Source organism: Rhamphochromis sp. 'chilingali', assembly GCF_963969265.1.
Source record: "Rhamphochromis sp. 'chilingali' genome assembly, chromosome: 17".
NCBI lineage: Eukaryota > Metazoa > Chordata > Actinopteri > Cichliformes > Cichlidae > Rhamphochromis > Rhamphochromis sp. 'chilingali'.
Window position 1 is genome coordinate 11,672,431 of NC_137944.1, and position 232,645 is coordinate 11,905,075.

Below are 232,645 nucleotides of genomic sequence, written 5' to 3' on the forward strand. Positions count from 1 at the left end.
TAATAATTTGTGTCCACATTTCTTACCTGTACCTGTGAACTCAGGTTGAGATTTAAACTGCAAATCCACACTCTTTCTTCCTCAAATATGATTTTTTGAAGTGTTTTCTTTCTCCTGGCCAGTTGACATTTCCGTCGTCACTTCATGAATCCTTGTGTTGCAGATTTTTATGCTGCAGGCTTGATTGCTGTCTCTAGCTCTCTCTGATATTGCTAACATTCATTCCTAATCAAGCACACCAAAGCTGTCCCATTTCCTATATTATGGTCATATTAAGCAGCGATGTCCGCTTATGCATTGAAAAGAGCAAAAGACAAATCCAGCCAACGGTGTCTCAGATATTATGTGTGAAGTTTCTTTCACTGGCTGACTCTGCGCCGATTTTAATTCAAGTGCTCCGGTCAAAAGCCAAACAAGTTAGGCGTTACTAAACTGCCCCATCAGTGTTATATATATTCATGTGTCAGTCCTATTGTAGGAGCCAAATAGAGGTTTCTGGCCTACATCCAGGGTGCAAGGAGGACAGAATAAAGTCTGAAGCAGCAACTGAAGCACTAACAAAGAACTATTTTACTGCCTGACCTGCGCATTTCGACATCACGCCTTCATCACGGGTCATCATAAAAATCGATTTCTCAGGATATTTTTAATAGGCCAAGCGCAGAGTGGAAACATGACGACAGCCTATGTGAACTTACAATAATTTGCTGGTCCTTTGGATCATAAAGGGGAGTGTCTAATACATAACATGTAGTGGCACATTTAGTCGATGAGCTGGAGGTGCAATTATGATGTGGCGGTAAGATAATAATGTGCTTGATAACAAGTGCAGTTTGCACCTGAAACACCTTAATTATTATATATTAATTAATTTATGTTATGTTTAATTAGTGGATATATCCAAACTGCTTCTCTTTTCCCGGGAGAAGTGACATCATCACCTGTCAAGCATAGACATATTCAAACGTCAGTAAATTTAGTTAATAATTCTCAGTTATAGTTATTAAATCTTGCAGTCATCGGATTCTTTGATGTCTGAGTATTTAAAAATAAGGATCAAGTCTTTTTCAAACATTTGGTGACCATCTTTTATTCCCTTGTCTTCAAATTGATACAGTTCCACACGGCTGGTTTCTGCCACCTGCTGGTATGGATATGCTTCTGCAATGCATTCGGCATCCATCCATCCATCCAGCCATCCATCCATACACCTCTACTGAGCAGTTAAATGAACTAATCCTCCAATAACTCAACAATAATCTAATGGCAAAGCTTACTTAAATATGTATTCACATGTCAAAATATGTTACATTTTATCCCCACCATGACAAAAGTGCACTGATGAAAGAGACATGATGCTTCTGATGCTGACACAGTATTTAAATAACTTTTCCTTTATTAGACAAAATAAAATATTTTTGCCTGACTTGTTTAGGCAATTGTTTATATCTGATTAATGTCTTTCTCTGGCTTCATCTTTTTCTTGCAGCGTACAAAAACCAGCCTGCACAAGGCATAGACAGGCACCACCAGACTGGGAATTCCTGCCAAAACAAAGATGACCACATTGATCCATGAAGGGTAAGGTACTGATGCCAGAGTTGGAAATTCGTCCTGCAAACCATAAAACATCACAATGAGCAAACAAGCCTGTTTTCATTACTGTTTAAACTTCACACAAGCAACTATTGCAAATATATATATAAATTAAATGAGGGGCCCCTCCCCCACCTGAATCCCTCAGAATCAGCTAACTTTTTTGTACTACAATAAAAAGCACATTTAAAAAAGCCATGTGCTACCTTGATTGTCATGATATCATTAAAATAGGGGGCTTCCAACTGGTCATCATGAGCTTGTGAACCTCAGTTGGTGCCATAAAGTTTGGCTGGATGGAAATATAATTTGTTTGACTCAACCCTCTAACCCGACACGCCAATTAAACAGCTTGCAGCTCCGTTGATGAAACCAACAGGGCGAGGCTTCCTGAACTTTTTGAACCCAACAGGAGAGTTGAAGGAGTTATTGCAGCTTTGCAATAGCTGTCAACTCCCCGCTTCAATCCATGAAAACAACCTGTAAACCTGTCCTGTTGTCTGACAATGAAAATCTGGAGGTTTTTTTTATATTAAGCAGGTAAAAATGAAATTTCTTCATTAAATGTGGTAAAATAACATAAAAGAAAAACAGCTGATTCTGAGAGATAATGTTGATTGTTTTCTTTTTCCTTTTTTTTTCAGATTTCACAGATTTTTATAAGAAGTGGTCTTTGTGAACTCACGTAGTCGGGGTCCCAGACTAAATAGGTGAGTTCTTGTTGGGCTTGAGTCACCAGGTAGAAAACTAAAATGACCAGGAGGATGAGAGGGCTGGTGAATCTCAGGGAAATCTGCCAGAAGATGCAAGGCTTCTTTCCAATCATGAACTTGATGTCTTCATTGAACCTGTCACACAAGAGGGTTTTCATGAAATTAAACTTGATTTAATTCATGGAATTATAACTTTATTTAAATAAAACAAAAACAAAAATGAAAGAACAAAAAGTAAATAGACTCATATTAAAGTAGAACCAATACAAAGATCAGTAAACAGTAAAGTTAGAACCTGTAGAAGCAATGTGCAAGGTGATTGCTTTAAGGGACAGTCTGCAGTGGTGGATGGACAAAGTTTCAAATGATGAGGTCAGCATGTGTACAAATGATCCCTACTTCTGCTTTTATGAAAAGTTGAGCGAGAAAGGATAACTATCATCTCAGACACACGGCTCTGGCTGTGAGCAAAGAAACTCTGCACACATGTTGTTTAAATGTTATGTTTAGGAAGGGCAGTCAGTCAGAAGGAAGTTGTTTTAAAGGGCATAAAAAGAGGGTGGGGCTGCACCAAAGACAAATATTGGCTGAATGAGAAATGCTTTTAAACAGTGGATTGTGCAAAGCTACAAATAATAAAAGTTGGAGCTGGAAATGAGCATAACATAGGCTCTTAAATATTTAATTGTTGTCCAACTGTGCTAAATGCACCAAATAAAGATTGATGACAGCCTGATTGTACAAGGTTACAGGACATCATGTTCCTGATTTTACAGATGTGTGGCTGCTTTATATAATACAATATTATCTAAAAGTACATAAACTTTGTGCACTAACCTGTCAATGCCATAGATGTAAACAACAGCTATCATCTCAGTCAGGCCAATGGTCAGCAGTGGGATTGATCCAGCAAAGTTATCGAAGAGAGTTACCCAATAAAGGCCTGACTGCTGTGCAAACAGCAGACAGATGATGAAGGATACAAGACACGTTACTCCTGAAAGACATGAAAACAAGGGAGCTTGTGTTAACATTGGGGTTGCAGGCCGACGTGTTGATTGTTTAGTCTTTGAAACAGAATACCTGTCAGTGCCTCTTGGGGCCATTTTTTAGGAAATAAATTCAAGTCTTTCAAAGGGACTACGACTCCTTCGATGTTGCCAAAAAGTGTTGAGAGTCCGAGGCAGAGAAGCATGATAAAAAACAGGACAGACCAGGCTGGGGAACCCGGCATTTTGGTAATGGCCTCTGTGAAGACAATAAAGGCCAGACCTGTTCCCTCCACTCCCTGAACAAACACAATGCAGATTAGAATAAAAATGGGAAATGGGAGTTTGATAGATTTTCATTAAAATAGGCACCTCACTGAGGAGTTTCTGCATGTCACAGGTTTTAATGTCCAGTCCAAAAACAGTATCTGGATTGGAGCTGTTCAGATGATGAAGGGCTGCATTGTAGTTGCTGGCAGTGATGCTGTCTTCAGGGAGTTCAAATCCATTTAGTAACATCCTGATGTTTCTAAGAAGACATTACAGTTGAGAATAGTAATTACAGGAGTATACATTAGTTATGCAAATAACCTTTTTTAGATTTTTAATTAAAGATGAAAAAGAAAAACACAAGAAAGTTAATTTAGGAATCTTAAATATTACAAACACTGACAAATCTAGGTTAGAAAAATTAAGCAAATATGGAAGAGCCTTAAAGCTGCATTCTATAAAAAAAAGGCCACCAGATGGCGATAGCTGTGGCACTTTTTTAAATCTTTTTTTTCCAATCAAGATGTCAATGATGAAAATGCTCAACTCTTCATAAACAAGCTGTCCATTTTTCATACATATACATATATACCAGTTAATAATTTTTGTTGTGCTAAAGCTCAAATGTTTGTTTTTTGCAAGAAAAATGAGAATAATTTTTCAAAAGTTCCAAATTTTTCAAAAGGTTTTTAAAGTCCTAGTCAGCAAGTTTAGTGCCGTTTACTAAAATGATGTAGCAAACTTTCTCAAAGCCTTAAAATAAGCTTTACTCACTCACTGATACAGGTGTCATATTTGTCAGTGGCCCTGAAGCCAATGACGGTGTAGGTGACTGTGGCAGCATAGATTGAGGTGAGGCCAGTTATAATAGTCAGGATCACCGCATCTTGCATGCAGTTGTTGCTTGGCGAAAGAAAGTAAAAATAGAAGTGAGTCGAATCTTACTGTAACAGTCATGTAGTGATACATTCAGTAAAAGGACTAGATGTTGCAGTCCCTGATAATGCATTGCTTTAAATGGTGAGAGTCTTGAGGGGTGGCTGTTCTGAGGAAAGGCAGCCCAGAAACTGGGGATTAGAGATCTGATCTAGATTATCAGAAAATATAAGCCTTTCTTTATAAGTCTTACTGGACAGGGTTGTAGCTTGAGAAGGAGATCAGGCCTCCCCATGCTAAACTAAAGGCATAAAAGACCTGGGCACCTGCATCCAACCAGGTTGTTGGGTTCATCAGCTCATCCACCTGCAAGGGTGAGATACACAGTGTAATGTGGCTTTGTATTAAGATATTTACACAATGTTACATGATGTATATTTATGATAGAACTTTGAAATACACACATCTGGTGTGAACAGGTACTTCACTCCGTTCATGGCTCCTTTAAGAGTCAGTCCTCTGATCAGGAAGATGGCCAACACTACATAAGGCAGGAGGGCTGTAACGTACACTGCCTGAGGTCATGAAAAGATGTGAAAAATTGTCAAATAACAGCAATAAGACTGATTAAGCAATGCTTGTTTTTGAAAAAAAGTTCAGTAAACCTTTCCTGAAGTACTGATCCCCCGTATGTAGCAGATACAGATGACTGTCCAGGCAGCTAACAGACAGATCACTATGGGCCACTGGAGTCCTCCAGAGTCTGTTATTGAGGCAGAGGCATTCAGAGTGACTCTGTAAAAGTAGTAATCCACTGTGGAGCTCTGCTGACACTCGGATATAAAGCCTGAAAATGCATAAAAGTCCACACTTGTGATTAGATATTGGAGACTAACAGATTCTAAGTATGTGCTTGTGTCTTTTCAGCTACCTGTTCGGTTGTCATTGAGAGGACACTGGGTCCAAGGCAGTGGGCCTTGAAAGGAATTAAAGAGATACCACATGATCCAGGCTATTAAGGTGTTGTAGTACAGGCCAATCAATAAAGAGACCAGCATGGAAGCAATACCTGTAGGAAAGGATCATTAACAAACATCACATTTACACAGGACCAAGCTTTCATTAACAACTTTGTGTTCCTGTAGTACCGATAATTCTCCCATTTGTTGCTTGGGTATGTGGTTGTAGAGGCCGTTACTTACCAACACCAGTCAGATAGGGGTTGATGGCCCTCCACACGCCCACACTGCCTTTCCTGAGTCGCTGGCCAATGCCAAACTCCAACAGCAGAAGGGGCAATCCTTCTAGCACCAGCAGGATGATGTAAGGAATCAAAAAGGCACCTGGAACATGTTGATCAGCAGCACAATTAGACAGTCAGAGGTGTTTGCAATACCTCACATACTTAGATACTTAGTAGTGGAATAAGGTTTGGAAGTCAGATGCTATTAAATCTGAGCTGAGCTGGTTTATGCAGGCGATCGTGGCTCAAGAGTTGCAGTTCGTCTTGTAATCGGAAGGTTGCCGGTTCGAGCCCCGGCCCTGACAGTCTTGGTCGTTGTGTCCTTGGGCAAGACACTTCACCCGTTGCCTACTGGTGGTGGTCAGAGGGCCCGGTGGCATCAGTGTCCGGCAGCCTCGCCTCTGTCAGTGCGCCCCAGGGTGGCTGTGGCTACAATGTAGCTTGCCATCACCTGTGTGTGAATGGGTGGATGACTGAATGTACTGTAAAGTGCTTTGGGGTCCTTAGGGACTAGTAAAGCGCTATACAAATACAGGCCATTTACCATTTATCAGCTGTTCCATGTGTGAACATTGATATGTTATACATGTGATATACATGTAACGGCTCTAAACGCCCATTCAGAAAATTCCAGATAATTATGAGATCCCATAGTCACCTATGAAAAATATATACACAAAGATAGAGATCTCAAAGAGAGTGGGAGCACGGTTCATATTCTCAGCAGTGGTGTAGATTGGTGAGCTGCAACCAGCAGTTTAACAAAAACTGTCAGGGGCTTGCTGGGAGATCAGTGACATTAATACTTGAATTTTTAAAAATGGCTTTTTAAAAATGCCCCCCCCCCCCCAGTGAATGTGTTTCTTCGTTACTGAACAATGCTAGAGTGTGCATGAATTAGACAGCCACCGACACACATGACTTTTGTACATGTGCAGAAGGGCAATTGTTGTTTAAGCAACAACACTGTTATCATAGATTAAACTCTTGATTTCCGAGATGGCATTGCCATAGCAAGTACATGACACTGACAGCTTTTGTGGGCTATCAAGCTAAGACTGGTGGAAATCAGTGGTGGAGTCAAAGCTAATATTTTTTTCTGTTTTCCATGAATTTAAAAAATTATTATTATTATTGTTTATTTGAAGGAAAAGGTCACAGCTTAAAATAAAACTCTAATAAAAAATCTTTAATACACTGTATAATTTCTGCTTCAATTAAAACGTAGCTTTAATTTATCAAACATTATGTTTGCTGCCCAATAATGATCCTTGAGAGAAGTAAGGGCCCACCCCCCTTTTCCTTTAGCCAATTGTATGGTTTTAAATCTAATTCAGGGCCTTTTACCTTCCCAAATTTATCTTGACAACAATTTGTCCCATTCATTAAATTGTTTGTGGCTTATTTCTATTGGCAATGTTTAAAATAAATATCATAATGTAGCTTTGTTGGGATTCAGACACTTACAAATGTCAAGTATTAATTTCCAAAGCTTCCACTAAGTTTCCTTGACACACAGATTTTGTAACTTTTAAAACTATTTTCTAATTCTTTCTAATTCAGGAAAATGTTTAAAAGACAAAAACAGCAACATACCCACAAACCTCTATAACACTGCAATAAAAAATGACAATACTGTAATTGGAGACAGAAATAATGCGATGCTTTACTGTTTTCTTCTGGCCTTACCTCCTCCGTGGGTTTGACACAAGTAAGGGAATCTCCACACATTCCCAATCCCTACACAGAAGCCCACACATGTTAAAATGTACTGAGCTTTGTTATCCCATTTGGGTCTGTCACCATCTTCCTTTTCCATCTTTTCCAGGTCCTCATAGTTTGGGATCCTGAGATCCAGTCCTGGGTTGGGAAGAACCAGTCTCATGGTTGCCCAGTAAAACAGAGATGTTACTCTATGGTTCTGGAAAGTCAAAGTGAGGGCTTATTATAAGCATAAGACTGGGTTGAAACAAGTTTATGATCTTTTGCTTTATCTGGTAAGTGCACAGAGTGCACATTTGCACTGATAAGCAAATGTGCACTCTGTGTCAGTACTGTATAAGTCACAAATTTTAATCAAACATTAATCATAAACAATGGCATGGTAGCTCTCAATAATCCTCACAGTGCTTGAATCTACTGATCACCTGTAATCCCATTTTGCAACTCAGTCACCCAGGAGAAGTCATATTGTTTCCAGGAGCTGATAAGGGAGTACATGAACTTTGCAGGGAACTTTGATGCAGCCTATTATGCGACGATGATAACTGAGTGCTCACAGTTAATGGTGGAAGAATTCAAAGGGAGTCATGTGTGGTAGGAACAGGCTCTAAACCCAAGCCAACTATTCAATGAGTTAAAATTAGAGTGGAAACTGAGATGAAAACTCCTAGAACCCACCTGCTTAGAATCATGCCACCAGGTTCAAACACATTAAAAGTAAAAAAACAACAACAAACAAACAAAAAGTAAAAAGTGCATCATCTTTGGATATTCCATGGCCATCTCCAAGGCAATCATAAAAATCACCATTAAATGCAGAAGATAACAAGGTGATGCAGTGTCCCCATTGCTGTTTTGCATAGGCCTAAACCCCCTAAGCCAGCCTGCCACTAAGAGTGTATACTGATTCAGGAGTGGAGCAACCATCAGCCGCCTCCTGTACAATGCTGACGTTAAGATGTATGCCAGGAACAAGCAAGACATCGATTTACTGCTCCAACGCAAAAGGCTCTAGAGCGAGGACATATGGATGCCATTTGGGCTGGATAATGTGGCTGAATGTTTTCAAAAACAGGAGATAGTGGACATAAGGAACAGCTACAAGTACCTGCGTATCCCTCCGGCTGATGTGAGCCAAGATAAAGACCCATGAAGGTCAGCCACAGCCAAACAGCTGTAGAAGGTAATGTGCTGAGAAGCCAGCTCAATGATAGGAAGAGTGTGGGTGAGGATTAGTGAGGGTTAGAGACACAATCCAGAATGAAACACAGAGCATCTGCAAATACATCGGGAAGATGACCCCAGAAATCAACTGAAGACAGATGGTGATGAGGAAGTATCATGGAAGACCAAGTCCTTCCTTGAGACATACCATCAACAGATAGAGGAAGTAGCAGATATCTCGAAACCAAAGAGCAGCCAGCAGGACCCAAGCTGCAGGCTGTGCAAAGGTGTCCCTGAGATAGTCCAACATATAGCGGCAGGATGTAAGAGAAAGTTCGACTGAGTACATGAGAAGCACAACCAAGTGGCTAGGATAGTGTACATGAATGTCTGTGCTGCATGTGGACAAGAAAGTCCCCAGTCCTGATAGGAGAATCAATGAGAAGTATTTCAAAGCAACAGGAACTTAGTGTTTTAGCCAGAGAAGCAGCTGCTGGCTGACCAACCACACATAGTAGTGCCTGACAAGAAGCAGGAGACCTCAGATGTGATAAATGAGGCAATCCTGGCATATGGCAACGTCAGGAAGAAATAGCACAAGAACATAGAAGTACCAGGGGCTTCTACCCAAGAGTCCTGAGTAATTTTCAGAAAGAAGAGGCATAATCATTCCAACATATTTTTAACCTGAGAAACCTCTAAAAGAAGGACCCTGTGAAGTTCAGTTCACACTCAGTTCTGACCCCCTAATAAAGCAGCCAGCTGTTTTTACAATGTAAACACTGGACTTATTGTACCCCGTAATTATTCCAGGGCTTCCCAAAAGCAGTTTCTTGAGATTGTGCACGGCATAGAGACCGAGCGTTCTCTATTGAGGCTCCGATGCTTTGGAATAATCTTCCTCTCTATATTAGGCAAGTTACATCAGTGGCAGTTTTTAAGTCCAGATTTTTATTCCCTGGCTTTTAACTCTGGGGGCAACTGACATTTTTATTAATTTTATTGCTATGTTTGGTTTTTCCTGTTGTATTACTATATTTATATTTGTACTGTACAGCACTTTGGTCTACCAGGTGTGTTTTTAAAGTGCTATATAAATAAATGATGATGATAATGATGATGTTTTCTTGTTCTTACAAAATAAACAAACAACTAAAACCTATGCCTCTTTGATACAAAATGGTAAGACGACAGTAGGGAAGTGACAACATGAAGACCTAATCACTGGAAGCGTGACTGTCAAGAAACCGTTCTTAAGGAAGTAAAGCAAAACAGATTACTCAGGACTTCTGAGCAGAAGCAAAACAGGAAGAAAAGTCTGAGGTATGCCAAATTATACAAGAACTGAAATGAATCAAATTTTCATGTCATATAATTTTCATTATTTATGGAGAAGGTCATTGACAGGTACAACAGTGAGTGTTGACAACCATAAAACACAGTGGAGACTGTCATAGTTTGGAGCTTCATTTTAACCAGTGTTGTTGGGATCTTGTCACAATTACTGGAACTGTAGTATGAACACAGAAAGTACCATCAGATTATGAAACACAGTGCAATACCATCTGGAAAAAGTGCAATTGGCCACGGCTTCATTTTTCAGCATCACATTGACACATCATGCAGTGTCCCCATTTAAAAAATCCTTGAAAATGCTCCTGCCCAGAAGGTTGGCTGTTTTGACGTTCAGCACTCAGGCAAAACCGATCTAACTATCAGCTGATCTCTAATTTGCATGCCTTCATGAGACACGTTCACAAAACTTTACCCTCCAGTGTTATTCTACTGTTATTGTTGAGGCATCAGTTTTCACCAAGTCTGCATTTCATTTGAAAGAGATGTGAAACAACCAGCGTTGTAAGTTAAATTATGTTTAGGGTAATGTTCAAACACATTATGGTGGAATTTGCTTTCTCATCTGCAAAAGTTCAGTTCATAAATGTTAATTATACTGTCTGCAGTTGATCTTTTATTGTCCTTGATATGATAATATCAAGTTCACTTGCACAAATTTCTATTGGAATGATGATCACAATTTTAATGTAAAACATCAAAAGAAACTGATGATAAGTGGAAAATTAATCTGTCTTATTTTATGCATATCTTTGTTCAAAACTGGAGAAAGTATAATGTTTCCCCAAAAAAGATAACAATTTCTTAGTTTATAAAAAAAAGATTGCTGATTTTTTTTTCTATGAAAATAATAATTAGTTCAATTGACATGCTTAGATGACTTTCCTAAAGTCCTTGTATGTATGTAAAAATGTCCTGTACCTTTTAAAGTCATAACAATGTACTAAAAATTGATTAGCACTTTATATAGCACACAATTCTTTTGAAATATGTCACCTGGAGTGCAAACCCATACTCACTAAGCACCATTTAAAGCTTCAAAGCTGAACCATGCTGTTTTGGGTACAGTGATTATATAGGTCATTAGTCTATGGGCAAGTAAATCCTGAGGAAATGTATCTTGCTTTAATCATTATTTTTGTGAATCATTAAAGGAAAAGTTTGTCAGTTATCCAAGTGCCTAAAGAACCTAAAGAACAAGAGACAAAGTTCACCTGCAACATATGTCACATTATACTACTTTTTCTTATTGGTTCATTTTTAATTTTTTTTAAAGGAAATTCTCTTTGTTTCTGTTTCAGCTATCAGATAAATAAAACATACATAAACACTTAATATCCTGTATAAATGTAGCTTGAGTTTGGGATTTCTTGCATTTCTTGCCAGGTTCTGTGTCAAATCTTTAAGTTAAGCTAAATTCTAACACTACTAAAAACAAAAAACAAAAATAAAAACATGAAACTTATATGAGTGTGTTTGATTTGAATATGTCGATGAAAACATGTTCTAAGATTCCTGTTGTCTCTGATTTACCATTATGGAAATAACTGTAAAGACACTAAAGACCTACTGAATAACTATTGCACTGATGCACTGATGCATCACTTTTATGGCACATGGATACAGTCGGCAATACTAAAGTAATCCTGAAGCAATAATGAACTAGTGAGAAGCTGCTATGTATGAAGTTGTAGATCTGTTGCTGCAGGTGTTCTACTAACCCTCCTGTGCACGTGTCCAAACCATCTCAGCATTGCCTCTCTAACTTTGTATCCAAACTGCTTAACTTGAGCTGCCCCTCTAATATACAAATTTCTTACTACATGGGGGAGTAAACAACAACATCACTAAAGTTTACAACAAGATGCAAAGCACTGAAAAAACATTCATGTGACCTTAAACAGTTCTGAAAAAAAAGAAAAGGAAAAGGTCTTTGAACAGAAAATACCCAGATTAACTTCTATTAGAATGATGGGAAAGGAAAAGCATGGAGAAAGAGATCCGAGGAATACCATATTGTCTGTCAAATATGATGGAGATAATGTACTGTTGTACTGTACAGGATGATACTCTGTCCAGGTTCAACTAAATGTATGAACTTTAATGGGATTAAAGCATGGAATAATACACCGTCTGTTAATAATCTGCCATTAAGCTACAACATTAAAAAAGACCTGTTTTATTTTTTTCTCTGTATAACTTTGTTTTCCGTATGATTGAGAATTCCTGTTTAAAGATAGATAACTCCATTGACCCATAACAGGCTCTTACGCTTCATGAAAACACTAACCCCATCAGACAAAGTCTTGCATGGAGATCCAGAATGAGGGCAAATGATTAATCATTTTATATTTCTTCCATTTTTGAATGAATGCACCGAAAGATGTCACCTTCTCACCAAGCTTCTTGCTGATGGTCTCATAGCCCTGTACAGGTCGACAGTCGTGTTCTTCGACAGCGCTACATCACTAAATGTGATGTAGACTACCCGAGGTTATGACAAGCAAGCAAATAAATGCTAGTGGAATAACTGGTGAGGGTAGTGTTAGTGGAAGTATTAAAATCGTGTAATCCATTTTTTTATAATGCCATATGATGACAACTTGTTTACATATGTGAGGAAGAAAGTTAAAAATAAATGTAAAAATGAAAGCTCAGTAACCTTTATGGTCAAATCGGCCTTCTTCATACTATAAAACTAACCAATTAGCTTTACACAGCAATAAAATAACAATGTTTTCTTATCTCCATTTCATTTCTTTGAATAATAAACTTGTAACAAAGCTGACGTTGCACCTTTGAAATACAGTATTAACCTTTCTATGCAAAATATTATATAATGTATAGTGTGCAAATTAAACAATTAAATTAAATCCACTAAATGAAAATGTTGAATCAGCAGCATGCTTGAAAAGCAGATGAAATTCCTTTGAGTAAATCCTGACAGTATAATTAGAAAAAGAGCAAATGAGCATGACTTGTGTGGAGACGTTACCAGGAGAGAGCGTCTTCTCTCTACAAAGTACACGGCAGCATTGCTCTTAGGTTTGCCGAGTTCATCTGAACAAACCAAAAGCTTGTGGACTTTAGAAAAACCTATGAGGTCATTCTTGAGAATTATTAATATGACATGCTAGCAGATTCACTTGAACCCAATAATAGATGACACATTAATCTCTTCTTTTAGCTGCTGTTGCAAAGACCAGGAATTATTTTTGGAAAGAATAATGATAAGGAAGTTCGTCGTTCTCATGTTGGTGAAAAAACATTAACATTACTGTGAAATCTATGACGTTCAAGATAACTTCTGTGTACAACATCCTCTCCAAATGTTCATGAGTGGAGATCCAGACATCCAAACCTGGGTTAGAAAGTACCCATCTCACGGTGTCCATGAGTGTACGGAAGCACAGAAGTCACATCTACTAGTGAAACTGGGACATTAGTGAGTACAAATAGGAGAACATGGTAATACTGAACATTGCTATACATTTGTACCTTTGACTTTTGTCTATAACCATTCAGTTTTTCAATGTGATAATTTCACACAAATTTCATTCAAAGCTTACAAAAATGTTTTAAACAGAAGAGACAAAGCCACAGGAATAAAAGCAAAAACAGCACCGTTGATTTAATAGGACACATTTGAAGATTAATATGGCAACATAGTATAGCGGACATATAAACAGATCAAATATTAAAACTTGCACAATTATATACAGCAATAGCTCTCCTTAATACGTCAAATGTATGCTAACTGAGGCCTGTAGAGTCTATAGCTCTTGGGTTTGTTGCAGTTTCTCTGTGCACGACACAGTCAAACCTCAGGATGAATTTGCTTAACAACTGTTGTCTGTTCTACTATTTTCTAGGTGCTTTAGGAAATGAATCTGTCAATTAGTCACTTTTTAAATGAAAATTATTAGCCTATCACCATAAAAGAATATTTGCTTCACAAAGCACTTATAAACATATTTATGTCTTAGCATTAGTTTTAAAAAGCGGTATCTCATATCTTTATTTCAAGGAATGGTTTGGTCGGGAGCGGTACCACTGCATCCAGACTGTTGGATGACTTCATTAAAAGTAAAGACAGGGTTCCATAAAAGAAAGGAGAGATAGTACAAAGCAAAGAAAGGCATGTCAAAGCATCAAATGTAGATCTTGGAAATTAAACTCATAGCAAAGACCTCCTTGACTCCTGGACAGTGGTTGTTGATCAGTGGTCATGACAATTTACATATTAATGATTAAGGAACTGATCATTGTTCATTGTTAATTCAGTGAGGTAGTTTCAGTCATTATGCAAATGTACTGCTTATTATGTTTGGGAAACCTGCAGTCAGCTGAGACTGAAGAAGTCACTTGGATGAGTGACGAAATGTTTCTTCCACTGAAAACACTACAGCCAGATGAACAGAATCAACCTTTTGGGGTTTAATTAGCAGTCTTGACAATTGAGCATGCATCAAGGCTGCTGATGATCAGATAATCAAGTGCATTTGATCAGCAGCACCTGGCTACTACATACCCTTATAATTCCTTGAAGTCTATCTAGTTTTTCTCTGACCTGTGCGATGCTTGTTTCTTATTCACATGACAGTGTAAACACATATACAGATGGGTCAGCTTAAAAAAGCTTCTTAGTGTTGGGCCTTCATAACAGCTTAAGTGCATGCAGACATCAATTTTATAGGTTTCCTCAAATCTACAACAAGGTTAAAAACTATTCTTCTATAACATGGATATATGTAATAAGAAGTTACAGGGGTGTAGCTCGAGAATATCCTCAACAAAAGGTCTGGAAAGTAACATATTCAGTATAATTCAATGCAATATATTCTGAAGTAGCCTAATAGTTTTAACCCAACCCTTCTTGCTCTGAAGCAACAGTGCTAATCACCTCACAGCTGTGCTGTCCACTCCAAAATACAATTTATCAAATAAATATCGATTACACAGACTAATGAGATCTATTTACCAAACTATAATTCACTGTCAGTGTGGTTTTTTGTTGGCAATGATTATTACCAAACACTTAATAGATTTCGTAATGAACCCGGTATCACAGCAGCAATGCAATAGACACGCGGGTCCACCGTGCAGATGTTGCAGTACCAGCAGGGGGAGATAATATATTTAAGGCCAAGAAGTCGCTAGTGAACAATGAAGTGAAGTATGAAGTATACCAGGGTCCTTTATTAGCCAGATTAAGCTAGGTGGCTAATGTGTGTTTACATTTAAATGTGTTAGTAATGTCTGTTCAAATGCGTTCCCATGATTATTTTCATGGTGTCTTGAGATAAAATACCTCCCTCTGCCATTATTGCAAATTACTGCACGTGTGTCCATTTCACTCTTGCAAAGAGTGACACCATGGACCAACATGCCTAATACATGTTTTGGCGTGGTGCTGGATGCAGGACGCGCTGTTAAATAATCCTGAATTCTTCTTTGTTCTCTGATGTATTCATTTATAGTCTGGATGACATTTTTTTCTTGTAGCAAACAAAGATCAGCCGACATAATGCGTACATAGGCACTACCAGGCTGGGGACTCCTGCTAAGAGGAAGATAACAGCATAGATCCATGAGGGGTAGGGTATTGATGTCAAAGCTGGAAATGTCTCCTGTAAAAGAACAATGAAAAAAATCCAACAACCTATTATGAGTTTATGCAATAACTTTTCAAACTGGTAAGCTATGTGACTGCTGCCAATTTGCTTATTGTCTTTTGACTTTACTTATGATGATAAATATAAACATTTGGGACGCCATATAATTGCATCAGTGAACATTAAGATACAAAGCAAAACAAAGAGGAGGTGCTTAAGTTGATTCAGTAACTAGGATGGTGGTTGCAAACTTACAGAATTTATGTCCCAGACTAGATAGTTGAGCTGCTTTTGGGCTTGAGTCACCAGGTAGAAAACCAAAATAACCAGGACAATCAGAGGACTGATAAATCGCCACGTAATCTGCCAGAAAATAGAAGGCTTTTGCCCAACCATGAACTTTATGTCCTCGTTGAACCTGCCAAACAAGAAAATTTCAGTTAGCTTCACATCATGTTATACAAAAAATTACCACTTTTTGATGCTGCTTTTCCAAACGGACAAAGAATCTTAATGTCTAAGTTCAGGTATTTCCCTTAATACCTGAACTGTTTGTTTTAGCTTGATATGTGCTGAAATGCCTGCACCAAGCTAACCCCGTTGTTCTTTGTGCTTTGCAGAAAGCTGAGCTACCTTATGCAGCTTAATAGTAGTGAAATGTAAAGCTACTCTTCCTGACACTTTACTTGAGTTTCCAAATATGCAGCTGAAATTAATGGTGTTGGATTGTGTGTCCACAGGTGTTTGTACTTTGCGTCGTAATAAAATGACGGTAAAAGGCTCCGCCCACTTCCTATCCATGTCTTACCATGCAACGACTCTGTGAATGGACTGGAGAAGTGTAGTGGTAGAGTCCTCCGTCAGGAATGAGATATGTGTGTCGACTTTTTATTCTCCCTTAAAATTATTATGCCATAACGCTGCACAGAGCAGCTCTGCTAACAAATGGAAGCACTACTAACCTGTCAATGCCATAGATGTAAACAACAGCTATCATCTCGAACAATCCAATGGTCAGCAGTGGAACAGATCCAGCAAAGTTATCAAAGAGAGTTAACCAATAAATTCCTGATGGTTGTGCAAACAGGAGGCAGATGATGAAGGATACAAAACATGTTGCTCCTAAAAAATAAGAACAATGGATCTTTTGTTAAAAATCCAGCAAGAAACTCTAAAAATGTTCAATTTAAATGTAAAATTCTGAGGAATGCATCAAATGTAGATAAAATAAAATAAAATAAAGCTAAGTTACCAGTCAATATTTCATGGGGACATTTTTGGGGAAATAAATTAAAGTCTTTCAAAGGGACTACGACTCCTTCAATGTTTCCGAAAAGTGTTGAGAGTCCGAGGCAGAGAAGCATGATAAAAAACAGGACAGACCAGGCTGGGGAACCCGGCATTTTGGTAATGGCCTCAGTGAAGACTATAAAGGCCAGACCTGTTCCCTCCACTCCCTGAACAAATGCAATGCAGATTAGAATATAAAATAATAATAATAATAATAATAATAATAATAATAATAATAATAATAATAATATTATCATGGGAACTTAATAGATTTTCATTAAAATAGGCACCTCACTGAGGAGTTTCTGCATGTCACAGGTTTTAATGTCCAGTCCAAAAACAGTATCTGGATTGGAGCTGTTCAGATGATGAAGGGCTGCATTGTAGTTGCTGGCAGTGATGCTGTCTTCAGGGAGTTCAAATCCATTTAGTAACGTCCTGATGTTTCTGATGAGAAATTACATCAGATTAGTAATTCGGGGTTACTATTATCTACTTAAAGGATATGCTTACATATGTTTATAATGGCAATGCACAAATGCAGGTGTTCATCAGGTATTCTTACCATCCCCACAATTGAGTTAAGCATGTTAGCATTTTCTAGTCACATTAAACACATATTTTGCCGTAGCTTGATGTGAATATATAAGGATGTTGTGGTGCTGTGTGCTGACTGACAAACCAGCTGGTGTCATGTCTACAGGCAGACTGCTTGCAATGATGACGATCTCATTAGACTGACTTTAAAACCTTTGTACCTATAACTGAACACTGTGAAGTCAACAAAGAGGATAAAAACCTTTACAACCTTAACTCAATGTTTTGCAGAAAAGAAGCTAATAGTTCTGTTGTGCTAAAGCCAGAATGTTTGTTTTTTACAAGACTTGGGAGAAAATTTTTCAAAAGATGCAAATTACATTTGCTGAAAGCATGGTGTTAAGGGGTAGGGGTACCTGGACGTCACAGGGTTTTTAAATTCCTGGTCAGTAAGTTTAGTGCCTTTTACCAAAAAGTAGTAAACTTTTTCAAAGCCTTAAAATAAGCTTTACTCACTCGTTGATACAGGTGTCATATTTCTCAGTGGCCCTGAAGCCAATGATGGAGTAGGTCACTGTGGCTGCATAGACTGAGGTGAGGCCAGTTACCACAGACAGGATCACAGAGTCTTGCACACAGTTGTTGCTTTGGAAATTAAATGTGCAAAAAGAACAAGGAAACAACAGCCTGACTTTGGTTTTTAGAACATTTTTCAATGACTTATTTTGCCTATTTTTTTTTAAAAGAAATTAAATTAAAGTGAACAAAATGCTAAAAGTGCAGTTCCTTACTGAACAGGGTTGTAGCTTGAGAAGGAAATCAGCCCTCCCCACGCTAAGCCAAAAGCATAAAAGACCTGTGCACCTGCATCCAACCAAGTAGTTGGATTCATCAGCTCTTCCACCTGCAAGAGGGAGACACACACTGACATGTATTTCTGACCTTTAAATTCATACTTTAAAAAAAAATCAAGATTTGAAACATACATCTGGTGTGAAGAGGAACTTTATTCCACTCAGGGCACCTTTAAGAGTCAGTCCTCGGATCAGGAAGATGGCCAGCACTATGTATGGCAAGATGGCTGTGATGTAGACTGCCTGAGGACATTAGAAATGAGAGTGGAACAACTTGTGGGATGGAAATGTAGCTATAACAATTAGCATACAAAATTTCATAATTTACAATGCTTTTTCTTTCTTTTTTTGTGGAAACCTATTCTGGTACTTAGCTTAATGCTATCAATGCATCATATTAAATGTCTTTTTAAAATTCCAGATTTTAAAAATACATTAGATTAATCAGCTTTGTGGTGGAAGTCTTCCACTTTGGTGGTCTAAGAATCTCGTCACTGCTTTTTGCCGATGATGTGGCCCTGTTGCCTTCATCAGGTGAAGACCTCCAGCTTACTCTAGAGCAGTTCACAGCTGAATGTGAAGCAGCAGGAATGAGAATCAGCACTTTGAAATGAGAGGCCACGGATTTCAGCTGGAAAAGTGAGCAGTGCCCACTCTAAGTCAGGGACGAATTACTGCACCAGGTGGAGGAAGTTAAGTATCTCGGGGTCTTGTTCACGAGTGAGGGGAGCGAGGGATTAACAAATGGCTCTGACGTGGATGTGGACGCTGCACCGGACTGTTGTGGTGAAGAGAAAGCTGAGTGTAAAAGCGAAGCTGATGATTTACTGGTCGATCTACATCCCTTACCCTCACCTAAGGTCACGAGCTCTGGGTAATGACGGAAAGAATGAGATTGTGGGTACAAGCTGGAGAAATGAGCTTTCCCCAAAGGGTGACTGGTCTCTCTCCCTTAGTGATAATGTGAGGAGCTCAGTCATTTGAGACGGGCACAGAGTAGAGCTGCCACTCCTCCACATCGAAAGGAGCCAGTTGAGGAGGTTCGGGCATCTGACTAGGATGCCTCCAGGGGCCACCTGGGTGAGGTTTCCTGGCATTTCTTTCCGGACCCCGGCCCTTGGGCAGACCCAAGACATGTTGGAAATGTTATATCTCTCAGCTGGACCAGGATTGTGTTGCACTTCCCCAGATAAGGAGGAGATGCCTAAGGAGATGGAGATCTGGGCTTTTCTGCTCAGGGTACTGTCCCTACGACCAGGCCCCAGATAAGCAGAAGAAAACTGATGGATGGATGGAGGGATGGATACTCACGTTAATGAATAAAATAGGAACATTGGCAGAGTAAAGAGTGATCATTTTATTTAAGGTTCTACAAACCTTGCCTGAAGTACTGATCCCTCGTATGCAGCAGATACAAACAACTGTCCAGGCAGCTAACAGACATATTATAATGGGCCACTGGAGTCCTCCAGAGTCTGCTATTGAGTTAGAAGCATTCAGAGTGACTCTGTAAAAGTAGTAGTCCACCGTGGAGCTCTGCTGGCATTCTGGTATAAATCCTAAAGTGGGAAAAAAAACCCACTCTTAAACATAGCAAAACAGATGCTATGATTTGTGTGTGTGGGATGAAAATCAGTGTACAAATACCTGTCCTGTTTTCATTGAGAGGACAATTAGCCCAAGGCAATGGATCTTGAAAGGAATTGAAGAAATACCACATGATCCAGGCAATTAAGGTGTTGTAGTACAGGGCAACCATAAAGGACACTAACATGGAGCCAATACCTGAGGGACAGCATTAATCATCTATCATCACAATCACTAAAAACCACACACTGGGTATTTTTGGTTTTTTTGCAGGGACCATTTTACTTACCAACACCTGTCAGATATGGGCTGATGGCCCGCCACACTCCCACACTGCCTTTTCTAAGGCGCTGCCCAATAGCAAACTCTAGCAGTAAGAGAGGCATTCCTTCTAGCACCAGCAGAATCAGGTAAGGAATCAAAAATGCACCTGCAAATATATTTAAGTAGGTTAGAGATTGTTAGTATATCATTAACAGGTGAAAGTAACACACAACTGTTTTCAAGCACAGAATTCTGGGGAACAACTAATGCCATGACAGACATACACGACTGTGGGTGTAAGTCATGCACATGAATGTTTTATTCTCAAATCAGTGCTTTATTAACTGAATTAGCCTGTGCTATATGAATAAATCTAAACTGCCTCTAACCATTCACGCGAACAAACAACGGCCAGGTTCTCTTAGAAAATTTAAATACCACCACTAATACTGTTACTACTACTAATCGTCTTATTAAAATTACTTATCATTGCTGGATGTCATCATTTAAAGTCTAATTTCTTTGCTTTTTTTTCTTAACCACAGTGGTTTTCTCATTTCGGTCTAACCGACCATGAGATGTTTTCTTGTTTTTCTTGTAGTCTATTAGTGTTTTAACATATCGGGTTTGATGTCCAATCTTTTTCTTACTTGAGCCACAGTGATCATCTCAGGAAAAATTATATTCAGAACTTTCATTTTTTCAGCCAGAGGCTCTTTTTTTTTCCTTTTACATTTTTGAGGCTTTCATCACTCCAATGGAAAGCTGCGCTTCCTCTTTGAACTTAATAGTTTCAGTTTCTGCTTTCTTGGCATGGTGATGCAAGCTCCTCCCTTGCTACATCATCACCACTTTCTTTGCTTCACCTAGAGGCAAGTGTGTCTATTTAATGGAAAAAATCGGATTTGGTTCAGAATGATTCAGATTCAATTTACGCATGATGGTAAGAACAAAACAGACTGCTTTGCGCATTTCATAAATCTGATGGTAATTTTGTCATATTAGACATATCAGTAAAAGAGGGCCGTTGTACGCTGGACAGAAATAAACAAGGCTCTGAGTTTGTTAAATGAAGTGTTTTCTGTTAGTCTACATTTTAATGCTTTATGTTTTTGACAAGTGTCCGTTTGTCTGATTCTGTCTGATAACGCGACAACACGATGAAGTGTGTAGGAACTTAAAAATGTTCAAAATTCGACATATTTATGATAATTTAAAACATCTTCTAATAAAAGTTATTAATAGCAGTTAGCCATTAGCAACTGTGTGGCCCTAAAAGTTAGATATGCTCTTATGTACAAATACGATGGGCGACGTTTATCACTATGGTTAGTCATAGATGTGTTTGGCTATATTTAGCACTTTTTTTTTGTAGGCTAAAAATAAGATTTCGTGTCAGTGCAACCTGAAAGGTCACATTGCTGTTTTGTATTAATCAGTATACACCATCACTATTGCACAGAAAGGACACTCGTTGCTATAGCTCATGATACTGTGCTTGAGTTAACGATTTAAAAAGAATGATTAAATTACAAAATAAATGCATATTTTAAAAATATTTGAGTGCAATAAGGTAACTGCATAAAAGTCAACACCTGTCATTACATAATTAAGATTGTGTTTAAACTTAACCAGCTGGACTCAGGGGACATCTTGGTGAATAATCATTAATGCAGCTTGACTGCAAACCTAAGGGCACTCTCTTGTATTAATGAATTGGTGACAATTTAACTCCATTTAAGTGTTGGTACAAAGGTCAAGTGATTTTGTTGCAGTTAAAGTTTTAATTATTTAAAGAAAAGCATATTAATATTATTAATAATAATAATAATTATTAGATTAATATAAAAATTACTTCCTGTATACCACAAACACACATTTTTTAAAATCAGTAAATCACTAAATTGTCTGATTATTAACCAGATATGTTATCTTGCCCTTTCTGTCTTAGCTTACCTCCTCCATGACTCTGACATAAGTAAGGGAATCTCCAAACATTACCCAGACCGATACAGAACCCCACACAGGTTAGTATATACTGAGCTTTGTTGTCCCACTTGGGTCTGTCTGCAGCCTCCTGTTTTTCCATCCTCTCCAGATCTTCATGCCTGGGGATTCTGAGATCCAGTCCTGGGTTAGGAAGTACCAGTCTCATGGTGTCCACTGTATACTGAAGCGCACGTTGTGTCTACTGCTGGTGAAGCGTTTGTCAGGGGGGAGTGCATGTGTGTGCGTCGGGTAATCATGAAACGATTTATGACCTTTACTTTATCTGCAGTGTTGGGCAGATTAACCAGACACAGGCACACTCTGTACTTTCTCCTTCATTTATAGCCGTTGAGTTTCTTAGTTTTATTACAAATTAGTTAACAGTCTACATGAACATTTAAAAGAACAGAAATAGGAGCAAAACCCATTTCTCTTGTTGCTATGGTCAGAACTCTTTTTTTATTCTAAGCATCAGTTTTATTTTCATCACTTTTTGTAGCACATTTCTTCTCACTGAAACACTAAATCATTGCTTGAACCATAATCTAAACTGAATCACAAAGATTTTTAACTGACTATAACTGTTTTTTAATATCTATAGCTTATATTGATTGGCATTGGGTTTTACCCATGTCACAATTATGGGCAATCAGCAAAACACACAAACGCACAAAAAGCTGCAGTCTTTAAATTTGTGTTGTGTGTATTTAATCATTTTAGACTTTAGTACAGTGCTTAATCTCCTTTATCAGATGTTTTCTTTTGCTAACATAAGATAAACAGAATAATCTTATAATAAAATAATAATAATAATCTTACTATAATAAGGGTAGCATATGTATGTATATATGTCTGAACAAAATGTTAGACAGATATCGTGAAACGCATGGTAATTATTAACATTTATGTTTTTAAATGAGCGTCTATTATAAATCCAATTTCTTTGCTTTGCTTCTATATTAAGTTCATTTCATCATCCCTACAAATGTTACGTTTTCCCTTTGTGTTTGTATCATGTGCCATAATCAGCATTCATCTCCCGTGCAGAACTGAGACTGAAGACAAATTTGTATCCGGGGCTAAATTTTGTTTGAGTGAGCACTTATTAGTCACAACTAAGGAAATGAGGGCCACTGTGGTTTGGGCAGACAAGACCAAAGGGGAGATGACTGAACATAATGCAACCAAACCAAACACAGCACATCAAAATAAACCAGGGATCGGCAACCTTTCTGATGAGTGCCATCTAAAATTTCCTCAGAAGTCAATGTGCCATATGATTGCATTAGCAATGAATTTAATAACGCTCTATATTAACAGTTACACGCTATATAGAACCACTTTATAGAATCACATTTGTTCGCAGATGTTTGCAGTTATCAGCTATTTTGAAACAAAAAAAGACACTTTTTATCCATAACAAGAACTCCATAACAGCAAATGAGCTGTACGACAGAAAATGCAATGCTATTTATGGTCTCCTCACAACAATGATAAGAAAAATAAACTGGGCCAATATGGCATGTTTGTTAGTACAGAGATACACATGTTAATGTCAGGTAGTGATGTCCAGCAGGTGAAAATGCAAGCACCATGAACACGCACAGCTATGGATTCCAGCTGCGTTCGTAGTTCTGCAAACTTTGACCCCCACAGAGAAGGGCAGGGCGATATGGCCAAAAATATTTATCACGATGTAGATTTGAAAATTTGCGATAACGATATAACTGACGATATAATTGACACGAAACAAAATACAACTCCACAACTTTATTAGTGGGAAAAAAAACCCATCAATTTCTTCTTGTTTAAACAAGCAGCTGTTTATTTTAATGTGCATTACAGCCACACAAAATTGAACAGTGGTTATCCTGTTATATACATGGTTATGGATAACCATGTATATCCACAAAACTTAAGAGGTGCTTTGCAACAAAAGTGCAGTGTGCAAAATCAATAAGTCAAATAATAATATTGCACAAACTCTTGAGTAAAAACAAAACAAACAAAAACATAGATAAATTATGCTACATTTTCTACATTTCAAGTTTTAAGATTCTTTGTCAGAAACACTAACATGTTCACAGATGCGGGCTTAAGGGAGGACCTTTGACAAGTTACATCATTTCCACCTGTGCTGAACAACCTTTGAGATGCAGAGCTAGTTGCTGGAATGCAGAGGTATTCCCTAGCTAATCTGCTGATGTGGGGAAAGTTTACTGTGTGAACTTTCCACCACGAAAGAGGATCACACTCACTGTCTGCTGGTGGACTATTCACATAACTGCGCAGTTCAGATGATAACCTCTCTGCAGTTACCTCTATCTTGACACTAACTGGTCCCTTCAAAAAAAACTCCCGAGACTCTTCTTTGGCTTTTTAACAGCTCCCTGACTTGTTTGGTCTTCAGTAGATATATGAGGTGTTTCTGAAAAACCTGTGGCTGTGCTACCCTGGTGTGACACAAGATGCTCTAGTTCACTCATGACTTGAACTTTGATGGCTTCGCTTTCACTCTCACAGAAATATTCTGTATGAAACCGTGGATCGAGGAAAGAAGCCATGTTAACAAGCCTCTCTGTGACACTGTCTTTGTAGCTTTTGTTCATGTAATCAAGTATTGCTATTTTGATGTCTTTGGTCAGCTCAGTGTCACCTTCTTTTACTTTTAACATGTCATTGTTAAACATCTGAAGAACAGGCTTAACACATGAAATGGTTACATACTCTTCAGCAGAGAAAGCATCTGTAAACTCCAGGAGTGGACTCAATGCAGTGCTGACCAAGTCAAGCACTTCAATGTCTTGCCATGGCAACATGAGGTGCCTTGTGGTTTTATCAGCTGCTAAGACCTGTGTTATAGCTTTTTCGTGTTCCAGCAGCCGTTGGATCATTCTCTGCTTTGAACCCCAACGAGTGCAACATTCAGTTATGAGTTTGTGTTCTGGTAGGCCCAGTTCCTTTTGGGCAGCCTGCAGAGCTTGCTGGCACTTCCAGCTGTGGCCAAAAGCAGCAACAATCTTCTTTCCCACTCCAACTGCCCATTTGATCCTTGGGTCCTTCACACTTCTTTCTAAAAGACATACATTTAAAAGGAAACACAGTTCATTACTCAACAGCAATATCAATGCGGTGTGGAATGTGTGACATTTAAGTTTTATGTATAACACACAATTATTTACACACACATATAGACACACATATTTATTAGGGGTGCAACGATACTCGTATCGATATTGAACCGTTCGATACAGTGCATTCGGTTCGGTACGCATATGTATCGAACAATAAAATATTTTTAATTTATTTTATCAACTTTTCTTCTGACGATGCTGTCTGTGTTGAGCGCTCAGTGGATCTGCGTTCGACTACTCCGCCTAGACTGCACTGTCGAGTGCAGATCCACTGAGCGCAGCGCAAGCTAGCAAGACAGAAGCTAAGCTCGTTGCAACATGGCAACTACCTCAACGCTACCCGAAATTGAACCTCCCCCACCCTCATTCAGATCTGGCGTTTGGAACTATCTTGGTTTTCATGTGAAGCATGACCCTGATGGTAAGCGCGTCATGGACAAAAGTAAAACAGCATGTCGTATGTGCCACGCAATGCTCAATTTGTGGGAACTAGTGCATTAGCGCAGTTAGCTTGTTAACGTGTTGACGCCGTCCAGCCCCAAGCACAGGGCGATCCGCGGTAACTTGTTAACGGAGATTTGCCGCGTTATGGCTTTAATGTCATTTTAACGAGATTAACGCTGACAGCACTAGTGGGAACACAACGAATATGACTGCACATTTACGCCGACATCATCCTAGTGCAAAGACAAGTGGAAGCAGACAAAAACGACAAGCATGCTACAAACTTTACCCGAGTCATTTAGATAGCCGTTAGCACATGATTCTCCTTATGGGGACCTGATATGTTTAATATGCTGCTGAAAGTATATGGGAATGGTTGGTGATATTAAAGTCCTGTTTGTGGCACATTAGTATATGTGAGGGGGCAAACTCCTCAAGATGGGTGGTGACCATGGTGGCCATTTAGAAGTCGGCCATCTTGGATACAACTTTTGTGTGACACATCAAACTTATTGGTAATGTCACAAGAAAAACAATGGTGTGCTTGGTTTCAACGCAACTTTATTCTTTCATGAGTTATTTACAAGTTTCTCTTTGTTCACAGCCATTGACACGTCGAAGAGGTTAACACGTGAGGAGCAGATCAAAATTGTGTTGATATCTGGTGAACGCAGTAACCGGGTCATTGCAGCAGATTTCAATGCAAGACACCCTACGAGACCACCCATCTGCCATGCTACAGTTAGCAAACTGCTTGCTAAGTTTCATGAAACTGGTTCAGTGTTGGATTTGCCAAAATGTGGATGCAAGAAAACTGTCACTAATGAAGAAACATCAGTGGCTGTCCTAGCTTCATTCAGAAAGAGCCCACAGCGTAGCACTCGCCGCATGTCACTGGAGAGTGGCATTAGTCGAACATCCCTTCGGCGGATATTAGCTACTCACAAATGGCACCCTTATAAACTCCAGCTACTGCAGCATCTCAACGAGGATGACCCAGATCGGCGCACAGAATTTGCAGAATGGGAAAATCAAAAATTGGAACAGGACCCTCAGGTCACGCAGAAGATTTTGTTCAGTGATGAGGCAAACTTTTATGTGAATGGTGACGTTAACAAACAAACCCACCGCTATTGGTCTGACACTAACCCACATTGGATGGATCCCTCCAAGACTGTTGGAACAACAAAAGTGATGGTTTGGTGTGGTATGTGGGGTACAATGATAGTGGGTCCATTCTTCATCTATGGAAACCTCAAGACCACTGGATATTTGAAATTTCTACACGATGATGCGTTTCCCTCTTTATGCCTGCATGTTCCCTGAGTTTTTCCAGCAAGATGGTGCACCACCACATTATGGGTGCCAGGTCCGAGCATTCCTAGATGAACAGTTTCCTGGAAAGTGTATTGGTCGTCGTGGGCCAGTTGAATGGCCCCCAAGGTCTCCTGATCTGACCCCCTTAGACTTTTATCTTTGGGGTCATCTGAAGGCAATTGTCTATGGTGTGAAGATACGAGATGTGCAGCACCTGAAACTACGGATACTGGATGCCTGTGCTGGCATTTCTCCTGCGGTGTTGCTATCAGTGTGTGAAGAGTGGGAGAAGAGCGTTGCATTGACAATCCAACACAATGGGCAGCATATTAAACACATTTTATAAGTGGTCAGTAGCTTGTAAATAACTCATGAAAGAATAAAGTTACGTTGAAACCAAGCACACCATTGTTTTTCTTGTGACATTACCAATAAGTTTGATGTGTCACATGGTCCTCTTCCTACTGAAAAAACAAAAGTTGTATCCAAGATGGCCGACTTCTAAATGGCCACCATGGTCACCACCCATCTTGAGGAGTGTGATGGCCAAACCCATGGCCACACTCTAAAGTCGGTAACTTTTGTATTTTCATTCTTCATTTGAACATAGTAATACATTTTAGTTGCCAATAACTTTATTGATTGGTTTGGATACATTTGTTCTATTTGTAAGCGCGCACATTTAGTTTACTTATGTATTCATACTACTTCATTTCTTTGCTTTCTGACTAACTTTTGTCTTTTTATTTCTTACCTGCCATTATCCCTGGGAGTTGCTGGACAAAAGATGGTAGCCAGGGTTTGAAACCATTAAATACAAAGGAAGATAATTGGACCACACCACCACTTCCTGCTGAAGGGGGGAATGTGTGTTTTCTTTACTTTAAAAACAAAGTATTTGTATTTAATTAAATATTTGAGTTTAGGGTTTAATGGGGTTTTTTGATTTTCTTCTTTAGTGTTTAGTTTATTAATACTGCATCGTTTGTGATTTATGATTGTGTTTTGTTTGTTACCCCTCATGTGTCACAATGGTCTGATCAGCCATTATATATACCCTTGTATGTCATTTCATGCTTAGGTCAATTATGTGTGTTTGAGCAGTCATTTGCCTGGTTAAGTTTGCAGTCTTTGCCTGAGTTCAGTTTTGTTTCTTTGACCTCTTTTATGAGCTCAACATTTATTACTTTTGTAAATATAATTTTTTGGGGTTAAATAAATGAAAATTATATTTTTCTAATAATTCCTGGGACTCCTCCTGTTTTTCAACTCGGTCCATCACAAGGAGTTTGCCCCCTGACATATACTAATGTGCCACAAACAGGACTTTAATATCACCAACCATTCCCATTTTATTACAGTGTATCCATATAAATGGCCCACCCTGTATATATATCTTGCAGCACAAGTACCCACATTCAGAGATCAATAACACAAACAGTATTATTACCATTTAAACTAATACAATAAGTGCTTAATCTGACGTTATAATTAACTTACCTATTGCAATGTGCAGGCGATGTCTGAAGCATGAAAGTCTGGTCCAGTTGTTGAGTGCAACGGCTTTCACAATGTTGGCCCCGTTGTCTGTCATCACACACACTTGTTTGAGCTGAGGAACTCTTTTAAGACTTTGGCTATATTTTCCCCAGTATGGTCCTCGGGGAAAAAAACTTGTTTTGAGGCACTTGTTTTGTAGCTTCCAGTCTTTGTCCACATAATGTATTGTGAGGCTCATGTAGGGGTCCGATGTTCGGCTTGACCACATGTCCGTGGTGGACGCACTCCACTGAAGATAACGCATTTGACACCTCAGTACTTTAGAGAAGTATTTCTTGGTGGGTAGCTTGTAGCGTGAATTGAACGTTTTAAGCATCTTTTTGAAACCTTCTCTTTCCACACTATGAATAGGCATCATGTCCCTGGCTAAACAATGTGTCACTGCATTAGTTAGTTCCCCCCAGCGTTTGCTAGTTTTGTCATAAGGCATGCAGCTATTTAAAGCTACGTTGATTGTTTGAGGCATTTTGTTGGGTAGATAGCTTGGACTGGGAGTACTGTAAGATGCTAGTTCAGATTTGCCGCTACCACTCCCCGGAGTGTCGGCCGCATGCGGCTTTTTAGTCTTTATTTTGCGGCTCTGGGTGGTTTGGGAAAATAAATTAGAAGTATTTAGCTGAAGTGTATTTTATTTGTGTTTAGTTCTTTTTTTAACTTGTACTTCTAAATTGGAAGATTATTGTGATTTTGAAATATAAAAATTTAATTATATCTTATTATTTTTTCATCGCTCAAAATAAGCGTCACGCTCGCGGAAGCCGAAACGCCGTGCATTTATCGAGACTTTCGACCCCAGGTAGGCCAATTATGGATCTTCATATCCACATTATGTCGGCAGCTATTCTCCACCGTGAACTACGTTAAAAACAAACACCGCTCACGCCCCACAGATGACAGCTTACAGTCCTGCGTAAAGATGAAAGCCCCGATTTGCAGACGCTGTGCGCAGAGGTTCGGGACCATAAGTCTTATTGTAAACATATCACGACAGACCCGACGATGTTTGCATGAACATGCTTTTCAGCATCTCTTTATTGACCGCTTTTCACACACGGTTGCTGTACGCATACAGCCGGCTGTAGCTTTTCAGCTCACAGCCCGACACATACCAACACAACAGCATAGAGAGCACAGACTTTAAGGTGGCGAGGCGTGATTACGGGTGCCGCTCAGGTAGACCACGCCCCGCCACACACATTAACCAGGTAAAATACATATTTAGGCATAATTTTGCAAATATCTTTTTTTTTTTTTTTTTTTTTTAGCCGCATAGTGCTTTTTTCCAATTACTTTTTAAAAGTCAGGTCAAGGCTCCAAAAGCCCAAAGGCGATATAAGGGTGGCGGCTCACAACAGTTTTTGTTTGCTACATGGATCATTTTAGTTCAGCTGGGTGTCTTTACTTTTGTTATATTTCTTTAAGAGTTCAAAATGTGTTAATTACATAAATAAAATGTAATTTTCTCGGTAGCACTTCATGGATTTCATAAGCAACACTTTAGTTGCTCTGTGGATTCTTTTAAAAAGCAATTAAAAACTTTTCTTTTCAAACAAGCCTTTTGTTGATCTACGTATTTTATATTCTTTATTTACATTTGATCTTTTACATTGTGTATAATGTCTGTTGATTGTATTGTTTATTTTAATCTTTGTGTACAGCGCTTTGTGACTGCCTTTCTGTGAAAAGCGCTTAATAAACTTTACTTACTTACTTTAGTTGTTCATACAAAGAATAAAGGTAAAAAAAACAATATATGCAGTGTTATCTTCATTTTAGATGTCAAAAAGTATTTGCGGCTCCCAGTGTTTTCTTTTGCGTGGAAACCGGGTCGAAGTGGCTCTTTGGGTGTTAAAGGTTGCAGACCCCTGCCATAGGCCATATATTACCCACGACTCACGTATAGACCCACTGAGAGAGCTAACCCAGTACACAGTTATACCCAACCACATGGCAGGAGAGTTAGCTTAGCTTAGCCTAGCGCCCGCTAGCGGCACAGACAGAAACATAGTAATTTCCCCCCTAACCTCAGTTACAGTCCCAAACACATCTTATTATCACATCGTCACACATCACAAACTTAACGTTGCTCATTAACGCACACTTTTCACGGAATGACCACTTCTCTGCTGGTAATCCGGAGCAGAAAAGCTCAGGTGCCTTGCCCACGTTTCTCCCTGCCCATAGTCTCTCTCATACAAAGCGGTAGGGTGACCTCTACTGGCCACTCTAAAAAAACTACAGGTGAACTAACAACTGAACAACAACCGTAACTACGGGGCCTTTTGTACAGCCGCCCCCAAATGTATGGAGTACATTTGCTCACAACAAAAGGCAACTTTACAAACAAAGTCACTATGATTGCCTTCTGTCTTCGTCCGGGAGGGCAGGCAGTGCCACCAGCCTCGCCACAGGTCGGGTGAAGGTCCTGTCTTTCACCTTGATGTCAGCAGACCTGATGTGCCCGTCTGCACCGGGGTGGACTTTGGAGATGCGACCCACGAGCCAGGAAGTGCGAGGCAGCTGAGGATCTACGATCATCACCACCAAACCTTCTGTGACATCCGCGGGGGATGACTGCCATTTCTGCCGCAGCTGCAGGCTTGGAAGGTACAGCCGGATGAATCGAGACCAGAAGTGGTCAGCCAGCACCTGCTGAACACTAACACCAAAAACTCCATCTCCGCATGGCGGAGGTTTCATCATGGTTTGGGGTTGCTTTGTCCCAGTTGCCTTGCAGCCATCGATACTGGTTTCATGACCAATTGTTATTGCTGGGTGCTATAATACTTCAATGAGCCAAAGAACACAGTGAAAAAGACGAGCTCTGATGAAGAGTGATGTACAAAACATTCCAGAAATACTGAGAAACTGAAACACTTTTACAAAAGTCCTGCTGCTCATCGCAGAACTTTCACGAGCGGCTACTGAAAACATCTCATGGACGCTGCTAAAGAAAGTATAAGAGTTAATCAATTCAATATTTAGTAAGTCAAACATATGACATGATCGGTGTGCTCAGTGTGTTCAAATAATGACATGAAAAGCTCCGTTGTTTGTGCTAGTTTAGTCAGACAACGTTTATCAATAGTTGTGCCTCAAGTTAGGATCAGTGCAGAAATTTCACAAACCTTTTCTTGGAACTGTACATCACAAGGTAGAAGTTTACAACAGTCCGCCTTAAAAACACAATAACCAAACAACACAAAAGGGGGCTGAATGGTAGCGAGGCCTGTATTCTTCGTTTTTTTCCAGCTTAAAAAAATCTAAGACATTATTACAGTGTGTAAAAATCTTACTTAATCCAAGGATTATTTACAAAATATTAAAATAAACCTCATGTATATAGAGGCACTCGGCACACCACAGGAAAATGCAACATAAAGTGTCTGAGTAATATGCTGGGTTGCCACGTGACACCAAAGCATCTTCAGTTCATCTTTGCATTGATTGAATGAATGAATACCATTCTTCTGAAAGATTTAGTGACTGCAAAGCCATCACTCTAGGGAACGATGGTCAGGATTTGTCCCATAATTAGTCATTTGTCTGTATTAGACATACATGCGTGGTACATTTAAAATATCAAAAGAATAGTTATATATTCAACCACTGACTGGTTAACTTAACATTACTACTTTCTGTGGGTACAGGAGAAACATATCAGACCGGCTCACCCATTTTTTTTTCTTTGTGCACTCCATACAGATGCAATCTGAGAACATGTTAATTATTGAGCTTTAGATGCTTGTAAGCATATTTTATGAACAGAGCAGGTCAACCTGTTTCCTTCTGCCAAGATAAGCTAAGCAGCCATTGGGTGTCCTGTAGCCCTATAATAAATCTCCCAAAGTGCACAATCATGCAGAAACTAACTAACAACTTAAAAATACACATCTGTTTTTCAAAGATAATAGTCAGCAGTCGCAATCTTGTGCATAGAACACATCAATAAAAGCAAGTACACATCAGTCACATTAAACAATCAAGGCGACATCAACCTAGAACTTTGCTTTGCCGTTCATTTCTATTTTGGCTGAGATAGTGTCCACTGGGTGATCTTTGTAGCTTTTGTCCTTGCAGCACTTCCTCTGGAAAAATTTAAAGAGCGCAAAAATGGGGATGGCCAGACTGGGAATTCCAGCAAGGATAAAGATGATGGCATAGATCCAAGAGGGATAGGGACGTGCTTCCAGTATGGGAAAGCTCGCCTGTGATCGGGATCAACAAAAAAGTTACATTTTGCAGCACAAAACATCAAACTACATCTTTATTCCTGCAGTTACTGTATGTAAAAACTTGTTGTAAACTACTGTGAACAACAAACTTACCGCTTCCTCGTCCCACACCAGATAGGTTAAATCTTTGGTGACTTGGGTAACAAAGTAGAAAATTAGGATGAAGATCATAAGGAGTGGGCTAATCACTCTCCATGTTGCCTGCCAGAAAATATTGGGCTTGTGGCCAACCATAAATTCAATGTCCTTGTTGAACCTGTTTGAAAGCAATAAGAGGGAGACATACATACGTGTAAAAATCATCCATAAAAGGCAACCTTGTAGATTTTATTAGTTACAGTAAATAAAGCATCACATGTCACTGTTTGCTCAACTGGCTGATACCAAAGCAGACTGTAGTCTGTTATTTTTCTCTAAGCTAACTTTGAGTCCAAATTGACAACATTAAAAGATGTATATTACACCACCTTTTTTGCACCTTTTCTTCTAACTATTAGATAATTGTTATAAATAAGTCAACTTAACTGCTTTCATGTGCATGGTCAGAAACTCTAAGCCAAAAGTACATTTTACACATTCCTCCCCTTCCTGTTGCAACATTAAAACACACTTCTGCTGTGATGAGTTACATTATCTCTACTGCAAGGTCAGAAGGCAACACTTTGTTTGAACTCTAACAAGAACTGTTGGTTGCCTCACTGAACACTGACCTTTTCTGCCTCTTATGAAAATACCAGGAAAGCGAACTTTCCCATAATGACAAGTACAAACATGATTCTGTTTAGATGGTCGGATGTTTGATAAAGTACCTAGAAGGTCATTACTTTGGAAGCTGACTCAATGATCACCTAAGGACGGGCACACTTACCTATCAATCCCATAGATGTAGATAACTGCAAACATTTCACAGAAACCGATGATTAGGAGGGGGATTGAGCCTGCAAAGTTGTCAAAAAGAGCTAGCCAGTAGTTCCCAGAGCGTAGGGTGAATATGAGCCCAAGAGCAAAGGATATTAAGCAAGTAAGACCTGAAAAAACAACACAAGCAGGCGGTTACAATCATACCCAGTTTTCCATGGTGGTTATGAAGAAGTTCTCAATGTGAGAAAGTTACCAGTAAAAACTTCTTTAGGCCAAGTTTGAGGAAGAACTCTAAGGTCTTGAAGGGGAACCACCACTCCCTCAATGTTCCCAAACATAGTTGAAAGGCCGAGACAGAAGAGCATGATGAAAAAGAGGACTGCCCAGAGAGGTGAAACAGGCATCTTGATGATGGCCTCTGTGAAAACGATGAAGGCCAGGCCCGTTCCCTCCACACCCTGAAGCGGTACAGGGCAAATCTTTCAAGTTCTGAATCGATTTTGAATCATTTTTGTGACACTCAAACTGGGCAAATAATCAGGGAATTAACAGGATACAAAAAAATAAAGGCTCCACTGACCTGACTGAGTAAATTCTGAATGTCGCAGGTTTTTAAGGGCAAACCTTGGATGATATCTGGATTTGTCTGATTTAGGCTGGTCAGAACCTGATCGTAGTTCTCTATTGTGATGGAGGTTTCAGGGTAGTCAAAGGCATTGATGAGATGCAGGATGTTACTGAAAAAAAGTAAGAAAAAACTCATATGAGTCTATCTAGATACAAGTAAATCTCACTCTCTCATTTTTCCCCCTATTGTAATGTCATCTTTTGTGCAAACTGAAACTCACTCTCCCTGGCATTCATCAAATTTCTGCGTTGCCCTGAAACCGATGATGGAGTAGATCACCGTTGCAGAGTACACCGAGGTGCAGCCATTGATGATGGAGATGAGAACGGCGTCTTGCTCACAGTTGTTGCTGCAAGTAGATTTTAAAGGGACATAGCGTGAGGACACTTGCTGGACAGTGAGTTCCATTATGACTGTGTAATCAAGACCTTTACTCACTGAACAGAGTTGTAACTGGAGAAAGAGATGAGGCCCCCGAAAGCCAAGGAGAAGGAGTAGAAAACCTGAGCTCCTGCATCCAACCAAGTCTGTGGATTCATTAACTCATCCACCTAAAGAGAATCCAAAGATAAGCATTCTTATTGAGCTGTGAGCAGATTTCTGACCTATACAGAATTTTAAAACGGACACTTTCCCACCTCACTGGCTGTTGTTAGTTAATAATCTAAGAGGGTACACACAATGCACAATTGCACAATTGTCACCAGGTAATTTGGCTTTAAAGTGCCTATCTAGATTACTTATGTATTGGAATTTACAGTACTAACTGTGCTGCGTTTCAGCCTTCAGTATCAGCTTTTATATCAGCTTTTATCAGTCCTGTGATAAAGGTTTACTGCTCTCATGTTTCAGGCCTGGGTGTCTTAAAACGGCAAATAATAGCTTAAAGAAATAGGCTTGTATCTCTGTAAGTACACTTTCTAACAGTTATATAACCATATATTACTGTAATGTCTGTGCAATAAATATGAGCCTTCAGCCATCTAGCTTAGCTAAGCATGAAGAGTGGAAACAATGAGGTCCAGGTTTCACTGACGTTATTGAGTAATTCTCCACAGACGTTGTAAAACTGTACAAAAACCATAATGACAAATAAGTTCATCTTGTCCCTTCTGATTCTTGTGACATGTGATACATTGAACCCTTACATCTGGTGTGAAGAGGTACTTTATTCCCTCTGTAGAGCCTTTGAGAGTCAATCCTCTGATGAGGAAGATTGTGAGGACAAAATATGGGAGAGTGGAGGTGATGTAGACAGCCTGAAAAAAGAAAGATGGCACGTGTATATCTGAGCAAACCTACATGTAAAAATCACTTCCTTTTCTTAGACATTGTGATTTTTCAGACCTTGCCAGAAGTCTCAATGCCACGAATGCAGCACACATACAGCAGAGTCCAGGCAGCGAACAGGGCCAGCACCATCCACCACTGCAAACCTCCAGAGTCATCAATGGCTGCTGAAGTGTTCAGAGTCTCTCTGTACCAGAAGTAGTCAACAGTGGTGCTCCGTGCGCACTCAGCCACTAAACCTGCAAACGGCACAAGCAAGAGCAACTTGATGGCAGGCTAATCATCGCATAACGTTCTATTGTAACCTCTTGTTAGATGAAGGCACACCTGTGCTGTTAGCATTGAGAGGGCATTGGCTCCAAGGCAGAGGATCTTGAAAGGAGTTGAACAGGTACCACATGATCCAGGCCATGATGGTGTTGTAATACAAACCGACCAAAAATGAGACAAGTAACGATGCAATGCCTGCAAAAGAATGAAGAAAGCAGTGGAAAAACTCACAGTGATTATCTGCTTAAGATGTGGGCCATGTTTGCTAGCTTATTTTAGCATGACAGCATAGTAAGTGCTATGTTTATATATGTTACATATGATATATGCTTGGCAGGAATTTGGTCTCATTATGGTGCTCAGTGTACACTTAAGTGATCCCAATATTGAGTGTTTTTTTCTAAATGCTTGGATAGGAATGATTACTCGGTCTGTATTTTGTATTAAAACCTAGCTTGAGTAACCGTTGCTGCAAAAGCAAACCTAATGGAAGAACAGAACAATTCCATCCTCTAAAAACTCTAAATTAGTTAATACATGAGATATTTAGCCATTACGGGAATTATAACTTATTGCTGTCTGTGGAGCCATTTTGCCAACATAGACACAATAAAACACAAAGATACGAAGGCGCACACACCCACACACATGCATGTTTTTTTTGTACACACCAACTCCAGTCAGGTAAGGGTTGATTGCTCTCCACACTCCCACGCTGCCTTTTCTCAGGCGCTGACCAATGGCAAACTCTAAGTGCAGCAGCGGGATTCCCTCCAGAACCAACAGGATAAGGAACGGGATCATAAACGCTCCTAAAAGCACAACATTCACATTCATAATGAATTAGCAAAGTGGTGAGATTTTCACTTTATTAGACACTTTAACAAAGGAAACTAAGCACAAAGATACTTGTAAACTGTGAAAAGCAGCTTTTTATTAGCTAAACTAGGAACTGTACAAACCAAGAATAAGACTCACACATTACCTTTCCCATAGCATTTATCTCAAGAAAGACTTTATTTTTTTGAGTTTCATTAAATAGAAATAAAATTCAATAAAAATCTAGTCAGCATCTATATCTGATTATTTATGGTGAATAAAACGGGCATTTCCATAATTCATACCGTGGGGTTCTTTGTGTTGATACAACATGTCTGCATGCTTTGTCCTATCACTTGGTTGTAACCTTTTAACAAAAGCATTTCTCAAATGGTATAATTTCTTTCCAATCACTAAAATCCATAGTGTCCTTTTGTTAGCAAAAACAAAGTAAATCCACTGATATTTTCTTTTGTGGCATCTAGTCTATATTCAAATATCTTTCACATCTACTGCCCCACACATCCCTGCATACCTCCTCCGTGGCTTTGACACAGGTACGGGAACCTCCAGACGTTACCGAGTCCCACGCAGAAGCCCACGCAGGTGAGGAGGTACTGGGCTTTGTTGTCCCATTTGGGCCTGTCCCCAGCCTCCTCGGTTTCCATCCTTTCCAAATCTTCATGAGATGGGATTCGGTCATCCAGTCCTGGGTTTGGTAATTTCAGCTTCATGGTGGCTTGCTGTAAACCTCCTCCGTGCAAAAAAGAAATTGGAAATAAGAGCTTCTGTGTCTCTCTTTAATAAGAAGTTCTGTTACTTTTGTAAATTTTTAAGCAACTGAGAGGATTCAGAAGTAAACCTCCTCTGTGCAGTCGGCTCCTGAGTCTCCGAGGACTATCTCTCTCTCTCTCCTCCCTCTCTCTGAGTCCTTTATCCCTACTGTGTGTCCAGGTGAGGGACACTGAGGCATTTACTGTGACCCGTTGCACCTAACTTGTGGTTATCAGTCACTTGTCTTAACCTGTGTTATATTATATGATGTCAGCAACTTTAAGCGGAAAAAGGTGCAACCTTGTTCTTAGTGGTTAATACATTACACGAGATGCTGCCAATAACCCTTTCCCTGGGCGAAGAGTGATTGGGTGAATTCTAATAACGGAAATGATACAATATAAACCTCTATCTTTACCATCGGGTCACGTTTTTGTAATCCCTGATAAACTAGATGGCTTATTTCTTGCTACAATAAGAACATTATTCGGTCTGTGAAAGCTCATTTGTGACTTATTTTAAATGATAACCATTAAAGTATTTTTAAAATGATCACAGAGTTGTGGAAGTGATTTTTTTCTCTAAGTTTATACCATGTTTACCTCACAGTATGATTGTCAAGTAGTTCACGGCCCTTGTAAACCTTATCAGTGTTGCTCTCTAACGTAATAACTAACTAATGAAAGGCTGGCATCAACATTTACGGAGTGGTGCATTTCCACTATCAATGTAACTGGCAGTCACACTCAGGGAGTAAAGTGGGACTTGGCTAAATAATGGGGCAGTAGAAGGTAAATATTAAGGTGGAGTTTGGAAAGTGTCACTAAAGAAAATCATCAGATTAACCCTTGTGTTGTCCTCGGGTCATTTTTGACCCTAAAAGAACTCTTTTTTTTTACCATGTTGTGGAAAGGAATGACCAGTAGAACAATGCACATATTGTCCTCTAATATAATGAGGAGGAAGAATCAACGATCAGGAGGATCCAGGATTAGAAGATAAAGAAAATATTGCCAATATTTAGACCACATGCTACACAGCAAAATCTCCAGTGTTAAATTAACACTAGAGAGTGTCTATATGGGTCCACACCTCTGAGTGTTAAATACAACACTGTTGAGTGTTAAATTAACACTTTTGACAGTGTTATATGTTTAAAAGTAACCTAGTCAGTTTTAAAGATTAACAATGGCTAACACTGAGCAGTGCTGATTTTCTAACACTGGAAAATAACTCAAAATGTTAGAAATATTCCAGTGTTAGAAAATCAGCACTACTCAGTGTTAGCCAAAAACAAAGGAAAAGCTCATTTAAATGAGGTTTTATCAGACTTAAAAAAGAAATAGTGTCAAAATGTTTGAATTAAGTTTTAATTGGGTGAAAAATCCACTTCATATTAATTAAGTATCAATCAAACCAGATGGGGTCATTTCTGACCCCTGAGGACAACAGGTGTGATTATGTGCTGCTTTAAAAAATTTGAAATGCTTCAAGAAAAACATTCTCACTAAAGTTCAACATACAGCACTCTGTGGTTAGTCAAATAGTCAAAATAATCTAAACATTTAAATATTTTATTGTCTGATTTTATTTTCACTAAAAAACAGGCTATACTTTATGTAAACAATTTCTGGTGGTCCCAAATTGCAAAATGAAAGGTAAATTTTGTGGTAATGTGTTGGTCTTAAGCTAAACTAAGGTGTAACACTGAATTGATTGACAATTTGTACTTTGTACTTTAAAAAACACTCAAATGAACTGGGGTCATTTTTGACCCCTGAGGACAACAGGTGTATTGCTTCACCTACTGTAAAGCATTACCTTTTATTTCAGTGGTCAACAGGACAAAAACAAAACTACATGAACAGAATATCCCATCAAATCTCATTTTAAAAAAAGACAAAACAGCATTTTCCCCTGGAAGTTACTTCTACCATCGCCTTTGCTGTTGCAAAATTCTGCCAAAATTCTATCCAATTCAGAATTCTTTCAATTCTTTTCCAAGCCCTTCTCTATGCATACCACCGTCCATCACTGTAAACTGTACCGCAACACAACAGTCCCAGTTTAGCCTGCGCTAACTACCCATGTACTTCTTAATAACATGAAATTATTATAATGTAATTTGTTTTTAAAGACATTTCACAATATGAAATAACCAGATATCTCAAGCAGCACTTTGTGTACACATCCACTGTCTGACTACTTCAATCTAACATGGAGTTTCCCATTGTTGCTGCTTTGTAAAATGTCTGTTGCTGAGCAGTTCTTGCCTCTGAAGAATAATCTCTTTTCTTCCTCTCTTGACCTCTTTGTCTTACATCTTTCTCTGAGAGTGAATTTATTACACGCTGCTTTTTTTTTTTAATGTGGAAACTGCAGCTACAGCAACCGTGGCTTCCCTTTTTTTTTTTTTTTAAAGCCTGTGCAGAACAATTTGTGACATTGGTGATATTTGCTGACCTGTGAGAAATTACCTGCAACTTCAAAAAAAAAACTTACTCCTCTTATGCTCACTCCCCACTGCCTGCTGCAGACCGAATCATCAAATAGTTAATAGTTCATTTGTGCATGTGAAGTCAGCAGGTTACCATCAGTAATGTTAAATGCTTCACTGTGGGGGTGAAATAGCATCTAAATGACTGATTCTTCCACTCTATTCATTTTTTTGTCTTAGTATCACAGTGACTCTTTTTCTTAATATTACATTTGACTTTCATCACAATTCTTTCTTTCTTAATAGATCCCTGCCTCCAGGATTCAGTGTTTTTTCAGCATCATCCATCAATCCGTTCTCTTTCACTCATCCTTGACAGGGTCACGGGGGCGGGGGCTGGAGCCTGTACACCCTGGACAGGTCGCCAGTCTGTTGCAGGGCTAACACATAGAGACAACCACTCGCACTCATATCCACACCTATGGGCAATTTAGAATCACCAATTATCCTAACCCCACTAACTGCACGTCTTTGGACTGTGGGAGAGAACCCACGTCGACTCCACACAGAAAGACCCTGATGGTGGGATAGAACTCAGGACCTTCTTGCTATGAGGCAACAGTGCTATGTTACAGCACTCTAAATTCAGGATTTTCTTTTCTTTCTTTTTTTTAAAGGTTTGTCATCATGGGACCATGTTAAAAGACAATACTGGATGTCTTTTTGAAAGATACATGAAGCTTAAAAGCACTTAAATTATGAAGATTTATGTTACATTCAGGCTGTCTGTGAAGAAATGTGTAAAATAATGTTTTTTTTAAAAGTCAGATTTGAGTATCAGTCATTTTTAAATGGAAATCACTAATATAATAAAAATAATCTCAAGATATTGCTTCATTAAAAATATTTCATTTGCTACTGTAAAAACTATGCTTTCTTTAATTCAGTGTAGATATGCTGAGAGAAAGTTATCCAAATGTATCTATGCACGTATTTCTAACAGATTTGGATCAGCATGTGGGAGTAAAAAGGGCAGCGCAGCACCGGTAGTTTGTTCATCTTGTCACAAAAGATACAAAAACCGCTTTCAACCTGCTGTTTTCAACAAATTAAATTGTACAAAATATCTAAAACGATTTGTACAGAACACAAAACTCACAATATGTTAACACAACCTCACACACCCCTACATCCGTTTACCCAACCAGACGGAGGTCTGAGCTTCTCTCCTGACTGACCCAGGCTCAGATAAGCAGCAGATTATGAATTGATGTCATTGCTTTTTGCATGGATAGATATCAGTGTCACTCATTGAGGCATCAAAAGAATTTGGCAAACGTTCTTTGGATTTGAGGGAAAAAAAGACATTTTTGAAGGAGGAACAGGATGCTCTGTGGTGTTCTTGTGCTTGATGATTTTGGCAGAAACAGTGTTGAGCTGTAGCAGCATATTTGGAAGAATAGAAAAGAAAATCTAACAACTAACCATTTAGGACACTTAGGTAATCATCCTACAGAAAGTGGTGACGCCTGCAAATCTATCTGATAATCCTAACCACTAATTAACAGATCACAGACCAAAGATAAGCAGGATCAATACGGATGACAAGGATTCATTTTCTAAAATCCTAAACAAACACACTTTTCCAATAAAGAAACAATGTACAAACTAGCACACTGACACAGGTATTCGTAAAATTTTGAGGTCTTGCAGAGGAACCAGCAGTCCTTCTGTACTTCCAAGCATCGTGTAGAGGCCGGGGCAAAACTTTATGGCCTCTATGATTGCAATAGAGGAGAAACTGTTCCCTTCAGACTCTATAAAACAACCTGCGGTGCTTCACTGACTTATTTACAGGACAAGCAATAAAAAAATAACAAAAAAAACAATGATTAAAAATGGCGTCTTTCCCACTGTTTAAGGAACACCACTGTATTAGTGGACTGATTGGGAAAAATCAGCAGCAGAGTGTGGGACAGAGTACGACCATGCAGCGTTTTAAAGCTTGGAAGTACTGACATTACTTTGAGTTTGATTCCATTAAAAGTGACAAAAACATTGGCGTCCGCTGTACAATATGCGTGGGAAGAAAACAAAAAATGAAACTTTCAATCTGAGCAGGCAGCTGCCACGGGAATGTGAAATTCACAGAGAAACCCCTGGATCGCCCCGCTGACATGACTGGTGCAGCACCGGGCAAACCTCCACCGGCCCCACTCCTGCTAAACAGGTGAAAATAGATTTAAGAGCAACAGGACTCAGTGCCAGTGAATCTTTGATTTTATTTAATTCTTTGCTGTATTTTACTTGCATCTATTTGAAAGATTGAGTGTAAACACAAAACATTATTTGATTTTATGTGCTGGAATACGCAGAAAACAGGTTTAAATGTTAAACAAACTTCTTCAATTCAAAGACTGTCGCATATAATTTAATGTTTGCTTGATGCATAAAGTTAAAAGACCGAAACTAATAAAACAAGTTTTAAAAAGAGACTTTTTCATTTGATTCAGTTTTATATGAAGGATTATGCAGAAAAAATAGAATTGGGCTGGAAGGTCTATTGCTAACCTGTATTCAGGTTGTGTGTCACGTTTTTTTAAAAGTAGCTAAGTAATAAAGTAACTAATTACTTGTGAAAATAAGTAATCGATAAAGTAATGGAATTACATTCTCAGAGAAGTAATCAGTAATTAGCAACTAATTACTACTTTCAAGTAGCTTGACCAATATTGATTATTACAATTGCCTCTAGAAATCTCTGGAGATCAGCTGAGTGTTTGTTAAATGAAATACTTATAATTAAATATCTGGTTGAAGCTGGAACCTTTTCCATGGTTGATATTTGGAAATGAAACAGCAGCATTAAACATTGCTAACAAACAACACAACAAAAAGGCAAGAGGGAGAAATGGTTTTCACTTCACTGTGTGCACCCGTACATTTGTATAGACTGAAAAACACACCGTGGCTCTGAGAATCCACACTGCCATGAGAGACCTCAAGCCTCGTCAGTATTCTCTGAAGCAGCATAATAACACGGAGGGGGTCAAAGAAGCCATCCGATAGCGGAATGATGGGAAATACCGTGCACGATAAGGAAAGGCACCATAAAAGCACACTCGGGCATTTGTTATGAGATAAACTTAAATAGCTTGAAAGATACGAGAGTTGTGTACAATGAGTTAAACGCACACCTTGTTTACTGTAACCACTGGAACATTAGATGTTTTCAAACCCCAACACAAACGGAAAAGATTTATTATTTCTGCCGTATAAAGTGTCGTGTACGACCTTCATTATTCTTTTCACAGTTCCCCTCTCCTCAACTAATTTAACGGCCTCGCAATTCAATCTCTTCAAGACTGTCAGTTACATATTTCAGAACTTGACACGTAAGTCTTTCAGAAACTGTTAAACATGCGAAGTAAGAAAATGCACCAATCAGAGCTTTTACTGTCTTCATTATCACGCGTGACAATGCAGGTGGAGTGGGGTCAGGGTTGAAAGTTCGCTTCTTGGTCGAGCATCTTTTTCAGATAACAGAGATTTCAATCAGCTGATATGGAGAAGCTGTATGACACATCGGGTTTTGAGCCTTCATTTTCGACATGATTGGGCCTCTATAGGGAAAGGTGGCTGTCCCATTGAACTTCTGGCTCTTACTTTTTGTCCGATAGTAACACAAACTAAACGTTAATCACTGTATACAAGCACCGATCAGCTAAACAAAAGTACAGCCCAATATTACACAGATCTCAAAGCTGCTAAACTTGCTCATATGGGAAGTTTGGACTTCATGAGCATTTTTAAAAATATATTCTTATATATTTGTTTTTGGGTTTTTTTTACAATAGTAAATAAAAATGTATATACTTTTTAGATTTACAAATAAGTCATTCGCATTTAGCCCTTAATTAGCTGATGCTAATATGCCAAAGTGATAGATTGACCAGTTTATGTTGGCTCCATGCTCCTCTGAATGACGTGTCTGTTAACTGATGTTTGCATGTGCTGATAGCATCGTGTCACAACCACTGTCCCTGCAGCAAAACAACATCAACTCTATGGACACAAATTTTTATGTACAGTGCGTTAACGCTTCGGTGGGTCTTTGCTCTCAAATGGATGTTTTAGCTTTTTGAAGCGATTTCCATTCACCTGTAAGTTAATGTTTAACACAAATTACTTTGAGCCAGGATATTAAACCCATAATGACGCATCGGGCTTTTTATTGTGTCTCTAGCATTTTAGATTATGCATGCTCAGTTTTTTTTTATCTCCGGTATTTATATTCTCCCACCAGATTTCTTATTCACAGAAACAGAATTACAGCTGTTCAATGAGGTTGAGATAAAATCATCAAAAGTGATTCTAGCATAGTTACTTGCACTTTACTGCATTTTCAATAAGATACACAAGTGAAATAAAATCAGTTCTTCACTGATGTAAACCCTCCTACTGTTTTTTTTTATTATTTTATTTCATGCTGATGTGTTTTAGTCGGTGTAATTTGAAGTAGGGAGGAATTAATACCATTTTTAATGTTCGATGTCAGTCTGAAATCACCTTCTCCCTCTCTTACATATCTAGGCTGTTACTAATACTCGAGGTTCAGACATGTGACCATGAAATTGAATCATGAAAACATTTAATCTGCATTACTTGCAACACACCTCTATTTATGGCATACTGGTCAAGGTTCATGCAGTTTCCATGTGATAATTTAAAGTAATAGATTACACTGGATAATGATTCCTTTGAAAAATCCAATTCAGTGTATTTGGAGTTTATGGTGCAAATACTGTCTATCAGACCATCAGTCAACAATCATAATCACCTTTATTTCCTTACAGTATGTCTATTTTTGTTTAAACTCTTGGTGTAGAATTACCAGTGACCCTAACACGCATGTCTTTGGACTGCACGAGGAAGCTGGAGTGAAGCCATGAAAGCACATAGAGCAGATCTCCACTCTGCCACTGCCCCATGTTCCACTTCTTCGTAGGTGTCTGTGCAATTCCAGGTCCTGCTGGATTGGCCATAAGTGTGTTTGCATAGTTTGCACACACTCATGTCGTCTTCAAGGAACAGGATGAGATGTTACCATTTCAGATAAAAAAAACCTCCGTTCTTCAGAGCTTAGCGTTATTGGTAAATAACTGAGAACTGCATATGTGTGACTACAGGCAGAAGATTGGAGGTAAATAAATTTTAACCCATAGTCCTTTATATGGAAAACTACAACATCCCTGCATACTGGCTTTGTCACTCAGTCTACTTCAGCTGTAGGAATCAAAGTGATTGTGTAATAAAAGTAGTTGCATACCCAGACTGTCAAATGGAGCACACGTTTATGTAACAATGCTGACACAGGGGGACACTTCACAGAACCAAACACATCCACACAGAGTCAGGCATTACCAGAAAGCAATGATCGTTTTCAGGGAAAGTATCAGCCCGGCTAGATTCAGTGGACCTTTAAAAATTCTGCAATGCCTGCTCAAGCGATGCATTCAAAGGTCACTCGAGAGTCTGTCAGCCAGCACGAATCTGCAAACCCTGAGCAGTTTTGTTATGCCAGGTGAAAAAAACAGCGAGGGTCAGTTAGTGAGCCGTCTTACATTTGGTGTGGGTCATTTCACTTGTTGCGTTTTCTGATCTGAAAAAAAAAAAAGACACACAAAAGAAACAATAAATACACACACATTGTATTCGGTACATGACATCCCTTTCTGTTTGTTCATCCTCTTAATGTATTTTGATTCAATACAGTGGCATCCATATGTATAACAGTTTGAAATGCACATATTTGCATAGAGATGTGAGGTGGGGGGAACACTTCTTTCATCCCCTGTTATATCTGTAAGTTTGCCCCATTGCAAAACAATGAAGAGTTCCTCATTTCTGTGGTGGTTTCATTTTAATTGAGATTGACAGAATAACTAAAAATACAGAAAAAACACATTACATAGAGGTTACACATTGATTTGAATGTCACAGAATTCTAGCTCACCACAGCAGAATTCTGTGACATTCTACAATCAATCGATTAATTACAGATAGATCTCAACTCATTATATGTATGAAGCACATAGGATCTGTTTCTTCCATTTCAACCTCTCCATCATAACAGACAAGACTGAGGGGCCAAGGTATGGGGCCGTGTACTGTAAAATCTTGGTTGAGAAACGCCTTCCTACAACCAGCTCAAAGAAGGGTCTTCTGGGATGACAATGACTGAAAAAATATCCCAAAAACAACAAAACAGTGTCTGCAGAAGAAGCACATTAAGGTCATGTACTGGCCTTACCAGTCTTCAGGCCTCCGTCCTACAGGAAATGTGTGGAAGGAGCCGAAACTTTGAGTTGCCCAGCAGCAGCCAAGAGGAATGGACCAAATTATTTAATCACTTTCATGTAATGTGTTGGTTGATATTCTCTCTCTCTATTAAAATAAAACTATCATAAAAATTAGAGACTGTTCATTTCTTTGTAAGCAAACAAACTTACAAATTTAGCCCCCTTGTATAGACACATGTGCAGGTCCATAGGCAGCTATTTATATGAGGTGGCTGTAGCTCAGGTGGCAGAGCAGGTCAGCCACTAATCAGAAGGTTGGTGGTTTGATCCCAGGCTGCCTCCTGCCTGCATGCCAAATATCCTTGGGCAAGATACTAACCCCATGTTTGCCTACCGGTGGTGGTCAGAGGTATATATATATATATAATTTTAGTTGTACAATTTTGATAATCCATCAAAAAGATTGTATTATAACCTGCAGCTAATGCCATCCACCCAATGACTAAGGTGCTGCAAATGATCTTATTCATGATGACTTCCATGCACGGTGTAAATGCGTGGTTGGGAGGTGATCAAGCCCACATTTAGACAAGGTGATGTTTCCTAATCCTGATGTACCAAGACTACAGATAAGATAACAGGCGTAAAATTGTGATTTTCGATGCGTGTGGGAAACTCTTTATGCCCTTTACGCTTTATTTACAACCAGTAATCAACATAAGATGTATGCTGTGTGGAGTCTTATCTCTGCTGAGGAAGTTGCCTTTGAGTATCCTATGTTTATTTGTTGAAGAGGTGGAGCACAGTCTGGCCTTCGAGCACCATGGTGCCATCGGTGCGTGGCAACTAGATGAGTGTTTCTGCATGTAAACTTTAAATCAGATTGTCATATTTGGATTTTTCTTGGTTGGATTTGATTTTTCAAATTGTAATTTATTCTTTTGTTTTGTAGAAATGTGTCTGTCAAACCAGTTCAGCGACAAACAGGAGGTCGCTCGGTATATGGCCCCATACATAGACTCAGTGCTTTGCTGTGATTGGTGGTTGTCTGTGATTGCATCACACAGTAGAGCAGTTAGAATCTATCACCAACCTTGAACATGGACTTGGGACCCTGTTTTGAGGAAGCACAAGCGGCACAGCTTCATTAGACCACTTGGGGTCGCTGCTATAACGCAAACGTGTGTTTTGCATAATTGTCCTTGATGTTTATTTTCCTTTATCTCTCCTTCGTGGTACTTTAGACTCTGGAAAGTACTGTATATCCCAGCGTGGAAGTGGTTCCTGAACGTCCTTCTACTTTTTCACTGTTTCATTCGCAGTTAAAACAAAAAATAAATAAATAAAGAGACTGGCCTTCTGCCCTCTGGTGGTAATAAAGAGGTATTTCGCCCACTGCACTACAGTGCTTGCGGTGTACACAGGTGACAGGTGTGTTAAACAGACTAAGACACGTCACCCACTCACTGTGGTAGCAAACTTATGCTCAAATCTGTTATATACAACTCTATCTGTTAAGTTCATCTGTGACTGCATGAGTTAATTGTTTATATTTCCATTTATAAAGGGCCTTGTTGCGACAGAGCAGTGTGCGCACTCAGCTTTTGGCTCTCATGGATCACTTACACAATTCTCAGTGTTTGGAACTTATTGTTTAATATGAGCGATGGCAGATAAATGGTAGAGAATAAGGGAAACATTAAGAGGTCCACTTTAAGGTTCCAGTCAGATCAGACGAAAAACAGGTTGACGTTGAGGAAAACCTCTGGTCGGTGACTGACTGCACTTTCTTTGCTGTCTAAGATCAATTGCTCTTGGTTGCAGCAATCAAAAGGCCACCCAGAGGCTGAGCTTGCAGCACCCTCAACCTCAGGGCAACTAGTTTTCATTGTGAGGTGCACATGGTGGCAATAATTTTGGTTGCACTATGTGGTCTCAAACCACCGTTTGGCTTAGTGTGACTGTAGCCTGACGCACTTACCTGATCATCTATGCAAGAGGCCTCCATTGTCCTGCCTATAGTTAGAGATGTGAATAAAAACAGCCGGGGATAAAAACGGGAAACCCTGGGTGGGGGAACTCCAGGCCTCAAGGGCTGGTGTCCTGCAGGCTTTAGATGTAACCTTGATCCAACACAGCTGATTCAAATGGCTAAATTACCTCCTCAATATGTCTTGAAGTTCTCCAGAGGCCTGGTAATGAAATCATCATTTGTGTGTTGACCCAGGGTGATATCAGATGGCCTTCTCTGCCATTAGCCTATCATAAATAAACCCACAAAACATATCTGTAAATGTGCATGGGTGTTTCAGGTTTGAGGCCCTGTCCACACGCACACAAAACAACGTGGAGCTGTGAGGTATAATTTGTCTCCTATTTCATGACCCCACTTAAAATTAACAGCAGCCGATAACCACTGACCCCTCCACGCACCTCATCTAAACTGAAGTATTTCTCAAGAGGCTGATTACCATTTAAATGATGAATAACCTTGTAGTTGTAAGTCCACATAGGGGTTAATAACGCAGCTCCAATGTCAAATTGTTAATAAATCAAATAAACAAATAAAAATGAGACTAGTCTGGATTTTATTCATCCATTTTTAAAATCATTTCTCCAGTTTACGGCCATGAGGTGCTGTAATCGGTAGGCAACGGTCGCCAACCTGAGGAGAAGAAAGGAGAGCTGCGGTAGCTGTTTGTCTATTGCAGGTGTCAAGACGTCTTCACTTGCAATTCTGCGTTTGGCCAAAAGAGGTCACAATTGACCTGAATTGTTTTCTAACCTCAAACTCCATCAAACACACTTTTCACTGTAGATGCCTGTATAGTTTCATTTGATACATTATTCAATAAAGGTGTCACAGTATTGAAATAAAGTAAAGTAAACTCTCATTAAGGAGGAAATTACATTCATTCTTATATGTATTTATATATGTACTTCTCTGTATTCAGCCGGTGGTTTGCTTCGTCTGTAATGTTTCTAAGGTCTTCTGGGTCATGCATTAATATTTCAATATTTGCATTGGTCTACATAAACGTACCACAGGATTAGTGTCGTTCCTCTTCAGATAGAAAGCCACAGCTAAGTCGGAGACAGTGATCTGAGGAGGGGGAGGAGGGTGAGATGAGGCTGAGGGGAAAATAGACACCGGAGGGGTGGGGGTGGATTTACTGGGACTCAGACAGCAGACCGGCTGTCCCAAGCTGCGCTGATCCTTCACTCTCCGGCACCGAGCTGAAGTCCGCCTGCAGACACCTGCCTCTCCGAGAATAACACGGCGGCAGCAGGAGGAGGCTCAGGGAGCAGAACCAAAGCGAGGACCGCTCTGTGCCATCCACTCCGTCCTGCGGGAGGACAGGCTGCTGCGCTGCTTGGAGACCGCGGTTTGTTGTCGTTACCAGGAGAGAAAGCTGCTCCGCTTCTGATTAAGCCGGGCTGCCCTCACAGAGGAACCACTTGCATGGATGCACCATGGCCACGTTCGTCTGCAGGGTTCAGTTTTTAGATGATACCGATCCTTTCAACAGCACCAACTTTCCAGAGCCGACCAGACCCCCCCTGTACTCCTTCAGAGAGGATATCCCCCTCATCAACCAGCTCGCAGGAGTCCACCGGCTCCTCAAAGCTCCGCACAAGGTAGGATTAACAGGGTAGTAAACAAGTCATGCTGCACACAAAGCTAGGAGATGACTCTGGACTTAGAGACAACTAACAATGTCACTGAGGAGCTATTTATTTAGTTATTTATTTTAATGTTTTGACTCAAACACACTTATAGATGAACATGCGTACTCCATTCAGTTTACGCATGCTGGTTTTATGCTCAAGCCTCTTGTAAGTAAACTTCCAGAGCCACCATCCACCAGAGGCTATTTAAAGAACACATGGAAGCACAACTCGCTGGGTTTGAAATAAAGTGTTCGCCTTGAAGCGCGGAGCTTCCTGAAGAAGGGGACTTCACTTCACATTGATTAACAGGGGCGTTTCCGGAATTTTAAAAATTGGGGTGGCATAGGGTACCAAAAACAAGAGGAGGGGAAAACATTGTGTTTGATTACAAATGAATACAGTGGGGGTTTTTTAAAGGAGAAAATTTGGCACAATTTAGTTATTTGGAATCACAATTATGCTTAATAGTTAAATTACATCCAAAGTTAACTTATGCAGAATAGGCCTTTTCAGAATCATATATATCACATTATGACATCATAATGATTCACTGATTACATGTAAGTGTCTGTCCCATTATTTACTGATCAATAATATACTGCTGAGTAGATACAAGTACATTAAAACTGTCGTGGTCCTTTTTGTTTAGAAACTATCAGTTATTTTCGGTTATCTTTGAAAGTTTGTTTTCTGCATTATGTTTGTTTTTTAAATTTCTGGTCTTTGTTTCTTTCCCTCATTTCCATCATGTCTGCCCTCACCACCTGTGTCTCCCATCCCAGTCAACCTCTCTGGGCACATTTAGTCTTTACGCTTCTCTTTTTCCTGCGTATACTGAGCAGCACCTTTAGCTCATTTGCAATTTTCAGTGAATATGCTTTTTTAAGTTCTGTTTTTTCAGACTGCGGGCTCACTCGTGGTTCCTAGAAAATAAAAGTAGAATGGGAGGGAAGGCTCTCCCTCATTTCATTAGGCTTAAAACTTCCTTTTTGATAAAGCATATAGATAGGGCTGGATCAGATGACCCTGAATCCTCCCTTAGTTACGCTGCCATAGATATAAGCTGCTCGGAGCTTCCCATGATGCACTCTGTTTCTTAGTCACACCCCTTTTTTCATTCACTTTGTGTTTATACACAATTTGCATAAAATCATTAGTTGTTATCACTCTGACTCTCTTCCACAGCGTGTTTTGTCCTGTTTTCCTTCCATCACCTCCAACCGGTCACACCCCTCCCTGAGCCGGGCTCTGCCATTGGTTTCTTCCTGTTAAAAGGGAGTTTTTCCTTTCCACTGTTGCTCAAAGCCTTGCTAATAGGGGGTAATTTAATTGTCATGGTTTTCACTTTATCATTGTAGGGTCTTTACTTTACAACATCAAACACCTCAAGGCTGAATTGAAGTAGCTATACCTGCTTCTCACTGGTGGGGTCTTCAGTTTCAACTGCAAAACCTGAGAAAAAGTGTGTTTCAGCAAAGTACCTAAGTAAATTACATTCCATCACAGGTCCTATTATGGCATCCTGCCTCACACCAACTTCTCTAAATGCCCCTGATGACTCGTAAATGTGGGCACTCTGACACTAAAGTGCCACAGAGGAAGGCTTTGGATCTCCACCAGCTTGAGGAAATCTCTAAAATGGAACTTCTCTGCTGAGAAGTCTACGCACAAACGGACACCCCACCTCCCTGAAGTCCCAAATACACTGAATAAAGCTTCCCACTGTATTTTTTGCTCTCTGCTTTGCATGCGGCAGTGACAGGTGGCTGCACAGAGGCATTAGTTCAGCCAGATTTATCCCGAGGTGCCTCATTCACCTACATGCGATGGGACACGGTGGGTGTGACGGAGAAGAAGAGATACCATTTTCAGTCAATTTCAGTGTTTAAGCAACCCCCCCACCAAAAAAAGAAGGAAAAAGCAACGCATTCCTTACAGACAAGGTTGACTCAGACACACAAACACACCCACAGAGGCTGCACAAGTGCAGCAGATGTGACCTTGTTTTTTATGATTTATGTGGCTGCTACACAGTTAAAGCTGAAAGTGTAGATTAAACAGAGTTGAAAACAAAAAAACAAAAACTGGCACAGTCTGGAAAAAATGGGGAGTTTTAACTGCTGGCACACAGACCTGAGAGCAAAGCAGCAGAAGCGGTTTTCCGAACCAGACGATCTTTAGCTGCCCCCATCTTTAAAAACCGCGAAACAAATGAAAAATGGCCCACGGCACAGCAAAGCTTATGATTACAACCTATAGTCGGACAGATGGCACAGCCTGCATTTGTGTTTGCAATTTCGCTCGCATCACCAGGAAGGCTGTGCGCAATGGCAAATGGATATTGCACTTAGATTATAGGGATGAATTTGAGTGGTTGCAAATTTGCCCGTCAGACCGTCCAGATCTAAAACTTGGTGCTTATAATGCTCGAGTGTTATTATATAATTGGAAAATGTCAAAAGCGCTCAGTTGTTTCTGACAGTTCTCTTTGCTTTCTCAGTTAGTCTTTGTTTAAACAGCCTTTCCCTGATTTTTGTTTTAACCTCCTGTGCTCTCCTCTAAGGGGAAGAAAAAAAAGCCTGCTGTGTTATTATGCTGTGATGATGGTAGAGCTCTGTGCACGGCTGGCTGGGCTGCATGTAAAGTATAGGTCACTTGTCCCAGAATTCCTGCGGCCGGGGCCTGGATCCCTGCGACACTTTGTTCTCCTCACTTTGGGTGCCGCGGTTTTCCTGACCTCTTCCTCCATCTCTTCCTCCACCTCTATGGCCGTGCAGCAGTTCGTACTCTCAAACACACAAACACAGACACACAAGGTTAGAACCTCTTGCCAAAGCTAAATTAGTGTATTGCTGGTTTGGTGTGCACGGGGATGTGTCACTTTGTCCCAGCTGCTAAACAGAAGTTTGGATTCTGGCAGCAGAGATCATCACTGACCTCTTCCTGCTTTAAAGGAAGTCAACTTAAAGTGGATGATAAAGGCAGTCTAAAGGCTAGATTGTAGACATTCCCAACTTAATTTAGGCAATGAGACAAAAAAAATTATAAAAATAATATATCAGATATTCAGGTCGCTATCAGTCGACCAGCTACAGCTTCTGCCACAAACAAGCTCAGACTTCACAGCTCGACTTTTATTCCACTACCAAAAGGTTCCCAGTAAAGCAGCATTGGAGGTTTAATGGCCGACGCTGAACACGCCCTCCCCCTCGCTCTTCAAAGAGCCTCTGAGGCTTTGATTTTGATGCAAGAAAAAAGTTTTTTTTAAAGAAAGTTGTCTTGTAAGTTATGTAAGAGTGTTGTTAAATGCGATCACCACCACCAGACCCGGTGTTGTTTTAACATGGAAGTAATTACACCTCCTCCCCCCCACTCCCTCTACTCTCCCCTATTTTCTCCTGCTTTGCTCTTGAGGGAGAATTTGATTAAAACGAGCGCGAAGTATATACAAGCCAATAAGTGTTGCTCTAGCAAGTCCCCAGAGACTTGACTTGTGAAGAGCCTGCGGTTCCTCTTTGGAGCCACCGCTGCTCTCGGCCTCATGCAGCGTGATGTGTTGTGTTATTACTACGTGTTTTAGAAAAAAGAGACATCATTTGGACGACCAAGCTTACTCCTCGCTGCTGAAGCAGTGTTAGTGTGCTTGTGTGGAGGTAAAGGAGGGCAGCGTGGGTCAGACAGCGTGCCTGGGATGTTGCTGAAAAGAAAATAAATGCTGATAATGGCAGCAGATTAGACACAAGAAATGTTTTGTTGTTTTGTTTTAGTCCCTCCATGAAAAACCAGGCCACTGGGACAAAGGGTGATTAACCCCACCCTCACCTGCCCACTGTCTCCACCCCCTCTCTTTCGGTTTGAGATTTACCAAATCTCACGTGCATGAAAAGTGTGAAGGACAGTAGCATCGCGCTTGACTTTAACAGCTGGGGAAACTATTTATGGAGCGCAGAGATTACCTTTAAAGTGTTTGCATTTCCTTTTCAGCTGGTTAACATTTTGAGCCACGGTGGCAGCCTCACAGGTTTTGAGGGATCACAGTGTGGTCTGGTGTGTTTGCTTCAAAGACAATGTATCCCTGTGAGGTTTCTGATCCCCTGACTTTTTCCACTGTGAGGACGACATCTGTGCTTTTCAGTGAAATGTCTTAACAGCCTCAGGATGGATGGAAATAACATAGGGCATGCAAACATGACACCCATTTTTGGATGATATTCTGATTTTTCACCATCTTTCCTGTGCAATATTGCAAATGTTGGTATCGATCCAAAACCAAGTGAATAAATAAATACCAACATTGATACTTTAAACCTATACAGGGAGTATATTTAGGGGAGCACAATAAATCACTGATTTTTTACTGTTCATAATAATTATTCAATCGAAAAAAAACATACCTTTCAGCTAGTTATGTGTTTTTTGATTTTTTTTTCATACCTGGAATCTAAATGTACCTGTCTAAAAGTTTATTTATATTTTTTTTCATTTCCAAAAAAATTACCTTTACATTTTTTTAACACAGTTCAGTGGGCTAGAATAGAAGGATAGAAGCAAAGTATCGACCCAATACCAACACCAGCGTTGGTATTAAACATTTCCACACAGTGGTTAAACTCTGTCAAAGTAATGCATTGTTTGCTAAGTAGCACGTTACCATGCCAACCTATTGTTAGCATGGTGCCTGTGCTAGAGTTAACTTTTTTTTAAACTTTGAAGAAACAGTATGTGCTTCTGTCATGGACAGTATAAAACAGGGACATAGCCACCATGATATCAGTCCCTGGTTTTGGATTTTGTTAGCATTAGCACTGTTTTCCACCACCGGATGAAAGGGTGGATGAGAGGGTAGAGTGGGCAAACTGTTTCTTTGTACATCGCACAACAAGCCTTAATATAAGTTACGTATTCTGTTTGAAAATCCTCCAAGAGGGACCAACAGCCTGCACGCAGTGAAGAACTCCAACCCAGTGCCTTGGAGTGCTGGATGAGGCCAGGCAGGCTCTGGCACACTTGTCAATCAATGTGGCCACGCCCCTAACTCAAATATCCAGATAGATGAGAAAAAAAACCCCAAAAAATGCAGAATTGTCATGAAGGGGGAAACTATCCGTAGAATACTATTATAAATATTTTATCACATGAGTGTACTTGCTTTGGGAGGCAGCCTTGAATGGCCATTAGAGGAACTGCAGCGTTTGGCACTTCCACACTGATGTCATCCTTCAGCCTTAGAAGGTTTGACACAGATGATTCATTGTGTCCTTATCAACTGTCATGTTTCTGGGATTACCTAAATAATGCTAACCTGCTGCTTCTTAGGTTCCCCTTTCCAATACTTCAGCTCAGGCAGTGCTGCCTGCCCCCATAGACACACCCACTCTTGAGCTCCAGTGTTCATGCTGCCTCAGAGGAGAGTAAATATAGCAAGGTTATATTTATGCTGTGAGTCCATGCGACAGTCCGTCTCTCTGTTTAGGATTGAAAGGGAGGAATGGACAGAAAGCAGCAGCAGGTCTTGTGATCGGTGGTCAGAAATTGTCGTCACACAGCCTGAATGGATTGTCCGGGTGGGTGGGTGTGGATTTGGCAGCACACCAGAGGCCAATCTAAGTTAAACCCACTGATGCCACCGAGCTGCTACATACCAATGCGCGACTCTGATCTCATTCACTTATTCGTACTTCAGCAGCTTCAGGAAGCAGTTGCAAAAACAGAGCCGATTGTTGCGAGCTAATGACGTAAGTTGCTTTTTAAGAGTTGTCTCTGGGACGGATGCTCCCACCTGCTATCGACCCGTGACCGTACTCATAAACATTGGTGCCAGTGGCGGGTTGATATATTACTGTGCACCTGGTCGCAAACTCAGCTGGGTTTCTTCTTACACAGCACAGGGGGTCAGTTCTGACAAAGGCCCCTCTGCAGTGTTACCTTAGATCATGCAAATGCATGAAGGCGAGGTGGATGAGAAGTGAAAAAACTCAGAAAGTCATCAATCGCCAGCGCGAAAACTTGGACATGTGCAAGGCTGTGCTCGCTCAACGAACATATAGAGCCGAGCTGAGAGTTATATTTTTCACAGCTAGTATTTAATGCAATAAAATGTGCCGTTCCGTCGCTGTGTTCCACTCTGGTTTTGGTTTCATGTTCTGCGGCCTTTATTACGAGTTAACTCCCTTAACAGCTTTTTAATGCAGAAAGCAGAGGCACCCTGGAAATGCTTCTCACCCCTTCACAGACCACTGTGTGCACTTGTGTTCAAACCCCTGCCCCATAAACTGGCTTTATTTTACAGGCTCAAAGTGTTGTTCTTTCTTGTTTTATTTTTTTAAAGGGGGTGTGAATCATGGATATACATAGTAAAGGGACGCTAGACAAAGGAAGCCCAATGGGTCATCCCTGTGTGCAGAGTGACACGTTTGTTGTATTTCCTTTATTACTTTAACTTTGTATATTTTGTTTCTGCCATCCCGTAGCTTGATGACTGTGCACTTCAGCTGTCCCACAATGGAACCTATCTGGATCTGGAGTCCTCGCTGGCTGAGCAAAGGGACGAGCTGGAGGGCTTTCAGCAGGACGACACAGGGTGAGAGTGACTCATGTACCCTTTATACCAAACAGTCTCTCTCTCTTCACCACTCGAAAATATCTAAAGCAGCGAGACCCCCGCGCCCTCTCCCCCCTCATACACGTACACATATTTTCTGAGTTTCTTCATTCTTATAAAATGGGGAGAATCACAAGCTGTTGGATATGGATTTCTTGGAAGCGCAAGTTCATGGAAAGTATGAAGCACTCTGGAAAGCAGGACACGTGTGCCCTCCCTTCCACAGCAACAGCTATTCTCCCATTGTATGATTAATATTCTCGTCTTCTTTGTGACAGTATTTCACAGTTTACAGCTTGAATGTAGAGACGACGGTGTGATGACTTTGTAAAAGGGCTTTGAAACCTCTATCAAACCTCCTGGCTGTATTGACATCTCAGTAAATCAGGATTAGGATTACACCCAGAAAATGGAATATTTAATATGTTAATCACCTTAGATTATGTGCTTTGGCTATTGTTCAAAACTCATAAACTCGTATGTGGCTCATTAGTGTTGACAAGCATATGATTTCCATTATAGTGAATGTTACTTCAGTCCCTGGTGAACCTGATTTTCTTTTTATTCCTTAAACTGTGTTAGCGTGTCACTTAGGCTACAGCAACCCTACCCTGGATCTGTTGTAAATCCCATAACATGTAATTTTCCTGCCACTCTAGCATCTCTCCGCCTATTCCTCTGAATGGTATTGTTTTAGGTCATGTAAGTGTGCTAATTTTTATATTGCAAATGGAAACAGTTTTCTTCTCTGATAGGTGGCCAGTGTCTGCAATTAAAAACTGTGAGAAAACCTCAGGGCCTGAGGCTAGCATATTAGCACCAGCAACTAAGGTTCAACGTCGGATACATTTGTATAGGATTCAAGTTACAACCAAAACCTGAATTTGAGTCCAACATTATTATGCAATCCTGTCTTTGTGGCTTCCAGCTACACACGCTGTTCAACTTCTCATTAATCAGCCCATTTAGACAAGTAGAGATGGTCAACGTGACCTGCTGAAATGAAAACTGAGCTTTAGAATGGGGATGAAGAAGATTTAAGTGACTTTGAGTAGAACGGCCAAACTGCTTTGAGTTGATATGAAGGCAAAAGTAACTCAAAAAAACGTAAACGGTGACTATATTTTGTTAATATCAATTAATAGAGCTAGTTAAATTGGAAAATCCTGAAATTAGGTAATAGAACAAATTAAAGTTAGGAATGCTGTCAATGCTATACCATTATTGTAGCATGATTACTCCACGTTCGCTGGCTCACTGGTAACCGTTGGGGGCTTTCAAGTGTCTGTTGTGGTCAGATTTCCCTACTCTCTCACTAACAGAAGTGATTATGTGGGAGTTATTACGTCAATCTGTTGCCAGATAAGCTCTAAATTGGTTTAAGAAAGGGCTAGCAAAGAAAACAAAGTATTTCAAGAACTGATACGTTTGTCCTAGCTCTTCCTCCTGGTTATTTTGTTAGGACAAAGTCATTTGTGGCACCCAAGAAGGTGCAGAACCAGACCAAACAGGACCACCACGAATAAATTTCCCGTTATGCCAGAGTTGGGGATTGATCAGGACACTTTAGCACACAGGATATGTGGTCAAAAGCTCCCCAGACCACCTCGGGAAGTGGTTTGAACAATTGCAATGTGTCTTGGTGGTCTCGTCTTTATACTTGCCTTTAGCGCTGTTCATTTGTGATCTGATTGCCCAAGACTCATCTAAAAAAACGAGTATAAACAGTTGCTTAGCTGATCAGTCCTTGTAACTTTAGCTAATTAGCTGTAACACAAACGGGCAAACATTGGCTCAAAGCCGTTTATACACAAAGAGCTCTGACCGCCACACGGAGAAGGCAGCTGTTAAGCAGCAGCACATGTGTGTGACAATGTACGTTTGTGTAGGTATGTCAGTCTGTTTAGGACTGGGGGCGGCTGCCTGATAAGTGATGGCAGACCCCAGAGCCTTGTTAGTCTCTGTGTTTATTATAAGTGGTTGTTTCCATGTGCATATCTATCTATTTGTTTTCAAATGTGTGTATCTTTCTTGTGCGCTCGGTAAGCCATATGACAGATGACAGATAGGCGAAGAAAGGCTCGTTTGTGTTGAGGAACTGGATTGGACAGTTCTGTCAGTCATTCTATCAAACTGTGGCTTTAACCGAGGTCATAATGAGCTGACAGTAAGAAATGAATCATGCGTTTTTGGTTTGGGTTTGACCTCGTCTTGGCAAAATGTCACAAAGGGTGAGGATGAATTCTTTCTAAATTCATTCTGCACAATGAAAGCTGTCTATATAGTGTTATAAAAGACTAAATTAATCCCAACCAATGTCAGAACGTACCTTTAACATGTGCTTTAATAGGCTCAGTGATGCGTTAACGTATTTTTCTGTCATACTAAGTATATACTGTTACATTGCTGAATGAGTTTCAAATAATGAGGTCAGTACATGCAAATGATATCTGTGAGCAAAAAGGTCAATCTTCAGACAGCTGTATGATGTCAATGAGGGTTGATACCCCTAATATGGTCATCTTAGGCAAGAAGCCCTGCCCACTTCTTGTTCAAACCTTCTGTTTGTGAGGGGCAGCCAATCAGAATAAACTTGGCTAAGTTGCATTTGATCCAACGTTGAACATTACTTGCATTAAGGCCCAGCATGGGATAAAAAAGTGCAATTATGAATCACAGAAAACTCCTGCAGTAGAATTCAAGAGCTGTAAGCATAATGATAACACAATGGTTCCCTTTAACAGCATCTGGGAAATAAAAACTTTAAGCAGTGGATATCAGGATTGACTAGATGGATCCATTTAAAATAGTTATCAGCCACAACCTCTATAATCCCACAATAACAGTTTTAATTTATAAATAACCATAAAGTCTGCTGGTCACACACATACAATATCTTTTATAGAATAATGAGAAAAGGGTTTTTTTCCCTGTAGTTTTTACTAAATAACTGATCCAGAAAACGGAAACTTCTCTATCACTAAAAATATCTGCAGGTTTCTAAAGAGCACATTGGTGTTAGCTGAATTTATGCTTCCACACATCAAACACAGTGTTGTGATTGCAGCTATGGCAGGACAGTGCTCTCCACAGCTTACAGTAAACAAAGCCCTCGGGTGACAATAATTGCTCTGCTTCCACTGGAAGTCACTGTAGATGGCTGTAGCTTGTGATGCAAAGGAATCTCCCTTTGAACCCTTTACGCCTGACTTCAACATATCATACTTATGTCAATCACAGGCATCCACTGTGTATAAAAGAAGGATGTACAGTTAGGCCCATAACTTTTGCTTCTGTTCTAACTGTAGCTTCCATGAGTCTGAAAAGGCAATATAGAAGTGCCTTAAATCTACATTCTTCTAACATCCAACAGGGGGCGAGTTCCCTGGTTGCAAAGATAGGCGGTATAAAAAGTGGACATGGTTGCCATGACATCAAATGTTGGTCTGTGAAGTCGCAAGATGAATGTTTTAGATGTTGTCATCTTGCTGTTTTGAAACATTAGCTCATTGGCTAACGTCTCATTAATCACAAATCATTAGCCAATGACTGCACCCTGGATGATATTTCTGAAACGTATTATGGCCGAGATTTACATAAAAGACATAAATGAGTGACTGAGCCCATGAACTCATTGGGAAATAAGAAAGTCCCACCATGAGTATTGCCCACTGGTGGCCATGAAGAAGAAGGCAGGTTCAACACACTTTGCGTTGCTTTGCGTTTTCCAGATCCTGAAGCTGTTTATGTCCAATTTGTGTATTGTGTGTGGTTGCAAAAAGACCTCAGACGTTACAAGTGTAGCTTATTCACTTATTTACCTGTGCGTACAAGACGCAGCTGGTTGTGGTGTCTGAAGGTGACTGTGGTCAAGAATCTTGAAGTTTCTGCTTTTGCTGCCTGTGTGTAGCAGCAGCCCCAAAGTGGCCCACGGTACTGTGATGTCCCTAATACTTATCCAAAGGTGTTTTATTTCAATCGAAATCTGTAAAAAAAAAAAAAGTAAAAAACTAAAATTGGAACTGTATCTATTGTTTCAACTGCATAAAATGAAAATAATATGCTAACTAGGTATAAAGCTAACTAGGTATAAAATTAAGGACCGATTGTTTATGAAGCATTAGTTTCTCTTTGGTGATTTGGTCTTTGTTTGGTAAAATCTAGTTATAAAAGTGTTGCCAGTTAGATTTTTCAATGTAAAAAGGGTGGATGTAATAAGCTAAAGCTACAGGCTACACCTTTTCAGTCAATATTTTGCAGTCACTCCATTTCTTTCAACTCCATGATGATTTTTTTATTGCCACATTTTTTCCCCAGAAGACCATTAATGACCCAAAAAAGGAGCCTCATTTATTCTGGACTATCTCAATGCCCCAATGAAACTGGAAGTCCAGAAAGTGGAAGCTTCTGACAGAGAACCTCTGGAAACTGCCTTCACCATCTCGACCGTCTTGTTTATGGCAACTTGATGTTAAAGCTCAATCAACAAAATTAATGATGGGAATACTTTAGAGTGGGCCTACTTTGTGACTGACAAGTCAGTATATAGTTAAACTGTGTGCCCACACCACTATGTGTTTCATGCTAGCCTAACTTTCCTCCCACAGTTCAGTTGCTTTGACTGCCATTCTTACACAACAGACTACCAGAAAAGAAAGAAAAATGAATTTGTGTTTGTTCGCATCTCAAAGATTGTGTTAACATTTTGCTCTATTTCCTAGCAAATCTGATAACATTGTAATAGAAGGATTAGAGGCCAGGTGCTCTCTTGTTTGACTGTTTTTTCCTAAGAGCATGTTATGCATAATTCCAGCGGTAAATGCTATCAGAGTCATGCTTTCCCTGCGTGGGCTGGATGGTATCAGTTTGTTAGTGATTGAAGTCGCTGATTAGTTCCTAGCGATTAGGACGTAAGGGTATAACAGATAGCGTAACATAATATTGTACTTTATCTTGACATTTGTATGCCTTCCCACTGAAAATAGGGTTTCCATGAGTGTTTGCTCATGGGAACGATGCCACGCGGAGGTGCGCACTTGTGAAAATGCCTGTTATGTCTGCTGCCGTTCTGCTGTCTGAAAAGAATCAGATGTGTATCAATATGGGGGTATAAATGTAATGCACGCCCACGTTTGTGTGCATCAGTCTCATCATGTCAGCTGTTTTTGGCTATGATAGAAGAGACAAAACTTAGACAATTTAGTTTTGACTCAAATTTAATTCTCTTGTTTCCTCCCTCCAATGTCTCTCAGGTCCAGAGGGAAGAAGCACAGCGTTATTTTACGGACCCAGCTGACAGTCCGCGTCCACGCCTGCATTGGTGAGTACTGTGCCACATGTTTGTAACACATTTCTCCCTGGAAACACACATGCACATGCCGTCAGATGCACCAGCGAGCCTAAGAGCACATTGTAACCCCCCTTTAAATGGCCGTCCCAGGGTTTTCCAAGTGGTACACTTCAAACCCGAAACCGCCCACTTGGAAGCTGGATTGACTGGTGTGTGTGAAACTTCTCTAAATTTAACGTGGCAATTTCATGTTTTTGCCACATCTTTTGACACACTGAGAAAAAAACCATTGCCGCGTGTGAGCCTTTTTGCAGAGAAGCTTCTGGTTTCTGGTGAAGCCGTCACAGTGTGATGCTCCTGACTCATCTTTGCTATACGGGGAGAAAAACAACAGGGAGAGAGGTGTGACTTTCACTTTATGTGAGAGGGTGGAAAAAAGATAACAGCAGTAAAGTTCAAGTATTTAGTGATAAGTCTGAAGAGAAAGTTCTAATATTAATAATAATGGATTGGATTTATATAGCGCTTTTCAAGGCACCCAAAGCGCTTTACAATTCCACTATTCATTTACTCTCGCATTCACACACTGGTGGAGGCAGCTACAGTTGTAGCCACAGCCGTTTATGAGATTAAACGCAAAGGAGGGGCATGAGAGGAGAGTAAGCACAGGGACAACTCTGTGGCAGAGGCAGCTAAGATGAGCCTACAAACCTGGATCTTCTGTGTTGCTGACAAGGACCGTGCACATAATTTATGTTAGATCTTGAGAGCTAACTTGTTTAATGCTACCAGGTCATTATTTGAATCTCTTGAGAACTATTGAATGGATTTCAGCGTAATTTTTTATGAACATGAATTCCGCTGACGATCACTTGTGATTAGGGTCTCAAACAGAAGACAACAGCTTTTTTGACAGTGTTAAATTTCTGCTTAGTCATCCATCTGTAGACATTGATAGATCTGGGTGTAGCTACACACCTGCTAACTGAGGTATTGTGGAGTTACACCTAACAGGCTGTTTCTGGCCTATTTTTCAGTTTTCCTGCTCATCAGATCAACACTTCTTGAGTTCAGGCTTTTAAACAATCACCTTATAAATGTTACAAATCTTGGTACTGTAGCTCAAGTACCAAACAACTCACGGACCGGTACCCGCCTGTGGCCCGGGGGTTGAGGACCGCTGTTATAAGAAACTTATAAGGCAGCAAGAGAGTATAGAGATGAATAATGTGCAATTTCCTAGTCAGTAGTTTGTACCCTATCAGTGTCTTTTCTGTCCACAGCAGTGGAGAACTCTTGGGATTGTGTTTTTTCCTTTCACTTGGCTGAGGCACTGCACTGAAACACTTTAGCGCTGTGGTTACGTTTTGTTAGGGAAAACCCTCCATTAAAATTATCCCACTCTATCATGCTTTCTCTCCCCGGGGTGTGTCCTTCTTCACCCATTTCCTCCATGACTTTTTCCTACTTGGTCAACACTCTTCATGCCAGTGATAGCAGAGCTAATTCTGGATCCTAGAATCAAGACCGGCCGAGATGTTAATGAGGTGAAAGGTCAGTCTAAGCAGTGCTTAGGAAGGGTACAAAAAATATAGTTCTTGTATATATGGGGCATTTTTTTTGCTGTCTTAAAAATAGTTTAAAAAAAGTATTCTGAAATGGACCTGTTAGAGATTTGGCTGCATTTGATCACCTTTTATAGTGATTAGATTGTAATTAGATGAAGTTTTCTTTTTGCAAACGGCAGTTTTCATCCTCCCACTTTCCCTTAAACCACTTCCTTTCAGTAGATTATGATGGATGTATAGTTGCTGTCCTCTAAAGAAAGTTTTAGGCTCGAGGGCTGTTGGAAACAGACGGGCTCATTCTGAAAGGGATGAGGACTGACCCGGATCTGCAGCCATCTGCTGCAAACATATAAACTGCTGTTTGCTTACAGATGTAAAACTGCTACAGTGTTTTTCTTCATCCTCTGATGGGCCTGAGTGAATGCACTGAGGATTGATGTAAGCTAAATCTTTCTCTCACACCCATGACCATGTAATACACACACCCACACATCCAGCCGTTATGAGGGATCTTCCCATGGTTTGGAGAAAAAACAGCGCCGGGCTATATTTATTTGTCCCTTTACGCATAAAATGAAAAACAGCTTCTTATTAGAAAAAGTTGCATCGCCATCATCAACGCAGAGACATTTTCTTTTGAAGGGCATCGCTTATTTTTATCCAGTGCCAACGTGCGATGATAGAGTTTGTTTACTATGCTGACCGCAATCCAGATTTCAGTTAGCACGGCACAGATGCAGGGCAACGACTAAATCTGCACGGGACTTGATATTTGGAAGTGGCAGTGTGTAATTCTGCCGCATTAAACAGACATGCAAGCAGATAGCTTAAGCGTGTCACAGCAGTCTATTCACTTTAAAGATCTGCTGTCCACCCCCCATCACTCAGTGTCGCTTCAGCTGTCCACTCATCCACCCGTTTAACGTTCTCTAATCTTTCTAGGCCTTAACCTTCAAATCCTCCGAGTGGTGGACAGCAAACTGTCCGCTAAATGAAAAATCACGTTGCATTCAAGGATGAAATGAAATGTTTGTGACTGAAAAGCTGTGCGTTTATTATGATTAAAATGCATGAAATGCTCCATTTCTTACAGATTTTCCTAATCTTACTGGTCTCGTGACCTTCTAGGTTCAATTAGCAAAGATCTAAACATCATTGTATTGAGGCTAAATGTTGGATACATCTCCTTCAGTCATCCAGTGATCTTCTTTCAAGATTGCAGGGATTAGAAACGTTTGAATGACTAAGAGAAACGCAGCATTCTTGGGCATTTCTTGGCTTTTCTGCAGATAGATTGAATTACATGCAGGCGTTCCGGTTGGGATTAAAGCAGCTCTACGGTGGGAGTTTGTGTGAGTCAGAGTGTGATTATGTTTGTGAGTTAATGAATTTTTCCCTGGTACATGAACAGAAACACACACTGACATGGTCAGCAAGGCCATGACTTTGACTGCTGGTGAAGGCACTCTGTCTGCGCTCGAGAGGCCCTTGTGGCATTTTAATGATCCAGGTCTTCTGAACGTCTCCAGCCTGAACCCCGCTGGGAAATCAGGCTGTTTTGTTCATTTTTTATGCATTGTGGGTGTCCTCACTGTCCTCAGCTTCAGGTTAAGAAGTTGTGGCCCGAACCTCATTATTTATACTTTCAACTGCTGCACTGTCTCTTTCAGTTGTTCTTTTAACTTTTAATATCTGCTTGTGCAGACTTCCACCTACACTCACATCCCTTCTATCGGTCCATCACGCGGCCTGCCCAGAACCCTTTGTTTAAGGGTTAATTTTAGCTGCCTCTGTCACAGTCGAAGAGTTGTTGTGGATCGTGGCTGATGAGTACAGAGCGGCGGTTCTGGGGTGGGGGTGAAGTTGAGGTGTTATCTTTAGAAAGTGTTGACAGCACAGAAACACGTGAGGGAGGCAGCACAGTGGAGCCTCTTTGCACTAAATGTGAGAGTTAAAGGAAGCAAAGGGGTTGATTGATGGAGATCAGGGAGAACTGGGGGTATTAAAAGTTTAGAGGTAGGAAGGGAAAGGATGATGTGAAGTTTACCTCTTGTTGTACTTCTGATGGATTTTTCTGACTGCAGGAATTTAAAGCCAGTCAATCTGTAAATCCACTCTTTGTAAAAAATCGTACCAGGCTGCAAACCTGTTTATTTCTCCTGTTAAAGTTGGAAATTTTAATATTAGAATTATTGGTGATTGACTCGCTTTTTGAACTAGCCCCTAGTGGCAATTCAAGGAACTGCAGTTTTTGGCGGTTTCCCGTTTCCCGTGCAGAAACATAGACAGTAAGATGGACGTAGTTGCTGTCATGTAACTCATCAGTTTCTAGGGATGAGTGTTTTCACCGTGGTCATCTTGATGTTTTTAAACCAGATGTTACTAATAAAGGATGGATATGATTGTGAAATCAATATTCCGAGTGGCTAAGAACTGGTCAGTCACAAGCCAGTGAGCATACCGTAGATAATACTCCTTTCAGACGCTTAGAATGATCAAAATTCACAATATGGATTTAATTTTGTTCTCTGAATAACATGAATCAAGCGATGAGTCCATGAAGCCATCAGGAAAGTGTCCACTAAGTGCAGACTCAAGGCAGTTTTGCATTGGTGGCTTCACCAAACCTGGAAGCTACTAGAGGCGGGAATCACCCCACGATACGATATTATCACAATACTTGTACAATACAGTATACTTCAGTTTTTAACATTTTGTGATATGCTAAGTATTGCAAATAACATATATTGCATTTTGTCGTCTTTCTTTCACTATGTTCTCAAACTCTGATTTATCCAGTAAGATAACATTCTCGCACCTTAGTTTTGTTTTTTGGGGTTTTTTTTGCTGAATGAGATGGTCAAACCTGCCAACACTGTCACTGAACTCCTGCCATAAGACAGTCTGCTATTAAATACACTCACAATGCAATCGGCTTGCAGCCAGTTGAGTCGAGTTCCCTCATGTTGTGCTCATTGACAAAGAGTAATCAAGACCGATGGCAACATGTTGCCGATCTGTCTAATTTAAAAATTAGCAATTATTTGCAGACTTTTCTGATCATCTCTCTGAGAGTGATTGCAGTCAGTCCAAGTCAGACTGCAACTGTTTGCAGAAAGGTTGCCTCCTTTTAGATGCCCTGTGTAATCGCCTTACAGTCAAAAGTGATTGTGCATGTGCAATAATAAGCTAAGTGCGACGTTGGTTTTTCAGCTGAGCTGATTTAATGTAAGTTTGCTCGGCTAATGTTATCTTAGGATGTTGGTGCAGAAGATTAGCCATTTTGTAGTATTCCCAGAATATATTTGCAGCTGATCAAACACACAAACCCACACATGTGCAATGAGACTAAGTGCAATTGTCTTTTTCTGACAAAGTTGTATTTTTACTCAGTCGTATATAGCATTTGAATTCTATTTTATCCTATTGTATATATTATTGTATTGTATATAGTATTTTATTTTATTCTATTCTGTACAGTTGTGTACAGTATCTTATTCTTATTCTATTCCAGTGTTCTCTAATTTTTGCTATATAGCTTTGCACTGTCCACTTTCTGCTGTAACAAAACAAATTTCCCACGTGTGGGACTAATAAAGGTTATCTTATCTTATTTGATGTATTTAATTTTTTAAAAAAATGGATGTTTAGTGCCCAGTATCGATACAATATTGCCAAGAAAAATATTACAATACTATCCTTTATCGATGCCCCACCTCTGAAAGCTACATCCTTCTTTTTACGCTGTCTATGAGCAGAACCTTCCAACTCCCAGGGCTCTGGACCTGAGCTTGAGGAAGTAAATGGTTTTAGATTCCCAAAGCTTTTGTTTCCCATGCGGCCTCATTTCCCAGCCTCTCCTCAAGTCAAAGGATATGCAGTAATTCAAGTGATCAAAAACAGCGAGGGTATGTTCTCTGACAGGTAAAGCTCCCTGTAATGAGTGGTACAGCAGGTGAAACAAAAGAGTCGGAGTGCAGAACAAAAGGCCTTGCATGTGTTTTGGACCCTTTTCAATCCCTTAGCACTGAGCTCTGGAATTTAGCCCTTTAAAAAAATTGGCTTGGATTTCTGCGCGCCAATTATCTGTCTCTAATCACCCCCCATCGTATTGTCAAGAAGAGGTGGAGGCCAGAGGTTAGGGTGGAGGGAAGTTTAACTCGCTTTGATTTTCGCGGGTTCTACTGTTACATAACAAACTAGCAACTCGTTGAAAACTTGAAGATTGTGTCTGTATCTGTCTTATCTTCGGCTCACTGCAGGATTCACACATCAGAATCTTCATTTCAGTTTCAGTTTTATAATTTGATCCTGCCTTTACTGAATAAAACAGGGCCCTATGCAAAAAACAACAAGAAAAAAACAAACAAACGAGGGTTTACTACAGATATTTTAAGGATTTCATGGCATCAGTGAGAGTTAGAGAAATTACAATCTTTTTAAGCTTGCCAACAGGGTGGTCTTGAGTGATAAATGAGTAGTCGCTACTTAGGCTAGATTTCCTGACAGGACCTCTGTTCACTCTGGCTATAAGATGCTATATAAAAAGAAATGACTACAGCTGGTTCTGACAACGATTTACTTCATTGGTGTCCCCCTGCTGTGGGAGATAAGGCCGGGTAATGGCATGGTGTGGCATGGAGATAATGCTTGCTAATGGGTAAGCTGGGAGGGGGTATTGCTGCAGGACATCTGTGACTGAGCAGTCAAGCTGTTGGCATGGTGCCCTCTAATAACTGTGCTACCCTACTTTTTAATCCACCGTCCATTTGTCCCCTGTTGATGTTTCCCACCATATCTTGAATTATATTATTCAAAAAGACTCAGCTGCAGTTGTTTAACCTCAACATTTCTTACTTTTCCTGGGTTGCATTGTTTTTCCTCTGAATCTATATTTACTCAGCTCAGCTCCATATAATCTTCATGCTTCATTGTTCTGATAGACACCTGTGGCTTTGGCTCAAGAAGTTGTGCACTATCCTCCTGCTAACTTCTGAGTCAACAAAGATATTTCGCTATGCTTATGAACTGTGTGCAAAGGGTTAGACAAGTTTAGTCCTGCCGCTCAGTCTGCTTCATCTATGCACAACCAGAGCACCTTCTGTGAAAATGTATGTTTATGTGTCCATTTTTTTTTCTGCACCACCACCACCTAAAATCAGCACTTCTGCATTCCAAATACAGAACACTGTGCTCTTATTTTAATGTGTGTTTCACAGAGAGAAGGAAGGAATGAAATTTAAAAAAAATCAAAAAAAAAAAATCACTCAAATAGTTTCCCCTCTACCCTCACCAGCAGCTGAGACCCTGAGGAGAGCCCACATGAGTCATGCTTTAGTTACTGCTGTTAGAGATGGAGAGATGTGCAGATGAGGCATTAGCGATGGAGGTGTAGTGGTGAAAAACTTTCCAGCAGTGGCTGCTGTAGAAAAGCCACCAGCATTTATCTTTTCTGTAGTCGTTCTCTTCTCCTGCTGCACTAATGCTGTTTGACTTTATTTACACTTCAGTAGTAGATTATGTTGCATCTATTGCTAAAATTGGAACCTCTGGAAAAAGCACATGTGCAGGCAATGAAGGAGAATCCAGTTTGAAGGGATTAAATGTTTATAGTTGCATTGGTGCCAGATTTTCCAGCTTGCGGTGCACTTATGGAAATGTTCAAATTGATGATAATGAAAAAGAGCTTGCTAGCTAGCCTTTTAGAGAGAGGGAAGGTGCGAGTTTAATGACAAAGAGATTCGCATTTATGATTTTTGGTGGTTAATGTTGGTTTCTGGAAAGAATTGCAAGGCTTTATCTTGTCGATGTTTCCAACTTGTGGCTTAGGCAACCCTAAAGCAACCCTTTGGCAACTACTGTACAGGTCACTTGGGGAAACTGCGCATTTGCCAACCAGTTGGTAAGTGGTTAGGGACAAGTGGTTGAGGACGGGTCTCCAGTCCAGTCTCACTGGCAACTACAGGCCTACAGGGAAAATGTACATTCCCCAAACAGCTGGCGAATGATTACTGAAGGTTGCTGGCTGTAAAATGTATTGCTAAAGCCTAGTCCCAGTCATGCATCCCAAGAGAGCGGTCAGTGACCTCCTGACAACCACAGGTTGCTAGGGAAAAATGTGTGTTCTCTCACTGGTTGGTGGGTTGTTGCAGGAGGGTGCTGGCAGTCGCTGGGTGAAACCGAATCTGAAGAGCTGCAATAGCAGGTCGCTGCTCTGCAACAGCACTGTTTTTATGAATGCTCGGACCAGGTGACAGCCATCAACCTCCAGTCCGCCAACTAGTCAGGGAATTACTAATTTCCCTAGCAACCAGAGGTTGCCAGAGGGGTTAACAATAGGTCTCTTGGCCTGTTTGACAACAGCTACAGTGTATTGTTGTCTCTTTATTAGAATACAGCTGTGTCTCATGTGGTAGAGCACGCTGTCTACCAGTCAGGTCAGTCTAAAGGTTTATCCTCTAATTCGTGTGTCGAAGTGCCCTTGGGCAATATCACATCCATCATAAACGCGCTGTATCTGTTTGTGTGTGTTTTGGGTGAACATGACTTGCAATAGAAAGCGCTGTTGGTGCTCAACTGAACAGAAATGGGCCATATTAGTACCAGACCATTTACAGTTTATAATTTAACATTTGGATGCAGTTTCATTTGACCTCACTGTTAAGTTTGAACTTACATCAGAGTATATTTTCATTTTTAAAGTGCGTTTCCCTCACAGTAAGGTCTTAAATGTATTTTGCAGAGGCAATGAAAAGTCCTTAAACTCTTAGGTTTTACTTGCTTATTCCTTCTCTCTAGCTTTAAGCCATCCGCTGAACATACAGGGAAGCTAGGTATTCATAGCTTTTATGGTTTTTCTGTGTAATCTGGTCTTGCTTTCCAGCTGTGTGTCTCCTTATTGATCCGCTGATGTGGTGTGGTGTGTGTTATAACGCTGTGTTTTCTGTGGATGTGGCAGGGTTTTCCCTACGCTCCAGTCATGCTGACAAACATTAGAAGGCCAACTGTTGCGCTGTGGCACAACATACTGCTTTTTGGGGTTAGCTCTCCAAAACCTCTGTGGGCTTAATGGAAGAAAGTAAGAAATATATATTGACATAGAGTATGTGTGTGTGGCTGTATGCTCTTGTGAGTGTTATGTCTGGACTTGTTCGTATATGCACCCAAGTGTGCCGGCAAAAAGCTCTGGCTGGTCTGTTTTAATCATTTTGAAGGTATTACATAATGCAATAAAACATTACAATTACCCCGAGCTAAACATCCAGAATCAGGAGAATCTGCGGGCTTGGGATCTTATCCAGCCGTAGGGTTTCAGAGATGATGGGTTTAGGGGATGTGTGGAAAGAGACGGGGCGAGGGATGATTTCCAGGGAAATGGTAAAGCACTTAGGGAAAGAAACACAAGGGAAAAACAAAGCAAGGAGGAAATGCACCTGCCAGACAGAGCTGAAGCAGCGAGCCAGGATCTCTGAACGTCACAGCTCAACGGTTTGCTGACTTACAGGTGAAGAAGAGTAAAGCCAATATGGCACTGTTTTCTAGATTTAGTATATATTGTGGCTTTCTTGTTCAATAATGTGAACCTGCGTTGGAGTTAACAAAGGCTGAGAATTTCTGGCTGCTGTGCAACTTTTTTATGTTTTAAAACTTTATAATTGCCAATGACAATTTCTAAGTGTCTAAGATTAAGTAAAATCCAAATTCCCCTGCCTTTGCAAGCAACAACCCTGATCAGTGGTTGCAAATAGGTGCTATAGTGATTGCTTTGATTGATAGCAGGTTCCCGCAAGCTAAGCTTAGCCAGTTAGCTGCTACCTTGGGTATTAAGCAATTTATTTATTTTAGCAGATGACCTAAGGTTAGCTAACATTAGCTAGAAGAATGACAGCTGAAAAAGTCCTTTGACCATTGTTGGTGAAAATAGCCAACATCAGCAGGTCACCTGATTCATGGAGGTTTCAGCGCACTCACTTCTGAGTATTAGCTAGCACTAGCTGCCTGTTAACATTTATGAACTACAATATTATGTACCAAATACTGTATTGTGTAGAGAAGCTCAGCTATTCACGCAAACTTAGTTACTAGTTAGTAACTAGTTAGTAAGTAACTAACCATATTGAGGTTATCTGTTGGTTATACTGGGCTTCTTTAATAGAGTGACTGGATTTGGCTGGACTGCTTCTAATATGATTTGAGTTCATGTTAGTTACTTCTATAAAGCCAACACAGAGAAATTCTGTAACACTGCTTCAGGTACACAAACTCTTTCCTTCTCAGAATTACACACAGGCACACACCATTAGCAGCCACTAGTACTCATACAGTGGGTCATGAGAACAAGAGGGGAAATAGTTTCAGGAAGATGTGATTGTGCTTATACACCACATTGGCATCTCTATTAGGGACACACAAAGGGAAACACAATATGCACATACACATAAGGGAGGCGTAATAACAAGCAATAGCGTGATGAGTCAGAGCAAGATTTCAACCAGCTAATCCACTCAGCGAGCAGGACTCTTCCTCCAATATCCTCTCTGTTTACTCATCCTCACTGCTGTTAGACTTTTGCTGGATTCACCCTCTGTGTTTAACGTGCTCACACTCTCTGCATCTGTTTTCCCTTTTCCTTTGATGTCTGCTGTCCATGCTCTTTTTGTCTACTGTCCATATATATATATATATATATATATATATATATATATATTTTTTTTTTTTTATATATATATATATACGTCTGTTTCCAAGAACATTTGTTGAGAAGTAATTTTTCAAAGCCAGCAAAAGAGTTTTGCAGCCATTTGAACCTCCTTTAAAGAATCATGTGTTGGCTTTTTTGGAACAGTGTCACTTGGCACTATATGACCATCAGCACTCACTGTGAACTAACAACAAAACTGAATACGCAGCTCTGCAAAACCTAGTTTCTTTGCTCTTTGCCTTAATTATGACACGCATTGTCACTGCACATGCCCAGTGAATCCAGTCACTTGCAGCGATGTCGTCATGGAGCGTGAGAATGCGTAAGTCACAATGACAAAGGGTGGGGGAAGTGCAAGGGAAAACACTGGGCACTTGTTTCACGTGTGCACATTTGCATGTGGGCCCGGACACCAGAGTATTTCCCACAACCAGCTGTTGTGTCTGACTGCACACCAGAGAAAAAGACATATTACACTTCATATGAAAGCATTATTACAGACCAACTCATCAGCAGTTAAACAGCAATGCTTTGTAAAAGAAAAAATGTAAAGAAGTTGATGAAACCGGATTGTTTGGTGTAGCAGAAGTGTATTTATGAAAAATATGTGGTTAATTAGGAGAAAACATCACACTTACAAAGCACTATGACAAGGATGCTCACAAACTGTATATTAAAGATGGGCCTAGCTTATGAACCAGTGTGGAAGACCCTTAAACCTGTTTTTTTTCTGTTACGGTCAGAAATCAGCAAAATCTTATTGGAAAATTAGCCCACGTATGACTTTATCAGCTCCTTCGCTATTTCTAGACCTCGCTGGATACAATGTAACATTCATTTTGTAAATTATTGTCCCATTAGAGACAAAAAGGATAATCAGACAGGGTAATGCACCCCTTATTTGTCTCATCCAGTTTCAAAACATTACAATAAATTGCTCAGCTCAAGGTTTCAGGGCTTCACTCACCAACAAACATCACTGTGACTGCATCCATCTTTTATATACAGTCTGTTAGCTACTGCTCTGGTAACACAGGGCGCCTGTAGGAGACGCTGGCTATATTTCTGTTTGTGTTGTGAGGGACTATTTATGTGTGAGTGTTTGGACTAATTCAGAGGTGCCAGGGGCATGTGAAGGGCACAGGGCACAGTGTGGTCTTGCAGTGCAGTGTGTGGGGACTGAATGCCTTTGTGAGCATGCATATTTTTAGTTGTTCGAATGTGTTTATGTGCTCATGAGTTCCTTCACTGAAGACATCTGCTTTTGAGCTTCTTTCACAGCTGATAGCCTTCATCACGGTTCAAGGTTGTAGTATGTAGCTCTTTTACGGCACAGATATTTAAGCACGTCGTTTACTACAAAGTTCTGTGTTTGCTGTTGTATGATCACGAATGGTTTCTCTGGGGACGAATTTATGGGAATTGTATTAAACTGCACATGCTGTTTATATGTGTTTTCCTTTCATTCCCTCTCAAACACAAACCCATAGCCAGGGCCTATGAGTTCTCTATCTGTACCATCAGCAGCCTCCAGTGCTTGTACTGCAGGCCAAGACCAACAGACAAAAAATAGACAGTCGCAAAATAACCGAGTTGTCCTCAGCAGTCTGACCTTTTCTGTCTGCCAACTTTTCCTTTTCACTTCACTTGACATGTGACTGAAAGCACGCATTATTGTCCAAACATGAGGTTACAGCAGATGGAGTATTTAATCTTTTATGCCACTCTGCAGATGCATACATTCACGTAAATGGTGAGAAATGTGCGGTAAACAAAAGCAGGGTTACAGTTATGTAATTGCTAATCTTTCACTGGCTTTTACCTTAGATTGAGAGTTCAGTTACCTGAAATATCAATAACTGAATTAAATGAATTAAACAAATCTTCAATTTGTGTATAAACTTTTTTATTGTTATTATTATTATTGTTATTCTGGACTTCAGCTCAGCATTCAATCATATCATCCCGGAGATCCTGGTCCAGAAACTGTCTCACCTGGGACTCTCCACCCCATCTGCCTCTGGATCAAGGACTTCCTGACAAATAGACCACAGTCTGTCAGACTCGGCCCCCACCGGTCCAGCACCATCACGCTCAGCACCGGGTCTCCACAAGGATGTGTTTTGAGTCCCCTCCTGTTTACGCTCTACACACCCGACTGCTCCCCTACCCATCTCTCAAACACCATCATAAAGTTCGCGGATGACACCACAGTGGTTGGACTCATCTCAAGGGGGGATGAGTCGGACTACAGAGATGAGGTCAACAGACTGACTGAGTGGTGTTCAGTTAACAACCTCCAACTGAACACCACGAAAACTAAAGAACTTATCTTGGACTTCAGGAAGGGCAGAGCAGACCCGGCCCCACTTTACATTCACGGGAACTGTGTGGAGAGGGTACACTCCATGAGGTTTCTGGGCGTGCACATCTCTGATGACCTCTCCTGGACTGCAAATACTACAGCGGTGGTTAAAAAGGCCCAGCAGCGTCTCCACTTTCTGAGAGTGCTCAGGAGGAACAACCTGGAGGAGAGGCTGCTGGTGACATTTTACAGAGCCACCATAGAGAGCATCCTAACGTACGGCATAACAACATGGTATGCAGGGTGCTCAGCTGCGGACAGGAAAGTACTGCAGAGGGTCATCAACACAGCCCAGAAGATCACTGGCTGCTCTCTGCCCAGCCTGGAGGTCACTGCAAACTCTCGGTACCTCAGCAGAGCTGGCAATATCATCAAGGACTACTCTCACCCCAGCAACCAACTGTTTGAACTATTACCGTCAGGCCGACGGTACAGGTCACATAAAACCAGGACAAACAGATTCAGGGATAGCTTCTTTCCCAGAGCTATCACCGTAGTAAATAAGCACAAAAACAACTGAACCTATTCCATACCGTCACAGTCATTATATTATGCTGCTATTCATACTGTCATTATATTAATGCTGCTATCCTGTATATATTGTACATTAGGGCTGCCACGATTTGTCGACTAGTCGCGATTACGTCGACTATCAAAATCGTCGACGACTGATTTAATAGTCGACGCGTCGTTTGAAGCTTTGTAAGATCCCAAAAGACGCAGGAATAAGTGGCAGGATTTAAGAGTGTAATAACGGACTGAAACAGAAGACGGCAGCATTGCATGTACAAGGATGCCAGCTACCGTTAAACCCCGAAGAAGAAGAAGAAGAAGAAGAAGCAGCTGTGTCCCAGAATTCATAGCGCGGCCCAGCGCAGTTTCCAACAATGGCGGCAGCTAGTTAGTTTTAATGTTACTCTTATTATTCTTTCTGGGTCACAAAATAAACGTTTAACATATTTTCAGGCGAGAATGTAGCTGTGTAAACCTCAAATATCTGCTCAGTTTATCAGGACACCACATATTTTCAAAAGCGCTCCGACGTTTTCGGAGACATCTGTTACCCACTAGCTCGTTAGCGAGCCGAGGGCTAGGCTCACTAGCACCGTGAGAACACCGGACTCCCCGCAAATCGTTTTCAAACCAACCGCCGTCTTTCGCTACTCAGGTTAAATATATATGAGTCACTTAGATAACTTAAAATGTTATTGTTTGGCTTTTTTTTTAGTATTTTATTTGTTCCTGAGTAAATCAGTTTGTCTGAGATTAAAGTTATAGTTTTTACACAGCTGAATAAACGTCAAGCAGACAACTGATTATCAGAAGTGTGAGATGCTCGAGAATATACTCCAGTGTCCTGTTATATTTTAGATAGCAAGGAGTTTATTAAACTTCACCGAAACAATATGCAAATTTCATTAAAATTTAATAAACTATCATCTTGTCTTTATTTTTAGTTAGCACAGACCTTAAACACTTAAAGCTGTAAGCTAATGATAGTTATATAAGAGCAGATGCTGCTGGTGCAATAAGCTGTAGTTTTACGTCCAATGGATGATGATCTGATTAGTCGACTAATCGTAAAAATAATCGGTGACTAGTCGACTATCAAAATAATCGTTTGTGGCAGCCCTATTGTACATACTATTGTTTGAGTACTTACGATTGTTTTTTTGTACTTTTTATATTTTACATTTATATTTATTATTGAAACTTGCACCAAGGGAGTGGCACTCCAATTTCGTTGTACTCTGTACAATGACAATAAAGGCTATTCTATTAATATTATAGAATTTTACTTGATTTAAAGTGAAGTGAAAACAAAAACAACATCTCATCTAGTTGATTGTTGTTTAATTTGACTGAATGTAAAGTGTTACAGGGCAGCACGCACACAGAGTGCACCTCCTGACCTGAACAAAGCTTGAACCTAGTGTCCGGGGCTGTTACAGTATGCTTGATACCCTGCTCTCCTATATTTAGCGTGACACCGGCACAGAGAGGGAAAGACTTCCTGGGATTAAATCAAGCTCTCCAGCGTGCCATTACACTTCATCCTCCTCGCACTTCTTTATTTTAGATCACACTGATCAGACCTAGTTTAAAGCCAGCTGACTGATCGGCCCAGACAGCCGCATGGGGGCTTTTTTTTTTTTTTAAGGGGTGCAATGAAATCCACCAGAAACACGAGTCAGCGGTTATAACTGAGATTAAATGTAGGGCTACCAGCTGTGACCCTTCTCTTGGCTGGCCAGTAGACAGTTATACCCTGCAGAAAAATATTACCCTTGGTTGACCTCAGTGCATAGTTATCTGTAAATATCCCATGCCTAATAATGACGTGTCACACTGACCCCCCCGCTCAAAGCACATACAGTAGAAGAAATGGTTTATGTGTACTCTTTGTTGGTAGAGAGGTTACATTTGTTTATTTGGTGTATCGGGGATTGTAATGGGGTTTCCCCTTAGCCTGCATGTATTTCCTTTGTAGACACTCTTCCTCTTTTTTTTTTCCTTTTCCAATGAATGGCTATAGCTGAGCTTAATTATGTTCAGTATTTAAGCTACAGAGTGACTTGAAAAGGATCAGAAAAGGGAAGCAGAAGGATCGCAGAGGTAGCATATGTATCATAGGGGTTTACCGTCAGCACTATGTCAATCTGTGGTGCCAACAGGATTTATGGTGGGCGGAGCTAGGGTTGGTACAGTAAGATCCCCCCCCCCGAGTGAGGGCTAAATATTTAGTTACTGGAAATTTCAAGTTTGACAAGTTTGACGCTGAGCTTAGAGCCAGCACCTTATGGCTGTAAAAGGAGCAGCAGGTTTTTAGTCTACTCATCAATTTGCAGAATTGTTTAATGGTCATATATTTTTAGCCTCGGGAGCTACTGGGAGCTTTTCAATATTTACAGTTTGGAAAAATTATTGATCTCACATAAACCATATGGAATGACCATATAAGGAATATACAGGTTCTATGGCATCAGAAAGATACAAAAGTAGAAAAAAACCTGTCTGACACTAAGTGTTCAGAGCAGTCTGAAGCCTGAGCTTTTGGCTTGTAGGGATTATTTCCACATGTGCTGACCTCAAGATATCTCTAGTTGGCACTTGATTTTTTCATATAAGAAACATTGCCAAGATGATCTCTGTTGTATCACACTCTGAATTAAAAATTATTGTTCATGCCTTTTTTTTTTTAAATATTCATCTAAATTGTTGTAATTCCTCCATCATTTGTCTCAACAAAGCATCATTGGAAAATCTGCAAGTTGTTGCAGAAAGCTACTAACAAAGTCTTCTGCCTCCCCATCAACTTCAGAGTCCTTTTTAGGATTCTGCTTTTTGACTTTTAGGGCTCTGCATGGGCAAGCACTGCCATACATCAGTGAACTTTTACATCCATACATCCTCAGCAGGTCCCTGAGGTCTTGTGATCATGGCCTGCTGGCTATGAATCATACAAGGCTAAGAACTACAGGAGACAGAGGTTTTACCACACTGGGCCCCAGACTGTGGTCTAAGCCTGAGATGGGTGGTTTCTTTTAAAAGTAGCTAAAAGCTTATCTTTTTAAACTTGCTTTTAGTTAAGTTCTTTTTCTTTTTTAACATTTTTTGTTGTGAACCACTTTGTGATATTTAATGATATTTAAATAAACTCTTACATACTTACTATTTAAAACTTTGGCCATGTTCATGTGCATTTACTGCTCTATAACAGGATATATAACACACATATAACACTGAATAAATATAATAGATCCACCTGGGGACAGGATGATCTAAGCCACTGCTGACATATTGCCACTTTAGTTGTTGAGCAAACTAGCTAGCATAAAATTGTTAGCATGTCTAATCTGGGTTCTGTCTAGCAACCCATAAGAGCATCAGTTAGCTCCCACATGCTCTACTATGCTAACTAGTCAATGACTTTGCCTGTTTCCTGTTTATGTTAGGAGGAAGCTCATTTTAGAGCACTTTTTCTACAATGAAGTATCTGCTGTGGCTAAAAAAAAGAAGTGCACAGAGTAAATCCAGTATCTTATTTGATTCTTGTGATTGTCTTTCTGTCTTATGATAGTAGCAGATTGTTGTTTTCCCTTGCTAATGCCAATTAAGCGCAAGTAGAACACAGACCTTGTGTAACAAGTGCCACAAAAACCATGCAGTTTGAGTGTAACTGCAGAGGATTAGGTCTAGCGTAGCCTGAGCTGGCCTGTGTGTTTTTCTGTTTGGAGATGTGTAGATGGCGCAGGAAATGTTGAGGGATTAGTCAAAGCTAAAGGGTCACAGCGCTAATCTTATTATGGCAGGAATAGAAGGAGCGATCTGACCACTCCTGAACAACTTAACAGGCAGCCTGGGCACCAGGGGAATCCCTGCTTCCCCGCTGACAACACGGACGCGTGCGACAGTCAAGGCTCTTCCATTACATTATCTGCTATTATATACTCACTTCAAAATACAATGTGTTGTGTTACTGGATGGGAAAAACAAGGACTGACTTTAACACACAGCAGATATCTTATCTTAAGATCTTCTTCTGTTTGCTCTCATTTGTGGTATTTAAGAAATTTTAAAATGTAAACTGAGCTCCAACAGTAGCAGTAACAGTTAGTTCTTATTAAGTTATAGACTCTGCACATGGTGGAGGATTTTTATACGTTGTGCAACATAATTAACGGGGATGAATGTTCATTTTCAGTTCAATATTTTACATTGGTGTCTTCCTTTAAGGCCACCCTCCGTGTTTGGATTAGCTAACCCTTAGCAAACAGGTTTCAAAGCTGGTAGACCTTCTGTACGCCTGTTGTGTGGTGTTAGTTCAGCAAGCATTACACACACACACGCAGGTAGGAACAGAGGATTACCGGAGTTGACTCCTTTCTTTATTTTTCTTTTTTCTTCTTTAAAACCACAACCAGAACAACATACTCACTAGCGCCCTCTAGCGCTTCTGGTAAATGCATCTACAGAACAAATGCAATAGTATGTGTGGACACAACATCTCCCCCTTTGAACAAGGATTTCTTATGTGAACCTGACTTCATCATTCTGATGTATGTCACCTAATACACGTTTAACATATTTCACATTACTCAGTAACATTCACTTTCCCATGACAAAGTCTTGGGTCCAGCAAGGTGGGTTCCTCATCCTGGTGGGCCTAAGCCTACTATCAGACTCAGAGTTAGATGCTAGATCAGTTCCTGGTTTATGACAGTCCATTGTTGTGTCAGAATCAGTACCTGCGTTCAGCTCTGACAGAGCCGATAAGTGTGAGGCGTTCCAGGTCCGTCCATCATCCAGCAAATAAGTGTTTGGTCCTTTCCTTGTCATGACAGTCCTTGGTTTGGAAAACTTTAACTCGCCTTTCTTTACCTTCCACGGCTTCCTAACCCGTACCTTGTCACCAGGCTGAAAGTTGGATGGTTTGGCGTGTCTGCGAGCATCAGTGTATTCTTTCATTTTCATTTGCTTATTCTTAACTCTTTCGCACATGGTATGCCTCTCTGTCTGAGGAACAGGCATATCCATTACCTGTAACTTTGTTCTCATTCGTCGTCCATGGAGCAGTTCTGAAGGGGAAACTCCAGTTGTTGAATGAGGGGTTGCTCTGTAGTCCATCAGGTAAGTTCTCAGGAACGATTTCCAGGGTTGTCCTTGAATCGAGGCAGTCTCTAGGCAGTCTTTAACGCATCTATTGAATCTCTCAACTTCCCCAATAGCTCTTGGGTAATACACTGAGGATCTCAGGTGTTGGATTCCCCTGCTTTTCAGGAAGTCAGTGAACTCAGCAGAGAGAAATTGAGAGCCATTGTCACTTATCAGTGTCTTTGGATTCCCTTCACGAGAGAAAACTACAGAAAGGAATTGAATGATAGTAGCCGCATCAGCTCGGGGAGCAAAAGCTACTTCAGGCCACTTGCTAAAGTAGTCTACCAATGTGATGGCAAATCTACAGTCAGAAGGGGCTATTTCAAAAGGGCCTATGATGTCCACAGACACCTTTTCCCAAGCAGCAGCTGGTAAAGGAATGGGTTGGAGTGGAGCATCATGGGTGACAGCGGACTTGTCATTCTGTCTGCACGTTGCACAGTTCTTTATCAGTGTCTCTATATGACAATCCATTTTGGGCCACCAGTACATTTCCCTCAGGCGTTGTTTGGTACGGACGATGCCTTGGTGAGTTTCATGAGCTATATCAGTGAGTTTTTTCTGCAACGACTCAGGCACTAGCAATCGATGTGTACCTCTGATGATGCACTCGTTCAAGACCGCGAGTTCATGGCGGATTGGGAAGTACGGCTGTAAGTCAGGATCCAGTGACGTCTTCCTAGCAGGCCAGCCTTTCTGTATCTGCACACGGAGCTTTGTGAACACTGGACAGTCTTTGCACCCTGACTGGAAGTCATCCTCTGACACAGCACTCAGATCAGTGAGGATGGCTGCAACTGACTCCACATCCTCTGCACATGCCATGTCTGTCTCGGAAAGTGGGAGCCTAGAAAGACAATCAGCAACATGGTTCAGTGACCCAGTTCTATATTCCACTTCATAATCAAACTCCAACAGGCGAGCTGACCATCTGGCTATGCGTAGACCAGCTCTGTTATTGCCCTTAGTAGTCAGCAGTGTTGTCAGTGCTTGGTGATCTGTTCGTAGGAGGAATTTTCTGCCCCAGAGCCATGTGCGCCATTTTTCAGCAGCCCAGACGCAAGCTAGAGCTTCCTTCTCAACGATTGAGTATTTCCTCTCTGCATCAGACAAGCTGCGAGATGCAAATGCAACAGTATGTTCTGCATCATTACCGTCAAGTTGAGTCAAAACAGCACCTACACCGTAGTCTGAGGCATCTGTTGAGACTATGGTTGGCTTACTGGGGTCGAACATCACCAGGGCAGGGCTGTGCACGATTAACCGCTTGACTTGATCAAACGCTGCTTGAGCTGCTTCGTTCCAGTGGAATGAACAGTCCTTTCGCAGAAGAGCTCTCATAGGTTCAACAACAGTCGCGTAATTTGGCACAAACTTGCTGTACCATGCACTCAAGCCAAGAAATGAGCGCAGGGTTGCAGGATCAGTAGGGGGCGGAGCATGCAGGATGGCAGTGACATGAGAGTCATCTGGCAGCAGACCTTCTGGACCGATCTTTTGACCCAAAAAGCTCAGAGTAGTTTGACGGAGTTGACATTTGTCAACATTGAGTTTCAGTCCTGCATTGTTGATTCTGTGTAACACAGCACGCAAGTTGGCCTCATGTTCAGCTTCTGACGTTCCGTATATGATGACATCATCAAGGTAGCATTGCACCCCTTTCTGGCCGCGTAGGATTTGTGTCATCATCTTTTGGAAGGCTGCAGGTGCTGAACTCAACCCATAGGGAACTCTGCAGTACTGGTACAGTCCTTCATGTGTAATGAAAGCAGTGAGCCCTCTACTCTCTTCATGTAGTTTCAGCTGATGGTAGGCGGATTTAAGATCCAGGGTGGAGAACATGACAGCCCCACGCAGCTCAGACAGTATGTCCTCTATCAGTGGCAAGGGATGACTGTCAGCGACCACCGCTTTGTTAGGTTCTCTCAAATCAACGCACATGCGTATGCCACCAGTCTTCCTTCTAGTGACTACAATCGGGGAGACCCATTCAGATGCATCAATTTTCTCTATGATGCCATGTTCCTCAAGGTTCTTGAGTTCTGCGGAAACAGCATCACGGACTGACAGGGGTAAGCGTCGAAGTTTCTGCTGTATTGGCTTCACTTCAGGTCGCACCTTCACTTTATGTACAAAGTCCTTTGCACATCCGAATGCAACTGGAGACTCACATTCCTGTTTACATTGAGTGGGCAGAGCCGAGGTTTGCTGGAGTGCAGCACAGACCTTGGGACTGTCAAGAACTAATTGTCCCCCTTTTATGTGTAGCTGGAGGGCAGTCACCAAGTCCATTCCCAGTATGGGTGTTCCTGTTCTCACAATGTAGAGATCTGTGGAGGCACTCTTGCCATTGTAAGTAATGTCAGCTCTAAGACACCCTAATACATCCAGTTTCTCTTTTGAATATGTAATAAGCTGAACAGCTGGATTACTTAACTTAACTGAGCCAAAATTTGTGCTGTAAACATGTTCAGGCAGTATGGAAACACCAGACCCTGTGTCTACTAGTAGCTTAACAGTGCATGCCTGTGCAGTATTTGGTACAGTGACTGCAACAGTGCACATCAATTTAGCCGGATCACCACTGACACAATTGTCAACAGTTAAAACACACATTTCAGGAACAGTCACTTCATTAACAAGCTTATGAGAAGATTTACACACTCTCGAAAGATGTCCGATTTTCCCACACGTATTACATTTGCAGTCTTTTGCGGGGCAGGATTTATCATTGGCTTTGTGATCAGCTGAACCACAACGGTAGCACGTCGGAGCTGTATCCGTTTTTTTAGCTGCTTTGTATTTTGGCTTGCGCATCTTCTTTTGTACTTGAACAGCGGCAACAGGCTTTGTTTCACCGACAGCAATGGCCTTTGCATCAGCTATTGCAGCCTCTGTACGCCTAGCAATTTCCAAAGCTCGATCGAGCGTCAAATCCTCCTCCATTAGCAGTCTTTCACGTATACGAGCATTATTTGTCTTCTCTACAAGTTGATCCCGCAACATTTCATTCTCCATAGCCCCGAACTTACATTGCTTCACGAGCTCACGCAGTGCTGCAACGTAGTGATCTGTAGACTCACCGACAGCTTGGGCTCGTTGCCTGAAACGGTATCTCTCGGCGACAACATTGACTTTAGGATGAAAGTACGTTTCCAAAGCCTTTACGGATCCCTCGTAATCATCCGTAGCGAGTGGTAGCGCTGTAGATTCGTTGTCCCTCCGTTCCCAAGCAGTGAATGAGCAGGGCCCTCTTCCTCTCCGTAGCAAAGTCATTACCCCCGATCGCCAGCAAGTAGTTATCGAACAACTTTTTCCACGTAGCAAATGGAATTTTCGGTTCGCCCGGGCAATCCAGGAACACAGCCGGGGGTTGCAAAGAGAGCAGAGCCATAACTTAATCACCACTACTCTCGTCGCCACTTGTTGTGTGGTATTAGTTCAGCAAGCATTACACACACACGCAGGTAGGAACAGAGGATTACCGGAGTTGACTCCTTTCTTTATTTTTCTTTTTTCTTCTTTAAAACCACAACCAGAACAACATACTCACTAGCGCCCTCTAGCGCTTCTGGTAAATGCATCTACAGAACAAATGCAATAGTATGTGTGGACACAACAACGCCTGAGATGATCATATTAAGGATGACAGCACTCTGCCTCATCATAAAGATCCAATAGAGAAAAAAAAAGCCTGATGTTTTGCTGTATTTAACACAAGCATCCATCAGTGCAAGATTTACAACAGTGAAAGGGCAAAGGCTGATTTTTAAGTTGAGACAGAGAGTCGTAAACAGGGGGCGACTAGTTCAGGAGCAGAAATAATTCCTTCTTTCCACTTACTTCAAGAAAATTAAGATTTTAAGATGGAGAACTGGCGCTAAATGGTCTGACATACTGCAGTGCATGTGAGGTCATGGTGAAATAGCGTGGACGAGAACTGCAAGTCCTCCAAAACAAAACAGTAAAACTCCAAGCGGACCTATAAATGAAATGTGCCTTTCTGTCTTTGCTTCATCTGCCTCTCTTCACTCAGCAAACACAAGCAAAGGCTTACACGTGGGCACACACACACGGTCACTCACAAGCACACGCACAAGCCACAATGGCACATCCCAGTGAGTCTTTTAGCTTTTCTTGAGACAGTAATAAAACCCAGTGCCAGGAAAAAAAGAGAATGACCAGTAAAAGAGACGTGGAAATCATCATTTTTCTTACCTTCCTAAGTTTTCCTGGGTCTGTGTCTTTTTGGACAAATGGCATTTAGTTAATTCTTCCATTAAAACGATGCAGGCACTGAAGCCATGTTGTCTGGTTAAGGTAGTTAAACGTAAGAGAGGTTCACGTTTGAATTATTTTCAGCTTGTCAGCGGTGTTAAGACAGCTGGAGGCCTTTTTCAGAAATGGGTCTATTTATATTTAGCATGTCAAACTCTATTTACTCTGGAGAGAAGGAGTAATTATGGTGACAAGACTTAGTTAAAATCAGGTGATTGCTGTGACTGCACGAGTGATGTAATAGGTATGTAGGCTGAGGCTGTTGTTTCACCTGTGCACAGCTGAGACTCAACCAGTGCTTCTCCAATCATGTGTTTCCTTTCTTACACTTGTTACTTTGATTGTATAAATGCATTCATACTTGTAAGCGAATGCCCAGACGGTGTATTCTCACTGGTCAAAAAATGTGGAACACTTTGCCACCTCATATTTATACGGTGGCCCTAAGAGGCCAAACGGACTGCAATTTAAGAAAAATGCTGCAAAAGCACACAAAACACAATGGAAATAGGAAAAATGAAAAAGAAATAGGAAAAAACAGATTTCCAAAAGCACAAGGGAAGTGTTTCTGGGGAGACAATAACCCGACGGACCAGTTGCAGGAACCAAAACATGCTAGGTAAGTGTGTTTTAATCTCATGATTCATATAATACTGGTGATGGAGTTTTAGGCTAATAGTTAGGCTAACACATTTACCTCTCATCTTTTCTTTCCTCACAAAACCGATAGATCCTCCACTTCTTTTAAGTGTCTCCCAGCGCAATTCTTAGCGTATTTTGGTTCTTGCAACTGGTCCGTCGAGTTATTGTCTCCCCAGAAACACTTCACTAGTGCTTTTGGAAATCTGTTTTTTCCTATTTCTGTTTTCTTTTTTCCTATTTCAGTTGCGTTTTGTGTGCTTTTGCAGCGTTTTTCTTATTGCTTCTTAAGTTGCAGTCTGTTTGGCCTCTTAGGGCCACCGTATGCTTGCCATCTTACATCTGGAAAACAAAGAAATTGTGAAAGGCTTGAAAGAAACAAAATACAGAGATGAACACTAAAAATTCAGCAAAGACCTTTAGTTTTTCCATCTACTGTTCACCTCATCAGAAATGGTCTCATTAGAAGGGTGGCTGTCAAGAAGCCATTCTTAAGGAGGTGAAACGTATTAGCTAAATTATGCATTCATACTAAAATTTGATCTGGCAGCAGATCAGATTTTAATGAAATGATTTGTCCCGGATGACTGTTCGAGCCTTCTAGAGTTTAATTCTCATTAGTTTGTCCAGTGCAGCCAACCAGTTTTTTCTGTACTTCACACATTAATGTAAACTATGAATTGGATTTGAGTCATGAGCTGGAAGAGCTACTACGTCACTGACATTCTGGTTTCCTGTACTTCACCCTTATGCATTAGCTAACTTTAGGATCAGGAAAGTCATTTAACATAAAGTCAGCTCATATTGTAAAACCTGTATTCCCTGTTTCTAAATGACTGAATGAAAGTTTGATATTTTAATATAGTAATGTGTCAGACCCACACTCAGACACCGTCCATGTATCTATGCTCTTGCTTGATTTGGAACAGCCAACGTTCGTTTTTGCAAAACACCAGAATAGTTCAAAACAAGTCCAGTCCTATCAGTGCTGCTGACATGCTCCTGATGCATGGCAGACATTTGGTAAAGGTTACACCAACAGGCCCATTAGTGGCCTGATGACAAAAATTACATGTGACTGTCTGAATGAACCGTGACACTCAAGAGTCAGACATTTTTACATCAAGTGGCCACTTGATTTCCAGGGAAACCTAGAGAAGGGAGAACCAGGAAATCAGTCTAAACTGGCTAAACTTACAGCAGACCCATGCATGTGATTTCTTATGTATAAAAACATTCACTTGTATATGTGTACTCAGTTCTCTCGCATGCTTTTATTGTTGTATGTTGACTGCCTCTTAGCACTAATCGCTGGATGATTTGACTTGAGTATTTCTGCTGCAGACTATCACAGATATATAGTATTTCATGAATGCTGATCTCACAGAAAAGAGACACAGGCCTGTAATTCTTCGCCTGCGTGAGGAATGATAATGATTCTGACCCTGGCCTTGGGTTAGCCTTGCCTAGCTTAGCAACGGTTACCACTGAGCTCCAGACAGCAGGGCAGACTGGAAGGCTCCGGAGCCAGGCTGGCCCACGTGCGGTCCCACATCAGGGGGCATGCACCCTGTCTGTCCCTGCTCTTACATCTATACCTTTTTACCCAGCCTCCCCCCAAAGAAGGGAATTGGAGGATTTGTCATCAACACACAAACACACACGCACAGGTTTCCAAACCCCCTGCTGACACACAGTGGAATGCACAACTGTTTATGCACACAAAGGGACAGTATGGACACCCAGATAAACAGATGTTGGGCTTAATACAGAGCACTTAGGAAAATTATTCTTGCAGTCTGTAGTCATAAGAGGTGGAAAATCAAGAGTAACATTTAGCAAAGCATCTTTATGGCATGGTCTTGCCAAATATTTAACTTTATTGTTTTCATCAGTAGTATTTGTTGTTTCTCAACCCTTTAGCATACAGACAGTATAAAGCACACATGAAAACTCAATCCCAGCACATAATGCCCTGAGAAGAACCCCCTCCCCCCAAAATCCCTAATGAATCACAAGGAATATTAGACTGTAATATGTCTGTACTGTTATTCCACTACAGAGGGTACTCTGCTTACCTGTGCAAACAAACATTTTTCTGTGATGAACTGCAGCCATAGAAGTGTAAATGATGAATCCAAGTCTGAAAAGTGAGGTTAACATAAAAGTTCTTAAAACATCTTTTTAAATGCCTATCAGGGCAAAAACATACTCATCTCAAGGCTTCATAACCAGATTTCACTAATCAACGGATGAAGTCACTGTGGGTACATCTATCTTTGTCCAGTCTACAACAGGGGACTACAACAGATTTCCACTGACATCTGGCCTCCGTGGTGCTTATTTCATCATCATGCATGACCTTCCAAAGAGAGGCTGTCAATGACAGTGTGATTGTTCACAGAAAGTAAATGTTAGTTTAATCTCTTCTTCATTCATTGTTACAGGTCTGTAATCCAGTGATGATACAGTCAATGCAAAAGTAATAAAAAAGACGGTACTGCAACTTCAGATACATCTGGAACTTTGTAAAAAAAAAATGGTAACATTAAAACATTCTAATTTCTGGAGTTTAGTATAAGTCAGGACTAAGTGTGCCATGTTTTGAATTTAACTGCCCATCTTTGGCCCTTTATTTGGTAAAAACAAATGTTTTTGTTGTTTTGCTATGTCAAATTATATGAAAAAGAAAGTTCTTTGAAGTTTACAGGCATCATTTATGGACAGCTTTTTTGATGTCCCACCCAATGTTCCCTCTAATTTTTCATGTGTCTGAGCGAACACACATACTCCCTGAGTACCACTGTGAGCGACAGCAGACGTGTGCACTGTGATCAACGCCAGCATCGAATCCATCCAAGTTACATGGTTTATTAAAATAATCAAATTACAGCATTTACATTTACTTTTAATTAACTGCTTACACTGAAAATTAAAAAAAGAATCTTGTTCATGACCTGTGTAGTATGTTAACACTATTGGAAGTAAAAAGAACTTGAACTCCAATTTTGAAAACAAAACTTTATTTTATTTTTATTTCTTTTTCTTTTCTTTTTTTAAATAAAGCTCTGACTTGTATTATGAGTATGAGTCTGTGGTCTGGGAGAGAGTCCTGTAACAGAATATAATGGCCACTGTTGGGCAATTAATTATATAGTTACTTCTTCAAAAAAAGTAACTGAGTTATGCAAACAACAAAGTTTTTTGCAGCTGTTTACCTAAAAACACAGCCAAGGCGTTTTTTTTTTTTTAATAAACATTTCAAACTATTTACAGAACAATCAGCTGTTCTGCATCAAGTTTGATGCCACACAAATTATTTGTGCCACTCCAAAAAATAATTTCTGTCCACTATGAGATAAAGGAGAACAACAGCCTGATACCTGCAGGCCTGACAACAGGAGATGTATCACTCCTGTAACTCCTATAACATTCAGCAGTCGCCTCGTTGTTCTGACACACACAACAAAACTATTGACTACACTACACACTAACTACACAAGATTTGCGCTAAACGTTGCAAATCTCTCACATCTCAAAACACCGCCGTCACTCCTAAAACTTCCCCCCTTCCTAAACATCTAAATGCCATGTTGCCATATCATTTTTTTGATTGGTCAACATGATACATTTTTCGACCAATAGGAAAGGCTGGGGGGTTTGTTGGTTTTGTTTTTGCTCACAGGCAGAGAGCGCTTTTGTTTCGTAATAAAGCTGTTCTGTGTACGACAATCATTTCTGGAGCTTGTCTTGTTCAACCAGTCTGATGTAGATTTGCTGCTCTTCTTGGGTTCATTGTCTTGTTGCATTAACCAATGTCAGCCAACCGTTAAGTGCTAGACGGATGGTTAGAATTCACAATAACTGCGAGGTGTCCAGGTCCTATGGCTGCAAAAAACAAGCTCACCACCCCTGCACCACAGTACTTGATAGCTGGTATGTTTGTGATGATATGCTGCGTTTCGGTTTACTCCAAACGTGGTGTTGTGCATTATAACCAAACATTTTCACATCTGTTCAAAGGACATTGCTCCAGAAGTCTTGCGATTTGTTCGGATACACCTTTACAAATGTGTACATATGTTCTTTTAAAGAGAAGAGACTTCCTCTTGCCAATTTTTAAAAACAAGCCATACTTTTTCAGTCTTTTTCTATTTGTACTGTCAAGAATTTTTACATTTAAAAATGTTAACATGTTAAGTGAAGCCTGTAGAGTCTGAGACATAGGTGTTGAACTGCATTTTCCTGGCACATTAACTCCTGGGGGAGATCTGCAACTGTCTTGAATGTTTTTCCACTTTTCAATATTTTTTCTTATTAGACTTCAAACAGTTTGGAAATTACTTTGTAACTCTTCTCAGATTAATTGGCAGCAGCAACTGTTTCTGTAAGATCATTGCTGATGTTGTCCTTACTTGGCGTTGTGTTGACACACATCTGAATGCTCCAAAACAGCAAACTGCCAAAATACTGCTTTTACAGAGGTACTTGCTGATAATCAGTTAATCAAGTTCATTTGATTAGCAGCACCTGGCTGCTATTTACCTTCTTAATTCCTATGGAAACAGTAAGAGTGCACTTAGTTTTTCCACACACCGTCTCTGCATTTTGGCTTAATTTTTGTTAAATAATGACACAGATGTAACATGTCATGTTTTGTCATTCATCTTAGGTTTTAATTACCCAAATTTGTGTTATTTTTAAGTTTAGTTATTTCACTTTTAAGAAATAACTAGATGAAAGTTAGTAATCTTAACTAACCATTATTGCTGTAAAACTTGTTCCTAATCAACTATTATATAATAACTAATATGTTATATAATCATATGACCTTAAACAATGGTTATTAAAGACTGTTGCCAGTCATTTTAAGGCCTGTTGTAGAAGTACAGCGATAACGTCTTTGTGTTCATGGATAGAAATAACAATAATATCAGCATCATGATATACGAGCCTTTAGTTCTGAGTGGTTTCCGTGTCGTGACCTGAATACCTCAGCGATGAAGCCAAGCCAGCAGCTCATTAACATTCCAATACAGCCCTAATCACCACTGCAACTGTGTGTGTGTGTGTGTGTGTGTGTGTGTGTGTGTGTGTGTGTGTGTGTGTGTGTGTGTGTGTGTGAGAGAGAGTCAGAGAGAGGGGAAAAGGGAAAAGAGAGATCATGCACGTGTTGCTCCGCGAGCGAGGACGCGGTGAAAGTGTTTGATGAAGTGCCTGCCTCAGGTGATTACAGCCGCGTGGGGTGATTGGTTCCATCGAATCGCACCTCTCCTCTCACATCTCGGATGCTGTTGCGCAGCTTTTTTGCACAGCTGAGGCTCGTTTTGCTAACAAGTTTTATTGATTGACTCATCGGAATGAGAAGTATGAGGACTGGCGAGAGATGAAAGATGCACAAGCAAACATAAAAGGCAGCAAAAACGAGTGCGAGAGCTTTAAGGTGGAGACGTTTTATTCGTTATGGTTATGCATACGTTCCCATGTTTGTTCAGTTAACCTCAGATAACCATCTATGTGTCTTTTTCTGTCTGTCCCTCTGCAGAAAGACTATATAACTCCAATGGACGTGACTTGAGAAGAGCACTCTTCTCTCTAAAGCAAATTTTTCAGGTAACACACTCTCTCACACACACACACAAACACACACACACACACACACACACACATTTTTCAATGCAATTACCGTGAGTACATTGTTGCAGAATACAGTCGGTTATTGTGGCCACTGTGTGCTTCTGTGATGACAGGATCTCCATCAACGTGGCGTTTCTCTCTCTGTCTTTGTGTGTGCATGTGTGCGCGTGTGTGTGTGTTTGCATTGAAATTTGTGTGGGAATCTTTTATTTTAAGTGGAGAAGAGTTAGCCACTTTAAAAAAAAGAAGAGCTCTGCAGCACAAACAGAACAGAAGCACTCCGTATGTAAAAAGACAGTGATTCAGCAAACGGAGCAGCACTGTGCAAACTTCCAGATTGTTCAAAAAAGTGCAGCATTCAAGCTATTAAAAGTGGCCCTTTTTTTGCAACTAAACACTACATAAAAAACCCTCCATGCAAGCTCCATGCTTATTTCCTACCACCTTCTCCTCAGAGGATGCCTGAACCTGGAGCTTTAACGGTGCACATGAAGGTGTTTTTGTTTCTTTAAGAAATGACACATAAAAAGCAGAAAACTGTAAAAAATCATGTCTGCTGACAAGTGTGAGTGTGTATACCAGCTGGTCTGATCCCAGAGGAGGGTTTGAAAATCTGTGTTGTGTCAACTTAAATCTTAAACCTCCACATCACTGACATCAAGTGGCAACACAAGAAAATGCATTAACTGCATCCACGAAATTACGAGCTCTGTTCTGGTTATCCCGTGCTTCCTCTATTTGTGCTCATTTTCCTTCAGGATGACAAAGACCTGGTCCATGAGTTTGTGATGGCTGAAGGTCTGACGTGTCTCATCAAGGTGGGAGCAGAAGCTGACCAAAACTACCAGAACTACATATTAAGAGGTATGGTCTCCTGCATGCTGCATAATGATATATGCTAAGAATAATAACAATAATATACTACATGCTTAGATCAGGGGGGTCATTCTATCTTTCTCTGGGGCAACACTGTGAAATGGGACTCACATCAAGGGCCAGACATTTATTTTAACATGTTTTGAAATCCTGTATAACAATTAACAAACAAGATCAAATGATATCTGATGATTCTATTGCCTGAAATTGTCTGCACATAAAAATAAAATTTGCCCGTAGTTCTCAGTGAAAGGACTGGCCTCTGAGAAATTTACCGTGCTGTAGTCGTGTGCCTCTGTGGCTCAGTGACTTTTTAAAGCAAACACTCAGTCTTTATGGCTCTACATCTTTGCCGGCGTGTGGACAGAAGCATCCAAGTGAAGACAATAATTACGGAGACACAGGATCTTTCCTTACCCTGTCGAGATGTGGGCTTTTCAGAGTTCCACTTCTCTTGAAATAGCCTGCATTCAGCATCAGCTTTTCCTTTGTGTTTCTCAGCTAGTCTAGGCACATGTGGTCATGACGGCATGTCACGACTGATTTGGACATGTTACTTAGAAGATATGCATGAAAAATAAAATTGTAAAAATGAGAAACAAATGCAGAAAAACTGCATTTTGAGTGCTTTAAACAGAGTTTTTAACCCTATTATTATTTCTGCTGAATATTATTATAAGATGGCAATACAAAAAGAGCAATGTAATGGAATTAAGTCATGTTTGTCACTCAGAGGTTTTCTATGGAGCTGTTAGTCATGGTTGTGCCATCGTTGTCATGACTGATTGATTTTCTCAGCATAATCAGAATCATTGCTGTCACTGTAACTGATTTTATTGCTGTTATTTAATTCATTTTGGTTCTTTTTTTATTTATTTCATCTTATTTTATTTTATTTTACAACAAGTTCTCAGTCATCTTTCCGTATACTTTTCTGACTTTTCCTTTCTCCCTCAGCTCTCGGGCAGATCATGCTCTACGTGGACGGGATGAATGGCGTCATTGGCCATCCTGAGACAATCCAGTGGCTCTACACTCTCGTTGGCTCGAAGGTATCAAGTCAAGCGTGCATCCTAAAAAACTCAGAGGACACACACACACACACCACCCTGACGTTGGTTAACCAGCCATTGTTTGCAGAACATTATTTTTAGCGTTTATCCAAAGAAACACACACAAACACATACCCTAATGATTGTGTTGTGTGTTTCCAGCTGTGGGTGGCGGCTTCTGTTGGTTTTGTGGTGTCCTCGTGCACTAGGCACCAAGACACTCATGCTGGGACTGTTTTCCCTACACTACCACCCCCCAGGTTTCACTGTTGTCGCCAGCGTGAGAACATATAGCAATAAAATCTCCAGAGGAGGCGCTTTCCGTGTCGAACGCTGGAGTAAAAGCATTCAAAACCCCTTCTTCGACTTGAAGCGATCTTCTAGTTCACAGCAGATGAACCACAGGGCTGTAGGCGTAGCCACCCTGCACTCTCCCTTTCATCCAGGGCAGTTCTAGTGGAATTTGGCCTGCGATTATTTCCTCAAAACAATGTGCTAGACCCCTGTTGCTCTTCCTGCAGACTACAGGCCCGTAGGATGATGGTCCCACCATGAGTAAAGGGAGTTGCTCGCCAACAAGACATTGCCCCATGTCTTGCCCTAGACATTGGCATACTATCAGACTATCTTAGGTGGGATAAATTGCGCCGCAGTACTAAAGTGAGTATGTTGATCAGCATTTACTTCCTTGAGATTTTTTGGTAGTGCTGTATTTTTATCATAGATGGGTATGTGAGAGTCCATGGTCTGGATCATATAAGCAGTATAAGCAGAACAACTACGGTTCTGCAGCATCTGCAGCCATCTTTGTTAACGAGTTCATGAAATTCCTTCCTAACCCAAACCAAAACCATAATTCCTAGTTGCCTGATGATGTCCGTTACAATAAAATTAACCAAAATGTCACGTTGCCTAAATTTTAAACCAAATCCTGTAAAATGTAATTTATATTATGAAGTTTCCCCAGACCAGCATCCCTAAAACAGAGGCTCACAGTATAACTGTATAAATAGATTATGTCCCTGCAGCATGATGACAAGCACAACACACACAAATAATGAAATAGCATCTGCTCGTATGTTTTGGTTGCCACTAATGCTAAACATTTGAATTCTAAATGTTTAGAGTGGATGAAGAGAGCAATAGGAACACAGTTGTCCATACTTTATGCAAGTTTCTTTATATTTCCACCCTAGTTTCGTTTGGTGGTGAAAACAGCTTTGAAGCTGTTGCTGGTGTTTGTGGAGTACTCAGAATCCAACGCGCCACTGCTGATCCAAGCCATCACCTCTGTGGACATGAAGAGAGGTACTAAAAGCTTAACATGCCACCATGTGCTGAGGGCTTAAAGTAGAAAGATACTGTAGTTTGTCTGCATGATAATATTTTTGAAGTAATGGAATTTAATCGACTGACTTCTAGGCAGCAAGCCATGGTCCAATGCTATGGAGATCTTGCATGAGAAGGATGGAGTGGATACGGAGCTTCTCGTCTATGCAATGACCCTCATCAATAAGGTTTGCAAAGCTATAGTTTATGGCTTTGCTGAGTACTTTCTTGTGTGGATATAGAACATTTTCAGTTTTATGGAAAACGCATCTTGGTTTTCTCCAGTAAGTGATCAGTTGATTGACTGACTTTGTGTTTTATCATTTTGCATGTAGATATAAACTGTATTGCGAAGTTTTAGTCCTGCAGCTTCAAAACCCAAAATGAAAAACTTAAATATATGATTATGTGCATCAAAGCAGTGTTTTAGTCATTAGTGTTTAAATGTGCAAAGCGTTTTAAACCTTGGTTACATCTTGACGACGTCTCCTTTCTTTTTGCAGACTCTTGCAGCACTGCCCGACCAGGATTCATTTTATGATATGGTGGATGGTCTGGAGGAGCAGGGCATGGAGACCGTTTCCCAAAGACATCTGGGGAGGAAAGGAACCGATCTTGACTTGGTCGAGCAGCTTAATATATATGAGGTCTGAGACACTCAAACAAAACATTAAAAGCGGTTGAAAATGGGTTATTACTGATCCCTTTTCAGCTTGTAAATGCTGTACTAATAGCCCAAATAAAGGTCAGAGTGCCATGTAAAATATAAAAATAAAAACAGAATCTTATGGTTTGTAAGTCATTTAAACCAAACATAATAGCTGAAAATAGTGCAAAACTTTATATCAAAGTCCAGTTTTTGTCTATTTAAATTGGTGGCATTATTCTTAACGCTCATTCTTTTAGGCTTAGGATGGCATTGTCTTGTGAAAAAAAAAAAGGTATAAAAACGTGTCATCTGGATGGGAGCATATGCTGCTCATAAAACTTTCTTTGGAGATTATGTGTCGGAATTTCAGGAGTAGGACCACCCCTCCAAACACGCTCCTTCCGGTTGAAATCTATATAGGTTCCCCCAGTTCTGCAAGCTGTTCATTCTCGTTTACGTGCCCCACCCTCCCTCCTTTTTCTCTATTCTTTAACTTTTTCATTTCTACTTAGTGCATTGGGATCTGCAAGGCCCGGGAGCCATCGCCAGTCTCCTTCAAGGCCTTCCACAAACCGCAGCTCACTTCATGTCAAAGCTTTTTCACCTACTAAAACGCTGTCAAACCTAAAATGAGGACGTGGGCCCAGCTAGTGAAATACATCCTCCAGCAATAACGGTGCCTTCACAGTTATTGTTTGAAAATCACAGCGTTGAACAGTGGACCTAAATGCAGACGTGGAGGCAGAATGAATAAACAAATACAAAAACATTTTTGGTTTTATGCTAAAGTCCTAAAGAGTAAGTTCAGCAAAGAACACACTGAGATGGCTGTAGTATACATGGAAGCAGTGTTGGTCAAGTTACTTGAAAAAAGTAATCAGTAACTAATTACTGATTACTTCCCCAAAAAAGTAATCCTGTTACTTTACTGATTACTTATTTTCAAAAGTAATTAATTACTTAGTTACTTAGTTACTTTTTAAAAAGACGATTTACAACCTGAAGAGGTGATAAAGCGATAGATCTTTCAGCCCAATTCTACTTTTTCTGCATACTCCATCATACAAAATGTAATCAAATGGAAAAGTCTCTTTTTTTTAACTTGTTTTATCAGTTTTAATCTTTTAACTTTATGCATCAAGCAAAAATGTAATTATATGCAACATTCTCTGACTTGAATAAATTAGTTTAACATTTAAACCTATTTTATGCACATTCCAGCACATAAAATAAAATATTTTTTGTGTTTACACTCACTCTTTCAAATAGATGCAAGTAAAACACAGCAGAAAATAAATAAAGTCAAAGACTCAGCGGTCCTGTTGCTCTATTTTCACCTGTAAAGCAGGACTGGGGTAGGCGGAGGTTTACCCTGGTGCAGGTGTGCCGCGGTCAGTTGAAGAATCCGCGAGTTTCTCTGTGAGTTTCCCATTACGTCATAGCACACTTGGTGCTTGCTTGGAAGTTTAGGGGTTTTATCGCTGTAAAAAGAAGTTTTCTTCCCATGCACAACGGACACTAATGTTTTTGTCACTTTTTATGGAATCAAACTCAAAGTAAGGTCAGTACTTCCACGCTTTAAACGCTGCACGCTCACATTCTCTCCCGCACTCGATATATTATCCATTGTTGATCTGCACACAGCTGTTGTCACCAACGGCGCACTCGCTTACGTCACTGTTGTGAGACATTCTTGCAAAAAAAAATCACAGTTTTAGTAACGCAGTAACGCAGCGTTCCTACGGGAAAGTAACGGTAATCTAATTACCGATTTTGCAATAGTAATCCCTTTACTCGTTACTTGAAAAAAAGTAATCAGATTACAGTAACGCGTTACTTGTAACGCGTTACTGCCCATCTCTGCATGGAAGGTTAACAGATGCTATGACAAGGAGTAAAGGGAATGTCAGGGCTATTTATACACGAGGGTAATCAGGGAAGTGGAAACACAACAGTAACAAGACTCAGCTGCACTCAATCTAGACATGGAAGCAGGGGAGGGAAGTAAAACTAAAAACAAGGCACGGGTGATAACTAAAAATAAATAAATGAAACAGAAAGTGAAGAACAAGAACTATAAGAAGCCATAATTTAGTCTCACAGCATGTTAGCTTTGGAAATGCGTGTTGCTAACAAGTTCCACTCATTAGACCAAAGGATCCAGCATTTTTCATTTACCAAAAAATCTACAAATTTTTGATTTAGATTTTGGTCAGACCACTTTGCTTCATTTAAACCCTAACATTTTTTTTAAGTACCACTCACTTTACAACCTGTCATGTCTTTCCCCAGACGACCCTACGGCATGAAGATGGTGATGATGACAGCCAGCCTCCACCAATGGTACGCCGGGACCGCAGGCGAGCCAGTGTTGGGGGCGGGGACAAAAGACACGGCCTGGAGAGGAGGCGGAGCCGCAGGGCTTCTCTTGGACGATCCGGTTACGCCTCGCCCTGCAGCCCCGCGTCCCCACAGAGAGCCGGCTTCCAACCTTTCAATGGAATCAGATCTGAGGACGTGAGCGAGAGGTGAGGGTGGTGGAAAATAAAACAGTTACGTATCACTTATTAAAATCTAGGTGCAGGGTTACTCAAAAGGTGTGGTGACAAAGCAAACAAAAAAGCGATAGTTCTTTAATATGTTCTCATTCTTCAGAGAAGTTCTGACTGTTTTACTGCTTTCTGCTCCAGAGCACTGTCAGGTTACCTTCAGTCCATGTAAGTCCAAACGTCACTGAGCCTCTGCTCCTCACAGACCTGCTGTAACAGCTACCCATGTGTCCTCCCTACTCACAGCGTGGGTTTTCCTGCTGCACCTAAACCCCACTGCAGACTTCTGCTGCACTGGAATAAAAATAATTGTTTTCAGCAGCTGCGCACGCCTTCGGGGTTTGCTTGCAATTCTAATAGAGGTGAACACGATATTAAACCAGCACAGGCTTTTCTCAACGATGTGTGTAAGAGCACAACAAAATGGGATCAGGATGGGACTTTAACTGTTTACTAAAGGCAAATCTTTCATCTATTGGTCCTCTTCTCCTCTTTAGATTTGAATATAATAATAGATGAAGGATTAAATGTAATCTGCTTTTGTCACATTAGTAGACAAACAATGGGGTTTAAGAGCTAAATCGTGCACACCTGAGCATACCTGTGAATCCTGAAAAACGGGTTCAAACGCGGTCAGCTGTACTGTAAAAGATACATTTTTATCCCGTGATTTATTTTTGAATGAATCTAATCAGTGGGTGAAAGCTGTTTACGTCCGGGACCGCATCCTGCTTCGTATTATGCACGCACACAAGAAAAACAAACCCAAGTTTTATTGACCATCCCATTCGTCACACACACATGGCTGTGGTCTTGTGGAACAACACCTGGCAGCGCGGACGGACTTGACTGCAACAGGACTCATCTGGTTTCACTATAAAACAGCGCAGCAGTTTGGTGACAGCGATCCCCCAGCCGGTTTCTCCTCTCAGCATTCCTTTCCCTCTTTCCTTGTTATCATGTTCTGTGTTCATGCGCATGTAAAACCACCTAACTGGAGGCATGAAGTGTATAATCAGAAACATTCATCTGCCATCTCTCCCCTTTTCATTTCTTGTGTGTTTTCTCTTGTCTTGCCTTGTCTTTGTTTGTTTTCCTTGAGTGTCTTAACTGTGACTTTTTAGTGTAGACTTAAACATCTTCTGCACACATGACCCCTCAGCCATTCCATCCCTTTGCTCCAACACTCTTTTTTCTGTGGAGATTTCTATTTGCATGCTTTTCTTATGTATCACTTCATCTCTCCCCTATCCTTACCTCAAATCGTCCACCTGTCTGTGTATTCATTCGTCCACCCCCCCACCCATCCACCTCGATAGAGTGGAGGAATGTGAGGAGGATAGCATTGAGGAGGAGAAGGAGGAAGAGGAAGAGGAGACTCCTGTGACTGAGTCTGATTCGGATGAGCAGGAGGGGGCTAATGAGACCACCTCCAGGTATTTTAGGACGTAGTGGTAACATAGCAATGAAATAATGCTTTCATAATGGTCTCGAATGTCTCTTTAGTCCCTGCCTGTCCAGCTGGTTTGCTCTGGTGGCCCATGTCTGTTGTAGATTTGCCTGCCGGTCTGCTCAGTTCTGCTTTTACCCATTTATTCCTCTCGATCCATTCCTCTGTTCCTAGCCCCGCTAGACATCTTCCATCCACTGTTCAAAGAACAACCCTTCAGTCCATCACCATCACGTCCAGAAAGGAGTCTGTAAAGGAGACAGAGCAGAGGAATTGGAGTGAACCGACCTCAGCAACAACTACCACCAGCAGCATTTCCTCCCCCTCTACCCCAACCCTTTCTCCCACTGTGTCCTGCACTCACAGTCCTCCAGGACAGCCCTCGCTCCTGGCCACACTGCTGGCCAGAAAAAAGTCTATCGTCACTGTGCCAGCTACCAAGGAGGTGAGCCCGCCGTTGCGTGGCAGCTCGCGCCCCTCCCCCGACCGCCTGCCCTACCTGCCCCACTCGCCCTTCCACCTCTTCTCGTACGATCTCGATGAGGAGCCGTCGCCCCCGGCTCTGGGAAAGCCAAGCGAGGAGTCACCCAAACCAACGACTCCCAGGTCAGATGGGCAGTAAAGCTCACCAATGAATTCAAGAAGCTTTCCTTCTCTTCAGATGTCCTGCTTTTTACTTTGCCAGTTTCCACTTCTGCTTCTGGCTTTTTTTGTGTGTGTGTGTAGGCACCAGTTTGGAGCCACTTTGCATCTCTTTTGTTATTCATCACTTCCCTTCTTTTCAGTTCTTTCACCTCACAGCATCTCACCTTGAGTTTCTCGACTCTTATTGTCACTTTTCGTTCCTTCACGTCTTTTCTTAGTTCCTCCACGACCTCGATGCACTGCAATTTTTTTTTAATGTGCAATCCCCACTTGGCCTCCCAGTAGCATTTCCTTTCCCCTCTTTTCTAAAACAGCACAACCACTGTTTTCTTTTCTTTAACCCTTTCTCACTAGTCTCTCTTTGCTTTTTGCTGAAACTTTGCATTTCCTTACCTTTACCGTCAGGCAAAGATTAGCTGTTAGATTTCTCTCTTTGTGGTTAAAACTAGATTTCCAAAAGATTCACACTTAATCTGTACCAAATTTGTCATGAGAACGCTGCATGAGTAATCAAGTGTTCCCAATCAGAAGTTGAATTACATGCATCAAGTTATAGATAACAAGAATCAGATGTTTTTTTGCTTTGTATTGCACACGCAGCAACAGAACCTTAAATAATATAACGTAAGCTTAAAAAAGAAAGCTCTTGTCTGCTCCGGCATAATAGCTTGACAAGGCCAAAGGTCTTTTTAGCAGACTCTTAGTGAGGACAGACGCCTTGCCTGAAAATTTCCAGGGGCATAATAGAATAAACACGACAGCAGTTAGCAATTAGGGTCACATTCATTTCTGGGTACGAGTTTTGCACTCGCCAGTTAGTCCATGCCGTGTTGTGCAACCCTGAGAGGTCACTCCCTGTTTTTCTCCCTCAGGAACGGAGCCCTGACGTCCTACTCCTCTCTCAGTACCCCGAGTACACCTACTAGCTCAAGGTGAGAAGCCACAGCAATAACATGAGGTGTGGAAACATCCTTAAACTACGCACCGCCAGACTGTAAACAGGTTCACACACAGGAACAGAGTCATGTGTGTAAAAAATACGGAGCATGTGCGGCCCCACCGTGTTTTCGTGCCGATGACATACTAAAGTGAATGTGATCTAAGCTAGTTGGTTCCAGATTTACTAAACTCTCTGGTAAACCTAAACACATAGAGGCTGGTCTTATGTAAGGGGCGTATGTTGTGTTATGGCTGCTTTATCAGAAGAGAGCAGCAGATTAAAACTCTGCTGCAGAAATCAGGATGACAGGGAATAGAGAAATAAAAATCAATAAATGAAGGAAACTGTTAGGTGAGGCTGTGTGCAGTCAGGAATAGGACCCAAGGTGCAGACTCCGGAGACAGACGTGAACTCAAAAAGGCTTTAATGCTGAACGCAACATGACATAACTAGAAAAACTCAAAATAAACTTACACCGGTGGACAGGCAAAATAAACGGTAGATCGCGACCCAGACACAGAGAAACACTGGGCTTAAATACACAGAGGGAGCAATCAGGGAATGGGTAACAGGAGGGAAACACAGCTGGGGCAAATCGGGCCTAACGAGACAAGAGGAAGCAAAACCAGACACATTAACATCAGACATGGACTTTCAAAGTAAAACAGGAAACACATAACACAGACTGAACAAAGACACAGACTCATATGCAGGCACTACAAAGGGAACAGAGACGTGGGACCAGGGCAGACACAAACACTGACTGAACACGGGGATATAGGAACTTAGGATACACAGACGCGAACTAGACAAGGGGATGCAGGTGATAGGGGAGACATAAGCCATAAGACGGAACTCAAAGAAACCAAAAACTAGAAAGTATAAATAATAACATAAACTCAAACATCCTGGGTCAACGACCCAGGCATCCTAACAGAAACCTCCTTTTCCTCACTCTGTCTCTGCTCCTTCAGACCTGCTCTGGGAGGCCTTCTGTCCTCGTCCTACCGCCAGCACCAAGAATCTTTGGCAGCTGAGCGAGAGCGCCGCCGTGTGGAGAGAGAAGAGAGGCTACAGAAAATAGAAAGAGAGGAGAGGAACAAGCACAGGTGAGGCATCTTTGGTCATAAAATGCTTTATGCGAGAACAATAAATGAATAAAAGCTGTTTTAGTTTGTAGAATGAGTAATTATGTTTCCAAACACCGAAAACGTGTGTGTGTGTGTGTGTGTGTGTGTGTGTGTGTGTGTGTGTGTGTGTGTGTGTGTGTGTTGACCTAATTTCCTAAATTACTCAACAGTCTGACAAGAATAGATCATATCATACATAAGACAAAGGTGTGGGACTGTGGGTTAAACTTGTTAGACAGATCTACAGAGCACAGTGTGCGTGATATGATTGCTACCTTTTGAAACAGTTTGTTGTTCCTCTCACAGCCGCGGCTATGTGGATAAAATGGAAGAGGCCCGGCTCGCGCGGGAGGAGAGGTGAGTGTGTGTGTACACTAAATCAAAACAGCACAGAGCCGCTGAATCAGTTGGGATTATGTTTGAGCCGCTGGTTTGGGAAGCTCGGTAATAGCGTAATTGTTCGCAGGTTAAAAGGTGACCATTGCCTGCCAGAGGCTGGACGGGTGGGGGGAGTACTGAGCTGATTTTCTTTGCTCCGTCCGCCTTTCGTTTCCTTAAGAAGCTGTATTTTAACTGCGGCTCTCTGCCAAGGGCCTGATTGTTTTGGCTGTGTGCTGTGAGAAAATCAGGTTCCTGGATTTGTCAAGCCTCTCACAATGAATGGACGTGCACGGCCACAAACACACACACACACACCAGAAGAATTTTCACGAGGCTAATAAATCTGTGTTTGTGTGCAGATGGGAATCACAGGAAGAAAGAGATTTACTCAGAAGGGTTAAGGAGGTCACGATCATATATATCAATAAGGGCTGATGACAGCTGGGTAAATGCCATATCCTCTACGCTGGTCATCACTGACATTTGCGCCTTCTTATTGTTCTTCTTCATCTTCTCCACTCTCTGAGAGTGTGTGCCGAGCACTATTGCTTTTCTTTTTACCCCAGGCTTGTTTCACCCTCCATTTAAAGCTCAGTTAATGCAATAGCACACAGAGTCAATAAGACAGAGCGAAAAAAAAAGGTAAAGGTTGGATTCAACTATGAACAGAAGAAATAAGGCAGAGACAGACAGAAGCCAGAGCTGCAGATGAGCTGCTGAGTGAACATGTGGGAGATTTATCCACGACTTCACTCTGATTTATTTACGGTGTCATGGTCATCAGAAAAAACATGACCTTTTTTTTTTTAAATTCCCCAGCTTAGCGTTTAGCTGCCAAACAGCACTGGAACACCTGGTCACGAAGGACGTGCATAAAATCCAATGGCTTTAATAACAGACAACAGACAGAGCAACAACAACATACCTCAGCTCATCTAAAAGAGTCAGTTTACACCAAATTGATGCAATTAAAATGAGCGAATAGAGCGATATGGTTAAAATAATTATACTATTACACCTGCTTCTGGACAAACAAATAAGCCTGTATTTAACTACGTTTATTTCATAGAAACACCATAAAAATAAAAACATCCTTTTGAATTTTTTCTTTTTTTCATTCTTTTTTCTTTTGCTAGCATTTCCTTAATGTACAGGGTGGGCCATTTATATGGATACACCCTAATAAGATGGGAATGGTTGGTGATATTAAAGTCCTGTTTGGGGCACATTAGTATATGTGAGGGGGCAAACTCCTCAAGATGGGTGGTGACCATGGTGGCCATTTAGAAGTCGGCCATCTTGGATACAACTTTTGTTTTTTCAATATGAAGAGGGCCATGTGACACATCAAACGTATTGGTAATGTCACAAGAAAAACAATGGTGTGCTTGGTTTCAATGTAACTTGAATGGTATCACCAACCATTCCCATGTTATTACGGTGTATCCATATAAATGGCCCACCCTGTATACTGATTAGAGGGTTTAAGGATGGGTGGGTGTGTGAGTTGCTCGAGGGAGACCACCCAGTGACTGAGGCCTGGTGCAGCCTGAAAGACCAACATGGGCCCACCTTCCTGTGGGCACAACCACATGCAGGAAGGGCTGCAGGGGTCCAGTGCATAGTGGATTGTGTGGAGGTCAGAAGTGGAGGCTCTGGTGGTCCGATTCCCTGTTTCCAAAACTGTCTGTAGAAACATTATGTCTTTATTTTTCTAAAACATGATGAAAACTGGCAGAATAAAAAAAAAAAAGCAACATAAACACACACCTGAAAAGCACAACTTAGTCGAGTAGATCATCTTTAAATAAATTTCTTGCACATATTATGTTTGGACTGTTTTTTGTTTTTGTTTTAATTGAAATTAAAATATCGGCAACATTTTAACATCAAAACAAAGAAAAAATTAGTTTGGTAGCTAAAATACAAAAGTTAAACATGATCGCATTATGATTAGCTATAGCACTGATAACAAAAAACTTTGTTAAAGAGCACTTTAAGCTCTTGTGCGTACGTTTTTTAGAGAATATATTTTTTAACAGAAACACAGTTTAAATAATACAGGTGACAGTCATAGATGACTGCAGATAAGTCAGGTAACATAGGGAACAAGAACAATGCGTGTGTGAGTTATTATAGAGTTAGGCTAAGTGCTTTTCTAAACAAGCTCAGGCTTCAAGCACTCTAAATGCTCACATTCTGTTTTTGTTTTCTATGTCTTTATATTGGGGAGCACAGATATCCCTAATATGGTCATGTCAGGTGCACAGCTCTGGGTGTAAGTAAAAGCCCCACCCACCTGCTGTTAAGTCTTTGAGCTGTGAGGGGCAGCCAATCAGTAGAAAAGAATGGTTTAAAAAAAGCTACAACAGCTTTTTCCAGACAGACGATGTACTGTGGGGCTTCAACGTGGCCCAGCATAACATAAGGATTATTTTAAACTAATTGTTGTGTAAATCTGCTCCAGTAAAGGCCCAGAGTTGGAAATGAGCAGGTCCCCCTTTAAAGATGGATACAGTTTATTTAAAAGTGATTTGTTGGCATAAACAGCTGGAGCTTTTATGAGTTTGCCTGTTGGTTCGGGCACCTCATGTACATTCAGCTCACTCACTCCAGCGTGCAAATGCAAACCAACACATGCTAGTATCTTCTTTCTTCAGACCTCTGAAGTGGACTGATGCTAATGAACCCTGAACAGAAGCTCCACACATTCGTGGTTCGGTGGGAAAGAGGAGGAGTTATAAAGAGAGAGAGAGAGAGAAGGTTGAATCAATGCCCATAAATCTCCATTCTGGCTCGCAGAATGGCAACATTTGGTAGGAGGAGAAAGGGAGGAAGAGGAGAAGAGGAGAGAGAGAGGGAGGGGAAATGGACCTGAGAGCAGAGCTGATGGAGGCACATGTTGAACAGGTTTACTCTGATTCACTTCTGATGTTTAGCCTTTAGAGCAGCCAAACTAACATTAACTTCTCCGCATCTCTCTCATTCTTCTCTCCTGTCCTTCTCCTTGCACTCCCCCCTCCTCCTCCTCCTCCTCCTCTTCTTTAACCTCCCTGTTGCTGCATGTTTCAACTGCTGCTGAAAGCTGAGCATTTGGATAGAGAGGACAAGAGGCTAGTGGGGAGCAAGACAGTGAACCGTTGTGCTGCAGGAAATGAGTGATGAACGCACCGAACGCTTTGTGAACGATTAATGGGGCGAGGTAGAGGAGAGAGGTGGGATTAAATTCTGAAGAGGTAAAGTGGCATGGCAGCTGCAGAGGGGAAAAAAGGCCGGGTGGGAGTTTGGGTTTTTTTGTATTTTTTTAATGAACTCAGGTACTTTGGCAGAGAGCAGTGACAAGTGGTTTAGTTTGGGGTGATTTGGCAAAGACTAACACTGAGAATGGCGCTGCTGTGAGAGCCGAGACAGACATTGTCTAAAGCTCTCTCTGTTTTTTTCTTGTTTTTTACATCCATCCTTTTCCTCTCTTCCTCTTTCAGGTATAAGAACGTGGAACGTCTGGCAGCGGAAGAGTACGAGAGGGAGCGCGTAAGGGTGTCGAGGAATCAACCTGCCGTCGACCTGAACTTTGAACCCTCGGAAGCCTGGCCTCCGTCATCATCACGCAGCAGCACGCCGTCTTCCTTCGCCTCCCAGGAGGACGCAGAGGCTGAGCTTGAAGCAGAGACCCCAACTGCCGTTCCCTGCACTCCACCTGAGACTGGTAGGATTGCTGAGAATCATGTTCGATGCATTGATCTGTCAATGAGGACGTGGATGATCGATTATTAGGAGATATAATCGTCTCTTGTTACAAAACTGTAGCCAGTTGGCACCGATATGTATTCTAAAATATTACTGCTACCGCAGACTGGTATGGATCCTGCACACAACAATATCAGGGCAATGTTTAGGTTCATACCTACCTACTATTTTACAGTCTTTACCTTACTATATAATGCACCTTGGGGCAACTGTTGTTGTGATTTTGCGCTATATCAATAAAACTGAATTGAAAATGCCATTGCTTTCTGCAAGATTTCAAACATAAATTGAGTTACAGCTCCTTAGTGCATGCAAAGGCAACATGGATCTACTATGATACATGTAAAGTTTTAGGCGTTAACGGGATCAAGGTTGGGAGCATCCGCTTCTCAGTACCGAGTGCAACGTACCAAAAGAGAAAAAAAACAGCCTTCAATTCAGTTCATTTTATTGCCTAGAGCTGCTTTATATTGTAAAGGAAAGACCTTAAAACGATACAGAAAAAAAAAACGAACAATGAGACAACCCCCTGTGAACAAGCACTTTGGCGACAGTGGAAGGGAAAAACTACTTTTTAGCAGGAAGCCATCTGTCATGACTAGCTGTTCCCGAGGGGAGGGTCCACTTCCACAGAAATCACACTGTGGAAGAGAGGCAAATATTAATAACAACTAATGATTAAATGCATAATGGTGTATAAACACAGAGGGGAAAAAAATGAGTGAAGTAGAAACACCCAGTGAATCATGGGAAGTCCGACGCAGCCTAGGCCTATTGCAGTGTAACTAAAGAAGGTTTTGTGGTCACCTGATTCAGTTCTAACTAAAAAGCTAGTTTCTTTTGTCTGCGTGGTGCTTGTCAGACAGTTGCCAAGATTAATATGGATTTATTTTAATGTTAGTAACAGTTTTAATGTTACCTGTAACCATAGACTGTGTGTACAGACGGTTGCAATGATGAAAGGTGTCCAGTGCTGCTGGCAAATACTTTGAAAACTAATAGTTAAAAACACAGGATGTCCTGTTCAGTTCCTATCTGAGGGGCCTACGGCACTTATTCTCAACCTTGCATGGTTTTTACTTTGCAGCTCACCATTTAAATTAACATACAGACGCGAGGGAAAAGAAGCAGCAAGAGGGAGACAGATTGTGGAAAGTAGTAAGAGGAGAGGATACTTTTGGAAAAGAGTGAGGGGATATGGGTGAAGGGGTGAAATGAACTTTTGAAAGACGTTTTTGAATGTGCCGTGCCAAAACATCCATGCAAGGAAACAGCCTCGTTTTGGGAGTGCACGCAAACTGAAGTTGTGTCGCTCACACAGGCTGGTGTTTGAGGCCTCGCGCTGCCGTGTTATTCTAACCCTGCCGGTCTCAGTGCGTGGACTGTGCTGTTGAGTTATGGGTGTCTACCGTGTACACGTGTGTGTTTCGGTGTAAACAGGAACTTAATTCTTCATTTCCTGCTCATATCCTGGTCCTGCCACAGCCTGGCTTTGTGTATGTGCTGTATTATTTACATTCTGTGTTTTTGCTTTTCTTGTCACGAGCAACACAGGTGCCTTTAAAATACATCTTTCAAACAGTATTTTGTCATAGATATGTCACATGTAGTGCCATACAGTATGTTTCTGTGTGACTGAACTTCAATGGAAGTTGTAAAAAAACATGAGAGGAGGTAAATAACTCTGTAAATAACTCTGATGTTTTTGTGACAGAAGAAGCCAACAACTTTAGTGCCAGCGTAGACGCAGAGGAGAAAGAGGCAGAAGCCACTGCTGAGGAAGAGGAAGGACGGAAAGATGTGGAAATAGAGGAGGAAGTGACAGCAGAAAGGGAAGAGGAAGAAGTTGAGGAACAGGCAGAGGAACCAGAGAAGGAGAGAGAGGAGGCAGAGGAGGACAGTGGCATCCTGAGCGACAAGGAACGGCAGAATGAGGAAGTAAATGAAAAGGACAACTGCTCAGCCTCCAGCATCTCCTCCGCCAGCAGCACTCTGGAAAGAGAGGAGAGGGGCAGCAATGAGAGCGGTGGGTTTTAAAAGGAAAAAGTGGAAATTAATAAATTTTTATGATTTAGATTTGGTTTCAAGAACCTGCATTTATGATTCATTTCACTCTAATGAAACTAGAAAGTCACTGAGCTGCAGTGTGCGTTTTGTTCCTTTCCGTCTTTAACCACATCGCCCTCTTTCCAGGCTTTAAGGAGGCAGAGGTGAATGAGAACTGCAACAAACTCCTCAACAGCAAACTCTTTATGCTCGACATGCTGTACTCCCAGAACAAGAAGCCCAGCGATGAGGAGGAAGAGGAAGATGTGGACAAGGAGAAGGGGGAAGGGGAGGACAAAGAGGCTCAGCAGGATGCAAACAGGCAACCTGGGGAAGACCAAGAGAAGAACAGCAGGGACGAGAAGTCGGACCATCGCGGCAGCATCCGACCGATCGCCGAGCGGTTCGGAGACTTGATCAAGGACATCAGCACGACTCACGCTCATTTGGACAGCCCAGCCAACGAGCCCCCTCCTCCCCCGCCCAAAAAGGAATCGGACACGATCTGGGACCAGCTGCTGGCCAGCCCTCGAGAGCTGCGCATCGGGGACATCAACTTCACCGACCTGACAGAGGAAGACGACAAGGACATCCTCGATGCCGTTTTGATGGGGGGCTGCGGCGAGCTCCCGCCCCTGCCTCCGCCTCCGCCCTGCATCCCCCGCTTCCCTCCACCCCCACCCATGTTGGGCAGTTGCCCTCCGCCACCACCCTTATTTGGCAGCATGAGGCCTCCACCACCTCCTTCATTTAACGCCCTAATTCCAGTGCCTCCTCCCCCAGAGCCGCCTCTCTTTAACAAAAAGAAGAAGACGATCAGACTCTTCTGGAGTGAGGTGAGAAAAAAAACACTCACGTTATAATTTTAATTATGAATGCAGAAAAGTACCAACAGATACAGTGTAATAAAATACCACCTGGAAAGCATCTGATTGGCTTCATTTTACAGCGTGACAGCTGCCTAAAACACACTGTCAGTGCAGCAAAAGCATAGGATAGGAAAACACACAATGGAACAATCAGTCATGGATTGGACTCCCCAGAGCTCAGACCTCAACATTATCGAGGCAGCGTGGAATCATCCTGACAGAGAACAGGATAAAAGACAGTCAATATCCAAAGAAGAGCTTTGAAAGTCCTTTAAGAAGCCCGGAGAACTATTCCTGAAGCCTGAAAGGAAAATACAGGAAAGTTTACCTAAAAGTGTTCAGGCAGAATAAAGGTGGTCGTACTGAATACGGACTTTGAAGCTTGTTATAATTGTACTTACTCTTGTTTTTACCTTTTTATACTATATTTCCAAGTGTGTTTGCTGACGTTGAAACAAATTGCTGTGCATGTTTCCCTATTTCTATATATTTGCTAGCAAAATATATAGAAATGAGGGGCGGGTGAAGACTTTTGCACGGCATTATAGTATGCTATAATTCGCACATCATTTAAATCCCTTATTCAACCGACAATAACACATCAAATACAGGCAACAGGACGTTGTTATTACATTTTGAAAAATATATTCCTACTGTGTTACACATTGTGAGCATTCAGGACCTGAGGTGTCCAGTCCTAGAGTATGTGTTAGTTTGTCTGGAAGTCTTTCGAGTGTTTTCTATTTCTTGCACGGTAGATTTATAACTTGGATCCGTCTGTGCAACAGTGAAGTATAATCACTTTCAGTGGTGATTTTTAATACTGCTCGAGGGCCTAAACAATATAAGCATTTAAGATTTATTCGACTATGTCCGTATTCTCTATTGCCGAAGATGCTATGGGCCAAAATACCAAGTTGATTTTTTTTTTTTAACTGCATGTTTCCATTAGCCAGTTAAGATGAAACAGTCACCAGAAACAATGACTCACTCAACATGTTCCTTTGGCCGCTGGTATTTGTGGTTCGTTGAGTTCAGAGTCTCTCATTTACCTCTTTTATTGTAGGAAGTGGGAGTCTGACACATGTCTCCATCTGATGCACTCATGCTTGTTTTGTTTGTGATCAGGTGCGTCCGACAGACTGTCAGTACAGGGACTACAAGAGGAGTGGAGAGTCATTCTGGTCCAAACTGGAACCGGTGAAGTTGGACACAGCCAAACTGGAACACCTGTTTGAGACAAAGTCAAAGGAAATACCAGTTACAAAGGTATGTAACTGTACGATACTGACTCCAAAAACTAGTTCTAGCAGCATCTAAGAGAAGTGCCGCGAGATTATCCATTTAATAACAATAAATAGAACTAGTTCAAAATTTGCTTTTTATATAAATTATCAAATCTTTGTCAAGCAGTTAAAAGTTTTTGTCCATTATTTTTTTTACTTTGAAGGCAGATTTTTCACAGGTTAAACAAGGTCATGTGTGTCTTGATCCTGATCAAACGGTGCAGTCGGTTGTAATTCTCACAAAGCCTCAAAATAAGAAAAATATGATCTGCAAAGAAGGGAAGATAAAGCCAGGCCTCTCGCACTTTGATCCACTGCTACCACCACCCCCCTCCCCCCCAATATATTTTTGAGCTGAATGAGTTAGTAGTAGGTCACTTCAGTTCAGCTACTGGACTACAAATAATGTGACGGCATGATGGTGGTCTGTAGTTATCAAAGCAGCAGTGGACCACCGGTGCACTGAAGCCATCTGAGGTCAGAAGAAGCTTCATTCATGTTGCTCTCATAATGTGCATTCTTAACCTTCCTATTAAAATAACATGGTTAGAATATTTTAAATCAAATAAAGTTTCCCTTCTACAGCCGGTGTACTTTTGTGACACGTATTTCTTTTGTCTCCAAGCTTAAAGGTACAGTCAGTCGTTTGTTTTTTATTTATTTAATAGAAAAAAAAGAATGTTGTACACATAAATTTACATTGAGTAGCGTGTAAGTACGTCTTCCAACAAACTGATGTATTCTCATGAGCTTAATCAATACATGAAAAATACATAGGACTAGACACTGGTTTGTGAAGTCCCACCATCATGTATGTGGCTATACAGCAGACACACATGTAGTACAACAAAGTTAGAGTAAAAAGGGAACTCAGGCATTTGCGTCCTGTGGAGGCAAATTTTAATTCATGTCTGCACGTTCCGACTCTGAATATGAAGGATCATACCATTTTTTTATCATCTGAGAGGGGTCCTGTTCATCAAAGAAGGAAAAATGGAGTGAAAAAAACAAAACACAACCACTATCTGAAAAAAATCTCTTGAATTGATTTCAGCGCTCTAACACAGCGGTCCCCAACCCCCGGGCCTCGGACCGGTACCGGTCCGTGAGTCATTTGGTACCGGGCCGCGAGAGTTGAGGCTCAGGTGTGAAAAGTATGGTTTTCAGGGTTTTTATCGGTTTTCAGCGTTATTTTGTTATCATTTTGATCGTTCACTCGGTTTTCCTTGGTCTTTTCACGTGTGTTATGAATACATCTTCTTTTTTTCGGTGCCGGTACTAGTTTTATTTTGTTGTATTTATCCGCGACACCTTAAAGGCCGGTCCGTGAAAATATTGTCGGGCATAAACCGGTCCGTGGCGCAAAAAAGGTTGGAGACCGCTGCTCTAACACACAAAAACATGCTATGAACATGCTTATTTATTCCCAATATTGTTGCAATTGCATACCGCCAGCAGAGTAGACATGCAACCCCTCTGTCTCCAGGTAGCTTAAAACTATTGGAAGGAAACATCAAACATATAAACTGTATTTACACATTGCATAGTTACAAAAAGACACATGTTAATCCTCGTCTTGTTCTAATAAAAAAACAGTCACAAGTTTCTGTTTGGATGGCAAAAAGGTCTTGTGGTCTTTGTACAAACTCACATTGTGTTGTACTTAAATTCCTACACAGTATATTAACTTTTCCTTCATTCTGGGAGTGCAGCTCCACGTTGTTGAAATTTCTAATCCTTACAAGCCCATAAACCAGACCACACTGAGAAACGAGACGCAGAAAATACAGGAGGGAGCAAAACAGAGATCCAGCAGTGACCCCCCCTCCCCCCGTCTGTATTTTTATGCTCCAGAAAACAGCGGCCGATGGCAAACGCCAAGAGATCATCGTTTTGGATTCCAAAAGGAGCAACGCCATCAATATTGGTCTGACAGTCCTGCCTCCACCTCGCACCATCAAGACAGCCATCCTCAACTTTGACGAGTATGCTCTCAACAAGGAGGGCATAGAGGTGAGAGATTCAAACAATGGTAAAAAAGAAAGGGAGTGATAAACAGATCACATCTGCACTTTGCTGTCCTCTCTAATCCCACAATTTCATTTTTCCCCTCGCAGAAAATCCTGACGATGATCCCCACAGAGGAGGAGAAGCAGAAGATTCAGGAGGCTCAGCTGGCCAACCCTGATGTCCCGCTGGGCTCTGCAGAGCAGTTTCTCCTCACCCTGTCCTCCATCAGTGAGCTCTCTGCCAGACTCCAGCTCTGGGCCTTTAAAATGGACTACGAGGCAACGGAGAAGGTGAAACAACAAAAACCTCAAGAGTGTTAAGAAAAATGTACTTTCCATAAGGGGAGGGAACCAACACCATCACTACATCCACATTTGAAATGATACTTAGCAAGTAAAAGTGGTTTCCTTAAAGCAGAAACAGACCACAGAGGTTTGAGCAAATGTGCTCAGCATGTGTGCTTATTGTGTGTACTCTTTAAACCCGTATCACTAAGTATCAACATCCTTTTAGTACAAAGAACATCCGCAAAGCATCAACATAGTTACATCATGACAAAATATGCACGCTTATTAGCGGCACCTCGTCTTCTTCTGGCACGGCGTCGTGTTTTATTCGAGCGAAGAATGCATCCAGGAGGAGAAGTTCAAAGCCAAAGCCTGGAGTATGAGAAACATGCTGCCCCTCTGTTACCGCCCTGTAAATTTTACAGCATCCAGCGGGATGTTGTTGTCTTTAATCTCCATGTAAGGCACGATTCCCCCCACCGCATATTCGGCAGAGCCGTGCTCCCGGCTCCGCTTTGGAAGTGGAAGCTTTAATGGAGGGAAGCACAGCATGCAGGCACACAAACACATGCACTCAAGAGAACCGGCTGCACAGAAACAAGAGGTCGACTTAATCAGAAACATGTTTCGTGCTGAAGTTTGACTGAAGCAGCAACCTCTGTGGCAACCTCTCGCGACCTTAAACAAGAGCAGATTTTAGGTGGCAGACAACATGCACCTGTTCGCTGTTTATTTAATGGCAGACTAATGAAACACATGTCTTTGGGAGTCTTAATTAACTTGTATAACTGTGTGTGTGTGTGTGTGTGTGTGTGTGTGTGTGTGTGTGTGTGTGTGTGTGTGTGTGTGTGTGTGTGTGTGTGTGTGTGTGTGTGTGTGTTTTCCTACTAGGAAGTAGCAGAGCCACTGCAGGATCTGAAGGAGGGTATGGATCAGCTGGAGAAGAACAAAACTATCCGCTACGTCCTCTCTACGCTGCTCTCCATCGGAAACTTCCTCAACGGCACCAATGTGAGTCATGACTATTACATCAGATTACTGGGAGACAAGTCAGTAGAATCTGAGTTTGTTTCTCAAAATAAACACAACATTCCTGTTCCAGGCTAAAGGCTTCGAGCTGACCTATTTGGAGAAGGTTCCAGAAGTAAAGGACACGGTCCATAAGCAGTCACTGCTCCATCACGTTTGCTCTGTGGTGGTGGAAAACTTCCCTCAGAGCACCGACCTCTACTCAGAGATAGGAGCCATCACGCGCTCTGCAAAAGTATGCTGTGCATTCACTGCTAACCTATTCTGCATCTCTACACTGTAAAAGATCAAGACTTACATTTGCTTGAATTTTGTCAAAATAAGTCCAAAAACCTAAAAAGATAAAACATAATTTTTTTCCCCTGACTGAACTGAAGTTGGAAGCACCTCACGCCACAATCAAATTATCAACCCGCAGCCAATAATCATTTAAATTTCAGAGCAGAAGGGGAAAGGAACCTTACCTGTTAAACATGCAAACAAAAGCTGTTGAGGAAAAGTGTATCCCTGGTTAGTTGTTGGTTGAATGTGTGTGTGTGATCCCAGGGCCTTTTTGAAGGTTGAGACGTGGTTTTTGGTTTAAAATTGGTGTTGTTTAGGATGAATTATTAGACACACATTTAAAAAAATGTATGTGCAAGAGTAGTTGTCCTAAATATTTATAACAATTAAAAGTTTCACTTCTATCACCATGAAAGTTTTGAATGTGGTTGGATACTTTTAGGTGACCTTATAAATACCATGCATTTTGATTTATTAGTGCTTAAAATAAATTTATGTATGACCAGAGGATTTTGACCCACTGTAGATTAAACTGTAGATTTGCAATGGCCAGATCAAGGCAAGAGCCAGTGGCATATAGAATAGTGTCATCAGCATGTAAATTCTACATTGCAGTTTTGAGTGGCTGAGATAAAGTTGCTTATATAGAGAGTGAATAAAAGAGGTCCAAGAATAGATCCCTGTGGAACACCTATATAAATGGTAAGTGGACTTTAAAATGGACCTGAAACCATTAGAGGGGCTGTTCATCCAGACAACTGAGAATCATTTTTGAAGTAAAATTCAATATAAGCCGAGGACATAAAGATGAACACACATATAGACATTCTTTAAATCTTTAGTATCATTTTACATAAATCTTGTAAATGGGCACTAACATCGGCATAACTTTGTGCTGAACATTGGGGAGGTCAAGATCTCTGTCTAAATAAATAAATAAATCTGCGTAAATTCCCAGATGATTAAACGTGCAACTATTTTGCTGGTAATAACTGAAATAAGTAAAGAAAATCAACAGCCTATTTATGCAAGATAATTCCTAATTTTATTGGGGGGTTATATTGGTTGGGTCTGATTATTGGAGGGGCCATAAACCCCAAATCTCCCTGGAAATTACGCCCCTGGGCACTAAGATATCCTGTGTTTGAGTAATTTGAATTGGATTGTATAAACGTTATTTTCAACAGGTGGATTTTGACCAGCTGCAGGAGAACTTGTGTCAAATGGAGCGGCGCTGCAAAGCCTCGTGGGACCACCTGAAGGTGATTGCCAAGCACGAGATGAAGCCCCAGCTGAAGCAGAAGATGTCCGACTTCCTCAAAGATTGCGCAGAGCGAATCATCATCCTTAAGATTGTTCACCGCAGGATCATCAACAGGTAGCTCGTCTCACAGTTTGAATCATGTATTATTGATGTTTACCACAAAAAAAAACAAAAAACTAATTAGTCTACTAAAACCAACACTGTGCTGTGTGAATGAGGAAATCTGTGTAGTGCAACACATAAAACAGGAGGTAGGAAGAGTTGCCATCACCCTCATCTTCTTCCTTTCAGGTTCCACTCCTTCCTGCTGTTCCTTGGTCACCCGGCCTACAGTGTGAGAGAGATCAGCGTCCACAGGTTCAGTAAAATCCTCAGCGAGTTTGCGCTGGAGTACCGGACCACCCGAGAGCGTGTGCTGCAGCAGAAACAGAAACGAGCCGACCATCGCGAGCGCAACAAGACCCGAGGAAAGATGATCATGGACGTAAACACTGCTGTGAGTATTTCTCTCTCTCAAACACGCGCGCGCACACACACACACACACACACACACTTCCAACCCCTTTTTGTTCTTCAAACTGAAGTGCTGCTTTTTCATCTTTCTCGCTTCATTCTATTCTATCCGCAACTATTCTTTGACTTTCACTCTTTATTTCTCCCATAGTCTGATGATGAAGAGGAGCGTGAGGTATCAACTGTCTGTGTGTTTGTGTGCATGAATCCACTAACTGCATCTAAACGACTAAACGATACGTCAAAGGCACCAGGCACTGTACTGTTTGCAGTTGGATGTTTTTCTTGGTGCTTCCACTTTGCCGTGTTAAAGTTCAGAATACTCAGCTGCTAAATTCTGATCCTCTTTGATTCCGTCTCGCTCCAACAGTGTGGTCGGAGTAGCGCAGGGAGCAACAACAGCGCCCCCAGTGGGGGTCAGGAAATTGAGCAGCCTCAGGGTTTGGAGCATGCCGAGGATGCTGCAGAGCACGAGCACATGAAAGCGGTGCTGAGAACCAGCCTCAGTGGCAGTGACAAGGAGGGCAGCGGCGTGCCGGGACTGCGGACACGGACCAGGTCACGGCCTGGACGAGGAGGTGGGGAAGGGAGAAAGAAGATTTCTGGAGTTGGGTCACTCGAAAGGATTTCCCTACTAAAGATTTTCTCACCTGTTTATGCAGGACGCAGCATGCAGGCATGGACTCCGCCTGTGGAGGACCCTCAGATCTGTGGAGATGATGCTGCAGACGAAATCATGGAGCGCATAGTGAGGTCAGCCACTCAGGGTCCAGGAACCAGAACCCAGCCCAGAGAGAGGAGGAGATCCAGGGCCAACCGCAAGTCATGTACGAGCTCACCTCTGTCCCAACTGCACATGTCACGCTAATTTAAGTTCTGAATATATCAGGTTTTCAAACTGAAAGCATGACCATGAAAATGTATCTAATCTAAGAAGCTGACTGCACCGTGGATGATGAGTAACACCTCCAAGAAGACATCAGGAAACAAGCATAAGAAAAAATATGTGAAATATAGTTTGAGATTTTTCAAAAAAGAAAAAAAAACACTTCAAAATCATGACACTGCTTTCATATAAATATAAAGCTAAATACAGCAATCAGAGTAGCTGAAAGCGAAGGGAAATTAAGCACCTTAAAGTCACTACAGGCAAAAACATAATTGTTTCTACATGAGGTAGAGTACAGTTTGTAGACTGTATATAAAAGATGGACTCTATACAGATCCTTAAATGACACACTGTGGTTATTAAAGTCCTGCTGCTGAAACCACAAGCATGGTGTTTTATCTGTCTTATCTTTCTAAAACCAAACATTACCTACCTGGTGCCTGGTGGGTCTAACATGAAACCGAGTTTTCACACACACACACACACACACACACGTATATAGTTATTTTTTGCTTCCCAAACATGTTTTATTTCATACTAGTAAATGTCTGCTTAGATGTATATTTTAGTATTTTATTTGTTGGAAATTTCAGAAAGTTGTTGCATATTTAATGAGAGTATATTTCATTCGCTCATTCGGATCAAGGAGTCTAACCCATGCTTGAGTCAAAGGCTCTCATAAACCCCCAGCTGCTCCACTCTGCATGCCAAATATACACGTTTCTCTCCAATGTCTCCATTAAATGTGCTCAGAGTAGAAGATATGTTTTCCACATACTCTGAGCCAGAAATCATTACTTCAGCAGCTTTTACATAAGTTTTTACATACCAGACTTTCCAGCTCAGGTCCTGTGTGTTGGAACCTTTCAGATCCTGATTTTTTTTCTAGCAGCACATTGATAGGAAATAAAGTCATAAAACGTAATATTCAGAATCCTCCGTGTGTAAACAGTTTATTTTTTCTATTAGTCAACAAAGTGAAATTTGGCTTTATCTCATACTTAGACATCTCTTTGCAAATACCGAGGTGGTAATTTAGATGGCTAGGAGCTCATCTGCATGTTTAAACATGCAATTTCAAAAAACCTATTCACGTCAAAAAATAGATTTCTAATGTAAGCACTCAACTGCATAAGTTTAATGGTTATTTATGGCCTCTTAATTACATGTTCACCATTAATTTCTCTGTTTAAAACCAAGTAAATATGACTGTTATTTGTTGATTGTTACCAAAGCCGAGATATGGATTGTAATAAACCCCATGCAGAGCAGATGTAAGTCTCAGCAGGTTAATTACAGTATATTATAAATCCTGGAGCATGCATTCAGTTAGTACGTAGTGCAGAACTGGAGAACATGAAAACATCACACGACTGCACGGTGACTCTCCGCGTCTTCTCTTCACAGTGAGGCGGACGCTGAAAAACGGCCTGACGCCAGAAGAAGCTCTCGCTTTAGGGCTAACTGATTCCCCAGAGCCACAGATGTGATCATCCACCTCTCGCCGTGAAAACTCAGCTTCAGATGTCTGTGTGAAATCTCTGTCAGCCTTTGTCCTTTTAGGTTTTTCCCAGCGGCTCTTTCTGCCTGATGTTTCTGAGTGAAGAGGCGGCATTACGACATTTTCACCTTCCAGAAGAAACAGTGGAGGTCATGAGGGAATGCTTCTCATAAGGACTGATTCTGTTCAGTTAGGCAAGGAAAAGGAAAATGTATTCAAGTGACGCTGCCTCTACACTGAATTATTTATTTATCTGAAAACGATTTGAATGCTGGGATGATTTTCGCTTGTGAGTGTCAGCAGCTGTGACGTCACCGTTTTTGGGGTTTGTGTTTTTTTTTTTTTTTCTTCATTTGTTTAAACTGTGAATTTTGGTTGTGAAGTTTGCCAGGCTGAGGATGAATTTGAATTTGTTCCCTGGAGAAAAAACAAAGATTATCAGTGAGAGCATCTACACATCTGAAAAGTAATGAGCGTGGCTGTGCTTTTGTAGGGACGCGAAAGATTATCAAGCTGATGAGTGCCTTTCACTTCAAAGGGGCGATGCTGTACCTCCGTTCTCTCTTCGTTAACGTATTCACGTCCTAAATTTCACTTCCTAAGGCATGGTTCTCATGAGTATTACTGTTGAAAATCTTCTCTGTTTTGTTTGTTTTTTGTTTTTTTTCAGTATTTATTTGCAAAGCTCTGACGTCTTGCACCTTAAATAACATTAAAGTGGACCCATTGTGCTCATTTCCCACTCCATATTTTTAGTTTTTTGGCTCCGCTAGTTTAAAAAGAAACCCCCCCCCCCCCCCCCCCCCCCCCCCCCCCCCGCCCTTTAAGCCAACTCTTTTCTGATTGGCTTTCTCTTAAAAACAAAAGATTTGATCGTATTAGGGATATCTGCTCTCATCGATCATACAGTGCCATGAGTAGGAAAGAAAAAAGGCTCAGTTTTGAAGTGTGTGGCTCACGGGGTTACTGCATATATGCTGACACGCTTACTTGAAACTGCATACGCCAGTGTAACAGTGCATATTTGCCAGAAAACGAGGAAGAGCATAATAAGTCCACTTTAATAGTCTCATGCTGAAATGAACGACTGAAAACACAAAAAATAGTTTTTATCTCAGAGGAACTGTTTGTAAAGTGTAAAAAGAAAAAAAAATGGACTTTTTTTTAAAAAAACAAAACAAAAACATTTTAATAATCTATTTTGAGGAACATGCAGACAGTTCTGCATGATATGTGTAAATGCCCTTGTCAGCTGCCAGGTCCTAAATACTGTAAACTCTACAGTGTGCATGTTTAGTGCATTTCACATTGTGTATTATTTTTGTAATTGCTGTAGAAACGTGTATTATAGTCTGAGACAAAGGATCAATTGTGGCTTGTTTTTTCTTTTTGTGAATTGAAGAAATGTGTTGCTCCCTGCTAAGAGAGAGAGAGAGAAACAGAGGGAGGAGCATTATCTGGACGTTTGATTTGAGCTCTGTGGTCACACTCTGTCACGTACCAACTTGAACAGTCTAGACGCAAGAAACTGGGAAACACCACTGCATGAATGCCATGTAGTGAGCTGAACGTTCTTATAAACACTTTCACTTGAAATGCCGTGTATACACATTCTGCAATAAAATAAAAACCATAGAGTGCAAACTTGGATCTGCGTGTCATTCCTTCCCCCAGCGTTCACCTCTGTGATTGTGAGCCACGTGGTGTGGTTCTACTTGATAACCTTTGGAATAATCAGGTGCCGTAAAATGCGCTGCTGCTGCTCGCTTTACGGTGTTTGTCCAGTTTGTGCAGCTCTGCATTCATTCATGGTTTTGTTAATCAGTGCTCAGCGCTGCGTCTTTGGTCCCTGCGTCCATGGCAAAGTTAATGAGTCTGCTGTGGGGGGCTGGATCAGCTCCCTGCTGGCGTGTTATGATCACTCTGGAGGAGAAGAAGCTGCAGGGTTACAAACGCAAACTGCTGTCCTTTGAGAAAGGAGAGCACAAATCTCAGGAAGTCTTGGAAGTCAACCCAAGAGGACAGGTAGGTGCACATAATGATCACAGCAAAGTGTACAACCATGACATAACAGCCTTAAAAAAAAAAAAAAAGTATTATAGTTATTTTAACACATATCAACAGGGGTAGCGTCTGGATAGAAGACCAGTCTCTTACTGACAGAGATGAAGGCACAATGTGGGAGCAGCTAACACATAGACTGTATGTAAAAGATGTCTGTAGAGTCCCTGTTCAGGTGTGTCTGTAAGCTTGTTTTTCAAACTATGGGTACAACACACAAACAGGGGCATCTGCTAATTCGTCCTAAATAACGTGCTCTCAAAGGCACTAACAGCACAGATACAAGGTGCACTACACAATGATGAGCCTCAAAACCTGACGTCTTCTGCCAATTTTTTTCTGTCAGCTTCCCGCGTTCAAGCACGGAGACATCATCCTGAATGAGTCCTGTGCAACATGCTTATACCTCGAGGTAAACGGCAATATTTTAATTGATTACTTGAATTTATTGTATTTATAATTTGTTTAGCTTTTAGTACACTGCTTTGATTATTGTTTTCTCACTGTTGAAACAGAATCAGTTTAAGTCTCAGGGCATCAAGCTGATTCCTGACAGTGCTGATGACCAAGCCGCGATGTACCAACACATGATGGAGGGCCTTGCCCTCACTGATAAACTCAGTAAGTTACACTTGCACAAGTCTGAGCGCTGAGTTACAGAGGGGACAGAAGCCATGAAAACAGTCACACATTAATGTGCGTTCTGCTTCAGATTCAGTTATCTACTACGACTGCTCCGTCCCTGAAGAGGAGAGGCACGACTTTGCTGTAAAGAGAAACAAAGAGGCTCTGACTGCTGAACTCAAACTGTGGGAGGGTTACCTGGAGAATGTACGAACAATACGCACACACTTGTGTACACTTGCAGGCACTCACACACTGTGTTGACAGTACTGCGTCTTTCACTTCTCCATCTAGGTGGCTGCTGGCTCATACCTAGCAGGGGCCTTCTCCCTAGCCGATGTGATCGTCTTTCCAAGCATCGCTTGTGCATTTTGTTTCGGGTGGGTAGCTAAGCAGTTGATTTGTGTGAAGCTGCAGTCCAATCGCCTTTTTCCAGTAACATGATGTGTTTTCTCTTTAGGCTGTCTGTGGGGCGTTATCCTAAATTGGCCAAATATTACAGCCTGCTGAAGAACAGAGCCAGCATTAAAACCACGTGGCCCCCACACTGGGTGGCCAGTCCACAGGGTTATGACATCCTGAAGGACCTCTGAAACACAAAGAATCCTCCCTTTGTCATTTTAGAGAATTCCTGTAAGTCTGTGAAATAAAAACATTTAAACAGCTTGCTTACTGTACTCTTAATTTTTCACAAGATTTTTTTTTATTCTTAAAACTTGACCACAGCAGCAACAAATCACCTTATAGATAAAGCTTTGTTAGAGCACTTTGGTTTTGGGTCCTTCTCCCATGTAGTGAGTGGCAATATGACCTTTTTGTAGTGTGAGGAGAAAGTTTTCCATCATGTTGGGCGGCTTTCAGAGTCACCTCCTCCATTCACATGTAGGATCCTAGAAGGGTCATTTCTAGGATGACTTTGTTCTCTTTATATGCTCCAATTAAGATCAATTGTCAAAGAATATGGAATTTCATTTAACTATTATGCTGATGACTTAGTGATCTATCTCCCTCTCAAATAAATAAATGAATGCAGTGATCGGGCCTTTGCTGTAGCTGACTCGGAACTTTGGACCTGCTTGCTGCTTCACATCAGGACCTGACCACTGTCTTTTAAAACATATTTTTTATTCCTTGGCTTTTTCTCTGAGTCTTAACATTCATTATTTGTGTGTATTGTGTTTTTTTTTTATTGCTTTTACTGGCTTATTTTATTTTTACATCACTCAGGCTGACGCTTGCTGTTTATATATTTGTTTAAAAATAAAATGACTTAATGTTGCAATTTGCAATAAATATTAACACAGCTTCCATCAGTTATTCTTCATAAAAACAGCTTATTTATTTCAGGTCAGTCACCTTTCTAATTATGCTTAAATACTATATAATACTATATTGTATTGGGATAGAGGCATATGTGAATATTTGGAGGAGGATGTGTACAATGTACATCTTGTCATCGACTACACAAAGTGCAGAAGGTAAACAAAGAAACAAATATTTTATTTTTTTTATTAATTCATTTTATTTATTTCAACAAATCATTCAGTGGTGACTATCAAAAATATAAAGGAGGCAAACTGATAGAAGATGACTGAGTTGTAGTTTTTTCTTCCAGCCAGTAGATGGCAATCACGCTCTTATAAAAGCTTGACATCCCCTCCTACAAACCATAAGAAAAGTAAGTTGAGTTTGTCGTCTGCGCATTTGCTTTGTGCGTCCAGTTCAGTGACCGTCCAAACTGTGAATCTCAAGTTAAAGCCATGGCCAAGGCAATGACTCTGCTGTGGGCGACCGGCTCTTGTCCCTGTTGGAGGGTGATGATCGCTCTGGAGGAGAAGAACCTGCAGGGCTACAACCAAAAACTGCTGTCCTTCGATAAAATGGAGCACAAGTCCAAAGAAGTGTTAGATATAAACCCCAGGGGACAGGTAGGGAGGAGCTTTTATCAAATCACCCCGTATAACTAACAAAACACTTGACTTTGCACCGTAATATTATATAATTGCCTCACGTTAACGTCACGGTCATAAACACTGATATCTGCGCTGTTGCTCTGCAGGACGGTTAACGGATAAAGAGTTGCAGTAACGGCGGCAAATAGTGTCAACTCTGATTAATGCTTTTACAAAATCATAAAAACTGAACGTTTCATTTAGCGTATATTCATTTACTCAAGGAAATTTTTTTCTTCAAGGAAGACGCTTCAGGACACGCCCTGCTGCACCTGATTGGATGAGCATTTCTCGGGAGCTGACACGTGCTCGAAAAAATATGGGCTGTAGAGATGAGCACGCGAGTTTGCAGCAGTGTTTCGAACTGCACCAACATGGCGGCTCGTTTACGTTAGAGAAAAGTTAACGGAAATGTGTTTATGAAAGCATCTGAGGCGAGAAATGCACCGTGTAGCTGTCTTCATTTATCATAAAAACCGACTAGTTTAAAATGTTTAAATGCATATTAAAGCTTTAAGATAACCAGTTTGAACTTGACTAGCATATACTAGCACACTTCCATCAGACTTTAAATGCGTCTTATTGAATTTATTAGGGAACAGCACAAAAGCAGGACAGTGTTAAATAAAATGTAGAAATGAGGGGTTGTATCGTTGAATATGGGCTCTTGAATATAACCTGCAGCTGACTAAGTGTAGTAAAATAAGCAGTTTAATTTACATCTTTACACTTTCCAAATCTCAGACTGGAAACTGGCCTTTAACCATAAATATGGGAAACACTGCAGAGTGTTATTTTATCCCAGTAAAGTTCTGTTAAAATAAGTAATCAATTTTTTTTAATTGTATTTGTTTGATATACAAACGGTTAACCTAATTAACACCCAGTAGCCTTAGCATTAAAACCTGTTATACAGTACCTAATGACAGTTTTCTTGCTGACACTATTATAATTTCTTTTTCAGATTCCCACTTTCAAACATGGAGACAATGTCATCAATGAATCTTATGCAGCCTGTTTTTACCTGGAGGTGAGAACGTCATTTTGACAAAATATTCACTCACACTGAATGCAACATCACAAAATGTGCCCCAGTTAAATGTGTGTCTTTTCCTAATGTCTTGCAGAGCCAGTTTAAATCCCAGGGAACCAAACTGATCCCAGATGGCCCAGCAGAACAAGCTCTGATGTACCAGCGCATGTTTGAGGGTCTCACATTCTACGAGAAACTCAGTAAGTGTTATCTGTATTTTCAAATCCTGATTTCTTCTTTTATAAATTATTCATCTAAACCTCAATTCTCTCAAGGAACTTAGGAATGCTGCAAAATGCATATCTCAGATTTTAAAGGAACCATTTTTAATCAGAGTATTGCATAAAGTCAGTTACACTTGTAGGATATTGATCTGGTCAGTTTAGTAGCAGATGGTAGCATGAGGCGATACCTGGACCCTAGAGGTATTCCAACTCCTCCAGGATACGAACCATTGACAGAAGGTTTGCTGTGTCTCCTAGCACAATCTCAAGAGCATGGAGGAGATTCCAGGAGACAGGAAGTTGCTGTAGATGGTCCTTAACCCATCTTCTTTGTGCAAGAAGGAACAGGGTGAACACTGCCAGAACTTGAATATGACCCCCAGCAGGACACTGGCATGAATGTCTGACTAAACAATCAGAAACTGACTTCATGAGGGTGGCCCCTGTCCTCACTGCCTGACGCCATGGAGCCAGATTTGCTTTTGCCATAGACTAGCAGAATTGGCAGGTTCATCACTGGTGCTCTGTGTCTGCAATCTGACATCTAGTGGTAACATTTTGCATCTGTAACGTTAATTAAGTGTGCCTATGCGAAGGCACACTTATTACTATTGCTCGGATTTATTAAGTGTGCCTATGCGAAGGCACACTTATTACTATTGCTCGGATTTATTATTATTATTATTATTATTAAGTGTGCCTATGCAAAGGCACACTTATTACTATTGCTCGGATTTATTATTATTATTAAGTGTGCCTATGCGAAGGCACACTTATTACTATTGCTCGGATTTATTATTATTATTATTATTATTATTATTATTCTTTTTCCGCCTGAAATTTTGGACCTTAACTCGCCCCACAGTTTTGAGACAAGGTTTACATATGATATATCATTGTGTGCGGCTGGAGCTGGAATGAGTTGCTATGACTTTTGGTGTTTATTACTTCTATAGTTTTTTAAATATGAATATTTTAATGCAAGTTTTTTCCCATTGAAATGAATGGAGAACAAGAAAACTTCATTTGTGGTGTGCTGGCTCACTCTAGTGGTATGTCGGGAGTAATGCGAGGCGGCCGCTGTGTCCCTGTGGACGCTTTTATTTTGTATAACTACCGGAAGTAGTTCCTGTGTACTGACGCTAGCTGGGTAGCTTGCGCCGCGTCGCTTAAAAAGCAGCCGGGCTTGTCTTAAACTTAAGAGGCTGACGCTCGCTAAACCACCCGATCGCTCGCCAAGCGACTGTTTCACACTGGACTTATTTTTCGTTTATATGGGCCGATGATGAAAAACTGAGTTGTTTGGTGGTGGCTAACGCGGAGCTAGCTAGCCACCGGTATGTGTCTCTTTCCCCTCATATGTGGGGAAAGAAACATGTGAGGCGGCCGCCGATCGACCGGTTTTCAGGTGAGAATGTAGGTGTGTAAACGTCAAATATCTGCTCGTTTTGTCAAAACATCCCATATTAGCAACAGATTTCTCACGATGTTGCTGCTAGCCGGCTAGCTAGTTTGGCCGGCCGGCTAGCTAGCTCGGCTAGCTAGCGCCGCTTCGCTCAAAAGCACCCAGGCTTGGCTTTCAGTGAGGCGTCTCTAACTCCTTTCACCCCCGATCGCTCCGCAAACAGTCTTTGTCTTAGCTGGACTTATTTTTCGTTTATATGGGCCGATGATGCTGGTCGATGTGGAAAAAATAACTGAGTTGTTCATATACCGGTGGCTAGCTAGCTCCGCGTTAGCCACCGGTATATGTCTCTTCCCCTCGTATGCGGGGAAAGAAACACCGATCGACCGGTGGTGGCTAACGCGGAGCTCAATCGTGGATAAGGGAAACCCAATGCAGGAGAAGCAGGCGGCTGGTGAACTGAATTTCAGGTAAGACGTTATTAACTGCACTCTATTTGGGTCAGATATAAACCGAGTTTAGGTGTAGTTTATTTTCGTTGTGCTGACAGTTACAATAACTGTACTGCGTGCTAGCTAGCACGACGGAGTTTCTATACAGCTGTGCGCGCTAAGTTACTGATTTTGAACTTTATGACAGCCTCCCCTATTTTCAGGCGAGAATGTAGGGGTGTAAACTTCAAATATCTGCTCGTTTTATCAAGAAGTCCCATATTTTATCAAGAAGTCCCATATCTCTCACGATGTTACTGCTAGCGCCGCATGGCAGCTAGCTGGCTAGGGCGGCTTGGCTGACACCTAGGCCGGGCTGACTGATACCCAGGCCGGCTCACGCTCTCGTTTCACCGCCGCATGGCGGCTAGCTGGCTAGCGCGGCTTGGCTGCCACCCAGGTCGGGCTGGCTGACACCCAGGCTGGGCTGGCTGACACCCAGGCCCGCTCACGCTGTCGTGTCACCCCTAGTCTTTCGTGATGACTCTTGGTTGGCTGCTGGACTTATTTTTCATTTATATGGGCTGGTGATTCAGTATGAGTGTCCGGTGAACTGAATGTCAGGTAAGACGTTATGTATATGTAAGGTAGTGACTGGAATAAGTCACAAGGTGTCGCTGTTGAGCTGCATATATGTTGTAAATTTTAGAAATTTTGACCATTTGTCCTCTGCAGGACACCGTAGTTCAGATTTCTCGTTCGCGTGGGCGCCATCTTGGTTCAGTGTTTACTGTGATGTGCAAAGGTAAGCACTGTCAGTGGCGAACTGCATTGGTTTTGTTTAAAAATAAGTGTTCCACTGTGTAAAATAGCGGTTTGTCATTTAAGCCGAGCAAATATTTTGTTTATTGAGAGGTTCATGTATTGTCTGATGAGAGTATGAGACAAAGATATACTTTTCTTTCTTACTCTCATATAAAATATTTAGCTTTTATTAAATAGTTATCTGAATCTTACAACCAAAGTTTGTATAATAATACACAAGATTGGCTGTAGACCATTGTTAATCATTCAGAACACTGTGTAAAAATAACAAAAAACAAAAAGTGAATGAAAAGTGCATAAATATTTATTTTACGTGTTTGACGTGTGTGGCAGGGCGTGGTCTGCAGTGCCGCTGCAGGGGAGGTGGACCCACCTCAGCGGCATCTGCAATCACGCCTCTCAGGTGTAAAGTCTGTGCTCTCTCTGCTTTTTTTTTTTTTTTTTTTTTTTTTTGTGTATGTGTCGGGCTATGAGATGAAAAGCTACAGCCGGCTGTGTGGGTACAGCAACTATGTGTGAAAAGTGGTCCATAACGTAATGCTTCAAAGTGTGTTCATGCAAACATTGTCGGGTCTGCTTATGAACCTCTGCGCACAGCGTCTACAAATTGGGGCTGTACGAAGTCACCTCATCTTTACACAAAACTGTAAGCTGTCATCTGTGAGGCGCGAGCGGTGTTTGGTTTTACCATAGTTCATGGTGGAGAATGGCTGCTCCGGTGAGTTTTGCTCTCTGTAGCCGTTTGAATGGCAAACTATACTGATTAGCGGCGGCATAGGCACACTTAAAATTTCTTCAGAAATTTTCGCTTTCTAGTTATTATTATTCTTTTTCCGCCTGAAATTTTGGACCTTAACTCGCCCCACAGTTTTGAGACAAGGTTTACATATGATATATCATTGTGTGCGGCTGGAGCTGGAATGAGTTGCTATGACTTTTGGTGTTTATTACTTCTATAGTTTTTTAAATATGAATATTTTAATGCAAGTTTTTTCCCATTGAAATGAATGGAGAACAAGAAAACTTCATTTGTGGTGTGCTGGCTCACTCTAGTGGTATGTCGGGAGTAATGCGAGGCGGCCGCTGTGTCCCTGTGGACGCTTTTATTTTGTATAACTACCGGAAGTAGTTCCTGTGTACTGACGCTAGCTGGGTAGCTTGCGCCGCGTCGCTTAAAAAGCAGCCGGGCTTGTCTTAAACTTAAGAGGCTGACACTCGCTAAACCACCCGATCGCTCGCCAAGCGACTGTTTCACACTGGACTTATTTTTCGTTTATATGGGCCGATGATGAAAAACTAACTGAGTTGTTTGGTGGTGGCTAACGCGGAGCTAGCTAGCCACCGGTATGTGTCTCTTTCCCCTCATATGTGGGGAAAGAAACATGTGAGGCGGCCGCCGATCGACCGGTTTTCAGGTGAGAATGTAGGTGTGTAAACGTCAAATATCTGCTCGTTTTGTCAAAACATCCCATATTAGCAACAGATTTCTCACGATGTTGCTGCTAGCCGGCTAGCTAGTTTGGCCGGCCGGCTAGCCGGCTAGCTAGCGCCGCTTCGCTCAAAAGCACCCAGGCTTGGCTTTCAGTGAGGCGTCTCTAACTCCTTTCACCCCCGATCGCTCCGCAAACAGTCTTTGTCTTAGCTGGACTTATTTTTCGTTTATATGGGCCGATGATGCTGGTCGATGTGGAAAAAATAACTGAGTTGTTCATATACCGGTGGCTAGCTAGCTCCGCGTTAGCCACCGGTATATGTCTCTTCCCCTCGTATGCGGGGAAAGAAACACCGATCGACCGGTGGTGGCTAACGCGGAGCTCAATCGTGGATAAGGGAAACCCAATGCAGGAGAAGCAGGCGGCTGGTGAACTGAATTTCAGGTAAGACGTTATTAACTGCACTCTATTTGGGTCAGATATAAACCGAGTTTAGGTGTAGTTTATTTTCGTTGTGCTGACAGTTACAATAACTGTACTGCGTGCTAGCTAGCACGACGGAGTTTCTATACAGCTGTGCGCGCTAAGTTACTGATTTTGAACTTTATGACAGCCTCCCCTATTTTCAGGCGAGAATGTAGGGGTGTAAACTTCAAATATCTGCTCGTTTTATCAAGAAGTCCCATATTTTATCAAGAAGTCCCATATCTCTCACGATGTTACTGCTAGCGCCGCATGGCAGCTAGCTGGCTAGGGCGGCTTGGCTGACACCTAGGCCGGGCTGACTGATACCCAGGCCGGCTCACGCTCTCGTTTCACCGCCGCATGGCAGCTAGCCGGCTAGCTGGCTAGTGCGGCTTGGCTGCCACCCAGGTCGGGCTGGCTGACACCCAGGCTGGGCTGGCTGACACCCAGGCCCGCTCACGCTGTCGTGTCACCCCTAGTCTTTGTGATGACTCTTGGTTGGCTGCTGGACTTATTTTTCATTTATATGGGCTGGTGATTCAGTATGAGTGTCCGGTGAACTGAATGTCAGGTAAGACGTTATGTATATGTAAGGTAGTGACTGGAATAAGTCACAAGGTGTCGCTGTTGAGCTGCATATATGTTGTAAATTTTAGCAATTTTGACCATTTGTCCTCTGCAGGACACCGTAGTTCAGATTTCTCGTTCGCGTGGGCGCCATCTTGGTTCAGTGTTTACTGTGATGTGCAAAGGTAAGCACTGTCAGTGGCGAACTGCATTGGTTTTGTTTAAAAATAAGTGTTCCACTGTGTAAAATAGCGGTTTGTCATTTAAGCCGAGCATATATTTTGTTTATTGAGAGGTTCATGTATTGTCTGATGAGAGTATGAGACAAAGATATACTTTTCTTTCTTACTCTCATATAAAATATTTAGCTTTTATTAAATAGTTATCTGAATCTTACAACCAAAGTTTGTATAATAATACACAAGATTGGCTGTAGACCATTGTTAATCATTCAGAACACTGTGTAAAAATAACAAAAAACAAAAAGTGAATGAAAAGTGCATAAATATTTATTTTACGTGTTTGATGTGTGTGGCAGGGCGTGGTCTGCAGTGCCGCTGCAGGGGAGGTGGACCCACCTCAGCGGCATCTGCAATCACGCCTCTCAGGTGTAAAGTCTGTGCTCTCTCTGCTTTTTTTTTTTTTTTTTTTTTTTTTTTTTTTTTTTTTTTTTTTTTTTTTTTTTGTGTGTATGTGTCGGGCTATGAGATGAAAAGCTACAGCCGGCTGTGTGGGTACAGCAACTATGTGTGAAAAGTGGTCCATAACGTAATGCTTCAAAGTGTGTTCATGCAAACATTGTCGGGTCTGCTTATGAACCTCTGCGCACAGCGTCTACAAATTGGGGCTGTACGAAGTCACCTCATCTTTACACAAAACCGTAAGATGTCATCTGTGAGGCGCGAGCGGTGTTTGGTTTTACCATAGTTCATGGTGGAGAATGGCTGCTCTGCTGAGTTTTGCTCTCTGTAGCCGTTTGAATGGCAAACTATACTGATTAGCGGCGGCATAGGCACACTTAAAATTTCTTCAGAAATTTTCGCTTTCTAGTTATTATTGTGTGGATGCTTAAGCATCCACACTATTGAGTTCCTGTTTCTCTTTATTGTGTGGATGCTTTAAGCATCCACACTATTGAGTTCCTGTTTCTCTTTATTCTTTATTATTCTAGTTGCTTCCGTACACTTTTTGGCACTTAACTACTTCCACAATTTTCAGCCGATTTTCACCGTTCAAATTTTAAACTATTCTGCTATTTCTGCTAATGTGCGCTATGACTTTTGGTATTTTTTGCTATTATACTTTTTAAAATATTAAGCTTTTTTCCTTTAATTTGTCCCATTGAAATGAATGGGAAACTTCTGCAATTCTGCTAAATTTTGCTTGTTTTTGAAACTTAACTACTTCCTCATACTTTCACCTAGAACAACCATTCAAATTTTAAAATGTTCACAAATTATTGGGCTATTCAGGTATGATTCAGCTTTTTCAAATGTTTTACTGTTTTACTTTTATGCCTCTTAAAGTTTTGAGTTGCAAAATTGTGATTTTTCACAAAATACATGCGTTGTTATGGTTGCTATGCTCTTGGCTTCCAGTGTGACACTGAAGCTTTTGCAGTCTTCTCTTCATGTCCGAACAACTGTTTGCTACTTGCTCAATTTTCACTCAACTTCCACAAATTATATATCAAAACGTAGGTATTTTTGCTGGCTTTCAGAAAATGTCACTATCATTGTTGTGGGATTTATAGAATTTTTGCAAATCTCCTCAGACTAACACAATGTCAGAAAACTCTCCATATAAAGTGAATGGAGAGCTTGTTCAAAATCACCGCTGCATTTCTGTAATGAGAGGCATATTCGAATCGTCATATCTCCTTAACGAAGCAAAGTTAAGACATGAGGCTTGTCCCCGTATATCTTCAGACACTCCTGACGCTCACAATTCAAGAATTTCTTTCTCACCTATTACCGTTCTGAAATGAGTTGGACTTGTTTGAGGGTAGGAAATTTGTCCTTCGCTCAGATTTCTTCAGATTTCAAACTGTGGAAATGAACCACTTTTTTCTCTCGTCATAACTTTTTGTTGGATTTCCACAGAGACCTGAAAATTTCTCTGACTGTTCACCAAAGCCTGCTGTCTCTTACGGTGAAAGAATGATATCGATACTCCAAATAGATTTAGAGTTAGAAAGCGTTGTTTGAGGGCAAGTCAAGGCAGTTTTTGCTTCGCTCTGCTCAGTTATGGTGCATTAGAAGTCTAATATCTTTAATAATTCATATTTTAATGATAAATTGTTAACACTGGAAGATTCCCCCATCTCTTCTGAACAAAACGGTGTAAGAATGACCGCTCTAGCCCCTACGGTTAGGAAATTATGGTCATTTGTTTGAGGGGAGTCCTCACTATGAGAAATAGGCTGCAATAATCCTGTGCCTCTCTGTCCTGCGTGTGTAAAAAGATGCACCTGTTTTGGCGGGAAAACGTAAACAGCCACTCTGATTGGTGGATTTAAATTCGGCAGCTCTCTCCCTCTGTGTCTGTCTGTCTGTGTGTGTGTGTGTGTGTGTGTGTGTGTGTGTGTGTGTGTGTGTGTGTGTGTGTGTGTGTTTAGTGGGAGAGAGAGGACCCTGCCCTTATTTGGCAGCATGTCATTGTAGGATTTAAATTGAATATAGTTAGACTGGTTGACTGGATTAGAGGATTAGAGCCTGTGTTTGTGTGTCCCTCTGTGCATTTGTGTTTCAATATGCCTCCATATTTGTAATTTTGTAAGTTATTACTATTCTGCTAAATCATAGTATTTCTGGTACTTTTCGGTACTTGTGCTAAATACAGTATTTCTGCTAAATCATACTATTTCTGCTTTTAATAGGATTTGTGCTTAATATAGTATTTCTGCTAAATTATAGTATTTCTGCTTTTTATAGTATTTGTGCTAAAACATAGTATTTCTACTAAATGTAGTATTTATGCTTAATCATACCATTTCTGCTTTTTATAGGATTCGTGCTTAATATAATATTTCTGCTAAATTATAGTATTTCTGGTTTTTCTAATATTTGTGCTGAAACATTATTTCTGCTAAATGATAGTATTTCTGTCAAATTATAGTATTTGTGCTAAAGCATAGTATTAATTCAAAATTACAATATTCATAGTTCATCACAGTGTCTCTGGTAAATCACAATATTTCTGCTATGTTGTACTATTTTTCTAAATCATAGTGTTTCTGTAATGTTTAAGTATTTTTGGCTGAATATATTCTTTCTTTTATCTTATACCATTTCTCCTAAATTCTTGTATTTTTGAGAAGTTATCATGTTTCTGGTAAGTTACAATATTTCTGCTAAGTTCTGCTATGCTATTGTATTTCTGCCAAGTATTATGTTTCCTCTAAGATATTGCAGTTCTGCTAAGTTATTCCATTTTAGCAAAGTTCCTTTGCTTCTGCAAAGTTTTTACAATTTCTGCAACTTTTCAGCTTTTTCAGCTACTTTTTGCATACAGCTTCAGCTTTAAAGCATCCACACTGCATTTTCGCAGGAAATGCAAATTTTTCTAGTTCTTTATTGTGTGGATGCTTTAAGCATCCACACTATTGAGTTCCTCTTGGGACTTCCGTACACTTTTTGGCACTTAACTACTTCCACAATTTTCAGCCGATTTTCACCGTTCAAATTTTAAAATATTCTGCTATTTCTGCTAATTCCTGCTATGTCTTTTGGTATTTTTCACTATTATACTTTTTAAAATATTAAGCTTAATTTGTCCCATTGAAATGAATGGGAAACTTCTGCAATTCTGCTAAAATTTGCTTGTTTCTGAAACTTAACTACTTCCTCATATTTTCACGTAGAACAACCATTCAAACTTTAAAATGTTCTCAAATTATTGGGCTATTCAGGTATGATTCAGCTTTTTCAAATCTTTTACCGTTTTACTTTTATGCCTCTTAAAGTTTTCAGTTGCAAAATTGTGATTTTTCACAAAATACATGCGTTGTTATGGTTGCTATGCTCTTGGCTTCCAGTGTGACACTGAAGCTTTTGCAGTCTTCTCTTCATGTCCGAACAACTTCTTGCTACTTGCTCATTTTTCACTCAACTTCCACAAATTATACATCAAAACGTAGGTATTTTTGCTGGCTTTCAGAACATGTCACTATCATTGTTGTGGGATTTATAGAATTTTGGCAAATCTCCTCAGACCAGCACAAGGTCTCAAAACTCTCCATATAAAGTCAATGGAGAGCTTGTTCAAAATCATCGCTGGATTTCTGTAATGAGAGGCATATTCGAATCGTCATATCTCCTTAACGAAGCGACTTTAAGACATGAGGCTTGTCCCCGAATATCTTCAGACACTCCTGACGCTCACAATTCAAGAATTTCTTTCTCACCTATTACCGTTCTGAAATGAGTTGGACTTGTTTGAGGGTAGGAAATTCGTCCTTCGCTCAGATTTCTTCAGATTTCAAACTGTGGAAATGAACCACTTTTTTCTCTCGTCATAACTTTTTGTTGGATTTCCACAGAGACCTGAAAATTTCCATGACTGTTCACCAACGCCTGCTGTCTCTTACGGTGAAAGAATGATATCGATACTCCAAATAGATTTAGAGTTACAAAGCGTTGTTTGAGGGCAAGTCAAGGCAGTTTTTGCTTCGCTCTACTCAGTTATGGTACATTAGAAGTCAAATATCTTTAATAATTCATATTTTAATGATAAATTGTCAACACTGGAAGATTCCCCCATCTCTTCTGAACAAAACGGTGTAAGAATGACCGCTCTAGCCCCTACGGTTAGGAAATTATAGTCATTTGTTTGAGGGGAGTCCTCACTATGAGAAATAGGCTGCAATAATCCTGTGCCTCTCTCTGCTGCGTGTGTAAAAAGATGCACATGTTTTGGCGGGAAAAAGTACACAGGCTCTCTGATTGGTGGATTCAAATTCAGCAGCTCCCAGGCTGACCTAGAAACTTACTTCTCTCTCCCTGTGCATTTTTTGGCTGATTTTTTCATTTAACAAGTATATTTGAGGGACCCTCAGCATGTTCAGCATTTTTTCAGCTGTCCATTTTGCTTTTCCAATTTTTCTGTTTAACTTATTACTATTGTGCTAAATCATACTGTTTCTGCTATTTCATAAGATTTGTGCTTAATATAGTATTTCTGCTTTTTATAGAATTTGTGCTTAATATAGTATTTCTGCTTTTAATAGGATTTGTGCTTAATATAGTATTTCTGCTTTTTATAGAATTTGTGCTTAATATAGTATTTCTGCTTTTTATATGATTTGTGCTTAATATGGTATTTCTGCTAAATTATAGTATTTCTGCTTTTTATAGGATTTGTGCTAAAACATAGTATTTCTACTAAATGTAGTATTTATGCTTAATCATACTATTTCTGCTTTTTATAGGATTTGTGCTTAATATAGTATTTCTGCTAAATTATAGTATTTCTGCTTTTTATAGGATTTGTGCTAAAATATAGTATTTCTACTAAATTATAGTATTTCTGCTTTTTATAGTATTTGTGCTTTTTATACTATTTGTGCTAAATTATAATATTTCTGCTTTTTATACTATTTGTGCTAAATTATAATATTTCTGCTTTTTATACTATTTGTGCTAAATTATAATATTTCTGCTTTTTATACTATTTGTGCTAAAACATAGTATTTCTACTAAATGTAGTATTTATGCTAAATCATACTGTTTCTGCTATTTCATAAGATTTGTGCTTAATATAGTATTTCTGCTTTTTATAGAATTTGTGCTTAATATAGTATTTCTGCTTTTAATAGGATTTGTGCTTAATATAGTATTTCTGCTTTTTATAGAATTTGTGCTTAATATAGTATTTCTGCTTTTTATATGATTTGTGCTTAATATGGTATTTCTGCTAAATTATAGTATTTCTGCTTTTTATAGGATTTGTGCTAAAACATAGTATTTCTACTAAATGTAGTATTTATGCTTAATCATACTATTTCTGCTTTTTATAGGATTTGTGCTTAATATAGTATTTCTGCTAAATTATAGTATTTCTGCTTTTTATAGGATTTGTGCTAAAATATAGTATTTCTACTAAATTATAGTATTTCTGCTTTTTATAGTATTTCTGCTTTTTATACTATTTGTGCTAAATTATAATATTTCTGCTTTTTATACTATTTGTGCTAAATTATAATATTTCTGCTTTTTATACTATTTGTGCTAAATTATAATATTTCTGCTTTTTATACTATTTGTGCTAAAACATAGTATTTCTACTAAATGTAGTATTTATGCTAAATCATACTGTTTCTGCTATTTCATAAGATTTGTGCTTAATATAGTATTTCTGCTTTTAATAGGATTTGTGCTTAATATAGTATTTCTGCTTTTTATAGAATTTGTGCTTAATATAGTATTTCTGCTTTTTATAGAATTTGTGCTTAATATAGTATTTCTGCTTTTTATAGGATTTGTGCTTAATATAGTATTTCTGCTAAATTATAGTATTTCTGCTTTTTATAGTATTTGTGCTAAAACATAGTATTTCTACTAAATGTAGTATTTATGCTTAATCATAGTATTTCTATATATTTCTGCCAGGTCCCCAGGCAGCCAATCCTCTGTGAGGACTTAGACATTCAAATTTTCAAATCAGGGCCTGCATGGTTTCCCAGCCAATCATATATGTGTCCTGAGGCATTCAAATTTGCATATTGGGGCCTTCATGGCTTCTAAGCCAGCCAATCATATCTGAGGGCTGAGGAATTCAAATCCACAAATCAGGGCCTGCACGGCTTCCCAGGCAGCCAATCATATATGTGGCCTCAGGCATTCAAATTTGCATATTGGGGGAATTCGTGGCTTCTAAGTCAACAAGTCATCCATGTCGTATATCTCTAAAAATTCACATTTTAATGATAAATTGTTAACACTGGAAGATTCCCCCATCTCTTCTGAACAAAACGGTGTAAGAATGACCGCTCTAGCCCCTACGGTTAGGAAATTATGGTCATTTGTTTGAGGGGAGTCCTCACTATGAGAAATAGGCTGCAATAATCCTGTGCCTCTCTCTGCTGCGTGTGTAAAAAGATGCACCTGTTTTGGCGGGAAAAAGTACACAGGCTCTCTGATTGGTGGATTCAAATTCAGCAGCTCCCAGGCTGACCTAGAAACTTACTTCTCTCTCCCTGTGCATTTTTATGCTGATTTTTTTCATTTAACAAGTATATTTGAGGGACCCTCAGCATGTTCAGCATTTTTTCAGCTGTCCATTTTGCTTTTCCAATTTTTCTGTTTAACTTATTACTATTGTGCTAAATCATACTGTTTCTGCTATTTCATAAGATTTGTGCTTAATATAGTATTTCTGCTTTTAATAGGATTTGTGCTTAATATAGTATTTCTGCTCTTTATAGAATTTGTGCTTAATATAGTATTTCTGCTTTTTATATGATTTGTGCTTAATATGGTATTTCTGCTAAATTATAGTATTTCTGCTTTTTATAGGATTTGTGCTAAAACATAGTATTTCTACTAAATGTAGTATTTATGCTTAATCATACTATTTCTGCTTTTTATAGGATTTGTGCTTAATATAGTATTTCTGCTAAATTATAGTATTTCTGCTTTTTATAGTATTTGTGCTAAAACATAGTATTTCTACTAAATGTAGTATTTATGCTTAATCATAGTATTTCTATATATTTCTGCCTGGTCCCCAGGCAGCCAATCCTCTGTGAGGACTTAGACATTCAAATTTTCAAATCAGGGCCTGCACGGTTTCCCAGCCAATCATATATGTGTCCTGAGGCATTCAAATTTGCATATTGGGGACTTCATGGCTTCTAAGCCAGCCAATCATATCTGAGGGCTGAGGAATTCAAATCCACAAATCAGGGCCTGCACAGCTTCCCAGCCAGCCAATCATGTATGTGGGCTCCAGGTATTCAAATTTGCATATTGGGGAATTCGTGGCTTCTAAGTCAACAAGTCATCCGTGTCATATATCTCTAAAAATTCATATTTTAATGATAAATTGTCAACACTTGAAGATTCCCCCATCTCTTCTGAATAAAACGGTGTAAGAATGACCGTTCTAGCTCCTACGGTTAGGAAATTATGGTCATTTGTTTGAGGGGAGTCGTCATTATGAGAAATAGACTGCAATGATCCTGTTGTCGTGTCCAAATTCATGGGCTGCATTCTCCTGAGGCCGCATTTGTAGACCGATTACGTCACAGCGACGCGCCGAAGGCTGTCCAAATTCGTAGACCCCTCCGAATGCAGCCGACAAATGCGTGCTCCTTTTTCCGAATTTGAAGGATGGGTCGGGTGTGTCCTTCGTGGCCCACCATATCCCAGAATTCATAGCGCGGCCCAGCCAAGCTCCAGTTTCCGGCTAATGGCGGCCGCTACTAAGTTTTAAAATTACTCTTATTAATCTTTCTGGGTCACAAAATAAACTTTTAACATATTTTCAGGCGAGAAAGTAGCTGTGTAAACATCAAATATCTGCTCGGTTTATCAAGATATCGCATCTTTGCTAAAGTGCTTCGACGTTTTCGGAGACGTCTGCTACCCACCAGCTCGATAGCTAGCCGGGAGCTCGAGGGTTACTGATGCGGCCGAGAATGGCACAACTCCCGGCACATCATTTTCAGATCACCGCGGACTTTCGCTGCTCGGGTTAAACGTTGTCAGCCGGTGATCAGCTGTGATCAGCTGATCACGGGGCCGGGGTTAAAAGAGAGACGCCAGACATCATTCTCTTCGTGTCAGGAGCTCCGAAACTCTGCCGACGTCAGTCTCCGCCTGATTCAGCAACCGTGAGTGATTATCCCTTCAATCCTTTTTCTCTTCCCGGCTCCGCTCGCTCTCTGTCGGTAACGACCGTTCCGAAGCCACGCTTCGTGCACTGATCGTTACTAGAATAACTGCGTGCCTGCTCCAAACCCACCGCTAGCCTTCGCCGCGCTTGGGTCTAGCCAACACGCCACACGGGCACGCCGAATTACTGTGTGTAACCCGCCCGGCCGTGACAAACGTAATATATAAGTCACTTAGACAACCTAAAAATGTTATTGTTGGGCTTTTTTCAGTGTTTTGTTTGTTCGTGAGTAAATCGGTTTGGCTGAGATTAAAGTTATTAGATTAGATAAAATAAAACTTTATTAATCCCCCGGGTGGGTTCCTCCTTGGTTTTTACACAGCTGACTAAACGTCAAACAGAAAACTGATTAAACAGAAGTGTGAGATGGCCGAGAGTTTACTCCAGTGTCCTGTTATATTTTAGACAGCAAGGAGCAGACGGCTGAGTTTATTAAACTCCACCGAGACAGCGGTGACGCTAATCAGAAGGCTAGACCGTCCAATTTCACGGCCGTTTACTTCCGGCCTACCCGATCTTCTGAGGACCCGGCCCACGTAGACCGCGAAGGCCGGGTCCTCAGGAGAATGCAGCCCATGAATTTGGACACGACCAAAGTCTCTCTGTGCTGCGTGTGTAAAAAGGATGCACCTGTTTTGGAGGGAAAGAGTGCACAGGCTCTCTGTCTGATTGGTGGATTCAAATTCAGCAGCTCCCAGGCTGACCTAGAAACTCACTTTTCTCTCCCTGTGTGTGTGTGTGTGTGTGTGTGTGTGACAGAGAGAGAGAGAGAAAGGCTTTTAATGGGATGATCTCATTCTAAGATTCAAATTCAATATATTTAGACTGGTTGACTGAATTGGATCTTGTGTGTGTGTCTCTCTGTGCATGTGTGTTTTCTTATGTGTACATATTTGTGATTGTGTGGCTGTTATAGATTTTTTTTGCTGATTTTTTTCATTTAACAAGTATAGTTGAGGGACCTTCAGCATGTTCATCATTTTTTCAGCTGTCCATTTTTGCTTTTCCAATTTTTCTGTTTAAGTTATTACTATTGTGCTAAATCATACTATTTCTGCTATTTTATAAGATTTGTGCCAAATACCGTATTTCTGCCAAATATAGTATTTCTGATTAATTATAGTTTTTTCTACCAAATCATAGTACAGTATTTCTGCTTTTTATAGGGTTTGTGCTTAATATAGTATTTCTGCTAAATTATAGTATTTCTGCTTTTTATAGTATTTGTGCTAAATTATAGTATTTCTGCCAAATTATAATATTTGTGCTAAAACATAGTCTTAATTTAAAATTACAATATTCATAGTTCATCACAGTGTCTCTGGTAAATCACAATATTTCTGCTCTGTTGTACTATTTTTCTAAATCATAGTGTTTCTGTAATGTTTAAGTATTTTTGGCTAAATATATTCTTTCTGTTATCTTATACTATTTCTCCTAAATTCTTGTATTTTTGAGAAGTTATCATGTTTCTGGTAAGTTACAATATTTCTGCTAAATTCTGCTATGCTATTGTATTTCTGCCAAGTATTATGTTTCCTCTAAGATATTGCAGTTCTGCTAAGTTATTCCATTTTAGCAAAGTTGTTTTGCTTCTGCAAAGTTTTTACAATTTCTGCAACTTTTCAGCTTTTTCAGCTACTTTTTGCATACAGCTTCAGCTTTAAGCATCCACACTGCATTTTCGCAGGAAATGCAAATTTTTCTAGTTGTGTGGATGCTTTAAGCATCCACACTATTGAGTTCCTGTTTCTCTTTATTCTTTATTCTACTTTATTATTCCAGTTGCTTCCGTACACTTTTTGGCACTTAACTACTTCCACAATTTTCAGCCGATTTTCACCGTTCAAATTTTAAACTATTCTGCTATTTCTGCTAATGATCGCTATGACTTTTGCTATTTTTTGCTATTATACTTTTTAAAATATTCCACTTTTTTCCTTTAATTTGTCCCATTGAAATGAATGGGAAACTTCCAAAATTCTGCTAAATTTTGCTTGTTTTTGAAACTTAACTACTTCCTCATACTTTCACCTAGAACAACCATTCAAACTTTAAAATGTTCACAAATTATTGGGCTATTCATGTATGATTCAGCTTTTTCAAATCTTTTACCATTTTACTTTTATGCCTCTTAAAGTTTTGAGTTGCACAATTGTGATTTTTCACAAAATACATGCGTTGTTATGGTTGCTATGCTCTTGGCTTCCAGTGTGTCACTGAAGGTTTTGCAATTTTCACTTCATGTCCGAACAACTTCTTGCTACTTGCTCAATTTTCACTCAACTTCCACAAATTATACATCAAAACGTAGGTATTTTTGCTGGCTTTCAGAAAATGTCACCATCATTGTTGTGGGATTTATAGAATTTTGGCAAATCTCCTCAGACTAACACAAGGTCAGAAAAATCTCCATATAAAGTCAATGGAGAGTTTGTTCAAAATCACCGCTGCATTTCTGTAATGAGAGGCATATTCGAATCGTCATATCTCCTTAACGAAGCAAAGTTAAGACATGAGGCTTGTCCCGGTATATCTTCAGACACTCGTGACGCTCACAATTCAAGAATTTCTTTCTCACCTATTACCGTTCTGAAATGAGTTGGACTTGTTTGAGGGTAGGAAATTTGTCCTTCGCTCAGATTTCTTCAGATTTCAAACTGTGGAAATGAACCACTTTTTTCTCTCGTCATAACTTTTTGTTGGATTTCCACAGAGACCTGAAAATTTCCATGATTGTTCACCAAAGCCTGCTGTCTCTTACGGTGAAAGAATGATATCGATACTCCAAATAGATTTAGAGTTAGAAAGCGTTGTTTGAGGGCAAGTCAAGGCAGTTTTTGCTTCGCTCTACTCAGTTATGGTGCATTACAAGTCAAATATCTTTAATAATTCATATTTTAATGATAAATTGTTAACACTGGAAGATTCCCCCATCTCTTCTGAACAAAACGGTGTAAGAATGACCACTCTAGCCCCTACGGTTAGGAAATTATGGTCATTTGTTTGAGGGGAGTCCTCACTATGAGAAATAGGCTGCAATAATCCTGTGCCTCTCTGTCCTGCGTGTGTAAAACGATGCACCTGTTTTGGCGGGAAAACGTAAACAGCCACTCTGATTGGTGGATTTAAATTCGGCAGCTCTCTCCCTCTGTGTCTGTGTGTGTGTGTGTGTGTGTGTGTGTGTGTGTGTGTGTGTGTGTGTGTTTAGTGGGAGAGAGAGGACCCTGCCCTTATTTGACAGCATGTCATTGTAGGATTTAAATTGAACATAGTTAGACTGGTTGACTGGATTAGAGCCTGTGTTTGTGTGTCCCTCTGTGCATTTGTGTTTCAATAAGTTATTACTATTCTGCTAAATCATAGTATTTCTGGTACTTTTCGGTACTTGTGCTAAATACAGTATTTCTACTAAATCATACTATTTCTGCTTTTCATAGGATTTATGCCTAATATAGTATTTCTGCTAAATTATAGTATTTCTGCTTTTTATAGGATTTGTGCCTAACATAGTATGTCTGCTAAATTATAATATTTCTGCTTTTTATAGGATTTGTGCCTAACATAGTATTTCTGCTAAATTATAGTATTTCTGCTTTTTATACTATTTGTTCTAAATTATAGTATTTCTGCTTTTTATAGGATTTGTGCTTAATATAGTATTTCTGCTAAATTATAGTTTTTCTTCTTTTTATAATATTTGTGCTAAAACATAGTATTTCTACTAAATGTAGTATTTATGCTTAATAATAGTATTTCTATATATTTCTGCCAGGTCCCCAGGCAGCCAATCCTCTGTGAGGACTGAGACATTCAAATTTTCAAATCAGGGCCTGCACAGTTTCCCAGCCAATCAAATAAGTGTCCTGAGGCATTCAAATTTGCATATTGGGGCCTTCGTGGCTTCTAAGCCAGCCAATCATATCTGAGGGCTGAGGAATTCAAATCCACAAATCAGGGCCTGCACGGCTTCCCAGCCAGCCAATCATATATGTGGTCTCAGGCATTCAAATTTGCATATTGGGGAATTCGTGGCTTCTAAGTCAACAAGTCATCCATGTCATATATCTCTAAAAATTCATATTTTAATATTAAATTGTCAACACTTGAAGATTCCCCCATCTCTTCTGAACAAAACGGTGTAAGAATGACCGTTCTAGCCCCTACGGTTAGGAAATTACGGTCATTTGTTTGAGGGGAGTCGTCACTATGAGAAATAGACTGCAAAAATCCTGTGTCTCTCTGTGCTGCTGCGTGTGTAAACAGATGCACCTGTTTTGGTGGGGAAAAGTGCACAGCCTCTCTGATTGGTGGATTCAAATTCACCAGCTCCCAGGCTGACCTAGAAACTTACTTCTCTCTCCCTGTGTGTGTGTGTGTGTGTGTGTGTGTGTGTGTGTGTGTGTGACAGAGAGAGAGAGAGAGAGAGAGAGAGAGAGAGAGAGAGAGAAAGGCTTTTAATGGGATGATCTCATTCTAAGATTTAAATTCAATATATTTAGACTGGTTGACTGAATTGGATCTTGTGTGTGGGTCTCTCTGTGCATGTGTGTTTCCTCATGTGTACATATTTGTGATTGTGTGGCTGTAATAAATTTTTTTGCAGATTTTTGTCATTTAACAAGTATATTTGAGGGACCCTCAGCATGTTCAGCATTTTTTCAGCTGTCCATTTTGCTTTTCCAATTTTTCTGTTTAACTTATTACTATTGTGCTAAATCATACTATTTCTGCTATTTTATAAGATTTGTGCTTAATATAGTATTTCTGCTAAATGTAGTATTTATGCTTAATCATACTATTTCTGCTTTTCATAGTATTTGTGCTTAATATAGTATTTCTGCTAAATTTAGTATTTCTGATTAATTATAGTTTTTCTACTAAATCATAGTACAGTATTTCTGCTTTTTATGGGATTTGTGCTAAAACAAAGTATTTCTACTAAATGTAGTATTTGTGCTTAATCATACCATTTCTGCTTTTTATAGGATTTGTGCTTAATATAGTATTTCTGCTAAATTATAGTATTTCTGCCAAATTATAATATTTGTGCTAAAACATAGTCTCAATTTAAAATTACAATATTCATAGTTCATCACAGTGTCTCTGGTAAATCACAATATTTCTGCTCTGTTGTACTATTTTTCTAAATTTTCTGTAATGTTTAAGTATTTTTGGCTAAATATATTCTTTCTGTTATCTTATACTATTTCTCCTAAATTCTTGTATTTTTGAGAAGTTATGTTTCTGGTAAGTTACAATATTTCTGCTAAATTCTGCTATGCTATTGTATTTCTGCCAAGTATTATGTTTCCTCTAAGATATTGTAGTTCTGCTAAGTTATTCCATTTTAGCAAACTTCTTTTGCTTCTGCAAAGTTTTTACAATTTCTGCAACTTTTCAGCTTTTTCAGCTACTTTTTGCATACAGCTTCAGCTTTAAGCATCCACACTGCATTTTCGCAGGAAATGCAAATTTTTCTAGTTGTGTGGATGCTTTAAGCATCCACACTATTGAGTTCCTCTTGGGACTTCCGTACACTTTTTGGCACTTAACTACTTCCACAATTTTCAGCCGATTTTCACCGTTCAAATTTTAAACTATTCTGCTATTTCTACTAATGTGTGCTCTGTCTTTTGGTATTTTTCACTATTATACTTTTTAAAATATTAAGCTTAATTTGTCCCATTGAAATGAATGGGAAACTTCTGCAATTCTGCTAAAATTTTCTTGTTTTTGAAACTTAACTACTTCCTCATATTTTCACGTAGAACAACCATTCAAACTTTAAAATGTTCTCAAATTATTGGGCTATTCAGGTATGATTCAACTTTTTCAAATCTTTTACCGTTTTACTTTTATGCCTCTTAAAGTTTTCAGTTGCAAAATTGTGATTTTTCACAAAATACATGCGTTGTTATGGTTGCTATGCACTTGGCTTCCAGTGTGCCACTGAAGGTTTTGCAGTCTTCTCTTCATGTCCGAACAACTTCTTGCTACTTGCTCAATTTTCACTCAACTTCCACAAATTATACATCAAAACGTAGGTATTTTTGCTGGATTCCGAAAAGGTCACTATCATTGTTGTGGGATTTATAGAATTTTGGCAAATCTCCTCAGACCAACACAAAGTTTTAAAACTCTCCATAGAAAGTCGATGGAGAGCTTGTTCAAAGTCACCGCTTGATCTCTGTAATGAGAGGCATATTCGAATCGTCATATCTCCTTAACGAAGCGAAGTTAAGACATGAGACTTGTCCCAGTATATCTTCAGACACTCCTGACGCTCACAATTCAAGAATTATTTTCTCACCTATTACCGTTCTGAAATGAGTTAGACTTGTTTGAGGGTAGGAAATTCGTCCTTCGCTCAGATTTCTTCAGATTTCAAACTCTGGAAATGAACCACTTTTTTCTCTCGTCATATCTTTTTAATGGATTTCCACAGAGACCTGAAAATTTTCATGATTGTTCACCAAAGCCTGCTGTCTCTTACGGTGAAAGAATGATATCGATACTCCAAATAGATTTAGAGTTAGAAAGCGTTGTTTGAGGGCAAGTCAAGGCAGTTTTTGCTTTGCTCTACTCAGTTATGGTGCATTAGAAGTCAAATATCTTTAATAATACATATTTTAATGATAAATTGTCAACACTTTAAGATTCCCCCATCTCTTCTGAACAAAACGGTGTAAGAATGACCATTCTAGCCCCTACGGTTAGGAAATTATGGTCATTTGTTTGAGGGGAATCCTTACTATGAGAAATAGACTACAAAAATCCTGTCTCTGTGCTGCGTGTGTGCACCTGTTTTGGCGGGAAAAGTACACAGCCTCTGTGGATTCAAATTTAGCAGCTCCCAGGCTGCTTGACTGAAAACAGCCTGACTGAAAACACTGCCTCTGTCAGTGCGCCCCAGGGTGGCTGTGGCTACAATGTAGCTTGCCATCACCAGTGTGTGAATGTGTGTGTGAATGGGTGGATGACTGGATATGTAAAGCGCTTTGGGGTCCTTAGGGACTAGTAAAGCGCTATATAAATACAGGCCATTTACCAAAACATGCTTCTCTCTCCCTGTGTGTGTGTGTGTGTGTGTGTGTAACATAGTATTTCTGCCAAATGATAGTATTTCTGTCAAATTATAGTATTTGTGCTAAAACATAGTATTGATTTAAAATTACAATATTCATAGTTCATCACAGTGTCTCTGGTAAATCACAGTATTTCTGCTCTGTTGTACTATTTTTCTAAATCATAGTGTTTCTGTAATGCTTAAGTATTTTTGGCTAAATATATTCTTTCTGTTATCTTATACTATTTCTCCTAAATTCTTGTATTTTTGAGAAGTTATCATGTTTCTGGTAAGTTACAATATTTCTGCTAAGTTCTGCTATGCTATTGTATTTCTGCCAAGTATTATGTTTCCTCTAAGATATTGCAGTTCTGCTAAGTTATTCCATTTTAGCAAAGTTCCTTTGCTTCTGCAAAGTTTTTACAATTTCTGCAACTTTTCAGCTTTTTCAGCTAATTGTTGCAGACAGCTTCAGCTTTAAAGCATCCACACTGCATTTTCGCAGGAAATGCAAATTTTTCTAGTTATTATTATTATTATTCTAGTTGCTTCCGTACACTTTTTGGCACTTAACTACTTCCACAATTTTCAGCCGATTTTCACCGTTCAAATTTTAAACTATTCTGCTATTTCTGCTAATGTGCGCTATGACTTTTGCTATTTTTAACTATTATACTTTTTAAAATATTAAGCTTTTTTCCTTTAATTTGTCCCATTGAAATGAATGGGAAACTTCAGCAATTCTGCTAAAATTTGCTTGTTTTTGAAACTTAACTACTTCCTCATATTTTCACCTAGAACAACCATTCAAACTTTAAAATGTTCACAAATTATTGGGCTATTCAGGTATGATTCAGCTTTTTCAAATCTTTTACTGTTTTACTTTTATGCCTCTTAAAGTTTTGAGTTGCAAAATTGTGATTTTTCACAAAATACATGTGTTGTTATGGTTGCTATGCTCTTGGCTTCCAGTGTGCCACTGAAGGTTTTGCAATTTTCACTTCATGTCCGAACAACTTCCTGCTACTTGCTCAATTTTCACTCAACTTCCACAAATTATACATCAAAACGTAGGTATTTTTGCTGGCTTTCAGAAAATGTCACCATCATTGTTGTGGGATTTATAGAATTTTTGCAAATCTCCTCAGACTAACACAAGGTCAGAAAACTCTCCATATAAAGTGAATGGAGAGCTTGTTCAAAATCACCGCTGGATTTCTGTAAGGAGAGGCATATTCGAATCGTCATATCTCCTTAACGAAGCAAAGTTAAGACATGAGGCTTGTCCCCGAATATCTTCAGACACCCCTGACGCTCACAATTCAAGAATTTCTTTCTCACCTATTACCGTTCTGAAATGAGTTGGACTTGTTTGAGGGTAGGAAATTCGTCCTTCGCTCAGATTTCTTCAGATTTCAAACTGTGGAAATGAACCACTTTTTTCTCTCGTCATAACTTTTTGTTGGATTTCCACAGAGACCTGAAAATTTCCATGATTGTTCACCAAAGCCTGCTGTCTCTTACGGTGAAAGAATGATATCGATACTCCAAATAGATTTCGAGTTAGAAAGCGTTGTTTGAGGGCAAGTCAAGGCAGTTTTTGCTTCGCTCTACTCAGTTATGGTGCATTACAAGTCAAATATCTTTAATAATTCATATTTTAATGATAAATTGTAAACACTGGAAGATTCCCCCATCTCTTCTGAACAAAACGGTGTAAGAATGACCGCTCTAGCCCCTACGGTTTGGAAATTATGGTCATTTGTTTGAGGGGAGTCCTCACTATGAGAAATAGGCTGCAATAATCCTGTGCCTCTCTGTGCTGCGTGTGTAAAAAGAGGCACATGTTTTGGCGGGAAAAAGTACACAGCCTCTCTGATTGGTGGATTCAAATTCAGCAGCTCCCAGGCTGACCTAGAAACTTACTTCTCTCTCCCTGTGCATTTTTTTGCTGATTTTTTCATTTAACAAGTATATTTGAGGGACCCTCAGCATGTTCAGCATTTTTTCAGCTGTCCATTTTGCTTTTCCAATTTTTCTGTTTAACTTATTACTATTGTGCTAAATAATACTATTTCTGCTATTTTATAAGATTTGTGCCTAATATAGTATTTCTGCTAAATTACAATATTTCTGCTTTTTATACTGTTTGTGCTAAAACATAGTATTTCTACTAAATGTAGTATTTATGCTTAATCATACTATTTCTGCTTTTTATGGGATTTGTGCCTAATATAGTATTTCTGCTTTTTATAGGATTTTTGCTCAAACATAGTATTTCTGCTAAATGTAGTGTTTATGCTTAATCATCCTATTTCTGCTTTTTATAAGATTTGTGCTTAATATAGTATTTCTGCTAAATTATAGTATTTCTGCTTTTTATAGTATTTGTGCTAAAACATAGTATTTCTACTAAATGTAGTATTTATGCTTAATCATAGTATTTCTATATATTTCTGCCAGGTCCCCAGGCAGCCAATCCTCTGTGAGGACTTAGACATTCAAATTTTCAAATCAGGGCCTGCACGGTTTCCCAGCCAATCATATATGTGTCCTGAGGCATTCAAATTTGCATATTGGGGCCTTCATGGCTTCTAAGCCAGCCAATCATATCTGAGGGCTGAGGAATTCAAATCCACAAATCAGGGCCTGCACAGCTTCCCAGCCAGCCAATCATGTATGTGGGCTCCAGGTATTCAAATTTGCATATTGGGGAATTCGTGGCTTCTAAGTCAACAAGTCATCCATGTCATATATCTCTAAAAATTCATATTTTAATGATAAATTGTCAACACTTGAAGATTCCCCCATCTCTTCTGAACAAAACGGTGTAAGAATTACCGCTCTAGCCCCTATGGTTAGGAAATTATGGTCATTTGTTTGAGGGGAATCCTCACTATGTGAAATAAACTGAAAGAAGCAGGTCTATGTCTCTGTGCTGCGTGTGTAAAAAGATGCACCTGTTTTGGCGGGAAAACGTAAACAGCCTCTCTGATTGGTGGATTCAAATTCAGCAGCTCCCAGGCTGACCTAGAAACTTAGTCCTCTCTCCCTGTGTGTGTGTGTGTGTGTGTGTGTGTGTGTGTTTAGTGGGAGAGAGAGGACCCTGCCCTTATTTGACAGCATGTCATTATAGGATTTAAATTGAACATAGTTAAACTGGTTGACTGGATTAGAGCCTGTGTTTGTGTGTCCCTCTGTGCATTTGTGTTTCAATAAGTTATTACTATTCTGCTAAATCATAGTATTTCTGGTACTTTTCGGTACTTGTGCTAAATACAGTATTTCTGCTAAATCATACCATTTCTGCTTTTTATAGGATTTGTGCTTAATATAGTATTTCTGCTAAATTATAGTATTTCTGCCAAATTATAATATTTGTGCTAAAACATAGTCTCAATTTAAAATTACAATATTCATAGTTCATCACAGTCTCTCTGGTAAATCACAATATTTCTGCTCTGTTGTACTATTTTTCTAAATCATAGTGTTTCTGTAATGTTTAAGTATTTTTGGCTAAATATATTCTTTCTGTTATCTTATACTATTTCTCCTAAATTCTTGTATTTTTGAGAAGTTACCATGTTTCTGGTAAGTTACAATATTTCTGCTAAATTCTGCTATGCTATTGTATTTCTGCCAAGTATTATGTTTCCTCTAAGATATTGCAGTTCTGCTAAGTTATTCCATTTTAGCAAACTTCTTTTGCTTCTGCAAAGTTTTTACAATTTCTGCAACTTTTCAGCTTTTTCAGCTACTTTTTGCATACAGCTTCAGCTTTAAGCATCCACACTGCATTTTCGCAGGAAATGCAAATTTTTCTAGTTATTATTATTATTCTTTTTCCGCCTGAAATTTTGGACCGTAACTCATCCCACAGTTTTGACACAAGCTTCATATATGTTATATCATTTTGTGCGGCTGGATCAGGAATGAGTTGCTATGCCTTTTGGTGTTTATTACTTCTATAGTTTTTTAAATATGAATATTTTAATGCAAGTTTTTGCCCATTGGAATGAATGGGAACGAACGAAAGTGAAACTTAACTTACTTTGTGGTGTGTTTGCTCACTCACTTAATTTGTGGTGTGTTGGCTCACTCTAGTGGTATGTCCCCGTATTTGGATTACCATAATGACGACAATATCAACGGCGCGCACAGCGTCGGTGCTTTCAGGAACCATTGGAATTCTTAAGGTTGCACGAAGCATTGAATAGTTACGGTAACGGCAAGGGTGTATGCTTGGTGGAAAACTGCATATCCCACAATTCAAAGCACGCCTCTACCAGTCAAACAATGGCGGCTGCCACTTGGTTTAATATATTCCTCTTATTTGTGTTTCTAGGTCACAAAGTAAACTTTTAAGATATTTTCAGGTGAGAATGTGGGTGTGTAAACGTCAAATATCTGCTCGTTTTGTCAAAACATCCCATATTGGCAACAGATTTTTCACGATGTTGCGCCGCTTCACTCAAAAGCACCCAGGCTTGGCTTTCAGTGAGGCGTCTCTAACTCCTTTCATCCCCGATAGCTCCGCAAACAGTCTTTGTCTTAGCTGGACTTATTTTTCGTTTATATGGGCCGATGATGCTGGTCGATGAGGAAAAACTAACTGAGTTGTTTGGTGGTGGCTAACGCGGAGCTAGCTAGCCACCGGTATGTGTCTCTTTCCCCTCATATGTGGGGAAAGAAACATGCGAGGCGGCCGCCGATCGACCGGTTTTCAGGTGAGAATGTAGGTGTGTAAACGTCAAATATCTGCTCGTTTTGTCAAAACATCCCATATTAGCAACAGATTTCTCACGATGTTGCTGCTAGCCGGCTAGCTAGTTCGGCCGGCCGGCTAGCCGGCTAGCTAGCTCGGCTAGCTAGCGCCGCTTCGCTCAAAAGCACCCAGGCTTGGCTTTCAGTGAGGCGTCTCTAACTCCTTTCACCCCCGATCGCTCCGCAAACAGTCTTTGTATTAGCTGGACTTATTTTTCGTTTATATGGGCCGATGATGCTGGTCGATGTGGAAAAAATAACTGAGTTGTTCATATACCGGTGGCTAGCTAGCTCCGCGTTAGCCACCGGTATATGTCTCTTCCCCTCGTATGCGGGGAAAGAAACACCGATCGACCGGTGGTGGCTAACGCGGAGCTCAATCGTGGATAAGGGAAACCCAATGCAGGAGAAGCAGGCGGCTGGTGAACTGAATTTCAGGTAAGACGTTATTAACTGCACTCTATTTGGGTCAGATATAAACCGAGTTTAGGTGTAGTTTATTTTCGTTGTGCTGACAGTTACAATAACTGTACTGCGTGCTAGCTAGCACGACGGAGTTTCTATACAGCTGTGCGCGCTAAGTTACTGATTTTGAACTTTATGACAGCCTCCCCTATTTTCAGGCGAGAATATAGGGGTGTAAACTTCAAATATCTGCTCGTTTTATCAAGAAGTCCCATATTTTATCAAGAAGTCCCATATCTCTCACGATGTTACTGCTAGCGCCGCATGGCAGCTAGCTGGCTAGGGCGGCTTGGCTGACACCTAGGCCGGGCTGACTGATACCCAGGCCGGCTCACGCTCTCGTTTCACCGCCGCATGGCGGCTAGCTGGCTAGCGCGGCTTGGCTGACACCCAGGCTGGGCTGGCTGACACCCAGGCTGGGCTGGCTGACACCCAGGCCCGCTCACGCTGTCGTGTCACCCCTAGTCTTTCGTGATGACTCTTGGTTGGCTGCTGGACTTATTTTTCATTTATATGGGCTGGTGATTCAGTATGAGTGTCCGGTGAACTGAATGTCAGGTAAGACGTTATGTATATGTAAGGTAGTGACTGGAATAAGTCACAAGGTGTCGCTGTTGAGCTGCATATATGTTGTAAATTTTAGCAATTTTGACCATTTGTCCTCTGCAGGACACCGTAGTTCAGATTTCTCGTTCGCGTGGGCGCCATCTTGGTTCAGTGTTTACTGTGATGTGCAAAGGTAAGCACTGTCAGTGGCGAACTGCATTGGTTTTGTTTAAAAATAAGTGTTCCACTGTGTAAAATAGCGGTTTGTCATTTAAGCTGAGCAAATATTTTGTTTATTGAGAGGTTCATGTATTGTCTGATGAGAGTATGAGACAAAGATATACTTTTCTTTCTTACTCTCATATAAAATATTTATCTTTTATTAAATAGTTATCTGAATCTTACAACCAAAGTTTGTATAATAATACACAAGATTGGCTGTAGACCATTGTTAATCATTCAGAACACTGTGTAAAAATAACAAAAAACAAAAAGTGAATGAAAAGTGCATAAATATTTATTTTACGTGTTTGATGTGTGTGGCAGGGCGTGGTCTGCAGTGCCGCTGCAGGGGAGGTGGACCCACCTCAGCGGCATCTGCAATCACGCCTCTCAGGTGTAAAGTCTGTGCTCTCTCTGCTTTTGTTTTTTTTTTTTTTTTTTTTTTGTGTATGTGTCGGGCTATGAGATGAAAAGCTACAGCCGGCTGTGTGGGTACAGCAACTATGTGTGAAAAGTGGTCCCTAACGTAATGCTTCAAAGTGTGTTCATGCAAACATTGTCGGGTCTGCTTATGAACCTCTGCGCACAGCGTCTACAAATTGGGGCTGTACGAAGTCACCTCATCTTTACACAAAACTGTAAGCTGTCATCTGTGAGGCGCGAGCGGTGTTTGGTTTTACCATAGTTCATGGTGGAGAATGGCTGCTCCGGTGAGTTTTGCTCTCTGTAGCCGTTTGAATGGCAAACTATACTGATTAGCGGCGGCATAGGCACACTTAAAATTTCTTCAGAAATTTTCGCTTTCTAGTATTTTATGTATGTTTTGTTTTTCAGGTACAGTTGCCTACTGTGAGTGGTATGTCCCTGAAGGTGAGAGACATGAGTCGGCTCTGAAGAGGAACAAAGAAGCTCTGGTCACTGAACTCAAACTCTGGGAGAGTTACCTGCAGAAGGTATGTGCATGAACACACAAACTCAGACAGACTCGGCCTGCTTTGATTTGTTCCAACTGTATTTTTTATTTTATTTTTTTCAAGCTGGGCTCAGGCTCTTACCTGGCAGGACCGTCTTTCACGCTAGCAGACGTGGTCGTTTTTCCAACAGTTGGCGCACTCTTTGGGTTTGGGTAAGCACACAGAGGCTGTTTGCATTTCCATGTGGTCTCATCAGTAAAATGAAGGATGATTTGTAGACATGGGACTTGAAAGTCTCCTTATTCTGATTCGTAGGTTGTCTCCAGAGCGTTATCCTAAACTGGGAGAGTACTACAATCTGCTGAAGGAGAGACCCAGTGTCAAAGCCAGCTGGCCTCCTCATTGGTTGGAGAACCCCAAAGACGAAGATAAACTGAAAGATGCACTGAAAGACATCTGATATTCATACACAGATGTAAACATGATGCTGCATAATGACAGAGCAGCTTTTGTTGCCCTTATGCATTCTGTGTATATCTAACAACAGTTTCTGGTTACTCATACATGTTCAGCTTTGTCTAATAGCAGAATAACTCAGTCACACTATCGTAAAGTAAAGAACTAGTTTTCCCTGCTCAAAGCTAGCTCAAATGCTTTGTGTTTCCATGACTTTGCATAGTTCAATAATGCATCCTTTCCACAACTTTGCATCTTTTTCCAGATAATTAAAAAAAGTGCGTTAGCTTTGTAGACATGCACTGATTCAAGACTTGCACATTTGTAACAAAAATCTTCTATTTGCAATACACATACAAAGTCACCTGTTACATCCCTCTGCAGCCTTCTTTCTTTCTTACAGTTATATTGGCGGTTGGCCCCCTGCAGCCTCTAATCTCCTCAATGTTTTCAGATGGTGCTTATTGGCCACACCTAGTCAGGTGTGGATGAAAGCATACCTGAGGCAAGTTTCCAGGGAGATCACTTGTCTTTGCCTTGGTGGCACCAGCCTTTTTAGCCAACCAGGTATTCCATTTTAAGAAAAAAAACAAAAAAAAACCTCTTCTCACTAACACTCTGGTATTCATCTTTTTAAAAAAAAAATTTATATGTCGCGGCTTTTGAGCCGGGTCGTAACATAAGTGGGGGCTCGTCCAGGATTGTTTGAACATTTTTGTGGAGACTAAATATCAGTTTGTTTTACTTTTAAGTGGGTGAGTGAAAGTGTTCACTGTGATTGAGCAACGTCCCTTTAGTAAGTGTGTTTCAGCTGGGTGGCTGTGCTGCCCTTCCATCAAAGCACTTGTTTGTTATTTTGCTTTGTTGTTTTAGTTTATTGTGTTTGGTGGTTATCCTGGGTGGGGGTACGCTTCAGGGTTTGGTGGGAGACTGTACCCCGGTCTGCTGCCTACCCTTGAGTTTGCGTTTAAAGTTGCCTTGAGCCCGGTGCACCACTGAAGACTAGACGGGTAAAGTTTTATTTTTATTTTATTTTTTTTAAAGCATTTTAGGCTGGGAGTTGCACATAGTAAACCAGTGGCACCAAACTTGGCAAGAGGTTTGAGACCATTAATTATGGTCTGCAGCTGAGGCAGGTAGGGCATTTTTAAGTTGGCGTAGTGTGTACACTGTGTGTGCATCTAATGTCAGTGTTGATGGATGCTAATGAGATCCTCATGAGGTGAGTGTTTTGTGCTGTGACCTTTAGTGTTGTGGGGAATATAGCTACTTTTGTTGGATCACTTGTGAGTGTTGTTGGCCAGGTGATGGCAATAACACTGTGGGGTGCTGAGCCACCCTTGATGTGATCATTGTGTGGCCATAGCTCTCCATTTTGTGGTTGGTCACTAGTATGCTTGCTTTACTGAACCTTGTGGATTAAAGTAACTTGTTGTGGTATGAGGCCACTTGTATGTGTGGTGGAGACAACCGATCAATTGGTTGTGATTATTTGTTGCTACCAGTGTTGGTCAAGTTACTTGAAAAAAGTAATCAGTAACTAATTACTGATTACTTCCCCAAAAAGTAATCCCGTTACTTTACTGATTACTTATTTTCAAAAGTAATTAATTACTTAGTTACTTTTTAAAAACATGATTTACAACCTGAATAGGTGATAAAGCGATAGATCTTTCAGCCCAATTCTACTTTTTCTGCATACTCCATCATACAAAATGTAATCAAATGGAAAAGTATCTTTTTTTAACTTGTTTTATCAGTTTTAATCTTTTAACTTTATGCATCAAGCAAAAATTTAATTATATGCAACATTCTCTGACTTGAATAAATTAGTTTAATATTTAAAGCTATTTTCTGCACATTCCAGCACATAAAATAAAATATTTTTTGTGTTTACACTCACTCTTTTTCAAATAGATGAAAGTAAAACACAGCAGAAAATAAATAAAGTCACAGACTCAGCGGTCCTGTTGCTCTATTTTCACCTGTAAAGCAGGACTGAGGTAGGCGGAGGTTTACCCTGGTGCAGGTGTGCCGCAGCGGTCAGTGGAAGGATCCGCGAGTTTCTCTGTGAGTTTCCCATTACGTCGTTGCGCACTCGGTGCTTGCTCGGAAGTTTAGGGGTTTTTTTCGCTGTAAAAAGAAGTTTTCTTCCCACGCACGATGGACGCTAATGTTTTTGTCACTTTTTATGGAATCAAACTCAAAGTAAGGTCAGTACTTCCACGCTTTAAACGCTGCACGCTCATACTCTCTCCCACAATCGATATGTGATCCATTGTTGATCTGCACACAGCTGTTGTCACTAACGGCGCACTCGCTTACGTCACTGTCGTGAGACATTCTTGCAAAAAATCACAGTTTTAGTAACGCAGTGTTCCTACGGGAAAGTAACTGTAATCTAATTACCGTTTTGCAATAGTAATCCCTTTACTCGTTACTTGAAAAAAGTAATCTGATTACAGTAACGCGTTACTGCCCATCTCTGGTTGCTACTTTTGGTTTTGTGTTGTAGCAGGTCAGGTAATCATTTTGGGTTTGACTGTTGTGCTCCTTTGTGTTGGTCACATGTTCCTTTTTGTGTGTTCAGTGTGGCAACTTCAAATCCTCATGCAGGGGCATCCATGCTTAAAGATGCCAACTATAATGTGAACACTGTGCTTCTGTTAGCTTTTACTTTTATTTCAGGTTTGTGGGTCAAGGACCTGAAGGCTTCAGAGGGGCTTTTAATAAATTTAGGGGTCCTAGAGGAACCCTTTTGAGGGAGGATGTGTTACGTCCCTCTGCAGCCCCTAATCTCAATGTTTTCAGCTGGTGCTAATTGGCCACACCTAGTCAGGTGTGGATAAAAGCATACCTGAGGCAAGCTTCTAGGGAGATCACTTGTCTTTGCCTTGGTGGCACCAGCCATTTTAGCCAACCAGGCATTCCATTTTAAGAAAAAAAAAAAAAAAAACCTCTTCTCACTAACACTCTGGTATTCATCTTTTTTTGTTTTCTTTTTCTTTTTGTTGCCTCCTTTGAGCCGGGTCGTAACATCACCTCATGTTTTATTCTTTGTTGGATCCATTTCCTGAGCTTTTCAGACATTTTCCTGAACTTCCTGTGTTAAACTACGAGTGGCCAAATCCAGTCTGGCACATTCTTAAAAAGAAGGAATGCACAAAAGTCTGAAAACCACAGAAGACAAAGTGACAATGATGATGATTTCAATTCAGAATTCTTTGAGCATTTTGTCTACATTTCATCCGTTGCCGGAGCTGTGACCCCCTTCTCTGTACATGTTGTGCGTGGTATAGCTGAAGGCGAGCCACAGACCTTTGAAGTCAGTAATAGGCAATATAAAATAGGAAAAAAAAAAAAACTGGGAACATTTCTTCTGTTGTAAATGTTCTTTTTACTCACTGGCCTTATACATTAAATGTTGTGATAACCTTCCATCAGTTATCCTTAATGAAAACCACTGTAATTATACTGTCTAAATATTTTATATTGACATAGAGGGTGACCATATTTGAATATGGAGGGGGGGTTGCTTGTCAAATATCAAATATGTCTTATCACCAACAACATTGATGGTACACAAGCAAACAAAGTGTGATAACAGAAGTGTCCTTCTGTATTTGCTTTGAACCTGTGATGGTATGCAACACGGTGGCCCCCTGAGTCCACATTATTATAAACAGCTACATTTACTCTTGGTAGAAAAAAAACATTGAGATCATCAGGACAGGGATGGATCTGAATTCTGGGGTTCAGAGGTTTGGAGAAACTTTCTCTCTTTCATCACAGCTGAGCTGTCCTTTCAGGAACATCATCTGTAAGCTCATCGCAGGGAACAAGCAGGACTCTCCATCTTCACCAGCAGCTCCCTCAGAGGGAAATCTTTACAGCTCCACCCCAGAAGATGAACAACCCCCGGACTTCATGATTGTGACCTTTGCTTTGTGCAATGTTAGAACCTCAGAGGCTCTGGACTTTTACACAATGATGTTATATTCAGTCCTGTATCATGTTATATATTTCAATTTGAAATGATCCTCTCTGGTTAGTCTTGTATGAATGAGTCTTAATTACTTCATGGCTGCTAACACAACATTAGCAATGTTAACACAGTGTTAAATAATTCCAGATTAAAGTTTTTGGTTCAACATACAAATGAAGACCTTTTGTCTGTTACTTTTTTTGTTAATGTTGTCTCATGCCCTCTTCATGCAGCTTCATGCAGCTGACTACATTCAGTGTTAAAAACAGTCTGAGATCAGCAGCTTTCTTAAACAGCAAACTATTTATGCTCCTGAGTGTAAAGAATTTAACTGTTTGGCACCTTTGCTGCAAAAGAACAATTCCAAATAAGAAACCAAATTTACATCATCATTCCTCAGTTGTGAAAGAGACATCCCAACCAGCCACGGCAGATGGCTGAAGCCCTCCCTGAGCCTGGTTCTGTCTGAGGTTTCTTCCTGTTAAGAGTTTTTCCTTCCCACTGTCGCCAAGTGCTTGCTCACAGGGGATTCTCTAATTTTCGGGGTTTTCTCTTATAATAACTTGAGGCAATGGTTTCTTTGATTTAGAACCTTTAAACCATATAAATATTCCTTTTAATCTGCAGCAGTGATTATTCATATTTTTGCATAAACAAATTGGGGTTCCAATTAACTAAATGACACAAGTGATATTTCAATTACTAGAGTGATATTGTTAAAACATGTAATCAATACATAAAATTAAGGAATTTTTCCATCTCATGTCTCAGCATGAACCTATTTTAGCTTGTTAGCTCAGAGAGTTACAAAAAAGCAATCCTGGGAAGAAGGTTTTACTGACAACTTTAAGAGGGAGCTATAGTATCTTACAAAGTAGCTTTGTAAGTGCTTACATTGTAATGAATTGTTATTAAAAAGTCCACTAAGCCCACATCACCGCTTCTATGTTGACATGAAGAAATATAATGCAAATTGGCATTGAAGTTACTTTTTTTGTTAGGGAGGATTTGTTTGTTGTTGAGTGCAATGTTAAACTAAATTCTTTAAAAATCAAAAAATGCAAGAACATGTTATTTTTTCTCCAAAACTCACAAACCAATCCCTCTGGGGTAATTGCATTGATAAACCCTTTTGCAAGAATATCAGATTACTCAATTAACTGGTTAAAATCTACAGTCCTTCCGATTAATTGCTGCTTCCATAATTATTCTTCTACTCCCCTGCAATCTGGAAATATAAAATATTTAGGTATTAATGTTTCTCCCAAGCTTGCAGATCTAACTAAATTAAACCATATCCCACTTTTAAAGAAAGTAGAAGGTGATCTGGCTAGATGGAAATGTCTACCCATATCACTCATGGGAAGGGTTGCCGCTATAAAAATGATGGTCTTACCAAAAATAAATTATTTATTCTCAATGATCCCAACGAAACCGCCACAAGATTGGTTCAGATCTCTAGATTCATATATGTCTAAATTCCTTTGGAAAGACAAACCCCCACGTATAAGCTTAAAAACACTACAAAAGACCAAGGATAAAGGAGGATTAGATCTACCTAACTTTCAGCACTACTTCTTAGCCAACAGGCTTCAATTTATCTCTGGATGGCTAAAACCACTTGCCACTTGCCCCTCCCTTCCTTCCCTCCCCATCTCTAGCTGCCTCCCTCTTCCCGCTCCACCACAATGAGGCATTCCCCCACCACTCCCCCTGCCAGTGGCAGATGCCCTCAGACATCAGTGCATTGGTGGTTCTTGGTGTCCGGGGATGGGCGTTCAGGTACTCACCAGCTCACTCCTGGTGGCTGCTTGTCGGGGCCTGGAGCCTGGGGCTAGCTTGGGCCCCTTCGGGGAGTGGGGTGCCCTCGGCCTCTGGGCCTGGGGCTCGGTCACTCTGGCACAGCTGGCTGCCGTCACTGCAACCCCCCCTGGCTTCTGCTCCGCGGCTGTTGAGTGACCCCTCATCTGGGGCTCTCCTCAGCTCTTTTCCCTCCGTTGGTCTTCCTTGGTCTCTCGTGCTCTGAGGGTCTCTGGATGTCTGGATGTCTCTTCATGCCCTGGAGGACGGGGCTATGGCTCCCCACACCCTCTAGCAGATCATCACATGAAGGAACCTTTTGAATACAAGCGCGCTCATGGTCACAGGTGTACACACAGGTGCTCACACACACAAACTACACCCTTTTTGGCTCCTACCTCAAAGCACACTGTGTGCTGTCGATCTTACGTGCTGCACAATAATTAATATTTAGTATCTACTGTTAGCTAGTTTATTGCGATGGTGTTGTATTTGTTATGTTGCTCTTTTTTGTTTGTTTTCTCTTCTGTTTTTTTTAAATTATCTCCATACAGGTGATCCAGGTGTTTTGTTTGCTTTTCTTTTTTTTCTTCTTCCTCCCTTTCTCACCATCTCTTCTCCCCTGTTTTTTCTTCCTCTCCCTCTCTTTCTTTCATTCTTTCTCCCTGTCCTATCCCCCAGTCATGTCTGTCCCGTCTGTAACAACCTAAAATCAAATCAAATAAATACATAATTATAATAAAGGTCAATCAAATGGACCAATATGGCAAGGCCATGATGATCCACTTGGTAAAGTAAATCCACTTGGCATCTTTCTTGGCCTTCAGAAAACAATTCTGATGGCTAAAGATCCAAACGGGACAGGCAAAAAAAAAAAGAAAAAAATCCAAAAAATGATTTAATATGAAGGTAATACGAGCAGAGAGCACAAACATGTTGAGGGATTAGAACAGCTCGTTTTATGGCCGTTTTTTTTATTTTAACAGCTTGCTTATTGTAAACTTAATTTTTCGCGAGATTTTCTTTTTATTAATTTTTTTATTCTTAAAACTTGACCACAGCAGCAGCAAATCACGTTATAAGAGGTAAAGCTTTGATACAGCACTTTAGTCATGGGTCCTTGTCCCATGTAGTGGGTGGCAATATGACCTTTTTGTAGTTTGAGGAGAAATCTTTCCATGACGTTGGGTGGTTTTCATCGTCACCTCCTTCACTGACACGTAGGGTCCTGGAAGGGTCATTTCTAGGATGACTTAATTCCCTTTATATTCTCTCATTAAGATCAATTTTCAAAGAATATGAAATTTCATTTCACTGTTATGCTGATGACTCATTGATCTATCTCCCTCTCAAAATTAAATAAATAATCATTTTGAAACCTGAATGAGCAAAAAACACAAGTGGTAGTATTCGGGCCTCCTGACCCTCCTCTAAAGGTGGAAGCTTCAAGTTTGATAAACAAATAAAAGCTGTTAATAAAGCTGCTGATAAACAAATCAGAGCTAGTTTCTTCAAACTGAGGTTCCTTACAAATGCTAAGCCCTTTCTCTTTTTTGCTGGCTTTGAGAAAGTATTTCATGTTTGTATTTTATCCAGGGTTGACTACTAAAATAGGCTTTATTTTGGCATCGGCCAGGCTTTGCTATGTTTTTGGATTTTTTTTTTTGCCAGTCACCACATAAGACCATAGTCCCATTGCTTTGGCTTTTTTGATGTGTTTAAGAGGTGATTTAAAATTTTTTATGACTATTTATTGTTTCTGAGTCATCGAATACATCATCATCTCAACCTTCTTGATCTTTTAACTACACACTCTCCCAAAATATCACTGAGATCATCTGACCAGATGCTTCTGCATATACCTGAGATCGGGCCTTTGCTGTAGCTGCCACTGAACTTTGGACCTGCTTGCTGCTTCACATCAGGACCTGACCATTGTCTTCAAAACCAACTTAAATTTTTGTTTTACATCACCGGGGCTGATGCTTGTTGTTTATATATTTGCTTACAAATAAAATGACTTAAAGTAATGTTCGGGAACAGAATTAAGTTTTATAGCATTAAATGTTGACACAGCTTCCATCAGTTATTTTTCATAAAAACAGCTTGTTTATTTCAGGTCAGTCACCTTTCTAATTATGCTAAAATACTATATAATACTATATTGTATTGGGATAGAGGCAGAGCATATGTGAATATTTGGGGGAGGAAGTGTACAATGTGACTACCATCTTGTCATCGACTACACAAAGTGCAGAAGGTACAAATAAACCTATTTTATTATTATTATTATTATTATTTCAACAAATCATTCAGTGGTGACTATCAAAAATATGAAGAAGGCAAATGAAAGATGATGATAGAGTTGTAGTTTTTTCTTCCAGCCAGTAGATGGCAATCACGCTCTTATAAAAGCTTGACATCCCCTCCTACAAACCATAAGAAAAGTAACTGGGTATTTTTCTTATGCGCTGTTGCTTTGTGCGTCCAGTTCAGTGACCGTCCAAACTGTGAATCTCAAGTTAAAGCCATGGCCAAGGACATGACTCTGCTGTGGGGGACCGGCTCTCCTCCCTGTTGGAGGGTGATGATCGCTCTGGAGGAGAAGAGCCTGCAGGGCTACAACCAAAAACTGCTGTCCTTCGAGAAAATGGAGCACAAGTCCAAAGAAGTGTTAGATATAAACCCCAGGGGACAGGTAGGGAGGAGCTTTTAGCACACCACCCCTTATAACTGACACAACACTTGACTTTGCGCCATAATATTATATAACAATCTCACGTTAACGTCACGGTTATAAACGCTGATATCGGCGCTTTTGTGCTGCAGGACGGTTAACGGATAAAGATGTGCAGGAAAACACTTCAGGATACGCCCTGCTGCACCTGATTGGACGAACATTTCTCGTGAGCTGACACGTGTAGAAATGAGCACGCGAGTTTGCAGCCGTGTTTCGAACTGCACCAACATGGCGGCTCGTTTACGTTAGAGAAAAGTTAACGGAAATGTGTTTATGAAAGCATCTGAGGCGAGAAATGCACCGTGTAGCTGTCTTCATTTATCATAAAAACCGACTAGTTTAAAATGTTTAAATGCATATTAAAGCTTTAAGATAACCAGTTTGAACTTGACTAGCATATACTAGCACACTTCCATCAGACTTTAAATGCGTCTTATTGAATTTATTAGGGAACAGCACAAAAGCAGGACAGTGTTAAATAAAATGTAGAAATGAGGGGTTGTATCGTTGAATATGGGCTCTTGAATATAACCTGCAGCTGACTAAGTGTAGTAAAATAAGCAGTTTAATTTACATCTTTACACTTTCCAAATCTCAGACTGGAAACTGGCCTTTAACCATAAATACGGGAAACACTGCAGAGTGTTATTTTATCCCAGTAAAGTTCTGTTAAAATAAGTAATCAATTTTTTTTAATTGTATTTGTTTGATATACAAACGGTTAACCTAATTAACACCCAGTAGCCTTAGCATTAAAACCTGTTATACAGTACCTAATGACAGTTTTCTTGCTGACACTATTATAATTTCTTTTTCAGCTTCCCACTTTCAAACATGGAGACAATGTCATCAATGAATCTTATGCAGCCTGTTTTTACCTGGAGGTGAGAACGTCATTTTGACAAAATATTCACTCACACTGAATGCAACATCACAAAATGTGCCCCAGTTAAATGTGTGTCTTTTCCTAATGTCTTGCAGAGCCAGTTTAAATCCCAGGGAACCAAACTGATCCCAGATGGCCCAGCAGAACAAGCTCTGATGTACCAGCGCATGTTTGAGGGTCTCACATTCTACGAGAAACTCAGTAAGTGTTATCTGTATTTTCAAATCCTGATTTCTCCTTTTATTAATTATTCCTTTGAGCCTCAATTCTCTCAAGGAACTTAGGAATGCTGCAAAATGCATATCTCAGATTTTAAAGGAACCATTTTTAATCAGAGTATTGCATAAAGTCAGTTACACTTGTAGGATATTGATCTGGTCAGTTTAGTAGCAGAGGGTTTTTTTAAATCAGTTTCAGCTGCTTTGCTGTTGATGAATTTAACTGTTCACTGGTTTTTTTTTCACTAGTTTTGCATTTCGCTGGGGTCATTATCACTACTGCTAGTATGAGCTGATACCTGGACCCTAGAGGTAGCCCAACTCCTCCAGGATAGCACATCAATGCAAAACATTGACAGAAGGTTTGCTGTGTCTCCTAGCACAATCTCAAGAGCATGGAGGAGATTCCAGGAGACAGGAAGTTGCTGTAGGAGGCCTGTACAAGGCTGTAGATGGTCCTTAACCCATCAACAGGACCAGTATCTGCTCCTTTGTGCAAGAAGGAACAGGGCAAACACTGCCAGAACTTGAATATGACCTCCAGCAGGACACTGGCATGAATGTCTGACTAAACAATCAGAAACTGACTTCATGAGGGTGGCCCCTGTCCTCACTGCCTGACGCCATGGAGCCAGATTTGCTTTTGCCATAGACTAGCAGAATTGGCAGGTTCATCACTGGTGCTCTGTGCTTTTCACAGATGAGAGCAGGTTCACCCTGAGCACGTGTAACAGACGTGGAAAGGGTCTAGAGAAGCACAACTGTGCCCGGCCTCCTATGATGAGAGTATGCAGGGAGTTCATGGAGGATCAAGGAATTGATACATCAGCTTGCCCTCACACTCATCTGACCTAAATCCATTTCAGCACCTCTGCACACCATTTTGAGTTGCTGCTTTGACATTTCAGTAAAATGGACTAACCTGCTACATCGTCGTTTTCACTTTGGTTTTCAGGCATCTTTGAATTCAGCCCTTTGTAGCTTGGTGATTTTAATTTCTGACACATTTTCCTCCCTATCAGTGTAGATATCAAGCATGTTTTTCCCATTGAGACTGAGGTGTTTTCAAAGTGTTCCTGTAATTTTTGAGCAGTGTATTTCATTGACCATATGTTTTTTTTAAATTTCCAGATTTATCACTAAGTGCTGATATTATGTGAATATGTTAAAGTCAAGTGTGCACAACAATCTTTTGTTACACAAACAGCACTAGAAACAGTGCTGTAGCTCTGATGTGAAACCGTCTAAATGTAATTATTATGATCTCTGTCGGCTCACTGAAGTATTTTTGTCCTACAGCGGCCACCATAGGGACGATTATGCACTTGAATTGGGAGGGGTACGAGAACAGTTTTCAGTTGCAATCTGACATCTAGTGGTAACATTTTGCATCTGTAACGCTAATATTTTACGTATAAAGTTTTGTGTTTTCTCAGATGCAGTTATCTACTATGAGTGGTATGTCCCTGAAGGTGAGAGACATGAGTCGGCTCTGAAGAGGAACAAAGAAGCTCTGGTCACTGAACTCAAACTCTGGGAGAGTTACCTGCAGAAGGTATGTGCATGAACACACAAACTCAGACAGACTCGGCCTGCTTTGATTTGTTCCAACTGTATTTTTGTTTTTTATTTTTTCAAGCTGGGCTCAGGCTCTTACCTGGCAGGACCATCTTTCACGCTAGCAGACGTGGTCGTTTTTCCAACAGTTGGCACTCTCTTCAGGTTTGGGTAAGCACGCAGAGGCTTTTTGCATTTCCATGTGGTCTCATCAGTAAAATGAAAGATGATCTGTAGACACGGGACTTGAAAGTCTTCTTAATTCTGATTCGTAGGTTGTCTCCAGAGCGTTATCCTAAACTGGGAGAGTACTACAATCTGCTGAAGGAGAGACCCAGTGTCAAAGCCAGCTGGCCTCCTCATTGGTTGGAGAACCCCAAGGGCCAAGATACACTGAAAGACATCTGATATTCATACACAGATGTAAACATGATGCTGCATAATGACAGAGCAGCTTTTGTTGCCCTTATGCATTCTGTGTATATCTAACAACAGTTTCTGGTTACTCATACATGTTCAGCTTTGTCTAATAGCAGAATAACTCAGTCACACTATCGTAAAGTAAAGAACTAGTTTTCCCTGCTCAAAGCTAGCTCAAATGCTTTGTGTTTCCATGACTTTGCATAGTTCAATAATGCATCCTTTCCACAATTTGGCATCTTTTTTTTGTCTTGTCAATAAAAAAAATGTGCATTAGCTTTGTAGAGATGTTTTTCTTTTGTATGTTTGAGCACTGATTCAAGACTTGCACATTTGTAACAAAAAATCCATACACATACAAAGTCACCTCATGTTTTATTCTTTGTTGGATCCATTTCTTGAGCTTTTTAGACATTTTCCTGAACTTGCTGTGATAAACTATCCATCCATCCATTCGCTTCCGCTTATCCTTTTCAGGGTCGCGGGGGGTGCTGGAGCCTATCCCAGCTGTCATAGGGCGAGAGGCGGGGTACACCCTGGACAGGTCGCCAGTCTGTCACAGGGCTAACACACAGGGACAGACAACCATTCGCTCTCACATTCACACCTAGTGACAATTTGGATTATCCAATCAACCTATCCCCACAAGCGGAATGTCTTTGGACGGTGGGAGGAAGCCGGAGTACCCGGAGGGAACCCACGCAAACACGGGGAGAACATGCAAACTCCACACAGAAAGTTTATATATTTTATTTATTGTTGACTATTTAATTTGTAAAATATGTCTATACACACACACACACACGTAGAAAAACATTTAGTATACACATCCAGAAATTTTTTTATTTTTTTTTTTGCATATACTATTATACATTGTGCATATATTTATTAGTTTCAGATTTAGCCATTCGTATATTTTGCCTGTTTATGTTATTGTATTTTGCACAACTCTGTTGCTTGTGAAGCTCGCACACAAGAATTTCACTCGCATGTGCTGTACCAATGTACCTGCACATGTGATGTGACAATAAAAGTGATTTGATTTGAAAGACCCCGGCCTGATGTTGGAATTGAGCTCAGGACCTTCTTGCTGTGCGGCAACGGTGCTAACCACCGTGCCGTGTTAAACTACGAGTGGCCAAATCCAGTCTGGCACATTCTTAAAAAGAAGGAATGCACAAAACGCCTGAAAACCACAGAAGACAAAGTGACAATGATGATGATTTCAATTCAGAATTCTTTGAGCATTTTGTCTACATTTCATCTGTCGCAGGAGCTGTGACCCCCTTCTCTCCTCTGTACATGATGTACGTTGTATAGCTGAAAGCGAGCCACAAACCTACAAACTCAATATGTTATAGGCAATATAAAATATGCAAAAAACAATGTGGGAACGTTTCTTCTGTCTTAAATTATTTTATTCACTGGCCTTATACATTAAATATTGAGATAACTTTCCATTCTAGTAATATTTAAATATATTATATTGTGATAGAGGGTGACCACATTTGAATATGGAGGGGGGGGGGGGGCAGGGAGTGTCTCCTGTCAAATATGATTGTTTTATCACCGACAACAAAATATAGAAGGTACACAAGCAGAGACAAAGTGTGATAACAAGTGTTCTTTTTTTATTTTGCTTTGAACCAGTGACGGCATGCAACACAGAGCCCCCTGAGCCCACATTATTATAAACAGCTACATTTACTGTGAGGACAGGACAGGGATGGGTCTGAATTCTGGGGTTCAGAGGTTTGGAGAAACTTTCTTTCATCACAGCTGAGCTGTCCTTTCAGGAACATCATCTGTAAGCTCATCGCAGGGAACAAGCAGGACTCTCCATCTTCACCAGCAGCTCCCTCAGAGGACTTCATGATAGTGACCTTTGCTCTGTGTAATGTTAGAAGCTCAGAGGCTCTGGACTTTTACACAATGATGTTATATTCAGTCCTGTATCACTTTATATATTTCAACGTGAAATGATCCTCTCTGGTTAGTCTTGTATGAATTGCATGAGTCTCAATTACTTTATAGCTGCTAACACGACATTAGCAACATTAACACAGTGTTAAATAATTTCAGATTAAAGTTTCTAGTTTATCATACAAATGAAGATCTTTTATCTGTCATCAGACAGATTAGTGTTGTCAGAGAAAATCTCATGCAGCTTCATGCAGCTTCATACAGCTGACTACATTCAGTGTTAAAAACAGTCTGAGATCTTTGCTGCAAAAGAACATTTCCAAATAAGAAACCAAATTTACATCATCATTACTCAATTTTGGGGGTTTTCTCTTAAAATAACTTGAGGCAATGGTTTCTTTGATTTGGAACCTTCAAACCATAAAATTATTTCTTTTACTGATGATGATGATTACTATTTTAAAACATGTAATCAATACATAAAATTAAGAATTTTTTCCATCTCATGTCTCAGCATGAGCCTATTTTAGCTTGTTAGCTCAGAGAGTTCAAAAAGCAATCCTGGGAAGAAGGTTTTACTGACAACTTTAAGAGGGAGCTATAGTATCTTACAAAGTAGCTTTGTGAGTGCTTACATTGTAATGAATTGTTATTAAAACTACATAATGATTTTTACAGTATGCTTAAAAAATGTTTAATACACCAAAGTCCACTAAGCCCACATCACCCCTTTTATGTTGACGTGAAGAAATATAATGCAAATTGGCCCCTAAAGTTACTTTTTTTGTTAGGGAGGATTTGTTTGTTGTTGAGTGCAATGTTTTCACTAAAAGAGTTTTCACTAGCAGTCAAAAACTAATGTGTGTACTTATGTCTGCATTTTTATTCTGTTAAATACAAACAAAACTAGAAAAATTTGCATTTCCTGCGAAAATGCAGTGTGGATGCCTTAACGCTGAAGATATCTGCTGAAAAAAGCTGAAAAAGTTGAAACAACAAAAAAAAAAAAAAAAAAAGCGGCCCTGAGCAGGATTCGAATCTGGCCCTCCTGGTCAAAGGGCAGCTATTTAGCTCACTGAGCCAAACACTTTCTCACAAAGAAAAGGTGGAGAGATTGACAATTGTGCTGAAATGAGCAGAAGCTGCTGAGAATTGTGCTGATAAGAGGTGGAAAGGCTGAAAATGTTTCAGAAGAGGTGAATAAGCAGAATTTGGGCAAAAAAAGAGGTGAAAATTCTGCTGAAAAGAGTTCAATCAGCAGAATTTCTGCTGAAAAGAGGTGAATGAGCAGAATTCTGCTGAAAAGAGTTTTTTTCTGAAAACAGCAGAAAAAACTGAAAATTTTGCTGAAAAGAGTTGAATGAGCAGAATTCTGCTGAAAAGAGGTTTTTGCTGAAAACAGCAGAAAAAAATGAAAATTTTGCTGAAAAGAGTTGAATGAGCAGAATTCTGCTGAAAAGAGGTTTTTGCTGAAAAAGAGCTGAAAAAGTTTGGATTTGTGCTGAAAAGGGGTTAAAAAAACTGAAAATTTTGCTGAAAAGGGGTGAAAAAGATGAAATTTGTGTTGAAAAGAGTTAAAAAAAAGTTTAACTGTTAAGTGAAAGAAATGTTGCCATAAGCTGGATTTGAACCCAGGCCTCCCAGTCTGAGAACGGATGCTTATCTCACTGAGCTAAAACACAGCTCAGCCCATCATGCAAAATCAGTGACCACATTGATAATGTGTTCCATTCATTTCAATGGTCAAAAGTCATAACACACATCAGCAGAAATAGCAGAATTTTTTAAAGTTTAAACATAGTATTTCTGCTAAAACTTAGTATTTATACTAAATAATATTTTTTTCCTGCCAAATCATAGCATTTGTGCTGGAACACAGAAAGTTCTGCCAAATCATACAATTTGTACTAAAACATTATTTATGATTTAGCAGAAACACTGGGACTTGGTAGAAATACTATGATTTACATGAAATACTTTGACTTAGTAGAAGTACTACAATCTAGGAAAAAAGTACTACAGCATAGCAGAAATTCTATCATTGAGCAGAATTACTAGGATTTAGAAGAAATACTAAGATTTGGCACAAACACTGATGTGGCTCAAGAACCTTTATTGTGCAGTTATACTATGATTTGGAAGAAATACTATGCTTTGGCACAAATACTATGATTTGGAAGAAATACTATGTTTTAGCACAAATACTATGATTTGGCTCAAATACTATAACTATCCTCGGTCAGAAGGAGAGGCTGACATCCAGGGATTAGATTACCACAGGTGGAGTTTATTGCGGTCAGATGGATGGTACAGGGAGGTATGGCATACAGTAGGAGGATGTGGAGAGGTGATATGGTGTGGTTTCTATGATTAAGAACAGGGTATGCATTACAACATGCATACAGATTAAAGATTAAGAAAACTATGATTTAGAAGAAATACTATGACTCCATACAAATACGATGCTTTGGGACAAATACTATGTTTTGGTTCCAATACGATGATGTGCAACAAATACTATGATTTGGCACAAGTACTATGATTTAGTACAAATACTATGATTTGGCAGCAATACTATGCCTTAGTAGTAAAACTATAAAATAACAGATATACTATGGTTTTGCAGACATACTATGTTTTTGCACAAATACCATGATTTGGCACAAATGCTATGATTTAGCAGAAATACTATGAATGGGTACAAATACTATGATTTGGCAATAATACTGCGTTTTAACAACAACTACTGAGATTTGATTGAAATACTATGACTCCATACAAATACGATGCTTTGGCACAAATACTATGTTTTGGCAGAAATACTATGACTTAGTAGTAATACTATAACACAACAGATTTCCTAAAAAAACTATGAAATTGCAGTAATTCTATGACTTGGCAGAGATACTACGTTTTAGCACAAATACTATAACAACGCAGAAATACTATGACTTAGTAGTAATACTATAACATAACAGTTCAATGTTCTTGCACAAATACCACAATATGGCAGAAATACTATGTTTTAGCACAAATACTGTGATTTGTGAATACTATGTTTTGGTTCCAATACTATGATGTGCAACAAATACTATGATTTGGCACAAGTACTATGATTTAGTACAAATACTATGATTTGGCAGAAATACTCTGATTTGGCAGAAATACTCTGATTTAGCAGAAGTACTATCTTTTGGTAGAAATTCCTGCTAAAAGGTAGTATTTCTGCGTTTTAGCAGAAATACTGTAATTTGGCATAAATACTATGATTTGGCATAAATACTATGCCTTAGTAGTAATACTATAACATAAGTGATATACTATGGTTTTGCAGACATACTATGTTTTTGCACAAATACCATGATTTGGCACAAATGCTATGATTTAGCAGAAATAGTATGACTTAGTAGTAATACTATAACATAACAGATTTCCTAAAAAAAACTATGAAATTGCAGTAATTCTATGACTTGGCAGAGATACTACGTTTTAGCACAAATACTATGATTTGGCACAAATGCTATGATTTAGCAGAAATAGTATGACTTAGTAGTAATACTATAACATAACAGATTTCCTAAAAAAAACTATGAAATTGCAGTAATTCTATGACTTGGCAGAGATACTACGTTTTAGCACAAATACTATGATTTGGCAGAAATACTATGACTTAGTAGTAATACTATAACATAACAGATTTCCTAAAAAAAACTATGAAATTGCAGTAATTCTATGACTTGGCAGAGATACTACGTTTTAGCACAAATACTATAACAACGCAGAAATACTATGACTTAGTAGTAATACTATAACATAACAGTTCAATGTTCTTGCACAAATACCACAATATGGCAGAAATACTATGTTTTAGCACAAATACTGTGATTTGGTATAAATACTATGATTTGGCACACATACTATATTCCGCAGATACACTATAACATAACAGATATTCTACGACTTAGTAGTAATACTATAACATAACAGAATTATTAATTGGGCACAAATACCACGATTTGGCAAAAATACTATGATTGGGTACAAATACTATGATTTGGCAATAATACTGCATTTTAACACAACTACTGAGATTTGATTGAAATACTATGATTTAGAAGAAATACTATTACTCCATACAAATACGATGCTTTGGGACAAATACTATGTTTTGGTTCCTATACTATGATGTGCAACAAATACTATGATTTGGCACAAGTACTATGATTTAGTACAAATACTATGATTTGGCAGAAATACTATGCCTTAGTAGTAATACTATAACATAAGAGATATACTATGGTTTTGCAGACATACTATGTTTTTGCAGAAATACCATGATTTGGCACAAATGCTATGATTTAGCAGAAATACTATGAATGGGTACAAATACTATGATTTGGCAATAATACTGCGTTTTAACAACAACTACTGAGATTTGATTGAAATACTATGATTTAGAAGAAATACTATGACTCCATACAAATACGATGCTTTGGCACAAATACTATGTTTTGGCAGAAATACTATGACTTAGTAGTAATACTATAACATAACAGATTTCCTAAAAAAACTATGAAATTGCATTAATTCTATGACTTGGCAGAGATACTACGTTTTAGCACAAATACTATAACAACGCAGAAATACTATGACTTAGTAGTAATACTATAACATAACAGTTCAATGTTCTTGCACAAATACCACAATATGGCAGAAATACTATGTTTTAGCACAAATACTGTGATTTGGTATAAATACTATGATTTGGCACACATACTATATTCCGCAGATACACTATAACATAACAGATATTCTACGACTTAGTAGTAATACTATAACATAACAGAATTATTAATTGGGCACAAATACCACGATTTGGCAAAAATACTATGATTGGGTACAAATACTATGATTTGGCAATAATACTGCATTTTAACACAACTACTGAGATTTGATTGAAATACTATGATTTAGCAGAAACACTATGATTTAGCAGAAGTACTAAGATGTAGTAGAAGTACTTTGCTTTAGCAGAAATACTATGATTGAGGAGTAATACTTAAACATAGGAGAACTATTGATACACAGACACACATACACAGAGAGTAAAGGGAACAGGAGCTGTTGAGAGTCTGGGCTTGGTATATGTAGGTCAGTTAAATTGGCTGCACCTGCTGTAGTCAGCCCTTACACACACAGAGACAGAGAGAGGTGTGAGTTTTCTTCAGTGTATTTCTGACATTCAGGATTCCCCTCGAACAAATGGCCATAATTTCCTAACCGTAGAGGCTAGAACGGTCATTCAGACATCGTTTTGTTCAGAAGAGATGGGGGAATCTTCAGGTCTTCTTAATTCAGAGATAAAACATAAATTATTAAAGATATATGACTTGTAATACACTGTAACTGTGTAGAGGCGAAGCAAAAACTGCCTTGACTTGCTCTCACACAACCTTTGGTAACTCTAAATCTATATGGAGCATCAAAATCATTCTTTCACCGTAAGAAACAGCAGGCTTTGGTGAACAGTCATGGAAATTTTCAGGGCTCTGTGGAAATCCATCGAAAAGATATGATGAGAGAAAAAAGTGCCTCATTTCCAGAGATTGAAATCTGACGAAATCTGAGCGAGGGACAAATTTCCACCCCTCAATCAAGTCTAACTCATCTCAGAACGGTAATAGGTGAGAAAATAATTCTTGAATTGTGAGCATCAGGAGTGTCTGAAGATATACAGGGACAAGCCTTATGTCTTAACTTCGCTTCGTTAAGGAGATATGACAATTTGAAAATGCCTCTCATTAGAGAAATCCAGCGGTGATTTTGAACAAACTCTCCATTGAGTTTATATGGAGAGTTTTCACACTTTGTGTTACTCTGAGGAGATTTGCAAAATATCTATGAGTCCCACAACAATGATAGGGACATTTTCTGAAAGCCAGCAAAAATACCTACGTTTTGATGTATAATTTGTGCAGCTTGAGTGGAAATTGAGCGAGTAGCAAGAAGTTGTTTGGACATGAAGAGAAAATTCAAACAGTTTCACTGTCCCCTCTGAGTTAATTGCATAGCAACCATAGCAACGCATGTATTTTCTGAAAAATCACAATTTTGCAACTGAAGACTTAAAGAGAGATAAGATGAAAACGGTAGAAGATCTGAAAAAGCTGAATCATACAGGAATAGCCCAATCATTTGAGAACGTTTTAAAGTTTGAATGGAGTTTCTAGGTGAAAGTATGAGGCAGTAGTTAAGTTTCAAAGACAAGAAAGTTTTAGCAGAATTGTGGAAGTTTCCCATTCATTTCAATGGGACAAATTAAAGGAAAAAAGTGTAATATTTTAAAAAGTATAATAGTAATAAACACCAAAAGTCATAGCCGGCATAAGCAGAAAGAGCAGAACAGTTTAGAGTTTGAACGGTGAAAATAGCACAAAAATTGTGGAAGTAGATCCACGGCGAAAAGTGTACGGAAACACCCGGAATAATAAAGAATAAAGAGAAACAGGAACTCAATAGTGTGGATGCCTATTAAGGCATCCACACAATTATAGCAGAAGTGCTGCCACGCGTGTGGCCCGATAGAGAGTACCAGTTTGTTTATTTGGTTCAATGAAAGGCTTCAGGTAGTTAAGAGTGAGAAACTTCTGCAGTTATGTCTTGTTATACAATATTTAAAAAAATATTTTTGAAAATTTGAAAAGCAAACACTACACTACATTTTTGTAAATATTTGGCATTGTTTTCTTGTTTGTTTGTTTGGGGGTTGTACTACTTGAACACTAAAGTGTCCCTCAAACAAGGTGACAGCTCCAGCAGTGGCCCACAGCTCAGTTAAGTTTGAGATCCCTGCCTTAGAGAATAAGTATAGCTCGTATTATGGCCGCCACGCAGGTTCATCCGGGTCTCCTAAGGATGACCTTCCTAAGTATAAGTGACCACTGCAGTGCACCCTACGAAAAAGTCAAATGGATTCGTGACAATTGCAGTTACTTTCTCCAACCAGTAGGTGGCAATACGCGCTTTTTTAAAAGCTGGACAGCGACACACTTGTTAAGAGAAGTTCAAATGTGCTGTTGTGTTTTGCGTGACGCCGTGAATCTCAAGTTAAAGCCATGGCCAAGGACATGACTCTGCTGTGGGGAAGCGGCTCTCCTCCCTGTTGGAGGGTGCTGATCGCTCTGGAGGAGAAGAGCCTGCAAGGATACAACCAAAAATTGTTCTCCTTAGAAAAACTGGAGCACAAGTTCAAAGAAGTGTTAGATATAAATCCCAGGGGACAGGTAGGGTGAGCTATTTTGCAAACAAGCCCTTGTTACTAACACAACACTGACGAATATCCTTGAATCTGATCCTTTTGCATAATACATTGCACAATAACCTTGACGACATCACGGTCATTAATTAACATTGAAATATGGGTTGTTGCTCTGGCGGAAAAGATTCCGTTATTCAAGTAGACTTTTTTTTTTTTTTTTTTTTTTAAGACGCTCCAAGAGACGCCTTGCAGCACCTGATTGGACGAGCACTTATCGTGAGCTGACACGTAGTGAATATGGGTGTAGAGATAACTGAGCTCTTGTGTTTGCAGCTGGGTTTCAAACTTTTTCTTTCTTTTTTCTCACACTTGGTTATATAATAATGAATAAGAGCTTGGAGTTGAAGCGCCCTGCCCACAAGTACCATGATGATTTCCAGTACTGCCAAAGAACCAGTTTGAACTTGACGAGCAGGTTTAATCGAATGGCCAGACTGGCCCATTTTTAAAAATGTGTTACTGGGTTTAGTTTGTTTAGGGAACAGCGTTAAATAAAACACAGAAATGTGAGGTTTGGTGTCTGAATATGTGACACGTTGTGTGTAATCTCACTTGTTCTTGTAATTATTATTAAGGATTCCTGTTTGATCCAGCACAGCAGCTTATTGACTCTAACACACTTTTATAACTTGTCATTATTATGATTATTGTTATTCATTTCTTTATTTATTTTTCAGATTCCCACTTTCAAACATGGAGACAATGTCATCAATGAATCTTATGCAGCCTGTTTTTACCTGGAGGTGAGAACGTCATTTTGACAAAATATTCACTCACACTGAATGCAACATCACAAAATGTGCCCCAGTTAAATGTGTGTCTTTTCCTAATGTCTTGCAGAGCCAGTTTAAATCCCAGGGAACCAAACTGATCCCAGATGGCCCAGCAGAACAAGCTCTGATGTACCAGCGCATGTTTGAGGGTCTCACATTCTACGAGAAACTCAGTAAGTGTTATTATTCCTCTGAGCCTCGTCTCTCAGGAAATTTCAAGGAAAAAAATTAAGTTATTACACAGAAAACCTTTGGATCAACTTCCAAAATAATGCCTCTTTGGATAACTTATGTTTTAAAATGGAAAGATTCTCACATCATGTGAACCTGCTAACAGATGAATGTGCCATCTTTTAATGTTTTGTTTTTTAGACGTTGTTATCTACTACACCTTCAACTGGTTTGTCCCTGAAGGTGAGAGACATGAATCGGCTCTGAAGAGAAACAAAGAAGCTCTGGTCAGTGAACTCAGACTCTGGGAGTTACCTGCAGAAGGTATGTGCATGAACACACAAACTCAGACAGACTCGGCCTGCTTTGATTTGTTCCAACTGTATTTTCTTTTTCCAAGCTGGGCTCAGGCTCTTACCTGGCAGGACCATCTTTCACGCTAGCAGACGTGGTCGTTTTTCCAACAGTTGGCACTCTCTTCAGGTTTGGGTAAGCACGCAGAGGCTGTTTGCATTTCCACGTGGTCTCATCAGTAAAATGAAAGATGATCTGTAGACATGGGACTTGAAAGTCTTCTTAATTCTGATTCGTAGGTTGTCTCCAGAGCGTTATCCTAAACTGGGAGAGTACTACAATCTGCTGAAGGAGAGACCCAGTGTCAAAGCCAGCTGGCCTCCTCATTGGTTGGAGAACCCCAAGAGGCTAGATACACTGAAAGACATCTGATATTCATCCATAGATGATGCTGCATAATGACAGAGCGGCTCTTGTTTTTTTGCTTGCAGCTTTTGGTAACTCATACATATTCCGTTTTTTCTGACAGCAGTTTAACTTCACCGCAGAAGTCATGACTTTGCATCTTTTTCTATCCTGTCAATAAAAAACCTTCCAAGAAACAAAAACATTCACTAGTTTTGTGGAGTTATTTCTTTTTTATTAGGATTTTCACATTTAAAACAATGTAACTCTTGTGCTTCCATACAAGTTACCATGTATCTTAAAAAGAAGGAGAGAACAAAAAGCCTAAAAAACAGCACATTATGTCATCAAAAGGTTCAGTGAATCTGGAGAAAGCTCTGTGTGCGAGCACCCAGACCAAAAATCATTATAGGATGTTTTGCCTCAAGCGGCAATGCATTAAAAACTGGCATGATTCTGTCATGGAAATCACTGCGTGGGCCCAGGATCACTTCCAGAAATCACTGCTTCTTTTTACACCTCCTGGCTTTATTGTTGCTGCTTTCAGAGAATAGACTGAAGCTTGTTTCTAGTTTTAAAATGTACTGTAATATTGGAAGTAGGAAAGAGTGGCAAAATAAATTATCACCTTAAATAATTTAAATGATTTTTTTCATTAACAGCTGTCGATTTATTGTGAATCTATGAACTTCTATAAAAAACTGTAGCGCATATTTGAAGCCGTTTTGGTGTGTCTGCTTCTCTTTTCACATCTCGGGCATCACAGATATAGGAAACTGCTGACTGATCCGTTCTCAGGCATTGCACTCTTACTGTCAGTACTCTTTGTGTAGTGCAAAGCTTTCTCTGTTTTTCTGAAATGAACAAAAGTCTTAAGATGCTTATGGAACACAATGTTGAGCCGGACAGCCTGACTTCTTCTGTCAGTTTCTTTCTATTAGCTCCCTGCATTCACCCACGTGCAGCATGTTTACACCTCGATGTAAACAGCAAGAATTAAAACATGGAAAATGTTGAATATTTTCAGTTCTGAGAAACAAGCACTAATGTACCGATGCATGACGGAAGGTCTCACCCTTACGGGAAACACTGTATGCTAGACTTGCACAAATTCAAGCAGAAGCAATGAAGACAGTCACACATTCATGCTGGGAGTTCCTCACACTTAATGTAATATCACAGCAGCTTTTGTTACCCTAATAGACAATCTGTGATCTAACCATGTTCAGGTTACTTCAATAGTAACCCATGTAGTTATCCAGTTTCATCCTCCCAGTCACACCACAGTAAAGGAATTCTGCTACGTGACTAGAACTGGCTTTTCCTGTTCAACAGTTGATCAAATCCATTGTGCTACCATTTCTTTAGGCTGATAGTTCAGTAGTGCACCATTTGCATGATTTTGCATTTTAACAAAAGTTAGTCGTATAGTAGCTATCCAGGCTCATCCCCTCAGTCATACAATAGTACAGGAAAGCATGTGTTGTCATGACTTTGCATAAATCACATAGTTCAGTGTTACGCAATCTTGCATTTTGATCCAATAAAAAATAAATAAATAAACATGACGTGCTAAAGAAGACTTGTGCAAAAGTTCTTATTATGGAGAAAATTTTAATTATAATGTCAAACCCATTAAAAACATGAAAATAATACTTTGCAGGAGTGTGTTGGAGGAAAACCACGTGCTTTTGTTGTGGTAGATTATCATCTGGAAGCCACAACAGACCTAGAGTAGTGGAGAGTGATTGCGTTTTTTTCCACTGCCACACTGATTCTGGAACTGCTCAGGTGGACATTTACTCTGAGTTTTGTGAGGAAGCATCACAGAGAAACTGGGGTTGCTTTTACATAGGTGGCATCAGAGACATGCATTGGACAGTTTCCATGTACATGACATGCTAAGTCATCGTGAGTTTTCAACAGATATTAAGAGATGATCACGTGAGTTGTGAATGTTATCTGCCCCCCCGTATAACCTTTATCAGTTGTAATCATCCAGCGATATCACCAGTGGATGTGCAACGTGAAAACAGCAGGTTGTTAAAATGTAAACCATGATCAAGGACTATTTTGAGAGGTATCAGGAACTTCAAATAAAACAACTCGAGGGCTCTATAAACCTGAAATTAGCCACCAATGTGCACAGTGAAACACTCACTAAACTTTTGTGTTATATTTTACAGGTTTTGTCACTTTAAAAAAATACCGTTTATATAGTCATGTGAAAAAAAAGTCTTCTATGCAGTCCTATGAAAAACTAAGTTCAAACTTTCTGCTTCCATAGAAACTGAGAGGATAAGTCACAGCCAAGTGTTGGTAATTAAATGTTTAATTATATTTTTGAGCACCACTATAAAAAGGAAGGTTTTGGCAGTGTGCTGGTCACACACTGTGTTAACACAACGCCACAATCTTCTTAGCAGTGGACATCCCAGTAATTTCATCCCTAGGTCAGACTGGAAATGCTCAGAGAGACTGCAACAAAACACAAGACTTCGGGAACAGTGTCCTTTAAACAGACAAGACCAAATTGTACAGTCGATGTAATGCACAACGCCACATGTAGCAAAATCCAAATGCAGCATATTAGCACAAATACCTCACACCAGCTGTACAGCTCGGTTGAGGAGGATTTGTTTTGTACCCACAGGACCTCAGCTAGCATGTTAAATGTTGAGTCAACCATGAACTCCTCTGGATCCCAAAGTCCTCTAGGGTGAAATGAATCCATCTGTCCAACAGCTAAAGCCTGGCTGAATCTGGTTCAAGCAACAAGATGACGAGACAGCAAATCTATAACAGAAAAAGAAAAAACTTAATGTGTTGCAGAGTCCCAGTCAGAAACTTGGATTCAACCTTGAAATGCTGTCGCAGGCCTTTTAAAACAAAGCTGTCCATGAATGAATGCTTGAAAACCACAATGAACTGAAGCAACGTTGTAAAGAGGGAGCCACAATGTCTCCATGGCGACTCATAATGTAGTTAATAGTTAATCAGCAGTGCTGTTACTAAGGGGGCTGCTCGTGTTTGATCTGTCTTGTGTTGAGGCACCGATCTTTTTACGTAACAATAAAATGGGAAGGGCTGTAGCTTGCTATAAATCTGTCTGTGCTCCTCTAGCTGCTGTCTTCATTTCATCATCCCTCCACAACTTCACTCTCAGTTGTAAGAATTCCCTCTGAAACCATGGCTAAGGCAATGACTCTGCTGTGGGGGGCCGGATCGCCTCCCTGTTGGAGGGTGATGATCGCTCTGGAGGAGAAGAACCTGCAGGGCTACAACCAAAAACTGCTGTCCTTCGATAAAATGGAGCACAAGTCCAAAGAAGTGTTAGATATAAATCCCAGGGGACAGGTAGGGCCTTAAGAAAATTACACCTTAGCTAATGTACCATACAATATTATCATTAAGTCTAATGCTTAAAAACACTTTGCATAATAACCTCAACAACCTCATCCTCATCAACATGATATATGTATTGTTGCTCTACTAGCTAAGTAAAGCTGGTTACACAACATTATTCAGCCCGCCCATCTTAGTTTTTTTTAAGTTTTAGAAAGGCAGCTGTGAAAGTTGACCTTTGGCCAATGGTGGGCTGTGTCCCAAGAGCAGCTGTTTCAGTTCAGTGCCCTTCTGTCAACACTGATTGTTGGTATATTACAAAATCTTATCCAATGTAGATCTTAACATACTGGCCTGTTCACCTGATTTCTCCTTGGGCATAACGGATTAAAAGTTGCTCAGCACACGCGGGTTAGCACCAAGAACCTGGAGTGTAGTTAAAGCTGTCAAAGTCACGAGGATTTTTGTTTTTTACAACAGGGTCAAATACTTTGTGAAGCTAAAGGTTAGCAAGACGTTATTAGCATGACAGTACTGTATATTGACCTGTTCTGCAGATTGGAGGGGTGACACGCCTGCTACAGCTTTAGCAGCTAACTTAGGCAAAAACAAACTACAATATGTTATATGTTGCACTTTGTGATGCACTACAACATGTAATCATAGCAATCTGCTACTGGCGGCTCTCAGTGCAATTAACATAGCAAACTTCGGGTATCCAAGTGATTCAAATGGCAGCTTTGATAGTTTGTCTTGCTCACGTTCTAATTTTTTTTCCACAGCTTCCAACATTCAAACATGGAAACACTATTGTGAACGACTCCTATGCAGTCTGTTTTTACCTGGAGGTGAGGATTCTAATTCATTAAGAATTATACTGACCCTAAAACTAAATTCAACATCACAAACAGTAACAAGCTCATATGTGTGCGCGTTTTTTTCTTTCCTCAATGGCAGAGCCAGTTTAAGTCCCAAGGAAACAAACTGATCCCGGACAGCCAAGAAGAACAAGCTCTGATGTACCAACGCATGTTTGAGGGTCTCACATTCTACGAGAAACTCAGTAAGACGAAAACTTTGCCTACACAGTTTTACAGTTGACTTAGCAGTAGCAGCTTGAGGAGATATGGGTGAACTTTGAGGAAGCAGTCTCTTCCCTTCAGAGCCTGCCAAACTTACTAGACTGGTGTTCCATCACGTTAGATGATGATGGAGATAAGTAACTGAAATAAGTCCAGACCCAAAACAAAACATTTTAGACAGTTTATGAGCAGTGGATTTTGTATGTATTTGAAAGCCATTTATATCCTAGCTCTTACAGGTTTATGAATGTGTTTTATGATTGCAGCTCAGACAGATACAAAGGTCGCAGTCCACTTAAAAATCTTAAACATTAGCAATAAAATCTTAACGTCAATTCCAAAATGGACAGGGAACCAATGAAGGGACGTGTTCATGATTTCCAATACCAGTGAAAAGATGAACTGCTGTATTCTTGACTTACAGCAGGTGGCACAGAGATAGTTATTCTGTACCAAAGTAGAAAGTCGTCCAGGTGGGAAGTGATAAAAGGGTTTTCCAGGCCCTTTTGAGGAAGTCCGGACTTTATCTTGGCAATGACTCTGAGTTGATAAAAGAAATGGTACAATAGTAAATGGAGTGTTGCTTATATAACACTAACAAAGCACAGAGAGTGCTTTTTACTACAAGCCTCATTCATCACCCAGTCACACAAAAGCACTTTTTTCCTGTACCTAAATGCTTTTGTGCGCACATACAGATGCATCAGGTGGTCATCATCAGGATTTTGCTCGAGAAAACTGGAGTCTGGAGTAGTCAGGGGATAAAATTCAGTGACCTTCCAGTTGGTAGATGACTTGCTCTATCTCCTCAGCTACAGCTGCCCAATAAAATCAACATCAATATTGTAAAGAACAGTGAACTCAAAATCACAGTGTGGGCTCTTGGAGAGTGGGTAGTCTTTTACCAAAAATAGTGCTTGATAAAAATAGTGCTGCGATGCCTTTACAGTAAAAAATGTTTTTAGCATCATGTGATTGAGTTTTGTTTATTTTCAGATGCGGTTATCTACTACGACTGGTTTGTTCCTGAAGGTGAGAGACATGAATCGGCTCTGAATAGAAACAAAGAGGCTCTGACCACTGAACTCAAACTCTGGGAGGGTTACCTGCAGAAGGTATGTGAAGGCACACACACACAAACACACACACACAGAAACACAAGCTGACATCGCCTGCTTTGGTTTATTCAAACTGTGCTGTAATTTGCATTTCTTTTATCCAAGCTGGGCTCAGGCTCTCATGTGGCAGGACCGTCCTTCACACTGGCAGATGTGGTCATTTTTCCTACAGTTGCTTATCTTTTCAGATTTGGGTAAGAGTGGCAGAGAAGGAAATAGAAATGACAGCTGCTTCTCCTTCATGTTTCATCAGTATAATAAGTGATGATCTGTAGTCACTGAACTTTATATTCTATATTCTACCTTCTGCTCTGATCTGTAGGCTGTCTGCAAAGCGTTATCCTAAACTGGGAGAGTATTACAATCTGCTGAAGGATAGACCCAGTGTCAAAGCCAGCTGGCCTCCTCATTGGTTGGAGAACCCTGAGGGACAAGACACACTGAAAGACATCTGACATTCATGCAGACGTGAATGAATGTCACATAATAATATTGCAGCTTTTGTTTGTGTGTATATCGAACAACAGTTTCTGTTGACTGATACAAGTTCAGGTTCCATTAACAGCAGTTTTTTTTGTTGTTTGTTTGTTTTTAATATGAGATGTCATGTAGCATCAACCAACAGTCAAAAAAATTAAATCTACACTTTTTTTTAACCTTTAATAAATTTATATCAGTGAACTGGAGTCAGAACATTTTTTGCTAAAGAAGAAAAGGACTAAGAACTAGTTTTCTGTACACAAAGGGAACTCCAATGCCTCATGCTTCAATTTGATATCATTTGCATGATTTTACATTGCTACGTTAAATTCACAGCCTCATGTATACCCACTGAGTGTACTGTATTTTGGCCATTGTCACTTCAGTTAAAAATAAACTTGTGTCAATCAGCATTGTTGACGTATTTCATTATGCTTGTGAACATGAACTCAGATCCTGCACATCTAGGCACCACTAAAACCCTTTTACGTGAGGGTTTTTTTGCAAAGCATGATCAGAAGCTGAGTGAGGTAATTTCAGGATGAACCCAGCCTTTTTAGTTTTATAAAGTTGGTCAACTTCTTATCAGGGAACTTGTATGAGAGGGACACAGTTAATGTCAGCTCACACAGGTTTTATTTCTCTTTTGCTTTGCAGCATTTTGTTTGCTTTTTTGTCGCACACCAACGTCATTTCACTCATTCTGACATCAGCAGTTTTGTTTTTCGCCTGGTGTCACGCAGAATAAAGTCTGTATACGATAGCCTTCCAGTCGTAACCACGGCATTTTCAAGTCTCCACACATTCATGCAGCATGTTTTAATACTATACTGTAGTGTACTATACTGTACACTAGTGCTTCTCCTATCACACCCAGCAGCAGCAGCAGCAGCAGCAGCTGTGTTGCTTATAGCCTTTATTGTTCATTTAATCTCTTAATATTTTTTGATTTTCTTTGTAAAAAACAAAACAAAAAAAACCTCCCGTCTTCCTGTAGGAAGCAGTTTGTGACTGGTTATATGCTGCCAGCTCTGCCCCTTTCATGTGAACGTGCTGGAAAAAGCCTGGGCTGGATTACCAAGCTGGTAAACACTGCGTGTGACCGCTTATCCTGAATGCAGTTGTTATGGTTAAATGAAGCCAGATAAGGCCCAAGATATCACTACTATGCTAAACATGTTTCATAGTACGTGCCTCTGCTGTACCTGTTGAATTGAGTTGAGTCAGGTACTCAGTTCTTGGAGCTTCACCTGGTTTTGTACTTGCTTGGAAAGGTTAAAGTAACTATCATGGAGCTGCACAAACCTGCCCGAAAGCCTCTGCCGAGTAGGAGAGCGCATACACATGAATTTGAAATGTTCAGATGTACAGTCGATCAGAAAATACTTCCACCTAGTGACTTTGCCCTCTCTTTAGCCTCTCAGTTAACCTTTATTCATATAAGGTGGTACACTAAGGAGTTCCTCTATTTTCAATGGGAGCCTTGTGTGACAAAGAAAACAAAAGAACGGATATAAAATTCCACTAATGGACAAGTAATGCGTGTGGCATGCAACCAGGTTGCCAGGTTATCAGTGGACCTGATAAAAACATCAGAAACAAACTGTTGCTGTAGTCAGCAAAAAATGCTTACATCATGCCAACTAAGCAAAATGAAAACACTGAAAGTAATGCACAAACACAATATATGTGTATGTATGTATCAGTCAAAGGCAAGAAGAAAAACGTGCTTCTTATTCTGACATGTATGGGGAAATCTTGCAGAAGTTTATCCCACAGCAAGCTCTTCTTTGAAAAACAGCCCAAGATAACAGAGACAGCGATCGCAGCAAACATGCAGTTCTCTTCACCGCTGTTCATGCAGAAGTCCATGCTGCCAAGTGCACACTAACATGAGAAAGAAGCACAAAAGAAGAAAATAAAAACAGAAGCAGGGATTTGGTGAAGCTAGAAATGTGGATGTCAAATGAAAGAATGCATTAAAATCAGGGGTATCAGACAGAGAGACGTGAAAACTGTGCCAGTGTTGCGTAAGTGCCTGCGTGTGAAGTTGTAAATACACGACTGCTGAGTCACTGTGAGTTTCAAAATATCAGCAACAACACTGCAAGAATCTATAAAGCACGAACAAGGATGATAACAGTTTTTAACATACGTATAACAGATGGATGTCAACTATAGCTGTGATTGTTGACATGCAACCGTAATAATAAAGCCCACAGGAATAAAGTTGGGTTCTGATAAACCCCACAGAGACTTTCACTTTCACTTTAGTTTCTACACCTGATTTTAACGTTATAAACATTATTATTCACTGAAATTCAGAATATTGGTGCGGTTTTGCAATAGCTGTGAATACAACAATCTTTATCAAACAAAATGTTTCAAACTGTGCTGCTACAAAAATGTTCCGACAGCAGCATGTCAGGTAAAATGCAGGTGCGTGATCTCGCTCAAAAAATAATTCACACCCCGCTATCTGTGAGAAATCTCTTGTCAGAGCATCAAAATGGGACGGGACTTAAAGCCACCAATCCGGATGTTGAGGGCTGGAGTTTTGCTATATAATGAGGCTCTTTACCTGCTCTAGCTTCAGTCTTCTCATCTTTAACCTCCCTTTAACTTCAGCTCCCAGGTTAACCTCTGAAACCATGGCCAAGGACATGACTCTGTGGTGGGGCTCCGGCTCTCCCCCCTGCTGGAGGGTGCTGATTGCTCTGGAGGAGAAGAACCTGCAGGGATACAACCAAAAACTGCTCTCCTTCGAGAAAGGAGAGCACAAGTCGAAGGAAGTCATGGATGTAAACCCCAGGGGACAGGTAGGCTTGCATCACATTCATACCTTTAAACTGCACTCAAACCCCCACCTCCTGAAGTACTTTATATTCACTGTGCAATTACAAATAATAATGCCTAATTTTGAAGTATATATTAATAACATTCATTCTACTTTATCTTAAAGCTTCCTGCCTTCAAATTTGGGGACATAGTGATCAATGAGTCGTACGGTGCATGCTTCTTCCTGGAGGTGAGAACCTTACTTAAAATTTCATGTCACTGAGGAGTTGTTAAGTTGGAGGGCGACTGGTGATTGCATGCTCTGCAATGCTTTGTATAAGCAGACACCCTACACCGCAGGGTGCACTGCACCTCAGAACAGTTGCTCGTTTCATGTGTTTCCGTGTGCTTTCATGTGTTGTTTTCAGTCCAAGTTCAAGTCCCAGGGAACCAAGCTGATTCCTGACTGCGCCGGCTCCGACAACAATTGCGCTTTGATAGCTTTAATAATGCAGCGTGTGTTTGAGGGCAACACACTTCACCAGAAAATGGGTACGTTAACTCTGTCATGGCCTTCTGAACATACCTGTTGAGCTCGATATCCCTGTATGCTGATGTGGACACTGAAACCAGGGGATTTACAGAGTTTATAAAGAAAATCTTATAAAGTTCTTTCTGTATAACTTAGCTGTTGTTGTTGCCATTCAGAGATTTGCCTTTTGGGATTTTAAACAATGCTTGGCAACATCACGCACAAACCTGCAACCTTTAACCCGCTGAGACTTCATGTCTTCAGCAAACCTCCTCAGAGGCTTTGACATCAACTTTCACCGACGTGGTCCGAGGTGTTCAAAACACATGCAACACACAAAAGAGCTGTGCCTTCACTTAAGAGTGTTACATAATGCATTATTTCTCTGGGGAGTAACCCTCACAACATGCTGGGATGTTAATCTCTGCTCAAATTAGCCTTGCAAGTAAATTCCTGAGACAGTGTAGAAATGACACCAGAAAATCCCATGTAACCAAAATGAACATTTGCTTAACATGATCACTCATTTTTAAATAAGCTGCTATAGATGTTATTTGGGTACCTTTTTATAGTCTTCAGCCTGATGTTAGACAGTAATTGTCTGTTCTGATATTTTGCAGCGGATGTTTTTATGTACAACCGGAGGGTCCCGGAGAATGAGAGGCACGAATCTGCCTTTAAGAGACTCAAGGAGACGCTGACTACTGAGCTGCAGATGTGGGAGGGACACCTGAAGAAGGTATGATGCGCATGCACTCACAAGCACCCAGAGCACGACAGCTACAAAGCTGCAGAAACAGGCAATAACCCTAGCAGGAAGTTATAAGCTGTTGGATGTAATGGGTGCTACCGTGTAAAAGCACTTTGTCTATTTTCTTTTCTTTTTATCCCCTCGGTATTTTGACTCATTATAATGATTTAAAGGGGAAAAAAATGTCCAAAACATCTGTTCACAGAGATATCAATTGATGTTGAACATTTGATGTTTACGTTCCTGAAAACACCAACTCACAGTACAAGATTGTGCAGGAAGTCAGTGTAATGTTTATTTAACTAAGCAAGTCATTGGCAAAACCTTCCTATTTACAATAGTGGCCAGACTGCCTCAAGAGGAAATAGAGGCAAGTCAAAAAAACAAGTACCGAATGTTGACAGTTGGCCGATGCACAGTACTTGGATGATGACGAGCTGATTGTCTGAAGTCTTTTGTTGAGATTTGCTCAGCAGCTGCTGTTAAGGAGACAATATATGTAGAAGAATTAGTAAGCCAAGTTTCACCAACTATTTAAAAGATTTTTTTAGCTTCCAACCAAAATCTTTTTTTCTTTGTCTTCTTTTTTAAGACACCAGGCGGTTTCCTGGCAGGGGAGAACTTCTCCATGGCTGATGTGATTGTTTTTCCAAGTGTTGCTCTTCTCTTACGCATGGGGTAAGTAAGCTAAATTTGCAAAACTGACTTGTAGCTGCCTGGATTGAATAACAAACAGCAACAAACTCACACCAACTTTCGTCTTTCTTGCAGGCTAAGCGAGGATAAATACCCCAAACTGGCAGAATACTACAAAAAGCTGCAGGGCAGACCAAGCGTCAAAGCCACCTGGCCTCCTACTTGGAAGGAGACCCCAGGACAGGAACTTTTAAAAGATATCTGAGACTGAGAAACCCATCAGCTGGCGAGCACATTTTTCCTGTTGCATTTTTAATTTGTTACCCTGTGCTGCTCTGCAGTGGATATTTGAACATTTGTTACTGAACATGCCATCTTATTTCTGTTGTGCTGTGAGTAAAAGCAATAAAAACTAAGTTTTATTTTTGTTTGCTTCATTATTTTCAAGTTAAATTTCCACCAATAAAATTTGACCTTTGGCGTCAAACCTGGCCCGTCAATGTAAATTTAAAGTTTTGATGCTATTTTTAACGAGGTACCACTCACATTAGTGCTGCGTAGTCTTGACAGGAGAGATCACCAAACAGAAACTTTAAATTAAACTTTTTGCTTTGTTTTCTCTGAAAACATCGCACAATCATGTTTACGAAAACATTTCTATAATTATGCTGCCGTGTCACAATCAGAGCAGTGGCAAAGCCATCAGATTTTTTGTTGGGGTGGCCAGGCCTTTGCTTACATTGCAGTGGTGCAGAAACTGCTTTTGCATTCATTTTGCAGTAGAAGTCATAGTAATTTCTTTTCTCACCCACTCTTTTGATATGAATGCATATTAATGCCTACATTTTAGGCATTCATGTGCAATAACACTATTATGCCTTCAGCTGATCAAAAAAAATCAATAAAACCCTCTATTGATTGTTGAAGTTATTGTTACTAAAGCTACGATAATTTCAGTGGTGTTGTGCTGCTAAAATATAAACAGGCTTGCTTCAGCAGAAAAGCTTGAATAGCCTAACTTTATAGTAAAATTCCTTTTTATAGCATTTACAAGCTTAAACAAATAAAGCGCAATGAAAGGTCATCATATCAAAAGAGTCCTTTATCTATTGGGTGTGGTGCAACCACTTTTCTCTGCACAAAGGTAACTCAAATGGCCCGTGACAGCATGAGGTTGCATACATGAGGCACTTTGCATTAATCCTTTTTATGTCATTTGTGAATTTTCACTGCTATGTTAAATGCACATTCTCCTTATTAAGGATCAGTGAAAGCTCAGTTTGAAAATGCATTTGCAATATTATTTGGATGAGGTGTCCAAATCTGTCCACCAAGTTTGCTGTGATCACAGTTTAAAACCTCATAGGCCCATTTGGTTGTCTTTCGGTGGGGTGTGTTTTTTGGCTCAGCTGTTTGAAGAGGGAGAGAGCAGGTGATTCAGGCTGCAAGGCTATGGGATAGAGGCTGTGTGAGACACCTGTTACACATTGTCTAACCTGCCTCCATTATTTATTCAGTAGCACACCAGACGGAAGCGGGCTTACAATGAGAAGGAGAGCTGGCAGCAGTTTAAAACAGGCTGAATGGAGTATGGAGGTGACCAACAGGAACAAGGAGAGTACAAAGACCAAAAAGCACAATTGTTTCTGAGTGTGTGTGTTGGGAACCCACAACAATTCTGACTTGTTTGAAACATTGCTGCATGGTCCGTCTGAATATACGCTTGCTCAAAAAAGGAGTGTGTCATGCTACGTCTGCAAAATGAAAATACTGAATTAATGGAAACACAGGAAAGCACATTTTCAAATTAAATTCTCGGCATATGCCTTTTCTTTCCTTTTAGGTGTAGAGAAATCCCGATGCAGCCTATTACTGTTGAAACTTGCATGTAATAATATTGCAGGGCTGCAGCTGTGTGTGTGTGTGTTACTTGGACAAAGGGACTTCAGTAAAAACCACGAGTTTTGCCTTTCCTCTAGCAATCATTCACTCAGGAAACAGTCCACTGAAACGGACCCAGAAGAGCAGAGATAGTGATCGCAGCAAATGTGTCCACTGTAGCTTATTTCACCGCTATGTGACATTGGCAATTGTTCAAGTGCACTTTGACAAGAATTCAAAGGCTTACAGAATGAAGCACAAAGCAACTAGTATTATATTGTGTATATTTTAGTGCTAGATGAAATTTGTATTTCAAGTACAAAGATACATAAAATAGTTGATATTAGACACATTCAGAACTAATGCGATTGATGGACGTGAGAGACGTGCCAGAATCGTGTGTGCATTGTGTGCATGTGTGAAAACAAAGTGCTAAGTCACCGTGAGTTTCAACAAATCAACAGCATTACTTGTAAGAATATATGAATGCATGAAGAACGATCTTTAAGGGTTTAACATATGCACATTAGATGGATACCAAGGTTGTGACTGTTGACATGCAACCGTATTAATGAAGCACACACAAGTAACGTGCAGGAATGATGACATCTGAACGAACTGCACGGGAGCACGGCAGCAAAGCGCCCAGTGTCACTTTACTCTGTGCACTTGATTTGATCTGAAGGTGAATTGTTTTGTTTGCATTTCCAAACGCTTTTCAACATAAAAATGACAGTTTTGCACACCTGTGAATACGAGCAGCTTTAGATTAAATCACAGTCAATAAATTTAACTGTGCTGCTGCAGAAATCTCTGACTTTCATTATCATGTCATATAAACTGTGGGGTTGTGATGTAAGAGGGTAAGAGATCTCTTGTCAGAAGACCAAAATGGGACGGTACCTAAATCCACCAATCCGGATGTGGAGGGCTGGAGTTTTGCTATAAAACGAGACTGTTTCAGTCGTTGTGGCTTCAGTCTTCTTATCTCTAACCTTCAGTAATTTCAGCTGCCATACTAAGCTGTTCACTCTGAAACCATGGCCAAGGACATGACTCTCTGGTGGGGCTCCGGCTCTCCTCCCTGCTGGCGGGTAATGATCGCTCTGGAGGAGAAGAAACTGCAGGGATACAACCAAAAACTGCTCTCCTTCGAGAAAGGAGAGCACAAATCAAAGGAAGTCATGGATGTAAACCCCAGGGGTCAGGTAGGCTTGCATCACAGGTTTCAATCTGGACTTTGAATGCTTGAACTTGAACCTATTCATATTTTTTCCACTTTGTCTTAAAGCTTCCTGCCTTCAAATGTGGGGACAAAATCATCAACGAGTCCTACGGTGCATGCTTCTTCCTGGAGGTGAGAACTCGAGCAAGGTACTGCCTTGTTGTCAAGGAGATAGGTTGTTGGAGGTCAAGTTGAGGGATTACTAGGTTTACCATGATTGTTTGGACATGCACCCTACACTGCAGAGTAAAAGAAACCAGAGCTTTTTGCTGCTCTTTATAACACTTACTGTTTTCCTGTCTCGACCAACAGTGTGAGTACATGTCCCAGGGAACCAAACTGATCCCTGTGAACTCCAGCGAGAAAGCCCTGGTGCTCCAGCGTACCTTTGAGGGTAACACGCTTCACCAGAAAATGGGTATGTTAGCTTAAATCTTCTCTCTGGTTTTGAACCACAAAGACATAACTGTTGAGTTCCTGCACTTTCACGTCCGATCCCCCAAATTACATTTAGTGAGGTTTTAGTGGGACATGCTCACTCTCTACATGACTTATCTGTTGTTGTTGCCATTAAAAGATCTGCCTTTTGGGATTTTGAGTCAATGATTGGCAACATCACGCACGAACCTGTCACCTTTAAACCACTGATACTTCATGCGTTCAGCAAACCTCCTCAGAGTTGGTTCCCCTGCTCTTCCCGAGGTCAGCGTTGTTCAAAAAACATGCCACCCAAAATAAGTTGTGTGTTCACATAATTAGGCTCTGGCATAATGCACTATTTCCTTGGGAGTAACCCTCACAACAGGATGTTAATCTCCGTTTATCAAAGCAAGCATTTACAGCCTACAGCCTGATGTTACACAGCAATGCACAGACATACCAAAAATACAAAATATGGAAGTGGATGCTGTGCAGTGTGTGGAAACTTTCTTTTTTCTCAAAGCTTTAAATCCTCAGACAGTGGATATATTCATGAAATGTCTGTTCTGATATTTTGCAGTGGATGTTTTTATGTACAACCGGAGGGTCCCGGAGAATGAGAGGCAGGAATCTGCCTTTAAGAGACTCAAGGAGACGCTGACTGGCGAGGTGCAGATGTGGGAGGGACACCTGCAGAAGGTATGTGAATGACCTGCACGGACTTTCACTCTACTGCTACAAGCATCCAGTGCACAAAACTTATACCTACATAGCTGTGTTGCTCTGGCTTTGTGCTCCAACTGCTTTGTAGTGGGAGAAACAGTCTGGGAATTTTTTTCTGAGGAAAGTTTATGTTTTGACACAAACATAATCTTTGCAGGAGGAGGTAAAATCACGTACTTTACACCCAAACAGCCTATTGCACTGTGTTACAGAGATGCAACTCTTTTCTTTAACCAGGCGAGTCACAGGAAAAACCTTCCTACAATCTGGCAGATTCTAAAGCCTCTTAAGAAAACTGGGTTAAGGTTAGAAAAACACCAAAAGTTAAAAAACAAAGCAGCAGGACATGTTTGGATGATATTTGGACAAAGCCAGGCAGACTATCTGTACCAAATTTAAACAGTCAATATATACGCTAACACTGTTTGTGTAAAAATCTTACCTAAAAATTTTACTTATGTTTAAATGTAAAGACACACTGTGGAATATTTAGAATCTGAGTTCTGCACTGTTTTCCCCTCACAGCGCTTTATTTTTTTTCTCTTAGACACCAGGTGGTTTCCTGGCGGGAAAGAGCTTTTCAATGGCTGATGTGATTGTTTATCCAACCGTTGCTCTTCTCTTCCGCATGGGGTAAGTAAGCTATTTTACTAAGGCTGACGTTTAGCTGCTTGGCAAGATGAATGAATGCAATAATAAACAGCAGTGAACTCACCCTGATTTTGATCTCTCCTGCAGGCTAAGTGAGAAACGTTACCCCAAACTGTCAGAATACCATAAAAATCTGAAGGACAGACCCAGCATCAAAGCCACCTGGCCTCCACTTTGGAAGGACACCCCTGGACAGGACTTTTTGAAAGACATCTGAGATTGAGAGGCTCATCAGCTGACAAGCCAATCTTTTCTTGTTGTGTTTTTAATTTGTTACTATTCCTCGTATTTCAGTACAATATGATGAATATTTTTTTTAACATATACTTTTCAAAGACCTTTTTATATGTCCACTTAGGTGGACAACTGATGTGTATGGAGTGACACATCAGTGTCCAATGTAGTGGTTTATTTGCAAGTATACCATCAACACTAACACAAATACAAAAAAAAGCCTTTGAATTGCTGTCCACTGCAGTGACCACTATGTGTGAAAGGGTTAAATCCATCCTGCAGCTGTGCAGTTTTGACAGGAAAGGTCACTAAATCAAAACTTTAACGCTTTACTTGATTGTTGTCATTCTTCTCTTTGAAACTGAGCTTTCCTATCTAGGTAGCAACACTTGAGCAATCACTGTATGGATTTGTAAAGACATCAAAGTCACATTAAATGAAACACTGATCTGTTCTACAAAATCCAGGGGACAAAAAACAAACAAACAAAACACCAAAAAACAAAGATCTGATATATGTTGTGCTTCAAAAAAACAACCTGCTACCCACAGTCCAACTCACAAATTATAAAGATGTTCTACAAACACTAGAATTATATTCAGCATCACAAACAAGTGTGTGTGTGTGTGTGTGTGTGTGTTTATTTCTTTTTAATTCTTAATGGGATAGCTAGTTTAAGTCCCAGGAGAACAAATGTATCACAGGATTTGAAAGAGAAATGAAAAAGAAGCAGAGATTAAAACATAACATAGGAAACACAAACAAAGCATAGAGAGACAGAAAAAACAGAGACTACAGAAGGGAAGACAAAATGTATTGACAGAATTTTTGAGTTCCCAGTTGGAATTTTTATCTGGAACACCCCCTTAACCTGGATTTTTCATTTGGAAAGTTTGAGCAACTCCTCCACCAGGAGGTTAACAATCTATAATGCTGGCAGTGAATGTAAACAGCAGTAAAACTATAACTTGCTGAATAACCATATGCCGAGTCCACAGACGTGCTGCAGCGAAGCACAAACAACAAATGTTATGCTGTATTGCTTGTGATACCCAAATAGCTCTACCTGCCAAAGAAGCAAAAATAAATCCTGTTTTTCCTTCTTTTTCCAACTTTCCTACTGCAACCCACTAATGCATATACCTGACATCACTCCAGAGTTTCAACATCTGACTTCTGAAGTAATATAAATTTAGAGAGTTGAAAATAGCCATCTGTTAAAATATAATATTGAAAATAAAAAGAGAAAGAGAGTCAAGCCTAAAGGTTTTTTTTGTTACATTTGTATTTGGTAACCTGTCATTTAAACATTATTGTCGGATTATGGCAGTTTTAGGTATTAAAATGCTATTGAACTTTCGGGCGCCAGAGGGTGCATAGTGCGCTGTTGGTATTGAGTAGTGTTTTGGGGCACAGAAGAAGAGTAAAACTTCCTCTTATGAAGCTCAACTTGTGTACTGTTTCTACTCTTTATCACAGCATTATACGTTGCTGGCAAAGGAAACCAGTTGCCCCTCTGACCACCAACTTAGGGAGAAAACAAATTTGGGCGCTTGTCCGGTACTAGTGCCGTGGTAGTCAGGTGCTGATCAACTAAGAACCGTGGGATTCATGTCCCTATGCTTAACAGCACTACTATCCAGAGCGACAGACTTCAGCTATCCAGGCATGGCCACTTGGCACGACCTACAATGGGAGATCCAGCAACAGCTTAATCAGCTGACCAGTGGCTCCAACTCGGAATTGCTCCATAAACTTGCAATATCATGTCAAGAAGAAGAGGTGGAAAATCTTCCCCGTGATGACGTAACTGAGATGGAGCTCTTTGATTTTATATTTGACTTTCTGAGAAGTAAATGACTGAAGAGCCTCAAGGATCAGGGGATGTCTCGCCTGCTGATCGGGGGTAGGTGCATGGTAAATTGTTATCTAGATGGGGTCAAACTTTAGATGTTATTGGATAGTGGGACCCAGGCAAGCATAGTGGAGAATTTTTGGGTGCAGAAAGCCTTGCCAAATGTGACAATTAAGCCACTTGAAAGTGTACTCTCAGACCACCCACTCAAAGTTACTGTAACTCATTGGATAGCTGTTCCACTTGATGGGTGGATAGAAGTTCTTAATGAGATCACAAGTAGCAAATAAGCCTCAGTTGCTCTTTATGTTCCCAAGCTAGTAAGTCAACAAGGTGTGAGCAGCCCATTACTAGGCTTCAGTGTAATACAAGAGATAAATGCAGGGAACTATGATCAAATAGATAACACCAACTTAGTGTATCTTCTTTCAGAGGCTTTGATAATTCAGAAGAGTGATGCTGAAGGTTTTGTCTGTGTGATCAACTCAAAGCCACCCCCGGAAGAGTCACTCCCAGTATTGAGAGTATTGGCTCTAAAATAGGGAAAATTCCAATCCAGAATTCCACAAGGCATGATGTTTTGGTTTTTTTTAACCTCCAAAAGCATTTACTGGGGAAATTGTTGAAAGTACACTTGTAAACATCCATCCAACTACACAGAGGCTCGCAGAACCACACAATGATACCCTTCTGTGCGCTACCCCAGTAAGTTCAACCAGTAATAGACACAGTAATGGGAAGAAATAATTGCAGGGCTGACAACGCAGAAGAAAAATGGCAACCAAATGTTGATTTAGATCACCTGCCTGAGCATGACCAGAGTAAGGTACAGCAAATTCTCTATGAGGAATCAGACATATTTGCTCACAATGATGGAGACACTGAATTGATCTCTTAGTACAGACCTTCCTAAAGTGTGGGGCCCGCCCCCTGGGGGGGGGGGGGGGGGGGGGGGGGGGCGCAGAGCCATTGCAGGGGGTGCGCGGTATAAAAAGGGGGGAAAAAAACAAAACACTTGGACACTGCTAGCACGGGGCTCCCACACAAACGCAAAGCAGGAGATGAAGCATAGCTGAATATGTTTCCAAACCAACTTCATTCTAAGCCAAAGACTAGAAAATATGGTGAAGCATATCTGCCCTTTGGCTTCACCTGCACAAGTGCCGAGGTAGGTCTTCCCTGCAGAATTAGTTTTCCCTGTATCGGGAGCATGCGCTGGGCTCTTCAAATCACAGGCAAACAGCATCCCACATTCTTGATTTTTAGTTCACAAACACTTCTCATAATGACTAACTACTCCTGACATTTTGGAGATGTTAGCTCTTTATACAGTAAAGTTACAGTGGGATACAAATAATGTCAGGCTGATCCTGCCAAACAGTATCCCACAGTTGTTTATGTTTTTAAACCCATTTTGCACAGAGAGGCATTTTTGGAAAATGAATTGACAGCAATGTTGAATATTATTACACAGGAAAAAACACAACTACACCTAAAGTAATCACACTGTGACGCCTCTGTCTTTCTAAATGGACTGCGTGTATATATGTAAGCGTGTAAAACCTGAAGATAGTCAGATTAACAGTAACAGTATTTTGCCTCTATCTGCCATTCTGCAATTCATCTCATGTAAACAATAACGTGGCGCACAGCGTGACGTGAAAAAAGGCACATAAATTTCAAATCAAATCAAATCAAATCACTTTTATTGTCACATCACATGTGCAGGTACATTGGTACAGCACATGTGAGTGAAATTCTTGTGTGCGAGCTTCACAAGCAACAGAGTTGTGCAAAATACAATAATGTAAACAAGCAAAATACAAGAATGGCTACATCTGAAACTAATAAATATATGTACAATATATAATAGTATATGCATTTCTGGATGTGTATACTAAATATTTTTCTACGTGTGTGTGTGTGTGTGTGTGTGTGTGTGTGTGTGTGTGTGTGTGTGTGTGTGTGTGTGTGTGTGTGTGTGTGTGTACACATATTTTACAAATTAAATAGAGTAAACAATAAATAAAATATATAAAAATATACAGAGTTGAGACATGTGCAAAACAGTGGCATTACTGTACAGTATGGAGTGCATCATGTTAAAGTTCCAGTAGTGAAGCTGAGGTGTCTATGACGTGTTCAGCAGTCTGATGGCCTGATGGAAGAAGCTGTCTCTCAGTCTGCTGGTACGGGACCGGATGCTGCAGAACCTCCTTCCTGAGGGAAGTAGTCTGAACAGTTTATGGCTGGGGTGACTGGAGTCCTTGATGATCCTCCCCGCTTTCCTCAGGCACCGCTTCCTGTAGATGTCTTGGAGGGAGGGAAGCTCACCTCCAATTATCCGTTCAGAGCACCGCACTACTCGCTGGAGAGCTTTGCAGTTGTAGGCGGTGCTGTTGCCATACCAGGTGGTGATGCATCCAGTGAGGATGCTCTCAATGGTACAGTGATAGAAGGTCCTGAGGATGCGGGGGTTCATGCCAAATCTTTTCAGTCTCTTGAGAAAGCTGCTGCGCCTTCTTCACTGTTTTGTTTGTGTGTACTGACCACGTAAGATCCTCAGCCAGGTGTACACCAAGGAACCGGAAGCTGCTCACTCTCTCCACAGCAGCGCCGCTGATGGTGATGGGGGTGTGTACTTCTCTGCACCCCCGGAAGTCCACTATCAACTCCTTTGTCTTTGCGACGTTGAGGGTGAGATGGTTGTCTTGACACCAGTGGGTCAGGGCGCTGACCTCCTCCCTGTAAGCCGTCTCATCACCATTGGTGATAAGACCCACCACTGTAGTGTCGTCCGCAAACTTCACAATGATGTTGGAGTTGTTAGTGGCTGTGCAGTCGTAGGTGTAGAGTGAGTACAGGAGAGGGCTCAGTACACACCCCTGTGGAGCACCAGTGTTCAGTGTGACGGGGGATGAGGTGATGCTGCCCAGTCTGACCACTTGGCGTCTGTCAGACAGGAAGCTAAGGATCCAGCTGCAGAGGGAGCTGCTCAGTCCTAGATCCTGCAGTTTCCTGTCCAGCTTCGAGGGAACGATGGTATTGAATGCTGAGCTGTAATCTACAAACAGCATTCTCACATACGTGTCTCTCTTCTCCAGGTGTGACAGGGCAGTATGTAGTGTCAGGGCTATGGCATCATCAGTGGACCTGTTGTGGCGGTATGCAAACTGTAGAGGGTCCAGTGAGTCGGGTAGTGCAGAGCAGATGAAGTCCCTGACAAGCTTCTCGAAGCATTTGCTTACGATGGGGGTCAGGGCTACAGGTCGCCAGTCGTTCAATGAGGAGATGGTGGAGGATTTGGGTACAGGGACGGCGGTGGCCATTTTGAAGCAGGCTGGGACTACAGACAGAGAGAGGGAAAGGTTGAAGATGTGTGTGAACACTCCAGCCAGCTGAGCCGCGCATGACTTGAGGACGCGGCCGGGAATCCCGTCCGGACCAGTAGCTTTGCGTGCGTTCACCTTCCTGAAGCACTTCCGCACATCCTCCTCAGACACAGTGTGCGCACTGACGTCATCCGCGGTGCGCACACTGTCCGGTCTCATGGTGTTCGCTGTGTCGAATCTAGCGTAGAATACGTTTAGATCCTTACACAGAGAGGCCATGGTCTGCGGTGTGCTGGTTTTCCCTCTAAAGTCTGCGATCGTGTTTAGTCCCTGCCACATACTCCGAGGGTTGTCAAACTGTTGCTCCACCCTGTCCCTGTACTCACGTTTGGCTGCTTTGATCGTCTTCCGGAGTTGGTAATGTGCGTGTTTGCAGTCCGATGTGTTCGCGGAGGCAAAGGCGGTGCTCCGTGCCGCCAGTGCCGCGCGAACATCTCCGTTAATCCAGGGTTTTTGATTTGGGAAGGATTTAACTGTTCTGGATGGGACGACATCTTCCACGCATTTCCTGATAAATCCGCAGACTGAGTCTGTGTACTCGTCAATGTCCCTAGCAGCCACGTGAAACATTTCCCAGTCCGCCTGATCAAAACAGTCCCGCAGCGCAGACTCCGATTGGTCCGTCCAACAGTGCACCGCCCTCCGGGTTGGAGCTTCCTGTTTCAGCTTCTGCCTGTAGGCGGGCAGGAGCAGGATGGAGCGGTGATCTGATTGGCCGAATGGGGCGCGGGGGAGGGCTTTGTACGCATCCCGGAAAGAGGTGTAGCAGTGGTCGAGTAGCCGGTCTCCACGGGTGTTAAAATGGATGTGTTGGTGGAGTTTGGGTGAGACTTTCTTCAGGTTTCCCTTATTAAAGTCTCCGGCTGTGATAAACGCTGCCTCTGGGTGTGCGGTTTCCTCGCTGCTGATCGCGCTGTACAGTTCCCTGAGTGCACGGTCAGTGTCGGCTTGTGGGGGAATGTAAACAGCCGTAATAATCACTGCTGTAAATTCCCTCGGTAGCCAGAATGGCCGGCACTTAATCATCAGGTACTCCAGGTCCGGTGAGCAGAAGGATTTGACCGGGTGCACGTTCGCATAATCACACCAGCTGTTGTTGATCATGAAACATACACCACCGCCTCTGCTTTTCCCAGTAAGATCCTGTGACCTGTCCGCGCGATGCACGGAGAACCCCGGTAGTTGCGGAGTCCGGTACCTTGTCCGATAGCCAGGTTTCTGTGAGGCAGATCACGCAGCAGTCCCGCATCTCTCGCTGGAATGAGATCCGTGCCCGAAGCTCGCACAGCTTTTTCTCCAGAGACTGCACATTAGCCAGTAATAAACTGGGTAACGGTGGTCTGTTAGTGCGCCGTCTCAGTCGAACCAGAACGCCAGATCTTCTCCCTCTGCGTCGGCGTTTGCGGCCTCCAGGGCCAGAGAACAAAGGCGTCTCAGGTGAGATGAATGGGGGGTTTGCAAACGGAGCGTCCGTGTTGCAAAACTTGAACTCCGGAAAGTTATAAGAAAGACCGTCTTTTATGTCCAGTAAGGTTTGTCGGTCGTACACAAGGAGACATGTGCTACTCGCGAAAAAATGAAGGAAAAGTAAAATTAAACACAGAAAAAAGCTGTTGCTTGGGGGAGCTCGCGACGAGGCTGCCATACTCGGCGCCATCTTGGATAAGCTTCTCTTTTTGACGTTGCGTGACGAACTCTGTATTCCTCATCCACATGGAAACGCAAAAAAGGAGTTAAAAAAAAATCTCAGTTTTCAGTGATTTGAAACGCTGTTTACGTGTGAACGAAACAGCTGCATTTTCAAAAATACCCGTGTAGGTGTGGACGTAGCATAAAAGAGTTAGTAGTTTATGTTCCATTATTTGAGGTTATGGATGTTATTTGACTGGAGGCATAACTCACAGACACACAAGATGCGCCATTACTCCAATGAGTGTCCTTTATTATTTTTCATCCACCCCCCACACAACAGCCCAGCAGAAACGTTCCTACCTCTTAACATTTACCTGATACTACATCCCCCCTACTAAATAGGATGTGATGCTGGGATATAACCAAGAAAACAGATTAGACCCGCACGCTTTAACCCTTTAGAGCCGATCGGAGCGGGAACGCTCTGTTATGCGTAACTATTTTTAAATCCCGGTAGCACTGCAACCACGTAAGCTAGCGCAAAAATTTTTTTTGCATATGAAACCGGAGGAGTTGTACTTACATATTGTGCCATCAGCTTGTCCTAGGTCACGGTTTCCTTCCACATAAAGCTTTGCAAAAACTGCATAAAAAGCCCTTGCAGGAACAAAAACATAATATTCCAGAAACACGCTTTGCCGGTCCGATCAGCTGTTCAAAACACTTCCTACGTTGGAATAGACGTCAGCGCGAACTTTTGCATTTCCGCCATTACCTGGCCGAAACCGGAAGTGACGTCATTTTCGTGGAAATGTAGTCTTTTTTGCGATCAGGGCCTCAGGGCCTATACTGCTCTTTTTAAAAGTTATCTTTGACTTTATGACTTTCTGTGTCGTTTCTGGGATGCTTAGGACTCATATTGCACTGCTGGAAATAGTTTATTTTGATGCATATGCTGCTTTTTTGCAAATTTGCAGTATAATATTTATTTTTGTTTTTCCTGCAGTGTATAAAAATTGGTGTATTTCAAAAATAAAACTATGAAGACACTCAAAATAAATTTCCTGTGGTGGGAAACTATTTTGTGCAACTTTTTTGTATTTACAGTTTTGAGGGATAAGCCTCTTAAATTTCTCTAACTACAAATATATGTTAAAAAATCAAAAACGATTTTCAATTTTTTTGTAGTTTATTGCACTTTTTTGCAATTTATGTAATTACTATGCACTTAATGAATACATATTATTAAAATCTGGGCTATAATGGTTGTATTGATGTATAGCAACTTGAAATGCTCCCAAAAATGGCTCCACAGCATGTAAAAATATAATATAAGCTCTGGCGGACTTGGTTCTATGGTAGGTCTTAAAGGGTTAAAGTATACTATTTCCTTGTGCTTTATCTGGTAACAGCTTGTTTACTGAACTCGTTTGGTTTAAACCCAGACTACTCAGAATGTCCAAAAATAAACTCTCAAAGTATACAACTCTGAACACTAAGCATAAGTGCACATTTCTGAACTATCTGGTGCAGCTACAAACAACATGTTTAAACAGTGCAACCATTTGCTTTATTTCTCATTGTCTCTATGAGGGATGGTGTAGACTACCCAACCCTCTAACTGAGTGTGGGGATTATTCTGCCCCATTGCTCACTCAGTTCCTAGCCCTATGAGCAAACATAGTCTTTTAGATATGCTGGAGGCCTCCTAGACCTGGGTGGGATTTGGCTCCCAGCTTCAGGAGTCTGCTGGCTGGCCTCCTGTGAGATAGTGTCTGGAAACGACACACTCTGTGCAACTGGAACAGAGTTCTCAGGTGAAGCCTCTGGTGGATCGCCAGAAATCTCTGGTGCCCCAGGTCTCAACAATGTAGGACCTTGGTGAGCCTGCCATGGACACAACTGTCCCTCTAGTATCCATGTCTGAGACCCACACTTTGTCTCCAGGATTGAGCTGTAGCATATCATGTACTCTGTGTCTGCGGTTGAAGTTTTGTCTTTGTTTTTGTCTGTACGTTTGTTCTATAGCTTTAAGCTTGTCTGTGTCCGTACCTCTTGGATTTAGCTGTGATGGGATGACAGGAATAGTTGTCCTTATCCTTCTACCCATGAGAAGCTCAGTCGGGCTGTAGCCATTTGCCAATGGAGTAACCCGGTATGCCATAAGGGCGAGATAGGGATCGCCAGACTTTTTAAGAAGACTTTTGATGGTCCTGACTGCCCTCTCGGCCTCCCCGTTGCTCTGAGGGAAGTGGGGACTGGATGTCTCATGGCTAAAACCCCATTCTTGTGCAAATCTTTTGAAGGAATCAGATGAAAACTGAAGTCCATTATCAGAGCGAACCCGCTCTGGTATGCCATGACGTGCAAAGATTGATTTACAGTGCTCGATCACTGCCTCTGATGTTGTAGATGTCAGTTTGGCAACTTCGAAGAATCTGGAAAAGTAATCCACAATGACCAGGTACTGTTTATTCTCTATCTGGAACAGATCAGTTCCAACCATGGCCCACGGTCTTTGTGGGAACTCCGTAGGTAGCATGGTTTCTTTGTGGTTAGTCCGCTCACGGCAGCAAGTGTCACAGGTCTCAATCACTTTTATCAGCTCACTGCTCAGGCCTGGCCACCAAACAGATTGTTTAGCTCTCTCTCTGCATTTCGCTATTCCTAGGTGTCCCTCATGTAGTTTAGACAGAATGTCTGCTCTGAGTGATGTGGGAATCACTATTCTGCTCCCATAAAGAAGCAAACCATTGTGGACTGTGAGGTCACCTGAAAATGGCAGGTAAAGCTGGAAAACCCTTTCAATGGAGTACTTATCTGGCCATCCGTCCACACAGAACTTCTTCAGTTGGCATAGACTGCTGTCATTGTCCTGATGTGTCTGGATTTCTCTGAGTCGTGGCTCTGTGGCTGGCAGACTTGCTATGACGGACTCCACATACAAGTTGATTTCTTCCTCCGGCAAACCCTCAGTTGTGTCACATGCAGAAGCTCTGGACAGTACATCTACTGTTGCAATGTCTCTACCAGGAACATGAGATATGGTATAAGAGAACCTCATCAATCGCATGCGTAGACGTTGTATATGAGGTGGAAGCTCGTCCAGGCCCTTGGAGCCAAGCAACGAAACCAGAGGTTTGTGGTCTGTTTCAATGTGGAATGTTTTCCCAATTAGGAACTCTGCAAACCTCTCACCGGCCCATGTTGAAGCGAGCCTCTTTCTCAATTTGAGCATATCGCTGCTCTGTCGCGCCGAGAGCTCTTGAAGCGTATGCTACTGGTTTCCACCCTAAATCAGCGTGCCGCTGGAGAAGCACTGCTCCCAAGCCATATGAAGATGAGTCAGCTGATACACACATTTCAGCACTTGGATCATACAGAGCAAGCCCTGGGGGTGTTGTCAGTTCTTTTTTGATGCCGTCGAAAACCTGCTGCTGCTGTGGCCCCCATGACCACAGGTTGGACTTCTTCAGCAGATCTCTTAGGGGGCGCGTTTTTTCTGCCAGGTGAGGAAGAAACTTTCCTAGGTGATTCACCATGCCCAGGAACTGTCTGTCCTCACTTATGTTGCTGGGCTCATCCATGGAACTCACGGCATGCACCTTGTCAGGACCTGCGCTAACCCCCGATGCCTCAATGACCTGCCCCAGGAACTTTATCCTGTTCTTGGAGAACTCACACTTGTCGTTCAATGTTACTCCAGCCTCCTGTAGTCGAACCAGTGCTTTTCGAAGTCTCTCATCATGCTCTGCTTGTGACGTCCCCCAGATGAGCACATCATCCATCTGACAGAGAACTCCTTCTAAGCCCTCAAGAACGTTTCTGGAAGTGTTCTGGGGCTGATGAGATTCCAAAGCACAGACGATTATAACAATACCGACCAAAAGGTGTAATAAAGGTCGTGAGCAAAGAAGAATCCCTGGATAAGGGAATCTGTCGAAATCCTGCATTGGCATCCAGCTTTGAAAACACTTTTGCTCCTGCAAGCTGTCCTAGTGTGTGTTCTACTGAAGGGAGTGGATGTTTCTCTCTCATGACATATTTGTTTAGTTCAGTGAGATAGCTGCATATTCTCACCTTGCCTGTGCGCTTAGGAACCACCATCATAGGCGCGCACCAATCAGTGGGCTCCTCCACCTTGGAAATGACACCCTGCTGCTCCATCCGGTTCAGCTCTTCTTTAACCTTTGGTAAGAGTGGAAGAGAGATTCGCCTAGGGGTCGAGAGGGAAAACGGCTGTGCCTCTGGTTTCAGAATAATATTGTACTCCCCCTCCATTTTGCCTAAGCCGCTGAAAAGCTTGGGGAATTCTTGTTTGACAGCATCAATAGAGTCTAAGCTAATATGATTCACTTTAGCAACCAGCTGTAGTGCCACTGCAGCATGCCCGCTCAGCAGCGTTGTGCATAAACCCTGTACGACATAAATGTCTTCTTTGGTTTTGAGGTTGTTCTTGCTGAGAGTGGCTGTGAACATGCCTTTTACCTTCAGACGTGTTCCTCCTGGGCCCTGCAGAACCCTTTTGGACTTATCCAATCTCCTCAACTGATGCTGTGTGTAGAAAGTCTCTGGGACTGCTGTGACATCTGCTCCGGTGTCGATTTTAAAGAGTGTGTTGCATTTGTCCACATGTATCTCTGTTACCCATGGACTCTCTTTGGTGTCCACAGAGAGGGAACCCAAGAAAGTGACCTCATCATCTGTATCGCTGTTCTCTGAAACTGTTGCAGCATTGACTTCACACAGTTTTTTGTTTCTGCACATCCTGGCAACATTTTTTTTCTTACAGTAACTACATGCGGCTTCCCTCGCGGGGCATTGTTGAAGATTGTGACCTTTTATGTCTCCATACGGGAAAAGTGAGCGCGAGAGCATTTCATTCATAATGATGTAAATCCAAGCCCATTATGTATTCCTGATCTGAATCCTGGGTTGTGTGAAATCCCAGAAATACACGTTAGACAAAGTGAATCTGTGAACTAAGGTGTAGGTCTATTAGGTTATATTGTGGTGATCCTCGAGTTGGGGGATGGGTGTTCATACTGGAGTGCAAAATGAACACCAATGGAAGATGGACAAGAAAAGTTCAAAGCCATCAGGTGCTCAGTTTAGAAAAAATAGAAAAGAAGAGGAGGAGAAACGAGCAAAAGATACAGGTAAGCAGATGTGTCATTGGATAATGGCAGGTCATGTATCCTGAAACAATCAGAATCAGAATACTTTATTAATCCCCAAGGAAATAATGTGTGTTACAGTTGGTCCAAGAAGAAATAGTAGCAGTAACAGACTAAACTCCAAACAATACATTATGTTACAGATTTTAATATTAATTAGTCATTGTCAACTGTTGATTCTTCTGTGTGTGTGTGTGTGTGTGTGGTGGTGGTGGTGGGGTGTTCGCCCGGGGCGCCAAACAGGCTGGGACCGCCACTGCGCGCCACTATCGCAGAAAGAGCTGAGGAGAGTCCCAGATGAGGGCTCACTCAGCAGCCGCGGAGCAGAAGCCAGGGGGGGTTGCATTGACGTGCCCGTGAGCTCCGCCAGCAGCCAGCTGTGCCAGAGTGACCGAGCCCCAGGCCGAGAGGCCGAGGGCACCCCACACCCAAAGTGGCCCAAGCGAGCCCCAGGCTCCAGGCCCCGACAAGCAGTCACCAAGGAGTGAGCCGGTGTGTACCTGGACGCCCATCCCCGGACACAAAGATGTCTGAGGGAGTCCGCCACTGGCAGGGGAAGTGGTGGGGGGAGATAGGCCTCCATACCTTGGAGGGCCCGAGATGTCCCTAGAGATGTGGCGTCTGATACCCGACCTGACATATGGACACAGACATACAGGTACACACAGATACAGACATCCATTCCCACCCTCATGCTCTCATATGCAATTACTCAACACTCACTGTTGAGTAATTGCATATGAGAGCACTGCAACTCACTGCAACCCCCCCTTGGCTTCTTTGGCTCTCGGAGGAGGCGGACGCACTTTTTCGCTTCTCCCTTATCTTCCCTGCTTATGTCCTTGTCTAGTCTCGTGTTTTTTTTGCATTTTCCCTGGAAAATTCTTTCACAGTCTGTTCTCTATAACCTAAAAGAGGAATTATGGATTGGATCAACTGGTCCCTAAATGCAATTGACACCCCTTTCTCAACGAGAAGTTTGGGCCTGAGTGCTGAAGATATCTATTCAGAACCATGGTAACAGGGTTCTGGCTGATCGGAGCTGGCTTGGCCCTGACTTATCGAAGAATTAAGAAAGCGGAACCGGCTGTTCAAACCCCCACAAGGCTGCCTGCTGGGATTGGAACGATGGGAGAGGCGTGAGTTTCTCAAAATGGGCCCATTGAGTCAGCACGGATAAGATCTTGGAGAGGCTACGGCTGCTGTGAATACTCAGAATAAGATCTCTGACTGCAGACTGGATACATCTCGGAAGGGCTAGCCCGGAATAACATCTCTGGGTGCAAAATTGGATGACATCTCAGGGAGGCACACTGCCGTGAGTTCTCAGAAATTGGCTCCTTGAGCACAAGAAATGACAACATCACAGAACACAAGTATGGCGAAGCTCGAGGCTCTCCAACGGGAGATCGAGAGACCAGTGTTGGACTGTAGAACTGCTTTGAAATTCATATGAGCTGTTCACACTAAAGTAAAAAATAACATCACTTATGCGGATACCCCTTCGGCGCCAGCTGCAAGGCCGGAGCTGAACAAAACACCCTGATAACGACTGTGTTTAGTCTGTTCCTTCCCATTCCATGCAAGGCCACCTGGGTTGGCTGGAAGACTGTTTACTTAGCCTGGCAGGGCGAAGGACACTGTCTCAGCTGAACTATGGACACACATACATATACTGATACTGATAAGCACTCACTGACGCATCACCCTCCCTACCCCGGATCCAACGCCACCTCCAACGGTTACCTCCCCTCTGATGTGGACATCGGGTCAGTTGGAGGCGCAGTCGAAGATTGCAGCGGTCCCAGATCAGATGTACACACTGGAACTCTTTCCCATGTTGCTTGTCTGTGTTTATTGTGCTATGGTGTGTTGATATCTGTGCATTCCTGTATTATCCTTTTGTGTTACACATTTCGATGTTTTTTTCCTCGCTACCTAGCCTGACCTGTCTCCCCAATGTGATGTTTGTGTATTGTATGTACGGTCGGCAAGGTCTGTCATCTCGGTTGTGGGCAAAAGACCTGCAACTGACAAATAAAGGCTATCTCATCTCTCATCTCATCACCCAACGTGGAGACAGACATAGAGAGACACTGTACACACAATCACACTCCCCAAGCGTACTCTAAGCCCCGGGTCTAGGTACCCCTGCCCCTGGAGGGGGAAACTGCACCCAGACCCAGGTGGTGTTACCCTTTTCCCTGCGGTGGGGAGAAACAGACCGCTCCGACTCCGCAGCAGCAGGGAGGCCCCACATTCCAAACCCCAGTCGGACGGCCAACTCCTCCTCCTAGCCCCCCGCTCCAGCAGGCCACAGAGAACGGGGGTGAGAGAAGACTCCAAACCTCCCTCCGCCCCCTCATATGTAGTGTTGATGCATGTGTGTTCTAAGATGCATTTAAAACCCAGGAGGGCATGGAGCTACCTGCCAGAGAGCAGCAGGTAAGCGCATAGCCCCTCCTGATAGCCCTCAATGTCTACGTGTATTTAAAATTGAGAGGTGGGCAACGACACCAGGGGTGAGGCATACACCCTGATGGTCTTTTGTGCCCACCCCCAAGATCCTATATGTATGTGTTATGAGAGTGTGAGTAATGTGAATGTCTAAGTTGTGAGATAAAATTGAGGCACAGGCAGCCAGAAGGGGACAGAGGGGGGGGATGCCTCCCCTGCACCCGGGTGACACACCTTTACCCCAAGGCCCTGCATGTGTGGGTGATTGTGGTGGAGCGGGAAGAGGGAGGCAGTTGGAGATGGGGAGGGAAGGAAGGGAGGGGCAAGTGACCATTGATCAGTTTCATGATTGAAGTAGAAACAGGAGAGGATGAGAGAAGAAGAGGCAGCTGCGCAGCAAAGACACAGAATAACTCCAGCTTTGTGTCTTTTTCATCGTAGCTGAAGTCCGGGACAAACTACGTTCCTTTTCACCTCAATACGAAACGCGTAATATTTTCTCTGAATACGAGACGATTCCGTTTTTTAGGGGACGGTTGGCAACTCTAATAATTAACCTTATGAATAAAATAAAATTCAACATCAGTAACATCATAGCACCCACCCAGCTGTATAGAAACTCCGTCATCCTAGCTAGTACCCATTACAAAAAAGTCAGCATAATGGAAATAAACTCCACCTAAACTTGGTTCATATCTGACCCAGATAAACTGCAGGTCATAACTTCTTACCTGAAGTTCAGTTCACCTGACACTCGTACCGGCGGCCACCTCAGGTCTCTGCTCCTCCGGCCTCCCCTTTCCCTCATCCACCTGCTGGCCTCCACCACTTGCTAATGTTACTGAATCTGTGGAAGCTCCGTGATAGCTACCACACAAAGTAACGAATAATGACCTTACCTAAATCCCAGTAATGATTAACGCATTCCTGATTTTGGCATAATAACTAATTACCGTGCTCGTTACCACAATAATAACGTAGTTACTGTAACGCGTTACTGTAACGCGTTACTTAATAACGCGTTAGTCCCTACACTGCTAGTAACTAGTTGAAGAAGCCATAGGTCTCAGCAGATGTCCTTATTTTCTCTTTTGTTTTTTTGTTGAGGTGGGGTGGGATAAGTTAGCTGCAGTAGCTCGAGGAATTGCTTGTGGAGTGAAGAAAAAGCTGTTTGTTTGTTTAAGGGCCTGCCAAACTTGTTACTACATGGTCATGATATGTAGAAAAGTAAAAATGTAACCACATAAATATGTAGAGTAAAAACAAAGCATTTTAGACATAATATAGGAAAGAATAACTTAAAGAGAGAGAGAAAAGATAAATGAACAAAATAAAGCAGAGTCCTGAAAACTAAACTATACTAAAGGATGGAAAAGTTACACGTCATGGTAAATGTACAATATTTTCTTGAACATGCCCTCCCCACTAAAAACACACACACAAAAAAAACCCCACACAAAAAAACAACAACACTATCACAATTCTGAGTTAACGTATTTGAGTTATTTAAATGAAGTAGATTACATATTTGAGAGCTGTTCTTATGTGAAATAGCCACAGAAGGGAAAATGGAAAATAGATGTGATCATTTTGTCCGTATTTCTTCTAGCCCAAGTACAGTTTGCAATAATACCACCTACAGCTGAATTAAATGAGCTAAATAGAACAATGAGTTCCTTTGTAAATGTTTGTGAAGGCAGGCTGCAAGGCTAGATGCTTCATTTCATACACATGTGGCAATGAGACTGAAAACGCCTGAATTCCAAGATTAAGAGGTGTGGTCCTAAAATTTTGTCCACAGAGTATATCAGACACACTATTCAAGTCATTGTTTTGTTTTTCTGGGAGGCTTACTTAGAGAAATGTATGTATGTACAGCATAAACACAACTTCAAACTCACTAAACCTGCTTCGATTTTGGCCTGTACATTTTGTAGGTCTTAGACTGTCACCTGTCTGAACTGGCTCTCTCAGCAGTTATCCATCAGTTTATCTTTTCACGTTTGGTTGAGCACATGGAGACGTTACTTGCAGTATTGTCAGTATAATAAGTGTCGACAGGCACAACACTTTATAAATACTTTCCAGTATGATCTGTAGGCTTACTGCAAAGCTTTACCCTAAACTAGGAGAGTATTACAATCTGCTGAAGGAGACACGTAGTGTTAAAGCCAGCTGGCCACTGCCTACTAGGTTGCACTTGCATTAGGTTTAAATGCATTTTAACTCAGTTGTCAACATTAACCAAATAAAACAGACATTTTAGTGCTGAAGGAAAGCACAAAATCTAATGCTTAGAGTGGAGTTGGAACAGGTGCTGCAGTGTGTCATCAGAAGCTTCAGGTGTCCAATCTCATGTACCCTCATCTATGTGTTAACAAAGGTATTCAGAGTTTATTTGAATGGGCGTACTGGAACTACTTTTCTCTACACAAAGGTAACTCAGAAGCCGTGAGTTAGCATGACATTGCATAAATGAAGCACTTTGAATGAATCTTTTTTTATGCCATTTGCCTGAATTTGCATTGCTTTATTAAATGCACACTCTCTTTAAGGAACACTGAGTGTACTGTATTTTGGCCACAATGAGCTTTGTGAACATTTTCTTATCTGACATAGTTAAGGCACTGGTGGAAAGTGACTTCCTGTGACTTGGCCCTTTTACCTGTGCTATCTGCTGAATGTTCTGGAAATTTTTCTAAGCTTATTTTGGACTTGTTGGTTCTCCTGTTTTGTCCCATCAGCCCAGTTTGGGAAACATCTGTAATATTAATTAGAGAAGTAAAAAAATAACGATCATTAAACTGCTCAAATCTGTCTAACAGGTTCACTGTCATCACTATGACATGAAGCAGCTTATGAGATTTCAAAATAAAGCCAGGTAAAAGAAAACATGTCCATCATATGCAAAGCTTCATTGAAAACACCACACCCAAACATATAACGATATGAAAGGTTTAGACCTTCTTCAAAAATCCGGCATCCTTTAATTCAGACTTTGTTTATAGAGGGTGGTGCACTGAGCAGTCGCTCCCTTATTAATGAAAGCCCAGTGCGAAAGGCAGAACAAACCTCCACAATGGCAGCAAAGGAGGATTAATGCATGCAGAGCAGGCTCTAATTCAACATAACGAACAACTGTACAAAAACCCCAGCTACCATTGTCTATTTGTCATTCAGCACATGCTCTGTTTTAATATATGATCTCTCAACAGAAAATTAGTATAGTATGCAGTGTCTCGATGCATGCTGAATCATCCAGGTAAGGAAATTCAAAACTTCTAGTGAGTCTGAAGAAGTCACTGAAAACTGAATAGTGTGTCTGCTACGTCCAGATGAACAGAATGAACTTTTTTTGATATGTCGTGCAACGTAAGCAAAATCAGCATACTGAAAGTAATGCAGACACAGGAAATACCTTGATGTAAAATAATAATTTTAAAAAACAAAGGAGAAGAAGAAAAAGAAAAAAGGCATAAATCACACTTTCTCGATAAGCATTTGTCTGAAGTATGACTAAATGCAAATTGCAAAAGCTGACAAGATCCCTAACCACACAGGAGCACAGCACTATCATTCTAACTTCCACTCTAGCTACTTTATACACTGTTTCCCCCCTGGCTTCATTGTCTTTTATTATGTTTTAGAAAAGTTTTTCACTATTTAACATTCAGTGTCTAATGTTTAGTCCTGACATGCTGTAGTTTTTTCATGTTTCCCTTTGACTCAGATTTTTTTCCCATCTACCCTCAAATTCTTTGTCTGCCTTTGGATCAAAGAGTTTCTAAAAAAAATCAAGACAAGTCACCTCTTTTTAAAAATGTACATCAGGTTGACATGACATCACGTTCTCGAGTGTCATTTATCTTAGTGTGACAGATCTTTGGTAGGAGCACAGAAATGGGATGAGGCTTATTTCCAGGAATCGTGACAAAGCCGACTGGCGCTATAAAGCCAGGGCTTTCACCCACTCCAGCTTCAGTCTTAAACATTCCTCGACTTCACCTGTCAGGTTAAGCGCTTCACTCTGAAATCATGGCCAAGGACATGACTCTGCTGTGGGCTTCCGGATCGCATGCCTGCTGGAGGATAATGATCGCTCTGGAGGAGAAGAACCTGCAAGGATACAACCAAAAACAACTCTACTTTGAGAAGGGGGAGCACAAGTCAAAGGAAGTCATGGAGATCAACCCCAGGGGTCAGGTAGGTTCATATCACACTATGTAAACACTCATATTTGAAATCTGCATTTGTTTTCCTGAAATTGAGAAAAAGGAGTATTCACTTGGCATTCACAAAGTGTTTATGGTTTGCACTGTCTCTTAAAGCTTCCTGCCTTCAAATGTGGGGATGTACCCCTCAACGAGTCCTGTGCTGCATGCTTTCATCTGGAGGTGAGAACTCAAATGATGACTTGAATCTGAATGTTATGTCTCCACAGAGTTTCTAGTTTGGAGAACTACTTGTGATTATATGTTAAACAATGCATTGCATAAACAGACACCCCACACCACAGAGGTAAAAACAACAACAGTGCTTCTTACTGCATGTTAAAAATTTCCATGTCTCCTCCAACAGTGCAAGTACAAGACGCAGGGAACCAAGCTGATCCCTGACTGCGAGGTTGGGAGAGCGCAGATATTGCAGCGTGTGTTTGAGGTTAACGCGCTCGTTGAGAAATCATGTAAGTTTGTTCTGACGCACTTCTGATCCTGAACTCTCTTCATCACAGTGTGTGTACCCCGAACAACGTTAGAATCACAGGGATTTAGTGAGTCTGTAAAGGATATATCAAGGCTGCTAAATCTCTTTCTGTGTGACCTGGCTGATGTTGCCATTCAGAGGTCTGTGCTCTGGGATTTTGAACTGCTGAACTTGGCAACACTAAAAACCCATGTTGATGTTTGTTAATCCCGCCAGTGATCACATGCTCAGACTAGTTTTGCATGCAAAGTCACTTGTTTGTCTTGAGATTTGGCACTTTAGCACCTTGGCACAATATAAAATTCAGTTTTTTGCTTTTTACACATTTCCAGCAAGCGTTATCTACTACAACTTGAGGGTCCCAGAGGGGGAGAGACACGACTCTGCCGTTAAGAGAAACAAAGAGGCTCTGACCGCTGAGTTGAAGCTGTGGGAGGGATACCTGCAGGTGTGTGAATGACCTGTGTGCACGCGATCTCAACGACTAAACTAAACCCAGAATACAAACGTTGGAAATTCATAGGAGTAGATTTTAAACCTTGCCAGAAATAAGCTGGTCCATAAATTTCTTTTTAGATTTTGTTGTTTTAGCCACACATATATGTATGTGCTCCAGAATTACAAAGAAAATAGGTGCTCTGGAAAAAGTAGTGTTTTCTCTTTGAATAAAAACATTTAATCTTTGCAGGATAGGAGTGATGAGGCTTCATTTTAGTTCCCTTTAAGAAAATCCTTAAACAGTAGCATAAATGTAAATATGAGGTATAATTAAAGCAGCAGAAGTAGATGCAAAACAGCTGCATGGTGGTTAGCAGTGTAGCATCACAGCAATAAGGTTTATATCACAAAATCAATCTTGCCTTTGAATTTAAGAATATAATTTATATATCTTTTATTTTTAGGCCTCGAGCGGTTTCATTGTAGGAAAGGACTTTTCCTTGGCCGACGTGGTTGTTTACCCAAACGTTGCCTATCTCTTCCACTACGGGTAAGAGGACTAAATGACCAGACACATGAATGAATAGAATAATAGTAGAAATGAATTCACACTGACTTTCTTCTTTCCTGTAGGCTTTCTGAACAGCGTTACCCCAAACTGGCAGAATACTATAAAGGTCTGATGAACAGACCCAGCATCAAAGCCAGCTGGCCTCCTACTTGGAAGAACGCACCGAAACAGGAAACACTGAAAGACATCTGAGATTCAGGCGCTCATTTGTTACCACTCCTTGCACTGCACTAGTGATTCATATGCATTTTTTAAAATATAATTTGTGACAATAATGTGTGATTATTACTGTGCTGTGACCAAAATAAGCAATAAAAACTGAGTTTCAATTTTGTTCACTTTGTTAAGTTGATATCATTTAATGTTAACCAAAATCAAACATCGGTTTTCCACACCACTCACTGCAAATTTGATGTTTGGATGTCAGGCTAAAACTGTGTGATTTTTTCCCCCATTTTGAGACGACTTTTCAGTTGTGCGACCGTTTTGGGGATTGGCCTGGGTTTTGCCTTAATCGTGTGTTGTGCATCGTGTAGTATACATGGGGTAACGAGAAGCGATTAACACCTCACAGCCTGCTCCCAATCAGCAATCGTACGGTCGCAAGAAAATCAAACCTGTTTAAAATCCTGGTCGCCCCTCGTGAGGGTATTGCACTGTTGAAGCAGTGCCATGAGCAAAGACATGTGCAAACACAGAAATGTCGGTGAAAAAGACGGAGCAGCACGGCAGTGCAGCGTGTGATCTGGACACAAGCGATGGAGTCCCACCTTGTCGAACTTTGACAAATTCATCCGAGCCTTTTCAATATGGCCTCACAAAATTATCACGACCACAACAACCGTGAAAAGAGTTGGATGGACATTGCTGCTCAATTGCAGCTGCCAGGTCAATGTTTTTCATTAGCAATTCAGGAAAGTTGATGGTGGTGTGCGTGTATGTGTGAGTGAAAGACAGAGAGGGAGAGCGAGAGACAGGTTTTGTGTTATAAACTTCATGTTATGGACGCACAGTGTGAGCACTCAGCCCCTGTGATTCAATTGTACAGTTTGAGCAGGGGCTGAATAACATGACTGAAAAAATTGCACAGTGTTTGCCCAGCTTAAGAATCTGCATTACATCCTTCCTGCAGCTTTGCAGATTTGACAGGAGACGTCACTAGACCAAGCTAAAAAGTGTCTGTGTGGGAAACTGAATAATTACTAATCAAACTGTTTTTATTTCTTTTCAATATAAGTTCTCACTGCTGCTATAACATAGGAGATATAAGAACCCTTTTCATTTATGCTTCCCCAGCAAAGTAGAAGTAGTGACAGGATTCTACAGAGCCCCTTAAGTGAAATTGGAGAGAAAATAATTGAAGATGCATTTTTGCGAGATCCTGCAAACGTTTTTCATTTCAGTCCATGCACTTTCAACTCAGTAGTGAGACTTAGGAAACAACCATAGTGATGGAAGTCACACACTCGCGAGAAAGATTGAGCTCGGGCTAAACTATAAAGACTCAGTGCTTTGCAGTGCACATGGTTGTGTGAGAGACATCTGAAGATAGATGTAAATGGAAGGGGAAACACTTGGGGCCAGACATCCTCTGACTTGGTGGTCTTGGTTGAATTCATTGACAAGCAGCTGTGGTACTCTGGACAGCGCGCCAGTATTTTGAGTGACTGTATTTTAAACATTTACGGAGACTTTTAAAATTTGATCCTTTAGTTTAAGCCAAATAACTTGTTTTGCCTTTGCTATTACATTCCATTTCAACTTTATAGCAAATGGGAATACAATAATGTCAAATACTGTTGTTTGCCCTACAGTCTGCAAAAAAAAAAAGATAAGTCTTGTTTTTATTGGAAATCTTCATAGTGCAAGTGATCTATCAAGTTTTGAAGATGGAAACTCACTGCAAGGACAGAACAGTCATGTTGAGGCTGTAACTACAATTACTGAGTGCAAAGATTTTAAAGTGAAACTAAATGAGCAACAGATGTTTTATTATAAGCCACTTACGATATAGTCATCCACCCTCCCAAACAGAAAAGAACGCAGTTCTCTAAAACAGTAGATTTTAAAGTTTTATACATAAATCTCACATAAGACTTATTTTAACATAATATCACTTAATCAAGGCGTGTCTTTTGATTTGGTAAAAATAATAATAATAATGTGGTACATGTTGTATGTGAAATGTCAACCTGCCACCTGCAATTCATACTCAAAATACATTAAGAAGTCTGTCTACACATAAACTTCTGTGTGTGTGTGTGTGTGTGTGTGCGTGCGTGCGTGCGTGCGTGCGTGTGTGTGTGTCTTTTCGTTCTTTCTTAATGGGACAGCCAGGCTAAGTCCTATGGGGAAAAAAGGATCACAGAATGTAATTTCCATTACTTTCCAGTAGCTGTGTTTTCAGTTCGGTGCAGTTATACAAGCAGTTTAAAAATTGAGTCACAGAGCAGCTCACAGATGTGACTATTCAATGGGATGAACACATTCACTTCAGCTCAAGTTTATTTATATAGCACCAAATCACAACAGTCGCTTCAAGGTGCTTTATACTGTGAGGTAAAGATTAAGCTTATCTTTGGCTTAACTTTTCTCTTCTAAAAAGCACACACAAAACATAAAATGCTGCAAGATATATGGGCTGCATACAATAAATCCAGCCCTGTTTGTACTGAGCAGTGCACCGAGCAGTCCCTCCGTTATTAATGAATGTCCTCCCCGAGGAAGATTGATGCATGCAGAGCAGGTTGCAATACAACGCAACAAAACCAACAGCAATTTAAAAAAAAACAAAGAAACAAAAATTGTCATTCTGTACTTGCTCTCTTTTAGATTTGTGTAATACTGATTTATTATCAAACCAGATTACCTGCCGTTCTTTGCATGTGTGAGCAAACTGCCCTTTGAAACGGACTTAAAATGCCGACATAGCAACTGCAGTAATGTAGGCGCACACACAGTTTGCCTCATTGCCTTACTGATACAATGATACTCACAGCTGCTTAGGTGCCCGCTGCAAAGAGGTCAAAGATTCAGAGAAGCAAACTGCCGAGTATGCACCAACAATAAAATATTATTACTTTATTTTATTTGCATTGTCACGGTCCTATTAGATGCATTCAGTGTAATTGTGATTTATCGGTTATGTCAGAACTGTGTGCAGATTTGAATAAAAAGTGCTGAATCACAGTGAGTTTCACTTCTCAGGGCGTCGTTCACCAGCAGCAGCAGCAGCAAAACAACGAACTACTGCAGGAATCAGTTCAATATAACCACAATTCATTTTTACTCTTTTCCTTTTTCTAATCAATCGTTACTGATATGCAACAGTTATTAGCAATAAAATGTTCAGAGAATTAACTCCAAATAGCGACACGATCCCTAACCACACAGGAGAAGGCAGTAACACTCAAACTTTCATATCCCACTACAAAGTTAAGTGTTTAATGTTTAGTCACATTTTTCCCATCTAGCCTCAGATTTTTTTTCTGCCTTCAGATCAAAGACTTTCTGAGAAAAGCAAAACTAGTCACCTCTCCTCCAAATGCCTTTGGTGAAATTTGGGACTAGAGTCCTATTTAAAGACAAATCACGCAGAAATGGTTAATAAATCAGATTTTTTAAAAAGTGTCACATAAGGTTGACATGACACCAAGTTTAAACTTCATAAGTGTCATTTATCTTGCCTGCCAAAGACTGACAGATCTTTGGCTTGTTTCCAGGAATCGTGACAAAGCCGACTGGCGCTATAAAGCCAGGGCTTTCACCCACTCCAGCTTCAGTCTTAAACATTCCTCGACTTTACCTGTCAAGCGCTTCACTCTGAAATCATGGCCAAGGACATGACTCTGCTGTGGGGCTCCGGATCTCCTCCCTGCTGGAGGATAATGATCGCTCTGGAGGAGAAGAACCTGCAAGGATACAACCAAAAACTGCTCTCCTTTGAGAAGGGGGAGCACAAGTCAAAGGAAGTCATGGAGATCAACCCCAGGGGTCAGGTAGGTTCATATCACACTATGTAAACACTCATATTTGAAATCTGCATTTGTTTTCCTGAAATTGAGAAAAAGGAGTATTCACTTGGCATTCACAAAGTGTTTATGGTTTGCACTGTCTCTTAAAGCTTCCTGCCTTCAAATGTGGGGATGTACCCCTCAACGAGTCCTGTGCTGCATGCTTTCATCTGGAGGTGAGAACTCAAATGATGACTTGAATCTGAATGTTATGTCTCCACAGAGTTTCTAGTTTGGAGAACTACTTGTGATTATATGTTAAACAATGCGTTGTACAAACAGACACCCAACACCACAGAGGTAAAAAAACTAGGAAATTAAAAAGAATAATTAATGTCTCCTCCAACAGTGCAAGTACAAGACGCAGGGAACCAAGCTGATCCCTGACTGCGAGGTTGGGAGAGCGCAGATATTGCAGCGTGTGTTTGAGGTTAACGCGCTCGTTGAGAAATCATGTAAGTTTGTTCTGACGCACTTCTGATCCTGAACTCTCTTCATCACAGTGTGTGTACCCCGAACAACGTTAGAACCACAGGGATTTAGTGAGTCTGTAAAGGATATATCAAGGCTGCTAAATCTCTTTCTGTGTGACCTGGCTGATGTTGCCATTCAGAGGTCTGTGCTCTGGGATTTTGAACTGCGGAACTTGGCAACACTAAAAACCCATGTTGATGTTTGTTAATCCTGCCAGTGATCACATGCTCAGCCAAGCTTTTGCATGTAAAGTAATTGACTTGTCATGAGATTTGGCACTTTAGCACCTTGGCACAATATAAAATTCAGTTTTTTGCTTTTTACACATTTCCAGCAAGCGTTATCTACTACAACTGGATGGTCCCAGAGGGAGAGAGACACGACTCTGCCGTTAAGAGAAACAAAGAGGCTCTGACCGCTGAGTTGAAGCTGTGGGAGGGATACCTGCAGGTGTGTGAATGACCTGTGTGCACGCGATCTCAACGACTAAACTAAACCCAGAATACAAACGTTGGAAATTCATAGGAGTAGATTTTAAACCTTGCCAGAAATAAGCTGGTCCATAAATTTCTTTTTAGGTTTTGTTGTTTTAGCCACACATAGTGTTGGGGAGTAATGGAATACATGACATTTAAAATACAAATTATGAGTAACTGTATTAAAAAGGCAGTATTCAGAATACAGTTACTTTGTTGAAATAAATGGATTACACGGCCTTCTTTTCCTGTTTCATATGTTAGGCTATGCCCTCTCTATTTTTGATAATTCCACGCCAGTGGAAACCCAAACAAAAAACGCATTAAGAAGCTCAAATGCCTGTGTCTATATCTCGCGGCCCATGTCACTTCTACTTGCAGCCCGCATAATGACGTGACAAAATATTTTTAAAAATTATTGTTCAAAAATATAAAAATTATTTTATATGATGGCAATAGGCAGATTGTTACAGGCATAGCCCTAAGGCATAGGTGTCAAACTCTGGCCCGCGGGCCAAATTTGGCCCGCAGCCTAATTACATTTGGCCCGCGAAGCCATACCAAGTTACTATTAGAGCTGGCCTACTGGTATTATACAGCTAATATATATATTGTTTAGTATTAAGCTTTGCTTGTTCCATATTCAGTTTTTCAGCAAAACGTGTTTTAGTCCATAAGAAAAGATTCATTCTTATATCTGGAGGAATAAATAACACATGTGCTCCAGAATTACAAAGTAAATAGGTGCTCTGGAAAAAGTAGTGTTTTCTCTTTGAATAAAAACATTTAATCTTTGCAGGATAGGAGTGATGAGGCTTCATTTTAGTTCCCTTTAAGAAAATCCTTAAACAGTAGCATAAATGTAAATATGAGGTATAATTAAAGCAGAAGAAGTAGATGCAAAACAGCTGCATGGTGATTAGCAGTGTAGCATGACAGCAATAAGGCTTATATCACAAAATCAATCTTGCCTTTGAATTTAAGAATATAATTGAGATTGAATATTTATTAAGTCAAATGTTAACCATCTATCATAGTTAAATGATCTATATTATATGTGATTTCTAGGTTTTTACCCTCCACAACATTTTTCTTCTTTTATTTTTAGGCCTCGAGCGGTTTCATTGTAGGAAAGGACTTTTCCTTGGCCGACGTGGTTGTTTACCCAAACGTTGCCTATCTCTTCCACTACGGGTAAGAGGACTAAATGACCAGACACATGAATGAATAGAATAATAGTAGAAATGAATTCACACTGACTTTCTTCTTTCCTGTAGGCTTTCTGAACAGCGTTACCCCAAACTGGCAGAATACTATAAAGGTCTGATGAACAGACCCAGCATCAAAGCCAGCTGGCCTCCTACTTGGAAGAACGCACCGAAACAGGAAACACTGAAAGACATCTGAGATTCAGGCGCTCATTTGTTACCACTCCTTGCACTGCACTAGTGATTCATATGCATTTTTTAAAATATAATTTGTGACAATAATGTGTGATTATTACTGTGCTTTGACCTAAATAAGCAATAAAAACTGAGTTTATATTTTATAGCTCATCTGTGTTTTGTTTCTTTGCAGTGGGGATATTTATTGTTAATATAATGTTAACCAAAATCAAACTTTAGGTTTGATGTTTGGATATCAAGTTAAGAATCTGCATTACACCCTTCCATCAGCTTTGCAGAGAGGTTACTTCACCCAGCTATAAATCTTTGTGTTTTGGAAATGAAAAAGCTTCTCAGACCATAAGGGCTATCAGAACCTTTTACCTTTTTTATTAAAAGAAAGAAAGAAAGTGAACTTGGGGAAAGGCAGTGGCACAAGGTTTGTCTGTGGGTATCTGTGTGCACACTTGTGTGAACACCTCCCAATGCACCAAAGGCTCCTGGGCAAGGGCCTGGCCTCAGTGCATACACCAACCCACAACCCCGGTGGCACACCAGCCAGGACCCAAGTCCCACAGGCCAACCAAAACCTCAGCCCATAAGGTCGCCCCGGACAGATTTTATTTTTGCAGTTCACACTGACAGTCTTAGCAATGCATGAGGAGGCGAGAGCCATGTGGACTATGTTTATCCGAAATTGTAGATTTCAGACACTTTGATAAGTCTTCACATATCTGGCACCAAAACTTTTGATGGACAGAACCAAAGAGCGTGGCAATAGCATCAGACGGCTAAACGGTCTTCAGAGCGGACTGAAGCGCTACGGAAAGTGGCAAGATCCGCAGCGGAGGAACGGACGCCCTCGTCAAGCAATCGTGGTGTACTGACTGTAAGATCATTTCAAACTACTGAAAATGTGGAATTTCTGACTCCAAGGCTAATGCCGTTTTATTTGCCCAGAGAACTGCAGTGCATCATTGTGAGTGTCGTGTATATCCCTCCTCTGCTAAGGAGGAGGCTGCACTGAAGGAGATGTACGACATGATCAACGAGCACGAAAATAAACACCCAAACGCTGCTGTAATTGTTTATGGGAAACTCATTGTAATCTCAGGAAAACTATGCCTAAACTGCATCAGTTTGTTACCTTCCCCACCAGGGGAAATAAAATACTGGATCACTGCTACAGCAATATCAGAAATGCCTTCTCAGCTCAACCAAAACCTAATTTCGGAAAGTTTGACCACCTGGCAATCTGGCTAAAACCCACCTATAACAAAAAGCTCAAGACAAACCCAGTCACAGTCAGGACTATTAACACCTGGACTGACAGTGCAAAAGCCAGCCTGCAGGGCTGCTTAGAGACCACAGACTGGAGCATCTTCAAAGGAGCAGCATCTTGTGGACAACTTTCTTGTCTATGGTGAGGAAAACGACCTCATCTTCAATATGGACAAGATCAAGGAATTAATACTGGACATCAGGAAGAACCCCCCCTCCCCTGCAGCCTCTTATCGTCAAAGTGACAGAGGTGGAGAGGGCCAACGGCCACAGATTCCTGGGACTGCAGGTTGCATCAGACCTGAGCTGGACTCTCAACACCACAGCAACAGTGAGAAAAGCCCAGCAAAGGCTTTATTTCATTCAGCTGCTCAGGAAAGCAGCCGAATGACACAAAACAAAACAGAAACCCCCAGGAGTCCAAACACAAAATGTTCACAAAGGCAGTGGAGCTCGAAAAAACAGAGTCCAAAACATAGTTCAGAGGGGCAACCCGGAGGCCAATCAGCACAACAGTCCATCACTGAACAGTTCTGGAAGCCAACCGTGCCAAAGGCAGTGGCAGCATAGAAGCGGTTCAGGAGACTGACCACTACGTCAATGGAGGCTACGGAGCAGATCAGCAGGCCTACCCGGCAGGCGGTGATGCTGGCGACATCCTTCAGGAGGCCTGCCACGGGTCCGGTGGCAGCAAAACAGTTCAGGAGACCGCCCATGATGGCGAAGATGCCCAGCTGATGGCCTGGAAAGTGGCCAGTGCCGACGAGGTTCTGGCAAAGGACATGGACGTGCAGACTGAGCAGAAACTGATGGTGGCGTGGCAGCCGCAGGACCAGACAAGGCAGGACCAGACGAGGCAGGACCAGGACCGTTCAGCAGCGAAGATAGGCTGCTGAATTGGGCCCCTCGGACCCTCCAGCAAAGGCAGACGACTGGAAGGGCCCCTTGGACCCTCCAGTGGAGGCAGATGGCTGGACAGGCCCCTCAGACCTTCCAGCTGGAACGTAAACTGGCAGGTGAAGGGACCTCCTGAACAGGACAGAACCAGCAGGTGAAGGGACCTTCGGCAGGATCAGAACGGAACCAGCAGGCTGAGATACCTCTGGCAAACACAAAGCAGGCTGGAGCTGCGCAGGGCTTTTACTCTGCTCTGGCAACGACAGCAGGGTGCAGTCCTCAGCTGGCTTCTTAGCCTCCAGGGGTCCAGAGTCGGCTAAGGGTTGAAACTCAGTCTCTGGGGAAGCCCTGGAGAGAGTTACTGTCTCCAAGCAGGCCACCTTTTGAGGAACGAAATAGTCTTAACAGGTTTGTCTCTCTGCTTTGAATTAGTGGTTGCAAAACAGTCCTTTACGGATTGTATTGACATAATTTGCTGTACAGGAGGAGCAGATGAAGGTGATCGCTGAATAGGTGGTGGAGTAAATAGCCGAACTGATGGCTGAGCTAATGCATGACCTGCAACCTGAGCAGGTAACTGAGCAAGAAACTGAACAGGCCATGTTTCTGACGTCACTACAGCATTTCCGCCTGCTGTATTGTGGAGAAATCTACTCAAGGCTTTATTTATTTTCTAATGTGTGCCTCCTCAACTTTTCTGTCCTCTTTCCTCCAGCCTGTGATCCAGAAAGGCTATGCCATTTTTAAGGATGCTTTAATTCCTAAAACAAATGTGGGAATTGCCAGAGGAGAAATTATTGAGAATACTACGCTGTTTCCTTTGCGAAATCGTTTTATCTTTGAAAAGAAGTGTGGCACACACGGAAAACAATTTGTTCCCGCTGAATATAAAACCTCACTGCCCTCTGCTGCTGGATTCTCTTTTTTCACCATGTGGACTCAGCCTAGAGAGAAAACAGAAAACACGGTGACCTGTGTGTGTGCGTGCGTGTGTGTTGGTGTAAAGACAAGGTGAGTCTTGTTTCCATTGAAAATCTTCATAGTGTAAGTGATCTGTCAAGTTTAAAAAATGGAAACTCACTGCAAGGACAGAACAGTCATATTGAGGCCAGAGTTCAGAGAAGAACAGCTTGACACATTTGATCTGAGAGGAACAGCAACTAATGTAACCACACGTTACAACCAAGGTTTGCAGAAGATCGTCTTTGAACTCCCCAACACGCCCAGCCTTGAAGTTGAATTCATTTCATTTAAAATTTCCTCTTTATTTATGTACAAAAAACATACAGATCCAGCATCCCAAGCAGCTGGCCTCCTGCTAGGAAGGACACTGTTGGAGTGAGACTTTTAAAGGCATCTTCGACTGAGCTAACTTTTCCTGCTGTCTGCGCTGCTCTGCAGTGACTTTGTCACATTTGTTATTTGAGACACCCACCTTACATTCATCCTGCACCTGTGCAGTCTTGACAGAAGGGGACATTAAATGAAAATGTTCTTGTTTTTATGATTACTGCTGAGATGTCCCTTTTGATGTGATTAAAGAAATAATGTGGTACATGTTCTAATGTGAAATATCAACCTGTCACCCACAATTCATACTCACAATACATCAGGAAGTCTGTCTACAGACACAAACAAACTTCTACGTGTGTGTTTGTGTGTGTGTTTTCTTTCTTTCTTAATGGGAGAGCCAGCTTAAGTCCTATGGGGAAAAAAAGGATCACAAAAAGTCATTTCCATTATTTTCCAGTAGCTGTGTCTGCAGAGTGCACAGGAAAGGTTATCTGTGCAGTTATACAAGCAGTTTATAAATGTAAACTATGCTCAACCACTTCACTGTTGGAGAAAAGCTTTTTTAAAAAGACATAGTCGAGTCACATAGCAGCTTACAGGTGTGGCTATTCAGTGACATAAGCACATTCACTTCAGTTCAACTTTATTTATATAGCACCAAATCACAACAGTTGCCTCAAGGGGCTTTATACTGTGAGGTAAAGAGCTGCAATAACACAGAGAAAACAATCAACCCCAACAATCAGACGGCCCTTTCACAACACAGTCCCTTTCACTATGTGGTGCCGTTTGTAAAGTGAAACACGCTGAAATTAACGGCAACATTTCTCCACATTTAGCTCAAATCTTTACAAAAACATGTTTTTTTCGAGTCATTTTTTACAACAATTAGTAAAATATTTGTAACTTTTTATATTTAAAACACAATTTTAAATGTTAAATCTACATGTTCTCTGTCAGCACTCTCACTCTAACCCAACAGAGCTTTGGATTAACTGATGGCTGTTCTGGAAACTTTTAGAACAACCTGATGATAATGTATTACTCATTATGTTTATTTGGGGTTTAATGCAACTGCAATTAAAACATTTATGATCGTAGTAATTAAACCAGCAGCCTGTGGTTTACTTGGGCATGCTAACCTCTGTGCTTTGTCCTACTTTACTCTGCCTACAGTTGCATTGCAGGTTAGAACAAGCCTTGAAACGTGTGAACTTGTGGCTAAAGATAAATATCAGTACACACAAAACTTCTAAATACTTTGCTGCCATCTCAGCATACTGACACAAACATATGGGAAGAAATCTGTGCCATCAACAACTGAATTTGAATAAGTTAAATTTGAATTTGAATTGCTCGGATTGAATGTGAATTGTAACTTGAATAAATGCTTTTAAAAACTGAATATGAATTAGCCTAATTTGAAATTCAATTTATTGGTTTGAAAATGATCATCACTGAACTGAAATTGAATTTTATAGTTTGAAAATGAATGTATGTATTACATGTATAAGAACAAGCGTCATGTTAACAAATGATAGCCGTACAGTAACTTTTATGCTTATTGTAGCTGTTAGCTAAAAACGCTAATTTAGCGTAGTTTGCCCTTAATTCAGCTTTGACAAACAAATATGATCGACTGTTTCTAGTAGAATTCCAAAGTTGTCATCTTGTACCCTGTCAGAGCCCTGTATGCTTGCAGAGACCCCTACAGTAGGGAAACCAAACCTTTGTATTTTAGCTTTATTTATGTCTTACACAGCATCCCTTATACATGTAATACATTTATTACCAACCTGAGAGTTTATCCGCTGGTCAATCGACATGATGAATGACTTCTGAAGTCTTAATTCAGCTCAAGACGCTGTAGATTCCCGTCAGTAACACTTTCCGTCCGCTAGTAAAACGTAGTTCTATTAATCTGCGCTCGATTACTCTTGAACCAGAACCGGATGTAAGTCCCCAAAAAACTGAATTTTGGAACTGAAATTGAATTGTAGAACTGAAACTGAATGGTGAGAAGTGAATCTGAAATTATTCGAGAGCTAAATTTTTAAACAATAAAATACAATTACAAAGCAAATGAATTCATTTTCAAACTATAAAATTCAATTTTAGTTCAAATTAGGCTAATTCATATTCAGTTTTTAAAAGCATTTATTCAAGTTACAATTCACGTTAAATCCGAGTAATTCAAATTCGAATTTAACTTATTCAAATTCATTTTCTGATGGCACAGATTTCTCTCATACAAACACAGACCACATGATTGTTGCAATGTCACTTCATGAAAAAGCCTCACTAAAACAAAAGTGGGAGGAGTCATGAGCGAGTATCGCAGTCATGTACAAGTTATGAATTTAGTTTAAGCTGTGTACTAGAATACATTGAGTTTACATGCTTAAATACAGGAACTCTCTCATAACCTTATGAGTAGTTTTGCTTGATATTCCAAAATAAAAGTAAAATATTGGGATTTTTTTTTTTCAAAATACTTCAAAAAAACTTTTCTTTTCTAAACACCAAACACAAAAACATAACGTTCCGTTATTAATGAATGTTCGGAGTGAAAGGGAGAACAAACATGCACGAGGGTGATTGATGCATGCGGAACAGGTTCAACATGACAAAACCAACAGCATTTAAAGAGAGAGAGAGAGAGAGAGAGAGAGAGAGAGAGAGAGCATTTATCATTCTGTACATGCTGCCTTTGTTATTTTTGTAATACCGATTTATTATCAAACCGGATTCACTACTGTTCTTTGCATGCACGAACAAACTGCCCTTTGAAACGGACTCAAAATGCCGACATAGCAACTGCAGTAATGTAGGCGCACACACAGTTTGCGTCATTGCCTTACTGATACAATGATATTCACAGCTGCTTATGTGCCCGCTGCAAAGAGGTCAAAGATTCAGAGAAGCAAACTGCCGAGTATGCACCAACAGTTTAATCAGTCATACACATTTTATTTTATTTGCATTACGGTCCTATTAGATGCATTCAGTGTAATTGTGATTTATCGGTCATGTCAGAACTGTGTGCAGATTTGAATACAAAGTGTTGAATCACCGCGGGTTTCACTTCTCAGGGCGTCGTTCACCAGCAACAGCAGGAGCAAAACAACGAACTACTGCAGGAATCGTTGAATTATTGATATGCAACAGTTATTAGCGATAAAAGGTTTAACTGCAAAAACCTGCAAGAGCCCTAACCACACGGGCGCATAGCAGTAACACTCTAACTTCCACTATATCCTTCTTTAAACACTGTTTCCGTGTGGCTTCGTTGTCTTTTATTGTGTCTTAGAAAAATGTTCCACCCGTTAATGTTAAGGTTTTTTTTTTGTTGTTGTTTTTCCTGACTCGCTGGAGTTTTTTCATGTTTCCTCTTTCCCATGTACCCTCACATTCTTTGGCCGCCTTCGGATCAAAGAGTTTCTATAAAAAGCAAGAGAAGTCACCTCTCCTCCACACGTCTTTTGTAGTACTTAGAATAGAATAGAATAGAATAGAATAGAATTCAACTTTATTGTCATTGCACATGCACAGGTACAGGGCAACGAAATGCAGTTTGCATCCATCCAGAAGTGCTTTAGTGATATAGATATATTACAATATATATTAGCAATAATATAGATATGTGAGTATATTACAGAAATGGGTCTATTATGGTATGTTATAATGTACACGGTATGAAGTATGTTGTGAATATTCTATAACTATAAGTATGTACAGGCTGTAGTGAGTACAAGCTATGTACAGGATATGAACAGGATATAAATATGAAAAACTATACAGAATATGAAATGAAATAAATAACTTTACAGAATCTGGGATATACAGCTATACAGAAATGGGAACTATGCAAGTTGTAAACAGTTGTAGGATTAAAGATTATCGAATGTACAGAATGATTATTTACACAGAACTATACAGTAGTGCAGTTAAGATAAGTGAGGGTGTAGATAGTTTCTACAGAGGCTATATAAAGTGCTAGTGGTTGTGAGTGGTGGTTCAGTCCATGTTATTATTGTGTTTGAGGGTACAGTTGTCCATTGTGGGTGTGTGTATGTTCAGTCCATGAGTTAACGTGGGTCAGATGTCAGGAGGCAGAGTTCAGGAGTCTGACAGCTGTGGGGAAGTAGCTGTTCCGGTACCTGGTGGTCTTAGTCCGGAGGCTCCTGTGGCGCCTCCCAGAGGGCAGGAGGGTGAAGAGTCCATGTGATGGGTGACTGGGGTCTTTGATGATTTTCCCAGCCCTTTTCAGACACCGCTTCCTGTAGATGTCTTTTATGGCAGGAAGTGGTGCTCCGGCGATGCGCTGGGCAGTTTTCACGACCCTCTGCAACGCCTTCCGGTCCGAGGCAGAGCAGTTCCCGTACCAGACTGTTATACAGTTGGTCAGGATGCTCTCGATGGTGCAGCGATAGAAGTTCACCAGGATGTCTGAGGACAGGTGGTTCTTCCTCAGAGTCCTCAAGAAGAAGAGGCACTGGTGAGCCTTCTTGACCAGCTTGGAGCAGTTGGTCGTCCAGGTGAGATCCTCGGAGATGTGGACTCCCAGGAACTTGAAGCTGCTCACACGCTCCACAGCCGTCCCCTTAATGTGGATGGGTGGATGTGGGTCAGCATTCCTCCTGTAGTCCACGATGAGCTCCTTGGTCTTCTCGGTGTTAAGCAGCAGGTTGTTTCTGTCGCACCACTCAGCCAGACGATCCACCTCCTCCCTGTAGGCGGCCTCATCGTTGTCACTGATGAGGCCAATCACCGTGGTGTCATCTGCAAACTTAATGATGGTGTTGGAACCATCAGCAGGTCTGCAGTCGTGGGTGAAGAGGGAGTAGAGGAAAGGGCTCATCACACAGCCTTGTGGTACACCGGTGTTCATTGTGATGGTAGATGAGCAGCGGTTATCCAGCCGGACATGTTGGGGGCGGTTGGTCAGGAAGTCCAGTAACCATTTGCAGATGAGGGAACTGATACCCAGGTCTGTCAGTTTCCTGATGAGTTGTGAGGGGTGGATTGTATTGAATGCTGAACTGAAGTCTATAAACAGCATTCTGGCGTGGGTGTTGTTGTTGTCCAGGTGTGAGAGGACAGAGTGCATTGCGATGGAGACTGCATCCTCTGTGCTCCTGTTCCGGCGGTATGCGAATTGGTGGGGGTCCAGGGTGGGGGGGAGACAGGATTTGAAGTGTGCTAGGACCAGTCGCTCTAAGCACTTAGTGATGATGGGGGTGAGTGCTACTGGGCGGTAATCATTGAGGCAAGATGGGTTGGAGTTTTTGGGTATCGGGACGATGGAGGTGGATTTGAAGCAGGCCGGTACCACAGCGTGGGCCAAGGACAGGTTGAATATGTCTGTGAGCACTCCTGCAAGCTCCCCAGAACACGCTCTGAGAACACGCCCGGGGATGCCATCAGGGCCTGCAGCCTTGTGGACATTGATCCTGCTCAGCACCGCTCCTACATCGGTGGGGGAGAGAGTCATAGGTTGGTGGTCTGGCGTCATGTCTGCTTTGGTTGTGGTTGTGGGGTTCCCTCGCTCAAAACGAGCATAAAAGTTGTTGAGCTCGTTGAGGAAGGAGACATCAGAGGATGCGGGGGAGGGTTTGGTGGTCCTGTAGTCTGTGATGGTCTGGAGTCCTTGTGGCTGCATTCTATTTTAAAGACAATTCACACTGAAATGGTTACTAAATCTCACTTTATCTTGTTTTTTGAATACACATCTTAAATATTCATCAGGATCAGGTTGACGTCATGTCGTGTTTAACCTTTACGGGCATTAGCTATCTTGGTGTGACAGCTCTTTGGCTGGAGCACAGAAATGGGATGGGGCTTTGTTCCAGGAAACCTGACATAGAGGACTGGAGCTATAAAGCCAGCCTTTTCATCGACTGCAGCTCCAGTCTTCAACCTTCCTCGACTTCAGCTGTTAGGTTAAGCGCTTCACTCTGAAATCATGGCCAAGGACATGACTCTGCTGTGGGGCTCTGGATCTCCTCCCTGCTGGAGGATAATGATCGCTCTGGAGGAGAAGAACCTGCAAGGATACAACCAAAAACTGCTCTCCTTTGAGAAGGGGGAGCACAAGTCAAAGGAAGTCATGGACATTAACCCCAGGGGTCAGGTAGGTTCATATCACACTATGTAAACACTCTCATATCTGAAATCAGCATTTGTCTTCCTGAAATGGAGTAAATGGAGTATTCACTTGGCATTCACAAATAAGAAGACTTGAACCAAACAAAGTGTTTATGGTTTTCCTTGCACTGTCTCTTAAAGCTTCCTGCCTTCAAATGTGGGGACAAAATCATCAATGAGTCCTGCGGTGTATGCTTCTTCTTAGAGGTGAGAACTCTGAATCTGGCCCTACTTGAAATGCTATGTTGCCATGGAGTTCCTAGGTAGCAGAGCTGCTTGTGATTATATTTTTAACAGTGCGTTGTAAAAACAGACACACTATACCACAGATGTAAAGAACGAGAGCTTCTTGCTGTTTTTTTCCCCCCAACAGTCCAAGTACAAGTCACAGGGAACCAAGCTGATCCCCGACTGCGATGCAGAACAAGCATTGATGTTCCAGCGTGTGTTTGAGGTTAACACATTCGGAGACAAAATGGGTATGTTAGTTCGGAGATGCAGAATATGTCTCAGTTTTGTTTTGCTGTGCAGTGACATAACTGTTGAAACCTGAACTTCCTTCATCACAGTGTGTGTACCCCAAACAACATTAGAATCACAGGGATTTAGTGAGTCTGTAAAGGATATATCAAGGCTGCTAAATCTCTTTCTGTGTGACCTGGCTGATGTTGCCATTCAGAGGTCTGTGCTCTGGGATTTTGAACTGCTGTACTTGGCAACACCACACTAACAACTGTCACTTGTCTTCAGCAACCAACCCTCCTCAGCTTCCCCTTGAGACCTTTAGTTGTTCAAAACACACTGCAGACACTAATGATCTGTGCATTCACATAATTAAGCCATAAGAAATCCCTTAGTCCATTTCTCTGGTGAGCAACTCTCATAACAGACACTGATGTTAACAGGTCACATGTTAATCCCACCAGTGATCACATGCTCAGACTAGCTTTGCATGTAAAGTCACTTGTTTGTCATGCGATTTGGTACTCGTAAAATTCCCTGCTGGTGTGTGGGTAGATTTTATTTAGGTTTTGTAGAGATACACTTTAATAATTATATGTCAGGTTTTGTTGGTTTATTTTTTTTGTGTGTTATATTTTTCTAGGAAATGTTATCTACTACACCTGGAAGGTCCCAGAGGGAGAGAGACACGACTCTGCCATTAAGAGAAACAAAGAAGCTCTGACCGCTGAGGTCAAGCTTTGGGAGGGATACCTGCAGAAGGTATGTGAATGACGTGTATGCCTACAGTCTGTCGTGCTAAACTAAAACTCAGAATATTTCTACCAGTTTTTTCTAAAACAATTTTTAAAAATGAGGTAAAATAGCAAAAGGTTTTGAAATGGTGTGCATTAACAGCATTAACACTACTATCCTGGTCAGCAAGCTGTAAAAGAACAATTTAGCTCTTCAGACTTTAGCCCTTAAGGGTGTTACACAAAATTCTATGTGTTAATTATTGATCTTTAGACATCCATGTAGTTCTACTTGAACAAGGCCATGCTGGTAGTTTGAATCAGTCTGCAGTGCTAATCTTCATGTCTGTAGAATAAAGCAAGCCTTATTCATCAAAGTCAATCTTGCCTTGGTTTTTAAGGAAACATAATCAATGCAGAACATTTATTAAGCCAGGCTATAACCCCCTGTGATGGCTATTTTTCTATTTTTATTTTACTTAGTGTGCTTTCTAGCTTTTTTTCCAATTTTTTCTTACATAACTACTTCTCCTTTTCTTTTTAGACATCAGGCGGTTTCCTGGCAGGAAAGAACTTTTCCCTGGCCGATGTGATTGTTTTTCCAGCCATTGCTTATCTCTACCGCTTTGGGTAAGTGGACTAAATGACCAGAAACATCTCTTAGCAGCCTGGCTAGATGATTGGATGTAATAAAAATAGCAATGAACTCACTCCAGCTTTTTTCTTTCCTGCAGGCTTTCTGAAGAGCGGTACCCAAAACTGACAGAATACTATAAAAATCTGATGAACAGACCCAGCATCAAAGCCACCTGGCCTCCTACTTGGAAGGAGACACCAGGACAGGACATACTTAAAGACATCTGAGATTCAGATGCTCTTTGGTTAACCAGCTAACGTTTCCTGTTGTGTTTTTCATCTATTTCCAGTTGTTGTACTGCTCTATCCTTTCGTATTTTTTAACATCATTTGTTTCTGAAACTGTCTGATTCTCATTGTGATGTGAACAAACAGCAATAAAAAAAAGTTTCAGTTTTGTCTGCTTTATTAATATCATATTATTGACCACAAAAGACCTATTAGAGTTTATTTTAGGTTTTCACACCTTTCACTGCAGATTTTATGTTTGGATGCACTTTTCAAGAAAACTGACATGATCCTTCCTGCAACTTCTGTAGAGAAAGAGAGACAGCTCACTAGACTCAGCTAAATAATTGTTTCTGAACAATTTTTATTCAGATTGTAAATATTTCTTTTCATAATGGACTCAAGCAAAGAGCAAGCAAAGATCTCAAATTAAGAGCAACTTGATTTATTGGGTTCACCATGGGGATTTTGCTAAAGAGAATATTTACTGGGAGAGTGAGTATTTTCTCCAGGTTTGGTTATAGACTATCAATTCTATCAAGGTGTAGTTCAGAAAATTCAGGGCCCATAAATACTCGGTTGACCTAAAAGGGAGTTGTTTCCTTTTCCTCTTTTTAATGTGTCTCTTATGAGCCAGCAAGTTTCAAACCAGGTACAGAGGAGACCCCCATCACAAATTATGGCATTTGAGTTCCAAAACATTTAGAGCCATTTACAGATGTGCATCTTTTGGACTTGGTTAAAGAGGGATGTGATCACTAAAACTGTGTGAAATGTCTTATCCACTGCCCTGTTTGTCTGGGAGGTTGGAGTGGTTTCACCTGTTGAACCGGTTTTAAAACCTTTTCCCCTGAACAATGTTTGTTTTCCCCAAACAAGAAGGAGCTCATGAGCTTTCTGTGTTTTTTGGGGTGTTGCCATAATGGCGAGTATTCTTCACACGCTGAGGCTGATTATGGGGTTCCACAGGGTTCTATGCCAGGACCATTTCTATTCCTATTATCCAGGCTTCATTTAGGCACTATTGTCAGATGGCATAATATACATTTTACCAGCTTTATTTACCTATGAAGCCATATGATGCAGTCCAGTTAGTTAGTTAAACTCCAAGAATGTTTTGAAGACATTAGCTGGGACTACAATAAGAGAACATATATCTATTCCGTCAGCTTCTCTTGGTTTTCTGTTAAATTGAGAATGAATTTTAAAATCCTTTAACTTACATAAAAGGTCTTAGATAGTCACGTATCATTTCATAGTTTCATACTATCCCAACATAACATTTTTTTCAGACTCCTGGTTTACTTGTCATTCCTACAGTATGCAAAAGTAGAACGGGTGGCAGCACCTTCAGCTTTCAGGGCCCTGCTCTGGAACCAGCTCCCAGTTTGCATTGGCTGTCACTGTTTGGTTGCTGTCATAGAACTGAAGGCTAAAATCAAATATGAGTGGTCATCTTGTCAGCGTGCTTTTGACACTGTTAAAGCTATCTGGTTTCTCCTATTGTCCCAGGACCATGGTGACTGAAAGTGATACAGGGGCAGGTCTGAAAGTGATACAGGGGCAGGTGGTGGCTTGCTTCAACTGTCACCCAAACCATAGATTCGTATATCAAGAAAACGTTGTGGCCCATGCTTCAATTAGAGCATGCTGTTCTTGAGTTCATACTCTTGGTTTTGTATGTTGCCTTCTACGTCCCCCCCTCCCCCCCAGTTACTTCAGAAAATACCAACACAATATCATCTAAACTCTAAGTTTGTGTTCATGGTAGCTGTACATAAAGCTGGCTGTGCTTTTGAGAGAAGGACATTGCATGTTAGTTTTTATATTTTACACAAGAGAGTTTCAAAGACAAAAGCAGTTAAACTTTGATTAGAAAAGTCTAGATTTGTCAGTCAGTGCTTTTTAAAGTGCTCTACACTATTACTGATGCAAATGGTTTGAAAGGAAAGGAAAGAATAAACAGGCAAAACTGCGTCTTTCTGGACTTTCTGGACTTCCTAGAGTTCAGCTTTGGAGTTTTGATGGAGTGGTGGAGGCTATTTTTTTAAACACCATACCTATGTTTCCCTCCAGTGTTCATCATCATCTCGTATATCGTCTGGGTAGATTGACTGATTGATTGAGTGATTAGCTGATTGATAACATAAATTTCTTGTTCTGTCTAACATATAAGTGTCACATTAAATTCAGTTGATCTGACATAAACATACGTTTTAAATCTAAAGAACGTTTGAAGAATTTTTTTCAAGTGCACTTCCACCTTTTTGTGTTGAGAAACATCACATGGAAATTATTTGAGTATTACAAGTAATTTTAAGTGACACTATTAGAGTTACATTTTAAGTTTGATAAAGTTTAGTTTCAGCCAAATAATTGGTTTCATTTTTTCAGTTACATTCCATTTAAACTTTGTCATTTAAATGGATATAATTTGGATACAATGTATACAATTTGTAAAGAAAAGTTCAGCATATTTTCATTGGAAATTTCATTTAAAATCTGCATAGTGTAACTGATCTGTAAGTTTAACTGTTTGACAACAGACTAGGCTACGGTGGCTCGTGAAGGATTACATTTCAGAATTTGCAGTGTGTGGACAGATAATGTTCAAAAGTGGTTGCTTACATGCACAATTGTTTAAATACATATATTTTTGATTTTTAAAAGAAAACTAGTAATTCAGGTTAAATCCAGAAAACATGTTATGTTTATTAATCTGTTAAAGCCACACTTTTTGTAATTTGAGGACAGCTGTACTTCCGGTGTCTAATTCGCAATGTTGTTAATTTTGTGTTGTTATATTGCCTGCTCATCCTAAAGTTACCAAAGCCACCAATGCTCTGTCAAGTTTCACTGTTAAAAACTGTTTTTGGAGGTATCTATATGTGTGCACATATATGACTGAGACACGGTCAGCATGGGTTATCATTTATTTTATTTATTTATTTATTTTTTGCCTGTCCCATATGGTTTTTTAGCCATCAGAATTGATGTCTGAAAGGCAACAAAGATACCTAATGGATTTACTTTGCCAAGTGGGTCATCACGGCCTTGCTGTTTTGGTCCATTTGATCGACCTTTGCTGTTATTATTTATTTTATTTTATTTTATTTTATTTTATTTTATTTTATTTTCAGTTGTCACAGATGGGACAGACATGACTGGGGGATAGGAACGGGAGAAAGAAAGATGAAGGAACAAAACACAGAGGGGAAGAGGGACAGTGAGAAAGGGCACTTAAAAAGAAAAAAAATCTCACGGATCACCTGTTGAGAGAAAGAAAAGAGAAAAAGAGAAAACAAGTAAAAAGAGGGAGCAACATAATAAACACAGCACTATCGCATTAATCTAGCTAACAGTAAATAACAGTAAATACTAAATATTGAATGTTGTTATGCAGCATGCAGGACCGACAGCGCACAATGTGCTTTGAGGTAGCAGCCAAGAAAGGTGTCGTTTGTGTCTGTGTACACCTGTGTGCACACCTGTGTGTATCAGCGTGCTTGTATTCAAAAGGTTTCTCCACGTAATGATCTGCTAGATGGTCTGGGGAGCCATAGCCCCGTCCCCCAGGGCATGAAGCAGGTATGGAGGAGACTTAGGCCCCAGACATCCAGAGGCCCCAGAGTGCGAGAGCCCAAGGAGGACCACCAGGGGGGCAACTGTGCCACCCTCCTGGGAAGAGCTGAGGAGAGTCCCAAACGAGAGGTCACCCAGCAGCCACTGAGCAGAAGCCAGAAGGGGCTGCAGTGGTGTGCCCGCAGGCTCTGCCCGCAGCGAGCTGTGCCAAAGCCACAGGCCCAGAGGCCGAAGGCCTGAGGGCCCCCCACATCCCCGAAGAGGCCCGACCGAGCCACGGGCGCCACCAACACACTGACACCTGAGGCCATTGGCCACCAGCAGGGAGTGTGGTGAGGGGAGATAGTCCTGAGATGTTGCCAGAGAGGTGGAGTCTGAGATCCGACCTGACATATAGAAACAGACAAACAGGCACACGCAGACACAAACGTGCATTCCTACCCTTATGCACACATATACAAATACTCAGCACTCACACAACGTAAAGACAGACACAAATGGACATTGTACACACAATCACGCTCCCCAAACATACTCTCTACCTCAGGTCCAGGTCCAGATGCTACCCTTTCCCCCGGGGTGGAGACAAGCAGGCCGCCCCCTGCATCCCAGATCCCAATTGGAGGCCAACACCTCCGTCCAGCCCCTCTGCCCCGATGGCTAACAGAGAACGGGGTGTGGGAAGACCCCATACCTCCCTCCGTCCGCTCATGTGTAGTTTTGCCGCGTGTTGTTCTAGAGTGCATTTAAAACACGGGAGGGCATGGTGTTTCCTGCCAGAAAGCAGCAGGTGTCCGCATGGCCCCTCCCGAGAACTCTTAATGTCTACATGCATTGAGAGGTCGGCA

General features: G+C 40.8%; 11 protein-coding genes and 1 pseudogene across 16 annotated transcripts; 9 read left to right on the forward strand and 3 right to left on the reverse strand.

The window, feature by feature from the left end:
* Nucleotides 1-1,443: 1,443 nt before the first annotated feature.
* Nucleotides 1,444-7,572, reverse strand: LOC308383986 (sodium-dependent neutral amino acid transporter B(0)AT1-like; the record flags this gene model as incomplete). Its single annotated transcript, XM_080862271.1, has 12 exons — nucleotides 1,444-1,614; nucleotides 2,282-2,444; nucleotides 3,147-3,306; nucleotides 3,393-3,597; nucleotides 3,671-3,827; nucleotides 4,343-4,471; nucleotides 4,698-4,810; nucleotides 4,909-5,019; nucleotides 5,110-5,291; nucleotides 5,376-5,513; nucleotides 5,647-5,787; nucleotides 7,377-7,572. 12 exons carry the CDS (start codon nucleotides 7,570-7,572, stop codon nucleotides 1,444-1,446), a joined length of 1,866 nt encoding a protein of 621 aa, XP_080718397.1.
* Nucleotides 7,573-15,400: 7,828 nt separating this feature from the next.
* On the reverse strand, nucleotides 15,401-22,228 carry LOC308383987 (sodium-dependent neutral amino acid transporter B(0)AT1-like; the record flags this gene model as incomplete). The annotated part of the gene is made up of 12 exons (XM_080862272.1): nucleotides 15,401-15,556; nucleotides 15,797-15,959; nucleotides 16,504-16,663; nucleotides 16,794-16,998; nucleotides 17,122-17,278; nucleotides 17,885-18,013; nucleotides 18,160-18,272; nucleotides 18,355-18,465; nucleotides 19,600-19,781; nucleotides 19,870-20,007; nucleotides 20,099-20,239; nucleotides 22,030-22,228. 12 exons carry the CDS (start codon nucleotides 22,226-22,228, stop codon nucleotides 15,401-15,403), a joined length of 1,854 nt encoding a protein of 617 aa, XP_080718398.1.
* A 10,105-nt stretch (nucleotides 22,229-32,333) lies between these two features.
* On the reverse strand, nucleotides 32,334-37,457 carry LOC308384127 (sodium-dependent neutral amino acid transporter B(0)AT1-like). Its single transcript, XM_080862490.1, has 12 exons — nucleotides 37,156-37,457; nucleotides 36,473-36,613; nucleotides 35,859-35,996; nucleotides 35,589-35,770; nucleotides 35,390-35,500; nucleotides 34,680-34,792; nucleotides 34,462-34,590; nucleotides 34,194-34,350; nucleotides 33,867-34,071; nucleotides 33,621-33,780; nucleotides 32,846-33,008; nucleotides 32,334-32,725 (listed from the first exon to the last, which is right to left on the reverse strand). The coding sequence occupies exons 1-12, from the start codon at nucleotides 37,352-37,354 to the stop codon at nucleotides 32,516-32,518; spliced, it is 1,908 nt and encodes a 635-aa protein (XP_080718616.1). The 5' UTR covers nucleotides 37,355-37,457; the 3' UTR covers nucleotides 32,334-32,515.
* An 11,863-nt stretch (nucleotides 37,458-49,320) lies between these two features.
* fhod3a (formin homology 2 domain containing 3a) lies at nucleotides 49,321-118,044 on the forward strand. 5 transcript variants are annotated; one of them, XM_080862609.1, is made up of 30 exons: nucleotides 49,321-49,772; nucleotides 56,276-56,385; nucleotides 61,659-61,726; nucleotides 90,451-90,518; nucleotides 91,301-91,406; nucleotides 92,376-92,470; nucleotides 93,667-93,778; nucleotides 93,893-93,987; nucleotides 94,303-94,446; nucleotides 96,741-96,976; nucleotides 97,139-97,165; nucleotides 98,317-98,433; nucleotides 98,622-99,053; nucleotides 99,965-100,024; nucleotides 101,007-101,141; nucleotides 101,469-101,519; nucleotides 105,026-105,249; nucleotides 107,005-107,316; nucleotides 107,484-108,172; nucleotides 109,334-109,474; nucleotides 111,346-111,504; nucleotides 111,609-111,791; nucleotides 112,680-112,799; nucleotides 112,891-113,052; nucleotides 114,287-114,477; nucleotides 114,655-114,859; nucleotides 115,028-115,051; nucleotides 115,247-115,454; nucleotides 115,539-115,703; nucleotides 117,173-118,044. In XM_080862609.1, exons 1-30 carry the CDS (start codon nucleotides 49,608-49,610, stop codon nucleotides 117,253-117,255), a joined length of 4,887 nt encoding a protein of 1,628 aa, XP_080718735.1. In that variant the 5' UTR covers nucleotides 49,321-49,607; the 3' UTR covers nucleotides 117,256-118,044. The 5 variants fall into 5 exon arrangements, with proteins under 5 accessions (XP_080718735.1, XP_080718736.1, XP_080718737.1 ...); XM_080862610.1 differs by having other exon boundaries at nucleotides 107,008-107,316; XM_080862611.1 differs by lacking the exon at nucleotides 115,028-115,051.
* Nucleotides 118,045-119,123: 1,079 nt separating this feature from the next.
* On the forward strand, nucleotides 119,124-120,606 carry LOC308384254 (glutathione S-transferase A-like; the record flags this gene model as incomplete). The annotated part of the gene is made up of 6 exons (XM_080862724.1): nucleotides 119,124-119,291; nucleotides 119,674-119,739; nucleotides 119,843-119,948; nucleotides 120,040-120,158; nucleotides 120,246-120,331; nucleotides 120,412-120,606. The coding sequence occupies 6 exons, from the start codon at nucleotides 119,124-119,126 to the stop codon at nucleotides 120,542-120,544; spliced, it is 678 nt and encodes a 225-aa protein (XP_080718850.1). The 3' UTR covers nucleotides 120,545-120,606.
* A 1,008-nt stretch (nucleotides 120,607-121,614) lies between these two features.
* On the forward strand, nucleotides 121,615-155,698 carry LOC308384252 (glutathione S-transferase A-like). The gene is made up of 6 exons (XM_080862722.1): nucleotides 121,615-121,879; nucleotides 122,868-122,933; nucleotides 123,031-123,136; nucleotides 151,082-151,200; nucleotides 151,285-151,373; nucleotides 151,477-155,698. Exons 1-6 carry the CDS (start codon nucleotides 121,712-121,714, stop codon nucleotides 151,619-151,621), a joined length of 693 nt encoding a protein of 230 aa, XP_080718848.1. The 5' UTR covers nucleotides 121,615-121,711; the 3' UTR covers nucleotides 151,622-155,698.
* Nucleotides 155,699-159,826: 4,128 nt separating this feature from the next.
* On the forward strand, nucleotides 159,827-163,665 carry LOC308384253 (glutathione S-transferase A-like). Its single transcript, XM_080862723.1, has 6 exons — nucleotides 159,827-160,100; nucleotides 160,961-161,026; nucleotides 161,124-161,229; nucleotides 162,683-162,801; nucleotides 162,886-162,974; nucleotides 163,079-163,665. The coding sequence occupies exons 1-6, from the start codon at nucleotides 159,933-159,935 to the stop codon at nucleotides 163,209-163,211; spliced, it is 681 nt and encodes a 226-aa protein (XP_080718849.1). The 5' UTR covers nucleotides 159,827-159,932; the 3' UTR covers nucleotides 163,212-163,665.
* Nucleotides 163,666-172,253: 8,588 nt separating this feature from the next.
* LOC308383988 lies at nucleotides 172,254-180,539 on the forward strand (annotated as a pseudogene). The gene is made up of 12 exons (XR_013974713.1): nucleotides 172,254-172,429; nucleotides 173,142-173,207; nucleotides 173,305-173,410; nucleotides 173,610-173,732; nucleotides 173,809-173,897; nucleotides 174,002-174,131; nucleotides 177,231-177,464; nucleotides 178,235-178,300; nucleotides 178,410-178,515; nucleotides 179,531-179,649; nucleotides 179,758-179,846; nucleotides 179,975-180,539. The product of XR_013974713.1 is annotated as an uncharacterized misc_RNA (transcript).
* Nucleotides 180,540-182,721: 2,182 nt separating this feature from the next.
* On the forward strand, nucleotides 182,722-185,251 carry LOC308384251 (glutathione S-transferase A-like). Its single transcript, XM_080862721.1, has 6 exons — nucleotides 182,722-182,951; nucleotides 183,095-183,160; nucleotides 183,339-183,462; nucleotides 184,063-184,181; nucleotides 184,786-184,871; nucleotides 184,965-185,251. The coding sequence occupies exons 1-6, from the start codon at nucleotides 182,784-182,786 to the stop codon at nucleotides 185,092-185,094; spliced, it is 693 nt and encodes a 230-aa protein (XP_080718847.1). The 5' UTR covers nucleotides 182,722-182,783; the 3' UTR covers nucleotides 185,095-185,251.
* A 2,450-nt stretch (nucleotides 185,252-187,701) lies between these two features.
* On the forward strand, nucleotides 187,702-190,484 carry LOC308384255 (glutathione S-transferase A-like). The gene is made up of 6 exons (XM_080862725.1): nucleotides 187,702-187,918; nucleotides 188,002-188,067; nucleotides 188,248-188,353; nucleotides 188,936-189,054; nucleotides 189,626-189,711; nucleotides 189,817-190,484. The coding sequence occupies exons 1-6, from the start codon at nucleotides 187,751-187,753 to the stop codon at nucleotides 189,944-189,946; spliced, it is 675 nt and encodes a 224-aa protein (XP_080718851.1). The 5' UTR covers nucleotides 187,702-187,750; the 3' UTR covers nucleotides 189,947-190,484.
* Nucleotides 190,485-208,455: 17,971 nt separating this feature from the next.
* Nucleotides 208,456-216,559, forward strand: LOC308383989 (glutathione S-transferase A-like; the record flags this gene model as incomplete). Its single annotated transcript, XM_080862273.1, has 12 exons — nucleotides 208,456-208,679; nucleotides 208,805-208,870; nucleotides 209,055-209,160; nucleotides 209,513-209,628; nucleotides 210,083-210,168; nucleotides 210,252-210,295; nucleotides 214,003-214,187; nucleotides 214,313-214,378; nucleotides 214,552-214,657; nucleotides 215,011-215,126; nucleotides 216,261-216,346; nucleotides 216,430-216,559. The coding sequence occupies exons 1-12, from the start codon at nucleotides 208,512-208,514 to the stop codon at nucleotides 216,557-216,559; spliced, it is 1,275 nt and encodes a 424-aa protein (XP_080718399.1). The 5' UTR covers nucleotides 208,456-208,511.
* Nucleotides 216,560-225,881: 9,322 nt separating this feature from the next.
* Nucleotides 225,882-228,237, forward strand: LOC308384346 (glutathione S-transferase A-like). Its single transcript, XM_080862847.1, has 6 exons — nucleotides 225,882-226,141; nucleotides 226,297-226,362; nucleotides 226,529-226,634; nucleotides 227,261-227,379; nucleotides 227,896-227,981; nucleotides 228,086-228,237. Exons 1-6 carry the CDS (start codon nucleotides 225,974-225,976, stop codon nucleotides 228,213-228,215), a joined length of 675 nt encoding a protein of 224 aa, XP_080718973.1. The 5' UTR covers nucleotides 225,882-225,973; the 3' UTR covers nucleotides 228,216-228,237.
* Nucleotides 228,238-232,645: the final 4,408 nt, after the last annotated feature.

Excerpts from the sequence above, each read along its gene's own strand:
- LOC308384127 (XM_080862490.1), bottom strand. The coding sequence starts at position 37,354 with ATGAAGCTGAAATTACCAAACCCAGGACTGGATGACCGAATCCCATCT. Across the intron at positions 34,793-35,389 it reads AGTACCTCTTCACACCAGAT|GTGGATGAGTTAATGAATCC; the intron begins GTAAGGGTTCAA and ends GATTCTCTTTAG. Across the intron at positions 34,591-34,679 it reads TCCAGTTACAACTCTGTTCA|CAACAACTGTGAGCAAGACG; the intron begins GTGAGTAAAGGT and ends ATCTACTTGCAG.
- fhod3a (XM_080862609.1), top strand. The coding sequence starts at position 49,608 with ATGGCCACGTTCGTCTGCAGGGTTCAGTTTTTAGATGATACCGATCCT. Across the intron at positions 105,250-107,004 it reads CTGCACTCCACCTGAGACTG|AAGAAGCCAACAACTTTAGT; the intron begins GTAGGATTGCTG and ends TTTTTGTGACAG. Across the intron at positions 112,800-112,890 it reads ACTTCCTCAACGGCACCAAT|GCTAAAGGCTTCGAGCTGAC; the intron begins GTGAGTCATGAC and ends TTCCTGTTCCAG.
- LOC308384252 (XM_080862722.1), top strand. The coding sequence starts at position 121,712 with ATGGCCAAGGCAATGACTCTGCTGTGGGCGACCGGCTCTTGTCCCTGT. Across the intron at positions 121,880-122,867 it reads ATATAAACCCCAGGGGACAG|ATTCCCACTTTCAAACATGG; the intron begins GTAGGGAGGAGC and ends TTTCTTTTTCAG. Across the intron at positions 123,137-151,081 it reads CACATTCTACGAGAAACTCA|GTACAGTTGCCTACTGTGAG; the intron begins GTAAGTGTTATC and ends TTTGTTTTTCAG.
- LOC308384253 (XM_080862723.1), top strand. The coding sequence starts at position 159,933 with ATGGCCAAGGACATGACTCTGCTGTGGGGGACCGGCTCTCCTCCCTGT. Across the intron at positions 160,101-160,960 it reads ATATAAACCCCAGGGGACAG|CTTCCCACTTTCAAACATGG; the intron begins GTAGGGAGGAGC and ends TTTCTTTTTCAG. Across the intron at positions 162,975-163,078 it reads GGCACTCTCTTCAGGTTTGG|GTTGTCTCCAGAGCGTTATC; the intron begins GTAAGCACGCAG and ends TCTGATTCGTAG.
- LOC308384251 (XM_080862721.1), top strand. The coding sequence starts at position 182,784 with ATGGCCAAGGACATGACTCTGTGGTGGGGCTCCGGCTCTCCCCCCTGC. Across the intron at positions 182,952-183,094 it reads ATGTAAACCCCAGGGGACAG|CTTCCTGCCTTCAAATTTGG; the intron begins GTAGGCTTGCAT and ends TTTATCTTAAAG. Across the intron at positions 184,872-184,964 it reads GCTCTTCTCTTACGCATGGG|GCTAAGCGAGGATAAATACC; the intron begins GTAAGTAAGCTA and ends TCTTTCTTGCAG.
- LOC308384255 (XM_080862725.1), top strand. The coding sequence starts at position 187,751 with ATGGCCAAGGACATGACTCTCTGGTGGGGCTCCGGCTCTCCTCCCTGC. Across the intron at positions 187,919-188,001 it reads ATGTAAACCCCAGGGGTCAG|CTTCCTGCCTTCAAATGTGG; the intron begins GTAGGCTTGCAT and ends TTTGTCTTAAAG. Across the intron at positions 188,068-188,247 it reads GTGCATGCTTCTTCCTGGAG|TGTGAGTACATGTCCCAGGG; the intron begins GTGAGAACTCGA and ends CTCGACCAACAG.
- LOC308384346 (XM_080862847.1), top strand. The coding sequence starts at position 225,974 with ATGGCCAAGGACATGACTCTGCTGTGGGGCTCTGGATCTCCTCCCTGC. Across the intron at positions 226,363-226,528 it reads GTGTATGCTTCTTCTTAGAG|TCCAAGTACAAGTCACAGGG; the intron begins GTGAGAACTCTG and ends TCCCCCCAACAG. Across the intron at positions 226,635-227,260 it reads CACATTCGGAGACAAAATGG|GAAATGTTATCTACTACACC; the intron begins GTATGTTAGTTC and ends ATATTTTTCTAG.